Source organism: Bos mutus, chromosome 7 (genome assembly GCF_027580195.1).
Source record: "Bos mutus isolate GX-2022 chromosome 7, NWIPB_WYAK_1.1, whole genome shotgun sequence".
NCBI lineage: Eukaryota > Metazoa > Chordata > Mammalia > Artiodactyla > Bovidae > Bos > Bos mutus.
This window is the reverse complement of record NC_091623.1, coordinates 48,440,179-48,695,606: the sequence shown is the minus strand read 5'-3', so window position 1 is coordinate 48,695,606 and position 255,428 is coordinate 48,440,179. Positions and strand designations below refer to the sequence as shown.

Below are 255,428 nucleotides of genomic sequence, written 5' to 3'. Positions count from 1 at the left end.
GAATGCAAACTAGTACAGCCACTATGGAGAACAGTGTGGAGATTCCTTAAAAAAACTGGAAATAGAACTGCCTTATGACCCACCAATCCTACTACTAGGCATATACACCAAGGAAACCAGAATTGAAAGAGACACATGTACCCCAGTGTTCATTGCAGCACTGTTTATTTAATAGCCAGGACATGGAAGCAACCTATATGTCCATCAGCAGACGAATGGATGAGAAAGCTGTGGTTCATATACACAATGGAATATTACTCAGCCATTAAAAAGAATGCATTTGAATCAGTTCTAATGAATGGATGAAACTGGAGCCTATTATACAGAGCGAAGTAAGTCAGAAAGAAAAACACAAATACAGTGTATTAACGCATATATATGGAATTTAGAAAGATGATAATGATGACCCTATATGTGAGACAGCAAAAGAGACACAGATGTAAAGAACAGACTTTTGGACTCTGTGGAAGAAGGCGAGGGTGGGATGATTTGAGAGACTAGCATTGAAACATGTATATTATTGTATGTGAAGTAGATCGCCAGTCCAGGTTCAGTGCATGAGACAGGGTGCTCAGGGCTGGTGCACTGGGATGACCCAGAGGGATGGGATGGGGAGAGAGGTGGGGGGGGTTTCAGGATGGGGAACACATGTACACCCATGTCTGACTCATGTCAATGTATGGCAAAAACCACTACAATATTGTAAAGTAATTAGCCTCCAGTTAAAATAAATAAATTTTTAAAAAGTCCTCCCCAACACCACAGTTCAAAAGCATCAAAAAAAAAAAAAAAAGAAAGAAAAGTAAAAAATGGGCTTATTCAGGGTCAGCAAAGAATTCCAATTTGGGGTCCTCAGCCATCACAAACCATGTATAACTCCCTTGCAACAAGAAGGAAAGAACTCTTTAGGGGGGAAAAATATATCGAGAGGGCTACAGCAAACAAACTATTCGTAGAAGAACTGGAGTTCAAAGTGCAGTGGCTTTTCATTGGCTGAGTTGTGATTGTGTCTTATTGGCTGAACCCTTGCCAGTCAAGAAGAGCAAATATTTCTTCCTCTGTTGGGCTCTGCTATCATCATAGGCCATGAGAATAAGTCCCCCTTCTGGCATTTCAATTCTTATTTAAATTGAAGTTTATTTTCATTATTTTTTACAAAAATAACAACACCAAATGCAGTGAGGACAAAGAGACAATATCACAGGCACTGCTGGTCAGAATGCAAACTAGCACAGCCACTCCGGAACACACTGGGCAGTTTCTTAAAAAACAAAACACACACTATTACAAAACCCAGCGTTTGCACTCTTGTATATTATCTCAGAGAAACAAAAACTTATCTTCACACAAACATGCACGCACAGGAAGGAGATAAGCTCAAGATGGCAGAGCAGAAGGACATGTACTCATCCCTTCTTCAGTTCAGTTGCTCAGTCGTATCCAACTCTTTGCGACCCGATGGACTGCAGCACGCCAGGCTTCCCTGTCCATCACCAACTCCTGGAGCTTGCTCAAACTCATGTCCATTGAGTCGGTGATGCCATCCAACCATTTCATCCTCTGTCATCCCCTTCTCCTCCTGCCTTCAATCTTTCCAGCATCAGGGTATTTTCCATTGAGTCGGTTCTTCGCATCAGGTGGCCAAAGTATCGGAGCTTCAGCTTCAGCATCTGTCCTTCCAATGAATATTCAGGACTGATTTTCTTTAGGATTGACAGGTTTGATCTCCTTGCAGTCCAAGGGACTCTCAAGAGTCTTCTCCAGGGCCACAGTTCAAAAGCATCAATTCTTCAGTGCTCAGTTTTCTTTATGGCTCAACTCTCACATCCATACATGCTGCTGCTGCTGCTGCTAAGTCACTTCAGTCGTGTCCGACTCTGTGCAACCCGTAGACGGCAGCCCACCAGGCTCCCCCATCCCTGGGATTCTCCAGGCAAGAACACTGGAGTGGGTTGCCATTTCCTTCTCTAATGCATGAAAGTGAAAAGTCAAAGTGAAGTCGCTCAGTCATGTCCGACTCTTAGCGACCTCATGGACTGCAGCCTACCAGGCTCCTCTGTCCATGGAATTTTCCAGGCAAGAGTACTGGAGCGGGGTGCCATTGCTTTCTCCGATCCGTACATGACTACTGGAAAAATCATAGCTCTGACTATATGGACAGCTCGACATCCCTTCTTAGAAAATACCAAAATATCTGCTGAACAACCATTGACCAAAAAACTGCAGGAACTTACCAAAAAAGGAAACTTACATCAAAAAAAATGATGTGGAGCCACAAGATGGTTGTTTTTGTTGTTCAGTTGCTCAGTCATGTCCGATTCTTTGCAACTCCATGGACTGCAGCATGCCAGGCTTCTCTATCCTTCATCATCTCCTGGAATTTAATCAAACTCATGTCCATGGGAGAAGGCAATGGCAGCCCACTCCAGTGTTCTTTCCTGGAGAATCCCAGGGATGGGGGAGCCTGGTGTGCTGCCGTCTATGGAGTCACATGACTGAAGCGACTTAGCAGCAGCAGCAGCAATGCACCTTAATTTTCTAGTTCACTAATTCTTTTTTAGCCCAGTCTAAGTGAATGTTTAAATCACACCACACTTTGAGTTTTAATTTCAGCTATTATAGCTTTCTGTTTTAGAATTACTTATTGGCTATTTCCAAAATTGTCTGGCCAGCTTTATGGTATCTTCCTCTCTGCACATGATTTTTATTTTATCTTTAGTTCTACTTTTTATGTATTGGCACACTCATAATTCCAACATCAGGAGTCCATCGATTTGCGGTCTCTGCACTTTACCCAGTGGCCACCTTCCTTTCGTGCCTCATGATTTCAGATTGGATGCTCCTGTTTGGCCTTGGTTTGTGGCTGCCCAACCCTCTGCAGATAGGGCAAAACTGAGTGTTCCCATTTCAGTGGGACATCCCTGTCTCACTGCCCACTTGCCCTGCCTCAAGCTGTGACCATTGTTGAAACACAGATGTCCAGATGCCGTGTTCAGCCCTGGTCTCCTCTGTCTTTGCTTCTGCCCTGGGAATCCCCTGACTTCCTTGGGAACTGTGATAGAGTGGGCCTGCTGTAATTTGCTTCAGGATTTCAGTTTTCTGAATCAGAAGGAGTTTTCAGAATATCTATTGACTGATCAATCAATCTAATCTATTGATAAACAGATCTAGTCTATCTGTAATCTTTCTACCATCTGTCATATCTACATATCTTTCATCTATCTATATATCCCTAATATCATCTCATTCATCTACCCACTCATTCATCTATCCCCCATTTATCTAATCGATTTATCTATGTATCCATCTATCTATAGCTTTATTTTTCTATTTATCTATAATTCTGTTATCATCTATATATCTATCTACTTAATCTACCAACCCATCAATCAATATAATCTATCTATTGATAGATCTATCTAATCTTGTTGTTCAGTTGCCAAGTCGTGTCCAACTCTTTGTGATCCCATGGGCTGCAGCACACCAGGCCTCCCTATACCACACCATCCATCTCCCGGAGTTTGCCCAAGTTCATGTCCATTGAATTGGTAATGCCATCCAACCATCTCATCCTCTGTCACTCTCTTCTTCTGGCTTCAATCTTTACCAGCATCAGGGTCTTTTCCATTGAGCTAGCTCTTTGCATTAGGTAGCCAAAGTATTCAGCATCAGTCCTTCCAATAAGTATTCAGGGTTGATTTTCCTTTAGGATTGACTGGTTTGATCTCCTTGCTGTCCAAGGGACTCTCAAGAGTTTTCTCCAGCAACACAGTTCGAAAGGATCAATTCTTCAGTGCTCTGTTTTCTTTACGGTCCAACTCTCACTTCTGTACATGACTAATGGAAAGCCCATAACCTTGACTATACAGATCTTTGTTGGCAAAGTGATGTCTTTGCTTTTTCATACACTGTCTGGGTTTGTCATAGCTTTCCTGCCAAGAAGCAACTTGTCTTCTAATTTCATGGTGGCAATCACCATCTGCTAGCTAGCTGTCATATCTGTTGACCAAGCTGCCAAGGGGCCAGCAACCTTACATGCAGAGGAGCATGGGAAAACCTGTATTGAAGGTACATTGACTCATGGCTGCAGAGAATGGGGTCTTAGAAGAAACCCCAAAGAGTGTGCATTCTGAATGCTATTTTTTCTAAGGTACCATCTGGTAACAACAGTTTGTATAGTGTGAGCATATGAGAAGTTAACTTCTCATTTAAAATTCTGTGTTCTGCAGTAATCTCACCCCCATTTTAGTGAAGAGAACCTGAATATGACCAGAATGAATTATTTTCCCATGTTTGCCTGAGAATTCTGAGAGTTGGGGGAACAAAGGGGCATCCTTTCTTGTTACCTTCATGCCTTAATCATCATTTCAGCTTTGCATTTAATGCAGAAATTATTTAGGATGGTTTCTAAGACTTCCAGGTGGTTATCTATAACTTGTTTATCCTTTCATCAACAGTCAGCAATGTCATTTTACAGTGGTTAGAAAATATGGCCTGTATCATTTCTGCTTTGAGGGGTTTGTGACCCAATGGCTTCTCATTTTTTAGGATGGCACGTAGGCATCTGAAAATAATATGGCTGCTCCATTTTATGAATACAAAATGCCACCAATGTGTCCATCTTTCTAACTCATAAATGTTTCCAGTTGTGATATCAAAACTTCTACAAATTTAAGTATTTTACACATCTGATCTATGGTTTCTAAACATAGTATATTAAAATCTTCTACCGTGATTACCAGTGCATCAATTTTGCCTTTGATTTTCATAATTTTCTTCTTCCTTTATAAGAAGTTAGATGTATCACATTTTTTTAAATTTTATTTTATTTTTAAACTGTACATAATTGTATTAGTTTTGCACTTAACCGTATGAGATGCTGTAAAGGTGTAAATCACCATCTTTAAGGTTATTTGCTGTCACTTATCATCATTTTGGCCCACTGGTGCCCAGACAATGTTATACTGATTCTTACTGAAAAGTTACTGGGGACAGGAGTCTGGACCTACTCCATTCTCTAAACATAGCAAATGCTATGATCACTGAGAGCCCTCAGATTCAGATCTCATATATTTCAACAGTAATTCCTGTGGCAGCCCACTCTCACACCTATGATCTCTGCTCTGGTTCAGGCAGGTCATTTCTTTCCACTAGTAATCAAGTGAACCAGCCACCAATACATTTGGGCTAAGGACCAAATGCAGAGCTAGGAGCCTCCCACTGTGGATGCAGGAGGATGTGAAGAGACACTAAGGTTTTGCCAGAAAGAGGCTACGGGGCAAGTGTGTGCGTCAGTAGATGTCCAACTGTGTCTGTCATTGTTTATCTCAAGCATCAGGAAGATCTTCTGAAGAAGACACAGTGTCATTCAAGATTCAACCAAATAACCAACTACTCTCTAGTTTTAAAGCATAAACACATCCAGTATTGGAAAATGTATGTTTACAAGATTATTGGGATAAATGGGATGAGCAATGCCAATGGCAATCAGGAAATTTGAGGAGTCAACATTGGGGGCTCAACCTTCTGAAATTCCAAAGCTGTGGACTCCTAATGGGAGTTATCCCCATACTCCTGTGAGAGTTATCTTCCACAGCAGCTGGACAAGTCTGACCCTCACTACCTGGAGTTAGCACAGACCCTACAGGGAAGAGGATCGGTCCCATAAGAGGAGTTGCATTGTGACACTAGTCTCAAATCTCAGGGGCCACCTGCACTTATGATGAACTGGTTATAAATTCAGGAGTTCTTATGACACCTTTAGGTTCAAAAATTTGCTAAAATGACTCACGAAACTCAGGAAAGTGCTATACTTATGATACATACCAGCAAGGATACAGCCAGATGGAAGAGATGCACAGGACAAGGTGCAGGCGGCCAGCATGCAGGGAGAAGCAGAGCTTCCACGCCCTCACATGGAATCAGGCACAGCCCTCTCCCGGCATCAAAGCATATCAGTGTGGTACCAGGAAGCTTCATCTAGCCCTGGGGTCGAGTATTTTTATTGGGGTCTCATCAAATAGGCACAATTGATTAAATCACTGCCTCATCATTAAACTGTCTCCAGCCTCCTCCCCTCCCAAGATGTTGGGGTTGGGGGATCAAAGTTCCAAGCCTCTAGTCACATTCCTGTCTTTCTGGAAACCAGCCCCCATTCTAAGTTATTCAGAGACCTCAGGGTCACTCATTAGCATCACAAGATGCTTCTGTCAGTTGGGAAATTTCAGATTTTGAAACTTTGTGCCAGGAACTGAGGGCAAGGACATTTACAATACCACAGGTATGAAGCCCCAGGCAGATGCAGAACGCTTAATGCTGTGCAGATACTGAGCACTTCCTCAATTCCTCCTACATTTGAGAGTCACTCTCACTAGTCGGCAGCTATTCTTGGAAAGTTATTTTCCACATCTCCAAATCCACCTGCTCAGAGGCCAAGTCCTCCTCCTTTTAATTTCAAGTCTCACTTACTCACCTGGGTGCTGCTTACTCGATGCAGCCAACCATTTCCACCTCTTTCTCGTGAGAAATGCCCAGCATTCTTACTCAGGTCAAGGAAAAACCGCATCAGTCTCTCGGGGTCTCAACCTTTGTATCTTTCAATGACAGAAACAAAACCAAATTTAAAAGAAAAAGGAAATATAACCAGTATGAAGTTAGTGGTTTGGGGTAGATATTCTTATCTCTGTATCTCTAGTGCCTTGAACAGTTCTTAGCATTGTAGGCTATATTTTCATACTTTATACATATATATGTATATATTGCCTATTATGTTAATGAGGGCTAATGAGAGCTACAGTGGGCCCTAGATAGCTTCAGGATGGGGTCTGGTCACCATAAAGACCTCAGAAGCGGAGGTGGAGCGGGTGGCCGTGCACCGCGAGAGATCCAGATGTGAGTGGTCCGCCAGGGAATGAGGTGGGGTCTCACCAGAGGCCACCAGCACAGGGTCCTCCTTGGCCGGGGAGGGCGCCTCGCGGGGCTCTTGACCACCACTGGCCAGCGAGAATACTCTGTGACACGTGTCCCTGCGCCCTCGCGCATGCGCGGGGCCCAGCTGCCCCCTCAGGCCGGGAGAGCGCTCTGTCTGGTGACGCCGGCCATGGCGGCCGGGGAGTGACACCCGCACGGGGCAGAGCCAGTTAGCTCCCAGACAGGGGACGATGGCTGGTCACCCATGCAGGCACGCGAGGGCTGGCGGCCACCGGGAAAGGCAGCGCGCACACAGGGAGGGCCGTGAGGCAGGGGCTCAGGCGCGGGCCCCCAGGGAGACAAGCGCGCGGCCCCACCCTACACAGGGGCCTCCTGCCACCTGGCCCCGCCACCCGGGCCATCCATCATCCGTCCGTCCTCGTCCTCGGCAGGTCGCTCTTCATCTAGCCCGACCCTGGGGCTCACGCCCGGGAAACGCTCCCCAGCGAGCGTTTCTGTACCTATCTGCACTCTGCCATCAGCTAAAACTGGGGAGGAAGGCACGCCTGACTGGCTCCTGGCGGCTGCTGGACTGGGGAGTTGGGACCAGGCGCCCAAGCGCCACCTCCGCCTGCAGTGGGGTCACTGCAGCGCACACAGACATGCAGGGCCCCAGCCTGAGGCCAGCAACCCCCACCCCCCATCCCTCCCTAAGTCGGACAGTACTTAGCCGATGAACAGTAACAACTGAGTTAAATTGCCCATTCCCACCCAATACTTTGGCCACCTGATGGGAAGAGCTGACTCATTAGAAAAGTCCCTGTTGCTGGAAAAGATTGAAGGCAAGAGGAGAAGGGGACAACAAAGGATGAGATGATTGGATGGCATCACCACCTCAATGGACATGAGTTTGAGCAAGCTCCAGGAGATGGTGAAGGACAGGGAAGCCTGGTGTGCTGCAGTCCATGGGGTTGCAAAGAGTTGGACGCAAATGAGAACTGAACAACAACAACCCATTTTAGTTCACTGATTCCCAAAATGTGGGTGTTTAATCTTGCCATCTCCTGCTTGACCACATCCAATCAATTTACCTTGGTTCAAGAGCCTAAGGGAGTGGGCAGATGGGCGCCCCCAGGGTAGATCAACTGGAGATTCATTATTGACCAAAATTCGAAGACAAGAATAGCAGGGCAATTGAGGAGGCTGGACTCTGCAGAGACCACATATTTCTCATTGGGGAAATCAGGAGACCTCTCTGACTACACATGTACAGAAAAGACTCCTTGAAGGCCAAAGAGGGGTCACATCCAGGTGCCTTTTTGGTAGAATCCATTTTGGCTAAGCAATGCGTACACACACATGGGAAGATACTGAGATATGGATTGTAAACCAGGCAAATCATAATGATTGGCCAAAGGAAAGCTCGAAGAAATACCCCATAAAAGTAATTCAAACTACCACGCAGGCATGACTCAGCAACTCAGGGACTCTCCTGTTGAGTCTGCCCATGTGTCTATCCACACGTACTGTACTTTTTTCCCTCCTAATACTTTACTTGTTTCACTACTTTCTGTCTTTGTGGAAATTCTTTTCTGCAAAGCTGAATGACCAGGGCCCTTGTCCTGACCAGTGGTCTACTGGTTAGGGTCTGGTGCTTTCACTGCCATGACCCAGCCCATTCTCTGGTTGGGAACCCAGGCCCCACTCCAAGTCATTGCAGGCTGAGGCCATTTGAGATCATGACTAACATTTCTACAGCATCAGACTTTACTTTCACCGCCAGGTACATCACAACTGAGTGTCCTCTTTGGTTTGGCCCAGGTATAGCTCTTCATCCTGTTCATGACGCCAATTGTTTTGCTGTTCACACTGTTCGCCGAACCCAGGGTAGGCAAGGCTCAAGCTAAGAGGCTAGAACGAGATGCGAGGAGCTGTAGGAACTGCAGACACGTTTATTCTCTCCTGGCTGGTGCAGCAGTCATAGCATAACCTAACACAACACAGCCTCTCTCCTGGCTGACGCAGCAGCTCAACTCTCTCCTCTTGTGGCTGACCCAATGGACATAGCCATGACATAGTAGTAAATGCTGCTGCTTGTCCAGGTGAAGCTTATATATGCGAACCGCACACAACCCGTGACCAAATGAACACCTCGTAAGGCTCATGTGCAGTGCTACAAATGATCTCAGCTGTTCCATAGACATTATTTACAAAACATGGAGTGAGAGAGCCTGAACACGCCATCTTGCCCATTTGCTGTCTCCCACAGCCCAGCTGCTTCATTCTTTCTGGAGCTATTAGTAATTGCCCTCTGCTCTTCCCCAGGAGCATACTGGAGACCTTCTGACCTGGGGGCTCATCTTCCAGTGTCAAATCTTTTTGCCTTTTCATACTATCCATGGGCTTCTCCAGGCAAGAATATTAGAGTAGGTTGCTGGTTCTTTCTCCAGTGGACACTGTTTTCTTAGAACTCTTCACTATGACCTGCCCATCTTGGGTGGCCCTGCACAGCATGGCTCATAGCTTCATTGAGTTAAGGAAGCCGCTTCCCCACAACAAGGCTGTGATCCATGAAGGGGAAGATCTTATATGTAAGAAGCCCTAAAGATTCCACCAAAAAATCTGTGAGAGCTAATACATGAATTCAGCAAAGTATCAGTATACAAAGTCAACACACAAAAATCATTTGCATTTCTATACAGTAACAATGAACAGTCTGAAAAGAAAATAATGGAAACATTCAATTTACAATGGCATCAAAAAGAATAAAACACTTAGATGTAAACTTTACAAGGGTTTCCCTGGTGGCTCAGCTGGTAAAGTATCTGCCTGCAATGTGGGAGACCTGGGTTTGATCCCTGGGTTGGGAAGATCCCCTGGAGAATGGAAAGGCTGCCCACTCCAGTATTCTGGCCTGGAGAATTTCATGGATTGTATGTATAGTCCATGCGGTCACAAAGAATCGGACATGACTCAGTGACTTTCACTTTCACTTTCATAAACGTTCCAAAGGAAGTGGAAGACTTGACAATGAAAACTCAAAAATCTTGTTGAAATAAAGAAGACATAAATAAATGGAAACATATTCCATGTTCACCAATTGAAAGATCTAATATTTTTAAAATGTCAATAATACCCAAAGCAATCCACAGATTCGATTGAATCCCTATTAGTATTCTAATGACTTTTTTTTTTGCAAAAAATAGAAAAACCTATCCTAAAATCCAGTGACATCTTAAGGGAGCCCAATAGGTATAGCAATCTGGAAAAAACAAAACTAGAGGATTCACATTTCCTGGTTTCTAAACTTCCTGAAAATCTACAGTAATCTGAACAATGTAGTACTTGCGTAAAGACAGACACACCAACAGAAAAGACTAGAGATCCCAGAAACAGACTCTTGCATATATAGTCAAATGATTTTTGACAAGGGTGCCAAAACCGTTCAATGGGGAAAGAACAGTCTTTTCAACAATAATGCTGGGAAAACTGGATATCCTCATGGAAAAGAATGAAGTAGGACCCTTAGCTAATACCATAAACAAAAATTAACTCAAAATGGACCTAAGAACTAAGGATAAAATTTGAAACTATTAATCTCTTAGGAGAAAATATTTAGGGTAAAATCTTCCGTCATTGAACTTGGTAATGATTTATTGCATATGGCACAAAAGGTGTAAGCAACAAAAGATGATAGAGACAAACTGGACTTCATGAGAAAGCTTAAAGATTTGTGCACCAAATGGCAATATCAACAAAGTAAACTGGCAACTCACAGAAGGAAGAGAATATTTGCAAATCACATATCTAAAGAATTAATAGCCAAAATATATTAAAAATTCCTAAAACTCAACAGCAATACAAACCACGTGATTCAAACATGGGCAAAAATCTTGCATAGACATTTCTCCAAAGAAGATATTTAAACAGCCAGCAAATTCATGAAAAGGTTCTCAATATTACTGATCACTGCTGCTGCGAAGTCGCTTCAGTCGTGTCCAACTCTGTGCGACCCCATAGACGGCAGCCTACCAGGTTCCCCCCGTCCCTGGGATTCTCCAGGCAAGAACACTGGAGTAGGTTGCCATTTCCTCCTCCAATGCATGAAAGTGAAAAGTGAAAGTGAAGTCGCTCAGTCGTGTCCGACTCTCAGCAACCCCGTGGACTGCAGCCCACCAGACTTCTCCATCCATGGGATTTTCCAGGCAAGAGTACTGGAGTGGGGTGGGGTGCCATTGCCTTCTCCATTACTGATCACTAGGGAAATGCAAATCAAAGCTATGAGATACCACCTCATACCCATTAGAATGACTTACTGTCGAAAACAAAAAACACAACAAACAAAAAACAGAAAACAACAGATGTTGATGAGGATGTAAAGAAGCCGAAAAATTCTGTGGTGTTTGAAAGAAGGTAAAATGGTACAGCCCATGTAGAAAATCAAGGGAATTTCCTCAAAAAATTTAAAATGTAATAGCCACATGACCCAGAAATTCTTCTTCTGGATATATAACCAAAAAGATTGAAAGCAAGGTCTGGAAGAGGAAGGACACCCGTGTTCATAGCAGCAATATCCACACTAGCTGAAAGATGGGAGCAACTGAAGTGTACATTGATGAATAGATAAGTGAAATGTGATATGTGCATGAAGTGGAATATTATTCAACCTTTATAAGGAAAGAAATTCTGCAATATGCTATAACATGGATGGATCTTGAGGACATCATGCTAAGTGACTAAGCCAGTTACAGAAGGACAAATATTGTATGACTCCACTTATCTCGCTCAGTCGTGTGCGACTCTTTGCGACCCAATGGACTGTAGCCTACCAGGCTCCTCTGTCCATGGGATTTTCCAGGCAATAGTACCGGAGTGGGCTGCCATTTCCTTCTCCAGAGAGTAGTCATGGGCCTTCCCAAGTGGATCAGTGCAGGAGATGCGAGTTCAATCCCTGGGTCAGGAAGATACCCCGGAGAAGGAGACAGCAACCCACTCCAGTATTCCTGCCTGGGAAATCCCATGGATAAAGAAGCCTGGCAGGGTTACAGTCCATGGGATCACAAAAGAGTCAGACATGACTTAAGTGACTAAACAACAAAGATTAGTCAAATTCATAGATATAGAAAGTAGAATGGCAGATGCAGGGACTGAGGAGAGGGCAGACTGAGGAGTTGGTGTTTAATGGTTATAAACTCTCAGTTTTACGAGATGAAGAGAGTTCTAGGGATGAGTGGTGGTGATGGTTGTAAACAGTACAAATCTATAACTACTGAACTATACTCTTAAAATACTTAAAATGATTAGTTTTTATTACTACAAAAGTAAAGTTGAAGAAACATTTTCCATCAAGCCACAAAACTACATGGAAGACAATTAAATAATTACTAAGTGAAAAAGTCAATCTGAAAAGTCTATATACCATATCATTCCAACTATATGACATTCTGGATAAGGCAAAACTATGGAGATAGTAAAAAAAATAAAAAATAAAAATCCTTTCAGCGGTTTGCAGGAGTTAAGAGAGGGAGGGATAATAGGTAGAGCACAGAGGATTCTTCCAGCAATGGTACCACTCCACACGACAGGAGAGTGGTAGGCAGCTGCTGACGGGCCAGTTCAGGGCCACGCCGGGGGTAAGGCAGGAGGGCGATGGTGAAGCCTCTCTGGTCACAGCAGAACCCTGCCAGTCCAAGAGAGCGCAGGGCCTGTGCCCACCTTGGCTCCCTTCCCGCCTTGCCAGGTGAGCCAGTGACGGGGTGGGGTGGGGAGAGCAGCTGATGTGGCAACGTAAGGTGTCAGTGCCCAGGAGCCAGGTGGCAGCTCGCACAGCAGGGGGGAGGGAAAGTTAGTGGCTGGGTGGGGGTGGGGAGGTGTCAGTTCACTTTTGGAAATGTTTGGTTTTTCGATGAGGGGTCTTGGGTCCAAGTAAGAGCTAAGTGGTGGATGTCCAGTGTGCAGACACCGTTCTCTGGAGACGGGGAAAGCGAGGAGGGCTGGATTCGCCAGCCTGTCTCGGTTGCCCGTTCCATGAGACTTGCTGAGAAAAGAGGGCAGTGTCTGCTATCCACCTGCTCCAGCCTGAGCCCCTCACCCCCACACTGCCAGGAACGATGCTGTGGTGGAACAAGCTGGAATCCTGGATACCTGCCCACAGTCATTTCTCTGCAAATTACCTGGGCGTGTGTCCATGTCTGAAGCAACACTGACACAGAAAAAAAAACACACCCACCCGTGAGAGTATGGAGCTGCCTGCACACCGCACTGGCTCAGAGCGCTCTGGTTCTAATGCTGCCTTTGTAGGCACATAGCCCAGGACAGCCCTGCTCTCCCCCAAACACCAGAAAGGTGGCAGGGCCCTCACCCTCTCCCCAACACAAAACAATGAAACAGAGGACACCTCATCGAGTGCTGCTTTTTATTGACGTGTGCGTGCATACGCAGGGAGTCCTGAAAGACCGGGAGGCTGGGCCCTGAAGGGCCAGGGGTTCAGCGCACTTGGGCCAGGTTGTGTTTCTTGAACAGCAGTGCCCGCCTCTTTTCGCGCTCTCGCACAAAGACGCGCAGACCAGTGGTCGGGAAGGTCACCGCCGCGGGCTGGGAGCTGGCTGGGCCCTCCTCCGTCAGCCACGGGCTCTGCAGGCAGCTGGATGCACACGGCCGGACCCTGGAGCACATGGAAGGGCAGCGTTTACCGCGCTCCCCCCGAGACGGGCAGGTTAGCGCACAGGGGCATGGGCCAGGCAGAGCTGTGGAGCTGCTTACCAGGGGTGCACACACAGTGTGCTTCGGAGGAAGGCCACAGCGCCCCCAGACAGCCCGGCATAGCAGCGGCTCAGCTGGATGAGCCCCTTGCGCAGGCCCTTCTGCGTGTCTCGTGTTCCCTCACCGTTCACTGGGTACTCAGCGCTCAACCTGTGTGCGTGGTGGTCACGTGACTGACGTTACCCTCAATGGACGGGAGTCACAGAGACCTGGGGTCACCATCAACAGACTCCAGGCCCGCCCTTCCTTCCTGCCCGCCCACCCCGCAGAGCACACGTGGAGACTCACATGATGAAGGCTGTAACGCCTATGGCCCAGATGTCAGTCTGCGCAACAGCGCCCTGGCCCTCCAGGAGCTCCGGAGCTGGGGACGGCACAGGTGGGGGTCAGGGCTGTTTGCGGTAGACGAGGCAGGGGGACAGGACTGGGGCTTGCTCCCGGCACACCCCTCCCCCAGATCAGGCCTGGTGTCTGCACCCTGCGCACCCATGGTCTCCATGTAGTCCTTGAATCTCTCTGAGGGCAGGACCCTCTCCTGGGCCAAACTCTGGGCGTTTCCGAAGTCGATGACCTTGAGCAGGTTATACTCTGTGACAATCATGTTCTCCGACCTGAGGTCTAGATGCAGGATACCCTGGGCATGCAGGTACTGGGTGGCGCTTAGTATCTGCCACAGATAGTCCTTCACCTCTGATTCCGAGTAGGAGGCCCTGGGGGCAGAGGGCCAGTTAGGGGGCACATGGGGAGGGGCACCCAGGCTCTGTCCACAGCCAGCCCCAGGGCAATCAGGAAGCACCAGCCTTCCCTGTGGGCTTAGGAAGGAGGTCCCAGATCTACTGAGTGACTCTGGTGGGCTGACGGGCGGAGGCGGGGCAAGGAGGTGGGTGAGGAGGCAGACCACAGTGCTCCAGCCAGGTCCTGAGCCTGGAATCCAGGCCAGGGTGGCCCTCACCTCTCGGCCAGACAGGGGAGAAGCTCAGGCCCGGAGCACAGCTCCAAGATGAGGACCAGGTGCCTGGGGCTGAGGTAGGCAGCCTGCAGCTGCGCCAGGTGTGGGTGGCGCAGGCTCTTGAGGGCCTCGTACTCCCGCAGCACAGCAGCCCTGTCCGCGGGGTGGTAGGGCACGATCTTGGCAGCCAGCATGCGCCCACTGGCCTTCTCCCGGCACTGCCGCACCACGCTGAAGCGGCCCCTGGGGAGGAGCGCAGGCCAGGCTGGTGGCTCAGGCCAGACCCCGCCCTCCCCCCCAGTCTGGAGAAGCAAGCCCAGCAGGGAGGTCGGGGAGAGGGTGGCAGACGCTGAGGCAATGTGGACACAAGTGATCAGAGGGGCGAAAGCACGGGGCTGGGGTGAGAGCGCGAAGAGCCAGCGGGGTGGAGTCCCTGCACCTTCTCATCTGCGTCTGGAAGGCGAAGGTCTGCATGCTGGGCAGGGGCCGGGCCGGCCCCGTGGCACCACTCTCCTCTTCAGAGGCTGTAGGAAGAGGGCAACCCTGCACCGCCATCTCCCCCAGTCTCTTCTCCCATCACCCCTTCCCAACCTGACAGGAAGGCCCTCTTTGAACCCCCAACACTCTGCCCTCTCATTCCTCAGGCTGTTGTGGGTGGGGGGCCTAGTGGGCAGAACGAACCACCTCAAGTGAGTGTGTGACTGGTGGAGGTGGCAAGTGCATTCCCACACAGGCCTGCCCAGGGGCTCACCCAGGCGGCTGGGCCCTCCCAGGAGGACCTGCTCCGAGGGGCTGCTGTAGGGGCCCATGCCCGCCTTGCTGACGCAGGCCGTCCGGAAGGTGTACGCCCCACCCCGAGAAAGCTTTCCTGTGAGGTAGCAGCAGTCAAAGACGTCCGAGGCCAGCGTGCTCCAGCTGCCGCCTGGGCCACACGGGAGCGAGTGAGAGGCAGCCCAGCCACGGCCGCCCACTCCCTGTCAGGGTGGAGAGGCCCGACAGGGGCAGAGAGCGGCCAGGCGCGTCCCCAGCCCCCTGCCCCCACCCACAGCGACTCTGGGACCCCCCAGCAGGGGCGGGTTCAGGAGCGGCCCCACACCTCCCCCAGGAGGGGCGGGTTCGGGAGCGGCCCCATACCTTCCAGGCTGCACTGCACAATGTACGTCACAGGGCCGTATGACTCCACAGGCTTCCAGACCAGCAGCACCCCGTCCGCATGTACCTCCCCAATGTCCGGCCGTGGCGAGGAAGAGGGGCGCTCTGCAGGGCCCACGGTCAGCAGTCCGGGGTGGGCCTGCAGGACCTCTCCATGGAAGCTCTGAGCCCCAGCCAGCCTGCCTCATCCTCCTCACCCTACTATCAGGCCCACCTGCCCCTGGTCCAGTTCTCTCGGGGTCCTTTCCAAGGCTGACTGGTAGGAAGAGCCCAGTGCCTCTCCTATGAGGGGCCTTGGGAGGTGTCTGCCCTGCCCAACCCCACCAGGCTCCCCTCCCACTAGTGCCCACCCAGGAGCCCCATGGAATGGCCCCTGCTCACAGCCCCCCACCAACCCTAGGCTCTAGTCAGGGGGGCCTCTGCTTTGCCAGACTGTGGTGCAGGGCAGGTAGGGGCTGGGGATCAGGTCAGAGGTCTGAAAGCTAGGCTCGCAGCCTCTGCTTTGGGTCTCCCAGAAACACACCCTGGTGCTGTGTTCTGAGAGCATGGTTGGACTGTAATAGAGATACATAAAGGGAAGTCACCGCCTCCTGCACTACTGGAGAGACAGGGAGGTACTGTGGGAATGCAAGGAGGAGAGCCCCCAAAGAGGGGTCAGGGAGGGAGCCTGGCCAGCTGTGTCACCCTCTCCCACGTCCCCTCCCAATGCCTCCAGACCCTGGTAGGGCCAGGCTGTGGGTGCCCGGGCGCTAAGCCTCAGTTCCCTGGGCCCTTCACGGCCGACCCACCTGCCTTCCGGAGGATGGCCGTAGTGGCCGCCGTCCCCAGCGCATTGCTCACACTGCACGTGTACACTCCGAGGTCCTCAGCAGTCACCACCAGGATGGTCAAAAGCTGGAAGTTCTTGAGCGTAGAGGAGATGAGGAGGCGGCTGCTGCTCTCAAGAAGAGCCCCATCTGCAGCAGCAGAGAGTGAGCCTCAAGATAAGCTCCCAGCAGGTGCCCTGCCTAGGGGTCACGCCCAGGACCCACACCCTCTTTGAGCCTCAGTTTCCGTCTATACAGTGAGAGGAATGCCCGGAAGGAGTACCCTGCCTCCCTGGCCCTCAGCCTCAGGAGACCTCTTTACCTTTACTCCAGGTGGCCTGTGCAGCTGGCTGGGCCACCACCTGGCAGGCCAGAGTCACAGACTGGCCCAGGACCACCGTCTCATCCGAGAGCTCCCTTAGGAACGACGGTGCTGGGAAACGGAGGGGACGTGAGCCTTCAGAGGTGGCCTTAGGCCTGAGAGTAAGGCCCGACCCCCACTGCAGGGACACAGGAGATGAGCCCCATCCCCACCCGGCTCATCTCCAACACCAGCGCCTCCTCCAGGAAGGCTTCCAGGACTGCCGGCTCCTGACTGCAGGGGCACCAGAGTCCCCCCGTGTGCACTTGAGCCCCTGTGGATGTGAGCTCCCCCTCGCCACCCTGCACTGGTCTTGACAGGGTTCCCCTTCCCCACAGTCAGGTCCCTTGGGCTGCAGTGGGGGGCCTCGCCTCTGGGCAGTGTACCCACCTCGGTCCTTGCTCTTCAGGCGGAAGGAAGCAAGGCCTGCCTTCTTCCGGGGAGGACTCTCCTTCTCCAGACCTGCAGTAAGGAAGTGGCCACGCGAGGGAGGTCATACTCTGGGGGCCTGGCTTCTCTGGGAGCATGAGGGGAAGGCTCTGGGGATCCCCATGTGGCAGAAAAGCCCAGTCCCAGGGGGTCTTATTGGCGATGAGCTAAATCCACGGCAGAGGGCACCACCCCTCCCTACCCCATGTGTCAGCCACTGCGGGCAGCTAGGCCAGCAGCTCAGGGGCCACCGGGCCAGCTGAGGGCTCTGGGATCAGGATCAAGGAGGGCCGGGCCAGTTCCTATCTCCGTGGGGGTGTAACTGCAGCTGCATTACCGCTGGGCTTCAGATGCACATGGGGAGGGACTGGAGGCCGCAAAGGTGACCTCAGAAACAAGCCAATGTGTCCTGGGAGGTGTGGGCAGCACCGGGTCAGGGAAGGAGCATAGGATGGGGGGCTTCCTGCATCACCCAGGAGAGCTCTGGAGCTATCCTTTTGGCCAAGGAGCCCCACAGTGCAGAGCGGGAAACATGGATGTGCCCAGTTCCAGGGTAGGGTAGGGGTAGTAACCTTCAGGCCTGCCCCTCAGGAGGCGGGAGATGTGGGCTACCGAGGCCTTCACCCTCTGGCGTAGCCCCAGCTCTGTGGGCTCCTCCAGAAGTGAGTGCCTTCCAGGGAAGTGGAAGAGACTGGCCGAAGGGGGTGACCACTTGCGCTTCCTGCCGCCGGCAGCTTTCCCGAGCAGGGCCTCCATGTCCTCTGGCTCCTCTGTGATCTCCAGGCTGGCTGGCCAGGGCCACGCAGCCTCTGGGAGCTCAGCCAGCTCCTCCCCAGCCTCAGACTCAGGGGAGGATGGACGCTCTGGCTCCACCGGCTTGGGGATCTTCCTAAAGATCATGAACTCAAATGGGAGATACTTGATGTCATACAGATCAGACAGATTGAGGTAGGCAGGATCCACCTCTGAGATGTCCAGGGACACGGTGTCTGCTGCTTCTGGGTCCCTGGACAGGTCCTGGATCTGTACGAGCGACACCTGAGAGCCCCCACCGATGTCTTCCCATGAGCTCAGCTCCTGGGAGGCCCTCCGGAGGGTTCTGTCGCCCTCGGGTGCAGGCGCTGTGCTGGCCTGGGGTGGTGGGCTCTCGGTCCCTGCCTCATCCTGCTCCTCCGAGGACTGAGAGACGGCCCAGGTCATCTTGGCCCACATGGGGCCCTGCCCCAGCATGCCACCGGCGTCCCCCCCAAAGGCAAAGGTGCCGTAGCCCGCCACCCCTGCGTAGCCCCCACGGCACCCCAGGGAGAACTTCCGTGTGGTCGCCTGCTCCTGAGGCCGCTGTAGGCTGGGTGACGACGGGGACAGGTCCTCTGTCTCCTGGACCAGGCCTTCAGCATCCAGGGAGGGGCTAGGCTCCGTGCCCATCTGGGAGGCTGGCTCTGGGGGTCTGGGTGATCCAGGCCTCTTGGTGAGAGGGACGGCCTTCAGCCCGCTCTGAGAGTCTACCTGGGGGCTCGCTTGGGCAGGGGGCAGACACGCCTGTGGCTTTCCTGGGAAGGAAGGGCTAGGGGATGACAAGAGGGCCTCTGTGCAGGGCCCTGAAGGGAAGGAGCCAGAAGGTTGTGGTGCCAAGGACGCAGGGGGGACAGTATCCTGGGGGGCCGGGACCCACTGGGGCTTAGAGAAAGGGGCAGCCTGCCCTCCACAGCGGTCCTGGGATGACTCCTGTGGCTGAATGGAGCACCCATCACTACTGGCGGAGGGCAGTCTCAGCCCCCGCGGGGTCCCCTCTGGATGCTCCTTCTCCCTGGCACGTGCACCTCCTCCAGGCGTGCCCTCTCCTTGGGCATCCTGAGGACTCAGGGGAGCCGGAGCGGGACACTGCCCCTTGCTGCAGGCCTTGGTGGAGGAACTGGCAGTGTTTGGTGGGTTACGGTCCCGGGAGTGGCTGGAGCCAGAGGCCTCCTGGGTGCTTGCTCTGGGCATCTGCACGGCCGTCTCCAAGGAGGCTGCTGTGGCCTGCTGGGCAGCCTGCTCTTCCATGGCAGCCGCCTCCTCCAGTGCCCGGTGCTCCAGCAGTGGCTCTCGAAGTCCCGGCAGGACGCCCGAGAAGTAGCCACCCTTGAGAAGGTGCCGCCGGCGGGCAGGGTGCCGCCTGCCCCCTGTGGATGGGCCCCCGAGCTCTGGGCCTTCGCCCACCTGCTGGTAGAACAGGCTCCGGATGATGCTCTGCCGGGGCACACAACCCAGGGCCGCTGCTGGCTCCTCGCCCTGCAGCGATGCAGGCAGAGCCGAGGCTGCAGCAGGTGGACAGGCCTCGGCCTCCTCAGGCAGGCTGGCCGAAGGCCTCAGGAAGCCCCGGGGGTGCAGCAGTGGGGAGTGGGTCACCGGGGAGGATGGCAGCGACTTGGCCCGGGCGAACGGGGCCAACTCGTTGTCGGAGGAGGAGGAGCTGCTGGAGGAGGCGCTGGCGTCGCCACGCAGATGCCGGGCAATCCCGAGGGATGGGCTGTCGGGCGGGCCCTGGAGCAGCTCTGGGATGGAACGCATCACCAGGATGGACTTGTAGCTCATCAGGGAGCGCTGGGGGCGTGGAGGACAGGGGCCTGTCAGCAGGGGACCCGCTGCCTTCCCAGGCCAGAGGGGATCTCAGGAAACAGTGGGCCTTAAAACACATGGTCCCCAGGGTTCTGTCGTCTTGTCCCCACCTTGGCAGAAATGTTGCATGCTGCCCCGCCTCACCCCGCTGGCTCAGGGAGCAAAGACTTGAAATGAAGGGTGCCCGGCCCCACTCCCTTGCTCTGCAGACCCAGAAGGGACACAGAGCCAGCCCTCTGGGCCTCATTTCCCTCTCTGGCCTCCGGCCGCTTCTGCACCCAGCCCCTCACCCCTCCATGAGGTAGTGCAGCCCACCTGCCAGCGACTGCGGGCCAGGAGGAACTTCAGCTGCTTGGTGTTGATGAAGTGGGCCTCCTCCGCGGGCACAGACTTCTGGGGGCGCCCAGGTGAGAGAGCCACGTTGCGGGTGGGGGGAGCCCCCGGGGCACCCTGCAGCCCAGGCAGGCCCCCACTCCTCTTGGCCTCACTCTCCCTCCCTCTGAGCCAGGCCAGCCCATGTTCAGCCTACTTACCCGGAACCAGGGGTGGGCGAGGCACTTGGCAGCACTGGGCCGAGCCCTGGGTGGGGGAGGAAGGTCCAGGTCAGGCCAAGAGGTCAGCTGGTCACTGAGGCAGGCGCAGGACCTCAGATGTATATACTCACCCCACGGCCTTCTGCAGAGCAGCCTTGATAAAGTCCTGGGCGTCCTCACTGAGGTGGGTGGCCATGGGGTTACTCCAGGACACCCGCCCTTCCAGGACATTCAGAAGGGTTGCTCGGTCACTCTCTCCAGCAAATGGGGATGAACAGGTCAGGCTGGAAGCAGAGACATGGCTAGCCTTCAGCTGTGACCTGAATTTCTGGGCCCATGGGAGGCAGGTTGCCAGGACAGGGGTCTCATGGGGATGTAGTGACTGGGGGCCCCCAGCCCTGACTGGAGATGCCTCCTGACACCTCTCGCCTTCAGCCCTGAGAATCCCAGCATGCGTCTCAGATTTGCTCAGAGATCTAGCTTGGAGCTGGGATCCAGGCTAAGCCTGGAGTGGGTATCTGGTCTTAGGCTGGGGTGAGGATCCAGTCTTGGCCTGGGATAAGGGATCAAGCGTCATCTTGAGTGGGCACCGGGACTTAGCCTGAGACAGTGAATCCAGGCTCAGTCTACACCACTGATGCCCTCGGGGCAGCAACAGCTGGGACCCTTTAGGGGAAGAGCTCCGTGCTCTGCCCCATGACCTAGCAGAGGTCCTCTGTGACAGGGTGTGAGTGAGCAGTGCTTGGCAGAAACCCCGTATCAGAACTGGCTGACAGCATGTTCCCAACATAGCTGCCCCCTGGGTCTTGCGTCTCTGAGCTAAGGAGCAGTCAGCGGTTCAACAGCTTCCCATTGGCCTGCTGAGGAGGGGTCTGGGCTGGTTTTGGAAGAGAGAGCTGACAGGAGCAGGGGTCTACTCACCTGAGGTAGGTGATGACCCCCATGGCCCTGCAGAACAAAATCACAGCCGTGAGTCTCTCCAGACCTGGTCCGATGAGAAGGAGGAGGCAGAGGGCGGGCGGGGGCGGGAGGGGGCGGGCGGGGCCCCCATCCCTACCTTCACCCACCCCACCCCCACCCCTACCCTCACCCACCCCCACCCACCCACTCACCAGATGTCGGAAGCCTCGTTCACGGGGGTCTGTTCGATGATCTCGGGGGCCACAAACTCAGGGGAGCCGTACTTGCTGTACTGTGGCTCTCCCGGGGTGATTTTTTGGGCAAAGCCAAAATCACAGATTTTAATGTCTTCCCGAGCAGGATGCACCATCAGGATGTTGGGGGGCTGTCAGGCAGAGTCGGGAGTGGCTGAGCACACCCTGAGGAAGGAACCCCCAGGGCTCCCAGGCCTCGGGGGGACACTCAGGGGTCTCTGAGGGGCTGCCCCCGCAGGGGGGTGAGGCCAGCATGAGGCCATAGGCAGCCCCGGGAGCAGGTTTCGGCGCCCCTGGGGATAGCTTCTGCTCCATCACAGCTGCCCCCCACCTGAAGGTGAAGGGGCTGCTGTAAGGCGGTGAGCTCCCTGTCCCCAGAGATGAGGAAGTCCTCAGAGGGAACTGGGAGTGTTGGGCCTTCTCGCCCTCAGCCCTAGGCCCCAGGCTTCCAGCAGCTCCTCCCTGGGCTCGGGGCAGCAGGGAGCCACGTACCTTTATGTCCAGGTGAAGGATGCCTTGACCGTGCAGGTACTGCAGCCCCTCCACCAGCTGCTGGATGTAGATCTTGACCTGCGGCAGAGCTGGTGCTCAGCCAGCCTCCAGAACCCCTCTCCTCACCTCCCTGCCTGCTCCCACCAACAGGACCTCCACTTCCTTCCAGATCTGAGCCTGGGGGTTGGGGGGCTCCTGCAGGACAGGTTCCATGCAAAGCCCCAGGGAGCCCTGTAGCTGGGAGATTCCTCTGGGCACCCAGGTGGATGGGTTTGGGTGTATGGAGCAGCTTGAGCAAAGCGGGAAGGGGCCAGGGGAGCAGGCAAGGGCTGGGTGGCTCGGTCAGTGCCGTCGGGGGTGGAGAAGCAGGGAGACCCGGCCAGCCGACAGGAGCTGAAGCAGCCCGTGAGGGTCTCTGAGGGGGAGCGCTCTGTTGGGAAGCTAGTCTGAGGGACAGGAGGCCTGGCCAGGCCCACGCGCAGCCCTGCGCCCGGGTGGGCAGCCGGGCAGCAGTCACCTCGGCCTCGGTCACCACACTCTTCTTGAACAGGCGGTCTAGCAGCTCTTCCGACGAACACCTGGGAGTCCGTCAAGGAAAGCTCTAGGCTCTGGAACCCTCGAAGCCTCGCGCCGCCTGGGGGCAGTCTTATCTCCAGGTGGGGGTGGGGGCTATGCTGGGGAGGCTGGTGCTTGCGGTTGAGGAGGATGGGAGGGACAAAGCCCCCCAAGTAGAGGGACGGAGGACAGTGGGAGGCAGCAGAGTGGGAGTGGCATGCCACCTTCCCCCCCAACCCCGACTCCTGCAGGGGATGCTGACGGGGGGTGGGGGTGGGTGTGGGGGTGTGGTAGGCATACAGGACCTAGGATGGGTCGGGTGGGGCGTGTGCCCCTCCCTGGAGTGTGTGTTGGCATGCAAAGACGCATCAGTGCCTGGGGCATGCCGAAGTCAGGTAAGAAGCCCAAGTTTCCTGCTGGAGGCCAATGGGGGAGCAGGAGGAGACAGACTTTTGGATGAAGCCCTGCCTAAATTCCTTACCCAAGGGACTGGGAGCTGGGAGCTATGTGCAGTGGCAGTACGTGGGGGTGGAGGGGCCGGGGTCGTGCAGATAGTCCGGAAGCATCGCAATGCCAGCGGCACGGGCTGCCCCCATCAGGCAGTTGGGCCTGGGACCATCAGCACCGCAGACTCCACCCAGCCCTGCAGACCACTGTCTGCCGGGGGCACTCCCCCCCACCTCCCGCCCCACCACCTGACACCCTCAGAGTGAGGTGGGATACAGCTCCAGGATGAGGATCAGGGTCTTCCGCGTCTCAAACTGGTCCAGCAGTGCGGTGACCAGCGGGTGGCTCAGGCCTGCTAGGATGTCCCGCTCCCGATAAGCCTGGGCACGCGTCCTGCTCCGCAGTGGAATGAACTTGGCAGCACAGGCCATCTGGTTGCCCTTGTGCTGCACCCTCTTCACGAAGCCGAACACACCCCTGGGGGGAGGGGACAGCGTGCTGGGGGCCCTGGAGGCAGAAGCTTGGGGGCGGGGTTCCTGGGGGACAAAAGCTTGGGGGCGGGGCCCTGGGGGGCAGAGCTTGGGGGCGGGGTTCCTGGGGGAGGCGGTTTCCTGAGAGGAGAGGTGCCAGGAGAGCAGGAGCTGCGGGAGTGGGCACTGGAGGAGGCCAAGTTGGCAAGGCCAGCAGGTACTCTGTACATGGGGGTTTGCAGGAGGCAGGGGCTCCAGAGGGTGAGGGCTGGAGAAGCAGGTCTTCGGTGGGGGCAGGGCTCTGGGTTGAGGGAGTTCAGCGAGCTCTAAGCGGGGGATGGTAGGGGTGCAATGGGTGGGAGGGCTGGGGGCTCCTGGTCGGAAACTTGCACATAGGAACTCTGGGAGGCTGAGGCTGAGGGTCTTAGGAGGTGGGGCTCCAGCGGAGGAGGCTCCTGGGGCTGGGATGGAGGCGGTACCTTCCAATTTCCTCCAGGACCTCATAAAAGGAGTGCAGTTTCCTCCTGGAGCTGTGCTCACTGTCCCGTGTAGCCAGAGAAGGGGAAGCTGTAAGAATGAGTAAAGATGATCACCCAGCGCCTCTGTCCCCCAACGTCACAGTATCTGCTGGAGCAGCTTCCTGTGCCTGAACCTGTGAGAGCTCAGGGGACCCCCACACCAGCATGGAAGGGGTCCCCCACTCACCCCCATGGATCAGCAGCTCTGCCTTGCACAGCACCTGGCCGCCAGGGTTGTGGGCCAGGCAGGTGTAGACGCCCGCATCGTGCTGGGTCACGTCCCTAAGCACCAGGGAGTAGGTGGTCCCTTCCTGCTGCTGGCTGAGCCGGGGGTCAGCTCCCAGCTGGGTGCCGTCCTGGAGACACGGGAGCGCGGGGAGGCCATCAGTACACCCTGGCGGACCCCAGTGCCACGGCCCAGCCTGACCTTCGGTGAGCCCTGTGCCCAGGCCAGCGGGGGCACCACACACTGCCCCTCCCGCAGGCAGGCCCTCACCCAGGCCTGCCCCTACCTTGTACCAGATCACTGTGGGCTGTGGGTTGCCCTCGATGACAGCCTGGAACTGTGCCGTACCGCCCCTCTGGGCCTGCACGTCCTCGATGGTGACCTGCATGGACGGGGGGCCTGGGGTGGGGGAAGGAGCCGGTGGGCAGAAGCCAGGCTGTGTTCGCCACAGCCTACTCTGCGCTGAAATCTTCTCATGCCTGGCCTCCATGCACAGACACCCAGACCTGGGTGGAATGGCAGCAACGCCACGTGTGTCTTGCTGCCCGAGCTGGGCAGGAAGGCCCTAAGACATACTCCAGGGTGAAAGAGCCCAGCTGCCTCCAAGGGAAGGGATCCCACCCCTGATGGTCCAGAAATGCACCCCCTGTCTTTGCTGCTTCAGCCTCAGCTCTCTGAGGCCACAAGAACATGCCAACTCTGCGTGGGGTAAAGGGCCCTGACGTCCTGGTCACTGCTGCCTTCTGAGGGCACGCAGGGAGAGAGGCAGCCGGGGCCCTGGCCTCAGTAAGGCTGGGGTGTGCCAGGTGGCTGTGCCGGCCCCGCCCTGGAAATCCCTCCTTAGCCTGGGGCATGGAAGGCACACGTGTGACCTGCCAGGCCCCCACCTACTTGCAGCAGGCGTGTCGCTGGTCTGGTACACGTATGTCCTGTGTGTGGTCTCCGTGAACACGTGGCTGTGGACGTCCCAGAGCTCACCTGCTCCTGGCCAGGCAGCGCCCTCCATCCTGGGGCATGGAGTGGAATTAGCTGTCTGCCTCACCCTTCCACTCTTGGGGTGTGGGAGGCCGCGATTGGGTTCTTGCTCCCCGCCTACTCAGGGGGCTGCAGCAGACTCTTTGGGAGGGGACATACAGCCCGAGGCCCCAGTCCTAGGTGAAGAAGGGAGCACCCCCGCTTTCCTTGCCCCAGGTGGCCTCCCCCTGCCCTGAGCTTAAGGGTGGGGCTGGTAAGGAGAGTGCAGGCTGCTGTGATCCCACCCCTTGCTCTCCTTCTCCCACGCCCCAGCCTGCCCCCAGGACGTCCCCTCACCCCCCAGCCAGCTTGGGAGGTTACCGAATGGGCACCGTGCGTTCCGGGACCTCAGTGCGTGCCTGAGCTGTCTGCTCGAGGCCCTCGTGGGAGAGAGGCTGAGGTGCCTTCTGAGGCTCGCCTGGTGGGAGGCAAGGGGCCCGGTGAGATGGAGCCCAGGACAGGGCTGGGGACAACTCCCCAGGACAGGCCGCTGCATCAGCCTGAGGCCCAGCAGATAGGAGCACAGACAGAGCAGGGGCTCTGAGTGCACAGGGTCCTCGAGAACAGATTCAGCACTCCAACTGCGTGTGGGCACCTTGCCCCCGGACTGGGGCTAGGGCCCCGCAGCACACCCCCAGGGTCTGGTCCACCCCGGCACGGCTCACTTCTGCCCCTTCCTATCCTCCTTTCCCTCCACGTCCCCCCCTCTTCCCCTCCTCCTGGTTCCCCCCTCCTCCTCCTTGCCCCCCATCCCTCTCCCTGCTCTTCCCTAGTCTCCCCATTCCCACACCCTTTCTCTCCTCTCTCCCTTCCTCCCCACCTCCCCAGGAGCACTCCAAGCTGGCGGCTGAGGGCTGACCACAGGAGGCCACATGCCAAGAGTGGGAAGGACCTCCCGGAGCCCATCCCGGCAACTAGTTCCACAGGCTGAGCGAGGGGCAGGCCTTGTCCAGGACCCCCGACATGTAGAGCCAACAGAACGTTAGGGGTCTCAGGCTCTGCCAGTTCACCCCCGTGGGATGGGCACCCAAAGTAACCAAAGTGGGGTCAGAAAGGAGGGGCGGTTATGGGTGGGGACAGGGGTCCCGGAAGCAGGGGTACTTTGCCTTCAACCTGCTGCCAGGCCTCACTGGATGCGGCCCCAGCCTCCACAGCTGGGGGCTCTGGGCTGGCCCCCTGGAGTGCAGGTAGCCCCCCAGGGCTGGGGCTGGGGCTGCTGTGATCCCCTGTGGAAGGTCCTGGAGCCTCAGGGCACGTCTGTGTCCTCTGGATGGACGTGCTTTCCTGCCCTGGGGCAGCTGGGGCTGGGACGGCAGCATCTGTAGGAGAGGCAGGTCGACGCACAGGAGTGAGGGGGGCCGGGGCCCGGGAGAGGGACACTGCCCAGATGAGGCCACCCTGCCCACCCTCCCGCTCCAGCCACCCGCTGGGTTCAGGGGAGGGGGACACTGCCCAGATGAGGCCACCCTGCCCACCCTCCCGCTCCAGCCACCCGCTGGGTTCAGGGGAGGGGGACACTGCCCAGATGAGGCCACCCTCCTCACCCTCCTGCTCCTGCCACCTGCTGGGTTCAGGGGAGTGGGACACTGCCCAGATGAGGCCACCCTTTCCACCCCTCCCCGCTCCAGCCACCCGCTGGGTTCAGGAAGCGCCAAAGGTGGAGGCCCCTGAGAGAAGAAGGGGTCTGTGCCAGAGATGGCACTCCAGCAAGTGCTAGACTGGTCCACCCCCAGGGTGTCTCCCAGATGCCCTCATGAGAACGTCAGTTCCCACGGGTACAGCAGGGCCTGGACCCCCACCGTCCACTTTGGGTGGCCCCTCGGTCTCAGTCCCATCCCATCATCCTGGGGCTCGCCTTGCTCTGTAGCCCACTCTGGATTTGAGGGTACTGGGTCACCCAGGCTCAGGAGGGTCCAGCCCCACGTTCTAGGAAAGCTAAGCACAGCCTGATGCCCGATCAGGAGCCGAGAGACCTTCACAGGGTGGGCTGCCTTCCTGCCTCCCAGGGAAGCCCCCATTCCCCACCCAGCCCAACACAGACCACCACACTCTCACCTGGTCCCTGCCCAGCCCCCGACACAACTCCCCAAGGGAACCTTCGACCCTCCAGGCCCTTGGCTTCCTGCCCTCAGCCCCCAATTCAGTTCCTCTTCCACCTGACTGCCAGTCCCCCTGTGGCTGCTCTGGGACACCCACCGCTCCATTTCCAAAAAGGCCCCCTCTATGGAGCTCGCTCCCATGCTCCAGAGCCTCCCTCCTGGTGATCTGCTGTATTCTTGGGCCCCCCAGGCTGAAGAGGCCACTGGGCAGGGTGCTGTCTGTCTGCAGTCTGTGGCGCTGGGGCGACCATCCTGCGCTGCCCCCACTCCAAGGAGGTTGTCAGGACCCCGACCCATCATGCCCCCATGGCTGTCCTGACAAAGGACTCAGGCTCACAGGACACAGGATGACCTGCTTGACCCCCAGCAGACTGGGGGCAACTACTGTGGACGCCGCAGCCACGCTGTGACAGCCCCTGAGCCCACGTGTGAGCAAGCTGGACAGGCAAATCATCACGCCTCCACCCAGGATCCGTGGGACTGGCCAGCACCCACAGGCTGATGCTGGGTGCCCACCCCGGCTGCCAATGGAAGGGGCCTGGGCTGTCCATTGTTGGTCTCCAGGGCCAGGAGGGTCCCTCCCTCCTGAGATGCCGGAACCACCAGGTGGAGAAGCAAAAATGAGAAAAGCAGAGGCAGTGCAAGGAACCGGTTTATTAGCATCATCAGGGTTGACGGATGGGACTGCTTCCCATGCACAGACCCTGGTCCACCCTGCTGAGAAGGCCTAGGAGGGCCTGTAGAGCTGGGCCCCACACAGGCCTCCTGGAGGCCAAGAAAGGTATTCAGGGCTAAGATGTGGTTTTGGGGGGGGGAGCCCCTGCTGAGCAGGAGCCTGGGACCCCCAGCCTGGGTGAGAGCCAGGGCTGGGCCAGGCCTGGACACTGGGATGGGGGCCTAAGCTGGCACACACAAGGCCCGTGCGGCCCCTGCCTGGTGAATGGAGCAGGAAGGATGCCCAAGCACCTTCCCTGTGTCTGCAGCCCCGAGCCTGGAGTGGCAGCCTGCGAGTCAATCTGCCCCATGCTCTCAGAGCAGCTTGAGGAGCCTCTGAGATCACGGATGCATGCACCGTCCTCAGCTGACGACCAAGTCCTGTGAGGTAGGAATCGCCTGGTTTGGAACGGGAGGGCAGGCTGGAGTCCTGAGCTGGTGGACAGCCAGGGGAGGTCAGAGCACCCGTGTCCGAGGCGTGCCAGCTTTGGGACTCTCCTGATTGAAAACCCAAGGTGGCTGTGTGGTGAGTTGATGCTGGTGCCGGGCGGGGTCCCAACGCCGCTTTCCTCTTCCTGCTGCCCCGTGCAAGCACGCAGCTTCGTCAGGGGGTCCCAGGTCCAAGAGTCTCTCATCTCAGCCCCAGCCATCCCGTCCCTGAGGGTCTTGGCCTCAGCCCTGGGAGGGGCTGGGGTCCATTTCCCTGTCTGGGCGAATGTGTAGGGTGACAGTCTCCCCCACAGTCCCAAAGCTGACCGTTTGGGTTGAAACCTCGGTTTTGAAGCTGCTCTGGCCGCTGTCCGCAGAGCGCTGAACCTGAGTGCAGAAGGAAGGCTTCTGGGTCGCGGCGCCTCCGGCCTGGGCCTCCCGAAAGCAGAAGGAGACGCCCGTGGGGCCCCGGCCCTGCGGCCCCGATGGAAATGCCTCCCGGGACCTGGGCATGCGGCCGAAGCAGCCAGGGGGGGCCCGGGAGTCTGGGGGGCGCCCCACGTTCAGCAGGACGGGCTGGCCCACGGTGGGCTCGCTGATCTCTCTTTGCAGCACCGAGATCTCGCAGGGCGGGTCATCAGCGGCACTCGGCCTGGGGCCACTGCAGCCAAAGGTCTCCCCTTCCCGGGGCACGTAATCCTCCAGGTCGGCCAGGGTGAGGGCACGACCGTGGTGTGTGAGGATCTTGGGATCACGGCCCTGCAGACCATCAGCACCCAGCGGCTCCTCCACCTCGTAGGCATCTCTCTCCCCCTCCTCCAGCAGGGCTCCCTCTTCAGCACCCCAGGGAGGGGACGGCTCAGGGCTCTCTGGCCCCGTTTCCACGCAGACGATTAGGGGCTCTCCAACGGTGACCGTGGCCGGGGGCTCCTGGGTCAGCAGCTTGTTGTTGGAGTTGTTTGTATTGGGGTCTCTTCCAGACACCCTTCCAGGCAGCGTGAAGTGAAGCTGCTCAGAGCTGCCAGGCGTCTCTCTGGCCAGAGACGCACCCTTTGAGCCGGTCTTCTTCACCCGGACCTCAATGGTCTCCTCAACCTCCACCCATTTGGGCGGGGGCCTAGTGCCCTCCGGCGGGCCTGCTGTGTGGGTCTCAGGCTCCGTCACGAATAGAGTGGGCACGGCGGGCCGCCAGCCTGGCTCCGCCTCAGGCCTGGAGGGTCTGCTGGCCTCTGGCGAGGGTGGCAGCTCAGGGGCCAGCAGGCCTGGCCTGGGCAGGCTGGCGGTGTGACCGTAGCGGGAGGGAGACTTGCTGGGGGACTGGCGTCGGCCACGGGGGCTCTTCACCACAGTGGTAATGGTCTCCTCTCTGTGGGGAGAGGGCCGAGAGGAGATGGGCACAGAGCCCCACAGCCTCACCCGGTGCCCTTGCTGTCAGCACATTCGCGGGCCAGCAAGGGAGATCAGGTTAGTGTCCAAGCAGGCAAGTGGCAAAACCGCATAGACAAACTCCTACGCATGCGCCTGAGCCCAGGCCCCAGATGCCCACCCAGAGAACCAAAGCACCGAAGCACAGAGTTCCATCTGGCCATCTGTGTACACTTGGGACCCAGTGTGCAGACCTCAGAGAGAGAGGTGAGGCACATGGGGGGGCGCGTGCAGTGTCACTCAGCGGGTCTGTAACGTATGCGCCGGTCTCCCTTCCTGTGCGTGGCTGTCCCGTTCTAGAGACACCAGCCCTCCTTACAGAGCTGAGGGACAAGCCACATCGCCTTCCTCATCAGTCTCACGCTTGCTCTGTGCTCTGTATCATGGCAGGAGGGTGGTGGGGGTTTGGGTGGCTTCTCAGAGGGTAGGTGCCTCAGAGATCGCCAGTCAGGGACTGCGGAGCAGGGGGACGCCAGAGTTGGGACGTGCAGCCCGTGCTTTGGGCCTCCGGGTCTGGGATATGAGGCCTGGCAAAGACTCCTGGCTCTGGGCATGGGCTTGCCGACATGGGCGGTGTGAGCTCAGCCCACGAGGTCCGGTGGGGCCGCAGGAGGATGAGGGGAGAGAACTCAAGTCCACGTGCACGTGAGTGAGTATGCATGGGGCTCTGGCCAGGGGCCTTGCAGACACGTGCAGACAGATTTGGAAAAGGGCTTGAGACTTTCCCAGAGCCAAGATTCAGAAGTCCCCGTCAGCCCAGGCCCTCCTCCGCCAACCAGCATCTAACTCTGCCAGGTACTGAGGGTGAAATGAGTAACAGGCAGGGAGCAGGAACACGTCCAGGAACACAGCCCTCCTGGGCCCTAGACCTGCATTTCTTCCTCTTGGGCTCAGGAAGAGGGATCTGGCATGCATGTGGTGACAACTCAGTGCTGCTACCAGCTGCCTGCAATGACTAGGACTCTGTCTTTCTTGTTCAGCTTTACTTCTGGCTAACCCACAGCTCCAACTGGGAGCCGTTACTCGTGGGCACGGGCACAGAGCTGTGTGGCCACACCTCGGGGTGCACAGCGATGACAGACCCTGCCTCCACTGGCCCTCCCCTGGTACAGGGAAAACGCTGTGCCCCCTTAACTGGTGGAGAAGCCGAGGCATGGAGACGTGGTCTGTTCAGGGCCGCAGGCCTGCCTTCCTGCTTCACACAAGGCTCAGTGGCGCAAGGCTTGTTCCTGAGTCAGAGACTGCCCACATGTCAGGGGAACCTGGGCAAGGACCCATCTTCTGGCCTCAAGTGGCCTGATTTGCTGAGGCAGGACAGTGAGTCCACGCCTCCTAAATGCAACCCCCTGCTCGGCTCACTGCTGCCCCCATGAGGACATGGAGGCCCCCTGCCCTGAGGCCAGTGGCACACCACTTGAGGCTGCCAGGTGGCAGGAGCCTCTCTCCAAGCCCGGTCTCCTTCTGGTACCCCTTGGCTCCCCAGAGCTCCTCACTGGGTGGTGTGCCCTTGGGGGATGCGGTGCCAGGCAGCTGCCTCTCTCCATTCCTCATGTGAGGGGGTACATGTCCTTGCAGGGGGAGGGTTACTGCCTCCTTAAGCCTGGGACAGATTGGTCGTGAGGGTGCCTTGTGAGTTACCTAGTCTAGGCTCCCACACGCATGAGTCCCCAGTGGGCAGCCTGGCCCCATCTCTGCTCCTTCATGTTTTCACTCATAAAACATAGATAACAATGCTCCCCTCACAGATGAAATGTAGAGCTAATCTGTGAAAAACTCTGGCATGGCTGCATACCTCCAGGGATGGGATGTCTTTCTGCCCCAGGCAGCCCCATCTACTGTGAGGCTGCACTATGCTCTGGGGGAGAAGGGAGAAAATCAGGGAAGGATTAATCCAGGACATATCCAATGTCTGAAGATGGGTTCTGCAGCAACATCACCAGCTGCAGGCCCCTACAGGAGGTCTTCTGCCTCGGGGGAATTAAGAGGTTCCCCATCTTAGAGCCTCCCAGACATCTGGCTTTAGGAAATCATAGTTTTGACTGCCTCCTAGCTTTTGCAAGCCCTTCCACCCTTCCACTTCATTCACCTCCTACTGCAAGTCCTTCCAGATCATCCAGGTCAAAACCAGACCTGCCTTCTGCCCGTTCACCTAGCCCTGGACTGCTCTGGGCCTCTTGTATTCTTCAATTATCAACATGTATGGCATTTCCTCAGCCTTGGAGGCACTGAAGCGTGGGGAAGGGGACAGTGGCTGTGGCATCCAGGGAATGAGTTCTCAGCCAGCTTCCGACTGGGAGCCACCCGGAGCAAGGCTTCTCTCTTCCCTGAACCTCAGTTTCCCCACCTTCTCAGTGTGAGGGCTGAGTGCGGAAACCCCTAAGGACCCTAGAGCTGTACTGTTCACTAAGGTTACACTATTTTAATTAAAATCAAATTAACTAAAATAAATTTTAAAATCCAGTTCTTCAGCCACACTAGACAAATGCTCAGTAGCCACACGCAGCTAGTGGCCGCTGGAGTGGAGTGTAAACATAGATCACTTCCGTCATCACGGAAAGTTCCCTTGGACAATGCTCTAGATCCTAGGATACTAGATGGCAGCATTCTTCCTCCAGCACACTGGAGAAGAAACTTTCAGGCTTTGCTCTTCCCTGACTAGTATGACTCTGAGTCCAAGCCCTGGGTGAGCCCTGGGATGTGCAGAATAAGTCGACCCTGCTGAGACAACAGAGCCATGGAAAGGGTACCTAGACCCTAGGACAGACAGCTTTGAAATGTGGTAGGCAAGGTCTCAAGGGGAGGTGAATGCCCTGGGAGCGTCTGCAAAGTGCTGGCAGTCTGTGTGGTGAACAAAGGCCATGGGAGCAAGCAGTCAGGCAAGCCAGGGGCCAGGCTACACAGGCAAGATCCGGGGAGGTTAGTGGGCATGCAGGGAGCACTGCAGTCAGACGGAGGGTTAGGAACACGCCTGCACTTACATGATGACGGTTTTCTTGGGGACCTTAGTCTCCTGCTCAGTGACTACAAAGAAAACAGTCGGAATAGCGAGGGTTACAGATCAGCCAGCGCTGGGGGCTGAGCTATCCGAGTGGGCCGGCAGTGTGGTAACTCGCTCAGCTTAGGACACTGGCTCCAAACCCTGCTGGACTGTGTGATCCCCCAGGAGGAATGTCTCGGCGTAGAGCCCCAGGCCCTTCACCTTTGAAACGGTGACAGTGCCTCCTCCGGGGGTCTGGGGATGAGGCGCTGCGGTGACCATGCGTCCCACGTGGGGCGAGAAGCCCTGTCCCCCTTGAGGGGTCTTGCAGGAGCTTCATGAGAATAAGTGCCTTGTTCAGGCTGCCCACACAGAAATCCAAGCTCTTCCTATAGTCCAAGTACCCAGGGAGCCCTGGGTATTTGGCAGGCCCTGAAGTTCCTCTTTTCATAGAAACCAAGGCCTAGAAAGGGGAAAGGAATGGCCTGTGTCTGGCAGCCAAACCGGGAGGTGGAGGGCTGGTGCCTAGTTCACAAAGAATTCTAAGACCAAAGGACCTCTCTCCAGGGCAGAGTGACTCTGGAGTCCTAGAGGTAGCCTGTCTGAGTGCTGGGCGTCAGGCCACAGAAGGCCCTCTGGGAGCAACCTGAGGATGTCTGAGCAGCATCCTGAGCTCTGAGCGAGCCAGGAGCATCCCACACACTCAACTGCTTCTTGATTGTCCTGGCTGTCCTCCTCCCCGGAGCCAACAGGATAAGCCCTGTGGCTCCCATGTTGCTGACAGGGACCCACATCCCAGAGATAGCACGGGACTCATCCAGGACCCGGCAGCACCTACTCCCCACCATCTGGAGGCCTCTTCCTCTGTAGCTTCTGGGCAGGGCCAAGCTTGGCACAGATATGCTCCCTCCCAGCCTGGTCAGCAGGCGAGCAGGCAGCCCGCCAGCTACCAGCACCCATACATCTCAACGTCCCTCTCACCAGACTGGGGGAAAGCTGAGGGGGTGACGTGGCCCAGGGCACACAGCCTCCTAGTCTGCGGTCTGTGGGACTTTGTGCCACGTGGAAAAGGACTTCTTTAGATGACCGTGACTATTTTAGCCTTGTTCCCAACGAACATGAGTTAAATGTCCCAGCTGTGTCTGTATGGCACTTGGGTGCCGCATTTACTGTGCACGCGTGCACACGTGTGTCCATAATGCATGTGTGTGCACGCACATGTGTGTGACTGTGTGTGCCTGCATGTGCTTGTGCAAGCGGCTTCCTGGAGAGAGGGCAGCCTACTGGGAGAGAGAATGGGAGGCAGCCACAATGCCCTGTATCTAGACGAAGTTGGGCCCAGAGAACACCAACCTGTCTGTGGCCTGGAGGCCGCCCCCTGCGCACACAACAGTGAGTGATCCAGGGCCTTTTCCCTGCTCCTCCCTGACGCGGGACTCATTCTGTTGCTTCTGGGGGTGGTGACCAGGGCCCCTGTGGGCTGCTACTCTCCTGGCACCTTGTTCCTCATCTAACCTGCCATCCAGGGGGGCTCTGGGATCCAGTGCGTATTGGTGATTATGGAAGGGGTACAGCCATGCCAAGCGGGGCTCTCGGCCCGGCACAGTTTCACAAGCGAGGGGGCAGCGCCCCACCCCACGGGGCCAGCCAGGGCCCGTCCTGGCTGCAGAGCCACCGGGTTAATGATGAAGCAGCAGGTCAGGATTAGGAAGCAGGAGGCGGCAGGCTCCAGTCCCAGGGGCTGTGAAGACTGGCCTCGCCTTGTGAGGCGCCAAGGCCATTCCTGGCGTGGGTGTGCCGCCCTCCTCCAGACCCTCCATCCACAGGGCCCAGACAGAGGCCCGTCGTGACGGTGGACTGAGAGCTCTGTGGGATGCACTTGTCGCCGCCGAGACAGGGTGCTGAGCCCTGCCGTGCGCCACGTAAGACCACCAGGGGCACAGCAGAGGTGCCAGCAGACGCCGTGGGGGCCTCCAGTGGGAGCCAGCTTGACCAGTGCCCTTTGGGGCTTGATGAACAGGACCCCTGCCCACAAGGGAGGAAGGGTCTCTGGGTGGGCCCTACAGAGTGGGAGAGGTCCTAGGCCCGCCCTTCTGGCACCAGATGGCTGACTCAGTGAGAGTCCAGACAGACAGCAAGCCCCGCACGCTGGACCCTGGGAGGCACTGGGTCTGGGGGCTCAAGGCATCAGAGGAGCCAACTTTCAGGACTTGGGAGGACACAGGTCCCAACCCAGCCCTACTGTGAGAGCTGGAGCTCCCCCAGGTGTTTCAGTGTAGCTTCTGCTTGCATGGCCCCGAGGATGGGAGGCTCAATCTCTGTCCTGGCAGCCCCTTCCAGGTAAGTCAGCTCAGACCAGGAGAAACTCTCCCTGAGGCTGTCACCCACCCTGCAAGCCCTGTAAGGCCACTCTCTGAACTGAACAGACACCAACTGCCCTCCTCGCCATCCCAGCCATCCTGGTTGGGACCCTGGAGCCACGGAGGGAGATGTCCTGTCATCCTTCACCACCTGCCTGGGAGCATGCTGCTCCCTAGTGAGGCCCGTTCTGCAGCCCAGACCCCTCCCAGCCTGGCCCAGGCCAAGCCACAGCACCCTGTCCTTTCCTTAGCCAGGGCCTCCTGCTGCAGAAGGATCGTGCCCCTGACACTGTTCCTTCTCCCAAGAGCCAAGCTGGGACCCATCAGCCTGCTTCTGTGTAGCTGCCCCTGCCACCCATCCTGTAAGACCTCTCTGAACACTGCCTGGCAGGCAGCTCCAGGCCCAGGTCTGGCCTGCATATGCACTTGTTATTCCCCCCAGGAATGGTTATTAGCAGACTTAGGGGGTCCCCTGACCCTTCAGACAACCCCATCAGCCTTTCCCAGGCTCTGGTTCACAGCCCACCCTTCTCTGGCCCCCACATATGTGGCTCCAGTCAGGCATGGGCCGCCAGCGCTTGGCCCCCATTCCGAGTCCCCTCCTCCGATCGTGCTTCCCCTCCTCCTGGAAGTGTGCTCTGACGAGAAGGGTTGAGGGTTCTACCCCTCCTGGCCCTGCCCCAGCCTGTGGGGGTTCAGCTCAGGCCGGACCGCACGCAGAGGCACTCACCTTCCACGGCCGCAAGCCGCTCCACACGGTGCTGTTCCCGGGCCCGCAGCACGGGGCTCTGCATGAGCAGCTCCGCACGGCTCCGCTTGGAGCCCAGCCGGTTCACCAACTGCAGGGCATAGAGCAGGGGCTCACCTCCAGCCTGTGGCTCCCCAGGGGGCCTGGGCAGTCTCTGTGAGGCCACACAGGCCAGCGGTGGCATGCAGGGCCCACCGCAGCTATTTCAAGAGCCGCAGAGCCTGGCCACATGGGTAAGGGTACCAGGCCAGCTACCGAGTCCCGAGTGACCAGGAGCTCCCTGAGACAGGCGGAACACTCTCCACCTGCTCTGTCTAGCACAGTGGCCACGTGGGCTCTGAGTACGTGAATTAGAAGTGAATCTTTACTTAAATGTTAGCTTTAACTGATTTACATTTAAATCACCGTGTGTGGCCAGCACAGGTCCAGAGCTGACTGGGGGTCTGTTTCTTTCTCTGAGAATTGCCTTTGGGAGCAGGCACCGCAATGTCCCCTGCAGGCTGCCCGGAGCAACAGCACAGAGGAGGCTGGCGGTCAGGAAGCGCCAAGGCTAGCACGTACCTTCCCCCTGACCCCCACCAGTGCCCCCAGACCATGAGGACCAAGGGGGCTCCGCCCAGGGCCTGCTCCTCAGTCCCCATCTTCTCCACACGGACAGTGGGCAACAGTGGCCTAGGGTCCCCTCTCTCACTGTGGTCAAGGGTGATAGTCACCAGGCGGGATTCCCCAGGCAAGGCCCCCAACCCCCTCCCCCAGCCCCACCCACCTCACCTCACACTCATAGATGCCCAGATCCTCCGTGCCAGCTGCCCGGATCTCCAGCACCAGAAGGCCGCTGCGGGGCTCACTCAGGGTCTGGTATTTGCCCCCAGGGGTCAGCAGGGCCCCATCCTTGTACCACCTGCAGCCAGCCCCAAGGGCAGTCAGGTGGGTCTCCCGCCCATGCTCAGGACCCTCTCCTCACCCATCCCATAGTTCCAAGTATCCTCACAGAGCCCACCCTCCTGGACGCCACCCACCCAACGAACAGCCGGTTCCATGTCCTTGTCACGGCAGCTACAGCCGTGTTCAGAACGTGCCACAGCCCTCTCACGCCCCCTCCTCACGGGACAGGTGGCGGTTCTGTGCCTAGCCGGCCCTGACCCAGCTAACAGGCTGCCCACCCGCACCTCTCAGGCAGGCAGGACAGCCCCAGGGCAGGCCCGTGTGCCCTCTGCTGCCCCACCCCCAAGCCAGCTGGTGGCCCACCTGATCTGAGGATATGGGGCACCTTCGATGGTGCAGGTGATCTGGGCATCTTCTCCATCCACAAAGGGCACTGCCCGGACCTTGTTCACAAACCGAGGCGGGACTGCGGGGCCCAGGGAATGTGGGGAGACAAGAGAGAGATTGAGAGATGGAGAGAAAGAAACAGAGACACAGAGATGACACAGAAAGAAAACCAGAGACACAGAGATGGAGACAGAGGGACAAAAAGAGAGACAGAAACAGATAAACAGAGATGGATACAGAGAAAGAAATAGAAAAGGAGGTGGAGGCAGAGATGCAGACAGAGACACAGAGATACAGAGAGAGACACCATGATGGACCAGGACCCCACCCCCACCAGTGAGCCTCCCAGACTTGTCAGATAGGCACAACCATCCCTGCAGCTCCATCCATGTGCCCCCAACCAGGGCTGATACCTTTATAATGCCCATAGGGTGGGGCCTGGGCACGTATACCCTGGCCTTCCCCTCAGGGCTCACCTTGCACCAATATTTTGCCCAGGGTGCTGGCATTGCCAGCAGCACTGGCTGCAAAGCACATATACTGGCCAGAGTCGGCACCAGTCAAGTTGTCCAGGATAAGCGCGCACGAGCCATCGGGGTCTTCAATGAGGATGTGGTGAGGGTCCACCTCCACTGGCTTCCCATCTGGAAAGGAGGGGAGGGCCATCAGGGGCAACACCAGCAGGGACAAAAGGCCGGACCTGTCTGGGGGTCACAGTCACAGGATCTGATGGAGGAAGCTACCCCTATCGCACAAGAGCCAGTGGACTCCCTGCCAAGGGTCTAGCTAGCCAAGCTGACCTGGAGCCCTGACCCGCACCATCTACTCCCCCAGACCTCAGTGTGCAGTGTGGCCTCTAAAAGGCCAGCTCTTAGCTGGAGGCAGGGGCCAGGCTGGGGGACGTCTCCTCTGATAATAAGACCCTCAACTACCTTGCCAGTGGTTCTGCAACTCCCCCAAGGTACTGACCCACCTAGCAGATACTTGGACAGCACCGTCTCTTTATCATCCTCACCCAAATGCCCACCTGACTAACATCTCCAGCTGTACCACGTTTCCTTCCTGCGAGAGGGGTGGGGAGCTATGCATCTTTCATTATGAATAAATCTTTCCTCCATAATATGTAAAATTTCATAGATTTCTAATAGCTCTGTACGTTCTGAACAAGGTTGTTTAAGTTAAAACATCTTGACATCTGATTCACAGAGAAACTTAACAATTTAAAAACATAACCCCCCCCCCAAAAAAAAGCTTCCAGCTGTCACCCTATTTCCCTTCATCCCTGTATGGTAATTCCAAGAAAGAGCTCTTCTCATTCTCTGTCTCCAGGAGCTTCCCTTTCCATCTTTTCCCAAACTACACCTCTTGGCTTTCACCTCACACAACGCAGCCCTTGGCAAGGACACCAGTGACCCTGGCAGTCAAAGTGAGTCGCTCAGTCGTGTGCAACTCTTTGCAACTCCATGGACTAGACAGTCCATGGAATTCTCCAGACCAGAATATTGAAATAGGTAGCCTTTCCCTTCTCCAGGTGATCTTCCCAACGCAGGGATCGAACCCAGGTTTCCCGAATTGCAGGCAATTTCTTTACCGGCCGAGCCACAAGGGAAGCCAAAGAATACTGGAGTGGGTAGCCTATCCCTTCTCCAGAGGATGTTCCTGACCCAGGAATCGAACCAGGGTCTCCTGCATTGCAGGTGGATTCTTTCTTTACCAACTGAGCTATCAGGGAGACCCACTGTCAACCTGTGGTCAATTCTCAGCCTTCATCTTGCTGTCAGAAAACACTTCTCCTTGGACTTCTGGCATTCCTGCACAGTCAGACCCTTTGGGCAAAGACACCTACAGCCAGGTATTCCCTGTCACCTACTCCCTGACATGGGCAAACCTCTAGGGGGACTGTCAACAGCTGGCACATGGGCTTGTGGCACCTGGATGGTGTCTACAGTGCTGATGACACGCTGCACAAAGTGATCCAGAGAGATGTCGGTGCTTCCTGACAGGTGGTCCTGCCTCCTTGGAAACCTCCCCCAGGAGCCATCCACGTCAGCAGAGGCAAAGCCCTCAGCTTCCTTCCCTGTGAGACGTGTGACTGCCTTCTAGGGCTGTAAGTCACTTTTCTCTTTGGAGGGAAGGAAGGGAAGATGTGCCAGCAGCCCCATGAAAGTTCAGTATCTCCTAAAACTCAAGGTTCCTCTCTTGTGGAACAGTTCACTGCATGAAGCTGACATCTGGTGCCTGGATGTGGAGATCAAGGTATGGGAAGCCCGTGCAAAATGCTGCTGCTTTTGCTGTGACAAACAACCTTTGTCTCTGACTTGGGGTCTTGTATTTGTAATCTGGCTGGCCGACTGCTTGCTGGGTTGCAAGCCAAGAAATAGCTCAGGTCCTTAACAGTTTCTGATTTGCAATTTTGGCAACAAGGAAGGGACGCTGTAAGAGACACACCATTCCAAAAGAGAAAGGTGGCGGCCTGTGGACCAGTTAATAGACCTGAGGGAAGGGATGTCCATGGGAATCAGTGGTGGACATACTGCCCAAACGTCACAGTCGGCTGTGCAAGAAACAGCTATTTCCTGTGAATGGAGGGAAACTGAGCAGGCAGCTCCAAGCCGAGCACTGAGAAGTGGGTTCAAAGTCTCCTGGATGGTGCCTTGGTTGACACTCTCTCTCTCCCTACAGCGGGGACGCTGCTGTTCAGCCCCACTTCCCAACAAACATCAGAGCCCATGCTGAATCCCAGGAGGCATTTCTGAGTCCAGTCACAGACATACACACCCACACTGGGTGCAAAGGGAAAGCCATCGCCAACACTGTGGGGCAGAAGGCAGGCAGGAGCAGGGCTAGAACTCAGGGATGAGAGGCACGGGCACCAAAAAATGAAGGATTCTTTTAGAGATAACAGGAAAGGACCCTGGTGTTTGCTGCGAACCCTGGCTTGGGACAACTCCCTGACATAGACAAACCTCTATGGGGAACTGTCAACAGCTGGCACGTGGATTCGTGGCACCTGGTAACACTCTGGAGAAGCTGATCCAGAGATATGAGTGCCTCCTGACAGGTGGTCCTGCCTCCTTGGACACCTCACTCAGCCCTCACGGGAAGAACCAGAAAGGGGATGGGAGATGTTATGATGGCTCTGGGCCACTGGAAACCTCTGCTAAGTGGACCCCACCCAAAATGTCACCATCATGCCAGGCAAGGGACACAGAGCCCCTGAGAACAAAGTGATGTGGCTGTTAAGTCAAGGGGCCCCTGAAGCTAAAACAGGTCGTATCTGTAGTGACAATCCTGCCGCCTCATCTGAGTGAGCCCAAAACACTAGGTATTACTGAGCTACAGAAGTATGTCTCCTTCCATCCCTGAGCCCTTCCTCATCCTCCACCCTTACCACTGCTTTAAGAGAAAAATCATCAGAAGTGGGCCTTGGTCTCCCTGGGCTCAGAGGGACCCACCATGCCCCTCTGATACGCCAGGCATGCAGCCAGGGGGAGGGCTTAGATTTTGATGGCTCTGCTGGATACAGGTGTCTGGATTCCACTGATGGGATCTGAGCAAGGTTCCCACGGAGCAAGAAGAAAACTGTCACCCTGGGGCCAAGTCAGGGTGCTGTGACTGTGGCTTCCACCTCTGGACCCTGGTGTCTGCTGCTTGGAACACCCTGCTCCACACGAGGGTGGCGAGGCCCTACATGTGGAGAGGCTATGGAGCATGTAACCAGCTCCAGCCCAGCAACGTGTCACTGGCCAAGACTGCCAGCAGAACCCCAGCGGGAGAAAGGAAGTTGCAGGCCTCTTGGGAGATGTGAAAGTAGCCAGGTAAGAGGAGAGGCCGAGTCCAAAATCAACAGCCGTGTACAGCCACAGAGAGTGGAAGCTGGCGGGAGACTGCCACCAGCCCAGTCCAGTCACTGCCCCTGTGGCTCCAGCTGGCGAGGACAGGACAGCCACAATGGGGTCTTCTGTACAGGCGAACAGCTCCTGGCAGGAGTCCTGGGCATTGCAGCCAACTGCTTTTCCTTCCTGCTGGCATGCAGGGACCGAGACCAGAGCATCACTGGGGCTCCCTGCCCCAGGGGTGAATTAGAAGTTGGCCTTCTGCCCCCGACACTTAAACGTCCACCCGATGAATGATGTTTTGCTGGTGGGTGAGTCTGACTTCTCCTGCCAGATGCTATTTTTCCTGGCAAAGGTTATGTGAGATGTTGTGAACACCCTGGCTGTTCGGTTTGACACGTAACTACAGATGGGTGGGCTGAAGACACTCCTCCTTGGGTCCATGAACCATGGAGACAAGATGGGAGCAAGACCAGGCTCCAGACCAGCAGAGTCCCTGTGCAGAGTTGCTGCCCTGCATGTGGGGCCAAGTTCCAGTGCATGCCACCCGGGACTGCCAAGTGTGACGCTCTCACCTGGCAGATGGGTGTCCCTCAGGAGACATCTCTCAGGTGTCTCCAACTGTGAGGGTGCTTTAGGTCAGTGAACCGCCGGCTCTGGCCACACCACGGGGCTGTGTGTGCTGCCTGGCCCACCAGCAGTCTGAGGACCTGTCTGTCGTGGGGGCTGCCCAACATGAACTGACCACCGGCTGGCCACTGTTTCCTCCACTCCCCAGACACAGCTGTCCTCAGAGGAGTCTAAGCCTGTAAGCTGCTCACCGGGTAAAGGTCCAGATGAAAAAGACAGTGGATGGTCTGGAGACAGTTGGGAACCCAGGATCCCACCCTGACTGTTCCTGGGCATGGTGCAACCCTCCTTTCCCTCAGACACAGCCCCGCTGGCACACGCTCCTGAGGGCAGCCTAGCTGAAGGGGTGGGGCTGACAGGCGTGTTCTTCTCAATTACTTTTACTGACTGGGCTTGTCTCTCTGAACCCACCCTCACAGGTGAGAGGTCTGGTATGAGAAGGGATGGCGGGGAAGTGGGGTTGCACTGCATGGGTTCTGCGAGGTGGCAGGGAACTCTGAAGACTTCAGGACCCCACAGACTCTGGAAGGAAGACAGTGCTGGGGGAACCAGTCACTTATCCACTGACTCTGCTCTGAAGCCCTAACCCTGGGCTGGGATGGCCCTTCTTGCATGTCCCAGCAAAGTGGCCTGCATATCTGCTCCAGCCCCATTCTTTGCCATCTGTGATGGACACATGCGCCTGACTGGTTGTGGACAAGCAGGATGGGAGGGCAGACTTCCCTGGGACCATCCCCCAAAACCAGGAGTGGACTCGGCTATTGGGACCCAACTAGAACTCAGAACTTACCTTTCAGCCCAGATGAGACCTAGTGAGAGCATCATGGTTTACCTGAGACTTTGAGACTCATCAGATGGTCTAGGCTACACTGTGACTTGGTGGGGTGGGGGGCTTTAGGTCATACGGCATCAGCTGGGCCTCAGAGGGGCCACAGATCGAGGCCAGTCGTGCAGGCAGACAGTCTGTGTGAGCGCCCCGGCAGAGACCTGAGCAACGAGGCTCAACAAGGGAGTGTCCCTGGGTGGCCATACTACCTGTGCTGGGACACATGAGAGGTGACAGAAACAGGCACGTCCACACCACTCTATTGTGGGGACATCTGGGCCACGCCTGGACCCTCAAATGGATCCCACCCCACGTACCGCTCCCCTTTTACTGCAGTAAACCAGAACCCTGACTGGGATGGTTGTGCTGAGTTCCGCTGAGTCCCTGAGATTCAGTCAGTCACTGAACCTGAAGGTGGTTGGGGACACCCAAGCGTGCAGTTGGTGCCCAGTGAGAATGGTCTTGGGATCCTGAAGTCGATGTCAGAAGTGAAGGTGTTCCTGGGGACCCCCAGAGTTTGCAGCTCCCATCACACAGGGGAGTCAAACCTGAGAACCACATGGCAGCCCTCAAGGCCCAGCGTTCTGCAGCCTCATTCCCCACCACGCCCGCCTCGGCTCCCCTCTGCCTGCTGTTCCTCTGGAGCCTCGCTGCCCACTGGGAGTTCCCCCAACCGGTCTGCCCTTCGTCCTGCCATATGTCTCTGGCTGGTCATGCCACTTTGGACTTCATATTGCATATGTGTCTATGTGCTTGTCATCTGTCTCCTCTCCAAGAAGGCCAGCCTCTATCCACGGACAAGGATGACCTGCCTGTTCACTGCTATTTCCCACACACCTGGAATGGTTCTGGGCACTCAGCACAAACATGATCAAATGAAGGAACGAATGAGAGAGATTCAGGGGTGGGCAGAGTCACTGTGTCAAAAGCACGATGAACATGGGAGCAAGCTCCGCCTCTGTCCCACCTCACCCCGCTGTGCACCCGCCAGCCTGGCTTTGATTCAGGAGCAGGCAACCAGAACAGGAGGCCTGTCTCTTGTGCCCAGCCCCTCCGTCAGACGCCACCCTGGACCCCTGGCCCCCTGCCCAGCCTGATTCCCTCTGGGTGGCTCTTGCCTGTTGCAGGATTAGCACCCAAAGGCTTACCTTTGTACCAGCTGACAATGGGCTTGGGTGTGCCCGTCACACGGCAGGCCAGCTTGACTGTTTCACCCAGCTCAGCTGTGCAGTCAGCCAGCTCTTCTTCAAAATCGGGGGGGCCTGGGGATACAAACACAGGGCCTTGATCACTCCCTCCCTCCCTCAGGTGTCCATGTGGCAGGACCAGAGCCCCAAGACCAACAAACGGTTCCAAGAGACACCACCCCTTAGGAGCCTTTATCCGCAGTACCAAACTGGGAGCTGGACGGGACTCAGGGGATGGGACACAGGCCCAGGATGTGTCGGGGAGCCTGGTAGGGACTGCGGGTAAGAAGGGTATGTTGAAATGGGATCTTCTCTCCCATTCTAAGTGAGGAAGCAAAACCAAGACTGCTGGGCCCTTCACATCCCTAACACAGCCTGCCTGCCCTGCGCTGGGCAGCCAAGCGCGGACCCCGAGGCCCCCACCAAATCTGGCTAACCAAGGGTAGAGCGTGCCACTTGCCCTAGAATTGAGCATCTTCCCTTGTGTGTGCCCAGGTGGGGACAAGGGCCCAGAGCTCAGGACCTGCTGACTCGTGTGCCTCGTCAAGCCAGGCACCCAGGCAAAGGTTCAGTCTCCCTCCCAGCCTTGCCCCAGGAGCCCAGGCACTCACGCCAGATGGGCAAGGCCAGGCGCTGCTGGATGCCACAGATCTCCTTCACCCAGGAGTTCTTGGTGATGACCGTCCGTGCCTGCAGCAGGTACTTGCGCACGGAGTCCTCCCGCTCGTGCCAGATCTCAAAGGCTCGGTCATCGCCCTCCACCTGGTCGTTCAGGTCGATGCTGCTCAGCTGTGGGAGGAGGGCACAGGCTGACTGCCGGGCCGCAGACCAAGCTGTGGTCACCAAGGCCAGGGTGGCGGGACTGACCCCTGGGATTCCTGGCCTGCACACCCTGCAGGGCCTCCCTGCCCACCCAGGCTCCACCGGCACCCTGCAAACCTTCATCATGTTCCGGAAGACGTAGCTGAAGGTGTCAGTGCGGGAGTCCCGCCGGGGCTTGCAGACCACCAGGTGGTTCCGGAACAGGAAGACGTGCCGGTGGTGGCCTTTCCACGGCATCCGCGCGCCTGGCGCCCCCTCCCACACGATGAAGTGGCCCTGGGAGCACGATCGGCCGCAGTCAGCCAGGCCCAGCCTGGCGTCCACCCTCCGCCGCCCAGGGCCCTCCCCGCACCCTCAGCCCCACCTGGCGGATGGGCTCGCCCAGGGCCTCCAGGGTGCCAGGGTAGTTCTCCATGAGCGACACGTGCAGCTGGTTCTCCGCTCGCTGCGGCAGGGCCGACACCACCGCGTAGGCTTGCTCGAGCAGCGCGCAGTTCTGGCCGTTCCGCGCCTTGTTGCGGATAAGCTCCTGCGGAAGACTGCAGGTCAAGGCAAGGCCTGGGGTGGCTGGGCACGGGGGCGGCCCCACAGCCCCTGGGCCGTACTGCCTACCTTGAGCAGGGCCTGGTACTGCTGCACCCGCTCTACCGGCTGCTCCAGGAAGTGCTGCAGCGGTGGGGGCGGTGGCTTCGAGGGGTCCGCGGCTGACAGCACCTCCTCAGTGTATTTCTGTGGGAACCACAGGGCTGGGCTCAGGGCAGGAGTGTGCAGACTCCAGAGGGCCTGTGTCCCCAGAGTCTGAAAGCTGGTGGACCTGGGGCCCAGGGGAGCTTGCATGCGCACCCACAGACCCTCCTCCCCAGGTGGGTCCCACTGCTGCCCCAGGGGGTGGTCAGTGTCACTGCCTAACATGTGAGCAGGGTTGCTGGGAGAGCACGGTTGGCAGGGAGACCCTGCCTGCTTTTCTAACCTGGAGGTCAGGGGTCCTGGGAAGGTGAAGCGGAGCCTGAGTAGGGTCAGGGAAGATGATCTAAAAGCCAGGAGCCAGCATCAAGCCTGGGGAGTGGAGGCAGGGCTGATGGGAAGGGAGTCACCTTGTAGAACTCCTGCACGGCCGTGCTGACCATCACCGACTCGGCTTGCACTCGGCCCACCAGGAACTCCAGATATTTCTCAAAGGCTGCCTGGTTCTTGATGAAGCACATGGCCACATCGTCATCTGTGTCACAGCTACGCAACTCCTGTAAGAAGCTGCCACAGAGGGGAACCGTGGTCAGGTGAGGGCTGACATCGGGGCCCCCACCCAGGACCCACAATCCAGCCCCAAACCTGAGGGTTTGGGAAGGAACAGGCTGCTACCGAGGCCCGAGCTCCTATGGCTGAAAGTCAGTGCTCTAGGCTGTGATGGCCACACATGTTTGCACGTGTCCTGCATGTACACGTGTGTTTGTAGGCGTGTAAATATGTAAGGAACGACATGTCTGTGGGTGTACATGTGTATATGTGTGTACCATGCACATGCATGCCCACACATGAAAGGGTGTGTGTGTGTGCAGGTATGCACATGTACTTGTATGTGCCCACGTACATATGTGTGCACACTTCTGGGGCATGCCTGTGCCCTTGGGTTGCAGTGCCTAGGTGTGCTACAGGCACTTCTGGGGGTAAGCCGGGCACATGTGCCTGTGTTCCTGGGGACATGTGTGTCCTTGGGCATGGCTATGGTGCACCAATGGGTCAATCAAGTCATCCAAGGTTCTGTCTCTTTTCAACCCCTGCCCACTCCCCTGAGGCCCAGGCCTGCCAGTACACATGTGTGCAAGTGTGAGCATCCACGTGAGTGTGTCTTGTGCACGCGTGACTGCTGTGTGCACACATGTATCTGTGTCTGAGCATGCACACATGTACACGCACGTACACACATACAGACCAAAGGAAACGCCTCCAGGCCCACCTGCTGTGGAAGTGGCCGATGTCCTGCACGTTTCTGAAGATGACTGCCTTCTGGCTGGCCACGGCTGCGGGCACATGGGGGCAGCGGTCCAGGTACTGCATGTGGTGGCTCTGCAGGAACTGCAGCTCGCCCACGAAGGACTGCTCTGAGCTCAGCAGGTCCCGGATGATGGCACTGGCAGGGCGACAGCCATGAAGGGGAGACCCAGGAGTCAGCTGCTCAACAGGGCACTTCCCAGTCGCATGCACTGTGCTGACCGCTTTCAGAATGGGCCAGGCCAGAAAACGGAAGGAAGGCACCCCCACCCCGACCCGACAGCCCCACCATAGGAAATTAGCATCTCAGAGCTCCCCCATAGAAACCCACCTTCCCACAGCACCTGTCTGGGGGCCCTCACCTCAGCCTCGTCTTGTACTCGTCCTCTGACAAAGCCTCCCCAGGGAACTCAGGGGCCTCTGCTGGCCCCCACTCAGGAGACAGCTGGTGCAAAACAGGGTGGAGTCACAGGCAGCCTGAGCACTGGCCTGCCCTTCGAGGGTCAGGCTCCTGCCTGCGACCCCAGGACCACCCCTCCAGCCACCTAGTTACCTTGAGCCGCTTGTCCAGGTAGGCAGGGGACACCCAGCCCTGCCGAGAGGGGCTGTTTTTGGTGGGTTTGGTGCGCACGAGCCAGCGCAGAGGGTGGGCAGAGTCCAGGACCTCCACGTACTGGCCCTCCCGCAGCAAGATGGCATCCTGCTCAGCCCCCAGGGGCAGGTAGTCAGCCGTGACCACATAGATGTCAAAGATCTGCAGGTGAGAGGGAGGAGCTGCTGTGTCGGGCCTGCGCTGGGGCCAGCCAGGTCTCCCAAGGTCCCAGGGACCCCGTGCAGACAGCAGAGGGGAGCGGGGCTGGGAGAGGCCCGATGGGCCTCCCAAGGCCTCAGGCTACAAGGCCCCGAGGATTCAGTGGAGAAGACACAGCCATCCTGAGATTCTCTGAAGCTCTAGAACAGGCCTGACCCAGGTCCGGGTAGGGAGCTCCTTTCAGGGGTGCAGGCAGCCTGCTCCAAAGGGATCAGGAGGAGTCTGCGGGGTTCTGGGCATGTCCTGAGTCAGGGTGGCGATGCTGGCCATGCACAGGTGCCCCACACCTCCTTTTCCCCTGTACCAGCTTGGACCTGTACCCTGCCCCAGGCTCTCACCTCCCCTTCCCCCACCCCTCGCCTACCCACACACCTCTCCTCGGGAGTCCCCGTCCTCGGACTCTGAGGACGACTCCTGGACACTGGAAGACGGGCGTGAACGGCCGTGCCGGGGGGATGCGGATGGCGTCTTTGACTCCTCGTCACTGTCAACTCCAGGCACCTGCAGCTTCGCTGAGGGACACAAGACACGTGAGGCCCTCAAAGGGCCTGCCCGACCGGCCGTCTCCCCCGGGTCTCCAGGGAATGCAGGTGGGGAGAGCCCAGCCTGGGGGTGCGGTCTCGGCCTCCCCTGGAGCTCGCTCCATCATCAGCCAGCCTTACCCTGTGTGATCTTGGCCGACACCATCTCTGTGATCTGCGAAGTGAGCTTCTTCAGGAACTCCTCCGTGCCCACCTCGGCCAAGGACAGGTGGCTACGGGCCTCTGCTGCCAGGAGCTCTGCTGGGGGCCAGAGCTTGGTTCAGCCAGCTGTGTGCTCCACAGACGTGCCTGAACACCTGCCCCCAGACCCATCCTGGGCTTGGGGTCAGAAGTGCCGACAGACACACAGAGCTGGGCCAGCACTGCCAGAAGCGAGAAATTCTGACCATGACTAGGGGTCTCTTTGGCTCAAAAGCATCTGAGCCAAGGTGTGATTTAGGGGACCATGAACTTGGGGAAGCAGGGTCTGGGCTGTGGAGGCAGTAGGTGGCTGGAGGGATAGCAGGCATTCAGAGGGCAGCAGGCAACCTGCAAAGTGGAGGGCGGTGGGTGCAGGGGAGCTGAGCGCAAAGCTGAGCAAGTGGTCAGGCTAGGCTTGGAGCTTGGAGCTGAGGGGTTCCCCAGGGGTGTCCGTGACACTTTTACTCCTGTTGTCCACTTGGCCTTTGGTCTGGGAAGGGGCTCGGGAGGGACAGAGATCAGAGGGAGCCCCGCCAGGCAGTATAATACGAGGACAGGTTCTGGACACTAAAGGCAGTGGGTTCAAGGGCTGGGGGGCCAGAACCCTGGCAGGTTCAGGTTGACCTTGATGGACATGGGATCCTTTGCAGGGCTGATGGGTCAGCAGAGGTGTTGGGGTTAAGGGGCAATGAGGATGACCAATGGTAGGCAGCACAGCAAAGGGAGGAGTGGGTAGATTAACGAAGCAGGTCAGTGAAGAGTGATCCTACAGGCAGTGGGCATGTGGGATGCAGGGCTCCTTCCTCCCGACTTCTGTGCAGACTCAGTATTTTCCATAAAATACAAGTTTAAAACACGCCAAGGTGCTGGAGCCCTGCGCAGGTCAGAATTGGGTCCACAAGAGGGCAGGGAGCCCCGGCCTCACTGGGCCAGTGGTGTTCCTAGGGCCACACAGTCCGGAGGAGCCCCACAGTCCGGGGGCGGCCCGCCGAGCAGCCTCCTGCATGCCCCCACCCCCCTGCACAGATGTGTGCCCACCCTGCTCGTACCTTTCTTCTGCCCAGCAAGGTCTGTGAAAGTTGCAGGTTCTGACATCTGTGCAGCAACAGCTTGGGTCCTAGACGGGGAGGAGATACCCTGAGGAGCCTGACAGAAAGGAGGGTCTGGGGGCCGTGGGGCTAGACACCACGGTCAGGGTCCTGGGGAAGGACTCCTCTCCAGTGGGGAGCCGAGCCCCACGACCCCAGCAGAACAGAGCTGGGTTGGGGTGCAGGATGGGGCTCCTCCCCAGTGGTGGCACCGCCCCCCACTCCCAGGACCTGCACCCTTAGGGCCCACATTCTCGGGCCCTCTCTGCTGACCCCGGCTCCTGAGCAGCCCCTCACTCACCCCTGCAGGAAGGTGGAGATGAGGGCCTCCTTCACCTCGGGCTGCTCCTCCGTGGCCCCCGCCTCCTTAGGCACTGTCGGGAGAACAGGGTGAGCCCCCGGAATGACACCACACACCCTTGAGTGCGGATTCTGGCCAGCACCCCTGCCAGTGATGCCTGGACCACCCACCAGGGGCCCTGTCCCCTGGGGCCCCAAGGAAGCCTGTGCCCGCTGCCCCAACTTGTCCACAGTCACCCCACCAGTGGCAGGAAATGGAAGCAGTGTGCACTTGATTCACCAGCCCTCGGAGGAGCTGAGAGGCCTGGGAAGAAACCACTCGGGGTGGTGGGGGCTTCTAGGAGGGTCTAGCTGAGCGGAGCCCAAGGGATAGCGGGTAGGGACTGGCCCAGGAGCTCGGAGGCTGCACGCTGCCCACTCTGCCCCGGTTCCCATGCCCACTCACGGCCAGAGACGTGCAAGCCTGCGGAGCAGAGGGCCTGGCCGGCGGCGTTGGAAGCGATGCAGGTGTAGGTGCCCTGGTGCTGTCGGCCCACGTCCAGCAGGACCAGGCTGTGCTGCTGGGCAGAGCTGGCCACCGTGTAGCCTGGCGTGTGGCGGCTGATCCACAGCACACCCTGTTCCGCTTCCTCTCGCAGCCAGTGCACAGCTGGCGGTGGGCTTCCTGTGGGCAGGAGTGCACGGTGGACGGCCCTTCCCCACACCAGGAGGGCGGCTCACCTCCCAGCCTCTCTAGAAGGGTTGTGTGTGGGGGCAGGGAAGCGGGACTGCCTACCTTCCACCTTCACGGAGAAAGTGATGCTGGAACCTTTTTTCACCTTCTTGGAGGTGAATTTCTCCAGGAACCGGGGTGGGACCAGCTGCTGGCGTGCATCTGGAAAGACACAAGGCACTGGTGGTCAACAACACGGATCCCTAGTTCCGCATGGGAATTCCACAATTCCCCCTCACACTCCCTCACTGAATCTATGCCCAGGGCCTCCCTCTCTCCGCCCTCTGGATTCAGCTCACCTAATGCTGGCTTCTCTTCTGGTTCATCGGGGCCTGAAAAAAGCACACAAGTCAGATCTATAGCACCAAGGTGCCCGCTCCCCTGAACAAGCCTGCCTATCAGGGTGGGAGTCTCAAGGGGGAGCCTCACCCAGGGGGGGGCCCACCCACTTCCACACACCACACACCACACACCACACACCACACACCACACACAGCACCTTTCCTAAACCTGGCTGGCCATGCAGACCTGGGATTCGCACTCAGGCCCCACGGACCAGATGCAATGCTACCCCATGTCAGCCCAGGGGTCTGGGGCACGGCACTGAAACCAACACAGGAAGAGGTCTGCTCAGAAAGTCACACTGAAGCCAAGCCACAGGCAATGTTGGCTCCCTAGACCAGCGCAGACTTGGAATCACCTTTCAGTGCTCACAACTTGGAAAAGTAAGGAAGTTCAGACTTCTACTTCTAAACTGACTACGTGCCTCTTCCTCCCCAGAGTCTACTGAAGGCCCCACGCTTGCCTGGGACAACTCCACCAGCTAACTAGCCTTCTAGCTAGTCAGATTTCATGGGCCCCTTGCCCTCTCAGCTTCCCTGGCGGCTCAGACAGTAAAGAATCTGCCTGCAATGCAAGAGACCTGGGTTCAGTCCCTGGGTTGAAAAGATCCCCTGTAGAAGGGAAAGGCTACCCCCTCCAGTATTCTTGAATGGAAACTTCCACGGCCAGAGGAGCCTGGTGGACTGCAGTCCATGGGGTCACAGAGGGTCGGACATGACTGAAGGACTAGCACTTTCACACACACACACTTCAACTCTTAGGGGCACACACTCTCTGGGAAGCAGTTTCTGGGCACCTGTGACTTCTGTACACAGGGGCAGTGACCACTGGGTCCTGGCTTCAGGCCTGCCACAGCAACCCAGGTGTGGACGCCAGGCCCTGCCACATCACCGGGCACCCACCTCGGACCAGGAGCCGAGCAGAGGAGTAAGCAGCACCCACGGTGTTGCTGATGTAGGCCGAGTACTGCCCTGCATCCTCGCTGGTGACAGAGACAACCTCCAGAGTGTGGAGCATCTTCCTGTCCGCCATACGTATGTGTGCAGATGCGGTCAGGGGTTGCCCGTCTTTGAACCAGTAGAGTCGAGGTGTGGGGTAGCCTGAGGCCACAGGGGGAGTGGTGAGTGCAGGGCCCCAGCCCAGTGGGCACCGTGCCCTCCACAGGTCCTCAGAGAGCCCGGGGTCATCGGTGACCATGCAACCGTGGCTTGGCAGGAGACAGCGCCATGCCCTCCGTCCCTCTCCTGCTCACCTTTCACCTTGAGCTGGAACTTGGCCAGCCGAGTGCCGGGGGCCACCTGCAGGTCCTTCAGCTCCTCCACCACCTGGGGCAGCTGCCCCTCCTCTGAGGTAGACTCTGTACCCTCTTGTTCCCGGCTGGCGGGGAGAACAAAAAAGTGGAAGCCATGAGGAGGACGAGTGAGGGCTCCGGGACAGGAGGGGTCTGGGGTTGGGGTGGGTCAGTCCTGAGTTCTCCTCTGTGCTGGTGGAGGGTACGGTGGGCTGGCTGAAGCCACCACACCTGGGATGCTGTCAGTCCAAGCCACCACTGCCACCCCCGCAAGGACCCGGGACCACCAGCCCACTGGGCGCTGCCCGCCTCTGCCTGGCCCTCTACCTGGACAGGTAGCCCTGGGCACTGAAGTAGGACGAGGTCTCCGTGGCGTCCGCAGCAGTGTCATAGTCAGTGCTGGTCACTGCGGGTGAAGGGTGGGGCTGAAGCAAGGCCTGAGCCTCATCTTCTTCCCAGGCATGAGCCCCACCCCCAGAGGGCACCCGATTCTCACTGTGCAGCCACTCCCCGGGGACACTCACACTTCTGCACTTCTGAGTCAGAAGGAACCGGGGATGCGGCTACCTGCGGCCCCTCCCTGTCCCCAGGCTACTTACCAGCCCATGTTTCCAGGCCTGAAACTGACTTCAAGACCCAACAAATTATCAATACTGGGCTTCATAATAGCAGACAGTGGCAATTAACATAGTTCACTCCTTAGTTCCAACCAACTAAGGAACAAGGGTGACCCAGGTCTCAAAACCAGCAGCTGGTTTTCTCTTAGAGCCACAATGGAGAATAAGGGCTAAATTTATCCTCTGCTGAAGCCTGAGTGCTGTATCCGCCCCCCAGATTCATATGTTCAAGTCCATACTCCTACCAGGATGGTGTCTGAAGTTGGGACCTTTTCAAGGTGATCAGGCTTAGATGAGGTCATAAGGGTGGAGCCTCATGAATAGGATTAGTGCCCTAATAAGAAGGGACGCCTTCTGCCGGGAGCCGGCATATTGCATATTGAGTGCAGCACTTTCCACAGCATCATCTTTCAGGATCTGGAATAGCTCAACTGGAATTCTATCACTGCCAGGAGCCAGCGTGAGGAACTCCGCCCATGACAAAGGTCATGAGGAAGGAGGCTCAGCATACGCAAAGGCAGGAGCGAGCCTCAGGAGTCCCCCATCTACCCCCAAAACCAGAGTCTGCCTACTTTCTGCTTTGTGCTTTCACCTACACCTCTGACTTTACGGGGGGCTGTCCCCCACTACCTCTCTCTGAAAAAATGAGTTAGCTTACAGCTCCAGTTAATAATTCCTGGGTGTGACAGTGTTTAACCTACAAACTCCTTTGGAAGTCCTCTAGCCTGCCTGAATAGGTTTTTCCGGCCACATGTGATTGTTCAGAACCTCCCAACTGTGAGAGGCAGGAGATGTTCTAAACTGTCTAAACACAGATTCTTTTGAGTAGTTAGAAGACTGATTAGAAATTGTATTGGTGAAGGGATTTTCACTTGTTGGGCCAATGTTTGCTGCTAAGTTTCCATATCCCTTACCTGCTGTGTCCCTGGCAGTGTATTGATTAATATAATTGGTGTAAGTAGTAGCTTTAATGTTTGTAACCTGGGACCCTTGAGTTAATTCTTCTTCTTGTTATAGCCCACCACACCTTTGCTCTGTAGGAATGCAACTTTATCTAATGCTTTTGGAGGGTGGCTCCTGACCAATCACCTTTAGAGAAAAATAAGTTTTCTGAAGAAAGGGTCTTAAAATGTTAACAGGCCTCCGGGCCAGCAGATGATGTAAATCACCTAAGTTTTTGCATATGATAAGTTTGCAGGAAGAAAGCCTGGCTTGCTGCCTGACTCTACCCCTTCCCCCATTATCCTCTATGCATAACTTAAGGTATAAAAACTACTTTGGAAAATAAAGTGCGGGCCTTGTTCACTGAAACTTGGTCTCCCCATGTCCCGCTCTCTCTAAAATTCTGGCTGAGTCTCCATCTGCAGCGCAGAACCCACCATGCTTGCTAATTATGCCTGGGCTTCTAAGATCCGACCGCGGAGGCCTCAGTGTCTCCTCTCTTTTGGGAGAACGGAAGGATGCCTGCGGCCTACGCAAGTGGTGCAAACTTCTTGTCTTGAAGTTTTATTGGTCTCCCGCGTAAACCAAGCTACTCAGCCTCTTTTCTCCACTGAATTTTCCTACTGAGCTATCCTCATCCTATTATTCTTTATATCTTTGATAAAATATTTAAATAAATAGGTCGCCGACGCCATCCCCGCTTCAAATACCCTGGATCAGCCGGGGCTGGTCCCCGGCAGCCTTCTCCCTTCCACCACGTGAGAACACAGAGAGAAGACAGCTGTTGGCCACTTGGAAGAGGACTGTCACCAGCACCCTTCCGTTTCCATAACTTCAGGCAGTGCTGCCCCGTCTATGGGACTTTGTTATAACAGCCTGAAATAAGATACCCACCCCCAAAACAACCAAAGGAAAACAAACGCAATAAAGAAAATAATGGCCATGATGCAGTGATTTATAATAAGAAACAGAAGTTTGGTCTTCCTCCTGTTCCTGACTCAGAGTTCCTACACACTTGGAATTTCCTAACTGGACAGGCGTAGAGGTGGGGATTTTTTTTTCTAATTTATTTTAATTGGAGGCTAATTACTTTACAATATTGTGGTGGTTTTTGCCATACATTGACATGAATCAGCCATGGGTGTACATGTGTTCCCCTCCTGACCCTCCCCCCACCTCCCTCCCCATCCCATCCCTCAGGGTCATCCCAGTGCACCAGCCCTGAGCACCCTGTCTCATGCATTGAACCTGGACTGGCAATCTGTTTCACATATCATTACATAACATATATTAAATGTTTCAATGCTATTCTCTCAAATCATCCCACCCTCGCCCTCTCCCACAGAGTCCAAAAGTCTGTTTACATCTGTGTCTCTTTTGCTGTCTCGCATATAGGGTCATCGTTACCATCTTTCTAAATTCCATATATATGCAGTAGTATACTGTATTGGTGTTTTTCTTTCTGACTTACTTCACTCTGTATAATAGGCTCCAGTTACATCCACCTCATTAGAACTGATTCAAATGCATTCTTTTAAATAGCTGTAATATTCCATTATGAACCACAGCTTTCTTATCCATTTGTCTGCTGATGGACATCTATCTACATTGCTTCCATGTCCTGGCTACTGTAAACAGTGCTGCGATGAACATTGGGGTACATGTGTCTCTTTCAGTTATGGTTTCCTCGGTGTGTATGCCCAGAAGTGGGATTGCTGGGTCATATGGCAGTTCTATTTCCACTTTTTTTTAAAGGAATCTCCACACTGTTCTCCATAGTAGCTGTACCAGTTTTCATTCCCACCAACAGTGTAAGAGGGTTCCCTTTTCTCTGCACCCTCTCCAGCATTTATTGTTTGCAGACTTTTTGATACCAGCCATTCTGACTGGCATGAGACGGTACCTCATTGTGGTTTTGATTTGCATTTCTCTGATAACAAGTGATGTTGAGCATCTTTTCATGTGTTTGTTAGCCATCTGCATGTTTTCTTTGGAGAAATGTCTGTTTAGTTCTTTGGCCCATTTTTTGATTGGGTCATTTACTTTTCTGGAATTGAGCTGCAGGAACTGCTTGAATATTTTTGAAATTATTTGTCAGCTGCTTCATTTGCTATTATTTTCTCCCATTCTGAAGGCTGTCTTTTCACCTTGCTTATAGTTCCCTTCATTGTGCAAAAGTTTTTAAGTTGAATTAGGTCCCATCTGTTTATTTTTCCTTTTATTTCCATTACTCTGGGAGGTAGGTCATAGAGGATCCTGCTGTGATTTATGTCGGAGAGTGTTTTGCCTATGTTCTCCTCTAGGAGTTTTATAGTTTCTGGTCTTACATTTAGATCTTTAATCCATTTTGAGTTTATTTTTGTGTATGGTGTTAGAAAGTGTTCTAGTTTCATTCTTTTACAAGTGGTTGACCAGTTTTCCCAGCACCACTTGTTAAAGAGATTGTCTTTTCTCCATTGTATATTCTTGCCTCCTTTGTCAAAGATAAGGTGTCCATATGTGCGTGGATTTATCTTTGGGCTTTCTATTTTGTTCCATTGATCTATATTTCTGTCTTTGTGCCAGTACCATACTGTCTTGATGACTGTGGCTTTGTAGTATAGCCTGAAGTCAGGCAGGTTGATTCCTCCAGTTCCACTCTTCTTTCTCAAGATTGCTTTGGCTATTCAAGGTTTTTTGTATTTCCATACAAATTGTGAAATTATTTGTTCTAGTTCTTTGAAAAATACCATTGGTAGCTTGATAGGGATTGCACTGAATCTATAGATTGCTTTGGGTAGTATACTCATTTTCACTATATTGATTCTTCTGATCCATGAACATGGTATATTTCTCCATCTATTTGTGTCATTTTTTATTTCTTTCATCAGTGTTTTATAGTTTTTATATATAGGTCTTTTTTTTCTTTAGGTAGATTTGGATTTTACATTAATGATGTGATTTTTTTTCTGAAAGCCCCTAAGGATGTGGTGATTCTTCCATAAGCCAGGGTAACCAACCACAGGATTAGAAGTTTGGGAACCTCTGACCGTCAGGAAGGAGAGAAGGGCTGGAGATTTAATTCAATCACCAACGGTCAATGATGTAATCAGTGTGTCTGTATAATGAAACCTCCATAAAAACCCAAGAGAATAGGGTTCAGAGAGCTTTCCAGTTGGTGAGCACACGATCAGGGGAGAGTGGCAAGCTCGACCTGGGCCCTTCCCTCCTGCCTGGCCTACACATCTCTTCCATCTGGCTGTTTCTAAGTTATATCCTTTTATAATACACTGCTAACATAGTAAGTAACATCCTTCTCTGAGTTCTGTGAACCACTTTAGTAAATTAATCAAATCCAAGGAACGAATCACTGGAACCTCTAATTTATAGCATATTGGCCAGAAGCACAGGTGACAACCTGGACTTGCAGCTGATATCTGAAGTGGTGAGAGGCAGCTTTGTGGGAGTGAGCCCTTAGCCTATGGGATCTGACGCTATCTCTGGGAAGATGGGATCAGAATTGAGTTAAACTATAGGACACTCCAGACCACCTGACCTGCCTCTTGAGAAATTTGTATGCAGGTCAGGAAGCAACAGTTAGAACTGGACATGCAACAACAGACTGGTTCCAAATAGGAAAAGGAGTACGTCAAGGCTGTATATTGTCACTCTGCTTATTTAACTTACATGCAGAGTACATCTTGAGAAATGCTGGGCTGGAAGAAGCACAAGCTGGAATCAAGATTGCCGAGAGAAATATCAATAACCTCAGATATGCAGATGACACCACCCTTATGGCAGAAAGTGAAGAAAAACTAAAGAGCTTCTTGATGAAGGTGAGCGAGGAGAGTGAAAAAAACTGGTTTAAAACTCAGCATTCAAAAAACTAAGATCATGGCATCCAGTCCCTTCACTTCATGGCAAATAGATGGGGAAACAGTGGAAACAGTGTTAGACTTTACTTTTTGGGGCTCCAAAATCACTGCAGATGGTGACTGCAGCCATGAAATTAAAAGACGCTTACTCCTTGGAAGGAAGTTATGACCAACCTAGATAGCATATTCAAAAGCAGAGACATTACTTTGCCAACAAAGGTTCATCTAGTCAAGGCTATGGTTTTTCCTGTGGTCATGTATGGATGTGAAAGTTGGACTGTGAAGAAAGCTGAGCGCCGAAGAATTGATGCTTTTGAACTGTGGTATTGGAGAAGACTCTTGAGAGTCCCTTGGACTGCAAGGAGATCCAACCAGTCCATTCTGAAGGAGATCAGCCCCGGGATTTCTTTGGAAGGAATGATGCTAAAGCTGAAACTCCAGTACTTTGGCCACCTCATGCAAAGAGTTGACTCATTGGAAAAGACTCTGATGCTGGGAGGGATTGGGGGCAGGAGGAGAAGGGGACGACAGAGGATGAGATGGTTGGATGGCATCACTGACTCGATGGACATGAGTCTGAGTGAACTCTGGAAGTTGGTGATGGATAGGGAGGCCTGGTGTGCTGCGACTCATGGGGTCGCAAAGAGTCGGACACGACTGAGTGACTGAACTGAACTGAACTGATAGGACACTCATCTGGTGTCTCAGAGAATTTCTTTTTGTGGGAGAGAAAATACCCACAGGTTAGAACTGGGTACAGAATGAGCAGAATGGTTTTCAAATCACAGGAATTATGCAAGTGAAGGACAGTGATCTGTTAGAGACAGGAATGCAGGCAGATTCTTTACTAACTGAGCTATGAGGGAAGCCTCAGGAAACAACAGTGGGCCCTATAACTGCCCCAGCTTACTGCCTGAAGTTTACATGAAGAGGAAACTGAGGCAGAGCCAAGCAGATCTTGAGTAGAGGAAACAAGAGCTGATGTCCTGAGAGACAAAGGCAGTCTTTGTCTATGGAACAGAAAATCAGAGAAGAGAAAGCTGTGCAGAGAGAGGGCCCCCTCCAGAGCACCAATTGGTACATGCATACAGGAGAGCCATCTGAAAGGGCCAGAGAAGACAGGGCCACAGGAGCACAAGGGCTGAAATAATGTCTGTCTACAGGCAGATTGGGCACTTTCATAATTCATAGGCATCAGGTAGAGTGCTCAGGAAAACTTACTTCAGCAGACAAAGACAGTCAGCCTTGGACTGAGCACTGCCTTGGCCCCACCTAACAAATCACACAAGGCATATCCAAAAGGATCCAGCTGCTTCCAAGTGACTCATTGTATTACTCAAGAAGACATGCAGAAACACAAAATACTCACCTCCCAATGGGGTTAAATTCACACTGTCTGGCATTCAGCCAAGACTGTCAAGACATGCAAGGAGTCAGAAAACACACAACCTATAACATGTAGAATAATCTGTCAGTTGAAACCAACTCAGACTTGACACAGATGTTAGAACTGAGAGAGAAGGAGATTCACACAAGCAATAGAACTGTATTCCATGTGTTCAAGAAGTTAAGATGAGATCTGCTGCTGCTACTGCTAAGTCGCTTCAGTCGTGTCTGACTCTGTGCGACCCCATAGACGGCAGCCCACTAGGCTCCTCTGTCCCTGGGATTCTTCAGGCAAGAACACTGGAGTGGGTTGCCATTTCCTTCTCCAATGCATGAAAGTGAAAAGTGAAAGTGAAGTCGATCAATCGAGCCCGACTCTTAGCGACCCTATGGACTGGAGCCTGCTGGGCTCCTCTCTAGAACATATCAAAAAGATTCAAGTAGGGTGGCTTCCACAGTGGTCTAGTGCTTAAGAATCTACCCACCAATGCAGCAGACATGGGTTAGATCCCTGACACAGGAAGCTCCCACATTCTGCAGAGCAACTAAACTACGCATCACAACTCCTGAGCCAGCCTTCTCGAGCCTGTGGGCCACAACAAGAGAAACCACCACACCAAAACAAAGAGCAGCTCCCGCTCCACGCAACCAGAGAAAGCTCACATGCAGTGACAGCCCAGGGCAGTCAAAAACTAAAAGGTAAACAAACAAGTCATTTTTAAGAAAAATGATTCAAGTGGAACTTCTAGGGATAAACAATACAATGGATAGGATTGATAGCAAATTAGATACTATAGACAAAAAGGATAGTGAATGTAAAAGCATAGCAATAGAAACTATGAAAAATGAAATGCACAGAAAACAAGAATTTTAAAATTTAAAAGGATTATTAGTAAGCTGTGGTACAACTTCAGCTGTGCTCAGTTCTCAGTCCTGTATGATTCTTTGTGAACCCATGGACTGCAGCCCACCAGGCTCCTCTGTCCATAGCATTTCCCAGGCAAGAAAACTGGAGTGTGTTGCCACTTCCTTCTCCAGGGGATCTTCCCGACCCAGGGAGTGAACCTGCATCTCTTGCATCTCCTGCATTGCCAGGCTGATTCATCACAAGATTCTGCAAGATAATTACAGAAAAACATCTACTTCTGCCTCACTGACTAGGTCAAAGACTTTGACTGTGTGGATCACAAAAAATGGTGGAAAATTCTTACAAAGATGGGAATACCAGACCACCTTACCTGTCTTCTGAGAAATCTGTATGTATGTCAAGAAGCAACAGTTAGATCTGGACATGGAACAATGGAATGATTCAAAATTGGGAAAGGAGTACGTCAAGGCTGTATATTGTCACCCTGCTTTTTTAACATATATGCAGAGTACATCATGAGGAATGCCAGGCTGGATGACTCACAAACTGGAATCAAGATTGCCAGGAAAAATATCAATAACCTTTGATATGCAGAAAGTGACGAGGAACTAAAGAGCCTCTTGATGAAGGTGAAAGAAGAGAGTGAAAAAGCTGGCTTAAAACTCAACATTCAAAAACTTAAGATTATGGCATCTGGTCCCATCAATTCATGGCAAATAGATGGGGAAACAATGGAAACAGTGACACACTTTATTTTCTTGGGCTCCAAAATCACTGCAGAGAGTGACTGCAGCCATGAAATTAAAAAATGCTTGCTCCTTGGAAGAAAAGCTATGACAAACCTAGACAGCATATTAAAAAGCAGACATCATTTTGCTAACAAAGGTCCATATAGTCAAAGGTATAGTTTCTCCACTAATCAAGTATGGGTGTGAATGTTGGACCATAAAGAAGGCTGAGCGCAGAAGAATTGATGCTTTTGAATTGATGCTGCTGGAGAGATTCTTCAGAGTCCCTTGGACTGCAAGGAGATCAAATCATCAATCCTAAAAGAAATCAACCCTGAATATTCATTGGAAGGACTGATGCTGAAGCTGAAGCTCCAATACTGTGGCCACCTGATGCGAAGGGCCAACTCATTGGAAAAGACCCTGATGCTGGAAAAGATTGATGGCAGGAGGAGAAGGGGATGACAGAGGTTGAGATGGTTGGATGGCATCACTGACTCAATGGACATGAGTCTGAGAAAACTCCAGGAGATAGTGAAGGACAGGGAAGCCTGGCATGTTGCAGTCCATGGGGTTACAAAGAGTTGGACATGACTGAGCGACTGAACAACAGGTGCAACTTCAAGTGCCTCGATTATTTGTAAGTCCCCAAATGAAGGGGGAAAGGAAAAATATTTCAAGAAATAATGCCTCACAAATTTCAAACTTAATGAAAAATATTAAAAGTGTTAGTTGCTAAGTTGTGTCCAACTCTTTTGCGAGCCCATGGATTGTACAGCCCACCAGGCTCCTCTGTCCATGGAATTCCCCAGCCAAGAATGCTGGAGTGAATAGCCCTTCCGTTCTGTAGGAGATCATCTTGACCCAGGGATCAAACCTGGGTTTCCTGCATTGTAGGCAAATTCTTTACCATCTGAGCCCCCAGGGAAGCCCCATTAACTCAAGAAGCTCAATTAACTGCAAGATAAGGAACTTAAAGACAAGTGCACCAAAAAATATGATTACTCAAAAATCATTGATAAAAAGGAAATAATCAAAAGTACCCAGAGATTATGTTTGCAGGAATTGACAAGCGGATCCTAATATTCATTAAAAAATACAAGAGACTCAGGATGGTCAAAACAATCAAGTTGGCAGACTCACAGTTTCAAAACTTAATACAAAGCTACAATAGTCAAAGCAGTGTAGTAATAGCATAATGACAAACATCTGGATGAACGGAAGAGAAATGAGTCAGAAATAAATCCATACATTTAATGGAAATTCATTTCTGGCAAAAAGAGTTCCAAGACAATGTCATAAGGGAAAATATTCTTTTCAACAAATGATGCAGGTACTTTTCCCCAGCCCATGGCTTTTCATCCTCAACACTTGATTTTTCAGAGCAAATGGTTTTAAGTCTGAGGAGGTCCACTTTACCAATTTTTCATTTTAGGGTGAAGTCTTAAAGTAGTCTTTTCCTAGCCCTTGATCCTGAGGATTTCTCCCCACGTTTTCCCTAAAAGTTTGATAGGTTCATATTTTACATTTAAGGATGTAATCCATTCTAAGGTAATTTTCATACAAGGTTGAACTTCCTATTTTTGGTTTATTTTTTTAATTAGTAAATTTTAATTGGAGGATACTTACAATATTGTGATGGTTTTTATACCTCAACGTGAATCAGCCACGGGTGCACATGTTTCCCCCATCCTGAACACCCCCTCCCTCCCTCTGGGTTGTCCCAGAGCACTGGCTTTGGGTGCCCCGCTTCATGCATCAAACTTGCACTGGTCATCTATTTCACATTTGGTAATATACATGTTTCAATGCTGTTTTCTCAAATCATCCCACCCTCGCCTTTCCCCACAGAGTCCAAAAGTGTTCTTTACATCTGTGTCTCTTTTGCTGTCCTGCATATAGGATCATTGTTACTGTGTTTCTAAATTCCATATATACGCGTTAATATTGGTGTTTCTCTTTCTGACTGACTTTACTCTGTATAACAGGTTCTAGGTTCATCCACCTCATCAGAACTGACTCAAATATGTTCCTTTTTATAGCTGAGTAGTATTCTATTGTGTGTATGTACCACAACTTCCTTATCCATTCATCTGCCGATGGACATCTAGGTTGCATCCATGTCCCAGCTATCGTAAACAATGCTGCAATGAACATTAGGGTACATGTGTCTCTTTCAATTCTGGTTTCCTTGGTGTGTTCATATTTTTGCCTGCTGCTGCTGCTGCTAAGTCGCTTCAGTCGTGTCTGACTCTGTGCAACCCCATAGACGGCAGTCCACGAGGCTCCCCTGTCCCTGGGATTCTCCAGGCAAGAACACTGGAGTGGGTTGCCATTTCCGTCTCCAATGCATGAAAGTGAAAAGTGAAAGTGAAGTCGCTCAGTCGTGCCTACAATTGTTCAAATTACGCCAGCACTATTTGAAATTCCATCCTTGAATCTGAAATTCTGTGTTTCCTCTATTTGTTTTTGGATTTTTGTCAAAAATCAGATGGATTTATTCGTACTGAAGCTATCTAGGGGCCCACCAGGAATCAGGAACAAAGATCAAATATATATATTTCTTATTTTGCCACAGTGCCGTTAACCACCCACTGTGCCCATGGGGTACCTCCAAATCTTCCCAGGTTCTTCCCCATCCCATTTACCTCTCAAGGGGGGCTCCAAGGGAACTCTCTATCTGCCACAAGACTTTCCAGCCCCAAATTCTGCCTGACCTGAGACCAATGCGGGGCTGGGAATCCTCCAGCTCAGCACTGCCTCTCACTGCCAGGATCCCTGCCCTGCCTGAATCTTCACACCCAAATGTGCACTCACGGTCCACTCGGAGCTCGGCCTTTGTAGAGGACACACCCACACTGTTCTCGGCCAGGCAGCGGTAGACACCCATGTCTGCTGGCACCACAGCCGTGATGATGAGCTGGTGGCCACCCTGTTGATCCTCGCTGATCATGTAGTGGTCATCCTCCTCCAGCATCCTCCCATCCTTGAACCACCGCACGGTGGGCACAGGCTGGCCTGTCACCACACAGTCAAAGCTCACAGGGTACCCATCCAGCACCTCCTGATTCTGTAGCTCGGTCAGGAACACCGGGGCTAGAAGAGAAGGGCAGGGCATACAGCACGTCAGCCCTGGGCTCCCCTCAGCTACCCCAGCTGCCAGAAGTTCAATGCTGCACGGCACCCATTCACGTGAGTGCTCATAGACTGGTGGCCAAACAGAATTCTGTCTCTGTCAACTGAGCTATCCCCTCCTCCCCATGCTCTACAAGAATCCTCTCTTTGCCAGCCTCCCAAGCTCCCATGAGGTCAGAGAGATAGCAGACAAGAAATGGGGAGGAAGAGGAGGTAAAGGGAAGACCAAGGCTGGCAGTCTGGGATTGGAAGCACACAAGCAGCTCGGAATTAAAGAGGAAAAATGATGCTGTGGGTTGTTTACGACGCCCCCTTTAGGGTATCATCATGATGGTAATCATTCTGACGGTAATGATGTTCCCTGTTAGGGAGATAGATGTAAACAGCGAAATGACTTTTCAATTAACTTTAGTTGCTGGAGTGGGAAATAGGGTTCAGACTGGACTATGTGCGACCCTACCTTTTATACAGATTACATCTCAAACCCTCATGGGGGAAAAAATAAATCCCTAAACTCTAGGAAGTCAGTATTCCTGAACATATTTCATAGAATAGGACTCTGAGGCTCAAAGAGGCAGAGCTGGAATTTAAATTGAGCTTTGTCTCACCCCAAAGTCAGGGCTCTTTCCAGCTCAGTGGGCCGCATCTGTGCACAGCCAGAAGCTAAAGCCCAGCCACCTCCTTGAGTCTTCAGCTGACGCTGGATCACCAGCCTGGCTTTGCTCGTCCTCCCCGCATACAGCTTGCAGACTCACCAGCCTCTGCCGCCAGCACTGGCTCCAGCGGGGCTGAAGGGGCGGGTGCCACCTTGCCAATGCGCATCTCCACCCTGCGTGGTCCCAGCTCGGACAGGCTGACGTCCACACTGATGCCCAACACGCCAAACATTTCCTGGAAGCGGCTGGCTGCCTGGCGGGCTTCCGCCAGCGTCTCAAAGCAGATGCAGATGGAGTGCTCATCTTCGCGGTACGTCTGCCAGTCCCCAGGCTCCTCAGGCTCTGCCTTGCCCTCGTCAGCGCTGAAGAAGATCTCCTCGTCCGAGACCTCCTCTGGGCCTTTCGTGCGGAAGAGGCGGTGCAGCCGCCGGGCGGCCCGGCGGAAGGTGTCATCCAGCTCACCCCCGGAGGAGCTCTCGTTCTCGCTCTCCGTGCCACTGACCACCACGGTGGCACTGTGGGCCACGTGGCCAAACTTGTTGCTCACCTGACAGGTGTAACGGCCAGCGTCGGCCCGCCCCAGGCTAGTGACCAGCAGAGAACAGGTGCCGTCCGCAAGCTGGTCAATGTGGTGGTGCCGGCTGTCCGTCAGTTCCACACCATCCTTCAGCCAGCGGGCGCGCACATCTGTCTTGCTGGACACGACACACTCCAGATGCAGGACGTCTCCCACCTGTGCCACAGTGTCCCCAAATGTGCAGCGGAGCACGGGCCCCTCCTGCTGCTGCATCTCCTTCCGGACCTTATAACCCTTGAAGGCCGCCTGGATCTTCACTGCGGCCTGGTCCAAGGTCGGGTCACTCAGGTCCCCAGCGCTCAGGTCTCCTGGTGGTGGGTATACTGCAGGTGGCTTCTCCTGCTGCTTCTCCTGTGGCTTCCCTGAGGGGGCTGCTGGGGCCCCAACCTGTGTGCACAGGTAAGGTAGGGTACCTGAGGCCCAGGGCAGGCAAAGGATGTGGCGGGGACATACACAGGACAGGGAGAAGCAGAGCCCGGGTCTCCCGCCCCAGCTCCAGGCCTTGCTCCAGCATGCCTCGTGCCTGCTGCCTGCTGTCAACCACACTCCCTTCACTGAGGCCAAGTGCCCGAGGGCTTCTGCTGCTGCCAAAAAGCAAGTCTACCCTCCCTGAAACTGCGTTCCGCAGAGGGAGACAGAGCTGTGAGGAATACCACAGAAAGACAGGTTCCAGCTCTTCAGGAAAAGTGTTTTAACAGCCACATGGATGGATGGATGGGTAGGTGAATCGCAGCTGGATCGGCAGCTGGATGACCAATAGATGGGCAGATGGTGAATGGGAAAAGGACTGGATAAATGAGTGCTGGATGGACCGATAGTCAGACAGTGGATAGATGACACGTATCGGATGCATGATGGAGTGGCAAAAATCTAAGAAGCATGGGCCTCTCCTTGCAGGTCAAGCAGACTCACCTTGCTGGCCAGTGGCGAGGGGCTGGGCCTCCCAGCCTTCTTGAGGTAGGAAACCAGCGAAGGCGTGCCTGCACGGGACTCGTCGTCAGAGCTGGTGTGCGAAAGGTCGGCCTCGCCCGTGCGCGCCAGCTCGTCAGCCGTGGAGTACTCCTCTGAGAGGTCAGGCACGGCCTCCTCGGCCTCCTGCCTCGGGCCCTGCGGGCGGCCGTCCTCCTCGGGCAGCTCGCTGATGGAGTCCAGCGTGGGCTCGCGGCTCATGCGGCGCTTCCGGGCCAGCGCCTCCCACAGCAGGTGTAGGTCGCCCTCCTGGGCTGCCTCAGGGGGCAGGCTGGGCTGAGCAGGGACCTCCTCCCCGGATTCTGGGGTCAGCACCACTGAGGAGGGCAGGAGACTGGTCAGTTAGACAAGCACAGCGACCCCAGGCCGGCCTTGGCTACTGACCACAGTTCCCTTTAGAAGCCTCTGCTGCCTGCCTGCTCCAGTACTCTTGCTTGGAAAATCCCATGGACAGAGGAGCCTGGTAGGCTGCAGTCCATGGGGTCGCGAAGAGTCAGACACAACTGAGTGACTTCACTTTCACTTTTCACTTTCATGCATCGGAGAAGGAAATGGTAACCCACTCTAGTGTTCTTGCCTGGAGAATCCCAGGGACAGGGGAGCCTGGTGGGCTGCCGTCCATGGGGTCGCACAGAGGCGGACACGACTGAAGCGACTTAGCAGCAGCAGCAGCTGCCTGCCTGGGCCCCGAGAGCTCTGATGCACAATCTTGACAAGGTTTTAGGGGCTCTGAACGGCCCCCTCTAGGCCTCATTCTCCCACACAGGAAACCCCAGGCCAGGGGCAGAGCCGGTGCAGGGGGCTCAGACAGCAGGCAAGCAAGGATTCAAAGAGCTAGCAGTGGGCACCAAGGAGGGGCATCGACCAGGGGACAACGTGACCTCAGGTGTCAGTGATATGGGTCTGACAGGAGGCTGAGCCACACCGATTGTTGCATCTCCCCAGGGTCTGACAGGAGGCTGAGCTACACCGATTGCTGCATCTCCCCACCCCAGGCCTCAGTCCTTAATGTGAGGGATGTCCGTCCAGCAGTTTCTCAAGAGAGGGCCAGTGAGGAAGCGGGTTGGCCCACTCCACACCCCAGGGCTCCTTCCTCCCCTCCGCACAGCGGGCCCCGGGGGACATACCCTGGAAAGCAGCAGCTGACCCAGAGGCTGAGTCCCGTGCAGGGGCGCAGCGGTACTCGCCCTGGTCCTCCGTGGAGAAGCCCCGGATCAGCAGCATCTGCCGCTGGCCCTGCTGGAGCAGCTGGAAGCGCCCGCTCGGCTGGACGCGCTCCGTCCCCTTCAGCCAGACGACCTCACCCGCCTCGGCCACCTCGCACTCCAGACACACGTCCTCCCCGGCCGCCACCTGCCGGCTCTCGGGGGCGGGGGCCGCAGGCCTGGGCTCCAGGGGCTCTGCTGGGAACAGGGATCAGGGTCAGCAAGGGTGCGGGCGGGGACCCTCAGCTGAGAGAGGCTTTGAGGGCTGCAAGCTGGACCCCCACCCTCGCCAACCAAGAGTAAGGCAGCCACTCACCGAGCTTCACCATCTGGGGCAGGTAAACGGGCTCCCCAGCGCCCGCCGGGCCCACTGCAGCCACGCGGAAGCGGTAGGTCTCCCCGGGGGCTAGGCCAGCCACCACACACTCAGGCCCGGGCACCAGATCGTGGCACAGCTGCCACTCTCCCGTGGCTGCTGCCTTCATCTCCACCCGGTAGCCACGGAGACCCCCTCCGCCATCGCTTGTGGGGGCCACCCAGGACAACGTCACGGAGCTGCCGCTGCGCCCCACCACCTCTGCATCCTCTGGGGGGTCGGGGAGGCCTGTGGGGCAGGGAGGAGGCGGTCAGTGCAGCAGCGGGCAGCCTGCACCCGCAGACCCGCCCACGCTGGTGTCTGCTCCCCTGAGTCCTATGAGCAGCTGTGCCCCTCAGCCCCGTCTTTCTGCGGGGCTGCAAAGGTGCACTGGAGTCACAGGAAGAGCGTGTGCCCCGAGCTCACTCTGCGTGTGGGGCCACAGACAGCCCCCAACAGCTTCTGAAACGGAAATGCCTCGTCCCCCCACCCACCTCCCCCAGAGCCCTGGACCCGAGCTGCGGCAGGCAGGCCCAAGCCACCCACCCAGCACAGTGAGCCTCGCAGAGGCGACAGCATCGTGAGCAGCAAAGGTGACCTCGCCGGCGTGCTGCGGCTGGGCCCGGTGCAGCAGCAGGGCGTGGTGGCTGCCGTCGGCCGTGACGGTCCAGTCCGCGTCATCGGGCTGCACGGAGGCTCCGTTTATGTACCAGGTCGCCTCGCCCACGGGCACCGTCTCGCTAAGGGTGCAGCTGAAGCTGGCCTGCCCCCCGGCACGGACGGTCACATCCTGGGGCGCCTCCAAGACCTCCAGACGCCAGCCTGTGGGGGCGGGGTAGGGTGGCAGTGTGAGCACAGGGCCGGCGGGGGGGGTCCTGGGGGCACTCAGAGACACCCATGCCACCTTCGTCCCACAGCCCCAGAGCAGAGGAGGGCGCCTAGCCTCCCACTCCTCCCACCTCTGGGAGCAGCCTCAGAGATCAACGTCCCCAGCACAACCACCCCGCGCTCTCCTGTCTCAGAAATCAGTGCCCTTCCCAGAAGCCCCAGCTCCCCCAGCTCCCTCCACCCCCCACCAAGCAGCCAGGTGCCCAGTGGAGGAGTCCCTATGACCCCTGCTGCCCCAGCCCTTGCCTATGACCCGCAGCCAAATATCCAACAGGGAGGGGGGGCGTCTCAGGAACCTAGGCCCTCTCCTGTGACCCCAGACCCCATACCCCCACAAGGTGACATCTCCTGGGAGGGCTCTGAGAGGCTCATGTGCCCTGTGTCCCCAGCCTCATCACCAACCCTGCGCCCGAGCAGCGTGGGATCTGGTGAGAGAGGTGAAGAGTCCCGAGTCCTCACACAGGGGCTCTAGCCCACCCTGTCCCACCCCGCGGCAGCGTGCAGTATTTAGGGGGATAGGTCTGAGAAAGCGCACCGTTGTGGCCCCAGCATCAGCCCCAGCACCCCTGATGCAGGTTATCCCGTGGGAGGGGTCTCAGACCAGCCCCCTCCACCCCTACTCTCCCACACTCCCGCAGGGGGACATCAGCTGGGGGACCCCAGAGAACCGCCCTCCTGAGCCCACAAGTCTGACCTCTGACGGTGAGGAAGGCAGACGTCACCATGTCCCCCGCCAGGAAGGTCACGCGGCAGCTGTCTTGTGGCCGCAGGTTTTTGAGCAGCAGGAGGTGCCGCAGGCCGTTCTCGAAGTAGACCACCTCGGCATTGTCAGAGGTGTGCACGGGCTCATCGTCCAGCAGCCAGGTGTGGGCGGCCACCTCCGGCTGGGACAGGACGCATTCGAACAGCGCCTCGCCGCCCTCGGGCGCCTCCACGTTTTCCAGGCCCCTCACCACCGTGTTCTTGGCTGCAGAAAAACAGTGGCTCAAGGTGTGCTCAGGGCTTTTCCTACCCAGCACCCCAGGAGTCGTGTGGGAGAGCCCCCCTCAGGACGATGGGCCTCAGAGGATGCGGCCAGGGGGAGGGTGTCTGGGTGTCCACCAGGAGGAGCCGCACAGGGACGCCCTAAGGCCCTGGCCATCCCCACACAGGGACGCCTTAAGGCCCTGGCCATCCCCACTCCGTCACCAGGCCTCGGTTAGGAAGGAGAGTACGATCCACCTAACAGGTAAGAAGCCTCAAAAATGTTCAGACTGAAAACTCACCCGAGGCTGCGGCCAGGCTCAAACGCAGACAGAGGCTTCTGCCTCTCAGGTCTGCTGCAGCACAGGCCTCCGGAAAACTGTTCCCTTCCTTTCCTCCCCCAGCCAGGGCTAACAGACCCACTGGGCTGCTCCTCTCACTCACTCGGACCAGACATATCTCTGCCCTCATTCTCAGCCTACTCCAGTTCTCCTGTACACAGAGGCCAGGAGTCAGTGATGAGAAGCTATGCATGTTCTGCGGAAGCCAGGCCTGGGCATGCCAGACCCCAGATTCAGCTCAGCACCTGGGCCCCAAGGGCTTGCCACCTCCAAGAGCCCATTCCCATGATGGGCCCCTGGTACGAACACCAGTGCCTTCAAGCTCCGGGGGGGCTTCTTGGAGGAGGCAGATCTCTGAGGATGGGCATGACTGAGCCAGGAAGGGGAGGTGTCCAGGAAGCAGAAGCACCTGGAGGGGACACTGCGGTGGGAATGAAGAGGGATGGGTGAGGGGCAGCAGGGAGCCAGGCCAGTGGAGCGAAGGACACAAAACAAGGTGACGAGTGGAGTCGGGCAGGAACGGAGCACAACGGCACCCAAGGCTGCACAGGATGCTGGGGAGGGACCTCCCCAGAGCAGAGGCCCCACAGCGCCCATCCACATCCTTCTCTTGCTGCCCTCCTGGCCCAGGTCTGCTCACGTCATAGACCAGACTCCCCCACATCCCTGGCTCCTTTATTCCCTGAGTCAGAACTGACAGAACCAATAGGGACTTAGGGATGCATGTGTCCCACATCGCGCTGTGCTTGGATGGCTGCGGCTGCTCTTGGCAGCGATGAGATGGTTGGGGTGGGGGTGGGGGGAGGGGGAAGGTTGGGCCTACAGTCACTGCTGGAGCTCACCCTCCTTAACTCCTATTTATACACAATCCCAGATCTTACAGGAGCAGAGGTGAGCCCCTGAGGCCTCCATCCTGCCGTCTTCTGCATTTCCTTCTCTACTCCCCGCCTGGGGCCCAAAGGCTCTGCCCCAGAAGTCCCCAAGCCCCCGCCCCAGCTGCCTCCTTCAGACCAGCTCACACTGCAGCTCCTTCCCACAGCTCCTATCACATTCCTTCACCTCCCACAGCTCCCATCACGTTCCTTCACCTCCCACAGCAAAGCCACCTGTGGAGGGAGGGAGCTTTGTCTGTCCACTGTTGGGCCCCCAGGGGCCAAACAAGAAGTGTTTAACAGTGTAGCTGTTGAAGTAGTCTGTGAATGGAGTCCGAGTGACCTCAGGGGGACTGTGGCCCAGACCAGGCCCCACCTGCTCTTTCTGTTTTGCAAGGACCCTGACAACTGCCAGCTCTCACCACTGGGAACATTTCAGGTTTTCCCAACCTAACGTGGCTGTGGCCAAATGACACCCCTCCCCTGCGGGGCTGCTCCGTGTCCCCCACGGGGTATCCCTGCTGTGCTGCAAACGGGGATGTGGGGCTCAGAGTGTCCTCTGAGTGACCAGCCCAGGAAGGGGCAGCGCTGGGGTCTGAATCCGGGACTCAGGGAGCTCAGCCCAGTGGCCCTCCTCCGCTCTAGGACCCAGCCCCAGAGTCTATGTTCCCCAAGGCCCCAGACCTTCCAGCCTCGGCCTCCATCCCTCCCCGAGAGGGTGTTTGGGATGCAGATCCTTCAAGCAGCCTCTGCCCCGTGTTTCCCGGCTGTTCCATCATACTGCTTGGGGACGAGAAGGGGTCTGGGTGGGTGGGCTCAGGGCCTAGGATCTGCTTCCTGGGAGCCCCTCTTTTGCGCATCCTGTCACTGCCTGCCACTCGGCCAGCACGGCTTGGCGTGGGCCTCAGCGCTGCTGTCCTGGGCCCGGGGCTGCCCGCCAGGCGGCCTCACCTTGCACTTGCAGCAGGGCCACCACGCGGGTGCCCGCGGCCTCGCAAGAATAGATGCCGCTGTCACAGGGCAAGGCGGCCTGAAAGACAGCCTGGCCACGGTCCAGTCCTGCTCTATGATGACACGGTGCCCGTCCGCACACACCGCATGCTCGTCCATCTTCCACGTGGCCTGCACGGGCCGTGAGTACTGGCAGAGGAGCTCGGCCGGGCCGCCCTCCTCCACTGCCAGGTCCCGCATGGCACTGACCACTTCCACTGTGGGATCTGTCGGCCGACAGGCCAGGCACGTGTCAGCCGGAGCCGCGCGGCTGCGGCCCACCCACCCTCTGCAGTCAGCGTCAGCGACTCAGAGGCAAGCAGAAGCAGGGCTGTGGGGCAAGGGGGACCCAGCACCGTGACCCAGGGCCCTCCGCGTGGGGCCAACCTTGCCCCCACAGGCCCCCGCTTGTAGCAGACTGTTGGTTCAGTCTCTATCTGCTGGGCCCTCCCTACCACTGGTCCCTCTGAGCCCCAACTTCCTCTAGCCCGGGACACGTGGTGCCCCAACAGTACACAAAACCCACATCTGAAAGCCCTTGGGCCTGTTCAGGATCCAAAGCTCTGCTGGGCACGGGGCATCCCCAGTCCAACTCACCCCTTCTCCAGGGGCCTTGTCACCCGCCCCCTCGGGGAGCCCACCCCACCTCCACTTGCTGACATCCCATTCAACAAATGGGCTGCCCCGGGATCTGGGCAAGTGCCCACGCTTACTGTGCAAAAGCACAGAGGAGGCCAGTTGAGAAACTGGGCCCCAAGTGGTTGAAACCACACTGGGCTCTCGTGCCAAGAATGCCCAATACCTCTACTGAGAGCGGGCTGAGGGAGCTTCCTGGAAGTCTGCTACCCTCTCCCAATGGCTACCTTTCTCCCAGAAGGGCACAAGACCCTGACCAAACCCACAGCAGCGGAAGCAGCTACAAGCAAGGACAGTGCAGGCCAAGCCCGGGGCTGGGAAGGCTGCCGTCACCTCTAGGCTGCTCTCTGGATACGTGCCTGAGGAAGGGGCAGCCACAGAGTGGTAGCTGGGTGGGCAGCCAGGCCCAGGGCCCTGTGAGCAGGTGGGAACGGGGTCGGCCTCCAGCATCACTGCTGAGTCCGACCTTCTTTCTCATCCACCAGCTAGGACTGCTACCTGCTCACAGCGCCCACCCCTGGCACACATGGAAAGATGCCCCCTGCATCCTGGGGGTCAGTCCCCAAACTCCCACCCAGGAAGCCCGCAGGAAGCGTGCAGGGGCAGCAGAGCAGAAGTTCTAGCACAGGGCAGGGTTCCATTGGCTGGTACCTTTGACCAACAACTTGGCCCTGGAGACCAGGGACCCTGCTCGGTAGGTGACGGTGCCTGAGTCAGCCACCCCCAGGCCTGAGAGCGTGAGGGAGTGGACGGTCCCATCACGCACGGAGATGGCACTCTGGGGGCCGTCCTGCAGCAGGGTCCCATCCAGCCACCAGTGGGCCTCCGGCCCACCAGCACGGGACACCTCGCAGGAGAACGTGGCCACCTCCCCCGCAAAGACGTCCACATTCTGTAAGCCACGTACCAGGCACGGTGCTGCCTCTGTGCAAGAGGGCAAAAGGAGGGGAGATGGGGTGCCCTGGGTCTGTGGGGCCACACCAGGGTCTACCATTTGGGGCTAACCTGGGTCCACCATGCTGGAGGCAGCCTGGGGATGGGGTGTAGAGATCAACCCTGGCCAGCTGGCACCTGGGGCTCACGGGATGAGACAAGGAAACCGCCCACAGTGAGTCTGTGGAGAGCCATCTCAGCCCCCCTACACCCCACAGTGCCCTTCGTGACATGTTTGACTCCATCAAAGGAGACCAATGTCCCGCATCTACACCCTTTTCAGTAAGGGAGAACTGACAAGCCTCGAGTCCCATGGACGCGATCCTTAAGGGGTTTGGGGCAGGACAGAAAGGTGAAGTCATGGGGCCCACCTCTCTGAGAGGGAGGGGGTCTGCTAGGGAAGTGAGCCCTACTTCCTGGGGCTTTGGAAGCAGATGCTTCTCCCATCCTCAGAGGGCCATGTGTCCAGATGTCCCCTAAGGTCTCCTAAGGTTCTGGGGCCCTAGTGCAGAATGGCATCCTTCCCTGACCTGCTACACAGGGTGTGAGTTCAGGGGGCTTCCCAGACCCTGTTCTGTGCTGGCACACCCACCCCAGCCAGGCCCTTCCCCAGAGCACCCCATGTCCCTCCCAGGCGTGCACATCGACATGCCTGTCCCAGGCCCACACCAGTCACTCCGTGTTCTCACAGGTGTGCACATCTAACCACACCCCTAACCTGTCCGCCAGCTCCCTATTCCATCTCCAACACGGTTCCCGAGTCTGCCCATCCTCGCCACCCTAGGCTTACAGCTCTGTCTGAAGCCGCAGCTCGTGTCTGCATGTGAGCCAGCTCACCACAAACGGGCAGGGCCAAAGTACGACCCTCAGTGGGGCCTGCAAGACCCAACCCCGCTCCATGCTGCCCCTCACAGATGCCCACTCTGATGACACATGAGGCCCTTCCCACCCGACTCTGCTCAGGACACCCAGGATACGGCCCTCTCCTTGCGTCCAGCTTGAGGATGCTGCACTCTGGAGCCTTCCCCAGCCCTAGAGGCCACAGAGCTGGCACATGAAGACTCACGGTGGGGACAGCTGGGACTCAGGGCACACTGTCTTCCTGCCCCACTCCCCCAGCAGACTGGGGGCTCCCTGAGGGCAGAGCTGCATCTGGCCCCTCTCAAGGTAATAATAGACATATGATGGACAGATCATGGGTGGGTGATGGATGGAAGAATGGATAGTGGATGGATAGGTGGATGAACAGGTAGATGGGAGACATATGGATGGGTGGCCAGACGGACGTAACGAAGGACAGCAGTAGAACGATAGTTAGATGGATGGACTGATGACTGATGGTGGGTGGATGGTAGACAGGTGGGTAGATGGTGCATGGATGTATGGATAATGATGAATAGACAATGGCGGGTGGATAAACGCGTGCATGATAGATAACAGATGGTGGCTGGATAAAGGGATAGAGAATGGGTGGTGGATGAATGGATGGGTCGTTGAATAGATGGATGCGGGATAAATGGATGGACAGATGGAATAGAGGGAGGATGGATGGATGCATGGATGCATGCACAGATAGATGAATGGATAAGTGGTGGACGGGCTGATGGTCAAGAGATGGCAGATGGATGGAACCAATACGAAAACCAGGAGCAGGCCAGCAGGCGAGGGGGAGGCGATCAGAGATGACCAATTCTGGGGACAAAGTATAACAAGTTGAAGGTCCTTAAATCTTATTTCCCACGCCTGGCACACCATCTTCCAAAGCATTCACGTGCCACAGGTGAGCTACTGGACCAACATCCGAGAGCTGTCAGGTACGCAGGTGTGTATAAATGAGAGCACGGGACCTAAATCACAGGAGTAGCTATGCGGAGGGTAGAAGCCCAGAAGACCCTGCCTCGACCTCAGGGCCCAAGTCCCCAGCAACCAGCCTCCCCACCTTCCCCCTACACACAGCCCTGATCCTACGTGAGGACTCCCTCACACACCAGAATTTCTCAAGCTTATCTTCACTAGCCCACCTCCCGTGGCTTTAGTGGTCAAGGGTGCAAAATTGCCAGCCCACAGCAAGATCACTGCTGGAAGGCTCAGATTCCTGGCCTCAGCACCTGCCAACAGTCCCTCGAGTAGGGACACGTGGACATGCACAAGTGGGAGGCTGGCTGTAGGAGGGGGCTGCCCACCTGTGACCTTCAGCTGGGCCTCTGAGCGACACGAGCCCACTTGGAAACTGATGGTTCCAGCGTCCTCAAGGGTGACCTGATGGAACAGAGATGCACGTGTCAGGCTGGCACTGCCATTTCAACCACCCCGACTTTGCAAGTCCCCAGCCCAATTGCACTGGAGTTGGAACCTTCCCTCTCTCCCAGCTTTTGGGGGAGCAGGTGGGAGGCCCCTGGAAGCACTGCAGGGCACAGAAGGTCTGGGGAACACCACCTTGTGCAGGGTGAGCGAGTGGAGTGTGCCATGTTCCACGGTGATGTCGTTCATCTCGTTGGCCTGCAGGGGCACACCTCCCAGGGCCCAGTGGGCCTCCTGGCCCAAAGCCCTCGACAGTCGGCACCGGAAGTGGGCGTCCTGGCCTTCGCTGAGCTGAGTGTCCTGCAGGGGCTCCAGGATGGTCACCTCAGGAACTGCACGGGGTGGGGGCGGGGTAGAGGCACGGTATCAGCCTCTGTGTCAGAGATGCCCCTCCCCGCACCACCAGAGCCACCTCCCAGGCCCCTGGGCCTGCCCCCAGCATCCCAGCCCCAACTCCTGAAGACAGGCACACTGGGGGCCTCTCTACTGCAACATCTTGGGTCACCCCAGAATCAGTCATTCAGCGCCAGCTCCCACCCTCAAAGGCAGGAAGCCTTGCCATCTATTACTGTCCCCTGACAAGGTCTTAACTGAGGGGGCATTCCGGCCCCCAAGTGCAGTGAAGCCCGGCTCCTGCTACCTCGGACGGTGAGTTGGGCAGAGGACGTGTGGCGGCCCGCGTGGAAGGAGACAGTGCCGGCGTCCTCCGGGGTCACGCTCTTCAGCCTCAGTATGTGGGTGCGGCCACCCTGCACCGCTACTTCGGTCACCTCGTTGCTCTGCAGCGGCAGGCCCTGCAGGCGCCACTCCACGTCCACGCCAGCCTGTGACACCTCGCAGCTGAACTCTGCTTCCCCATCAGCCTGGACCTCGGTGTCAACCAGGCCCCGCACGATGGTCACCTCAGGCTCTGGCGGGTGAAGGGGGCCTTCAGCAGACAGGTCAGAGCACCCAAGCCAAGCTCCCATGTCCCCGACTGCGGGGAGCCGGTGAGGCATTCCACTCGTGACAAAGGTCATGAGGAAGGAGGCTCGGCATACGCAAAGGCGGGATCGAGCCTCAGGAGTCCCCCCGGATATTCTCGAGCATTTTCCCCCAAAAAACCAGAGTCTGCCTACTTTATTGCTTTGTGCTCTCACCTCTGACTTTACTGGGGGCTGTCCCCTACCACCATCTCTCTCTCTCTGTCAAAGAGTTAACTTACAGCTCCAATTAATAAAGTTCCTGGGCAATTAGGAGTGTTTAAATCCAAACCCCTCTGATGGCTCTCTAACTCGCCTGACAAGTTTACCCGGACTCCTGCAGCTATGCATACGATTGTTTACAGTCTCCCAGCCTCGAGAGGCATGGGAAGCTTAAGATATTCAAATAGCTTAGAGCCTCTCAGAGAGTTAAAAACTGTCAGAATAAACTAGTAAAGGATTTCATTGATGAGTCAATGCTTGTTGCCAAGTTTTCACATCCCCTGAATTGTATCCTTGAATATGTATCAATTAATAGTGGGTATGTAGAAAAAATAAGTAGTGGCCTTGGTGTTAGTAACTTTAGACCCTTAAGGTAATAAATTCTTTCTTTGTTGTAAACCCATTACACATCCGCCCTATAGGAATGCAATTTTATCTTTGGAAGATGGTGCCAAACCTTGAAATAATTACTCTTAGAGAAAATAAGTCTTTGTTGATAAGTCCTTGAGTCATAAAATGTTAGTAGGCCTTCTGGCCAGAAGATGATGTAAATCACCTAAACCATTTGTATACGATACATTTGCAGGAAAGAAACCTTGGTTTTTGATAAGAATCAAAGACTGCTGACTTTGCATCCCCTATTATCCTCTATGTGTAACTTAGGGTATAAAAGCCCCTGTTAAAAATAAAGCTATGGGCCTTGTTCACCAGCGCTTGGTCTCCCCATGTCATTCTTCCCTTTAACTTCCAGCTGAGTCTCCATCTGGAGCGCGGAACCCACCACGCTTACTAATTATGCCTGGGCTTCTAAGACCCACTCGAGAAGGAGTCTAGGGTGAGACACCTTCCGCTATTCGAGAGGGCGCCTGCGGCCTACGTAAGTGGTGCAAACTTCTTGTCTTGAAGTTTTATTGGTCTCCCGCGTAAACCAAGCTACTCAGCTTCTTTTCTCCACTGAATTTTCCTACTGAGCTATCCTCATTCTATTGTTCTCTATATCTCTAATTAGCATATAAATAGTCGCCTAGGCCGTCTCTCCTTCGAATACCCTGGATCAGCTGGGGCTGGTCCCCGGCACCCGACCCCAACTCCTCCCCAGGAAGCCTCCCAGGCACGCTCACACTCGTCTCCTGCCACAGCCTCTGCCTGCCCCGTGGGGGATTCAGCACCCACTGTGCTCACAAACACAGCTCCCTCTCGTGACACTGAGCTCCTGGGGATAGGGGCTGGGCTGGGGGCGCCTCTGCTGGGAGGAAGCAGGCGGCTGTGGGGTGGGGGGCTGCTCGAGCCCCTTCCCAGCCTGTGGCCAACCCTGCCCCGGCTGGGACATGATGGAAGCGAGATCTTCAGGACAGACAGGAGCTCAGAGAGAGTGGCCCAGGCCTGGCTGCCCCACCTGCAGGCGGGGGGTGGGGGTGGGAGGCAGGGCAGTGAGCGGGGGCAACAATCCCCTCAGGCGACACTCTTCTGTAGGGACACCAGCACAGAGCAGTGCAGAGGTGAGCACAGAAAGCCGGTACCCCAAAGGCCTGAGAGGCACCCCGGAACAGCAGCTGGTGAGAGGGGCTGCTGAGGGAGCCGGGGTGCCCCCGCGGCAGCTGCGAGGGCAGCGGGTGAGGCAGGGGGCGCTCACCTTTGACTTTGAGGAAGGCCAAGGTCTTCTGGCTGCCCACCATGCAGCTGTACTCGCCCATGTCCTTGGCCTCAAGCCCATGGATCAGCAGCTCACACGTGGCTCCCTGGCGCTGCATCTCATACTTGGGACTCATGTGCAGCTCCACACCCTCCTTGAGCCAGAGCACGGGGGCCCCAGCCTCGGAATCACTCAGCTGGCAGCACAGCCTGGCCACGCCGCCCACCTCCTGCTCAGCACTCTGCAGCTCCGTCTTAAATACAGGCCTGGGGGCTGGGGGAAGCAGGGAGGGGTGCTCAGAGCTGCTAAGCAAGGGGCCTGAGGGCGGGCGGGGTGGACCACGGAGGGGCACTCAGAGCTGATAATCAAGGGGCCTGCTGGTTTTAGGGGGGCCCAGGGACTGGGGGAGGGCAGGGGCCAGCGGGAGGCTCACCCCGGACAGAGAGGCTGGCGGTGCTCTGCGCGTGGCCCGTGTCACAGGTGTAGAGGCCAGCATCCTCCTGCTCGGCCCCGTGCACCAGCAGCTCAGCGGCTGTGCCTTCCAGCACCATCTGGTACTTGGCACACGGGAAGAGCTGCAGGGAGCCCTTGCGCCACTCCACACTGCTGCCCGCCCGGCTCAGCTCACAGCGCAGACGTGCCGTCGTGCCCTCGTCTACCTCCTGGGCCTGCAGCTCTCGAAGGAACCTCACAGGCGCAGCTACAGGGGGAGGCAGAACGTGAGGGCGGGAGCAGCTATGGGGGCAGGGGTCCACTGGGATGTAGCTCTCAGGGGACGGCAGCGGGCAGGGGGCGGGGGGCGTCACCCCAGGCCTGCCCACCCCGTGGGAGCCAGGGTCACCCCCCGTGTGTGGGGCCGCTGGGCGCCCACCTGTGACGGACAGGGTGGCGCTAGTGGCCTGGGAGCCGCAGCTGCAGGTGTACTCTCCCATGTCCTCCCGGCGCAGGCCCCTCAGCACCAGCTCCGCCACGTGGCCCTGCTGCCGCGGCTCCCGGCGCCCATCGGCCTGCACCTCCAGGCCCCCCTTACTCCAGACAACGGCGGCCCCAGGCTCGGAAAGCTCACACCGCAGGCTGGCCGAGGTACCCTCCTCAGCCTGCAGGCTCTGCAGCGGCTTCCGGAACACCACCTGTGGGGCTGCGGAGCGGGGATCGGGGTGAAGGGGAGAGGGAAGGCCAGCCCCAAGCCTGAGGCCCAGTCACCCAGACAGGAGACTGGCACCCCAAATCCAGTCAGACCCCCTGAGGGCCTTAACCAGGCCTGCCTCACCTGCCCACAGGACCCACTGCCTCAGGCTCCTCTGGAGGATCGGAGTGGGAGTAGGGTCATGGGCCAGGGTCTACTCTAAGGGAGAGGAGGGAATGCAGTGGGGGCTGCAAAAGGGACCCTGGATCTGACCCAGGGGATTCGCATGCTGACTTCCACCCAGGAAGCCCACAGGCAATCCTGTGTCCCTCCAGCCACTGAGGTGGGAAAGCAGGGATCTGCTTAGACTCCCAGGGCAGGGCCACGACCCCCAGATCCTGACTAGAAGCTGTGGAGATATGGGGGAAGTGTGGACTGCATTAGGACAGGCAGGGGAGGGGAACAAGGTGGGAATTCCATCCACACATGAGGCTAACCGCGGAGGTCACCTGACTGGAGAGCAGAACCCAGACATGGGGACACTGAACAGAGAGTTTGGCAGGTGAGCACGCGGGCGACAGACAGAGCTGCACAAGACACAGAGGAAACGGGTGCCCACCGGGGCTGCCGTGAGCACAGGAGACAGGGGCACACACACAGGCTCCCAGACGAGCCTGCAAGCCCATCCTTACCCGTGACCGTCAGCAAGGCTGAGGTCCTCTCCTGCCCGCACACACATGAGTACTCCCCAGCGTCCGTCGAAACCAGCTCACGGATCTCCAGCTCACACACGGCCCCGTCCTGCCTCAGGCTCACTCTGTCCCCGGCTCTGAGGGTCTCAGATCCCTTCCTCCACTCCACGGGGGCCGCCTTGCTCAGCTCACAGCACAGCGTGACTGTGGACCCTTCTGTGGCCTCCTTGCTTCTCAGTCTTCCTATGAACTCAGCAGGCAAAGCTGAATGCAATAAGACAGATGCAAGCATCAGTCTTGGGGGAATTTTGGAAGCAGGACATGACAAGACAGAGGAAAAGACACAGATGCCCACAGGACAGAACCTGCAGTGACACGAGAGGTGGGAAGCAGCTTGGAGGCTGGCTTCTCATGGTCCACACAACAGCCCAGGAAGGAGGAAGGAGTTCTGGGGAGTTACGGGAAGAGGGTGATGCTGAGATGAGGAGGGAAGGTGGGATGAGTGCAGGGAGACGACACGAAGTCAGTGACACCAAACCCAGCTCTGCCTGGCCACACGCGGTCTTTACCCCTGATGGCGAGTGTGGCTGAGGTCTTCTCCTGCCCACACACACATGAATATTCTCCAGCATCATCCGCGGTCAGCTCACGGATCTCCAGCTCACACACGGCTCCCTCCTGCCTCAGGCTCACTCTGTCCCCGGCTCTGAGGGTCTTGGGCCCCTTCCTCCACTCCACGGGGGCCGCCTTGCTCAGCTCACAGCACAGGGTGACTGTGGCCCCTTCTGTGGCCTCCTTGCTTCTCAGTCTTCCTATGAACTCAGCAGGCAAAGCTGAATGCAATAAGACAGATGCAAGCATCAGAGTCTTGGGGGAATTTTGGAAGCAGGACATGACAAGACAGAGGAAAAGACACAGATGCCCACAGGACACAGGACAGAACCTGCAGTGACACGAGAGGTGGGAAGCAGCTTGGAGGCTGGCTTCTCATGGTCCATGCAACAGCCCAGGGAAGAGGAATGAGTTCTGGGGAGTTACGGGAAGAGGGTGATGCTGAGATGAGGAGGGAAGGTGGGATGAGTGCAGGGAGACGACATGAAGTCAGTGACTGGACATCAAACCCAGCTCCACCTGGCCACACATGGGTTTTACCCCTGACGGCGAGTGTGGCTGAGGTCTTCTCCTGCCCGCACACACATGAATATTCTCCAGCATCATCCGTGGTCAGCTCACGGATCTCCAGCTCACACACGGCCCCGTCCTGCCTCACCCGCAGTCTGTCCCCGGCTCTGAGGGTCTCGGGCCCCTTCCTCCACTCCACGGGGGCCGCCTTGCTCAGCTCACAGCGCAGCTTGGCTGTGGCCCCTTCCGTGGCCTCCTCCTTCCTGAGACCCTTCAGGAACTTGGCAGGCAGGGCTGGAGGTGGGCAGAAAGACACAAAGACTCTTAGGCTCTCTGTACACACACATGAAGTAGGAAACGAAGAGTACACAGAAGACACAACACCCAACTGGACACAGGTGTGCTGGGGGTGCCAGCACACACCGTGAGTGAGACTTTAAAAGGTCCCACCTGTACACGTGCCGAAGAACAGATGGGGAACGTGACAAGGAGAAGAACAGATGGGGAACGTGACAAGGAGAACAGAATGGTTATGAAAGGAAAAGCAGCCGGGCAGTGGGTGAACAGGGCAGGAGAGGGAACTGAGAGCAGAGAGGCAACAGCAGCCACCAAACGCCAGCCCACGTGGCCACACGCAGTCTTTACCCCTGACGGCGAGTGTGGCTGAGGTCTTCTCCTGCCCACACGTGCACAAGTACTCCCCAGCATCCTCCACGGTCAGCCCACGGATCTCCAGCTCACACACGGCTCCCTCCTGCTTCACCCGCACTCTGTCCCCGGCTCTGAGGGTCTCGGGCCCCTTCCTCCATTCCACGGGGGCCGCCTTGCTCAGCTCACAGCGCAGTATGGCTGTGGCCCCTTCCGTGGCCTCTTCCTTCTTCAGACCTTTTGTGAACTTGGCAGGCAGGGCTGGAGGTGGTCAGAAAGACACAAGCATATCACGCGTCCTGAACTCACAGAAGCAACAGGATACAGAGAGTACACAGAGACACAAAACCCAACTGGACCTGGCCCACCTGCTGGGGTGCCAGCACACAATGCGACTGTGACTTTAAAAGGTCCAGCGGTACATGTGCCACGGGACAGACAGAGATCACGACAGAGACAAAGAAAATACTTACGGAAGGAAAAGGAGCAGACTAGCCAACTAGCAGGGTGGGAAAGGAACTGAGAGCAGAGAGACAAAGGGCAGCCGCCAAACGCCAGCCCATGTGGCCACACGCGGTCTTTACCCCTGACGGCGAGCGTGGCTGAGGTTTTCTCCTGCCCGCATACGCATGAGTACTCCCCAGCATCCTCCATGGTCAGGTCATGGATCTCCAGCTCACACACGGCCCCGTCCTGCCTCACCCGCAGTCTGTCCCCAGCTCTGAGGGTCTCGGGCCCCTTCCTCCACTCCACGGGGGCCGCCTTGCTCAGCTCACAGCGCAGCATGACTGTGGCCCCTTCCACGGCCTCTTCCTTCTTCAGACCCTTTGTGAACTTGGTGGGAAGAGCTAGAAAGGTCAGAAACACACCAACACTATAATGCTCTCTGAACCCACAGGTTAGATAGGTCCTGGACATCACAGAAAAGACGCAACACCCAACTAGACACACGTCACAGGCTGGTGCCCCAGGCTCACACACTGGACTGTGGCCCCTCAGCCTAGTCCGTTCAGTGTGCCTGGGACCCCTTCCACAAACTCCTCAGGCCTCACGTCTGTGAATCTGGTGGCAGGGCAGGAGAGGTTAGAAGGTGTGGAGGACATCAGATCCTCCAGAGGTCACTGGGGGACAGGATGTGACAGGATGGACTGGAAGACGCAGACGCCAACGGGACACAGGACAGAACCGGCAGTGACACGAGGGGTGGGAAGCAGCTCAGAGGCGTGTTTCTCGTGGTTCACACAACAGCCCAGGAAGGAGGAAGGAAATCCACGAAGTTATGGGAAGAGGATAAGGCTGAGATGAGGAGGGACGAGTGCAAGATGCCGTGAGTCAATAACTGGACACCGAAACACAGCTCCGCTTGGCCACACATGGTCTTTACCCCTGACGGCGAGCATGGCTGAGGTCTTCTCCTGCCCGCACACACATGAATATTCTCCAGCATCCTCCACAGTCAGGTCACGGATCTCCAGCTCACACACGGCTCCCTCCTGCCTCAGGCTCACTCTGCCTCCAGCTCTGAGGGTCTTGGGCCCCTTCCTCCACTCCACAGGGGCTGCTTTGCTCAGCTCACAGCACAGTATGGCTGTGGCCCCTTCCATGGCCTCTTCCTTTCCCAAACCTTTTGCAAACTTGGCAGGCAGGGCTGGAGATGGTCGGAAAGACACAAAGACTATCACACTTTGTGTATACACAGAAGCAGCAGGACATGAGCAGTACACCAAAGACACAAAACCCAGATGGATCGGACCACCCGCGGGTTGTGCCCAGCACACACTGTGACTGTGACTTTAAAAGTGCTCATCTGTACATGCACCACAGAACAGACAGCAAACGTGACACGGACAAAAATAATTATGGAAGCAAAAGGAACGGGACAGTAAGTTAGCAGGGTAGAAAGGGGAACTGAGAGCAGAGATGAAGGGCAGCTGCCCAATGCCAGTCCACGTGGTCACACGCAGTCTTTACCCCTGACGGCGAGCGTGGCTGAGGTTTTCTCCTGCCCGCACACACACGAGTACTCCCCAGCATCCTCCACGGTCAGCTCACGGATCGCCAGCTCACACACGGCTCCCTCCTGCCTTTGGATCACTCTGTCCCCGGCTCTGACGGGCTCAGGCCCCTTCCTCCACTCCACGGGGGCCGCCTTGCTCAGCTCACAGTGCAGTGTGGCTGTGGCCCCTTCTGTGGCCTCCTTGGTCTTCAGTTCTTTGATGAACCGAGCAGGCATGGCTGCAGAGAGTTAGATGGACAGAAGCCATCAACCCCCATAAAGGACTGGGGGTCTCACCTGAACATTCAGGATGGGGTAGATGCAGGATGGGTGGAGGACGTGCCATGATGCAGACCAGAGCATGTGTGACAGTGCAATCCTCTCCATATTGCTAAGTTGCAGGTTGCAAGAGCCTGGTTCCATCCAGGCCTCTTTTCTTCTCAGAGTTCATCTGTCCTACTTACACCTTTTCCTGTTGTCTAATGGCCTACTCATCTACACCCAGAGTCCAAACCATGCTCTCCCAGCTCACAACTTACACGCAACAACGCAACAGACAACTCTCCTGAGAGAATGGCCAGGAGGCACCTTCCAGCCATGACAACCAATGCCCCACTGACACCCCTCATTTGTGCTTCCCATCCCAGGTAAGGCATCAATCACGTGTTGCCCACATCTGGGCACACTGCAGGCCTTCCCTGCCTTCACCAGGTCCCACCTCATTCACCTTACACATTCCTGTCCTGACCCCACTGGACCCCACTCTCCTGACTCAGATCTCTTAGACCCCAGTGGATTCCAGCCTTGGCCTTCTAACCCTGCCCCCTAGCCCTCCAACCTGCAGTCCACTCTTCCATCCCAATTCCAGGCAGAGCACGAGCTTCACAAGTTACAGCTGATCACGGCTCATCCTGACTACACCCTGCTGTGGCCTGAATCACATCCCTCAAAAATTCATACGTTGGAGCCCTAACCCCAGGGCACAGAATGGAGATGTATCTGAAGAGGTAACTGAGGTGAACAAGCTCAATGGGGTGGAACCTAACCCAACATGACTGGTTTCCTTATAAAAAGAAGATATTATGACACAGATGCACAGAGAGGGATGACCATGTGAGGGCATGGAAAGAAGACAGCCGTCTACACGCCAAGGAGAGAGGTCTCAAGAGAAACCAGCCCTGCCACATCCTGACCTCAGACTTCCCGCTTCTAGGGCTGGGAGGAAACCATTTTCTGAGGTTTAAGCCACTACGATACTGTTAAGTCATTTAGATTTTGGTGCCAGGAGTGGGCTGCTACTGTAACAAATACCTAAAATTATGGAATTCTCTTTGGAACTGGTGATGGGTGGAAACTGGGAGAGTTCTGAGGTGCATGTTAGATAAATCTAGATCACTTGAAGAGATTTCCAGTAGAAATATGGATTCTAAAGGTGCTCCTGGTGAGGCCTCATATGGAAATGTGTTGTTGGAAACTGGAAGAAAGGCAATCCTTCTATAAAGCAGTGAAGGATTTGGCTGAATTGTGTGTCCCAGAGTTTTATGGAAGGCAGAACTTACAAGTGAACTTGGGTATTTTTAGCTGAGGTAATTCGTAAGTCAAGCATTGAAAGCAGAATGACAGCTCCTTGTTCATGGTAAAATGTAAGAGAAAAGAGTTATATTGAAGAAGGAAGTATTTAAACAAAGAGAAACCAAACATGGATACTTTAGAAATTTTTCAGCCCATTGAAATTTCAAAAAAAAGAGAGAGAGAGAGAACACCTGTTCTAGAGAGAATACTGTGTGGCTGGAAATCATCTGGTAAAGAGATTTTTAAGTGTGTCTCGGATCCAATCGGCCATCTTAGAAAAGCCAGGAACAGAAATGGAATCACTCAGGAGGCTGTGTGGAAGACTCTCTTGTCTGAAATCTTGGACTGCTGTGAATTATAAAGGAGACCAACAAGGCTTCTGAGAACTTTGTATCAGCAGAAACAATGCCAGCCATGACAATCAGACTCAGAAAGGACAGGATGGAAGATGGGATGTCTACCGGGTGGGCCAATATAGCTATGCAGCTGGGACATGTACTATCCTTCACAGTTGGGAATAACCCCAAAGGCAATTCAGAAGTCAGCAAGGCTGCCACAGCATCCATGGTCCCAGAGGGCCACCTCTGTGCAGGGCCCAGAAGACAGGGCTTTGAGCCAGAGGATCATTCTCTAATCTTGAAAATCTCACAAAATTTGTCTCTAGTAGGTGCCAGATCTCTGTGGAACCAGGGGCCTCTTTCTTCTTTCCTACTTCTTTCTTTTGCAGTGGGGACATCTACCCCATGCCTGTTTCACTGAAGTATTTTGGAAGCACACAACTTGTCTGATGTTTCAAGTTTACAACTGCAGAGGAATTCTGCCTCAGGATGAATCATACCTCCAATCTCACACACACTTGATTTAGATGAGATTTAGATTAGACTTTGGATTTAGCCTGACCCTAAAATAGGCTAAAATTTTGGGGTTTGGGGTAAATGTACTCTGCATGTCAGAACATGCATTTTTAGAGCAAGAAAACGAGTATTATGGACTGAATCATTTTGCTTTTCAGTCGCTCAGTCATGTCCAACTCTTTGCGACTCCATGAACTATAGCAGTCTTCCCTGTCCATCACCAACTCTCAGAGCTTGCTCAAACTCATGTTCATCAAGTCAGTGATGCCATCCAACCATCTCATCCTCTGTCGCCCCCTTCTCCTCCTGCCCTCAAACTCTCCCAGCATCAGGGTCTTTTCCAATGAGTCAGCTCTTCGCATCAGGTGGCCAAAGTATTGGAACTTCAGCTTCAGCATCAGTCCTTCCAATGGACATTCAGGAGTGATTTCCTTTAGGATTGACTGGTTTAATCTCCTTGCAGTTCAAGGGGCTCTCAAGAATCTCCTCCAAAATTACAGTTCAAAAGCATTAACTCTCCGGTGCTCAGCTTTCTTTATGGTCCAAATCTTTATGGACTGAATCATGTCTCCCCGCAAATTTATATACTAAAGTCTTAGTCTCAGGAACTAAGAATGTGAATTTATTTGGAAGTAAGGTTTTTGTAGAGGTAATTAGGGTAGAATGGAGTTACCAGGAGAGTGACTAATTCAATTTGACTTATAAGTATTGTTATAAGAAGAGAAGATTAGAATACAGCAGACGCAGAAGGGTGACCAGGTGCAGACAAAGAGCGAGCGTGGCTATCTACAAGCCAAAGGGGGAGGTCTCCCGCAGACACCTGGATCTTGGACTTCCAGCCTCCACGACTACGAAACAATGAATGTGTGTTGTGAGTCACCCGTATGTGGTATTCGTTACGCAGCCCAGGTTTTCTGAGACAGAGCTCTTTAGAGGCTTCACAAAAGCTCCAAGGTCAGTCAAATGCTGTCTGATTAGCGCAGCACCGGAGGGCTTGGGCTGGCCGCCACCTGCTCGCTGCACTCCCAAACACTGCGCCTCAGTCCTCGGGGCAGCTCTGTCACCCGCATGAACGGCCCCGCTGCACACCTGGGCTCCAGAGCCCACACACACCCTCAGCCTCAGCCGTGGCTGAGGGCAGCGCTCTAAACCATACTGCCTGTTTGCTGGTGCCTCCCTGAGGGTGTCCTTGCACTGGGCACCCCTGGGGTCTGTACCCACAAGGCCTAGACACAGTTGGCCAGTGTTTCTGTGAAGTGGGTTCTAACTCTGAGACAGCAGTAACACGGGGAGAGCACATCACACATGGCAGAGAGGAGTCACGAACGTGGCCACGTGCAGTCTTCACCCTGGACATCTGTGTGGCCGAGGTGCCCTCCTGCCCACACACACACCACAGAGTCCACGCCCCCCAGGTCACGGATCTCCAGCTCACACGCGGCCCCGTTCTGCCCTGGGCTCACTATGTCTGTGTATTTGAGGAGCTCAGGCCCCTTCCTCCACTCCACAGGGGCTGCCTTGCTCAGCTCACAATGCAGGGTGGCTGTGGCCCCTTCTGTGGCTTTTTTGTTCTAGAGGTGTTTTGTGAAACTGGTGGGCAGGACTGGTCACAAAGATAGACAGGCCATCACACGGGGTGAACACACAGAGAAGACACGAGGTGAAGAGAGCAGCGGGAACACAACACCCAAGAGGACACGGGCCACACACAGGCTGGGCCGAGGACACGCCGTGCCTGGGGCTGCCCCCAGCGCAGCCCTTCAGTGGACTTCCCAGGCCCCTGCCTTGGCATCCAACTGACAGGCAGGGCTGGGAGCATCAGTGACATGGACACCATGAGATTCTCTGGAGAACTGCTGGGAAGGAAGTGACAAGATGGAGCAAACAACACGGACGCCAACAGGACGAGAGAACAGCGTCAGTGCTGACACAAATGGGGGGAAGTGGATTAACTGCTGGTTTCCTGTGGTTCACACATCAGCACAGGAAGGCCAAAGAGGTTCCACAGTCTTCTGGAAACAGGCGGTGTTGAGACAGGGAGGGAACACAGAGGGAGTACGAAGGACGCCGTGAGTCAGTAACCAGACACCAAACACAGCTCTGCGTGGCCACACGCGGTCTTTACCCCTGACGGCCAGCGTGGCTGAGGTCTTCTCCTGCCCACACATGCACAAGTACTCCCCAGCATCCTCCACGGTCAGGTCACGGATCTCCAGCTCACACACGGCTCCCTCCTGCCTCAGGCTCACTCTGGCCCCGGCTCTGAGGGTCTCGGGCCCCTTCCTCCACTCCACGGGGGCCGCCTTGCTCAGCTCACAGCGCAGCTTGGCTGTGGCCCCTTCTGTGGCCTCTTCCTTCTTCAAACCTTTTGTGAACTTGGCAGGCAGGGCTGGAGATGGTCAGAAAGACACAAACACTGTCACACTTTCTGAACACAGAGTCAACAGATGTGAACAGTGCACAGAAGACATAAAACGCAACTGGACTTGGCCCACCTGCTGGGGTGCCAGCACACACTGCGACTGTGACTTTAAAAGGTCCAGCTGTACATGTGCCACGGGACAGACACGGGATAGACACGGGACAGACACGGGACAGACACGGGACATGACAGGGAGAACAGAACAATTATGGGAGGAAAAGGAGCAGGATAGTGCATTAGCGAGGTGGGAAAGGGAACTGAGAGCAGAGAGACGAAGGGTAGCCACCAAATGCCAGTCCACATGATCACACGTGGTCTTTACCCCTGACGGCCAGCGTGGCTGAGGTCTTCTCCTGCCCACACATGCACAAGTACTCCCCAGCATCCTCCACGGTCAGGTCACAGATCTCCAGCTCACACAGGGCCCCGTCCTGCCTCAGGCTCACTCTGTCCCCGGCTCTGAGGGTCTCGGGCCCCTTCCTCCACTCCACGGGGGCCGCCTTGCTCAGCTCACAGCGCAGTATGGCTGTGGCCCCTTCCACGGCTTCTTCCTTCTTCAGACCTTTTGTGAACTTGGCAGGCAGGGCTGGAAATAGAAAGACACAAACACTATAATGCTCTCTGAACCCACAGGTTAGATAGGTCCTGGACATCACAGAGAAGACACAACACCCAACTGGACACAGGTCACAGGCTGGTGCCCCAGGCTCACACACTGGACTGTGGCCCCTCAGCCTAGTCCGTTCAGTGTGCCTGGGACCCCTTCCACAGACTCCTCAGGCCTCACGTCTGCGCATCTGGTGGCAGGGCAGGAGAGGTTAGAAGGTTGGAGGACATCCGATCCTCCAGAGGTCACTGGGGGACAGGACGTGACAGGATGGACTGGAAGACGCAGATGCCAACGGGACACAGGACGGAACCGGCAGTGACACGAGGGGTGGGAAGCAGCTCAGAGGTTGGTTCCTTGTGATTCACACAACAGCCCAGGAAGGAGGAAGGAAATCCACGGAGTTATGGGAAGAAGGGGGCTTCCCCGGTGGCTCAATGGTAAAAAATAAGCCTGCCATGCAGGAGACACAGGAGACACAGGTTTGATCCCTGGGTCGGGAAGATTCCCTGGAGGAGGGCATGGCAACCCACTCCAGTATTCTTGCCTTGAGGATCACATGGACAGAGGAGCCTGCTGGGCTAAAGTCCATAAGATCACTAAAGGATCACCAAGGATCACTAACGAGACACAACTGAAGTGACTAAGCCCAGCACAGCACTGCACGTGGGGAAACGGTGATGCTGAGACGAGGAGGGAAGGTGGGGTGAGTGCAAGATGCCTGAGTCAGTAACTGGACACCAAACCCAGCTCTGCTTGGCCACACGTGGTCTTTACCCCTGATGGCGAGCGTGGCTGAGGTCTTCTCCTGCCCGCACACGCAGGAGTACTCCCCAGCATCCTCCACGGTCAGCTCACGGATCTCCAGCTCACACAGGGCTCCCTCCTGCCTCAGGCTCACTCTGTCCCCGGCTCTGAGGGTCTCGGGCCCCTTCCTCCACTCCACGGCGGCTGCCTTGCTCAGCTCACAGAGCAGCTTGGCTGTGGCCCCTTCCACGGCCTCTTCCTTCTTTAGACCCTTGATGAACTTAGCAGGCAGGGCTGGAGGTGGTCAGAAAGACACAAACACTATCACACTTTCTGAACACACACATTCAACAGGATGTGAACAGTGCACAGAAGACATAAAACCCAACTGGACCTGGCCCACCTGCTGTGGTGCCAGCACACACAGCGACTGTGACTTTAAAAGGTCCAGCTGTACATGTGCCACGGAACAGACACAGAACAGACACAGGACATGACAGGGAGAACAGAACAATCATGGGAGGAAAAGCAGCACAATAGTGAGTCAGCAAGGTAGGAAAGGGAACTGAGAGCAGAGACAAAGGGCAGACGCCAAATGCCAGTCCATGTGGTCACACGTGGTCTTTACCCCTGACGGCGAGCGTGGCTGAGGTCTTCTCCTGCCCGCACACGCAGGAGTACTCCCCAGCATCCTCCACGGTCAGCCCATGGATCTCCAGCTCACACACGGCTCCCTCCTGCCTCAGGCTCACTCTGGCCCCGGCTCTGAGGGTCTCGGGCCCCTTCCTCCACTCCACAGGGGCCGCCTTGCTCAGCTCACAGCGCAGTATGGCTGTGGCCCCTTCCACAGCCTCTTCCTTTTTCAGACCTTTTGTGAACTTGGCAGGCAGGGCTGGAGGTGGTCAGAAAGACACAAGCATATCACGCGTCCTGAACTCACAGAAGCAACAGGATACAGAGAGTACACAAGAGACACAAAACCCAACTGGACCTGGCCCACCTGCTGGGGTGCCAGCACACACTGTGACTATTGCTTTAAAAGGTCCAGCGGTACATGTGCCACGGAACAGACACGGGACAGACACAGGACATGACAGGGAGAACGGAATAATCATGGAAAGATAAGGAGCAGACTAGTGAGTCAGCAAGGTAGAAACGGGAACTGAGAGCAGAGAAATGATTACGTTGTTCTTCAGTGATTAAATTGTGTCCAACTCTTTGCACTCGCGTGGACTGCAGCATGCCAGGTAGCCCTGTCCTTCCCCATCTCCTGGAGATTTCTCAAATTCATGTCCATTGAGTGGGTGAGGCCATCCAACCATCTCATCCTCTGTCATCCCTCTCTCCTCCTGCCTTTCATATTTCCCACATCAGGGTCTTTTCCAACGAGTCTGCTCTTTGCATCAGGTGGCCAAAGTGCTGGAGCCTCAGATGAGCAGCCACCAAACGCCAGTCCATGTGGTCACATGCAGTCCTCATCCCTGACAACGAGCCTGGCCAAAGACCTCTCCTGCCCACACACTCTCCCCTGCAACCATTATAGCCGAGCCATGATCTCCAGCTCACACGCTGCCCCGTCCTGCCCCAGGCAGTCTTATTTCCATCTCAAGGGCTTCGGTCCAATCCTCCAGTCCTCGTGGACCATCTTGCTCAGCTCACAGCACAGTATGGCCGTGCTCCCTTCCGTGGCCTCTGCATGGTTCAGACCCTTTGTGAGCTTGGCAGGCAGGGCTGAGGAGGGCTACGAAGTCCCTGAGAACATCAGACTCTCAGGGTAACTCGCTCCAGGACACAAAACCCCACAAACTGCAAAAGACCACAGCACGAACAAGTAAAGAGATGCACAGATGGTGAGGGAGGCAAATGTCTCGGAGGGAACAGCGGACACAGCACTGGACACTGACATCTACTGAACGAGGAACCCGGAGCCAACAGACATCTGCAGGGACCCAGGTGCAAAGATTCAAAAAGGCACAGAATCCTACAGTGGAGCCAGTGACACAGAGACCACACGCAAACACGAAGCCACAGGTCCCTGGGGCCTCTCACGGTCTTTACCCCTGACGGTGAGCGTGGCTGAGGTCCTTTCCTGCCCGCACACGCAGGAGTACTCCCCAGCATCCTCCACGGTCAGCTCACGGATCTCCATCTCACACACGACTCCCTCCTGCCTCAGGCTCACTCTGTCCCCGGCTCTGAGGGTCTCAGGCCCCTTCCTCCACTCCACGGCGGCTGCCTTGCTCAGCTCACAGAGCAGCTTGGCTGTGGCCCGTTCCAAGGCCTCTTCCTTCTTTAGACCCTTGATGAACTTAGCAGGCAGGGCTGGAGGTGGTCAGAAAGACACAAACACTATCACACTTTCTGAACACACAGAGTCAACAGGATGTGAACAATGCACAGAAGACACAAAACCCAACTGGACCTGGCCCACCTGCTGGGGTGCCAGCACACACAGCGACTGTGACTTTAAAAGGTCCAGCTGTACATGTGCCACGGAACAGACACGGGACAGACACGTGGGAGGAAAAGGAGCAGACTAGTGAGTCAGCAAGGTAGAAACGGGAACTGAGAGCAGAGACAAAGGGCAGACGCCAAATGCCAGTCCATGTGGTCACACGTGGTCTTTACCCCTGACGGCGAGCGTGGCTGAGGTCCTCTCCTGCCCGCACATGCAGGAGTACTCCCCAGCATCCTCCACGGTCAGCTCACGGATCTCCAGCTCACACACGGCCCCGTCCTGCCTCAGGCTCACTCTGTCCCCGGCTCTGAGGGTCTCGGGCCCCTTCCTCCACTCCACGGGGGCTGCCTTGCTCAGCTCACAGCGCAGCTTGGCTGTGGCCCCTTCCACGGCCTCTTCCTTCTTTAGACCCTTCATGAACTTGGCAGGCAGGGCTGGAGGTGGTCAGAAAGACACAAGCATATCACGTGTCCTGAACTCACAGAAGCAACAGGATACAGAGAGTACACAGAGACACAAAACCCAACTGGACCTGGCCCACCTGCTGGGGTGCCAGCACACACTGTGACTGTGACTTTAAAAGGTCCAGCGGTACATGTGCCACGGAACAGACACGGGACATGACAGGGAGAACGGAATAATCATGGAAAGATAAGGAGCAGACTAGTGAGTCAGCAAGGTAGAAACGGGAACTGAGAGCAGAGAGATGATTCTGTTGTTGTTCAGTGATTAAATTGTGTCCAACTCTTTGGAACCCCGTGGACCGCAGCATGCCAGGCAGCCCTGTCCTTCCCCATCTCCTGGAGTTTTCTCAAAATCATATCCATTGAGTGGGTGAGGCCATCCAACCATCTCGTCCCCTGTCATCCCTCTCTCCTCCTGCCTTTCATATTTCCCACATCAGGGTCTTTTCCGAGTCCGCTCTTTGCATCAGGTGGCCAAAGTGCTGGAGCCTCAGATGAGCAGCCACCAAACGCCAGTCCATGTGGTCACATGCAGTCCTCATCCCTGACAACGAGCCTGGCCAAAGACCTCTCCTGCCCACACACTCTCCCCTGCAACCATTATAGGCGAGCCATGATCTCTAGCTCACACGCTGCCCCGTCCTGACCCAGGCACAGTCTTATTTCCATCTCAAGGGCTTCGGTCCAATCCTCCAGTCCTCATGGACAGTCCTCATGTACCATCTTGCTCAGCTCACAGCACAGTATGGCCGTGCTCCCTTCCGTGGCCTCTGCATGGTTCAGACCCTTTGTAGGCTTGGCAGGCAGGGCTGAGGAGGGCTACGAAGTCCCTGAGAACATCAGACTCTCAGGGTAACTCGCTCCAGGACACAAAACCCCACAAACTGCAAAAGACCACAGCACGAACAAGTAAAGAGATGCACAGATGGTGAGGGAGGCAAATGTCCCAGAGGGAACAGAGGACACAGCACTGGACACTGCCATCTACTGAACGAGGAACCTGGAGCCAACAGACATCTGCAGGGACCCAGGTGCAAAGATTCAAAAAGGCACAGAATCCTACAGTGGAGCCAGTGACACAGAGACCACACGCAAACACGAAGCCACAGGTCCCTGGGGCCTCTCACGGTCTTTACCCCTGACGGTGAGCGTGGCTGAGGTCCTCTCCTGCCCGCACACGCAGGAGTACTCCCCAGCATCCTCCACGGTCAGATCACGGATCTCCAGCTCACACACGGCTCCCTCCTGCTTCAGGCTCACTCTGTCCCTGGCTCTGAGGGTGTCGGGCCCCTTCCTCCACTCCACGGGGGCTGCCTTGCTCAGCTCACAGCGCAGCTTGGCTGTGGCCCCTTCTACGGCCTCTTCCTTCTTTAGACCCTTCATGAACTTGGCAGGCAGGGCTGGAGGTGGTCAGAAAGACACAAGCATATCACGCGTCCTGAACTCACAGAAGCAACAGGATACAGAGAGTACACAAGAGACACAAAACCCAACTGGACCTGGCCCACCTGCTGGGGTGCCAGCACACACTGTGACTGTGACTTTAAAAGGTCCAGCGGTACATGTGCCACGGAACAGACACGGGACAGACACAGGACATGACAGGGAGAACGGAATAATCATGGAAAGATAAGGAGCAGACTAGTGAGTCAGCAAGGTAAAAACGGGAACTGAGAGCAGAGAGACGCTTATGTTGTTCTTCAGTGATTAAATTGTGTCCAACTCTTTGCACTCGCGTGGACTGCAGCATGCCAGGCAGCCCTGTCCTTCCCCATCTCCTGGAGTTTTCTCAAATTCATGTCCATTGAGTGGGTGAGGCCATCCAACCATCTCATCCTCTGTCATCCCTCTCTCCTCCTGCCTTTCATATTTCCCACATCAGGGTCTTTTCCAACGAGTCTGCTCTTTGCATCAGGTGGCCAAAGTGCTGGAGCCTCAGATGAGCAGCCACCAAATGCCAGTCCATGTGGTCACATGCAGTCCTCACTCCTGACAATGAGCCTGGCCAAAGACCTCTCCTGCCCACACACACTCCCCTGCAACCATTATAGGCGAGCCATGATCTCTAGCTCACACGCTGCCCCGTCCTGCCCCAGGCAGTCTTATTTCCATCTCAAGGGCTTCGGTCCAATCCTCCAGTCCTCGTGGACCATCTTGCTCAGCTCACAGCACAGTATGGCCGTGCTCCCTTCCGTGGCCTCTGCATGGTTCAGACCCTTTGTGAGCTTGGCAGGCAGGGCTGAGGAGGGCTACGAAGTCCCTGAGAACATCAGACTCTCAGGGTAACTCGCTCCAGGACACAAAACCCCACAAACTGCAAAAGACCACAGCACGAACAAGTAAAGAGATGCACAGATGGTGAGGGAGGCAAATGTCCCGGAGGGAACAGCGGACACAGCACTGGACACTGCCATCTACTGAACGAGGAACCTGGAGCCAACAGACATCTGCAGGGACCCAGGTGCAAAGATTCAAAAAGGCACAGAATCCTACAGTGGAGCCAGTGACACAGAGACCACACGCAAACACGAAGCCACAGGTCCCTGGGGCCTCTCACGGTCTTTACCCCTGACGGTGAGCGTGGCTGAAGTCCTCTCCTGCCCGCACACGCAGGAGTACTCCCCAGCATCCTCCACAGTCAGGCCACGGATCTCCAGCTCACACACGGCTCCCTCCTGCTTCAGGCTCACTCTGGCCCCGGCTCTGAGGGTCTCGGGCCCCTTCTTCCACTCCACGGGGGCCGCCTTGCTCAGCTCACAGCGCAGCGTGACCGTGGTCCCTTCTGTGGCCTCCTCCTTCCTCAGGCCCTTTGCGAACTTGGTGGGCAGGGCTGGGCAGGGTCAGAGTGACAAGGGAAACATCAGACTCTCTGGAAAATGTAGAGGGATCAGAATGTGGACACTTGACAATGCAACAGTCACACGTTGGAGCAAATGAGGAATAAAAGCCTAGACCCGTAGACATATGGGCAGATGGCAGTGCTTGGGGAGGGGCAGTGTGTGCAGAGCACAGACAAACCAGCAAGGAAACAGAGTCCTCAGGGAGGACCTCATGGCATGGACAGCACATGGAAATGGCCACAGTGCCCGCAGAAAGTGATGATAAATTGGAACGGATGTCCTCCAGCATCTTCCATGGCCCAGCTTACACCACACCATGGCCATGGCCCCCTCCAGGCTTCATTCTTTAGTGACTTTATGATCTTGAGGGGTATAGCTGGGAACGGAGACACAAAGAGAGCTATCTAAACTATCCCACGTGTCTACCCCAGGATACCCGCCTTGTCAGCTCCTACTGCTGCTGGGGCCAGAGCCCGGGGCTGACAGGGCCTGGAGCACCACGGCCAGAAGGGGAGCACAGCCACCCCACTCCTGCCCTGTCGCCCTGGAGTAGGTGTCCCTGGGATCTGCACGTTCTGAGAAGCCACTCTCTTGGACTGCTTGTAGCTGGTCAGCTTGAGCGCTCTGCAGGCGTGCTCAGTCGCTTCAGTCGTGTTCGACTGTTTGCGACCCCATGGACTATGGCCCGCTGGGCTCCTTGTCCATGGCATTTCCAAGGGAAGAATACTGGAGTGGGTGGGATCAAACCTGAGTCTCATGTCTCCAGCACTGGCAGGCAGATTCTTTACCACGAGCGCCATTGGGCTCTCTGGTCCTCGGCCCTTGGCGGTGCTTCCTCCCTGCAGTGGAAGCTGCTCCTGACTGTGTGACAGCCTCCGAGCCCACACCCCTTGTGGTCTCCTGGTGAGTCTGAACAGCGTGGGTACCAGCGTCTCTGTGCTAGAGATGCTATGCTTCACTCACGAAGTTCATCCATGAAGATGGCATCGTGGCCTGACCTCTCCCCAGAGATCTGAGCATGTGTGTTCACAACGGCCCTGCCAGCCTCTGGATCCTCTTCTTTACTGTCCCACCTTGTCTCATGAGTACAGCCCAACAGGGCCCACGATGTGAGGCCTCTGAGCACCTGCAGAGCTGTCCCTGTTGCTCTGGGAGGTCACGTCACACCTTGACAGAACCCCTCCTGTGGCCGCTGTCTACAGTCAGCTCACCCACCACAGATGCCAGACACTGACCCCAGTCCAGCATGGGTGCCCAGCTGCCCTCCTGGACCTGGCTCTGCTCCCCAGTGTAGCTTCCCGTCCCTGCTTCCTCTGCCCGCCGTGGTCAAGCACTGTCCACACCTAGTTCTCCTGCACTCCACTCTCCACCCAGACCTCACCTCCTGGCTTACCTCCACCTCACCCTCCACAGCAGCCAACTCTCACTCTCACTTCACTTTTGCTTCAAACGCCGCCGCACCTCCACACCGAGGTGTCACCTCCACATCACCTCCACATCACCTCCAGCACGTCTCCACCTCCCCCACACCCCGAGCTCACTTCCCATAACAACCAGACGCTGGACGGAAGCCCCGAGGCCCTCCCATCACGCTCGCTCACAGACTACCCTCTCACCACCCCTTCAACATCTCACCCTCAAGGGCCATGCTCTCATCTACTTCCCAGCTTCTCTCCTGTCACGCTCCCTCGAGAGGGGACTATAATTCTGTTCTCTCCCTATGTGGCTGCCCGCCTCCTCTTTCTCAGACACGAGCCCCTGAGGAGAGTGAGGACCTCAACCTCTGCTCGTTATCTGAGGTGGGCCTCAGAGAAGGGAGGGAGACTGTGGAGACTCCTGCCGCAAGAATGTGGGAGATGTGCAGAGACATGAAGGACTGCAGACAGACAGGGCAGAGCTGGAGGACACGCTAAAGCCCGCAGACACGAAGCCGCTGCTCCACAGGCCACACGCGGTCTTTACCCCTGACGGCGAGCGTGGCTGAGGTCTTCTCCTGCCCACACGTGCACGAGTACTCCCCAGCATCCTCCACGGTCAGGTCACGGATCTCCAGCTCACACACGGCTCCCTCCTGCCTCAGGCTCACTCTGTCCCCGGCTCTGAGGGTCTCGGCCCCTTCCTCCACTCCACAGGGGCCGCCTTGCTCAGCTCACAGCACAGCGTGACTGTGGCCCCTTCCGTGGCCTCTTCCTTCTTCAGACCTTTTGTGAAGCTGGCAGGCAGGGCTGGAGATGGTCAGAAAGACACAAACACTATCACACTTTCTGAACACACAGAAGCAACAGGATGTGAACAGTGCACAGAAGACATAAAACCCAACTGGACCTGGCCCACCTGCTGGGGTGCCAGCACACACTGCGACTGTGACCTTAAAAGGTCCAGCGGTACATGTGCCACGGAACAGACACCGGACATGACAGGGAGAACGGAATAATCATGGAAAGAAAAGGAGCAGGATAGTGAGTCAGCAAGGTAGGAAAGGGAACTGAGACCAGAGAGATGAAGGGCAGCCGCCAAATGCCAGTCCATGTGGTCACACGTGGTCTTTACCCCTGACGGCGAGTGTGGCTGAGGTCTTCTCCTGCCTGCACACACATGAATATTCTCCAGCATCCTCCACGGTCAGCTCACGGATCTCCAGCTCACACACGGCTCCCTCCTGCCTCAGGCTCACTCTGGCCCCGGCTCTGAGGGTCTCGGGCCCCTTCCTCCACTCCACGGGGGCCGCCTTGCTCAGCTCACAGCGCAGTATGGCTGTGGCCCCTTCCACGGCCTCTTCCTTCTTCAGACCCTTTGTGAACTTGGCAGGCAGGGCTGGAAATAGAAAGACACAAACACTATAATGCTCTCTGAACCCACAGGTTAGATAGGTCCTGGACATCACAGAAAAGACGCAACACCCAACTGGACACAGGTCACAGGCTGGTGCCCCAGGCTCACACACTGGACTGTGGCCCCTCAGCCCAGTCCGTTCAGCGTGCCTGGGACCCCTTCCACAGACTCCTCAGGCCTCGCGTCTGCGCATCTGGTGGCAGGGCAGGAGAGGTTAGAAGGTTGGAGGACATCCGATCCTCCCGAGGTCACTGGGGGACAGGACGTGACAGGATGGACTGGAAGATGCAGACGCCAACGGGACACAGGACAGAACCGGCAGTGACACGAGGGGTGGGAAGCAGCTTAGAGGCGTGTTTCTCGTGGTTCACACAACAGCCCAGGAAGGAGGAAGGAAATCCACGAAGTTATGGGAAGAGGGTAAGGCTGAGATGAGGAGGGAAGGTGGGATGAATGCAGGGAGATGCCATGAAGTTAATAACTGGACACCAAAACTCAGCTCTGCTTGGCCACACATAGTCCTTACCCCTGATGGTGAGTGTGGCCGAGGTCCTCTCCTGCCCGCACACACACAAATACTCCCCAGCATCCTCCACGGTCAGGTCACGGATCTCCAGCTCACACACGGCTCCCTCCTGCCTCAGGCTCACTCTGTCCCCGGCTCTGAGGGTCTCGGGCCCCTTCCTCCACTCCACGGGGGCCGCCTTGCTCAGCTCACAGTGCAGCGTGACTGTGGTCCCTTCTGTGGCCTCCTTGCTTCTCAGTCTTCTTGTGAACTCAGCAGGCAAAGCTGAGGACAGAGAGACACGAATATCAGAGTCTTGGGAGAACTCTGAAGGCAGGATGTGACAAGACAGAGAAAAAGGCATAAGCTCCCACAGGACACAGGACAGAACCTGCAGTGACCCGAGAGGTGGGAAGCAGCTCAGAGGCTGGTTTCTTGTGGTCCATACAACAGCCCAGGGAGGAGGAAGGAGTTCTGGGGAGTTATGGGAAGAGGGTGACGCTGAGACGAGGAGGGAAGGTGGGATGAGTGCAGGGAGACGACACGAAGTCAGTGACGACACCAAACCCAGCTCCGCCTGGCCACATGCGGTCTTTACCCCTGACGGTGAGCGTGGCTGAGGTCTTCTCCTGCCCACACACACATGAATATTCTCCAGCATCCTCGGCGGTCAGCTCACGGATCTCCAGCTCACACACGGCCCCGTCCTGCCTCAGGCTCACTCTGTCCCCGGCTCTGAGGGTTTCGGGCCCCTTCTTCCACTCCACGGGGGCTTCCTTGCTGAGCTCACAGCGGAATGTGGCTGTGGTCCCTTCCGTGACCTCCTTGCTTCTCAGTCTTCCTATGAACTCAGCAGGCAGAGCTGCAACAAGGTCCAATGGACACATCACCTTCATCCTCCCCCGAAGGATGAAAGGGGTGGTGTGGGACTGCGGAGTGTCACGTGGGCAGGGTGGCTGAGATGCTTACCCTTGACGGTGAGCCTGGCCGACGTCCTCTGGTCCCCGAAACTGCAGAAGTACTGCCCGCTGTCCTGAGGCCGCAGGTCTCGGACCACCAGCTCCAGCACAGTCCCGTCCTGACGCAAGCTGTACTTGCCTCCAGGCTGCAGGAGCTCATCCCCACGCCGCCACTCCACAGGCCTGACCACAGACGACAGCACGCAGCGCAGCGTGGCAGCGCCCCCCTCCAGCACCTCCAGGTCCTTCAGGCCCTCTCGGAATTGCACTGGCCGAGCTGCGGACGGGCATGAGCTCCGTCAGCACAGCCCGCACGGCTGAGGATGGTGGAGGGCAGCAACCGGCAGAGGCAGGCAGGCCCACCTCGCTGTCTGCACTGGGGGCTGGGGATGGGGCCCCGAGAACGCTGCCTGTCCAGGAGGGTGAGCCGAACAGCATGGAGCAGAGAAGGGTGGGGCATTATGGGGTACATTTAATGCCCCGAATTCACCTGTTGGCGCCCTAACCCTCAGGACCAAAGAATGGAGCCATATTTGGAGATAGGGGTCTTGAAAGAGATGATTGAGTTAAATGAGGTCAGTAGAATGGGTCTTACTCCCATATTATCGGTGTCCTTACAAGCAATGGAAATAAGCACAGAGACACACATAGAGGGATGACCAGGTGAAGACACAGGGAAAAGATGGCCATCGATATGCCAAGCAGAAAGGCCTCAAGGAAACCAGGCCTGCAACACCTTGATCTCAGACTTCTGGTCTCCAAACCTAGGAGACAACAAATGTCTGTCTTTTAAGCCACCCAGTCTGTGATATTTGGTAGCCAGGCCAAGCCAACTGAGATGGAGATGAGCCAAGTCAAGAGAAGGCAGACATGGCAGTGTAAGCACACAAGAGAGTCAGCAATGAAGTTAAAAAAAAGAGAAAAAAAGACTGCTGGTCAGAAGACCAAGAGAGGGTGAGAGAGACTTTCAGGAGCAGAAGAAACCCAGAGACAGGGCAGACAGCAGGCAGAGTGAGATGGATGAACTGCTGAAGATACAGGTGGACGGAAGGAGCCTTAGGACACCCCACACCCACACAAAGAGGACAGAGCGTGTCCTGGAGTCCCCCTTGCCCCGAGCCCAGCGCCCCTCTCCCGGGGCTCACCGTGGACCCTGACAATGGAGCTGCTCCAGGCGCCCGCAGCCTCACACTTGTAGCGCCCGCTGTCCTGCAGGGTGGTCTCAGTGATGACCAGCTGGGCCCGGCGGCCCTCATAGGTCAGCGGCACCGGGCCGATGGCCGCAGGGGCTTCCCATCCTTGGTCCAGCACACAGGGCTGTCTGAGACGGAAGTCTCACAGACCAGGGTCAGATCCTCCCCCTCCGTGACTGTGGCATCCGTGAGCCCCTGGGAGAAAACACTTGGCTTCTCTGCAGAGAGAGAGGGATGCATAAGACTGTTGGGGGCTCCTGCAGGAGAAGCCCCAGGTCTTGCTACACACCAGCAACACTCCTAGTCAGTGCCCACCCGCCCCTACGCCCCCATTCTGGGCTGCAGAGAGGACTGCTGGGAGAACAGGATGGGCTCTGTGTGGCCCGCCCCACACTGACCTTGGGTTCACCTCTGCATACCATGGACAACATGTCTTCAGACAGCACCACTCAGCCCTGGGATCCAAGGCTCCAGCCCAAGGGAAGCCTACGGTGCCTTCCTTCTCTGGGAGCCCCAGGGCCTCACCCAGGAGATGGCCAAGCCACTGCCCTGAGGTTGCACGCTCAGCCGTACGGACTGGTCCCCACCATGCACTGGGCCTGGCCCTGCAACCTACCTGTGACCTGCAAGGCAGCTGAGGTTCTCTGGTCACCTGCCTCAAAATGGACGGTGCCCGAGTCCTTGAGCGCCAGCTGCCGCAGGGTGAGCACGTGGTACCCGCCGGGCTGAGCCTCAATCTCATTGAGTTCATTGGCAGACAGGGGCGTTTTGTCCAAGAACCAGTGGACAGGCTTGTAGTCGGCAGGGGAGATACGGCAGCAGAAGGTGGCCGAGGAGCCCTCCTGCACCTCCACGTCCTCCAAGTCCTCTATGATGAGCACTTTCTGGCCTGCAGAGACACAGACAGGCATGTCAGGGACCCCTGGACTGCTGCCAAGGGAAACGGGGTGCTCCCCAAGGCCGGATCTGGGGTAGGCTCTCAGCAGGGAGCGAGCAAATGACTCTAACAAAAAGACATTAAGTCAGTCTGAGCTGAACGGCCCAAAAGCATTTGTTTTAGGCCCAGCAGTGAGCCCTCAATCCACCTTTTGGGGCTTTCTGCAGAGCACACATGCTGACCCACAGCACAGCCCCTCCATCAAGCTGTGCTCCGTAACGTCTACACCCGTGGTCCCTGCCATAGAAATCACTTAATGCCATTCAATTTTGTATTAACAGATGTGTGGGGGGAAAAAAGAGCCATGCGGCTACGATAACATTTAAATTGAATGATTTGGAGGACTGACAACATGAATTTCTAGAAAAAAAAATTTCTTTTGCTGCTGTCTTAGGTATGGTGAAGACTTAAGAAGTCCTAAGTACTGATTGGCTGCCAGATTCCTTCTGCATTCACAGGTGTCTTGAAGCTATTGCATACCAGAAACCATAGATGGCACATCTGTTCTTGCTGTTGTTCAGTCCCTAAGTCACATCTGACTCTTTGTGACCCCGTGGACCGCAGCACAGCAGGCTCCTCTGTCCTCTACTGTCTTCCTGAGTTTGCTCAAATTCACATCCATTGAGTCAGTGACGCTATCTAACCATTTCATCTTCTGCCACCCCCTTCTCCTTTAGCCTTCAATCTTCCCTCAGCATCAGGGTCTTTTCCAGTGAGTCGGCTCTTCACATCAAGTGGCCAAATACTAGGGCTTTGGCTTCAGCATCAGTCCTTCCAATGAATATTTAGAGTTGATTTCCTTTAGGATGGACTGGTTTGATCTTCCTGCGGTCCAAGGGACTCTCAGGAGTCTTCTTCAGCACAATTAAAAAGCACCATTCTCCAGCGCTCACCCATCTTAATGGTCCAGCTCTCACATCCGTACATGACCAGTGGAGAAACATAGCTCTGACTGTGTGGACTTTGGCAGCAAAGTGATGTCTCTGCTTTTTAATATGCTGTCTAGGTTTGTCATTGGAGAAGGCAATGGCAACCCACTCCAGTGTTCTTACCTAGAGAATCCCAGGGACGGGAGCCTGGTGGGCTGCCGTCTATGGGGTCGCACAGAGTTGGACACGACTGAAGCGACTTAGCAGCAGTAGCAGCAACAGGTTTCTCATAGCTTTCCTTCCAAGGAGCAAGCGTCTTTTAATCTCACGGCTGAAGTCACTGTCCACAGTGGTTTTGGAGCCCAAGAAAAGAAAATCTATCACTTTTCCCCCTTCTATTATTTGCCATGAAGTGATGGGACCTGATGCCATGATCTTAGTTTTGAATGTTGAGTTCTAAGCCAGATTTTTCAAACTCCTCTTTCACCCTTATCAAGAGGCTCTTTAGTTCCTCTTCCCTTTCTGCCATTAGAGGGGTGTCATCTGCATATCTGAGCTTATCGATACTTCTCCCAGCAATCTTGATTCCAGCTTGTGCTTCTTCCAGCCTGGAATTGCACATGATGTACTCTGCATATAAGCTAAATAAGCAGGGTGACAATATCCAATGCACTCCTTTCCCAATTTTGAACCAGTTCATTGTTCCATGTCCCGTTTTAACTGCAGCTTCTTGACCTGCATACAGGTTTCTCAGGAGACAGGTATGGTTGTCTGGTATTCCCATCTCTTAAAGAATTTTCCACAGTTTGTTGTGATCCACATAATCAAAGGCTTTAGCGTAGTCAATGAAGCAGAAGTAGATGTTTTTCTGTAATTTTCTTGCTTTCTCTATGATTCAGCAAATGTTGGCAATTTGATCTCTGGTTCCTGTGCCTTTTCTAAACCCAGATTGTACATCTGGAAGTTCTTAGTTCACATACTGCTGAAGCCTGGCTTGAAGGACTTTGAGCATAACCTTACTGCTTCTGCTGTTTAGTCGCTTCAGTTGTGTCTGACTCTGTGCGACTCTATGGACTGCATCCCGCCAGGCTCCTCTGTCTATGGGGATTCTCCAGGCAAGAGTACTAGAGAGGGTTGCCTTGCCCTCCTCCAGGGGATCTTTGTGACCCAGGGATCGAACCCAGGTCTCCTGCATTGCAGGCAGATTCTTTACCATTGAGGCACCAGGGGAGCCCAGTGTGAAATGAGGGCAACTGTATAGTAGTTTGAACATTCTTTGGCATTGCTCTTCTTTGGGATTGGAATGAAAACTGATCTTTTCTAGTCTTGTGCCCACTGCTGAGTTTTCCAAATTTGCTGGCCTACTGAGCATAGCACTTTGGCAACATGAGATGGCGCATCAGGAGGGTGATTTATTCAAAAGGAGACAGGCACTGACCTCCTTATCTTTGTGTGTCAGTTGTGATTCATGAACTGACACACAAGGAGGAGGCTTTGGCAGGAATCATCAGCCTGGCACAGCCTGTGTTCTGGATTTGTCCAAAGACTATATGTTGCTATTACGGTACACTCACTTGTATAACTGTGTTAGTCGCTCAGTCGTGCCCTACTCTTTGCGACCCCAAGGACCGCAGCCCGCCAGGCAGGCTTCTCTGTCCATGGGACTTTCCAAGCAAGGATACTGGAATGGGTTGCCATTTCCCTCTCAAGGGGATCTTCCTAACACAGGGATCAAACCCAGGTCTCCTGTACTGCAGGCAGATTCTTTACAGACTGAGCTACCAGGGAAGCCCCACTTTTATAACGCATATGTTTATTTATTTACCATCTATTTAGCTACATTAGGTCTTAGCATGGGGGCTTCAGTAATTGTGGCAGGCAGACTTAGCTGCTCCAAGGCATGTGGGATTTTAGTTCCCTGAGCAGGGATTGAACCCACATTCCCTGCACTGCAAGGCAGATTCTCAACCACTGTACCACCAAGGAAGTCTGGACACTTGCTTTAATTGCCCTTTTTAAGCATTAACATTCCCTTTAGATTAGACAGCTGTGATTCCATTGCACCAATGAAATGTTTTCACTGAGCTCAGTGGATTCACTGTATTTCACTGAAAAAGAGGAAAAAAATCCAGAGTGGGGCTTCTTTGTTATTTTCTATGGACAGATCCCGGGAAGGACCTACAGCTGACTTCACCCTGACGCCAGCCCTGGGATCAGCAGGGCTAGGCTCAACCTGGCCCTGACACCTACTTGCCCTGCAACCCTGGAGCAGCCAATAAGCCGCAGTGAAGCCCCGGTTTCCTTATCAGTGAAGTAGGAGAATGACAACCCTCATCCTGCCGGCCCGGTGAAAACTGCTGTTCAAACCTGAAGACATCCCTGAGCCAGTGACTCTCCACAGGGGTGGAGGAGGTACATTCATGTGTAAGTACGTGCAGAGCCCATGTGTGAACACATGCTGGAAGGGCTCCAGAAACATTCACCCGGCAAACAAATGCACACGTAGACGAGGGCTGCCAGCTCACTGATACCAGGCCCAGCGACAAGACCACCCAGGGCAAGCCTCCTGGAGAGGGGAAACCGAGGCTGAGTTAGTCCAGGGCCAGGCAGAGCTCTGATCTCTGCTGCTGCTGCTGCTAAGGTGCTTCAGTCGTGTCCGACTCTGTGCAACCCCATAGACGGCAGCCCACCAGGCTCCCCCGTCCCTGGGATTCTCCAGGCAAGAACACTGGAGTGGGTTGCCATTTCCTTCTCCCATGCATGAAAGTGAAAAGTGAAAGTGAAGTCGCTCAGTCATGTCCGACTCTCAGCGACCCCATGGACTGCATCCCACCAGGCTCCTCCATCCGTGGGATTTTCCAGGCAACAGTACTGGAGTGGGGTGCCATTGACTGCCCACCTACAAATCTACTTTAGACAAAGCTTACACCTGGGCACACCACAGGCTCTGAAATCAGTGGGCAAATGCGAGCAACAGCACGGTGCCCAGGCCTAACCTTTCACCAGGAGCCGCGCCTGGGACTGGGCCTGGCCAATGTCACAGGTGTAGGTGTCACTGTCTGCCTTCTCCAGGGCGCTGATGGTGAGCCGCAAGGTCAGGCCCTCCTGGCTGGGCGCGTGCTTCCCCGAGGCCTGCAGCTCCGTGAGGCCCTTGCGCCAGGCCACGGAGACCGCGGGGCGCTCCGTCTTGCAGGTGAACGTGGCTGTGCCCTTCTCCTCCACGTGCAGGTCAGCCAACGGCTCCGTGAACCGGTTTGCCTTTTCTGGTGGAGGGGCAAGAATGAATGCGAGGGTGAGGCCTGTGCAGATGCCACGCAGGCCCTCAGGACGGGAAATCATTCCCATCACAGGTGGTTCTCCTGGCCCATCCACAGACCCTCAGGGACCTGGGCGAGTCCCTTATCTGCTGGGTGCCTCTCCCTTCCTACCTGGGACAGAACGGCTCCCAGGGGGCAGCCCCAGGCTCTCATGGGGTTTACCTTCCACTTGGAGACTGGCTGTGCTTTTGGAAGACTCCGTCTCACATGTGTATTTGCCCGAGTCTTTGAGTGTGGCTGCATGGATGACCAGCGAGGCCCGAGTGCCTTCAGTGAGCAGGTCATACTTCTGACTCTTGCGGATGGCCTTCCCATCCTTCAACCAGCGCACCGGGGTCCCCTCCCGTGACAGCTCACACCTCAGCACCACATCCTCACCCAGCATGGCCTGCTGGTCTTCCAGTGGCTTCATAATGTCAACTGACCTCTCTGAAAAGAACAGATATGGTGCCTGATAAGGCCTGGCCATAGCTCCACCCATGACCATGGCCCTAGCCATGCCTGGGGTTAAGACAAGGCAAGCGTTCAAGAGCTACCAGGCTCTGGAGGTTGAGACCACAGAACCCACAGCTCTAAAACTTCCAACTCTGGAACCTCAGGCCCAGGGACCTCAGAGCCCTGGAATGCCAGGGGAGGACCCTGGGAAAAAGAGCTGTTAGACTATAGAATCATCACTGTTCAGAGCTCTGTAACTCAAAGCATGGCCATGAGCTGAGCTTCACCCACTGGCACCAAGTATTTATGCTGGAAGTAGCAGCTCATAAATTTCAGTGGCAATTTCACTATCAACATGAGCCATACACCTTGGAAGCTACCACAGCATTTGAACCACGGACTGAAGATTACAAACCCTGCTCCTGCCCAAAGGCTCCAGAACCTCATCCTAAAGGGTAATCCTGGTTGTCCACGCAGTTCTGGATGACCAGAACCCCCCAGTTCTCCAACAGATGCCTCTAGGTGCTCAGCAGGGCCTGGGGAGGCAGTGCCTAGACACAAACCCTTGCAGCTTCCAAGCCCAGGACCCCGGCTCCAGGCTTCCTGGGAAGAGCCCAGGCTCAGGAGCTCGCAAAGCAGCCCCTGGACACACCCCCTTGACCTGCCCCAACCAATCAGTCCCTGCTGCCATCACTCACCCACCTTTGACGATGAGTGAGGCCTTGGAGGTGAGGCCCCGCACAGAGAAGACCACCTCCCCAGCGTCACTTGGCACGGCATCTCGGATAGCTAGAGTGTACTTGCGGCCCTGGCGCGTGGCACAGAAGCGGCCAGAGCTGCCCACTGTTTTCCCGCTCACTGTCCACTCAGCCACGTCGCCAGTGTCCTCATGGGATAGGATGCACTCGAAGCTGCAGCTCTCGCCCTCCAGCACCTCCACTGTCTTCAGCCTCTTGGTGATGCCCACGTGCAGCTCTGCGGGCCATGGGAGACAGCTGTCACGCCCCACGAGACAGGCACCATCAACTGACAGCAGCCTCAGGCAGACCCCAGGAGGGGCACGCCCCTGGATGACCCGCATACCCCCCTCTCCAGCCCCGCTCCCAGGAGGCCTCCTGCCTCTCTCAGCAAGGGTTCTCTCGGCCTCCCGCCGGCCACACCCTGGAAGTCAGATGGCTGACGGCTGTGAGTGGCGACCAGGATGACTCCCTTCACATTTACTAGAGAATAACTGGGTGGCGAGAATAAGCACCACCGAGTTGCCACCAGCTTACACGCTCCATTAAAAAGAACAGCTCCCCCAAATGCAGGGGAATCCAGCTCTAAGACAAACCCACCACACCACCCTTCCCCTTCCTGTCTCATCACAAACTGGCCAGACCATCAGGGACCAGCCAGGGGGTCACTGGGCAACACGCCTGCCAAACACATGAGAGGGGAAAGGACTCGGGGAGTGGAGTCAGGACAGACATACACGGGACCTCGGGGACCCGCCAGAACCATGCCCAGACGGGAAGGAGCCTGGGAAGAGAAAGGTGACCTGCCCACAGCCACCTTCACCAGGAGGTGCCATGGCCTGGGCATCCTCCGGGGCACCCTCTGCCTGACATCACAGCCTCTCTCATGCACCACCCTCCTGACGCATCCCTCTGGGGCTCCTGTGCCTTCCCACACATCCCCAGGTGCAGAGGGAAGCTTCCAGCCTCCGCTGAATCCTTTAGCCCCTGGGACTTGATCAAGCAGGGCCAGTCTATCTCCCAGGCTTTGCTCTGTTGCCTGTTACCCCTGGCCCACCTGCCTGCACCTGGGCCTTCTAAGACCCTGTCGAGGCCACTCCTTCAGGAGTCTGCCCTGATCTCCCCAGGCTCAGCAGAGCAGACCCTGGCCTCTGAAGCGGGTGGGTGTCCTGAGCACAGGCACGCCCAGAGCCACGCCCCGGTGCCCTGGCCCCACATCTGCAGCTGGCGCAGCACGCACCATGCACGCTGACACGGGCACGGGTCTCATCAGTGCCCACGTGGCAGGTGTACAGGCCAGCATCCTCCCGAGTCAGGCTGTGCACCACGAGGCCTCGCGTGCCCGCCGTGTGCAGGAAGTCGTACTTGTCACTGGGACCCAACTCCACACCGTCCTTCCGCCACACCACGTGGGCTTGGTGGTCAGAAACCTCACACTGCAAGGTCAGTCTGCCCCGCTCCTCTGCAGACACATCGTCCAACGCCTTCAGGAACACCACCGGCTTCCCTGCAGGAAGAGCGTGGGCGACTCAGGGGACCAACTGCCGCCTCTGGCCCCCTGGGTAAAGGGTGCGTGTCCCAAGGGTCCCCACGGACCACACACAGCCACCTCACCTCTGACCGCCAGGTGGGCGGAGGCCGCAACCTTGGGGGAGGAGATGCTCACGGTGCCCCTGTCAGCCTGCCGGACCCGCTTCAGCACCAGTGTGTGGCGGCGGCCCTCGTGGGTGATCTCATGGAAGCTGTCGTTAAAGACCGGTGTCCCGTTGAGCAACCAGTCCACTTCTTCGTCCTCGTGGGACAGCTCGCAGGAGAAGCAGGCACGGCCCTCCTCCGCGACCTCCACGTCCTCCAGCGGCTGCGTCACCGTCACCTTCCGTTCTGCCGGGAGCATGAGGCGGCATCAGCGTGACCGCAGCTGCTGCTTCCTCTAGAGACCCCCTGGGGCCCACGCCCCCCCTCTCTACCTTCCACAGTGACCTCCTAGAGACCCTCTGGGGCCCACATCCCCTCTTTCTCTACCTTCCACAGTGACCTCCTAGAGACCCCCTGGGGCCCACGCCCCCTCTCTCTACCTTCCACAGTGACCTCCTAGAGACCCTCTGGGGCCCACGCCCCCTCTCTCTACCTTCCACAGTGACTTCCGCGCTGCTCTGGGCGCTGCCAGCCTGGCACCGGTAGACCCCAGCGTCGTCAGGGGTGAGCCGCAGGACACGCAGCTCCGCCATGTGGCCCTCCAGCCTCATCTTGAACTTGCTGGATGGCGCCAGGGGCGTCTCCTCCTTGTACCACTGCACAGCCTTGGGGGGAGGCTTGAAGTCACAGGACAGGACGACGGACTGCATCTCCCGCCCCACCTTGGGCTCCAGGGGCCGTGTGAGCACCACAGGAATGTCTGCCGTGGGAAAGCAAAGAGGGAAGCAGGCATAAAGTGGGCCAGACCACGAGGCCGGAACCCCCGCCCCCCAGGCCCTGTCCACCCTCAGCCGAGCCATCGGGCGGCACCCTCTCACCAGAGACCACCAGGGAGGCGGTGGAGCGCGATTTGCCGATGGTGAAGTGCACCGGCCCCGTCATGGTGGAGTAGGTGCGCCGCAGCGTCAGCCGATGCACCGTGCCCTCCTGCTCTATCCCCACGTCAGGCCCCGCCTGCAGCACCGTCTTCCCCAGGAGCCACTTGGCGGGCCGCACCGAGGGGATGGAGGTCTCACACTCGAACCAGGCGGGCGCCGGCTCCATCACTGTCACATCCTGCAGGCCCCGCACGACCACGATGGACTGCTCTGTGGACGAGGGCCAGTCAGTGGGGCAGTCCCACGGGAGGGTCGTGAGCCCCGCCCCTGCACCTCTGCAGGCCCTGCTCCTGGGAACAGACTTTCTCGAGCACAGTCACATCCTCTTGGGAGCACCCTGAGGCCACCAGTCAGGCCCTTCTCAGAGTTGTGTTCAGCTCTATGCAACCCTATGGACTGTAGCCTACCAGGCTCCTCCGTCCATGGGATTCTCCAGGCAGGAATACTGGAGTGGGTTGCCCTGCCCTCCTCCAGGGGATCTTCCCCACCCAGGGACCGAACCCAGGCCTCTTATGTCTCCTGCACTGGCAGGCGGTTCTTTACCACTAGCGCGACCTGGGAAGCCCGAGCCTCCAAGTGCCAAAGGCCACAACCCTTCTCCTGGGGAAAAAAGGAACAGCTTCCACCCGGCCCCGCCCAAACCTTCTACGAAGAACTGTGCACTGGTCTTCACGTCGCCAGCATCACACGTGTAGGTGTCCTCGTCCTCGGGCTGGACGGCGTTGATGACCAGCTTGCGGTAGAGGCCGTCACTGACCATCTCGTACTTGGCTCCGGGATGGAGCTCCACGCTACCCTTGAACCACCGCACCTGGGCACTGGCCCTGGACATCTGGCACTCAAGCACGCCGCGGTGCTTCTCCATGGCGATCTTATCCCGCAGCGGGCGGAGGATGGACACAGGCAGCTCTGGGAGTATAGCCCGCGGGATCAGAGTGGGCACAGTGAGCCCAAACCCCCAGGACGGGGTGCTTGGGCTGTGCATCTTCCCACCAGCCAACCTGGGACCCCATGCTCAGGCTAAAAAGAGCCCAGCGACCCGCCCGCCAGAGCCAGCGGGCAGCGCAGCAGAGTCTCACCCTCAGGCTGGCCTGGGATGTGCTGCTCACCTCTGACCACAAGGACTTGTCCAGGGGGCCCTTGGCATGTGCGTGCCTGCCCCACCCAGACATCCCATCCATCCCCTCGCCACACGGCCTTACCCTCACCCTGCACACCCCGAATCCTCTGCACCCTGTCCCCTCCATACGTATCCAATACCGGGCCCCTACCTGCAGCCTGTTCCCAGGCCCTTTCTCCCTCCTGCCCCCCGTCACCTTGACTGTCACCAAGTTCACCAGACAAAAGGCTTGTACGCTCACCTCCTGCCGGGCCTCACACCCTTTCTCTCCAGCATTTGCTGAGGTCCCAGGAGGGAGAATTTACTGGTAACTACATGTTCAACAAAGAAGGAGACCGCAAGACTGCCTCCTCTAGTCCACTTTCTTCCTGCTGAGGAGGGAATACCCATTTCCCTCCTCCTGGGTCATTTCTAACCTCATTCCGGGAGGGACCCCAGGACAAAGACAGCGGGCCTTCCAGCCCTGTAAGACTCAGCACATGTACTTGTCCACACAGACACTGTCCAGCCCATGCCTTGTTCGGGGTTCCCATTACCTTTTACTCGGAGCTGGGCTCGCGATTCTGCATTTTCCGCTACAAACTTGATTTCCCCTGCATCTTCCACCAGGACTCTCCGATAGATGAGAGTGTATGTCCTTCCTGGGGACAAAGCCCACTCAGGACTAAAGGGCAGGGTGGCCCGGGGATGGGGAGGGGTGGCCTGGGGGCAGGAAGTGGGGAGGACCCCTGCTTTGGCCCCCACTGTCCCCGTCTCACCTTCCTGGCGGATCCTCACGTTGTCACTGGGCCGCAGCTTACTGCCCTCCCAGAACCACTGCGCAGGCACCTCATCGTGGGAGACCTCACAGGAGAAGGTGGCGCCCTCTTTCTCCACCACTTCCACATCCTCCAGAGGCCTCACGATCTGCACATTCCGGCCTAGGGCACAGAGTAGGCCCCGCTACACCCCGAGGCACAGGCGTCCTATCTGACCACCACCCCGCCCAGCTTGCTGACGGGGTACAGGCTGGGCACAAGGGCAGAACCAGAGGGCCAAGCACTTGCTGGGGGTCGCAGTAGGGGGCCAGGAGGTCCTTGCAGCCACCCGCCCAGCCCTCACCTTGCACCTTCAGGGAGGCCGAGCTCTGAGCATCGTGGGCATCGCACACATACACGCCCTGGTCTCCGAGCTCACATCGGTAAATGACGAGACTCCTGCAGGCCCCCTGGGCCATCATGCCCATGGTCTTGCTTACCCGCAGTTCCACATTGTCCTGTGAAGGAACGGGCCGAGTCAAGGGCTGGTACTGCCCAGCAGAGCGATCTGACACTTGCCCACCCCTGGTGAGAGGCAAGAGGGGGCAGAGAAGTTTGCGGGCACCTTCAACCAGCGCACATCCACATTGGGGCGTGAGAGCTCACAGTCCAGGGCCACCTTTTCCTTCTCTGTGGCCACCACGTCCTGCAGAGGGCGGACGAACTTCACAGGCAGCTCTGGGAAGACAGGAGCGAAGTGCTGAGAAGCAGGGCCTCCATGCGGGGACAGGGTCTGAACTGGCTGGAGTCACTCAGCTGGTTTTAGGAAGGAGTCCCCTCCCCTACGATGCCCCACCTGCCTCCCTGGCACCGTAGGGACAGGGGCAGGCACCTTGGAGTGAGTGCTGCCCCACCCATAAGCACCCACCAGTGACCACCAGATGAGCAGAGGTGTGCACGCCCTCCGCCCTGAAGGCCACCAAGCCACCGTCCTGCCGCTGCAGCCGTGACAGCGTGAGGGTGTGTGTGGGGCCGTGCACCGCCAGCTGGCAGTTGGGTCCTGGCTGGAGCCGAAGACCGTCTCGAGTCCAGTTGCCCTCCACGTCAGCGTGGGACAGCTCTACTTCCATGGTGGCCGTGCCCTGCTCCTGCGCCTCCACGGCCTGCAGGCCCCGCACGAGCCGGACCTGGCGCACTACGGGACAAATAAGGGGAAGGATGAGCCACTGCAGCAAGACCCTGGCCCTCGGGCCAGCCCGAGTCACGCCCCCAGGGAGCCTCACTGTGCCCTGGTGGGGAGGCCTCCCCGCCCCTCACTCCCTTCCCCTCCTCCCCGGCCCCTGCCAAGTGCAGGGTCTTCTTCCCTTTTCCCTCTTTCCCAAGGCTCTGCCCCCAGACGGAGGTCCCCTCTCCTCCTACCCTCTCTACCTCCTCAATGCTCAACCCTTGGACCAAGCTCGCCTAGCTGCTCACTTTCCACAGTCAGCTTGGCCTGTGTCTTGTCGTCTGGTGTCTCGCAGCCATAGAAGCCACGGTCAGCGAAACCCACACCGTGGAGAACCAGACGGTGACGTGCACCCTCGGCGTGGATCTCCACTTTCTCGCCCGACGCGAGTGCTACAGCATTGCGTGTCCACTTGACCTCTGGCCACGGCCGAGTCAGCTCCACCTCCATGGTCACTGAGCTCCGCTCCTCCACGGTCTGTGGCTCCAGCTTCTTTCTGAACGACACTGGAGCCTCTGCAGTCATGAGAGAAGGAGATCACCAGAGCCACTGTTTACTCTCGGAAAAGCAAGGCAGAGGGACCCGGGCCCTGACCCCTAGCCAGCAGACCTGCCCTCCACCACATTCTGACTCCGAGCTACGGAAGACCTTGGCCATTCTCAGCGCTCAGCTGCACGTGTGCGCAGGTATGATTTTATGGGTGGATAACAGCACTTCAGCTGGAGGAAGGCATGGCAACCCACTCCAGTATTTTTGCCTGGAGAATCCCATGGACAAAGAAGCCTGACAGGCTACCGTCCACGGGGTCACAGGGAGTCGGACACGACTGAGCGACTGAGCACACACACAACCACACTTCAGGAGGGCTTCTTCTTGCCCAGTCCCCCTCCCACCTACTGCTCCCCTCTTCTGAACACCCTCCTGCCATGCCCATAACAGCCTGAAACTCCTCAGTGCGGCTGGTGAGCAGAAGCATAGGGATACAGAGAGCTCTTGAGACAGGCAGACTCCGAGCCCCCAGACCAGCTGCACCCTGTTCAACTAGGCCCTGGGTGCACCACATTAAGGAAGAGAAATGTTCGAGTCCTCCTCCCAGACTCAGGTTGTGCCATGGGCAGAAGTGAATCTGCCCATTTAACTCCCTTCCGCATGAGATGGCTTGGCTCCCCTGGGGTAAAGTTCTGGTTCTCCCCACACAACCTGGCTTCAGTGAGCCAAGCGCATCCCCATCCCCTGCATATGCCTGCCCACCTTGCCATCTCTCCCACCTCTGGGCTCAGCAAGGGTCCTTTCCCTAGGAAGACCCCCTGGATCACGACCTCTGCCCACTCTCCCTCCAGGTGTGCACTGCAAGAGTTTACCATCTCCCCTTCGGAGCAGGTGCCTGGCCCCATGGTCCCACTCTGCAGCTGATAAACCCACATCCTCTGAAGTCAGCCCAAGGTGCTGGATCCAGGCTGGCAGCAGGGTGTATCAGTACAGCCATCTGGGAACCAGCTCACTAGGAGAAGCTGGTACAAGAAGCTGTGGCGCCCTCCCTGCCGCCCCACAAGCTCACCTCGGACCCGGAGGGCAGCCGTGGACTGGATGCCCTCAGCCTGTGCAGTGACCTGGCCGGCATCCTCCAGGGCCAGGCTTAAGATGGTCAGGCTGTGGCTGGCACCCTTCTGCGAGATGAGAAACTTCTCACTGGACTGTAGTTGGACACCGTCTCGGAACCATGTGACCGCCACGTCGCTGGGGGTCACCACGCACTGGAAAGTGGCCTCGCTCCCCTCCTCCGCAACCACCGCACTCAGCCCAGACGTGAACTTGACCACGCGGGGTACTGTGGACAGGGGCTCCACTTGAGATACAGACAGGATAGGCGGGGCCTCCCCCTCTTGCAGACTCCGCGGAAGGACACCTCTTCCAGGAAGCCTCCCAAGAATGCTCCGCCGAGCTACCCACCCTCCCCGGCGACTCAGCCCGCAGACCTGGCACACGCATACCGATAACAGTGAGCATGGCGCTGGTGTGGTCGTCGCGGCTCTCACACACGTACTCCCCTGCATCCTCTGCCCGCAGGCCCGACACCGTGAGCGAGCGCCGAGGCCCCGCAGCCGCCATCTGGAAGCGTTTGCCGGACCGGAGTTGCGTGCTTCCGTGGCGCCACACCACCTCAGCCTGCGCAGGGCTCAGCTCACAGACCAGCGTCACTGTGCCGCCCAGATCCCCGCTCACGGGCTCCAGGGGGCGGCAAAACTTGGCAGCCACCTCTAGGGGAGGGGAGGGGATGTCAGCCTGGCAGGGTTCAGGCCGCGGGACCAGCTCCGAGCCGCCTGGTTGCACGCCCGGAGCCGCACCCAGTCTCCACTCCAGGATGCTGCCAACAAGGGGTTCCCAGAGGACCACCCCATGGAGCTGCTCACCTTCCACCTGTACCGGGAAGTCCTGCCCCTCTGTGCCCACGCGGCAGCTGTAGACAGCGCTGTCCAGGGTCTGTGCCCCACGCATGGTCAGGGTGTGGGTGTCCCCTAGGCTGGCCATCTCGTGCCGCTTGCTGCGGCGAATCTCCACACCATCTTTGAACCACGTCACCGTGGCCACAGACGGCGTGGCCAGAGTGGCTGTCAGGATGATGTCCTCGTGTTCCCTGACCACCAGCGGTTCCCTGCGTCTGGGTTTCTCTGGGGCCGGGGGCTCAAACTCCGGCTCTGGGCAGGGGGATAACAAAGGAGCATTAGACAGGGGACCCTCTCACCCTTGACCTGAATACCAGCCCCGTCCAGGCCACGCGGTGGGAGACTTGAAATGAAACTGCCTAGGCTGTCCGCCTCTCCACCCCGGCCTCTCTTCTGAGCAAGCCAGCAAGGAACGCCTCAGGGCCACACTCCGCCTGCCAGGCACCATCCAGGCTCCCAGGGGCAGCACAGGGCAGTGAGGAGGAGCCACCTGGGACCACAGGCCTGGGGGCCACAAGCTCTGTCCACCAAGAGCTCAGAGTCCAGGATCCCTGCCCCACCCCAAGGGGCGCTGGGCCCCACGAGCAGCTAAGGCAGGGAAAGCGGGGCACATGATGACCCTGATGCAGCCTGGGGCTGGGCCAGCATTCCAGAAGGGCAGGATGGAGCGGGGACAGGAAGGGCAGCAGAGGAGGACAAGCTCAGTAGAGGAACCCCCTGTGGGGAGGGGAGAGGCCAGGCAAAGACTGAGACTGTGAAATAGCCTGAGTGCCTCCAGCAGCAGGGGAAAGGCCAGGGCCGAGAAGCGGGAGAGGGAGACCCTGGGAGGGGGCCTAAGAGGGTCCCTGTGAGGGCTGATCCAGGGGACCGCCTGGAAAGACCATGCTGGCTGCAGGATCAGATGCCAGGACCACAGCTGGGGACAGAGACAGGGTCATTGAGCTCAGGACTCCGAAACCCAGTGATGTCACCAGGAGCAGGAGGGACAGGAGCAAGCAGGCAATATACCGGCTTGGCTCAGGCCCAGGACAGAATGGGCATCTGAGCAGAGGCCAACACAACAGGCTGACCTAAATACAGCTGGACGGTCAGGGGCCCGAGCCGAGACAGGGGCGCCAGACCCAGTGAAGGCAGGGGTGTTCAAGGCCAGAAGTGCCCCAGAGCAGGGCTCCACAGCTGCCCAGGAAGACTTAATATGGGAATAGTGCCCCTGCTGACCACAGACAGAGAATGGCCATTTCAGCAGCCTGCAGATGGCTGAGAAAGCCTCTGTGGCAGGTTTCACACTGGGAAAGGTATGGATGTGGCGGAGAGAAGCGGGAATCTGGGGGAGCAGATGTCAAGAGTGTCCTGGACTCGGGGCTCTGGCAGGCGTCCTGCCACTCAAGGGCCTTGCAGGGAGACAGAGCCCTGGAGCTGACTGCATCCATGGAGAACCCAGCAGAGGACCCAGCATCCCCCGCACTCACACCCCCCCACCCAGCCTTGGCACCCACCTGTGACATCCAGGTGGAAGGAGACCTTCTGGCCCCTGGCCTCGCAGCTGTACTCCCCGGCGTCCGCCTTGCCCGCCTGCTGCACCACCAGCTGCCGGGTGCAGCCCTTGGCCTCCACATGCACTTTCGAGCTCGAACTCAGCTTCTTCCCATCCTTGTACCACGTCACCTCCGTCTGGGCCTGGGCTACCTCGCAGCTCAGTGTGGTGCGGGCACCGGCCTTGGCCTGCACTTCACTGCGTGCCGGCTGCTCCTTGGCAAACACCACCACAGGCTCTGCAGACAAGGAAGGATGCACAGGCTCAGAGACACCATCTAAGTCAGGAATGCAGCAGTATGGAAAGAAGGCCTGGGCAGGTAGGAAGGGGGCTGGGCCCTGCTCCAGGCTCTGTGTTGTCCCATAAGTGCCCACAATTGATCTATACATTCCGTGCGTCCTGCTCCAAGTGGGGGCTCTGGGAAAGATTTCTTCCCTGCACAGATTCCTCTAGGAAAGGAAATGTGGGATCAGGATGCACGTGCCCTTCAACCTTCCTAGATAATGCAGTCTTTCTCACACAGAGAACTCTCCCACCCACAGTGCATGAGCGTTCCTGAGGCTCCATCCTCTCAGTGTCGTCAACTGGTGGCAAGCCGGTAGGGAGCATGGTTGTACTTCCTGAGCTTTCCTTTGCACAGTCCTAACGGCTTACAAAGTGAAGCACCATTTCTCATCTTTTTGGCTTTTGGAGTCTGCCCTTCTTCAGGATCACTGCCAGACGTTTACCGAGTTATCAGTAGCATTGTCTGTCTTTTCCTTCTTCATTTTCAGGAGCTCTTCATATATTTATATTAGAACCTTCACAATTATGGCTGTGTAAATATTTTCTCCATCTTTGTCACTTGCTTCCTTATCTTTTGTGTGTCTTCTGTTGACATAAAGTTCTCAGTTTTAACACAGGCAAGTATGTCAAATGTCCTTTGTGGAACCCTCTTACACTGTTGGTGGGAATGCAAACTAGTACAGCCACTATGGAGAAAAGTATGAAGATTCCTTAAAAAACTGGGAATAGAACTGCCATATGACCTAGCAATCCCACTGCTGGGCATACACACTGAGGAAACCAGAACTGAAAGAGATATGTGTACCCCAGTGTTCACTGAAGCACTGTTTACAACAGCCAGGACACCTGGCTGACTCACTGACTCAAAGAACTGACTCACTGGAAAAGACCCTGATGCTGGGAAAGATTGAAGCCAGGACGAGAAGGGGACGACAGAGGATGAGATGGTTGGATGGCATCACTGACTCGATGGACATGAGATTGAGCAAGGTCCGGGAATTCGTGATGGACAGGGAAGCCTGGAGTTCTTCAGTCCATGGGGTCACAAAGAATTGGACACAGCTGAGTGACTGAACTGAACCGAGGACATGGAAGCAACCTAGATCTCCACTGGCAGATGAACAGATAAGGAAGATGTGGTACATACACACAGTGGAATATTATTCAGCTATAAAAAGGAACGCATTTGAGTCAGTTCTAATTAGGTGGATGAAACTGGAGCCTGTTACACAGAGTGGAAGTAAGTCAGAAAGAGAAACACCAATACAGTATATTGATGCATGTATGTGGAATTTAGAAAGATGATAACAATGATCCTATATGCAAGGCAGCAAAAGACACAGATGTAAAGACTTTTGGACTCAGTGGGAGAAGGTGAGGGTGGGAAGATTTGAGAGAACAGCATTGAAACACGTACATTACCATATGTAAAACAGATAACCAGTGCAAGTTCGATGCATGAAGCAGGGCACTCAAAGCCGACGGCTCTGGGACAACCCAGAGAGATGGGATGGGGAGGGAGGTGGGAGTGTGGTTCAGGATGGGGAGACACATGTGCACCCGTGGCTGATTCATGTCGATGTATGGCAAAACCACCACAATATTGTAAAGCAAGTATACTCCAATTAAAACTAATTAATTTAAAAAAATGTACCCTTTGTGATTAATACATTTATATACTGCTTAAATCTTTTATTACCATCAGGTCATTGCTGCTAAGTCACTTCAGTTGTGTCCGACTCTGTGCGACCCCATAGATGGCAGCCCATCAGGCTGCCCTGTTCCTGGGATTCTCCAGGCAAGAACACTGGAGTGGGTTGCCATTTCCTTCTCCAATGCATGAAAGTGAAAAGTGAAAGTGAAGTCGCTCAGTTGTGTCCGACTCTAGCGACCCCATGGACTGCAGCCCACCAGGCTCCTCCATCCATGGGATTTTCCAGGCAAGAGTACTGGAGTGGGGTGCCATTGCCTTCTCCAAACTTCTATATTGGAGTCTCTAACCCACCGGGAGTTGGTGTCCATGTGTGCTGTGAGAGAGACATCAATTTTTATTATAGAGGAACAGATATAAATATATATACACACACATATATATATATGGTTATATGGCATTTGCACAGTTTATGAAAAAATTACTCTCTACACTACACACTAGCACTACATAGAAAACAGAAAAGGGATGGGAGAGTTTGGTTAAATGCAGGGGTGTTTCAGAGCTCACTATTCTATTTCTTTGTATTTATTCCTGCACTGAAACCCAGCTGTTCACTACTGTAATTTTATAATGTTTGATATCTTGCAGATCAAAGGCTCTCATTTTACGAGTGCTTCCGTTCTACCTGGCCCTCGGAATCAACTTGTCAGTTTTGACAGACACACAGAAGAACTTCCCTTTGGATTTTGATTGGTGGTACGTGTTCAGTTGTGTCCAACTCTTGCAACCCCAAGGACTGTAGCTGGCCAGGCTCCTCTGCCCATGGAGTTCTCCAGGCAAGAATGCCTGGACTGGGATGCCATTTCCTCCTCCAGGGTTTTGAGTAGGAATGGACACCTTCATGCCTTCCATGCATAGCTCACCATTCATTTAGATCTTCACTGCCTCCCTAAAATGTTTAATATCCTCTCTTGGAAGCCTTAAACAAATTTTATTAGACATGGAATTAGAAGCATGATACTTTTGATGCTATGGTAACTGTCTTAAAATATCATTTTCTGACTCTCAGTTGCTAGTACATCAACTTAGAGGCGTTTTCTGTGTATTTTGTATGTGGCGATTATTCTTAACTTTCTTACTAACTTTAAAAATTCTTTCTACTCTCTGCATTAATAATGTTATCATCTAGGAACTCCACTTTTTGCTTTACCTAAATTTTACTTTATATTTTTCCTGACAGTCTCTACAATATTGGATATAAGTTGTGATAGTGGAGCCACTTGAAATGCTCCAGTGAAAAGGAAAGCTTTCAAGGTTTCTCTGCAAGTGTGATGTTTGATGTCATTTTCTTTAGTACTCTGTATCAAATTAAGGATCTATCCGTTTATTACTAGTTCAGTAAGAAGTTATCAAAATGAATGTATGCTGTATTTTATAAAACTCAATCTAGATATGATGTAAACATTTTTTCAAGTACTTTTATTCTGTACTTTTAAAGGCAGGAATATGCTTTTTCTCTTTTAGCTTCTTAATGTTATAGATTGATTTTTCTAATGTTCTGATGTTGAACAATTGCATTCCTGGATTAAGATCTTCATGTATTGCTCCATTCACTTTGCCAATATTTTGTATAGGATTTTGACATTGACATCGATAAAAGATTGACCTGTAATTTAAATTCTTTATACTTTGTCAGATTTGGGTATCAATACTATGGTAGCTACATAAAATGAGTTAAAGAGTGTTATACACACACACACACATATAAATAGACACACACACATATATATCCCTTTTCCATTCTCTTAAAGAATCTCCATGAATAGGAAATAGTTTTCCAGAATATTTCATATAATTTGCCAGTAGAGCCACTGAGCTTAATCTTGTTCTATGAGATTATTTTATTATGGTTCCATTTATCTAAAACATTATAAGACTGTTCAAGTTTATTTCTTCTTGTGTAAGTTTTGATATAGTTTTCTAAGAATTGGCCAATATTTCAAAACTTTTCAAATTTACTTGTGTGAAATAATATCAGGTTTTGATTATAATAATGTCAAAATGATTCACAGTGGATTTCTTGGTATCTAAGTTGACTCATTGGAAAAGACTCTGATGCTGGGAGGGATTGGGGGCAGAGGAGAAGGGGACGACAGAGGATGAGATGGCTGGATGGCATTACCGACTCAATGGACGTGAGTTTGAGTGAACTCCAGGAGTTGGTGATGGACAGGGAGGCCTGGCGTGCTGCGATTCATGGGGTCGCAAAGAGTCGGACACAACTGAGTGACTGAACTTATACTAACTGAACTGATAATATACCTATGAATCAGTATATACTAATACAATATCAAACTGTTACGTGGTGGCACTTAGGAGTCAAGGCAGGGCCACAGCCCACCTCTGTTTGAAGTTAACCTCTCTTAACAAAAGGAAACTAAAGGTAGTCTGCAGACATCTCTGTGAACCAGCTCAGAAGGTACAGAAAGACACGCGTCCTTAGGAAATGCTATGAAACAAATGCTGCTCTACCAGTGAGTACTGCTACTACAGTGCCTCATCTTTAGGAAAGCCTATTGGTGTAGGGAAAGCTCCTTACTACTCTCCATTTCTAAATTTATAAATCAAGCTCCAAAGGGAATCCTGACACAGAATGTACTAACTGGAGGCAAAAGAAAACCAAAATTTGCTTTTAAAAGAATGTATCATATCTCAGAGGCGCATGTCAAAGGCACCAATCCTCTTCTCTTGGTTTACTTTGCACAGACGTTGCAACAGAACAGAAACCTAGATTTTGCAACATTTAGATAGACAGATAACTTCTACAACAATGTGCAAGAAAGAAAGAGTGTCCCATAACAACTAACATAAATTCAGACTTGAGGTAATGCCAAGCATGATTATGTGGCTGAAATCCTCTTATCAGGTTCAAAAAACTACACACATCTCTGATTAGGGAGAATCCTCATACAACGCTGGGTGAGAGAATTTGGACATTGCTAAAACATCCAAAAAGTACTTTCACATTTCCCAAGGTGAGAGACATGTGGCCCACTTGAGACCCCAAGGGCCAGATGGAGCCAGGGTCCTGGGCACCAAAGATCAGCTGGAACATTACAACATGGAAACACCACTTGGGGTGCACAAGAGAGGCCCCCCTCCTCACACACACACCATTCCCACCCAGCGTCCCTGGGATCAGCCATGAGCACGAGAATGGGAGGTGGGAAGTGGGAGATATGAAGAGGTTAAATGCAATGAAAAGATCCTGTCATGGCTGTCAGTCAGTCACATCGTCTCCAAAAGATCCTCTCAAATAACTGACCTGTGACGTCCAGGCGGAAGGAGACCTTCTGGCCCCCGGCCTCGCAGCTGTACTCCCCGGCGTCCGCCTTGCCCGCCTGCTGCACCACCAGCTTCCGGGTGCAGCCCTTGGCTTCCACACGCACTTTCGAGCTCGAACTCAGCTTCTTCCCGTCCTTGTACCATGTCACCTCCGTCTGGGCCTGGGCCACCTCGCAGTTCAGCGTGGCACTCGCCCCCGCCACAGCCTGCACTTCACTGTGGGCCGGCTGCTCCTTGGCGAACACCACCGAGGGCTCTGGGGACAGAGGGGGATACACAGGGTCAGAGATGCTATCTAAGTCAAGATGCAGCACTGGGGAGGAAGGACTAAATGGTGAAGCAAGAGAACTGGAAATTTCTCTAGATCCTGGCTAGCTATGTGGCCTGGAAAACCCTACCTCCTTCTCACCGAGTGACCGCAGTTTACCTATATATTCTCCCACTGATCCATGCCTGTTGTTCCAGGAGAAGACGTTGCCAGAGACTTCAGTGTACACACTACTCTGGGAGAACTTCAGGGTCCTGAGGCATTGGTTCCTCAGCCTCTCTAGGTGGGCACCCAAAGGGCAGTGCAGGACCCCAGCCACAGTTATCTGACATTAACGCTCTCCACAGGCCCGCTCGGGGAGGGGTGCCCTCCCACCTGCAGTGCAGAAGCGATCTTGAGCCTCCACCCTCTGGTCTATGCCCAGCGTGCCAACTGTGACCAGTCGGGTGGGAGGGAAGTCGTATCCCCTTGGCTCCCTCTCGCATGGCACTCAGGACTCAGAAAGTGGAGCAGCGTTTTCAGTCTTTCGGCCATTACTGTTTGCACTCCTGTGGTACTCTTCAAGTGTTTCAGCTGATTTTCAATAGCGTTTTCTATCTGCCCTTTATTTATTACCCAGATCTCTTTATGTGCTCGAGTGCTAGAGATCTGACAAATGATGCAGCTTGCGAATACTGTGCCCATCTGCGTCACTTGCCTTTTCACTCAAGTTTTTGTTTTAAATCTGTTTGTTTATTTGGTTTCACCACACAGCTTGTAGGATCTTAGTTCCCCAACAACGGGTCAAACCTGTGCCCCTTGCAGTGGAAGCACAGATTCTTAACCACTGGACCGCCAGGGAAGCCCCCAAATTTAGTTTTAATGCAGTCGAATACAGGATACCGTTCCGTGGTTCTGTTTAAGACTTCCTTTACCCTGAAGCCATTAGATAATCTATGTCATCATCTGAGGTTTTATGGTTTTCCTTTCATACTCTGGTCTCTAACCCACCTGGAGTTTCTTTTTAAGTGCTGTTCCAGTTACCTATGCAATTTTTTTTATGATTAAATGTTGAAAACATATTAAAAAGACCATCCTTTCTCCATTGCCTATACAAGCTCACCGGATTAAAAACAAAAGTGGTGGGGATGGCGGCAGAGTTGGAAGTTCATCTATTCACAGATCTGACTGTGAGTTCACTATTCTGTTCCTTTGATCTGATAACTATCCCTGTATTGTAACCCCAGTATCTTTATGATAATTCTTTTTCAAGAGCATGTTGGCTCTCCTTGGCCTTTGGAATCTGCTGCTCAATTTTCAACTATCCAAAGAAAAACATTTGTTAGATTTTGACTGGATGTGAATATATCTGAGTCTTCCATAGATTTCCATCTATTTCTTTAGGCATTTTTTACTCTCTCTCTCAAAAATGTTTAACCATTTCCCCCCACTAATGTCTTAAACATCTTTATTTTACTTGGAAATGGAAAGATCATACTTTTCACAATGCTGTAAATCTTTTATAATTTCATTTTCCAACTATGCTGCTACTATATGGAAATATATGTTTTTCACATATTGACTTTTTACATGGCAATTTTCTCAATTCTTATACTAAGTCTAATTGATCTTTTAGATTTTCTGAGTTGATATCCACGTAATCTGTTATTCCTTCTTACGTTTCATGCTTTGCATTGATCTGCTTTGTTTCTGAAGCTACATAAGCCCTGCAATACGGGAGTACAATCTTATCGCAGTGTATTATCTTCTTGATATATTGCTAAATTCAGTTTGCTAATATTTTGTCTAGGGTTTTCCTTTGACAGCTATAATAAACTGACCTGTAATTTTAATTCTTGGTACAGTCCTTGTCAGATTTTGGTGTCCATGATATGTTACCTACAGAAAACCATCTGCAGAGTGTTTCTCCTTCTATTCTCTAGAAGAATCCCCATGAACATGGATTAATTTATTTCTAAAATATTTAATATAATTTACCAGGAAAGTCCCTGGGCTTAGATCTTTCTGAGAAAAATGATTTACTGCGGTTCAACTTACTTAAAAGGTTTAGAACTGTTGGAGTTGTCTAATTCTCCTGTGTTACTTTTGATAATAGTTTTCTAGGAACTGGCCAAATTGTCAAAATTTTTCAAATTGACTACCATAAAGTAATGTGTCATATTCTCTTAAAATATTAATAACATTTGACAAAGGTACAGAGTGAGGTTTCTGGTATCTGTCAGTTCAGTTCAGTCGCTCAGTCGTGTCCGACTCTTTGCGACCCCATGAATTGCAGTACGCCAGGCCTCCCTGTCCATCACCAACTCCCGGAGTTCACTCAGACTCATGTCCATCGAGTCAGTGATGCCATCCAGCCATCTCATCCTCTGTCGTCCCTTTCTCCTCCTGCCCCAATCCCTCCCAGCATCAGAGCCTTTTCCAATGAGTCAACTCTTCGCATGAGGTGGCCAAAGTACTGGAGTTTCAGCTTTAGCATCATTCCTTCCAAAGAACACCCAGGGCTGATCTCCTTCAGAATGCACTGGTTGGATCTCCTTGCAGTCCAAGGGACTCTCAAGAGTCTTCTCCAACACCACAGTTCAAAAGCATCAATTCTTCGGCGCTCAGCTTTCTTCACAGTCCAACTCTCACATCCATACATGACCACTGGAAAAACCATAGCCTTGACTAGACGGACCTTTGAGGTTTCTGGTATCTATACATACCCACAAACTATTATGTACAGGTACAGTCCGACACTGTTAGGGATTGGCAACCAGAGGCCAGTGTAGGATCACAGCCTTAGTTATTTGATATTAACACCCTCTTTTTTTAAAGTGCTTACGCTTTTAATAGTATAATGAACACTGAATCCACTACCCACTCAAGAACTAATACATTCCCAATCAGTTATCTACCTGTAACAAACTCCTAATGAAAGGAAAAGAAATTTAGATCTCAGACTTCTCTATGAACCAGCCAGGAAGGCACAAACACACTAACCATGAGGGAAATTCTATAAAGTAAATACTGGTTTATGAGACCATGGCTGCTGCTACTATAAAAACTCATCTTTTAGTGTAGTGGTATAGTATTAGCTATTTATTCGTTTCCATTTCTAAGCTTACAAATCAAACTCCAAGAATACTGACACAAATGTTCTAACTGAAGACAAAGGAAAACAATATGCTGTTTGAAAAGAGCACTCTAAACCTCAGGCGTATATCACAGGTGCATACCTACCAACAGTCAGCTCCTTTTTCACTGTTCACAGGCACTGAGACAAAACCTGGATCTAGAATTTGGTACACGAAGTGAAAGAGAAAAGAGCCTCCCAGAACACCTAAACTATCATGAACCAAATTTTAGTTTTGAGAAAATTCCAAGCATGATTATGTGCGAAAAAAAAAAATCCCTTTAATTTTGGTTCAGTGAAATTCAAACAGGTCTCACTAGTAAGAACTCTCATGTGATGTTAGATGAGGGATGTGAGAACAGCCAAAACATTCAGCAGAAGGATATGCACATATTCCCAGGTAAGAGACATCTCATCTACTTCAAACCTCAAGTACCAGGTGGATTCCAGAGTCCTCAACATGGGGAAGATTCTACACAGCTGCTGGGACACGTGAGTAAGTGTTACATCAAACAGTACTTGAAGTTTACAAGAATGGCCAAACTCCCTTCCATATATATGCCCCTCCAATTTAAATTCCCTTGGCTCAGCCATGGGCATAATACTAGGACGTGGAGGGACGGAAGACTTGAAGAGAAGAAGTCTAATGTAGAGAGCACTAGGGTGCAGTGAGTCTATTAGTCAGTCCCATCGTCTCCTCCAAATGCTCTCAGTTAGAACCGCCTGTGATATCCACACACAAGGAGACCTTCCGGCCTCCAGCCTCAGAGCTGTACTTCCCAGTGTCTGCTTTCCCCGCCTGCTGCACCACCAGCCGCTGGGCATGGCCCTGGGTCTCTTCCTGCACTTCTGAGCTGGCACTCAGCTTCTTCTCATCCTTGAACCATCTCACCTCCTTCTGGGTCTGGGCCACCTTGCAGCTCAGCATGGCTGTCCCCCCAATCAGTATGCCCTTCACTCAACACTGGCTGTTCCCTGGCAAATGACGTACAGCCATGGACTCTGGGGACAAGGAGGGAAGTACAAAGTCAAAGACGCGATCATCTAAGGCAGGAAGGCAACAGTGGTGGGGGCGAGGTGGGGGGGAAGGGACTAAATAGGGAAGTAGGAGGGCTAGAAACTTCTCTAAGCTCTGCACTAGATATGTGCCCAAGAGGCCCCATACCCTATCAGCAGTGGTGACACAATTTATCTATCCATTTGGCCACAGCTCCAAGTGGGCAGTTCTAAGTAAGAACATTGCAAAAGACTTCTCTGTATATAGGATCTGTGGGGGGGGGCGGAGTCATGATCTATGCAAACTTTCTAGATGAAGCCAGACTCTCCTTCCTAGATAAAGCCTCAACCTTCCTAGATGAAGCCAGTCTCTCCCACTCAACTGTGTGGAGAGCGGTCCTACCCACAGTGCATGAAAATTACTGAGGCTCCACCCTCTTGCCTATTCTCAGCATGTCACCTGCTGCCAATCTGGTGGAAGTGAGGTGGTACTTCTTGTGGCTGTCTCCTGTATGGTTCTGGTGACCCACAAAGTGGAGCAGCTTTATTAATCTTTTTTGTCATTATGGTCATTTTTTTCATCATTTGCTCTTTTGTGGTGTCACAGTTAAAGAACTTGCCTGATTTTCAACAGCACTGTCTGCCTTTTTCATATTCATTTTTAGGACTTCTATTTGCATGTTAAAGCTTTCCTCTCCCATATCTGTGTGACTTGCATGCCACTCTTTTATGGTGTCTTCTGATGAATCGAGATGGTTGGATGGCATCACTGACTCAATGGACATGAGTTTGAGCATGCTCTGGGAGATGGTGAAGGACAGGGAGGCCTGGCGTGCTGCAGTCCATGGGGTCACAAAGAGCTGGACATGACTGAGCGACTGAACTGAACCAAATGAATCTAATGAAAGCTATTAGTTTTTTTTTTTTTTTATTATTATTATTGTAAAGCTTTTAGCTTTAATGCAGTCAAATGTGTCATTCTTGTTCCATGTCAGGAATCTCCCCTTACCCAAAAGCCACAAGGCAATCTAAGTCATCATCTATGAGTTTTCATGGTTTTATCTCTTACCCTGAGGTCTCTAACCAACCTGGAGTTGGTTCCGTGTGGTTTGTGTTATCAGATGAACTTTTTTTCCTTACATGGTCAAATGGAAAAACAAATTCTTACAAAAAGACCATCATTTCCCACTCCTTGCACAGCCACCACACTTAAAAAAAAAAAGTGGGGGTGGAACAAAGGTCTGTCTGTGGACAGGTCTTTCGCTAAACTCTCTCTTCTGTTCCTCTCCTCTGTTCCTCTGGTCTGATAACTGTCAGATAACTGACCCATCTTTCTACATTACTGTAGTTTTATAATAGTTTTTAATATTGATAGAGCAAATGCTCACACTGAATTTGACTGTCAATTCTCAATACTCCCCTCCCAAAGAACATCTGCTTGGATATAGACTGTTATTGAACATCCTAGATTCTTTCATGGATTTCTATCCATTTATTTAGGACCTTCTTTATCATCTCTCAAAAATGTTATTCCCACTGCGCCCCTCCCCCACAGTCATTAAGCACCTTGCATTATATTCGGAATTAGAAACATGATACCTCTGATGCTATTATTAATGTTTTAAAATTCTGTTTTAAAATAACTGTTCGTAATTAGTATATAAATATAGTAGTGTTTTCTGCATGTTAATATTTGTGTGCATTTATATTTCCAAATGCTCTAAGTCAAATCACTTATCCTTGAAATTTCTATATCCATAACCATGTCATCTTTGAATCCCACCATGTTTTTGCATTTCTGCACTTCATTGGCCTCCCTTCTGTTTTGTGCAGCGTTGGACAGAAGTGGTGACAGTTGGCTTCCTTCTCTTGTTCGCGAACTCAAATTAAAACCTTCAAGGTTTTACTTTAACTGTGACATCGCCTGGTGTTTTCTAGAGTGCCATTTATCAAGGTAAGGGAAAGTCTGTTTATTGATAGAATTTTATGGCCTAAGTTGATGACAAAATTATGGTGTTAAAATTGATCAAACTTTTATTCTGCATTTACTGAGAAAAATCACATCATTTCTCACTTCCAATCAGTTAATGTCATACATTATACTGGTTTTCTAATGGTCAGAATTTTAAATCAATGTTGCATGCCTGGACCACGTCTTTCATCCTAATCCGTTCTCACCTTCATATATTGTTCAGTGACTTTGCCAGTATTTTGTTGAAGATACAGGCCTCAACATCCACAGGATTTGTTGTTACTGCTCAGTTGCTCAGTCGTGTCCAAGTTTTTGTGACCCATAGACTGCAGCACACGAGACTTCCCTGTCCTTCACTATCTTCCGGAGTTTGCACAAACTCATGTTCATTGAGTCAGTGATGCCAGCCACCCATCTCATCCTGTTGCCCCCTTTTCCTCCACAAGATATTGGCCTATAATTTTAATTCTCCTTACATTCCTTGTCATATTTTGGTATCTATGTTATCCCATAGTTACACGAATCAAACTAGAGGGTATATCTCCTTGTTTTATTCTCTAGAATCTCTGTGAACATGGAATAATTACTTAACAGAAATTTGGCATTATTTTATCAATAGAACAGGGTTCCCCTGGTGACTTAGATGGTAAAGAATCTGCCTGCAATGCAGGAGACCTGGGCTCAATCCGTGGGTCAGGACTATCCCTGGAGAAGGGAATGGCTACCCATTCCAGTATTTTTGCCAAGAGAATTCCATGGACAAAGGAGCCAGGCAGGCTACAGTCCAGGGGGGTCACAAAAAGTTGGAAACGGCTGAATGACTAACATTTTCACTTCATCGACAAACCAATGGGCTTAGATCTTTATGATTTTTTTTTTTTATTACTGGTCCCATTTATTTAAGTTTTAGGGGAAGTGGGGCCCAGATGATGGGGAGAGAAGATGCAGAGTCCATGTCTCCTCACCAACAGGATATTTACCAGATGCTGGTGGAGGACCTTGGACACCCAGGAAGACCAGAGGAACCCCTGAGCAACTGGGTAGGATGGTGGGGGTGGGTAGCGACGGGGGAGGAGAAGTGGAGGCTGGACGTGGCAGGTATACCCGCAGGGCGGCTGGGTAAAGGGAGGGGTTTACACACCTTAAGAGACACATTTACCTTCTGGGGATCAGCAGGGACTAGGAGGGACCTGAGGGGTTGGAGGACTGGGGAAACACATCTAGCATTCTCCATCCCTGGTCACTCAGCTCCAGGGAGCTTGCTGAGGCCCTGGGCCTCTAAACCGTGAGGCCAGAGGCTCTCCAGAGGGCCCCTACCGGCCAGGCTGAACCCGGGCGCCACCCTGACACCCACCTAGGGCCTTTCCTGGCCTGGGTCCTACGCCTAAACCCCACCCTGCCTAAGCCCTGCCCTCCACAGCCAAGGCTTTTTCGGGTCCTTTTTGTTTTGGTTTGGTTTGCTTTTTGGTTTTCTCCTTTGCTACTGGAGTTCTGTTTTACCTTCTGGTGTTTGTTTCATATATATTCTTATTTTTTCTAATATATCTGCTGGTTTTCTAAATTGTAATTTTTATTCTTTGTTTTTGTTCTGTTTTTTTTTTTTTTTTTTTTTTGCCGTGTTCTGTGGCTTGTGGGATCTCAGTTCATGGGCCAGAGATTAGAAATGAGCTCTAGTGGTGGGAGTACCGAGTCTGAACCACTGAACCAATAGAGAACCTCAGACCCCAGGGAATACTAATCAGAGTAAGGTCTCCCAGAGGTCCACATCTCAACACCAAGACCCAGCTCGACCCAACTGCCTGCAAACTCCACTGCCAGAAACCTCAGGCCAAACAAACAGTAGAAAGGAACACATTCCTACTCATAAAAAAAAAAAAAAAAAATAGGATGACAAAAATATATGTTACAGACAAAGGAGCAAGGTAAAAACCTACAAGATCAAATAAATGAGGAGGAAATAGGTAACTATCTGAAAAATAATTCACAGTAGTGATAGTAAAGATGATCCAAAATCGCAGAAATAGAAGAAAATGTATTAAACAAACACCTAGAAGAACAAAAGAATGAACAAACGGTGATGAAAAATGCAGTAACTAAAATTAAAAATATGCTAGAAGGAATCAATAGCAGAATAACTGAGGCAGAAAAACGAATAAGTGAACTGAAGATAAAATGATGGAAATAACTTTCAAGGAGCAGCATAAAGGAAAAAATGAAGAGAACTGAAGATAGTCTCAGAGTTCTCTAGGACAATATTATATTAAATGTACCAACATTTGAATTATAGGGGTCCCAGCAAAAGAGAAAGAAAAAGGGTCTGAGAAAATATTTGAAGAGATTATAGTTGAGAACTTCCTTAACATAGGAAAGGAAAGACTCAACCAGAATCCAGGAAGTGTAGAGAGTCCCATGTAGGATAAGAGAAACATACCAAGACACATAATAATCAAACTAATAAAAATTAAATACAAAGAAAAACTATGAAAAGCAGCAGTGGAAAAGCAAAAAATAACATACAAGGGAGTCCCCATATGGCCATCAGCTGATTTTTCAGCAGAAACTCTGCCAGCCAGAATGGAGTGACAGGATATACGTAAAGTGATGAAAGGAAAAAAGCCCACAGCCAAGACTATACAGCAAAGATCTTATTCAGATTTGGCAGATAAATAAAAAGCTTTACAGATAAGAAAAGCAAAGAGAATTCAACACCAATTAAGAAAACAGTAGAGAAAATGGTAATAGGAAATATGAATCATACATAAATGTAAGTGGATTAAATGCCTCAACCAAAAGACACACTGAATGGATACAAAAACAAGACCCGTGTATATGCTGCCTACGAGAGATCCATTTCAGACCTAAGGACACATGCAGACTGCAAGTGAGAGACGGAAAAAGATATTCCATGCAAATGGAAATCAAAAGAAAGCTGGAGTAGCAATACTCATATCAGATAAAATAGACTTTAGAATACAAACTGTTAAAGAGGTAAGGAAGGACACTACATAATAATCAAAGACTCAATCCAGGAAGAAGATGAAACAATTACAAACAGTTATGCATAGAAATAGGAGCACCTCAATACATAAGGCAAACACTAACAACCATAAAAGGGGAAATCAACCATAACACAATTAGTATTGGGGGACTTCAGCTCCCCACTTATACCAGTGGAAACATCATCCAAACAGAACATAACTAAGCAAACACAAGCTTTCAAGGACACAACAGACCAAAAGGAGTTAATTGATATTTATACGACATTCCACCTGAAAGCAGGAGAACATTTTTTTTTTCTCAAGCGCACATGGAACATTCTCCAGGATAAACCACATCTTGGATCATATATCAAGCCTCGGAAAATTTGAGAAAATTGAAATCGTATCAGCATTTTTTCCTACCACAATGCTATGACATTAGAAATCAATTACAGGGAAAAAATGCAAAAAAAAAAAAAAAAACAAAAAACCCCACAAATACATGAAAGCTAAACAGTGCACTGCTAAATAACCAAGAGATCACTGAAGAAATTAAAGAGGAAATTAAAAAATGCACAGAAACAAACGATGCTGAGAAGATGACAACCCAAAACCTATCAGACATAGTAAAAGCAGTTCTGAAAGGGAAGCGCATAGCAGTGCAATCCCACCTCAAGAAACAAGAAAAAGTCTCGAACTAACAATCTAACCTATGGGAGAAAGAGGAGAAAGAAAACCCAAAGTCAATAGAAGAAACGAAATCACAAAGATCAGACCAGAAATAAATGAAATAGGAAACAAGACAACAAGAGCAAAGGTCAATAAAAGTAAAAGTTGGTTCCTTGAGAAGGTAAACAAAACTGATAAACCTTCAACCAGACTCCAAGAAAAAAGAGCGAGGACTCAGTAAAATTAGAAATGAAAAAGAAGACATTAGCATTGACACCACAGATATACAGAGGATCATAGAGACTGCTATAAACAACTGTAATCTAATAAAAAGACAACCTGGAAAAAATAGATAAATTCTTGGAAAGATACATGCTTTCAAGACTGAACCAGGAAGAATTAGAAAATATAAACAGGCCAATCACAAGTAGTGAAATTGAAAATGTGATTAAAAATATTCCAACAAACAAAAGTCGAGGACCAGACAGCTTCCCAGGCAATTTGAACCAACTTTTAGAGAAGAGATAACATCTATCCTTCTCAAACTCTTCCCAAAAAATCTCAGAATCACAAACACTTATAAATTCATTCTATAAGGCCACTATCACCCTGATACCAAAACCAGAAAAGATATCACACAAAAAAAGAAAATTACAGACCAATATCACTGATGAACAAAGACACAAATATCCTTAACAAACTACTAACAAACAGAAGCCAACAATATATTAAAAGGATTATACATCATGATCAAGCGGTTATCCCAGGGATGCAAGGATTCTTCAATATATGCAAATCAATCAATGTCCATATTAACAAATTAAAGAATAAAAACCATACGATCATCTCAATAGAGGCAGAAAAAGCTTGTGACAAAATTCAATAACCACTTATGATAAAAATTCTCCAGAAAATTGGCATAGAGGGAACCTACCTCAACATAATAAAGGCCATATATAACAAACCCACAGCAAGCCATCATTTTCAATGGTGAAAAACTGAAAGCACTTCCCTTAAGATTAGGAACAAGACAAGGATGTCCACTCTCACCACTCTTATTCAACATAGGTTTGGAAGTCCTCACTATGGCAATCACAGAAGTAGAAGAAATAAAAGAAATCCAAACTGGAAAAGAAGTAAAAGTGTCAGTGTATGCAGACGACAGGTTATCACACACAGAAAATTCGAAAGATGCCAACTACTGGACCTGATCAATGAATTTAGTAAAGTTGCAGGATACAAAATTAATACACAGAAATCTCTTGCATTCCTTTATACTAACAATGAAAGAGCAGGAAGAGAAATTAAGAAAACAATCCTGGTTACCATCAAGACAAAAAGAATAAAATATCCAGGAACAAACCTACCTAAGGAGCAGAAGATCTGTACTCACAAAACTATAAAACACCGATGAAAGAGATCCAAGAGGACACAAACAGATGAAGAAACAGACCATGTTCTTGGATTGGAAGAATCAATTTACAGTGAAAATGACCACATTATGCAAAGCAATCTACAACTGCAGTGCAATTCCTATCAAATTACTAATGGCATTCTTTACTGAATTAGAACAAAAAATTGTATAATTTGTATGGAAACACAAAAGACCCCAAAGAGTCAAAGCAATCTTGAGACAGAAAAATGGAGCTGGCTCTCTGACTTCAAACTATAATACAAAGCTACCGTCACCAAGACAGCATGGTACTGACACAAAAACAGAAATATAGACCAACAGGACAAGATACAAATCCCAGAGGTAAGATATGGGCACCTCGTCTTTGACAAAGGAGGCAAGAATATACCTGGGAGATATTGAGAATATGGAGAAAACACAGCTTCTTCAATAAGTGGTGCTGGGAAAGCTACATGTAAAAGAATGAAATCAGAACAATCCCTAACACCATGCACAAAAATAAACTCAAAATGAATTAAAGACCTAAATGTAAGACTGGACACTATAAAATTCTTAGAGGAAAACACAGGAGAAACACTCTTTGACATAAGCCACAGCAAGATCTTTTTTGACACACCTCCTAGAACAATGAAAAGAAAAAGAAAAAAAATCAAATGTTATATAATTAAACTTAAAAGCTTTTGCACAGCAAAGGAAATCATAAATAAGACAAAAAGACGACCCTCAGAATGGCAGAAAATATTTGCAAACAAAGCAACAGACAAAGGATTAATTTCCAAAATATACAGGCAACTCATGGAGCTCAATATCAAAAAACAAACCACCCAATCAAAACATGGGAAGAAGCCCCAAATAGACATCTCTTCAAAGAAGACATACAGATGGCCAAGAGGCATATGAAAAGATGCTCAACATCACTATTAGAAAAATGCAAATTAAAACTACAATGAGGTATCATCTCACACCAGTCAGAATGGCCAGCATCAAAAAAATCTCCAAACAATAAATGCTGGAAAGGGTGTGGGGAAAAGAGAAACCTCTTACACTACTGGTGGGAATGTAAATTGATACAACCACTTTGAAGAACAGTATGGAGGTTCATTAAAAAACTAAATATCAAACTACCATATGACCCAGCAATCCCACTACTGGGCATATACCTGCTGCTGCAGCTAAGTAGCTTCAGTCGTGTCCGACTCTCTGCGACCCCATAGACGGCAGCCCACCAGGCTCCCCCATGCCTGGGATTCTCCAGGCAAGAACACTGGAGTGGGTTGCCATTTTCTTCTCCAATGCATGAAAGTGAAAAGTGAAAATGAAGTCACTCAGTCGTGTCCGACTCTTCACAACCCCGTGGACTGCAGCCTACCAGGCTCCTTCGCCCATGGGATTTTCCAGGCAAGAGTACTGGAGTGGGGTGCCACTGCCTTCTCTGGGCATATACCTGAGAAAACCATAACTCAAAAAAACATATATACCACAGTGTTCACTGCAATACTATATACAACACCCAAAACATGGAAGCAACCTAGATATCCATAGACGGATGACTGGATAAAGAAGATGTGGTACATATACACAATGGAATATTACTTAGGCATAAAAAGGAATAAAATTGAGTTGTTTGCAGTAACGTGAGTGAACCTAGAGCCTGACATACAGCATGAAGTCAGTCAAAAAGAGAAAAACAAATATTATATATTAACACATCTATGGAATCTAGACAAATGATAGTGATGAACCTATTTGCATGGCAGGAACAGAGATGCAGACACAGAGAATGGACTTGTGGGGGGGTGAGGGGGAGGAGAGGGGCCAACTGAGAGAGTAACACCAATGTGTATGCCCTAGCATGTGTGAGATAGAGAGCTGGCAGGAAGCTGCTGTCCAGCACAGGGAGCCAGCTTGGTGCTCTGTGATGATCTAAGGGGAGCAATGGGAGAGGGCAGTGGGAGGCAGTCTCAAGAGGAAGGGGATATATATACACACGCTTATGGCTGATTTGCACTGTTTTATGGCAGAAATGCTATGGAAGAAAAGCTATGACCAACCTAGACAGCATACTAAAAAGCAGAGATATTACTTTGCCAACAAAGGTCCATCTAGTCAAAGCTATGGTTTTCCAGTAGTCATATATGGATGTGAGAGTTGGACTATAAAGAAAGCTGAGCACCCAAGAATTGATGCTTTTGAACTGTGGTGTTGGAGAAGACTCTTGAGAGTCCCTTGGACTGGAAGGAGATCCAGCCAGTCCATCCTAAAGGAGATTAGTCCTGAATATTCATTGGAAGGACTGATGCTGAAGCTGAAGCTCCAATACTTTGGCCACCTGATGTGAAGAGCTGACTCATTGGAAAAGGCCCTCATGCTGGGAAAGATTGAAGCCAGGAAGAAAAGGGGATGACAGAGGATGAGATGGTTGGATGGCATCACCGACTAAATGAACATGAGTTTGAGCGAGCTCCAGAAGTTGGTGATGGACAGGGAAGCCTGGTGTGCAGCAGTCCATGGAGTTGCAAAGAGTTGGACATGACTGGCAACTGAACTGAACTGGAATGGCAGAAACCAAGACAACACTGTAAAGCAGTTATAGCCCAATTTTAAAATTTCCATAGGACTATTTCAGTTATCTATTTCTTCTTGTGTGACTTTTTCATATGGTTTTCTAACATTTGATCAAGTTGTTGAAAATTTCAGAATTATTACCATAAAATAACTTAGTCTCTTAAAAACCATTTTAGGAAGATACATAAATATTTTAGTTATCTGTACTCACCCACAAATCATTAATATACCAGCATACAACCAAACTGTTACATGTATGTAATATAATACCATCACCCACATCTCTCTAATGTTGAGATCCACTTAACAAAAGGAAATTGTTATCAGACTTCTCCATGAACCTGCCAGAGTGGTACAGACACACACTCCTCAGGATGTGCTGTAGAATAAATGCCAACTTATCAGTAAATGGCTGCTACTATAAGGACTCATCTTTAACAAAGTGTACTGATATAGCTTAGGCTACTTATTTCTTTCCATTTCTAAATTTATAAATCAAACTCCAAGAAGAATTCTGACACAGAATGGTCTAACAACAAGATATGAATTCCAGACCTCACATGTGCATGTCTCAGACACATACCTACCAGTCCTCTGGTCTTTTTTATTTCCCACAAACACTGCAGGAAAACATATCTAGATTTTGTTACAAATGGGAGCGCAGACAACTTCTACAGCCACACCTTGTTTTATTGCACTTTGTTGAGGTTGGCAGATATTCTTGCATTTTGTACAAATCGAAGGTTTTTGACAACCCTGCATCAAACAAAGCTTTCACTGCCATTTTCCCAACAGCATCTATTCACTTCATGTCTGTGTGGCATATTTTGGTAATCTTTGCAATATTTCAACCTTTTTCATTACCATCTTAAAGGAAACCAGTCCTGAATATTCATTGGAAGGACTGATGCTGAAGCTGAAACTCCAATACTTTGGCCACCTGATGCAAAGAACTGACTCATTTGAAAAGACTCCGATGCTGGGAAAGACTGAAGGCAGGAGGAGAAGGGGACAACAGAGGATGAGATGGTTGGATGCATTACCGATTCTACGGATATGAGTCTGAGTAAGCTCCAGGAGTTGGTGATGGACAGGGAAGCCTGGTGTGCTGCAGTCCATGGGGCTGCAGAGTCGGACATGACTGAGAAACTGAACTGAACAGATATATGCTATGGTAATCTTTGATCAATGGTCTCTGATGTTACTACTACTCACTGAAGGCTCATATGATGGTTAACAATTTTTAGCAATAAAGCATTTTTTGCCTCAAGTATGTACATTTTTAAACATTATGCTATTGCACACTTAACAGACTATAGTATAGCGTAAATATAACTTTTATATGCACTGGAAAAACAAAAAATCTGTTAGGTCACTTTATTGCAATCATGCATGCATGCTAAGTCGCTTCAGTGGTGTCCGACTCTGTGCAACCCCCATGGACAGCAGCCCACCAGGCTCCTCTGTCCATGGGGTTCTCCTGGCAAGAATACTGGAGTGGGTTGCATGTTCACTTTATTACAGTGACCTGGAACCAAATCCACAATATCTCCTAGGCATTCCTATACATAAATGTACATGAGGGTCTTAAAGAAAATATGAATAACCCAAAGTTTAGTCAACCTTATACAAAGAGATGCAAGTGTCTCTGACTAGTGAGAACCCCAGTATGGTTCTAAGAGAGGGCATACCCAGACATCCAAAAAAGCAGTCACATAACTCAGGTGTGAGATGACTGGTCTATTTCAGAATTCAAGCATCCAACAGAGCCACAGTCCTGGACACCAAGAAACATGACAGGGGTTTTGGGCAGGTTTAATCACGCTCAGGATGTGTGATTAAACACGACTCTATGGAAACACCACAAGGTGTTCAAGAACAGCCCTCTTCCTCTCATACACACCCTTTCTACTTTGTCTTCCTTGGCCCAGTCACGGGCATGAAAATAGGAGGGAGGAGGATGGGAGGCCTGAAAAGATGACGTCTAATGAGAGAGCATCAGGGCCTAATGCAATTCAACCACCATCTCCAAACAAGACTAAGTACCACAAAGGACTGACCTGTGACGTCCAGGCGGAAGGAGACCTTCTGACCCCCGGCCTCGCAGCTGTACTCCCCAGCGTCCGCCTTGCCTGCCTGCTGCACCACCAGCCGCCTGGTGCAGCCCTTGGCTTCCACACGCACTTTCGAGCTGGAACTCAGCTTCTTGCCGTCCTTGTACCACGTCACCTCCGTCTGGGCCTGGGCCACCTCGCAGTTCAGCGTGGCACTTGCCCCCGCCACGGCCTGCACTTCACTGCATGCCGGCTGCTCCTTGGCGAACACCACCGAGGGCTCTGGGGACAGAGGCGGATACACAGGGTCAGAGACCCCATCTATGTCAAGATGCAACACTAAGGAAAGAATGATTAAACAGGGGGCAAGAAGACAGGAAACTTCTCCAGGCTTTGCACCAGTTCTGTGACCTAGAGAAACTCCACCACCTTCTCAGCAACAAGCAACACAATTTATTTCTATATTCCACCCCTGATCTGTGGAGGCTGTTCCATTGAGAAGCTGTGAAAGAATTCTCTCATGCAGATCTTCTAGAAGAAGAACTGCAGAGTCCTCAACCTTCCTATGGGAGGCCAGAGTCCTTCCCATACAACTGTACAGGGCACGTTCTCATCTGCAGTGAATGAGAGCTCCTGAGGCTCCACCCTAACCACACTCTCAGTGCTGTCAGCTGTTAGCAACCTGATGGGAGTGAAGCTACACCACTGTGGCTATCTGTTGCATGGTACTAATGATTCACAAACTGAAGAATATGAGTTTTACAGTTATTCTGTAGTTTAACCTTCTGTGGTTCAAGTTTTGTACAATTTTCAAAATTTGCAGTCTGTTTTTTCCAGATTCATTTAGGAGCTCTTTATATAATTAAATGTTATACTGTGTTGATGGTTCAGTTCAGTTCAGTTCAGTTGCTCAGTTGTGTCCAACTCTTTGTGACTCCATAGACTGCAGCACGCCAGGCATCCCTGTTCATCACCAACTCCCAGAGTTTACCCAAACTCATGTTCATTGAGTCAGTGATGCCATCCAACCATCTCATCCTCTGTCATCCCCTCTTCCTGCCTTCAATCTTTCCCAGCATCAGGGTCTTTTCAAATGAATCAGCTCTTCACATCAGGTGGCCAAAGTATTGGAGTTTCAGCTTCAATATCAGTCCTTCCAATGAACACTCAGGACTGATTTCCTTTAGGATGGACTGGTTGGATCTCCTTGCAGTCCATGGGACTCTTAAGAGTCTTCTCCAACACCACAGTTCAAAAGCATCAATTCTTTGGTGCTCAGCTTTCTTTATAGTCCAATTCTCACATCCATGCATGAGTACTGGAAAAACCATAGCTCTGACTAGACAGACCTTTGTTGGCAAAGTAATGTCTCTGCTTTTTAATATGCTGTCTAGGTTGGTCATAACTTTTCTTCCAAGGAGTAAGCGTCTTTTAATTTCATGGCTACAGTCAGCATCTGCAGTGATTTTGGAGCCCCTCAAAATAAAGTCAGCCACTATTTCCACTGTTTCCCCATCTATTTGCCATGAAGTGATGGGACCAGATGCCATGATCTTAGTTTTCTGAATGTTGAGCTTTAAGCCAACTTTTTGGCTCTCCTCTTTAAGAGAAGACTACACATGGACATCACCAGATGGTCAACACCAAAATCAGATTGATTATATTGTTTGCAGCCAAAGATGAATTAGCTCTATACAGTCAGCAAAAACAAGACCAGGACCTGACTGTGGCTCAGGTTATGAACTCCTTATTGCAAAATTCAGACTTAAACTAAAGAAAGTAGGGAAAACCACTAGACCATTCAGGTATGACCTAAGTCAAATCCCTTAAGATTATACAGTGGAAGTGAGAAATAGATATAAGGAACTAGATCTGATAGACAGACTGCCTGATGAACTATGGATGGAGGTTCATGACATTGTACAGGAGACAGGGATCAAGACCATCCCCAAGAAAAAGAAATGCAAAAAAGCAAAATGGCTGTCTGAGGAGTCTTCACAAATAGCTGTGAAAAGAAGAGAAGCGAAGAGCAAAGGAGAAAAGGAAAGATATACCCATTTGAATGCTGTTCCAAAGAACAGCAAGGAGAGTTAAGAAAACCTACCTCAGTGATCAGTGCAAAGAAATAAGAGGAAGACAATAGAATGGGAAAGACTAGAGAACTCTTCAAGAAAATTAGAGATACCAAAGAAACATTTCCTGCAGATAGGCTCAATAAAGGACAGAAATGGTATGGACCTAACAGAAGCAAAAGAGCTTAAGAAGAGGTGGCAAGAATACACAGAAGAACTGTACAAAAAAGATCTTCATGACCCGGATAATCATGATGGTGTGATTACTCACCTAGAGCCAGACATCCTGCAATGTGAAGTTAAGTGGGCCTTAGAAAGCATCACTATGAACAAAGCTAGTAGAGGTGATGGAATTCCAGTTGAGCTATTTCAAATCCTGAAAGATGATGCTGTAAAAGTACGGCACTCAATATGCCAGCAAATTTGGAAAACTCAGCAGTGGCCACAGGACTGGAAAAGGTCAGTTTTCATTCCAATCCCAAAGAAAGGCAATGCCAAAGAATGCTCAAACTACTGCACAATTGCACTCATCTCACACGCTACTAAAGTAATGCTCAAAATTCTCCAAGCCAGGCTTCAGCAATATGTGAACCGTGAACTTCCAGATGTTCAAGCTGGTGTTAGAAAAGGCAGAGGAACCAGAGATCAAATTGCCAACATCTGCTGGATCATCAAAAAGGCAAGAGAGTTCCAGAAAAACATCTATTTCTGCTTTATTGACTATGCCAAAGCCTTTGAATGTGTGGATCACAACAAACTGTGGAAAATTCTGAAAGAGATGTGAATACCAGACCACCTGACTTGCCTCTTGAGAAACCTATATGCAGGTCAGGAAGCAACAGTTAGAACTGGATATGGAACAACAGATTGCTTCCAAATAGGAAAAGGAGTACATCAAGGCTGTATATTGTCACCCTGCTTATTTAACTTATATGCAGAGTACATCATGAGAAACGCTGGACTGGAAGAAGCACAAGCTGGAATCAAGATTGCCGGGAGAAATATCAATAACCTCAGATATGCAGATGACACCACCCTTATGGCAGAAAGTGAAGAGGAAGAGAAAAGCTTCTTGATGAAAGTGAAAGAGGAGAGTGAAAACGTGTTGTTGTGTTTATCTGTCCTCCCATTTTTGTGCTCTTTTTCATTTTTAAAATAATGTTTCTGGTGAGATTAAGTTATTTAATTAAGGCAAATATATCAGTTTGTCCTTGGTGGTTTCTGCATATATGATCTGTTTAAAAATCTTTCATTATCCCGCGGTCATTAAATAATCTTTATTATCAGATAAAAGCTTGTTTTACCTTTCACACAGAGGTCTCTAACCTGCCTGGAGTTGGTTCTTTGTGTGGTAGGAGGTAGATTCCAATGTTATTTTATTTTTCCGTATGGTTATGGGCCTTACGATCAGTGATGATAAGATCCTCCCTTCTCTACACTTCAGTGTGAGTTCACCATCCCATTCCTTTGGGCTATTTATCTGCATTGAGACCCACTTGTCTAAATTGCTGTAACTTTTTTTTTTTTAAGTCATGATTAGGTTGGAGCAAATATCCTCATTTTGTTAAAACTCACTTGGTTCTCTTTGGCCGTTGCAATCAAGTTGTCAATATTCTAATACCCCAAAGAACTGTGATTTGGCATTTAATGGGAAGTGAATGTCTCTGAGTTCCATAGATTGGTATACATTTATTTATATCTGTTTCCTGCCTCTATGCAATGCTTAATATTAATACTTTCACAAAGTCCTCAAGACCTTTTATTGCCATTCTTTTAAATTTCATTTTCCAGTTGTTTGTCTCTGATATATAGATACAGAATTGTTTTCTGTAAATTGTTTTTGTATGCAGTGATGTTTACCAATTCTCTTACTAAGTATAGTAATCAACGTTTCTAGATTTTCTAAATTGCTAATCATATCATCTGCATGTTTCATTTTTATTTTTCTAACTTTTAATCTTTTATTTCCCTCCTTAGTGTGTTGTAAATGCAGCATCAAAGTGGTGACAACTGGCTTTCTTATCTTGTTCCCTACTGCAAAGGCAGTGCCTTCAAGGTTTCACTTTATGGACGAGGATAGCCAGTTTTTCTCTATACTGCCAATTATTAAATAAAAGAAGAATCCTTATACTTTGGTAAGAATTTTATGGCAGGAATTAATGCTCAATTTTATCAAGTATTTCTCTTGGATATATGTAGCTATATTTTACTGAGTATTTTTATTCTCCATTTATTGGGGAAATCATATCATTTTTCTTTTATTTTATTGGCATTAAGCTTTCCATCAAATTTTCTACTGATTCTTGTTTTAAACCAACCTCGCACTCCTGGAATATAGCTGTTGCTGTACTGTATTTTCCTCTTAATAAACTGCTGAATTCAGTTTACTATTATTTTGTGGAAGATATTAGCCTTAATATCATCAACAGATTAAACAGTGTTACTTCTTCATAGTTACCTTGTCAGATTTTGGTATCAATGATATGTTCTCTATGTAAGATAAATTAGAGAATGCACTCCATTTTTCAATACTACAGAAGAATCTCTGTGAACATGGGATAATTTCTTACCAGAATACTCAGTACAATTTAACAACAGAGCAAGTAGGTTTAGACATTCTGCTGTGAGAAGATTGTTTATTATGGTTCCATTTATTTAAAATTCTGGGGTCTTTACAACTTGCTTGTTTTCCATTTTGTGAGTTTTGACATAGTTTTCTAGGAACTGATCAATTTGCAATCTTCTCTATTTTCATAAATTTTGTGCACACATTACAACAAAACATGGACTAGATTTTGCTACATCTGTGTTCAGGGAGTTTACTTATCCATGTGAAAATTGCTAACCCAGAATATCTAAAGATTTATAAGCCAAAATTCTGCCATAAAATAATTCCACGCATTACTGTGTGGCCAAAATTTTCTCTTATTCTGGTTTAGTGAATTCAGCTATCTCTTGCTAACAGGAACTCTCAAGTGTTCTGGGTAAGAATCTGCCAGGAAAACCCCAGGGGAAAGATATCTTGTCTATCTCAGCCCTGTAGATCAGGTAGAGCCCGAGTAATAGACACCCAGGACCACCAATTGAGTCTGAACACTTGTTGGGAAAATGTGACTGAGCGTTATTACACGGATGGTATAAAAGAACTGCCTTTCTCCCTCCAGAATACACTCACTCACCCATGCTTTCTTGGCTCAACACTGACAATGAACACAAGGCCGGGAACTTCTACAGGCATTCTACCAGCCCTCTGTGCTGCAGAGCTCCCTCTGCCCATCTCAGTAGCAAGCAACATTCTCCCACTGACCTCCTGTATCTAGGAAAACAGAGGGAAGACCTCCCAGAAACCTCAAGTTTGAGCATTCAAACTTTGCTCCTGAGAGAATGTGAAAGAAGACTGTCAGGGATACATCAAACTGAAACAGCTGACCCACTGAGAACTCGCATAAAGTGCCTGATGAGGATGTGTGCTGGCTCTCCAGAAGAACGCATGGCGGGAGGAAAATCACACATCCCCAGGCCTACCTCAGCCCCCAGGCATCAGGGAGAGCCAGGGTCCTGACATCAGGAAAAAGAGGAAGGCTCTGGGCAGGTGCTAAGACAGTGTGACTGGGCCCCACTGCCTGGCAACAGGGGACAGAAACAACCCCTCTTCTTTCTATATGCACTCTCCCCATCCATCCTCTTCCAGCTCAAAATGGGCCTCCAGATGGGATGCAGAAGGCAGGGAGGCTTAAGAGATGAAGGTTCAAGGCACTCATATCTGAAAGCCAGTCCCCTTATCACATGCAAACAGGCTAGCTCAGCGTCCTCCTCCAGGACTGACCTGTGACGTCCAGGCGGAAGGAGACCTTCTGGCCCCCGGCCTCGCAGCTGTACTCCCCGGCGTCCGCCTTGCCTGCCTGCTGCACCACCAGCCGCCGCCCGCGGCCCGTGGCCTCCACACGCACTTTCGAGCTGGAACTCAGCTTCTTGCCGTCCTTGTACCACGTCACCTCTGTCTGGGCCTGGGCCACCTCGCAGCTCAGTGTGGCACTCGCCCCCGCCACGGCCTGCACTTCACTGTGTGCCGGCTGCTCCTTGGCGAACACCACCGAGGGCTCTGCGGACAGAGGGATACACATGGTCAGAGACACCATCTCAGTCAGGAGGGCAGCTACGGGCAAAGAAGACCTGGATGGGGAGCTGGGAGGGTCCAGATGCAGGTAGTGAAGCTGGAGACTTTTCCAGGCTCTGCACCAGTCCTGTGCCCTACAGAGGTCCTTCAGACATTCTCAGGAACAAGTGACACAGTCTATGCATTTTCCCACAGGTCCACCTGTTTGAGCTGGTCCCACACGGGAAGGGTCATTGTACCTTTGGAGAAGACCTTTGGAGGTCACTGGAGAAGACATCTCCCTGTTTATGACATCTTCAGGATAACAAAGCAAGTGTCCCCCAACCTTCCTACATGATGCCCCAGTCTTCTCCAGGCTTCCCAGGCTTATGCAGGGAACTTTTCACCTGAAGTCCATGGAGATGGCTGAGGCTCGGTGCCCTTGCTTACTCTCACTATTGTCAACTGGTAGCAATCTGGGAGGAGTATTTCCACCTCCCTGTGGCTTTCTTTGTCATCATCTGAGGAATGAAGAAGTAGCTTCCCCCTTAGAACTGGGTTCCCCATTACTGTTTTCTTTTTTCTAGTGAAACCATTCCAATCTTTTCTCCACCTACTAATAGTAGGCTCTCTGTTCTCACGATTCACCCCTGGCCACTCTTTATCCATTTAAATACCAGAGAATGACACATAGATAGGTTTTAAGGATGTTCCCAACTATGTGACTTGCATTTTCACTCTCTGATTGAGTCCTCTGTTAAATCAAACTTTTTCCTTCCAATAGTGTCAAATGTCCATTTCAAAGCCCCTTGAGTTTGGAGCATTTGTGTTTGTACTTAAGAAATGTTTCCTTACTTAAGTCTTTAAAGAAATCATGTTATCATCCAAGGGAATTTTGGGTTTTACCATTTACACTGAGGTTCTAACCCATCCTGAGTTGACTTTTGTGTGTGGTGTGAACTGCTGGTACAATTTAAGTTTTCAGAATGGTCAAACAGTCCAAGTACCATTTATGAAGACAGCACTTTCCTCAACTTCTCCAATAGACACCACAGTATCAAGTGGAAGGTGAGGGTGGGTAAATGGGTGGTGCAAAAATCCATTTATGCAAGGAACTATTTCTGAGCTCACTTCTGTCCCTCTGATGTGGTAACTATCCCTGCACTGGGATCCTCTTATCTTCAAAATTGTAGCTTTGTGACATCAGGTCCCAGTGAATGCTCCCACCATGCTTTCCTTCAAGAAAACAGTGTATTGATGGCACCTGGCCTTTGGAATCTGCCTGTTATTCTTCCATCAGACCACCCAAACAGAAATTTGGTTTCAATTCTGATTGCTAATCTTTGATTTTTTTTCTCTCTGATTCCTTTCTCTCTATTCCAAATTCTTACTGTCTCTCAAGAATCTTGAATAATTTTCCCACACACAGCCACCTAGCAATTTTTATCAGACCTGGAATTAGAAACATACTATAATTGTGCTACTCTAACTCTAAACGACAAAATGATTTCTGTTCGTTTCCAAGGCAAACCATTCAATATCACAGTAATCCAAGTCTATGCCCCAACCAGTAACGCTGAAGCAGCTGAAGTTGAATGGCTCTATGAAGACCTATAAGACCTTTTATAACTAACACCCCCAAAAGACGTCCTTTTCATTAAAGGGGACTGGAATGCAAAAATAGGAAGTCAAGAAACACCTGGAGTAACAAGCAAATTTGGACTTGGAGTAAGGAATGAAGCAGGGCAAAGGCTAATAGAGTTAGGCCAAGAGAACGCACTGGTCATAGCAAACACCCTCTTCCAGCAACACAGGAGAAGACTCTACACATGGACATCACCAGATGGTCAACATCAAAATCAGAATGATTATACTCTTTGCAGCCAAAGATGGAGAAGCTCTATATAGTCAGTAAAAACAAGACCAGGAGCTGACTGTGGCTCAGATCATAAACTCCTTATTGCAAAATTCAGACTTAAATTGAAGAAAGTAGGGAAAACCACTATACCATTCAGGTATGACCTAAATCAAATCCCTTATGATTATACAATGGAAGTGAGAAATAGATTTAAGGAACTAGATCTGATAGATAGAGTGCCTGATGAACTATGGATGGAGGTTCATGACATTGTACAGGAGACAGGGATCAAGACCATCCCCATGGAAAAGAAATGCAAAAAAGCAAAATAGCTGTCTGGGGAGGACTTACAAATAGCTGTGAAAAGAAGAGAAGCGAAAAGCAAAGGAGAAAAGGAAAGATATAAACATCTGAATGCAGAGTTCCAAAGAATAGCAAGAAGAGATAAGAAAGTCTTCTTCAGTGATCAATGCAAAGAAAGAGAGGAAAACAACAGAATGGGAAAGACTAGAGATCTCTTCAAGAAAATTAGAGATACCAAGGGAACATTTCATGCAAAGATGGGCTCAATAAAGGACAGAAGTGGTAGGGACCTAACAGAAGCAGAAGAGTTTAAGAAGAGGTGGCAAGAATACACAGAAGAACTGTACAAAAAAGATCTTCATGACCAAGATAATCACGATGGTGTGATCATTCACCTAGAACCAGACATCCTGAAATGTGAAGTCAAGTGGGCCTTAGGAAGCATCACTATGAACAAAGCTAGTGGAGGTGATGGAATTCCAGTTGAGCTATTTCAAATCCTGAAAGATGACGCTGTGAAAGTGCTGCACTCAATATGCCAGCAAATTTGGGAAACTCAGCAGTGGCCACAGGACTGGAAAAGGTCAGTTTTCATTCCAATCCCAAAGAAAGGCAATGCCAAAGAATGCTCAAACTACCACACAATTGCACTCATCTCACATGCTAGTAAAGTGATGCTCAAAATTCTCCAAGCCAGGCTTCAGCAGTATGTGAACCGTGAACTTCCAGATGTCCAAGCTGGATTTAGAAAAGAGAGAGGAACCAGAGATCAAATTCTCAACATCCACTAGATCATCAAAAAACCAAGAGAGTTCCAGAAAAACATCTACTGCTTTATTGACTATGCCAAAGCCTTTTGACTGTGTGGATCACAACAAACTGTGGAACATTCTTAAAAAGATGGGAATACCAGACCACCTGACCTGCCTCTTGAGAAATCTGTATGCAGGTCAGGAAGCAATAGTTAGAATTGGAACTGGAACAACAGACTGGTTCCAAATAGGAAAAGGAGTACGTCAAGCCTGTATATTGTCACCCTGCTTATTTAACTTCTATGCAGAGTATATCATGAGAAACGCTGGGCTGGAAGAAGAACAAGCTAGAATCAAGATTGCCGGGAGAAATACCAATAACCTCAGATATGCAGATAACACCACCCTATGGCAGAAAGTGAAGAGGAACTAAAAAGCCTCTTGATGAAAGTGAAAGATGAGAGTGAAAAACTTGGCTTAAAGCTCAACATTCAGAAAACGAAGATTATGGCATCTGGTCCCATCACTTCATGGCAAATAGATGGGGAAACAGTGGAAACAATGTCAGACTTTTTTGGGGGGAGCTCCAAAATCACTGTAGATGGTGATTGCAGCCATGAAATTAAAAGACACTTACTCCTTGGAAGGAAAGTTATGACCAACGTAGATAGCATATTCAAAAGCAGAGACATTACTTTGCCAACAAAGGTCTGTCTTATCAAGGCTATGGTTTTTCCAGTAGTCATGTATGGATGTGAGAGTTGGACTGTGAAGAAAGCTGAGCACCGAAGAATTGATGCTTTTGAACTGTGGTGTTGGAGAAGACTCTCGAGAGTCCCTTGGACTGCAAGGAAATCCAACCAGTCCATTCTGAAGGAGATCAGTCCTGGGTGTTCTTTGAAAGGAATGATGCTAAAGCTGAAACTCCAGTACTTTGGCCACCTCATGCAAAGAGTTGACTCATTGGAAAAGACTCTGATGTTGGGAGGGACTGGGGGCAAGAGGAGAAGGGGACGACAGAGGATGAGATGGTTGGATGGCATCACCGACTCGATGGACATGAGTTTGAGTGAACTCCAGGAGTTGATGATGGACAGGGAGGCCTGGCGTGCTGCCATGGGTCACAAAGAGTTGGACATGACTGAGTGACTGAACTGAACTGAACTCTAACATAAAATTTCATTTTCCAAGTATTCTTTGCCAAGACATAGGCAAAGAAATGCTTTCTGTATAATTTTTTTTACACACTAATCCTACTCAAGAATCTACACATTCTAATAATTTATCTTTGAGATTGTCTGAGTTGATCATCCTATCATTAGTAAATTCTACCTCGAGGTTTGTTTTTTGTTTTTCTAAAATTGTTTGCCAGTGATTTTATTCTCCTCTCTACCTGACTCAGTGCTCAGGGTGGCCTAAGTGTGCTGTCCCTCAGGTCAAGATTTCCAGGTTCACCTTAGGTGGGATGTTGCTGTTGTTGACGCTATTGCAGACATTTTATAATATTTTTTAAAAAGAACACTTTTATACTGTTTGCCAAGAACTTTATGGCAGGAACTGATGTTATCAAACTTTTTGTCTTAATGTATGATATTCAAATTTACTCAACCATTTGATACTGTACTCTTGGAAATGATGACATCTTTTTGCAGTTTGTCTTTTTTAATATTCCAAAAAGTAATAAAAGTACATTTATCTGCACTGTTTACAACAGCCAGGACATGGAAGCAACCTAGGTGTCCACTGGCAGACGGATGGAAGCTGTAAGGAAGCTGTGATCCATACACACAATGGAATATTACTCAGCTATAACAAGGAATGCATTTCAGTCAATTCTAATGAGGTGGACGAAACTGGAGCCCATTATACAGAGTGAAGTCAATCAGAAAGAGAAATACCATTACAGTATATTAAGGCATATATATGGAATTTATAAAGATGGTAACGATGACCCTATATGCAAGGCAGCAAAAGAGACACAGATGTAAAGGACAGACTTTCGGACTCTGTGGGAGAAGGTGAGCGTGGGGTGATTTGAGAGAACAGCACTGAAACACGTGTATTACTATATATAAAATAGATGACCAGTGCAAGTTTGACGCCTGAAGCAGGGCACCCAAAGCTGATGCTCTGGGACAACCCAGAGGGATGGGGTGGGGAGGGGGGAGGGGGCTCAGGATGGGGGACACATGTGCACCCGTGGCTGATTCATGTCGATGCATGGCAAAACCACCTCAACACTGTAAAGTAAGTATCCTCCAATTAAAATTAACTAATTAAAATATAAAACTACCACAAAAAACCAGTGCCAATAAACAGGAATTTGTCATAATTGTTCATCTGGGGCTCGTGCGCCATACTGATAAACCAAGGGTTTTAGCAATCGAGTTGCTGGCCTAGTTAATATAGACTAAAATTGTTAATATAAATAAAACAAAAGCACTGAAGGTAAAACAGTATTCTAAAAATGAGCTTGAGATAAACTCCAACTGATCTTCTAATTAGACTTAATAAGTAAGTTTCTAGCTTACTTTGAACTTATTAGAAAAAGAGTATTGCAGAGTAGTTCTGCTTCTCCTTGTCCTCTTCATGAAAAACATTTTCCTTTTGACAAAGACTGATTCTAACAGAAGAAAAATAAAATTAAGTCTATCCCCAGCCACGTCTAGCTTTCTCTTTCAAGTATTTTCAATTCCTTCTTTCAAGTGTATTGGGCGCTTCAGTGCTTTGTCTTGTTCCCAACGTGGTCTTCCTGTCCATGATGGACCTCCTCCCATGCTGCTGGCTAGCAGGGAGGAGTTGAGCCCCTGTTCTCACTCACGTTATGTTGTTCCCTCTACTTTGACTCAGCAGGTAGGGGTGGGAGAGGATTGGGAGACCTGCTTCCTGCCTGTCTACCAAGCTTGGGTACATACGTTTACCAACACACATTTGAGTCCTGAGCCCCTCAAACTGTAGGTTCATTATCTCTCCTTGAATACTTCTGTTCCTAGAGCTCTCTTTGTCCAGGACTCTTGACCACTGTAATAGCCATTCACACCTCCTTTATTAATTGTTAATTAATCATGTCTTGTATTAACACATTCGACAAATAGATATTAAGGCTCTGTTTCGTACAAGGTACTATTAGATGCTGGGAATACAAAGGAAGGGAATGGGAGATGTTCAGCTGGACATTTAAGAGGGACAGACAGCTCTTCAAGGGTTAATTCAATTAATATTCAATTATAATTTGTGACAAGTCTCCTGGGAAAGAGGCATATTACAAGGGGCCCACCTTAGCCTGAGGGTCAAAAAGTTTTTCATGAGGAGATGAGATGCGAGCTATGTTATGAAGCACCAGTTGAAGAGAAAAGAGGGTGGTGGGGGAGACCACTGCTGGCAGAGAACACAGTCTGTGCAAGGGAAGAGGAGAGCTGGTTTCTGGGGGGCAACTGAAAAAAAGCCACAGTGACTGAAGTTGGAGAAAAAGAGGGCAAGTGGGAGAAGATAAGGGTGGTGAGATTAGCAAGAGTGGAATGTGGCAGACACTGGCAGTCCTAACTACTGTAAGGATAACTGAAAAGATTGTCATCTGTTAGAGTGGGACCAGCCAGAGAAATGGGGTGTTTGACATTATCCATGTTGTACTTTCAGATGTTCATCCTGTCTGATGTACGGGGTGTTTGGAAGGATGCTGGGTACAAAGCAGAATAAGGAATCCAGATAGTATGTTGTTATGCCTCCCAGGGAAGATGGTGGGGCCCTGGTATAGGACACTTCAGGTAGACAGCAAAATAAACAGATGTTTAAAGCTAAGGTAGAACTGCCAGAAGTTAGCACTTAGTTGGATGTGGGAAGAAGTTAAAACTCCTAGGTTCCTGATCTACTAAGGACAGGGTGTGGAATGAGAATGAAGGAGGGCCTTAAGCCAGCAAATGATGCCAAGAAAAAATATTCAGGTAGGTAGAAAGAAATCCAGCAGGACATGGGGTTGTAAAAGCCGATGAAAGGCGTATAGCCAGAGCTTGAACATGTTCAACAAGCCATCACTACCCAATAATCTGACAGCAGGTTATAGAGCAGAAGAAAGGTGGTGGGTAAATCTGGGCATGCACAATGCAGCCCGCATTAGGATCCTTCTTGCACAAGACAAGATGCTTTGTTTATAGTCAGCAACTCACCTCCAAAAACCGTCTTGAATCATACGTTGCAAGAAACAACAACGGTTTTCAGAGCAGAGGTCTTAAGCGATATTTAGGAAGAAAAAAATTTCCCAAAACACATAATGTCTTCAGAAGTGCAGTTCTAGGCACAACAAACACAAATTTCAAGATGTCATAAGGGGTAGTTTGGCCTGTTAGAGGCTCCCGAATCACTTCATTCCACACTGGGGCCTTTCACTTATTCAGTCCAACCAGAAGGTTCACTGAGGTTGGTCTGGTTCTCATTAGGGTTGTTGTAAGTGTTCAGTTAGTTAGTTTTGGGCAAATGGGGGGATTACACTTCTTCACTCTCTTGCTTATATATGTGCAATCACTTACTGTTAAGCTTTCTACCTATTAACATGCTAACTTTAAAAACAATGTGCAATTCTGGACTATGACTTTCATCACTAATCTCTAACAATAGATACACTGGTGAACTCATTTTGCTAACATTTAATTTATGATTTTGGCCTTGATACTCAGAGAAGATTGGTCTGGAATTTCATCCTCCCTAAATTTCTAGTGCGATTCTGGTACTGATGTTATGTTCTGTATGTGAAGAGAGTTATGCAATGTATCTCATTCTTCTCTCTCTAGGACTATTTCCAGGAGCTTGCAATATCTGTTTCTGGGTATTTTGCATAATGTACCAGAGAACTACAAGCCCTGAGAAGACTTTTCATTATTGCTCCTACTGATGACAATTATACAATCTTTAACTTCTATATTCTTTTTTCCATTTTCATGTAGTTTAGAAGCAAAAGGCAAGGGAGAAAAGGAAAGGATATACCCATTGGAATGCAGAGTTCCAGAAAATAGCAAAGAGAGGTAAGAAAGCATTCCTAAGTGAACAGTGCAAAGAAAAAGAGGAAACAATAGAATGGGGAAGACTAGAGATCTCTTCAAGAAAATTAGAGAAATCAAGGGAACATTTCATGCAAAAATGGGCACAATAAAGGACAGAAATGGAATGGACCTAACAGAAGCAGAAGATATTAAGAAGTGGCAGGAATACACAGAACTGTACAAAAAAAGGTCTTAATGACCTGGACAACCCAATAGTGTGATCACTCACCTAGAGCCAGATATCTTGGAGTGTGAAGTCAAGTGGGCCTTAAGAAGCATTACTACTAATAAAGCTAGTAGAGGTGATGGAATTCCAGCTGAGCTATTTCAAATCCCAAAAGATGATGCTGTGAAAGTGCTGCACTCAATATGCTAGCAAATTTGGAAAACTCAGCCAAGGCCACAGGACTGGGAAAGGTCAGTTTTCATTCCAATCCCAAAGAAGGGCAATGCCAAAGAAAGTTCAAACTGCCACACATTTGCACTCATTTCAAATGCTAGCAAGGTAATGCTCAAAATCCTTCAAGCTAGGCTCCAACAGTACATGAACTGAGAACTTCCAGATGTACAAGCTGGATTTATAAAAGGCAGAGGAACCAGAGATCAAACTGCCAACATCCGTTGGATCATAGGAAATCCAAGGGAATTCCAAAAACGTTCTACTGCTTCACTGACTATGCTAAAGTCTTTGACTGTGTGGATTGCAACAAACTGTGGAAAACTCTTAAAAAGATGGGAACACCAGACCACCTTGCCCGCCTTTTGCGAAACCTGTAGGCAGGTCAAGAAGCAACAGTTAGAATAAGACAAAGAAGAGTGTACTGGTCCAAATTGGAAAAGGAGTACATCAAGGCTGTATACTGTCACCCTGCTTATTTAACTTCTATGCAGAGTACATCATGTGAAATGCCGGGCTGGAGGAATCTCCAGCTGGAATCAAGATCACAGGGAGAAATATCAATACCCTCAGATATGCAGATGACTACACCCTAAAGGCAGAAAGTGAAGAGCAACTCAAGAGCTTCTTGATGAAGGTGAAAGAGGAGAGTGAAAAAGCTGGGTTAAAACTCAACATTTAAAAAATTAAGATCATGGCATCCGGTCCCATTAGTTCATGGCAAATAGATGGGGAAACAATGGAAACAGTGACAGACTTTACTTTCTTGGGCTCCAAAATCACTGCAGACAGTGACTGCAGCCATGAAATTTTTTAAAAGATGTTTGCTCCTTGGAAGAAAAGCTATGACAAACGTAGACAGCATATCAGCATATTTAAAAGCAGACATCACTTTGCCAACAAAGTTCAATCTAGTCACAGCTATGGTTTTTCCAGCAGTCATGTATGGATGTGAGAGTTGTACCATAAAGAAGGCTGAGCACCAAACAATTGATGCTTTTGAACTGTGGTGCTGGAGAAGACTCTTAAGAGTCCCTTGGTAGCAAGGAGATTAAACCAGTCAATCCTAAAAGAACTCAACTCTGAATATTCATTGGACGGACTGATGCTGAAACTGAAGCTCCAATACTTTGGCAACCGACGTGAAGTACTGACTCACTGGAAAACACCCTGATGCTGGGAAAGATTGAGGGCAGGAGGAGAAGGGGTCAACAGACGATGAGATGGGTGGATGACTCAATGGCCATCAATTGGAGCAAACTCCAGGAGATAGTACAAGACAGGGAAGCCTGGGGTACTGCAGTCCATGGGGTCTCAAGGAGTCAGACATGACTGAACAACAACTATTTAGCCACATTTCCCAACTTTCCTATGATATTTCTTAGAATACACTCTAACATTCTCAAAGACAAAAAACATTCCAGAAAGATGCATGCTGAGATCTGGGATATCTGTACACATCCACAAATCATCCCATGTTATTAGTACAGTCAAAACCTGTTAGGTGTCAGCACCTAGAAGCCAAGGTAGGATGGCAGCCCAACTCCATTCAGCATGAAGACTTCCTGCCAGAAGAAGAATAATCTGGTTTCTTAGAATGTCCTGTGTTCCAGGCACAAGGCAGAGACTCTTTCACCATCAGGAAAACGCAATGAAATAAAGATTGCTTTGCCAGTCAGAGGCTAGTAGGACAGCAACTCCTCATTAGCAGAGCCTAGTGATGTGGCAGAAGTGACTTTTTCCTTTCAATTCCTAAATTCACCAGCAGCACACCAAGGGGAATACAACCTGTACATCCAACCTGTTTGAAGACAAAGGCAAAAATCATACTTTGCAATCTAAGATCACCCTAAATGGTACACGTGATGCTCTACCAATCATCCTTAAGGACCTGAAACATAACATGGGCCTATTCTGGCTACCTACAGACAACCAGAGCAGGAACAGGAAGGAAGGGCATCCCAGAAGCCTCAAATTTCACCATCCAAACTTCATTCCGAAGAGAATTCCAAGTAGGACTGTGTGGTCAATATGTCTCCTAAACTGGGATCCATCAAATTCAAACACTTCTGGCCAACCGAGACCAGCAAGAGGTACTGGGTGAAGGCCTATGGTAGCTCTCAGGAAAGAGATGATGGGAGGAAGGTCAGTTATTCCCAGGCCTACCTTGGCCCCCAAGCATCAGGAGAGGCGGGGTCTCCACACCAGGAACAACAGGCAGATTGTGAGCAGGTGCTGAGACAGTGTGACTGAGCCTCACTGCCTGAAAACACATGGACCAAAAAGCCCCTCTTCTCTCCATGGACACCCTCCCCACGCATGCTCCCCCAGCCAAAATGGGTACCAAGGTGGGACACGGAAGACTGGAAGGCATGAAGAGACGAAGGTCACCGGCAAGGGCACGCATAGTCTGGCAAGGCTGGAAGCGGGTCTCCTCATCACCTGCACGCAGGCTAGCTCAGCGTCCTCCTCCAGGACTGACCTGTGACATCCAGGCGGAAGGAGACCTTCTGGCCCCCGGCCTCGCAGCTGTACTCCCCGGCGTCCGCCTTGCCCGCCTGCTGCACCACCAGCCGCCGCCCGCGGCCCGTGGCCTCCACACGCACTTTTGAGCTCGAACTCAGCTTCTTGCCGTCCTTGTACCACGTCACCTCCGTCTGGGCCTGGGCCACCTCGCAGCTCAGCGTGGCACTCGCCCCCGCCACGGCCTGCACTTCACTGCGTGCCGGCTGCTCCTTGGCGAACACCACCGAGGGCTCTGGGGACAGAGGGATACACAGGGTCAGAGACCCCATCTCAGTCAGGAGGGCAGCCCTGCACAAAGACGACCTGGACAGGGGCTTGGGGCAGTAGAGCTGGAGACTTCTCAAGACTCTGCACCAGCCCTGTGCTCTGCGGCGGTCCCCTGCCTTTCTCAGCAAGTGACACAATTTATGCATTCTCCCTCAGGTCCCTGCAAGCAGGTCCATGGCGCAGGACAAATGGAACAGACTTGCCCCCTGCTCATGACAACTGCCAGATCTCGAGGCAAATGTCCCCATCCTTCCTCAGTGGTGTCCTAGTCTTCTCCATACTGTTTAACAGCAGGGAAGTTTTCATCTGTGGTCTGTGGAGATGGCTGAGGCTTGGTGCCCTCATCCACTCTTAGCATCGCCAGCTGATGGCAATCTGGGGGAGTGCTCGCACCTCCCTGCGGCTTTCTTCATCACTGTCTGAGGAACGAAGAATCCGAGCGCCTTTCCCCTTAGGACTGGGCTCGCCGTTACTGTTTTCTTCTTCCTGGTGACACTAGTCAAATCTTTTGCCCACTTATCAACAGTAGGCTCAGACTTTTCTTGCAACTCTGGCCACTCTCCAAACATTTAGAGAATGATAAACAGGGAGGTTTGAAGGATATTCCCAACTGTGTGACTGCATTTTCACTCTCAGGTCCAGGCCTCTGATAAACCAAACTCTCTCCTTCCAATAGTCTCACAAGGCCCATCTCTGCCCTGTGAGTTTAGAGCATTTGCGTTCTATTTAAGAAATATTTCCTTACCTTGAGTTTTTAAAGAAACCACTTTCTCATCTGAGGTCTTTTATACCCTGAGGTTTCTAACCCAACATGAGTTGACTTTTGTGTGTGGTGTGAATTGCTAGGACATTCTAAGTTTTCCACGTGGTTCACTGGTTCAGCAACTATTTTTGACTAGAACATCCTTCCTCGACTTCTCAAACAGACAACACAATAACAAACAGAAGATAAAGAGGATCTGTGGGGATGGTGGGTGCAGGAACCCTTTTATGCAAGAACTGTTTCTGAGCTCACTATTCTGTTCCTCTGACGTGATAACTATCCTGCACTGGGACCCCACTATCTTGAAAAAGCTGTAGCCTTACAATAATTCCTGACTTCAGGTCCCAGTAAACGCTCCCACTGTGTTTCCTTCAAGAAAACATATTGCCTGTACCTTGCCTTTGATCTGCCTGTTATTCCTCCATCTACCACCCAAAAAAGAAATTGGGTTTCGTTTTGATTGTTAATAAACATCTTTGATTTTTCCCTCAAATTTCTATCCACATACTGCAAACTCTAACTATATTTCAAGAATCTTGAATAATGTCCCCCACACAGCCTCCGAGTAACTTTTATCAGTTCTGGAATTAGAAACATGATACAATTTTGCCAGTCTAACTCTTCACACAAATTTCATTTTGCAAGCATTCCTTGCCAGGACTTAGACATAGAAATAATTTCTGCATATCAATTTTTTTTACACACTAATCTTACTCAAGAATCGGATGCAATCTAACCATTTATCTCCGGGATTGTCTGAGTTGATCATTCCATCATCAGCAAATTCCACCTTTAGTTTTCCAGTGATTTTATTCTCCTCTTTACTGAACTCAGAGGTTAGAGTTGGCCTGAGTGCTGTTCCTCATGTCAAAGATCTCCTTGTACTCCTTAAGTGGGATGCTGTTGTTGGGGTTGTTCTTGTTTTTGCAGGAGTGTGATAACATTAAAAAGAACTCTTTAATATAGTTGGCTAAGAATTTTATGGCACAAACTGATGCTCAATCTTATCAAACATTTTGGGCCAATGTATGACCTTCAAGTTCAGTCAACTATTTGATTCTGTACTCATGGAGACGATCACATCTTTCTGCATTCAATCCCATGTCAAGCTTTCTACCTATCAACGATGCCAACGTTGACACAACGTGCAATCCTGAACTATGACTTCCACCACTCATCTCTACCCGTGGATACACTGCTGAATTCTATTAACCTTTAATATGTGATTTTGACCTTGACACTTGCAGTAGATTTTCTGGAATTTCATTCTCCCTGCCTTTCTAGTGCGATTTTGGTATTGATGGTATATTCTGGACATGAAGGAGTTATGGAGGATATCTCATTCTTCTCTCTCTAGGACCATCTCCATAAGCATGCAATAACAATTTTTCAAATATTTTCCATACCTCACTACAAAACTACAGGGCCGAGAAGATTTTTCATTATTGGTCCTACTGATTCACAAGTCACACACTAAATTTACTCTGTCTTCATGTGTCTGATTATCTCATAATCTCCTAGGATTTAGCCATATATCATAATTTTTCAAAGGTTTTACCATAAAATACTTTCTAATGTGCTCCCAAAAAAACACATGTAAGAGATGCACGGTGGGATCTGGGGTATATATACACCCACATATCCTGCTACACTGGCATGGTCTCAAACCCTCACATGCTGGCACCTAGGAGTCAAGGTGGCATGGTAGCCACCCCTATTCAGCATGAAGACTCTCTTCCCAGAAAAAGCATAACCTGATTCCTTAGACTGCCTGACATTTCAGCCACGAGAAAGAGACACTCGATGACCATGAGGAAAATGCAAGGAAATAAAGGCTGCTTTGCCAGTCAGAGGCTGCTAGGACAGTAACTGCTTATTAGCAACACCTACTGATGTGGCAGAAGAGATTTTTTCCTTTCCATTTCTAAATTCATCAACCAATGCCAAGGGGAATACTGACCTGCAACATACAAACTTGTTCGAAGACAAACGCAAAATCATATTTGATCTAAGAAGATCACCCTAAATAGCACAGGTGACTATCAATCATCCTTTCTTCCCTCCCTTTGTAAGGCGTGTGTGCATGCTAAGCCGCTTCACTGGTGTCTAACTCTCTGTGACCCTTTGGACTGTAGCGCATCAGGCTCCTCTGTCCATGGGATTCTCCAGGCAAGAATACTGGAGTGAGCTGCCATGTCCTCCTCTGGGGGATCTTCCCAACCCAGGGATCAAACCCGTGTCTCCTGCAACTCCTACAGTGCAGGCAGATTCTTCACTGCTGAGCCACCAGGGAAGCCCCACTTTGTAAGGATCTGACAACAAAACATGGTTTTTTTTTTCTTGCAATGTACAGGCTATAAAGCTTCTATATCCTGAGAAAGGAAGAAGTGGCATCCAAGAAACCTCAAATTCAATCATCCGAAGCTCACTCCTGCAAGAATTCCAAGTAGGATTGTGTGACCAGTATTTCCCCTAACCTGGAATCCATCAAATTGAAACACCCAAGAACTTGCATGAGGTACCAGATGAGGGCATGTGCTAGCTCTCAGGAAAGACAGATGATGGGAGGAAAGTCACATATTCCAAGGTCTACCTCAGCCCCCAAGCATCAGGGAGAGTCAGGGTCCCAACACCAAGAACACAAGGAAAGTTCTGGGCAGGTAGTAAGACAGTGTGACTGAGTCTCACTGCCTCCAATGAGGCGGACAAAAATGGGCCTTCTTCACTGAAGGTGCATCCTCCCCATCCACCCTTCCTTAGGGCCAAGATGATATGAAGATGAGATATGGAGATGCGAAGAAATAAAGGCTACAGGTGAGTACACACATCTGTTGAGACCAAAAGCCAATCCCTTCATCCTCTGCACACAGCCTAGCTCAGCGTCCTCCTCCAGGACTGACCTGTGACGTCCAGGCGGAAGGAGACCTTCTGGCCCCCGGCCTCGCAGCTGTACTCCCCGGCGTCCGCCTTGCCCGCCTGCTGCACCACCAGCTGCCGCCCGCGGCCCGTGGCCTCCACACGCACTTTCGAGCTGGAACTCAGCTTCTTCCCGTCCTTGTACCACGTCACCTCCGTCTGGGCCTGGGCCACCTCGCAGCTCAGCGTGGCACTCGCCCCCGCCACGGCCTGCACTTCACTGCGTGCCGGCTGCTCCTTGGCAAACACCACCGAGGGCTCTGGGGATAGAGGGGGATACATGGGGTCAGAGACACCATCTCAGTCAGGAAGGCAGCCCCAGACAAAGAAGACCTGGATGGGGAGGTGGGAGGGGGCTGGGCAGGAGGATGGTGGAGCTGGAGACTTCTCAGGCTCTGCACCAGCCCTGTGCTCTGCAGAGGTCCCCTGCCTTTCTCAGCAACAAGTCACACAGTTTGTGCATTCTCGTCTGAGTCCACGTGAGCTGGGCCAGGTGGCAGGGTGGCCACTGGGAAAGACTTCTCCCGTGCTCACGGCATCTGCAGGGTCACGAGGCAATGTCCCCGACACTTGCTAGACGGTGCCCTAGTCTTCTCCATGTGGTTATGCAGGAACTTTTCACCTGCAGTCCATGGAGATGGCTGAGGCTCAGTGCCCTTGTGACTGCTAACTGCTGTCGGCTGGCGGCCATCTGGGAGGAGTGCTCCCACCCCTTTCCATGGCTTTCTTTGTCATTGAGCAATAAAGAAGCTGAGTACCTTTCCTCTTAGCACTGGGTTCACCATTCCTATTTTCTTCTTCATGGTGACACAACTCAAATCTTTTGCCCATCTACAAATAGTAGGCTCTTTTTTCAGTTCAACTTTGGCCACTCTTTATACATTTATATACTAGGGAATGACACATACTTAGGATTTAAGGATATTTCCAACTGCATGACTGGCATTTTCACTCTCAGATCCAGTTCTTTGATATATCAAAGATTTTCCTTCCAATAGTTTCACAATGTCCATTTCAGCCCTTTCAGGCATAGATCATTTGTGTTCCATTTAAGAAATTTCTCCTTATGTTGTCTTTAAAGAAACCACATTATCGTCTGAGGGTTTTTTGGGGTTGTGCCTTTTACCCTGAGTTTTCTAACCCACGCTGGGCTGACTTTTGTGTGTGGTGTGAACTGCTAGCACAATTTAATTTTTCCGTATGGTTCAGTGGTCCAACTCCATTTATTAGACAACATCCTTCCTTGAGTTCTCAATAGACAACACAGTAACAGTGGAAAGGTGTAGGGGGACAGGGGATGGGTGGTGCGGGAAGCCATTTATGCAAGCAACTGCTTCTGAGCTCACCATTCGGCTCCCCTGATGTGGAAACTATCACTGCACCGGGATCCCCTTGTCTCAAAAACTACAGCTTTAGGATCATTCCTGGTACATGAGTACCGGTCAGGCTGGTCCCCCACGGAACAGGGATCACGCGCCCACACGTGTGGCCTTGCAGCCGTGTGCAGAGCTGGTGTGCCTGCGTGTGTGTCTGCTTCTGCAGCCAAGAGTGTCCTGAGCAGGAGCCTGCTTTTGTAGATAGCTCTGTGGTTTCAGAGGGCTTCCCAGGTGGCATTAGTGGTAAAAAGTCCACCTGCCAACGCAGGAGACATAAGAAATGTGGGTTTGATCCCTGGGTCAGGAAGATCCCCTGGAGGAGGAAAGGGCAACCCACTCCAGTATTCTTGCCTGGAGAATCCCATGGACAGAGAAGCCTGCCTGGTAAGCTATAGTCCACAAGGTTGCAAAGAGTCTGACACTACTGAAGTGACTTAGCCTAACACAGGTCCCAGTAAATGTCCCCACCATGCTTTTCTTCAAGAAAACAGTGTATTGGCTGTACCTTGCCTTTGAAATCGGACTACTATTCTTCTATCAGACCACCCCAAAAAGAAAATTCCATTTTGATTGTTAATAAACATCTTTGACTTTTTTTCTCAGATTGCTCTATCTAATGCAACCTCCCACTGTCTCTCAAGAATCTTGAATATAATTTGCCCATGCACAGCCTCTTGGTGACTTTGATCACACCTGGAATTAGAAACATGATAATTGTGCTAGTCCAACTCTTAACACAAATTTCATTCTTCAAGCATTCCTAACCAGGACTTAGATGTAGGAATTATTGTTGATTTACTTGTTGATTTTTTTTCCTCAAAAATCATTCACAGTCTAATAATTTATCTTCAGATTTTCTGAGTTGATAATCACATCATCAGCAAATTTCACCTCTAGTTTTTCAAAACCATCTGCTGGTGATTTTATTCTCCTCTTTGCTTGACTCATGGGTTGCAGTGGCCTCCATGTATTCAGTCAGTTCAGTCACTCAGTCATGTCTGACCCTTTGCGACCCCATGAACTGCAGCACGCCAGGCCTCCCTGTCCATCACCAACTCCTGGAGTCCACCCAAACCATGTCCATCAAGTCGGTGATGCCATCTAACATCTCATCCTGTCATCCCCTTCTCCTCCTGCCCTCAACCTTTCCCAGCATCAGAGTCTTTTCAAATGAGTCAGCTCTTCGCATCAGGTGGCCAAAGTATTGAGTTTCAGCTTTAGCATCAGTCCTTCCAATGAACACCCAGGACTGATCTCCTTTAGGATGGACCGGTTGAATCTCCTTGCAGTCCAAGGAACTCTCAAGAGTCTTCTCCAACACCACAGTTCAAAAGCATCAATTCTTCAGCAGTCAGCTTTCTTCACAGTCCAACTCTCACATCCATACATGACCACTGGAAAAACCATAGCCTTGACTAGACAGACCTTTGTTGACAAAGTAATGTCTCTGCTTTTCAATATGCTGTCTAGATTGGTCATAACTTTCCTTCCAAGGAGCAAGCGTCTTTTAATTTTATGGCTGCAGTCACCATCTGCAGTGATTTTGGAGCCCAGAAAAATAAAGTCAGCCACTGTTTCCACTGTTTCCCCATCTATTTCCCATGAAGTGATGGGACCAGACGCCATGATTTTAGTTTTCTGAATGTTGAGCTTTAAGCCAACTTTTTCACTCTCCTCTTTCACTTTCATCAAGAGGCTCTTTAGTTCCTCTTCATTTTCTGCCATAAGGGTGGTGTCATCTGCATATCTGAGGTTATTGATATTTCTCCCGGCAATCTTGATTCCAGCTTGTGCTTCCTCCAGCCCAGCGTTTCTCATGATGTACTCTGCATAGAAGTTAAATAAGTAGGGTGACAATATACAGCCTTGACGTACTCCTTTTCCTATTTGGAACCAGTCTGTTATCCCTCACTTAAAGATTTGCAGGTACACCTTAAGCGGGATGATGTTATCACTGTTGTTCTTTTCGCAGGAATTTTGCTATGTTAAAAGAAAAAATATCTTAGATAGTTTCCCAAGTATTTTACGGCAGGGACAGATGCTTGATGTTATCAAATATTTTGTCTTGATGTATGATGTTTGAATTTAATTAACCATTTGATTCTGTACTCATGGAGATAATCACATTTGGGATCTTCATAGAACAAGGATCATTGTGCAACCCTAGAATATGACTTTTACCATGGATCCCTACTCCTGGTACATTGATTAATTCATTTTGGTAACAATTATTATGATTTTTTATTTTGGCCTTGATATTCGCAGTAGAGTGGCCTGAAGTTTGATTCTCCCTGCCATTTCTAGGTCATTTTGGTATCGATGCTATGTTTTGTATATGAAGAAAGTTACAGAGTCTATCTCCTTTTTCTCTCTCTAGGATCACCTCCACAAGCACAGAGTAACAGTTTTCCAGGACATTTTGCACAGTGTACCAGAGAACTGGTTTCCCTGGTGGTTGGGCAATAAAGAATCTGCCTTCAATGCAGGAGATGCAAGTTTGATCCCTGGGCCAGGAAGATCCCCTAGAGAAGGAAATGGCAACCCACTGTAGTATTCTTACCTGGGAAATCCCATGGACAGAGAAGCGGGGCAGACTACAGTCCACAGGGTCACCAAAGAGTTAGACGTGACTTGCCAATAAACAAAAACAACCAGAGAACTACAGGGCCGAGAAGACTTTCATCATTGGTCCTACTGATTGGCAAGTCTTACAGCACGTTGACTTCTCTCTTCTTGTGTTCATAGAGCTTACAATGATTTAGCCACATTTCACAAGGTTTTAAAAGTTTTACTTTCAAGTACTCTCTAATGTGCTCCAAAAAACACATTCTATAAAGATGAACTGTGGGATCTGAGGTGTCTCTTCACACCCACAAATCATTCTAGATCGGCACAGTCGCCAATCACGTGTCAGCACCCAGGAGTCAATGTGACACGGCAGCCCATCCCTCTTTGGCACGAGACTCTCTTCCTGGAAGAAGAATAAGCTGATTTCTAAGACTGCCCTGTCTTAGAAAGACAGAGACACTCACTGACCATCAGGAAACTACAAGGAAATAAGCAGCGCTTTGCAGTCAGAGGTCGCTAGGACAGCAACTCCTCCTTAGGAAAGACTACTGACGTGGCAGAAGTGAGCGTGCTCCTTTCTGTTCCTAACTCCCTCAGCAGAGCACAAAAAGGAGCACTGACGGGAAAATCCAACCTGTTTGAAGACAGAGGCAAAAGCATCTTTTATCTAAGATCAGCCTAAATAGCACAGGTGACTCTCTACCAACCAGCCTTTTTTCTTCTCTTTGAATATGTGACAACAAACATGGGCATATTTCCTGCCACCTCTAGGCAACTGGAGCTTCTATATCCAGGAAAAGGAAGAAAAGGCCTCCCAGAAACCTCACATTTCATCATCCAAAGTTCACCACTAAGAGAATTTCAAGTAGGATTGTGTGGCCAATATTTCTCATGATCAGGGATCCACCAAATTGAAACACCTCTTGACAACTGAGAACTGGCATGAGGGGCAATACGAGGGAATGTGCTGGGTGTTGAGGAGAGACTTATGATGGGAGGAGAGTCACGTATCTCCAGGTCTACCTCAGCCCCCAACCCCAAAGAGACCCAGGGTCTCAACACCGGGAATAACCAGCAGGTTCTGGGCAGGTGCTAAGCCAGTGTGATTGAGCCTCACTGCCAGGAAAAGATGTGGGCAGAAACGGCCCCTCTTCGCTGCAAGCACACCTTCCCCAATCACCCTCCCGCAGGGACTAAGATGGGACATGCAAGACAGGGAGGCTTGAAGAGATGAAGGACACAGGCAAGGGCACACAAGTTTGGGGAGGCAGATAGCCGGCCTCTGATCGCCTGCGTGGCCTAGCTCAGCATCCTCCTCAAGGACTGACCTGTGACGTCCAGGCGGAAGGAGACCTTCTGGCCCCCGGCCTCGCAGCTGTACTCCCCGGCATCCGCCTTGCCCGCCTGCTGCACCACCAGCTGCCTGGTGCAGCCCTTGGCTTCCACACGCACTTTCGAGCTCGAACTCAGCTTCTTGCCGTCCTTGTACCATGTCACCTCCGTCTGGGCCTGGGCCACCTCGCAGTTCAGCGTGGCACTCGCCCCCGCCATGGCCTGCACTTCACTGCGTGCCGGCTGCTCCTTGGCGAACACCACCGAGGGCTCTGGGGACAGAGGGGGATACACAGGATCAGAGACCCCATCTCAGTCAGGACGGCAGCCCTGCGCAAAGACAACCTGGATGGGGAGGTGGTGGGGGGGCATCAGGAAAGGGGATGGTGGAGCTGGAGACTTCTCAGGCTCTGCACCAGCCCTGTGCCCTGCAGAGGTTCCCCTGCCTTTCTCAGCAACAAGGACACAATTTATACATTCTCGCATGGGTCCTTGGGAGTACACCTTGGGGTGGGCGGTCACTGGAACAGATTTGTCCCCTGCTCGTGACATCTGCAAGGTCTCAAGGCAACTGTTCCCCAACATTCCCAGATGGTGCCCCCGTCTTCTCCATACTACTATGCAGGAACTTTTCACCTGCAGTCCACAGAGATGGCTGAGGCTCGGCGCCCTTGCCTACTCTCAGTATTGTCAGCTGGTGGCAATCTGCAGGAGTGCTCGCACCTCCCCGTGGCTTTCTTTGTCATTGTCTGAGGAATGAAGAAACGAAGCACCTTCCCCTTAGGACTGGGTTTGCCATTAATGTTTTTTCCTTATTGATGACAGTACTCAATCAAATCCCTTGCCCACTTACCAACAGGTTCTGTCTTCTCTCAATTCACATCTGGCCACTCTTTGTCAATTTAAATACCAGAGAAAGACACATAGGTAGGATTTAAGGACATTCTCAACTGTGTGACTGACATTTTCACTCTGATCCAGGTCTGCAATAGTTTTTCCTCCAATAGTGTCACAACAGCCACTTTGTCCCGCTTAAAGCATAGAGCATATGTATTCTATTTAAGAAATCTTTTTACCTTAAGTCTTGAAGAAACCACATTAGCATCTGTGGATTTTGGGGTTTTATCTTTGACACTGAGGTGTCTAACCCACCTCAAGCTGACTTATGAGTGCGGTGTGAACTGCGAGTACGAGTTAATTTTTCTGTATGGTGCAGTGGTCCACCCACCGTTTTTTGAGGACAACATCCTTCCCCTAGTTCTCAATAGACAACACAGAAACAAACAGAAGATGCGGAGGGTCGGCAGGAATGGGTGATGCAAGATTCCACTTCTGCAAGAACCGTTTCTGAGTTCACTATTCTGTTCTTTGGATGTGGTAACCACCCCAGCACTGGGATCCCCTTATCTTGAAAACTGTAGCCTTGTAATAATTTTTGACATTGGGTAACAGTAAATGCTCCTACCATGCTCTTCTTCATGAAAATGACGTCCTGGCTGTATCTTGCCTTTGCAATCTGCCTGTCATTCTTCCATCACACCACTCAAAAAACAAATTTTCTTCCATTTTGATTGTTAATAAACATCTTTTGATTTTTTTCCCGTGGGATTTCTATCCATCTCTTGCAACCTTTAACTGTCTCTCAAGAATCCAGAATAATTCCCCACACATCGTCTCTTGGCAACATTGATCAGACCTGGAGTTAGAGACATGATACAACTGACCTAGTCTAACTCTTTCACACAAATTTCATTTTCCAAGCACACCTTGCTGGGACTTAGACATAGAAATGTGTTTTTCCGTGTTAATTTTTTACACACTAATCCTATGCAAGAATCATATGCATTCTAATAGTTTATCTTTAGGATGGTCCGAGTTGATCATCCTATTATCAGCAAATCCACCTTTAGTTTTTTGAAACCATGTCCAGCGGAATAGCAGTTTCCAGATATTTTGTACAGTGTACCAGAGAACTACCGGGCTGAGAAGATTTTCATCAGTAGGCCTGCTGATTCACATGCCATATCTCTGATTTTCTTTATCTTCCTGTATCTGATTTTCATAGAGATTACTAAGATTTAGCCACATTTCACTATTTTTAAATGGTTTTACCTGAGAATACTCACTAACATGCTCCAAACACCACATTTAACAAAGTTGCGTGGTGGGATCTGAGGAACACACACACCCACAAACCAGCCTGCCCTGGCATGATCACAGAATGTCAGAGGTTGGCACCTGGTGGTTGACGTGGGGTGGCAGAGGAGCAGGTGGATGTGGAGCGAATCTTCCTCCACAGATATATCAGGAATGCACCGACAGACACAGAAGTGCATGCAGAACACCAGCTGAGAGCAGGCAGGAGTGCCTGACCACCGGGAAAGGATACATGGAACACGCAAAACTCAGTAGGAGGAAGGAACTAGGGAAGAAACTAGGGAAAAACAGGAGCATTAGAAGGAGTGGACCTGCCCTCAGCGAGCCGGAGAACTGAAGCAGGGTCCGATCCCCACATCGGGGCAACTGTCTGAGCCAGAGGAGAAACATTTGAGGCTAAGAATGAAACAGCTGATCTGTGACAGCCTAAATGGAATGAGAATCAGACAGTCCCTGCTGCAGCCATACAGACCCTGGACAGGGACGCGCGTCTCCTGGAAGGCGCAGCAGCTGGGAACTGGAGAGCAGGGCTTGTGGCGCAATGCCAGGGCGAGGGCAGCTGTGGACTGCAGAGAGAGACGGACCGAGGGCATGTGAGGGAGGAGACTGTGGGAAATGCCTGTGGAGGAAAGCCGGGCAGCCATGGAAGCAAGGCGACACTACTGAGTCATGCATAGGGGGTGGAGCCATCACCACAACCTCTCTCCCCCAACAAGCAAGCACTGGCAGCTGAACAATAGAGAGGCTGGCCCATCAAACGCCTGACGCACCAAGTTACAGAGTAGGACCCCACCGAGGGTGCCCCTTTATGTGCCTGATGTACCCATCTAGAGGAGGACCCCGAATGGGCATAGCAGTGGAGAAAGACTAGACAAAGAGGTCTTTTGATTGCCAGCTGCTGCTGCTGCTGCTAAGTCGCTTCAGTCGTGTCCCACTCTGTGCGACCCCATAGATGGCAGCCCACCAGGCTCCCCCGTCTCTGGGATTCTCCAGGCAAGAACACTGCAGTGGGTTGCCATTTGGGGCTAGAAAAACACCGATAGGGCCATAACTCCTATGGCCAACACAGTCCATGTCCCTGTGCATTTGGCGCTGCCAGGGGCCTCAGGACCCAAGCAGCTGCGCCACCTTCACGCTCAACCCCACTGGGGCAGAACTGCCACAGGCAAAAAAAAAAAAAGGCTTGCATCTATGCACGCAGGGTGCTTCAGTCCTGTCCAGTTCTGCAACCCTGTGGACTGTGGCCTGGCAGGCTTCTGTCACAGGGGTTCTCCAGGCAAGAAAGCTGGAGTGGGCTGCCAGACCCTTCTCAGTTCAGTTCAGTTGCTGAGTCGTGTTCAACTCTTTGTGACCCCATGGACTGCAGCACGCCAGACTTCCCTGTCTATCAACAACTGCTGGAATTTGCTCAAACTCATGTCCATCACGTCGGTGATGATATCCAACTGTCTCCTCTGTCGTCCCCTTCTCCTCCTGCCTTTAATCTTTCCCAGCATCAGGCCCTTTTCCAGTGAGTCACGACTTTGGATGAGGTGCCCAAAGTATTGGAGCTTCAGTTTCAGCATCAGTCCTTCCAATGAATATTCAGGGCTGATTTCCTTTAGAACTGACTGGTTGGATCTCCTTGCTGTCCAAGGGACTCTCAAGAGTCTTCTCCAACACCACAGTTCAAAAGCATCAATTCTTTATGGTCCAACGCTCACATCCATGCATGACTACTGGAAAAACCATAGCCTTGACCAAATGGACCTTTGTCAGCAAAGTAATGTCTCTGCTTTTTAATATGCTGTCTAGGTTTGTCACAGCTTTTCTTCCAAGGAGCAAGTGTCTTAATTTCATGACTGCAGGCATCATCTTCAGTGGTTTTTGAACCCAAGAAAATAAAGTCTGTCACTGTTTCCATTGTTTCCCCATCTATTTGCCATGAAGTGATTGGACCAGATGCCATGATCTTAATTTTTTGAATGTTTAATTTCAAGCCAGCTTTTTCACTCTCCTCTTTCACTTTCATCAAGACGCTCTTCAGTTTCTCCTTGCTTTCTGCCATAAGGATGGTGTCATCTGCATATCTGAGGTTACTGATATTTCTCCTGGCAATCTTGATTCCAGCTTGTGCTTCATCCAGCCTGGCATTCCGCATGATGTACTCTGCATATAAGTTAAATAAGCAGGGTGACAGTATATAGCCTTGAGGTACTCCTTTTCCTGTTTGGAACCAGTCTGTTGTTCCATGTCCAGTTCAAACTGTTGCTTCTTGACCTGCATACAGATTTCTCAGGAGGCAGGTCAGGTGGTCTGGTATTCCCATCTCTTTCAGAATGTTCCACAGTTTGTTGTGATCCACACAGTCAAAGGCTTTGGTGTAGTCAACAAAGCAGAAGTAGATGTTTTTCTGGAATTCTCTTACTTTTTCTATGATCCAACGGATGTTGGCAATTTGATCTCTGGTTCCTCTGCCTTTTCTAAATCCAGCTTGAACATCTGGAAGTTCAGTGTTCACATACTGTTGAAGATTTCTTCAAAAGAATTTTGAGTATTACTTTGCTAGCGTGTTAGATGAGTGCAATTGTGTTGTAGTTTGAACATTCTTTGCCATTGCCTTTCTTGGGATTGAAATGAAAACTGACCGTTTCCAGTTGTGTGGCCATTGCTGTTTTCCAAATCTGCTGGCATATTGAGTGCAGCACTTTCACAGCATCATCTTTTAGGATTTGAAATAGCTCAGTTGGAATTCCATCACCTCCACTAGCTTTGTTCGTAGTGCTGCTTCCTAAGGCCCACTTGACTTCACACTCCAGGGTGTCTGGCTCTAGGTGAGTGATCACACCATCGTGGTTATCTTGGTCATGAAGATCTTTTTTGTACAGCTCCTCTGTGTGCTCCTGCCACCTCTTCCTAATATCTTCTGCTTCTGTTAGGTCCCTACCACTTCTGTCCTTTATTGTGCCCATCTTCGCATGAAATGTTCCCTTGGTATCTCTAATTTTCTTGAAGAGATCTCCAGTCTTTCCCATTCTATTGTTTTCCCGTATTTCTTTGCACTGATCACTGAGGAAGGCTTTCTTATCTCTCCTTGCTTTTCTTTGGAACTTTTCTTCAGGTGGGTATATCTTTCCTTTTCTCCTTTGCCTTTGGCTTTTCTTCTCTTTTCTTTGGATTTTTTTTTAAAATTACTTATTTTAATTGGAGGCTAATTACTTTACAATATTGTAGTGGTTTTTTTCTCAGCTATTTGTAAGGCCTCCTTAGACAACCATTTTGCCTTTTTGCATTTATTTTCTTCTAGAGCGCTATATCCTTTTAGAGCACTATATTTCCTGCTGCCCTAGCCACCAACTCCCCTGAATACCTGGTACTGTCAGATTCCCTGCGACCCAAGCAGCTGCACCACCTCCACTCCTGGCCCTCACTGGGGCAAACCCAAGCCCTCCAGGGCAGCCTCAAGAACAAACCCCAGTGAACGACCCACATGCAGAGGTGGAAATAAGGTGGAAATAAAGCCACAGCTGAAACCCAGGGGCAGTGTGGCTAAGGAAGAAGACCCAAAACCTTCCCACCAGCTGTACAAGCTGCAGATTAAATCCACACGATCAACTAGGCAGCCTCTGTCTCTATGGAATATATATAAAAGGACACTGAGAGCTTCCACAAAAGAAAACCCACTAGTTCTGACAACTGTGGACATTGGAGGCAAGAACATACAGGAGTAGGACCAGATTAGAGTCTGAGCTGCCCCCACAGCAGGTCCAGAGACCAGCCTCATATTAGAGAGCATCCTTGGGAGGCAACGTGGACTGTGACTCACAGTGAGGGAAAGAACGCTGGCAGCAGGGACTCAAGAAAAACATTTATTATTCTTATATTTTGACTTGCTCTATAGTTGCTTCTGGATTTTTTTTTTCTTTTTCTCTTATTTTCCCTACCTCCCCCACCTTGCTGTAGTTGTCCATTTTATTAGCACTATGAAACCTGTTTCAGCTTATGAGATTTTCTTTTTCAACCACTCCTTTTATTCCTGTTATAAACTTCTGCCTTTTGCAGAACTTTGGCCTTTTGCAGTTCTGTAGTTTTCCTTTTTTCTTTTTTTTCTCTTCAATTTTTAAATTTTTTTAAGCTTATGATTTTTTCTACATTTATTTGTTTGCTTTTCCTCCTGTTCTTTCCCCCTTGCAGTTAATCTTTAATGTATATAAATCCGTATCTACCTCTATTTAACTTTGCATTTCTATTCTTTCTTTCTTTTCTTTTTCTCACCATATTTGTTATGTTTGTTTTCATTGCTTTATCCCCCAGTTGGTACCTTGCTTTAGTTCTGTTTTCCGGTTTGTGCTTCAGTTCGTTTTGTTCTCAGCTGGTGGGTATCATTTTTGGTTTCCTCTGTTCACTGGGCCAGTCTGCTGTGCTCTATTTTTGTTGGACTGTTTTGATTTTGCTCATGGGTGTTTATGTATGTGTGTGTTGTCCATTATTTTAATTATTATTTGCCTGATTTTGTAATTGCCATTTGTCTGGGGTTCATCTTTGTTTTCTCCTTTTGGGGTATTTGTTTTAATCCCATTTAATGCCATAACCACCCACCTGTAGAATCTCAGTTCCTGGCCAGAGATCAAGCCCCAAGCCTTTGGAGTGGGAGTGCTGACTCCGAGAGGCTAGACTGCCAGAGAACTAGCCCTAGGGAGTATCCGGTAGCGAGAACTCCCACAAAGGCAACCACTTGTATACAAGACCTGACATCACCCAACCACCAGTAGCACCCTGTGCGGGGTGCCTCACCCCAACAACGAACAAGACGAAAATACAAACCAATCGTCAGCAGACAGGATTCCCACCTTACTCAGTCCTGCCCATCAGAGGAAAAAAAAAAAAAACTCACTGCCTCCCACCAAATGCAAGCACGAGTCACACTCTACACAAAGCTGACACAAACCACTGGACCAACCTTATGAGGGCAGAAACCAAAAGAAAGAAAGAGTTCAACCCTGAAGCCTGGAAAAAGGAGACCTCAAACGTAGTAAGTTTAAAACAATAATAAAAAGACAGAAGTACTGCACAAACGAAGGAACAAACCAGAAACACACAAGTCCAAATAAATGAAGAGGAAATAAGCAAACTACCTGAAAAAGAATTCAGAATATTGATCATAAAGATAATACAAAACCTTGAAAATAAAATGGAGAAAATGCAAGAATCAGTTAACAAAGACCTAGAGGAATTAAAGAATAAACGTACAGACACAAACGACACAATTCTTGAAATTAAAAACACTCTAGAAGGAATCAATAGCAGAATATCTGAAACAGAAGAATAGATCAGTGAGCTGGAAGATAAAATGGTGGAAATAACTGCTGAAGAGCAGAATAAAGTAAAAAGAATGAAAAGAACTGAGGACAGTCTCAGAGATCTCTGGGACAATGTTAAATGCATCAAAATTTGAATTATAGGGATCCCAAAAGAAGAAGAGAAAAAGAAAGGGTATGAGAAAAAATTTTAAGAGATTATAGTTGAAAATTTCCGCAACATTGAAAAGGAAATAGTCAATCAAGTCCAAGAGGCACAAAGACTCCCATACAGGATAAACCCAGAGAGAAACATGCCAGGACACATACTAATCAAACTAACAAAGACTAAACACAAAGGAAGAATATTAAAAGCAGCAAGGGAAAAGCAACAAGTAACATACAAGGGAAACCCCACACGTTTAAGAGTTGATCTTTCAGCAGAAACTCTGCAGGCCAAAAGGGAATGGCAGGATATATTTAAAGTACTAAAAGGGAAAAATCTACAACCAAGATTATTCTGCCTGGCAAGAATTTCATTCAAAATTGATGGAGAAATCAAAAGCTTTACAGACAAGCAAAAGTTAAGAGAATTCAACACCACTAAATCAGCTTTACAAGAAATGTTAAAGGGACTTAAATAGTCAGGAAACACAAAATAAGAAAAAGATCTGTAGAAACAAACCACAAATAATTAAGAAAATGGAAATAGGAACATATATATCAATAATTAATTTAAATGTAAATGGATTAAATGGTCTAACCAAAAGACACTGACTGGCTGAATGGATACAAAATCAAGAACCAAACATATGCTGTCTATAAGAAACCCACTTCACATCTATAGACATATAGACTGAAAGTGAGAGGATGGAAAAATATATTCCATGCAAATGGGAAGCAAAAGAAAGCTGGAATAGCAATCTTCATATCAGACAAAATAGACCTTGAAAATAAAGAATATTACAAGAGATAAGGAAGCATGCTACATTATGATCAAGTGATCAATCCAAGAGGAAGATATAACAATGATAAATATCTATGCTCCAGGAACACCTCAATACACAAGACAAACACTAACAGACATAAAAGAAGAAACTGACAGTAACACAATAATAGCAAGAGACTCTAACACCCCCACTTACACCAACGGACAGATCATCAAAACAGAAAATTAATAAGGAAACACAATACATTAGATGCGATGGATCTCACTGATGTCTTCAGGACAGTCCATCCAAATTCAGAAGAATACACCTTCTTCTCAAGTGTCCATGGAACATTCTCCAGGACAGACCACATCTTGGGTCACAAATCAAACCTCAGGAATTTAAGAAAATTGAAATCATATCAAGCATCTTTTCTGAGCACAACTCTATGAGACTAGATATCAATTATAAGAAAAAGACTGCAAAAAACACAAACACATGGAGATTAAACAATATGCTTCTAAATAATGAACAGGTTACGGAAGAAATCAAAAGGGAAATCAAAAAATTCCTAGAAATAAATAACAATGAAAACATGACAACTCAAAACCTAAGGCATGTAGCAAAAGCAGTTCTAAGAGGGAAGTTTATAGCAAGACAATCCTACCTCAAGAAACAAGAAAAACTTTGAATAGACAACCTAAAACAACTGGGAAAAGAAGAACAAAAAAACTCCCAAATTAGCAGGAGGAAAGAAATCACAAAGATCAGAGCAGAAATAAGTGAAAAAGAAATGAAAGGAACAATAGTAAAAATTAATAACACTAAAAGCTCATTCTTTGAGGAGATAAACAAAATTGATAAACCTTTCACCAGACTCATCAAGAAAAAAGAGAGAAGAGACAAATCAACAAAATTAGAAATGAAAAAGGAGAGGTTCCAACAATGCAGAAATACAAAGGATTATGAGAGACTGTTATGAGCAACTTTATGGCAATAAAATGGATAAACTGGAAGAAATGGACAGATTCGTAGAAAAGTTAAATCTTTCAAGACTGAACCAGGAAGAAATAGAAATAACGAACAACCCAATTACAAGCACTGAAATCAAAACGGTAATCAAAAATCTCCCAAAAAACAAAGCCAGGACCAGATGGCTTCACAGGTGAATTCTAATCAAACACATAGAGAAGAGCTAATACCTATTCTTCTAAAACTCTTTCAAAAAACTGCAGAGGAAGGAACACTTCCAAACTCATTCTATGAGGCCACCATCACCCTGATACCAAAACCAGACAAAGAAAATACAGGCCAATATCACTGATGAAAATAGATAAAAAAATCCTGAACAAATTCTAGCAAACAAAATTCAACAACACATTAAAAAGCTCATAACCATGATCAAGCTGGGTTTATTCCAGGGATGCAAGGATTCTTCAGTACACACAAATCAATGTGATACACCATATTAACAAACTGAAAGATAAAAACCACATGAAAATCTCAATAGATGCAGAAAAAGCCTTTGACAAAATTCAGCACCCATTTATGGTTAGAACTCTTCAAAAAAAGGGCATAGAAGGAACCTACCTCACCACAGTTAAGGCCATATATGATAAGCCTACAGCAAACATTATTTTCAATGGTGAAAAACTAAAAGCATCCCCCTAAGATCAGGAACAAGGCAAGGGTGTCCACTTTCACCACTATTACTCAACACAGTTCTGGAAGTCCTAGCTATAAAATCAGAGAAGAAAAAGAAATAAAAGGAATTCAAATCAGAAAAAAAAGAAGTAAATCTGTCACTGTTTGCAGATGACATGCTACTACACATAGAAAACCCTAAAGATACTATCAGAAAATTACTAAAGCCAATCAGTGAATTTAGCCAAGTCGTAGGATACAAACTCAATATACAGAAATCACGTGCATTCATATATACTAACAATTAAAAACCAGAAAGAGAAATTAAGGAATCAATCCCATTCACCATTGCAACAAAAATTATAAAATATCTAGGAATAAACCTACCTAAGGCGACAAAAGAACTGTATAGAGAAAATCATAAGACACTGATGAAAGAAATCAAAGACAACATAAACAGATGGGGAGACAGTCCATGTTCCTGGATAGAAAGAATCAGTATTGTGAAAATGACTATACTACCAAATGCAATCTACAGATTCAATGTGATCCCTGTCATACCAATGGCATTTTTTCACAGAACTAGAACAAAATATTTCACAATTCATATGGAAACACAAAAGACCCCAAACAGCCAAAACAGTCTTGAGAAAGATGAATGGAGCTGGAGGAATCAACCTTCCTGACTTCAGATTATACTACAAAGCTACAGTCATCAAGACAGTACGGTACTGGCACAAAAACAGAAATATAGACCAATGGAACAAGAAAGCCCATAAATAAACCCATGCACCTACAGGTACCTTATTTTTGACAAAGGAGGCAACAATATACAATGGTACAAATATAGCACTTCTTTCAGTAAGTAGTGCTGGGAAACTGGACAGTTACGTGTAAAAGAATGAAATTAGAACACTTTCTAACACCATACACAAAAATAAACTCAAAATGGATTAAGGACCTAAATGCAATATCAGAAACTATAAAACTCTTAGAGGAAAGCACAGGCAGAACACTCGATGACATAAATCAAAGCAAGATCTTCTATGACCCACCTCCTGGAGTCATGGAAATAAAAACAAAAGTAAACAAGTGTGACCGTGTTAAACTTAAAAGCTCTTGCACAGCAAAGGAAACTATAAGCAAGGAGAAAAGACATCCCTCAGAATAGGAGAAAATAACAGCAAATGAAACAACTGACAAAGGGTTAATTTCCAAAATATACAAGCAGCTCATACAACTCAATGCCAGAAAAACAACCAACCCAATCAAAAAGTGGGAAAAAGACCTAAACAGACATTTCTCCAAAGGAGACATACAGATGGCCAACAAACACATGAAAAGATGCTCAACATCGCTCATTGTTAGAGAAATCAAATAAAAACTACAGTAAGATATCACCTCACACCAATCAGAATGGCCATCATCAAAAAGTCTACAAACAATAAATGCTGGAGAAGGTGTGGAGAAAAGGGAATGCTCTTGCACTGCTGGTGGGAATGTAAATTGATACAGCCACTATGGAGGATGGTAACAGAGAGTCCTTAAAAAAACTAGGAATAAAAAAAATCACCATATGACCCAGCAATCTTAGGCATATACCCTGAGGAAACCAAAACTGAAAAAGACACATACACTCCAGTGTTCATTGCAGCACCATTTACAATTGCTAGAACACGGAAGCAACCTAGATGTCCATCGACAGATGAATGGATAAAGAAGCTGTGGTACATACACACAATGGAATACTACTCAGCCATAGAAAGAAACGATTTGAGTCGGTTCTAATGAGGTGAATGAACCTAGAGCCTACTATAGAGTAAAGTAAGTCAGAAAGAGAAAGATAAATATCGTACACTAATGTGTATATATGGAATCTAGAAAGATGGTGCTGATGAACCTATTTGCAGGGTAACAATGGAGGCACAGACAGAGAACAGACTTAAGGGCACAGGGAGAGGGGAGGAGAGGGTGAGATGTATGGAGAGAGTAACACGGAAACTTACATCACCATATGTAAAATACATAGCCAACGGGAATTTTCTGTGTGTCTCAGGGAACTCAAACAGGGGCTCTGTATCAACCTAGACGGGTGGGATGGGGCGGGAGATAGGAGGGAGGTTCAGGAGGGAGGCGACACATGTATACCTATGACTGATTCATGTTGATGTCTGACAGAAAACAACGAAACTCTATAAAGCAATTATCTTTCCATTAAAAATTAACATTTTTTTTAAAAAGGAAAAAAAAATGTGGGATGGCAGGCCATCTCTATATTGGCAGGAAGACCCTCTTCCCAGAAGAGTAACCTGATTTTTCAGACTGTCCTGTCTAAAGGGACAGGGAGAGGCTCTTCCTGACCACTACGAAAATGCAACAGAGTAAAGACTGCTTTGCCAGTCAGAGGCTGCTAGGGCACTAACTCCTCGTTAGCGATGCCAACTGACGTGGCAGCTGTGACTTTTTCCTTTCCATTTCTAAATTCATCTATGTAACACCGACAGGAATACTGACATGGAACAGAGTCTGTTGGGAGACAAAGGCAATATCATCTTTGATCTAAGAAGATCACCCATCGTAGCACAAGCGACTTCTATCAATCATCCCCCATTTCTTCCCTTTGCAAGGAAGGGACACTAAAACATGTCTATTTTTTTTCTTATCTATGGCCAACTGGAGCTTCTACAACCAAGAAAAGGAAGGAAGGGGTTCCCAGAAACCTCAAATTTCATAATTCAAAGTTCACTTCTGGGAGAAGGCCAACGAGGACTGTGTGGCCAATCTTTCCCCGATCCAAGATCCTTCAAACTGAAACCCCACTGCTCAACCGGGCCCAGCATGTGGGGCTGGATGAGGGCGTGTGCTAGTTTTCAGAAAAGACAGATGATGGGAGGAAAGTAAGTCATCTCCAGGCCTACCTCAGCCCCCAGGCATCAGGGAAAGGCAGGGTCCCAACAGCAGGAACACGAGAAAGGTTCCAGGCAGGTGCTAAGACACTGCGATTGAGCCTCACTGCCTGGAAACAGGTGGACAGAGACAATCCCTCCTCTCTGCAAGTGCACCCTCCCTTTACATGCTTCCCCAGCCAAAATGGGGACCACGCTGGGACACGAAAGACAGGGAGGATTGAAGAGATGGAGGGTCCAGGCAAGGGCACACAAGTCTGGTGAGGCTGGAAGCGAGTCCCCTCATCACCTGCACAGAGGCTAGCTCAGCGTCCTCCTCCAGGACTGACCTGTGACGTCCAGGCGGAAGGAGACCTTCTGGCCCCCGGCCTCGCAGCTGTACTCCCCGGCGTCCGCCTTGCCCGCCTGCTGCACCACCAGCTGCCGGGTGCGGCCCTTGGCCTCCACACGCACTTTCGAGCTGGAACTCAGCTTCTTCCCGTCCTTGTACCACGTCACCTCTGTCTGGGCCTGGGCCACCTCGCAGCTCAGCGTGGCACTTGCCCCCGCCACGGCCTGCACTTCACTGCGTGCCGGCTGCTCCTTGGCGAACACCACCGAGGGCTCTGGGGACAGAGGGGGATACACAGGGTCAGAGACCCCATCTCAGTCAGGACAGCTGCTGCTGCTGCTGCTAAATCGCTTCAGTTGTGTCCAACTCTGTGCGACCCCGTAGATGGCAGCCTACCAGGCTTCTCCGTCCTTGGGATTCTCCAGGCAAGAATGCTGGAGTGGGTTGCCATTTCCTTCTCCCATGCATGAAAGTGAAAAGTGAAAGTGAAGTCTCTCAGTCATGTTTGACTCTTCGCGACACCATGGACTGCAGCCTACCAGGCTCCTCCATCCATGGGACTTTCCAGGCAAGAGTACTGGAGTGGGGTGCCATTGCCTTCTCCAGTCAGGACGGCAGCCCCGGGCAAAGAAGAGCTGGATGGGGAGGTGGGAGGGGGCTGGGCAGGAGGATGGTGGAGCTGGAGACTTCTCAGGCTCTGCACCAGCCCTGTGCCCTGCAGAGGTCTCCCTGCCTTTCTCAGCAAGTGACGCAATTCACACATTCTCCCACAGGTCCCTGAGAGCAGGTCCCGGGTGGGAGGTCCTGAGAATGGACTTGTTCTCTGCTCATGACATCTGCAAGTCTCAAGGCTACGACTCCCCATCCTTTCTAGATGGTGCCCCAGTCTTCTCCATACGATTATGCGGGAACTTTTCACCTGCAGTCCATGGAGATGGCTGAGGCTCGCGCCCTTGCTTACTCTTAGTACTGTCAGCTGGGGGCAATCTGAGGAGTGCTTGCACCTGCCCGTGGCTCTCTCTGTCACTGTCTGAGGAATGAAGAAGCGGAGCACCTTCCCCTTAGGACTGGGCTTGCCATTACTGTTTTCTTCTTCCTGGTGCCACGAGTCAAATCTTTTGCCCACTTGCCAACAGGAGGCGCTCTCTTTTGTTGATTCAACCCTGGCCAATTTTTACACATTTATGTGCCAGAGAATGACAAACAGGTAAACTTTAAGGATATGCCCAACCGTGTGAGTCGTATATTCACTCTCTGATCCAGTCCTCTGTTAAGTCAAAGTTCATTCTTCCAACAGTGTGACAATGTCCATTTCTTCCCTTTGAGTTTAGAGCATTTGTGTTCTACTCAAGAAATCTTTCCTTACCCTAAGTCTTTGAAGAAACCATGATATTATCTGAGGGTTGTTTTTGGTTCTACCCTTTACTCTGAGGTTTCTAACCCACCCTGAGTTGACTTCTGTGTATGGTGTGAATTGTTGGTACAATTTAAGTGTTCTGTGTGGTTCAGTGATCCAGCCACCCTTTCTTTCTACAACATTCGCCCTGGAATTCCTGAACATACAACACAGGAACAATCGAAAGGTGTTGGGCAAGGGAGGGACGGTGGTGCCGGGAAGTCATTTATGAACTGTTTCTGAACTCAGTTTTCTGTTCCTCCAATGTGGTAACCATCCCTGCACTGGGACCCTCTTGTCTTGAGAATTGCAGCCTTATGATAATTCTTGACATCACGTCCCAGTAAAGACTCCCACTCTGATTTTCTGCAAGAAAACAACACATTGGCTGTGCCTTACCTTCGAATCTGCCTGTTTTTCTGTCATCTGACCCAACCCCCAAAAAACTGGTTTCGATTTTGATTGTTAATAAACATCTTTGATTTTTTCCCCTTGAATTTCTATCCATCGATTTCAACCTCTCACTGCCTCTCAAGAATCTTGAATCATGTCTCACACACAGACCCTTAGCAACTCTTGTCAGGCCTGGGAATTGGAAACATGATACAATTGTGCTAGTCTAACTCTTTCACACAAATTTCATTTTCCAAGTGGTCCCTGCCAGGACTCAGATGTAGAAACAATTTCTGCATACTGATTTTGTTACACACTTAGCTTACTCAAGAAACAGAGGGGATGGGGAGGGATGTGGGAGGGGGGTTCAAGATGGGGAACACATGTACACCCGTGGCAGATTCATGTCAATGTATGGCAAAACCAATACAATATTGGAATTAGCCTCCAATTAAAATAAATAAATTCATATTAAAAACAAGAAACAGATGCAACCTAATCACTTATCTCTGGGATTGTCTGAGTTGATCATCACACCAAATCCCATCTTTACTTTTTCAAAACTCCTTGCCAATGATTTTATTCTCCTCCTTACTGAACTCAGTGGGTAGAGTGGCCTGAGTGTGCCGTCCCTCACATCAAAGATTACCAGGTATACCATAAGTGGGATGTTGTTGTTGTTTTGGCCAGAATGCAATAACATTAAAAAGAAGATATCTTTTATATAGTCTACTAAGAATTTTACGACAGAAACTGACGCTCAATTTTATCAAACATTTTGTCTCAGTGTAAGACATGCAAGTGTAATCAACCATTTGATTCTGTACTCACGAGATGATCTTTGTGCATTCAATCCAACGTCAAGCTTTCTATCTATCAACGTTGTCAACAGTAATACAACATGCAATCCTGAACTATGACTAGCCCTGGATACACTGCTGAATTCATTTTGTTAACATGTAATTCATTATTTTGATACTCTCAGTAGACTGGTCTGGTATGTCATCTTCCCTTTGGCTTTCTGGAGTGATTTTGGTATCAGTGTTATGTTCTATACATGAACATGTATGGAGGGTATCTCATTCTTCTCTCTCTAGGACCATCTCCAAGTATGGAATAACAATTTCCTGAATATTTTATACAGTTTACCAGAGAACTACAAGGCTGACAAGCCTTTCATTATTTGTCCTATTGATTACAAGTCCTCCACCTCTTTGAGTTTTCTCTATCTTTGCATGTCTGATTTTCAGATATTTTACTAGGTTTTAGATACATGCACTGGTGAAGGAAATGGCAACCCATTCCAGTATTCTTGTCTGGAGAATCCCAGGGATGGGAAAGCCTGGTGGGCTGCCATCTATGGGGTTGCACAGTCAGACACGACTGAAGCAACTTAGCAGCAGCAGCAGCGGACACATTTTACAATTTTTCAAAGGCTTTTACCTTAAAGTACTCTTCAATGTGCTTCAAAAACCACAATCTACAAAGATGCATGGTGGAATCTGGGGTATATACACACCCATACATCCTGCTGCACTGGCACGGTCTCAAACCCTTAGGGGTTGCCACCTAGGAGTCAATGTGGCACGGAAGCCCACCCCTATTCTGCATGAAGCCTTTGTTCCCAGAAGAAGAATAACCTGATTTCTTAGACTGCCCAATGTTTCGCCATGAGAAAGAGACACTCAGTGACCACGAGGAAAATGCAAGGAAATAAACACTGCTTTGCCAGTCAGAGGCTTGCAGGACAGTAACTTCTTAACCGTCCACGCTGATGAGGTAGAAATGACTTTTTCCTTTCCATTCCTAAATTCTTCAGTGTCATGCCAAGAGGAATACTGATCTAAAACATGCAACCTTTTTCAAAACAAGGGAAAATCATATTTTATCTAAGAAGATCACCCTAAATAGCACAGGTGACCCTCTACCATCATCATTTCTTTCTTCCTTTCACAAGGCAGTGACAACGAAAAGCAGCCTATTTCTTGGTATCTACCAGCAACCAGACCTTCTCTACAGAGGAAAAGGAATGCAGGGCTCCCAGAAACCTCAAATGTCATCATCCAAAGTTTACTCCTAAGAGAATTCCAAGTAGGATTGTGTGGCCCATATTTTCCTTAATCCAGGATCGACCAAACTGAAACACCCCTGGCCAGCTGAGACCAGCATGAGGTTATAGATGAGGGTGAGTACTAGTTTTCAGGAAAGACATATGATGCGAGGAGACAATCATACCCCAGGCCCACCTCAGCCCTCAAACATCAGGGAGAACCAGGGTCCTAACACCAGGAACAACAGGAAGGTTCTGGGCAGGTGCTAATAAGACAGTGTGACTGAGCCTCATCAGCAGGAAACAGAGGGACACAAACAGGCCCTCCTCTTTCCACGAGAACCCTCCCCATGCAGCCTTCCCTGGAGCCAAAATGGGTATCAAGATGGGACATAGATGATCGGAAGGTGTGAAGTCCTAAAGGTTACAGGCGACTACACAAGTCTGGTGAGGCTGGAAGCCAGTGCCCTCATCACCTGCACACAGGCTAGCTCAGCGTCCTACTCCAGGACTGACCTGTGACGTCCAGGCGGAAGGAGACCTTCTGGCCCCCGGCCTCACAGATGTACTCCCCAGCATCCGCCTTGCCCGCCTGCTGCACCACCAGCCGCCGCCCACGGCCCGTGGCCTCCACACGCACTTTTGAGCTGGAACTCAGCTTCTTCCCGTCCTTGTACCACGTCACCTCCGTCTGGGCCTGGGCCACCTCACAGCTCAGCGTGGCACTTGCCCCCGCCATGGCCTGCACTTCACTGCGTGCCGGCTGCTCCTTGGCAAACACCACTGAGGGCTCTGGGGACAGAGGAATACACAGGGTCAGAGATACCATCTCAGTCAGGACGGCAGCCCTGGGCAAAGAATAGGATGGGGAGTTAGTTGTGGGTGGGGTAAGAAGGAGCAACAGAGCTAGAGACTTCTCAGGCTCTACACCAGCCCTGTGTTCTGCCAAGGTCACCCAAGTTTCTCAGCAGCAAGTAGCATGATTTATGAATTCTCCTCTGGGTCCATCCATGTGAGCTATTGGAGGAAGGGGTGGCCACTGGAACAGACTTGTTCCCTGCTCATGCCTGGCTTGTGTCCTCCCAGATGGTGTCAGTCCTTTCCATAACATTATCCCTGGAACTTTTCACCTGCAATCTGTTTAGATGTCTGAGGCTGGCACCTTTGCCTACTTTTACCATTGCCAACTGGTGGCAACCTGGGGAGAGTGCTTACACCTCCCTGCGGCTTTCTCTGTCATTGTCTGAGGAACGAGTAAGCAAGCACCTTTTCCCCTGAGCACTGGGGTCAGCATTACTGTTTTTTCTTCCTGGTGACATTATTCAGATCTTTTACCCACTTACTAATAGGATGGGAACTGTGGGGTCATGACGGGGGAGTTCCTAGATGAAGCCCCATCTTCCCCACAGAAATGTGCATGTTCTCATCTCAGTGACCAGGACTTGCTGAGGCTCCACTCCTGCCCACTCTCACGTTGGGCATCTGGTGGGAGTGAGTGTGCCTCCTGTGGCGTTCTTTGGCATTTTTCTCATGACACAAAGGAAAGAACCCTTTGTGATATTTTTGCTCACTGGTATTTGCTCTTCTGCATCGTCATTGTTCAAAGATTTTGCCCTGTTTTCAATAGCATCTTCTGTCATATTGAGGACATTTTTATATATTTAAATGCAAGGCACGGAGAAGTATGTGTGTTCTAAATGTCTTCCACGTCTGTGTGGCTTGCCCTTTAGTCACTTATACTAACTTCTGATGAATTTTCATGGTTCGTTTTAGTTAAGTATTTCAAATTTGTTTCATTATGGCTCCTGCTCCTGCTCTGTCGCTCGAACACTTGTATTCTAAGAAGTCATTCTTTATCCTACAGTAATTTACGTCTATGATTTTCCCTTCTATTCTGCGGTCTCTTCCCAACAGGAGTTGACTGTGTGTGGTATGACTTACTGGTCTAATCTCTTCTCTACGTGGTTGAATGGTTCAAGTATCATGTATGAAAACTACGTTGCCTCTATGCCTTGCACCATTGCATAATTCCTAAAAAGCAGAAGGGAAATGTCATTCAGGTCTGTGTCTGAAATCTCTCTTCAGATGCTTTGGCCTGTGTGTCTGTCTTTGCAACCAGACACTATTGTATTCATTACTGTAGCTTTATAGTAGTCTTGATATTTGGTAATATCACCAAATATTTGCTCTCTTCAAGGGTGCATTGACTGTGTATATGGTCTTTGCAATTTACTTGTCAATTTTCAAAGTCCCCTCTAAACAAACTTTTTTGGATTTTAATTTGTATTGAACATTTTTGATTCTTCTGTAGATTTCTACCAAACTATTTAGAACTTCTTGACTGTCTCTCAAAAAAATTCCAATAATCCTCCCCACCACAGAGCCTCTCAGAACCTTTTATTAGACTTATAATTAAAAAATGATTGCTTTGATGCTATTTTAACTCTTTTAAAGTTTCATTTTCAACACATGTGTTGCTACTGTTAGACACAGAAGTTTGTTTTCTTCCTACTAACTTTTTCCATGGTAATCATTCTTAACTATCCTATTGTCTCATAACTTATCTTTGGGTAAATCATATTATCTGTAAATTCCACTTTTGTTTATTCACACTTTTATATTACTTTATTTTTTCCCTAACTGTGCTGTAAAATGTTGGATAAAAGCAGTAACAGTGGGTTTCCTTGTCTGGTTCTCTATCTCACAGCAAAGCTTTCAAACTTTCACTTTTTTGTGTGCAATTAGCTGAATTGCCTGCAGAGTTGTTGATCAAATTAAGAAAGAATTGTTTTATTTATAATTCGTTACGAATTTTATGGCAAAAATTGATGCAAACTTCATTAAACATTTTTTCTCTATTTATAATGCCAAATCTCATCCAATACTTTACTCTGCATGTCATGAACAGAATGTTTTGCTAACATTTCTAGTATTTCAACAAGCTTGCACTTCTGGACTATGACTTTCATCACAGCGTATCACCAGTTATCCTCTTAATATATTATTAAACTTATTCTGATAATGTTTTCTTTCAGATTTTGGCCTTGCTATCCATAATAGATGGATAATAATTTCAATCCTTACCCCTTTCCTTGTCAGATATTGGTATCAGTGTTACACTATCTACGTGAAACAAATCAGAGACTGTATCTCATTTTTCTATTCTCCAGAATAACCTCCACGAACACGGTTTTTCTTTTTAAAGTAGCTCATATAATTTACCAGTGGAACTACAGGGATTAAATATTTCTCTATGGGAAGATTTTTCATTGTGATTCCAATTACTTAAAAGGTTTTAAGACTATTTGAGTTGTCCAGTGTTTCTGTGTCACTTGGTATATAATTTTCTAAGAACTTGATTAATTTGTCAAGCCTTTCAAATTTATTGCAATGAAAAAAATTGCCATATTCTCCTAAAATATAATTTTTTAAAGATACATGCATATCGGTATAGGAGAAGTGACTATTCCTCTTCAAGTCTAAATCTATAAATCAGAGTCCAATTAGAATTCTGACATGGAATGTTCCAACAGAAGACAAAGGAAATCAATATTTGCTCTGAAAAGAGAATTCCAGATCTCACATGTGCATATTTCAGGCACACATCAACCAATCCTCTGCTCCCTATTTACTTTGCACACATATTTCAAGAAAAATAGACCTAGATGTGTCTATGTGCGTGTGGGCTCAGTCCCTTCAGCCGCCTCTTTGTGACACCATGGACTATAACCCGTTAAGCTCCTCTGCCCCTGGGATTCTCCAGGCAAGAACACTGGAGTGGGTTGCCATGCCCTCCTCCCAACCCAGGGATGGAACCTGAGTATCCTGCATTCCAACCTGCAGGCAGATTCTTTACCCACTAAGCCACCTCAGAAGCCATGTAGATACACAGATAATTTCAATATCCAGTGCAAGGAGAAAGAGTGTCCAGAACAACTGAAACTCTGGTAAATCCACAGCTCATTCCTGAGATAAAGCAAGCACAACAGTGTGATAGAAACTCCCCCTGGACCTGGTTTAATGAAATCCAAACCATCTCTCCTAGTGTGAACCCACACGCATTGCTGGGTGGGGCATCTAGGAGCTGTCAGGACAGCCAAGAGGAGCAAATTCACATACCCACAGTTGAAAGGCATCTGGTTTACAGCAGACTCCAAGTGCAAGACAGAACCAGAGGCCCAGACACCAGGGAACACCCAGACGACCCTGGGCAGATGCTGGGAACTGACGACCGTGCATCACTGTGTGGAAATGCCACTCTGGGTTTATAGGACGCCTTTCTCCTTTCTGCTCACACCCTCCCATCCAGCTCCCTTTGCCTGGCCTTGGGTATGAAAACGGGGGTGGGAGGACAGAAGACCAAAAGAGATGAAGTCTAGTGGAAAGATCATCGGGTCTGTCAGGGGTGCAAGCCCGTCCCATCACCTCCACATGAGGCTAACTTACTACCTCCAAACTGACCTGTGACGTCCAGGTGGAAGGAGACCTTCTGGCCCCCGGCCTCGCAGCTGTACTCCCCGGCATCCGCCTTGCCCGCCTGCTGCACCACCAGCTGCCGGGTGCACCCTTTGGCTTCCAAACGCACTTTCGAGCTTGAACTCAGCTTCTTCCCGTCTTTGTACCACATCACCTCCGTCTGGGCCTGGGCCACCTCGCAGCTCAGCGTGGCACTCGCCCCCGCCACGGCCTGCACTTCACTGCGTGCTGGCTGCTCCTTGGCGAACACCACTGAGGGCTCTGAGGATAGAGGGATACACGGGGTCAGAGACCCCATCTCAGTCAGGACAGCAGCCCCGGGCAAAGAAGACCTGGATGGGGAGCTGGGAAGCAGGGTGGTGGGAAGGAGTGATGGAGCTGGTGACTTCTTCAGGTTCTGCACCAGCCCTGTGCCTTGCAGAGGAAAACTCTTTCTCAGCAGCAAGTCACACAAGACATGCATTCTCCCACAGATCCATGTCAACTGGCCTGGGAAAGGGGCTTTTGAAAAAGACATCGCCCCTGCTCATGACATCTGCAGGTTCACGATGCAAATGTCTGCCAACCTTCCGAGATAGTGCCCCAGTCTTCTCCATATGGTTATGCAAGGAACTTTTCATCTGCAATCAATGGAGATGTCTTAGGCTCAGCACCCATGCCTACTCTTACTCTCGTCAACTTGTGGCAATCTGCTGGGAGTGCCTGCACCTCCCCATGGCTTTCTTTGTCATTGTTTGAGGAATGGAGAAGCTGAGCACCTTTCCTCAGGACTGGGTTCATCATTACGGTTTTCTTCTTCCCAGTAACACTATTCAAATCTTTTGCCCACTTACCCTTGGTAGACTCTCTCTTTTCTCGATTCACCTCTGGCCACTCTTTATGGTTTAAATACCAAAGAATGACACATAGGTAAGTTTTAAGGATATTACCAACTGTGTGACTTGCAGTTTCACTTTCTGATCAAAACCTGTGATAAATCAAAGTTTTTCCTTTCAACAGGGTCACATTGTCCTTCCATCCCTTTGAGTGTAAAGTATTTCTGTTCTATTTAAGAAATCTTTTTTTACCTTAGTCTTTAAACAAACCACACTCTCATCTGAGGGTTTTTGGGGGGTTCTACTTCTTACACTTAAGTTTCTAACCTACTACATGTTTACTTCTGTGTGTGATGTGAACTGTTACAATTTCTTTTTTCCCTATGGTTCAGTGGTCCAAGCACCATTTATGAAGACAACATCCTTCCTTGACTTTTCTGACAGACAGCACAGTAACAAAAGGAGGACACAGAGAGGGGTCTTGAGAGGGAATGGGTGGTGAGAACCCATTTATGCAATGAACTGCTTCTGAACTCAGTCTTTTATTCCTCTAATGTGGTAACTATTCCTGCACTGGGATCCCCTTATCTTGAAAACTGCAGCCTTATGATAATCCCTGACATCAGGTCCCAGTATATGCCCCCACCATGATTTTCTTGAAGAAAACAGTGTATTGGCTGCATCTTGCCTTTGAAAAGTGAAGTCGCTCAGTCGTGTCTGACTCTTTGCGACCCCATGGACAGTAGCCTACCAGGCTCTTCTGTCCATGGGATTTTCCAGGCAAGAGTTCTGGAGTGGGTTGCCATTTCCTTCTCTATTCTTCCATCTGACCACTCACAAAACAAATTTGGTTCCATTTTGATTGCTAATAAAGCACCTTTGATTTTTCCCCCCAAGATTTCTACCCCTTTATTGCAACCTCTGACTGTCTCTCAAGAATTTGAATCCTTTCCCCACTCACAGTCTCTTAGCAACTTTTATCAGATTGAAATTACAAAAAAAAAACACAACTTTCGCTGGTCTAACTCTTTCACACGTATTTCATTTTCCAAGCATTCCTTGCCCCCTTAAGACATAGAAATGTTTTCTGCATGTTAATCTTTTTACACACTGATCCTATTCAAGAATCCTATTCAGTCTAATCGTTTATCTTTGGGATTGTCTGAGTTGATCACCCCATCATCAGCAAATTCTACCTTTGGTTTTTGCCGAAACTGTTGGCAAGTAATTTTATTTTCCTCCTTATGCAACTCAGGGGTTAGTCGCCAATCTGTATTGTGCCTCATGTCAAAGATTTCCTTGCCCATCTCAAGTGAGATGTTGCTGTAATTCTGCAGGAATTTTACGTTAATAATTAAGAACACTTTTATACGGTTCGCCAATAGTTTTATGGCAGGAACTGATACTCAATTTAGAAAACTTTTTGTCTCAATGTATGACCTTCAAGTTTAATCAACCATTTGATTCTGAACTCATGAAGATGGTCACATCTTTCTGCACTCCATCTCTTACTGTCCAGCTTTCTATTTATTCACACTGCCAACATTAAATTCAACGTGCAATCCTGGAATTTCATCACAGGTCTCTAACTGTGGATACATTGCTGAATTCATTTTGTTAGCAAATGTTACAATTTATTATTTTCACCTTGATATTTGCAGTAGATTTGTCTAGATTTCATTCTCCCTGCCTTTCTTGTGTGATTATGGTGTTGATGCTATGATCTGTACATGAAGAGAGTTATGGATGGTATCTCCTTTTTCTGTCTCTAAGATCATCTCCACAAGTACGGAAGAAGAGTTTTTCAGGAAATTTTGTATGCCGTACCAGAGACCTACAGGGCTGACTTTTCATTATTAGTCCCACTGATTGACAAGCCATACAACTCTAACTTCTACTTTTTTCTGTCCTCTTTCATATAGTTTACTAGAATTTAGCCAAATTTCACGATTTTTCAATGGTTTTATCTTAGAACACTCTCCTATTCTCAGAAAACCACATTCTACAAAGACGCATGGTAGGACCTGGGGTGTCTATACACACCCATAAATCATCCTACCCTGATAGGTATTGCCACCTAGGAGTCAATGGCATGGTAGCCCAGCCCTATTTGGCGTGAAGACTCTCTTCCCAGAAGAATAATCTGATTTCTTGGACTGCCTTAAGTTCCAGCCACAAGAAACAGACCGTTAAGAAAATGCAACAAAATAAAGACTGCTTGAGGGACAAAAACTCCTGAACTGATTCTATGAGGCCACCATCAGCTTGATACCAAAGCCAGACAAAGATATCACAAAAAAGGGAAATTAAAGGCCAATATCACTGATGAACATAGATGCAAAAGTCATCAACAAAGTTCTAGCAAACAGAATCCAACAACACATTAAAAGAATTATACATCATGATCAAGTGAGATTTATCGCAGAGATACAAAGATTCTTCAATATATGCAAATCAATCAGTGTGATACACCATGTTAACAAATTGAAAGAAAAAACATGATCATCTCAATAGATGCAGAGAAAACTTTTGACAAAATTCACCATCCATTTATGATAGGAAAAAAAAACTGTCCAGGAAATTGGCATAGAAGTAATACACCTATATATGACAAATCCACAGCAAACATTATTCTCAATGATGAGAAACTGAACGCTTTTCCTTTAAGATCGGGAACAAGACAAGGGTGCCCACTCTCACCACTATTATTCAATATAGTTTTGGAAGTCCTAGCCATGGCAACAAAGAAGAAAAAGAAATAAAAGAAATGCAGATTGGAAAAGAAGAAGTAAAACTCACTGTTTGCAGATGGCATGATACTATACATATAAAACCCTAAGAGCACCACTAAAAATCTACCAGAGCTAATCAATGAATTTAGTAAAGTCACAGGATATAAAATTAATACACAGAAATTCCTTGCATCACTATATACTAACAATGAAAATTCAGAAAGAGAAATTAAGGAAACAGTTCCATTCATCATTGCAACAAAAAGAATAAAATATCTAGGAATAAACCTATTTAAAGAAACATAAGACCTGTATGCTGAAAACTATAAGACACAGATCAAGGAAATCAAAGACAACATAAACAGATGGAGAGATATACTATGTTCTTGGATTAGAAGAATTGATATTTTGAAAGTTACCATACCACCCAAAGCCATCTACAGATTCAATGTAATCTCTATCAAGCTACCAATGGTACACCCATAGAACCAGAACAAAAAAGTTTCATTATTTGTATGGAAACACAAAATCCCTAAGCAATCTTGAGAAAGAAAAACAGAGCTGGAAAATTCAACTTTCCTGACTTCAGACTATACTACAAAGCTAATAGTCATCAAGACAGTACCGTACTGGATCAGAAACAGAAATATAGATCAATGGGACAAGATATAAAGCGCAGAGATAAACCCACACACCGATGAGCACCTTATCTTTGACAAAGGAGGCAAGAATATACAACGAGAAAAGACAGCCTCTTCAGTAAGTGGTGCTGAGAAAACTGGATTGCTACATGTAAAAGAGTGAAACTAGAATACTTCCTAAAACCAGACACAAAAATAAACTCAAAATGGATTAAAAACGTGAACGTGAAGTCGCTCAGTCGTGTCCAACTCTTTGCAACCCCATGGACACCAGGCTCCTCTGTCCATGGGATTTTCTAGGCAAGAGTACTGATTGATTCATGTTGTCTTATGGCATAAACCAATACAAAACTGTAAAGCAATTTTCCACCAATTAAAAAATTTTTTAAAAAGATTGCTTCCCCAGTTAGAGGCTGCTAGGACAGTAGCTCTTCATTAGCTACGCCTAATGGTGTGACTGGAGAAGGCAATGGCAGCCCACTCCAGTACTCTTGCCTGGAAAATCCCATGGACGGAGGAGCCTAGTAGGCTGCAGTCCATGGGGTCGCTAGGAGTCGGACACGACTGAGCGACTTCACTTTCACTTTTCACTTTCATGCATTGGAGGAGGAAATGGCAACCCACTCCAGTGTTCTTGCCTGGAGAATCCCAGGGACGGGGGAGCCTGGTGGGCTGCCCTCTATGGGGTCGCACAGAGTCGGACACGACTGAAGTGACTTAGTAGCAGCAGCAGCAATGGTGTGACAGAAGCCACTTTTTCCTTTCCACTTCTAAATTCAACAATGTAATGCCAAGGGGAATACTTACCTACAACATCCAAACTCTTTGAAGACGAAAACAAACTCATATTTGATCTAAGAAGATCTCCCTAAACAGCACAGGTGTTTCTCCACTAATCATTCTTTCTTCCCTTTGCCAGGACATGACAACATAACACAGCTCTATTTTTTGCTACCTTTGGGCAACCCGAGCGTTTAAATCCAGGAAAAGGAAGGAAGGCCTCCCAGAAATCTCAAATTTCATCACCCAAAGTTCACTCCTGAAAAAACTCTAAGTAAGATTTTGTGGCCAACATGTACCCTAATCTGGGATCTATCATATTGAAACACCTCTAGCCAACCAAGAACCAGTACTAGGTTTCAGATGAGGGCATGCGATTGCTCTCAGGTAAGACATATGATGGGAGGAAAGTCAGGTATCCACAGGCCTGCCTTAGCCCTCCAAGCATCAGGGAGTGCCAGGGTCCCCTTAGGGATATTACAATGGAGGAAGTATTGTTCAGGCTTCAGAAGCAGGAGAGCAGACCCTTGACCTTCCTTCTGACCTGCTAGGACACTGCCCGCATTTCCTGCCTGTCTGCAAGCACAGCAAGTTAGGTGGCACTTTTGACAAGAAAGGGAGTGGGTCTTGGAATTCTTGAGCCCCTGGATTCATGCCTGAGTTTAATGAAATCCTATGACTCACAAGATAAAGCAAACAGCACCATAAAAATGTTAAACTAAAACCACAGCTGCATTTTTGCATGCAAACTGATGCAGCCTGGGGTTACGGGGGCCCCCCAAACTGCAATCCGAAGTCTCATCAGTGGAGTGGACTGCCGCTGAGGCCCTCTTCCCAACTGGGACTCCAGATTGCTGTTAACAAGAGACTTCTCAGCATGATGTTTAAGTCTGGATGTTGGTCAGCCCAATTTGGTGATATATGTGCTGTTACTCTTTGCTTTTGCTTAATCATTTTCATTGGAGGATAATTACTTTACAAGATTGTGATGGCTTTTGCCATACATTAACACAAATAAACCACAGGTACACATGTGTCCCCCCATCCTGAAGCCCCCTTCCACCTCCCTCCCCACCCTATCCCTTTGGGTTGTCCCAGAGCACTAGCTCTGAGTGCCCTGCTTCATGCATCAAACTTGCACTGGTCATCTATTTTACATACGGTAATATACATGCTTCAATGCTATTCTCTCACAATTTCCCACCCTTGCCTTTTCCCACAGAGTCCAAAAGTCTGTTCTTTACATCTGTGTCTCTTATGCTGCCTTGCATATAGGATCATTGATACCATCTTTCTAAATTCCATCTATATATGCATTAATATACTGTATTGGTGTTTCTTTTTCTGACTTACTTCACTCTGTATAATAGGCTCTAGTTTCATCCACCTCATTAGAACTGATTCAAATGCATTCCTTTCTACAGCTGAGTAATACTCCATTGTGTATATGTCTTCTCTTGTGTTGTTGGAAGAGGTAAACTTCAAACTGCAATTTGAAGTCTCATCTGTGGAGTGCACTGCCACTGAGGCCCTCTTCCCAATTGGGACTCCAGATTGCTGTTAATGAAAGACTTCACAGCGTCCTGTTTAAGCCTGAATTTTTTTTAGCTTACCTCTTCCAACAACACAAAAGACTCTACACGTGAACATCACCAGATGGTCAATCCTGAAATCAGATTGATTATATTCTTTTCAGCCAAAGATGGAGAAGCTCTATACAGTCAGCAAAAACAAGACTGGGAGCTGACTGTGGCTCAGATCATGAACTCCTTATTGCAAAATTCAGACCTAAATTGGAGAAAGTAGGGAAAACCACTAGACCATCCAGGTATGATGTAAATCAAATCCCTTACAGTTATACAGTAGAAGTGAGAAATAGATTTAAGGGACTAGATTTGATAGACAGAGTGCCTGAAGAACTATGGATGGAGGTTCATGAGACTGTACAGAAGGCAGGAATAAAGACCATCCCCAAGAAGAAGTGCAAAAAGGCAAAATGGTTGTCTGAGGAGGTTTTACAAATAGCTGACGAAAGAAAAGAGGCTAAAGGCAAAGGAGAAAAGGAAAGATATACCCAATTGAATGCAGAGTTCCAAAAAATAGCAAAGAGAGATAAGAAAGCCTTCCTCAGTGATCAGTGCAAAGAAATAGAGAAAAACAATAGAATGGGAAAGACTAGAGATCTCTTCAAGAAAATTAGAGATACCAAGGGAATATTTCATGCAAAGATGGGCACAATAAAGGACAGAAATGGTATGGACCTAACAGAAGCAGAAGATATTAAGAAGAGGTGGCAAGAATACACAGAAGAACTATACAAAATGATATTCATGACTCAGATAACCACAATGGTGTGATCACTCACCTAGAGCCAGATATCCTGGAATGCGAAGTCAAGTGGGCCTTAGGAAACATCACTATGAACAAAGCTAGTGAAGATGATGGAATTCCAGTTGAGCTATTTCAAATCAGATGATGATGACGCTGTGAAAGTGTGCACTTAATATGCCAGCAAATTTGGAAAACTTAGCAGTAGCCACAGGACTGGAAAAGGTCCGTTTTCATTCTAATCCCAAAGAAAGGCAATGCCAAAGAATGTTCAAACTACCGCACAATTGCACTCATCTCACACGCTAGAAAAGTAATGCTCAAAATCCTCCAAGCCAGGCTTCAACAGTACGTGAACCGTGAACTTCCAGATGTTCAAGCTGGATTTAGAAAAGGTAGAGGAACCAGAGATCAAATTGCCAACATCTGTTGGATCACCAAAAAAGCAAGAGAGTTCCAGAAAAACATCTTCTTCTGCTTTATTGACTATGCCAAAGCCTTTGACTATATGGATCACAACAAACTGTGGAAAATTATTAAAGAGATGGGAATACCAGTCCACCTTAACTGCCTCCTGAGAAATCTCTATGCAGGTCAAGAAGCAGCAGTTAGAACTGAACATGGAACAACATACTGGTTCTAAATTGAGAAAGGTGTGTGTCAAGGCTGTATATTGTCACACTGCTTATTTAACTTACATGCAGAATACATCATGCAAAATGCTGGACTGGATGAAGCACAAGCTGGAATCAAGCTTGCAGGGAGAAATATCAATAACCTCAGTTATGCAGATGACACCACCCTTATGGCAGAAAGCGAAGAACTAAAGAGCTTCTTGATGAAAATGAAAGAGGAGAGTGAAAAAGCTGGCTTAAAACTCAACATTCAGAAAACTAAGATCATGGCATGCAGTCCCATCACTTCATGGCCAATAGATGGGGAAACAATGGACACAGTGAGAGACGTTATTTTCTTGGGCTCCAAAATCATTGCAGATGGTGACTGCAGCCATGAAATTAAAAGGTGTTTGCTCCTTGGAAGAAAAGCCATGACCAACCTAGACAGCATATTAAAAAGCAGAGACATTACTTTGCTGACCAAAGGTCCATCTTAGTCAAAGCTATGGTTTTTCCAGTAGTCATGTACGGATGTGAGCATTGGACCATAAAGAAAGCTGAGTGTTGAAGAATTGGTGCTTTTGAACTGCGGACCTGGATAAGACTCTTGAGAGTCCCTTGGACTGCAAGGAGATCCAACCAAACAATCCTAAAGGAAATCAGTCCTGAATGTTCATTGGAAGGACTGATACTAAAGCTGAAACTCCAATACTTTGGCCACATAATGTGAAGAAGAGACCCTGATGCTGGGAAAGATTGAAGGCAGGAGGAGAAGGTGATGACAGAGGATGAAATGGTTGGATGTCATCACTGACTCGATGGATATGAGTTTGAGCAAGCTCCAAGAGTTGGTGATGGACAGGAAAGCCTGGCATGCTTCAGTCCATGGGGTCACAAAGAGTCGGACATGACTGAGCTGAACTAAATACTCCATTGTATTCCAACTCCTTATCCATTCATCTGCTGATGGACATCCAGGTTGCTTCCATGTCCTAGCTATCATAAACAGTGCAGCAATGAACACTGGGGTACATGTGTCTCTTTCAATTCTGGTTTCCTTGGTGTGTATGCCCAGCAGTGGCATTGCTGGGTTATATCGCAGTTCTATTTCCAATTTTTTAAGGAATTTTCACTGTACTCCTAGAGGCTGTACCAGTTTGCATTCCCACCAACACTCTGTTACTCTTTTCTATTGTTTCTGTTTCTTTTAATGATTATATTGAAATTAAGTTAAATAAACCTCTATTAAATATTTAAATTGCTTATTTGTGTGTAATGAGCTGTTTCTTCTGATAACAAATTCTTTGAACCTGAAATGAAAGTAAAACTTTTGGTAAAATGAGTTTTGACACCAGGGAAAACAAAAAGCTTCTGGGCAGGTGGTAAGACAGTGGGACTGAGCCTAACCGCCTGGAAACTGGTGGCGGAAACGGCTGCGTCTCTTTCCAATGCACCCTTGCCATTCATCCTCCTCCAGGCCAAAATGGGTATCAAGATGGGACACGAAGACTGAGAGGCAAGAAGAGATGAAGGTTATAGGCGAGTGCACACATAGTGTGATGAGACCAAAAGCCAATTCCCTCACACCTGCACACAGGCTAGCTCAGCGTCCTCCTCCAGGACTGACCTGTGACGTCCAGGCGGAAGGAGACCTTCTGGCCCCCGGCCTCGCAGCTGTACTCCCCGGCGTCCGCCTTGCCCGCCTGCTGCACCACCAGCTTCCGGGTGCAGCCCTTGGCTTCCACACGCACTTTCGAGCTGGAACTCAGCTTCTTGCCATCCTTGTACCACGTCACCTCCGTCTGGGCCTGGGCCACCTCGCAGCTCAGCGTGGCACTCGCCCCCGCCACGGCCTGCACTTCACTGCGTGCCGGCTGCTCCTTGGCAAACACCACCGAGGGCTCTGGGGACAGAGGAGGATACATGCGGTCAGAGACCCCAGCTCAGTCAGGACGGCAGCCCCGGGCAAAGAAGACCTGGATGGGGAGCTGGGATTTGGGGTGGTGGGAAGGAGGCACACAGCTGGAGACTTCTCAGGCTCTGCACCAGCCCTGTGCTCTGCAGAGGTCCCCTGCCTCTCTCAGCAAAAGTCACACAATTTATGCATTCTCCATGTAAGCTGGCTCAGTTGTCAGGGGGGCCGTTGGAAAAGACTGGTCTGTTGCGCACGGCATCCACAGGTTCACGAGGCAAGTGTTCCCCAACCTTCCTAGATGGTGCCCCAGTCTTCCCCATATGGTTATGCAGGGAACGTTTCACCTGCAGTCCACAGAGATGCCTTAGGCTCAGCACCCACACCTGTTCATTCTATTGCCAACGTGCACGCTTGCACCTCCCCGTGGTCTTCTCTTTCACTGTCTGAGGAGTGGAGAAACTGACCACCTTTACCATTAGGACTGGGTTCACCGTTACTGTTTTCTTCCTGGTGACACTATTCAAACCCAAATTGGTGGGTCATCATGGGTGCATTCCTAGCCTTCCTCTATGAGGCCAGAGTCTTCCCCACAGTACTGTGTAAGCCATGTTCTCATCTGCAGTGAGTGAGACTTGCTGAGGCTCCACCCTCACCTACTCTCACTGTTGGCAAAATGATGGGATTGAGTGCACCTCCTGTGACGCTCTTTTGCATTTTTTCTGATGAGTCAAAGTAAAAAACCCTTTCTGATGTTTTCACTCAACAGTGTTTGCTCTTCTGTATTGTCCCTGTTCAAAGGTTTTGCCTTATTTTCAATAGTGGTGTCTGTCGATTATTTGTTCATTTGAAGGACCTGTTTATTTATATATATTTAAATGCTAGGCACTGACAAGTCTGTGTGTTCTAAATATCTTCCATATCTGTGTGGTTTGCCTTTTATGAACTTATGCTATCTTCTGGTGAATCTTCATGTTTAGTTTTAATGTAGTCAAGTATTTTAAATTTGTTTCAGTATGGTTGAGAGCTTCCAAGTGGTGCAAGTGACAAGGTATCCGCCTGCCAATGCAGGAGATGCAAGAGACCGGGGTTCAGTACCTGGGTCGGGAAGATCCTCTGGAGAAGGAAAGGGCACCCCACTCATTATGGTTGGCGAACAGTCTGAGAAATCATTCTCTACCCTTAAATAATTAAAATCATCTATGTTTTCATCTAAGAGTTTTATGAGGACTTCCTTTGTGGCACAGTGGAGAGGAATCTGCCTGCCAACGCAGGGGACACAGGAAGAGTTCACATGTGAGCTCTAAGAGCAACCAAGCCCATGCGCCACAACTACTGAGCTCAAACTCTAGGGCCCAGAAGCTGCAACTACCAAGCCCGTGGGCCACGACCACTGAAACCTGTGCACTCTAGGGCCCCCGAGCTGCGACTACCGAGTCCATGGGCCAAGACCACGGAAACCTGTGCACTCTAGGGCCTGTGAGCTGCAACTACCGAGCCCGTGGGCCAAGACCACGGAAACCTGTGCACTCTAGGGCCCCCGAGCTGCGACTACCGAGCCTGAGAGCTGCAACTTCCGCGCCCGCCTCCTGCATCTACTGGAGCCTGTGTGCCCAGAGCCTGTGCTCTACAACAAGAAAAGTGACTCAATGAGAAGCCTGTGCCCAGCAGCGAAGAACGGCCCCTGCTGACCACAGACAAAGTCCACATCCAGCAACAAAGACCCAACTCAACCAAAACCAAATAATTTTATAAAAAAGAATTGTACAATTTTCCCTTCTATTCCCTTCAACTCCAAAAGGAGTTGACTATGTGTAGGATGAGTTACAAGTCTGATCTTTTTTTTTTCTATTGATTTACTACAGTTGAATGTTTAAGTACCATTTATTAAGAATATGCTGCCTTTCCCCTTGCACTATTCCACAGTTTTCTTTTAAGAAGAAGGGGAACGTGGTCATCCACTCATCGGTCTGTGTCTGAGCTCCCTATTCTGGTCCTTGGGTCTCAATACCTGTCCTTGCAACAAGACACTACTGTGTTCATTACTGTAGCTTTCTAACAGTATTGATATCTAGTATAGCAGATAACTCTCCTTTTGTTCTTCAAGAGTGAATTCACTGTACATGGTCTTTGAAATTTATGTGTCAATTTTCAAAGTCCCACTAAACAAACATTTATTTGAATTTTAATGGGTATTGAACATGTTTTATTCTTCAATCGATTTCTACCCAACATCTTAGAACTTCTTGACTGTCTCTTAAATTTTTTTTTAACTTCTCCCTGCCCTTACAGAGCCTCTCAGCACATTTATTAGACTTGGAATTAGATATTGATCCTTTTCATGCCATTGCAACTTTCAAAATTTCATTTTCGAGATGTCTGCTACTACTCTTAGACATGGAAATGTTTTTTTTTTCCATACTGATTTTTTACATGGTAATTATTTTTAACTATCTTATTATGTCACATGTTTTATCTTTTGGATAAATCATATTATTCATGAATTCCACTTTTGCTTTGTCACACTTTTATATCTTTCACTTTATTTTTGTCCTGTGTTTTAGAATGTTGGACAAAAGCAGTAACAGTTGGCTTCCTTGTCTGGTTTCCTATCTCATAGGCAAAGCTTTAAAACTCACTTTTTTTGTGTACAGACAGCTGATTTGCCTGCGGCATTGTTTATCAAATTAAGAAAGAATTGTTTTCTGTATAATTCATAACGAACTTTATGGCATGATTTGATGCTAACTTTATAAAACATTTCTTCTGTATTTAAAATGCCAAATCTTATCAAATATTTTATTCTGCATATCATGACCAGATTGCTTGCCAACATTTGTAGCGTGTAAAGAACTTTGTATTTCTGGAGTATGACTTTCATCACAGCATATTACCAATTTTCCTCTTATTATATTTTTAATTTTGATATTTTGTTCCAGATTTTGGCTTTGATATCCATAATAGATCGCTCTACAATTTTAATTCTTACTACTTTCCCTGTCAGATACTAGTATCAATGTTACATCATCAACATGAAACAGAGCCTATATCTTTTACTGTTTTCTAAAAAATTCTCCATGAACAAGACTTTATTTCCAAAGTATTCCATATAATATGCCAGTGGAACTACTAGGACTAGATCTATGAGAAGATTTTTCATTATGGTTTCAATTACTTTAAAGGTTTTAGGACTATTTAAGTAGTTGAATATTTCCTGAATCACTTTTCATAGAGTTTTCCAAGAAACTAATCAATTTGTAAAACCGTTCATATTCATCGTCATGAAAAAATTGTCTATTCTTCTAAAATACCATTTAAAAAAATATATGCATGCTGGTATAGGAGAAGCTACCATTCCTGTCCAAATCTAAATATATAAATCAGACTCAAGCAGAATTCTGACTCAGAATGTTCTTACAGAAGACATAATAAAATCAGTATTTGCTTTGAAAATGTACCTAGATTTTGTTATATGTAGCTGCACAGATAACTTCTAATCCCATGTATAAGGAAAAAAGAGTATCTAGAACACCTAAAATTTTGGTAATCCATAGTTCAGTCTTGAGATAAGTCAAGTATGACAGTGTTGCCCCTGGTTTAATGAATTCAAACATCTCTCCTAGTGTGAACCCACACGCATTGCTGGGTGGGGCATCTAGGAGCTGTCAGGACAGCCAAGAGGAGCAAAGTCACATACCCACAGTTGAAAGACATCTGGTTTACATCAGACTCCAAGTGCAAGACAGAACCAGAGTCCCAGACACCAGGGAACACCCAGACGACCCTGGGCAGATGCTGAGAACTGACGACCGTGCATCACTGTGTGGAAATGCCACTCTGGGTTTACAGGACGCCGTTCTCCCTTCTGCTCACACCCTCCCATCCAGCTCCCTTTGCCCGGCCTTGGGTATGAAAATGGGGGTGGGGGGACAGAAGACCAAAAGAGATGAAGTCTAGTGGAAAGATCATCGGGTCTGTCAGGGGTGCAAGCCCGTCCCATCACCTCCACATGAGGCTAACTTACTGCCTCCAAACTGACCTGGGACGTCCAGGCGGAAGGAGACCTTCTGGCCCCCGGCCTCGCAGCTGTACTCCCCGGCGTCCGCCTTGCCCGCCTGCTGCACCACCAGCTTCCGGGTGCAGCCCTTGGCTTCCACACGCACTTTCGAGCTCGAACTCAGCTTCTTCCCATCCTTGTACCACGTCACCTCCGTCTGGGCCTGGGCCACCTCGCAGCTCAGCGTGGCACTGGTTCCCGCCACGGCCTGCACTTCACTGCGTGCTGGCTGCTCCTTGGCAAACACCGAGGGCTCTGAAGATAGAGGGATACACAGGGTCACAGACCCCATCTCAGTCAGGACAGCAGCCCCGGGCAAAGACGACCTGGATGGGGAGCTGGTGGTCGGCTGGGAAGGAAGCACAGAACTGGAGACTTCTCCAGGTTCTGCACCAGCCTGATGCCCTGAAGAGGACACCCTGCCTTTTTCAGCAATGAGTGGCACAATTTACACGTTCTCCCATGGATTCCTGTAAGCTAGTCTAAGGGTGGGGGCACTGCTGGAAAATACTTCTCCTCTGCTTATGGCATGTGTAGAGTCATGAAGCAAGTGTTCCCCAACCTTCCTATATGGTGCCCTGCGATCTCCACGTGGTTACGCAGGGAAGTTTTCACCTGCACTCAACAAAGAGGATGTCTCAGGCTTGGCACCACTCTTACTATTGTTAACTTGTGGCAATCCGCTGGGAGCGCCTGTACCCTCCAGTGGCCGTCTGGGTCACTGTCTGAGGAATAAAGAAGTGGCTCGCCCTTCCCCTTAGCGCTGGCTTTGCCATCACTGTTCTCTTCTTGTTGGTGACACCAGTCAAGCCTTTTGCCCACTTGCCCGTAGTAGGCTCTCTCTTTTCTCCATTCAGCTCTGGCCACTCCTTTCCATTTAAAAACAACAGAATGACGAGACAGGTAGGTTTTAAGGATATTCCCAACTGCGTGGTTGGCATTTTTACTCTCTGATCCAGTCCTCTGATAAACCAGAGCTATTCCTTCCAACAGTGTCATAATGTCCAATAGGCCTTGGAGCGTAGATCATTTGTGTTCTATTTAAGAAATCTCTCCTTACCCGAAGTCTTCAAAGAAGACCATGTTATCATCTGAGGGTTTGGGGGCTTTTACCTTTTACACTAAGGTTTCTAACTCACTATGAGTTGACCTTTGTGTGTTATGTGAACTGCTAGTATAATTTAATTTTCCATATGATTCAGTGGTCCAAGCACCATTTACTAACACAACATCCTTCTCGACCTCTCCTATAGACAACACGGTAACCAACGGAAGACACAGGCGTAGGGAGGGGTGGCACAGGAGTCCGTTCGTGAGGAGCTCTTTCTGAGCTCACTGTTCTGTTCCTCTGATGTGGTAACTATTCCTGTACTGGGATCCCCGATCTTTAAAACTGCAGCCTTATGGTAATCCCTGACATTAGGTACAGTAAATGCTCAACTGTGCATTTCTTCAAGAAAACAAAGCATTGGCTGGACAGTGCCTTTGCAATATGCCTGTTATTCTTCCTTGAGAACAGCCTAAAAACACATTTGGTTTGATTTTAATTGTTAATAAACATCTTTGATTTTTCCCCTCGATTTCTATCCAATTCTTGCTATCCCGTCTCTCAAGAATCTTACGTAATTTCCCCAGATACTGCCTCTTACTAACTTTTATCAGACCCGAAAATAGAAATGTGGTACAACTGTGTTAGTCTAACTCTTTCACACAAATTTCTTATTCCAAGCATTCCTTGCCAGGACTCAGATGTAGACATGTTTTCTGCATATTGACTTTTTTACACACTAATCCTACTCAAGAATCATACATAGTCTAATAATTTATCAATGAGATTATCTGAGCTGATTATCACGTCATCAGCAAATTCCACCTTGATTTTGATTTTTGAAAACTGTTTGCCAGTGAGTTTATTCCCCTCCTTCCTGAACTCGGCGGTTAGAGTGGCCTAAGCGTTCCATCCCTCACTCCAAAGCTCTCCCAGGATGTCCTAAGGGGGATGTTGCTGTCGCTGTTGTCGTTTTGTAGGAAGTTTTCAACATTAAAAAAAGAGCACTTTTACATAGCTCACTAAGAACTTTAAAGCAGGAATTTATTTGTTCAATATTATCAAACGTTTTATCTCTCCAATTGAATCAACCACTTGATTCTGTATTCATGGAAATGATGACATCTTTTTTCATTCAATCTCTTAATGTCAAGCTTTCTGTCTATTACCATGGCCAAAGTTAAACCCAAAATGCAACCCTGGACTAGGATCGCTGATCTCTACCCTCAGATTCACTACTGAATCCATTTTGATGACATTTAATTTATGATTTGGGCCAGAATAGTCACAGTATACTGGTCAGAAATTTCATTCTCTCTTCTTTCGCTGTGTGATTTTCATTGATGTTATGTCCTGTAAATGAAGAGAGTTGCTTTCTTGTCCATGAAGAGAGTACTTTCTTTTTCCCTTCTAGGACCATCTTCACAAGAATGGAGTTAACAGCTTTCCAGGTAATTATTTACAGTGTACCAGAGAACTATGGGCTGAGAAGACTGTTCATTGTCGGTCTTAATGACTGACAAGTTATACAACTCTTTGACTTTTCTCGATCTTCTTTTGTCCACTTCCACAAAGTTTCCTGGGATCTAGCCACATTTTACAATATTCCAATACTTTTATCTTAGAATAGTCACTGACATTTTCTGAAAACAACTAAGCATGTGAGATCTCAAGTATCTGTACAAACCCGCGAATATACAAACTTTACACTGGCATGGTCCCAAACTGGTGTGTGCTGGCACCTAGGAGTCAGTGTGGGATCGCAGCCCATCTCTATTTCCCATGAAGACATTTTTTCCAGAAGAAGAATAACCTGATTTCTTAGACTGTCCTATGTTCTAGCCACAAGGAACACACGCTCATTGACCATTTGGAAAATAGAACAAAAATAAAACTGGAGGGGAAAAAACGTTTAAAAAGTAAAATAAATAAATAAAGACTGTTTTGCCAGTCAGAGGCTGCAAGGACAGTGACTCCTCACTAGCAGTAAGAGTGCCTTTATGCTTTCCATTCCTAAACCCATCAGTAACACCAAGGGAATACTGACCTGGGTCATCCAACTTTCTGAAGCCAGTGGAAAAACCATATTTTATCTACGATGATCACCCTGAATACCACTGGTGACTATACACATCACCCTTTCTAATTCCCTTTTCAAGGACGTGACAAGAAAACATGGGCCAATTTCTTGCTACCTACAGCCAATAAGAGCCTCCACATCCAGCAAAAGGAAGGAAAGGCCTCCCAGAAACCTAATATTTGATCATTCAAAGTTCACTCCTAAGATAATTCCAAGATCATGTGGCCAATATTTCCACCACCCCCAAAAAATGATGAATTTTTGATGAATCTGGGATTCATCAAATTGAAACAGCTCAGACCAAACAAGAATCTACACAAGGTCCTGGGTGAGGGCAAGTGGTGGCTGTCAGAAAAGACATCCAATGAGAAGAAAGTCACACATCCCCACATCTACTTCAGCCCCAAGCCTAGGGAGAGTCAGGGTCGATACCAGGAACAACAGGATCGTTCTGGGCAGATGCTAAGACCGTGTGACTGAGCCCCACTGCCTGGAAACAGGTAGACAGAAACAACCCCTCTTCTTTCAACCCCCACCCTCCTCTCCATCCACCCACCCCTGAGCCCAGACAGGTGTCCAGGTGGGGCATGGGAGACAGGGAGATATGAAGAGATAAAAGCACCAGGCAAGCGCACATACATCTGGTGAGGCTGGGAGCCAGTGCCCTCATCACCTGCACACAGGCTAGCTCAGCGTCCTCCTCCAGGACTGACCTGTGACGTCCAGGCGGAAGGAGACCTTCTGGCCCCCGGCCTCGCAGCTGTACTCCCCGGCGTCCGCCTTGCCCGCCTGCTGCACCACCAGCCGCCGCCCGCGGCCCGTGGCCTCCACACGCACTTTCGAGCTGGAACTCAGCTTCTTCCCGTCCTTGTACCACGTCACCTCCGTCTGGGCCTGGGCCACCTCGCAGCTCAGTGTGGCACTGGTTCCCGCCACGGCCTGCACTTCACTGCGTGCCGGCTGCTCCTTGGCGAACACCACCAAGGGCTCTGGGGACAGAGGGATACACAGGGTCAGAGACCCCATCTCAGTCAGGACGGCAGCCCCGGGCAAAGAAGACCTGAATGGGAGGTAGGGGTGTGGGGTGATGAGAAGGAGCAATGGGGCTGGAGACTTCTGCTGACTTGGCTCCAGCCCTGTGCCCTCAAGAGGACCCATGAGTTTCTCACCAAAAGACTTACAATTTAAGCATTCTCCCATGGGTCCTTTTGATCTGGTCCAGGGAGTGCCATTGCAAAAGATCCCCTGCTCCTGGCATCAGCAGAGTCATGAGGCAACTGTTCCCTAACCTTCCTAGATGGACCCACAGTCTTCTCCCCACTATTATGCAGGGACTTTTCGCCTGCAGTCCATGGAGTTGGTTCAGCATCCCTTCCTGTTCTTACTGTTGTCAGCTGATGGCAATCTGCTGGGAGTGCTTACACCTCCTCGTGGCTCTTTTTACACTGCATGAGAACTGAGGAAGCTGAACCCCTTTTCCCTTAGCACTGGGTTCACTCACTGTGACTGTGTTCTCCTTCCTAGCAACACTATTCAAAGCTTTTCACAACTACTGATAGTAGGCTCTCTCTTTTCTTGCTTCACCTGTGGCCGCTCTTTATCCATTGAAACACCAGAGAATGACATAGGATTTAAGGATCTTTACAACTATGTGACTACCATTTTTACTCTTCGATCGATTCCTCTGATAAATCACACCTTTTCAATAGTTTTCACATCTTCTCATCTCTTTCATTGTAGAGCACTGTGTTCTATTTAAGAAATCTTTCCTTACCTTAAATCTTTAAAAATATCATCTTTATCATCATCTTTAAAAATATTTTAAAATATCATCATCTTTAAAAATATCATCATCATCAGGGTTTTTGGGGTTTTACCTTTTATGCTGAGGTTTCTAATTTACTACAAGTTTACTTTTGTGTGTGGTGTGAATTGCTATTACAATTTAAGTTTTCTGTATAGTTTTCAGTGATGCAACCACAATATTTGAAGACCATATCCTTTCTCAACTTCTCTGATAGACAACAGAGTAGCAAATGGAACATGTGGAAGGTCGAGAAGGTGGATGGCTGGTGCAGGAATCCATTCATGCAAGGAACTGTTTCTGAGCTCACTATTCTGCTCCTCTGCACTGGCATCCCCTTATCTTGAAAACTGCAGCCTTATGATAATTTTCTAACATTGGGTACCAGTAAATGCTCCCTCTGAATATTCTTTGAGAAAACCGCATATTGACTGTACCATACCATTGGAATCTGCCTGCTTTTCTTTCGTCTGACAATTAGAAACATATTTTGTTCCATCTTGATTTTTAATAATAATTTTTGATTTCTCCCTCAGACTTCTACCCATCTATTTCAACCTCTGCCTCTCAAGAATCTTGAATAATTTCCCCACACACATCCTCTTAGCAACTTCTATCAGACCTGAAATCAGACTCACGATACAATTATACTACTCTCTTTCACACAAATTTCACTTGCCAAGCATTCTTTGCCAGGACTTGTATGTAGAAATGTTTTCTGCATATTAATTTTTTACATACTAATTCTACTCTAGAATTATACACAGTCTAATAATTTATCTCTGAGATTGTCTGAGTTGATCATCACGTCATCAGCAAATTTCACTTTGAGTTTTTCAGAACTGTTTGCTGTTGATTTTATTTCCTCGTTACTCAACTCAGTGGTTGGAGAGCCCTACATTTATCATCTCTCACATCAAATATTTCCAGACACACCTTGCTGTTTTTGTTGTTGTTGAATGAATTATATAATGTTAATTTTTAAAAGTTGACTATGTGTGGTATGTGAAAGTGAAGTGAAGTCACTCAGTCATGTCTGACTCTTTGCAACCCCGTGGACTGCAGCCTACCAGGCTTCTCCATCCATGGGATTCTCCAGGCAAGAATACTGGAGTGGGTTACCATATCCTTCTCCAGGGATCTTCCCAACCCAGGGATCGAACCCAGGTCTCCGGCATTAGAGGCAGAGGCTTTAACCTCTGAGCCACCAGGGAAGCTAAGAATTTTATGGCAGGAACTGGTGATCAGTATTATCAATATTTTTTTCTTAGTGTATAACATTCAAGTTTAATCAACCATTTGATTTGTACTCATGGAGATTAGGTCAAAATAACAGAGTGGATGTGCACTCACCTCCTCCTGGAAGAGTACCAAAATCACAACTAACTGTTGAACAACCATCAGCAGGACTAGGCTTGAACCCACCAATAAAGATACCCCAAGTCCAAAGACAAAGGAGAAGCCACAAGAAGATGGCAGGAGGGGTACAGTCATGATAAAAGAAAATCCCATACCCACCAGGAGGGCAACCCACGGTCTAGAAAACAATTATACCACAGAGGTTCTCCCACTGTTGTGAAGGTGCTGAGCCCCACATCAGGCTTCCCACCCTTGGGATCTGCCAAAGAGACTAGTAATCCCCAGGGAATCTAACCTGAAGGATGTGACTGCAGATTTCCACAGGCCCTGGGGAAACAGAAGCCCCACTCCTGGAGGGCACACACAAAATCCTGGGCACATCAGAACCCGGGGGGAAAGGAGCAGTGACCCCACAGGAGACTGAACCAGACCTGCCTGCTAGCATTAGAGGGTCCCCTGCAGAGGTGTGGGTTGGCAGTGGTTCATCACAGAGATAACAGTACTGACAGCAGCTGTCCAAGGAAGTATCTGTAGGCGTGAGCCCTCCTGGAGGTCTTTGCCATTAGCCCTACCCTAGAGCCCGTGGATACCAGGCAAGAATCATCTCAGGTCAAAAAACTAACAGGGAGTGCAGACCCACCCATCAGCAAACAAGCAGACTGAAGTTACTGAACGCTGCCCTGCAAACCAGAGCAAGACCCAATTCTACCCACCGTCAGTCTCTACCATCAGGAAGTTTGCACAAGCCTCTTAGATAGCCTCATCCACCAGAGGGTAGGCAACAGAAGCACAATATTCTTCAAGTGATGGAAGAGAAGAAACTATAACCAAAAATACTCTACACAGCAAGGCTCTACTTCTGATTTCATGGAGAAATCAAAAGCTTTACAGTCAAGAAAAAGTTAAGAGAATTCAGCACCACCAAATCAGCCTTATAGTAAATGCTTAAGGAACTTCTCTAGGCAGGAAATGCAAAAGAAGGAAAAGACCTACAAAACAAATAAAAACAATTAAGAATATGGTAACAGGAGCATACATATTGATAAACGCCTTAAATGTAAATGGAATAAATGCATCAGCCAAAAGACATAGACTGGCTGAGTGGATATAGAAACAAGACCGTGTAAATGCTGTCAAGAGACCCACCTCAGACTGAAAGTGAGGGGATGGAAAAAGATATTCCATGCAAACGGAAATCATAACAAAGCTGGAGTGGTACTGCTCAGACAAAACAGATTTTAAAACAAAGACTGTTATAAGAGATAAAGAAGGAACTACATAATGATTAAAGTTCAGTTCAGTCGCTCAGTCGTGTTTGACTCTTTGCAACCCCATGGACTGCAGCACCAGGCTTCCCTGTCCATCACCAACTCCTGGAGCTTACTCAAACTCATGTCCATCAAGTCAGTGATGCCATCCAACCATCTCATCTAATCTAGTGATCAAAGGATCAATCTAAAAAGAAGATATAACAATTGTAAATATATATGCATCCAACATAGGAGCACATCAATATATAAGGCAAATACTAACAACCATAAAGGGAGAAATCAACAGTAACATAATAATAGTGGGGGACTTAAGACACCTCTTTTGTCAATGGGCAGATCATCCAGGCAAAAAATTAATAGGAAACACGGGCCTTAATAGACCACACGGACTTAATTGATATTTACAGAGCATTTCATCCAAAAGCTGCGTAGCAGTACAGCTACACATTCTTCTCAAGTGCACTCAGAACTTTCTCCAGGATTGACCACACACTGGGGCACAAGATGAGCCTTGGGAATTTAAGAAAACAGAAATAATCTTTTCAATGAAAGCATTTCAAAACTGAAAGCACCTTTTCCAATAGCGATGCTATGAGATTAGAAATAAACTACAAGGGAAAAAAAACTATAAAAATTACAAACACACGGAGGCTAAACAATATGCTACTGAACAGCCAATGAATCAGTAAAGAGATCAAAGAGGAAATCGAAAAATATCTAGAGACAAATGAAAATGAAAGCACAATGATCCAAAACCTAAAGCGTGCAGCAAAAGCAGTTCTAAGAGGGAAGTCTATAGCAATACACTATTACCTCAAGAAACAAGAAAAATCTCAAATAAACAACCTAACCCTATACCTAAAACAATTAGAGAAAGAAGAACAAACAAAATCTAAATTTAGTAAAGAAGAAATCAATCCTAAAGATTAGAGTAGAAATAAATGAAAAAGAGACAAAGAAAATTATGGCAAAGATCAATGAAACTAAAGCCTAGTTCTTTGAAAAGATAAAGAAAATTGATAAACCTTTAGCCAAATTCATCAAGGAAAAAAAGGGAGATAACTCATCAATAAAATCAGAATGAAAATGAAGAAGTTACATCAGACACCACAGAAATGCAAAGGATCATAAGGGACTACTACAAGCAACTGTATGCCAATAAAATGAACAGCTTGGAAGAGATGGACAAATTCTTAGACAGGAACAATCTCCCAAGACTGACTCTGTACTCATGGAGATGATCACGTCTTTCTGCATTCAATCTCTTAAAGTCAAGCTTTCTATCTATTAATGTTGTCAAGGTTAACTCCAAAGTGCAATCCTGGACTTGGACTTCCATCAGCGATCTCTAACCCTTGGATACATTGCTGAATTCCTTCTGCTAACATTTAACTTACAATTTTGGCCTTGTTACTCATAGCACACTGGTCTCAAATTCCATTCTTCCTGCCTTTCTTGTGTGATTTTGGTACTGATGTTATGTTCACGGAGAGAGTTACAGAGTATATCTCCTTTATCTCTCTCTAGGACCAAACCCACAAGCATGAAAGAATACTTTTCCCATTTTGTATAGTTTACCAGAGAACTATGGGGCTGAGAAAACTTATCAGTATTGGTCCCACTGATTGACAAGCCATGCAACTCTTCAACTCTTCTCTATCTTCTTGCACCTATTTTCATAGTTTACTAGGATTTAGCCACATTTCACAACTTCTCAATGGTTTTACCTTAGAATACTCTAACATGCTCTGAAAACCACATCTTCCAAGGATGCATGGTGGGATCTGGGGTATATACACACACCCATAAATCCTCCTATCTGGCATGGTCACAAAGTGTTAGATGTTCGGACCTACAAGTCAATGGAGGATGGCAGCCCACCCCTATTCGGCATGAAGGCTCTCTTCCAATTCTTAGACAGCCCTATGTTTCAGCCATGAAGCAGGGATACTCACTGACCATCTGTTAGGGAAATTAAATGAAAGTAATTTAGTTCAGGCTTCAAAGACAAGAAAGCAAAGTAGACCTCTGACCTTGCTTCTGACCTGCCCAGACATAGGCCTGACTATGTGCCAGATGTGAGTGCAAGCCCAGCAGCACCATAGATAAGAAAGAGGGCAGATCGAGGGATTCTTGAGCCCTGGAGGGTGTCTGGCCAACCATACCTGAGGCTTAACAACCTTCCAAGCTTTGCAAAGCAAACAGCTTTGTAAAACACGATTAACATAAAACCAAAGCTGCAATTTACTCCTTTGCAGCCAGGCATTATAAACGGGAACCCCCAAACTGTAATCTGAAGCCTCACCGAAGGAGCAGATGAGCTGCCTGAGACATGTTCCCAACTGAGACTCCAGAGCGCTGTTAAATGGGATTTCCTAGCACTGTTTGAGTCCGGATGTCAGTAAAAACACAATTTGGTGATGTATGTACTGTTACCCTCCTTTACTGTTCTATTTCTCTTTTCTTGTAATGGTTGTTTATTGAAAGTTGTTTATTGAGCTTTCCTGGTGACTCAGATGGTAAAGAGTCTGCCTGCAGTGCGGGAGATCCAGGTTCGATATCTGAGTTGGGAAGATCCCCTGGAGAAGGAAATGGCAACCCACTCCAATACTCTTGCCTAGAAAATCCCACGGATGGAGGAACCATTGGGTCTCAAAGAGTCAGACAGGACTGAGCGACTTCACTTCTTCTTATTGAAAGTAAAATAGATAATTCTCTATTAAATATCGAAATTGTGTATGTGTGTACAACAAGTGGTTTCTTTTGTTAACGAATCCTTAAAACCTGAAACAAAAACTAAAACTTTCAGCAAAACACCATTAGGAAAATGGAATGAAATAAAAGACTGCTTTGCTGGTCAGAGGCTGCTAGGACAGTAACTCCTCATTAGCAAAGCCTACTAATGTAGCAGAAGCAAATTTTTCCTTTCCATTCCTAAATTCATCAATGTAATGCCAAGGGGAATACTGACTCAGAACGTCCGAATCATTTGCAGACAAATGCAAAATCACATCTGATATAAGAAGACCACCCTAAATGGCACCGGTAACTCTCCACCAATCCTTCCTTTCTTCTCTTTGCAAGGATGACAAGAAAACATGGACCAATTTCTTGGTACCTACAGGCAACTGGGCCTCTATATCCGGGAAAAGGAAGGAAGGACCACCCAGAAACTTAAAAATTGATCATCGAATGCTCACTCCTGAAGAATTTCAAGCAGGACTGTGTGACCAATATCCCCCCTAATCCGGGAACAATGAAATTGTATCACCTCAGGCAAACCAAGAATCTATACGAGGTATCAGATTAGGGCATGTGGTGGCTGTCAAGAAAGACATATGATGGGAGGAAAGTCACATATCTCTAGGTCTACATCAGTCCCAAATTATCACGGAGAGTTGGGGTCTCGACACTAGGAACAACAGGAAGGTTCAGGGCATATGCTAAGACACTGCGACCGAGCCTTACTGAATGCAAACAAGTGGAAAAACACAGCCCCACTTCTCCAGGCACACCCTTCCCAATCATCCCCCCAGGCCCACATGGGTATCCGTGCAGGACATGGAAGACAGAGAGGCTTGAAGAATTGAAGGTCACAGGCACACAAGTCTGGTGAGGCTGGAAGCGGGTCCCCTCATCACCTGCACACAGGCTAGCTCAGCGTCCTCCTCCAGGACTGACCTGTGACGTCCAGGCGGAAGGAGACCTTCTGGCCCCCGGCCTCGCAGCTGTACTCCCCGGCGTCCGCCTTGCCCGCCTGCTGCACCACCAGCCGCCTGGTGCAGCCCTTGGCTTCCACACGCACTTTCGAGCTGGAACTCAGCTTCTTCCCATCCTTGTACCACGTCACCTCCGTCTGGGCCTGGGCCACCTCGCAGCTCAGTGTGGCACTGGTTCCCGCCACAGCCTGCACTTCACTGCGTGCCGGCTGCTCCTTGGCGAACACCACCGAGGGCTCTGGGGACAGAGGGGGATACACAGGGTCAGAGATACCATCTCAGTTAGGACGGCAGCCCCGGGCAAAGACTAGGGATGAGGAGTTGGGAGTAGGAGGAGGGGAAAATGGGGCTGGAGATTTCTCGGGGATCTGCACCAGTCTTGTGCCCTGCAGAGGTCCCCCAAACTTTCTCAGCAACAAGTGACATAATTTATGCATTCTCCTACATGTGAGCTGTCCTTGCGAGCTGGTTCAGGATGTGGTGGCCTTTGGATCAGCCTCATCTGCTACGACTGGCATCAGTGGGGTCACAAGGCAAGTATTCCCCCAACTTTTTAGATGCACCCACAGTCTTCTCCATGAAGTGCAGGCAGGAACTTTTCAGCTGCAGTCCGTGGAGATGGCTGAGGCTCTGCGCCCTTGCCTACTCTTACTATTGTCAACGATGGCAACCTGGGGGAGCTTCTGCACCTCCCTGTTGCTTTCTTTGTCACTGTCTGAGGAATGAAGAAGCTAAGCAACCTTCCCCTTAGGACTGGGTTCGCCATTTCTTCTTTCTGGTGACACTATTCAAATCTCCTGCCCGCTTACCAACAGGATGGGAATTGTAGGGTTATGCTATGTACACTCCGAGACTTCCTGTATAAGGCTAGAATCTTTTCCACAGGAATGTGCAGCCCATGTTCTCGTTTGCAACAAATGAGATTACCTGAGGCTCCACCTTCACCTGTTCTCACTGCTGGCAAACTGGTGGGAGTGAGTGTTACCTCCTCTGTCTTACACATTTTTTCTGATGACTCAAACTCAAGAACCTTTTCTGATGTTTTGCTCATCAGTGTTTGCTCTTCTGTGTTGTCATTGTTCAAAGTTTCTGCCCTATTTTCAGTAGCATTGACTGTCACTCATGTGTTTGTTCACTTTAAGGAACTTTTTTGTATTTAAATGCTGCTGCTGCTAAGTCACTTCAGTCGTGTCCGACTCTGTGCGACCCCATAGACGGCAGCCCACCAGGCTGCCCCGTCCCTGGGATTCTCCAGGCAAGAACACTGGAGTGGGTTGCCATTTCCTTCTCCAATGCATGAAAGTGAAAAGTGAAAGTGAAGTCGCTCAGCCATGTCCGACCCTCAGCGACCCCATGGACTGCAGCCCACCAGGCCCCTCTGTCCATGTGATTCTCCAGGCAAGAGTACTGGAGTGGGGTGCCATTGCCTTCTCCATTCAAATGCTAGGCACTGACAAGAATGTGTGTTCTAAACATCTTTCATATCTGTGTGGCATGCCTTTTACTAACTCATGCTGTCTTCTGATGAATCTTCATGTTTAGTTTTAACGTACTCAAGTATGTTAAATTTCTTTCATTATGGTTAGTGCGTTTGTATTCTAAGAAATCACCTTTATCCTAAATTAATCAAAACCATCTATCTTGTCATCTATGATTTTTCCCTTTAATTCCATGGTCTCTAACTCAACAGGAGCTGACTATGTGTGGTATGTGAAAGTGAAGTGAAGTCTCTCAGTCGTGTCCGACTCTTTGCGACCCCATGGACTGTAGCCTACCAGGCTCCTCCATTCATGGGATATTTTCCAGGCAACAGTACTGGAGTGGGTTGCCCTTTCCTTCTCCAGGGGATCTTCCTGACCCAGGGATTGCACCTGGGTCTCCTGCATTGCAGACATTTTACCCTCTGAGCCATCAGGAAATCTTTTTTCTATATGGTTAAATGGTTCAAGTAACATTTATTAAAACCACGCTGTCTCTACCCCTCTCGCTAGTCCACGTTTTTTAAAGAGGAGAAGGGGAATGTGGTCATCCATTCAAGCACAGGTCTGTGTATGAGATCACTGTTCTGGCCCTTTGGTCATCGATCCTTTCAACCAGACACTATTCTATTCATTACTGTAACTTCATATCAGTTGATACTTGGCGTAGCAAGTAACTCACCTTTTGCTCGTCCTCAAGAGTGAATTGACTGTACATGGTCTTTGCAACTTGTCAATTTTCAAAATCCCCACTAAAGAAACATTTTTTGAATTTTAATTGGTATTGAAAATTGTTTATTCTTCCACAGATTTCTACCTCTTTAGAACTTCCCGTCTCTCTCTCAAAAAAATTTTAATAATCTTCCCCAAGCATCTCTTACCACTTTTTATTAGACCTGGAATTAGAAAATGATTCTTTTTATGCTATTGTAACTCTTTTAAAATTTCATTTTTAGATGTTTGTTGCTACCATGTAGACACAGAAGTGTCTACTTCATGTTGATTTTTTTTTAATTGGCTTCATCCACTTGACAAAGCCTCCAAAAATTATTATTCTTAATTATCTTATTAGGTCTCATAATTTATCTTTTGGATAAATCGTATTATCCGTGAATTCCACTTTTATTTTTTCACTCTTTTGCTTTGTTTTTGTCCTAACTGTATTGTAGAATGTCAGATAAAAACAGTAACAGCTGGTTGCCTTGTCTGGCTCCCTATCTCGTAAGCAAAGCTTTCAAACTTTCACTTTTCTGTGTGCAATTAGCTTGTTTGTCTACAACATCACTTGTCAAATTAAGAAAAAACAGTTTTAGTTATAATTTGTTAAGAATTTTATGGCATGAATTGATGCTAATTTTATTAAACATTTCTTCTGCATTTATATTGCCAAACCTCATCAAACGCTTTGTCCTGCGTGTCGTATACAGATTGATTTGTGATGTCTCTAGTGTTTCAACAACCTGGCGTTTCTGGCTCTTGCTTTCATCACAATGCATTTGCAATTTTCCTCTTAATATACTGCTGAATTTATTTTGATAGTATTTTGTTTCATATTTTAGCCTTGATATCCACAACAGATAGGTCTGTAATTTTAATTCTTACTACTTGCCTTGTCAGATATCAGTATCAATGTTACACTATCTACATGAAACAAATCAGAGACTGTAGTCTTTTTTCTATTCTCAAGAAAAATTTCCCCGAACATGGATTCTTCCAAAGTATTTCATGTAATTTACCAGTGTAAACTAGCAGGATTAGATCATTTCCTATGCAGATTTTTCACTGCATAAGGCTCTAATGACTTAAAAGATTATAGGACTATTTGAGTTGAATGTTTCTTGTGTCACTCTTAAGACAGTTTCCTAAAAATCTAATCAATTTCTCATAAGCTTTCATATTGATTGCCATGAAAAAAATGGCTATATTCTCCTAAAATACAATTTTTAAAAGATACATACATGCTGATATAGGAGAAGCAACTATTCCTTTCCAAGTCTAAATCTAAAAATCAGACTCCAAGCGGAATTCTGACATAGAATGTTCTAATAGAAGAAAAAAGGAAATCAATATTTGCTTTGAAAAGAGAATTCCCCAGACCTCACATGTGCATACTTCAGGCACATACTGACCAATTCTCTGCTCTATTTATTTGCACACACATTGCAAGAAAAATGGATCTAGATTTTTGTTATATGTAGATACACATGCATGCATGCTCAGTCGCTTCAGCCATGTCTGACTCTTTGCAAAACTATGAAATGCAGCTCGCCGGGCTTCTCTGCCCACGGGATTCTCCAGGCAAGAACACTGGAGTGGGTTGCCATTCCCTCCCCCAGCATGTATTCCCGACTCAGGGACAGAACCTGCGTCTCCTTCATTGCAGGCAGATTCTTTACCCACTGAGCCACCTCAGAAGTCCTACAGATACACAGTTAACTTCAATATCCATGTGCAAGGAAGAAAGAGTGTCCAGAACACTTAAAACTCTGGTAATCTATAGTTTGCTCTTGAGATAAGTCCAAGCCTGTGCAGCAAAAATTTCCCCTGGTCCTGGTTTAACGAAATTCAAACATCTCTCCTAGTGTGAACCCACATGGATTGCTGGGTGGGGCATCTAGGAGCTGTCAGGACAGCCAAGAGGAGCAAATTCACATACCCACAGTTGAAAGGCATCTGGTTTACAGCAGACTCCAAGTGCAAGACAGAACCAGAGGCCCAGACACCAGGGAACACCCAGACGACCCTGGGCAGATGCTGGGAACTGACAACCATGCATCACCATGTGGAAATACCACTCTGGGTTTACAGAACGCCTTTCTCCCCTCTGCTCACACCCTCCCATCCAGCTCCCTTTGCCCAGCCTTGGGTGTAAAAATGGTGGTGGGAGGACAGAAGACCAAAAGAGATGAAGTCTAGTGGAAAGATCATCAGATCTGTCAGGGGTGCAAGCCCATCCCATCACCTCCACATAAGGCTAACTTACTACCTCCAAACTGACCTGTGACGTCCAGGTGGAAGGAGACCTTCTGGCCCCCGGCCTCGCAGCTGTACTCCCCGGCATCCGCCTTGCCCGCCTGCTGCACCACCAGCTGCCGGGTGCAGCCCTTGGCCTCCACGTGCACTTTCGAGCTCGAACTCAGCTTCTTCCCATCCTTGTACCACGTCACCTCCGTCTGGGCCTGGGCCACCTCGCAGCTCAGTGTGGCACTCGCCCCCGCCACGGCCTTTACCTCCTTATGCATTGGCTGCCCCTTGATAAACACTGCAGAGGACTCTGGGCACAGAAAGGGATACACAAGGTCAGAGACACAAATGGGATTCTATTCCAGGGGATCTTCCCGACCCAGGGATAGAATACACATCTCTGGTGTCTCCTGCATGGGCAGGCAGATTCTTTTCCTCTAGCGCCACCTGGGAAGCTCAAACCAGCTTATGAAACCGAAACCTCAGAGTTCAGGAAAGTTTCTCCTTGGAGCCAGTGATGCCCTAAGCCCGGAAGGATGCACAGGTAACAAGTCTGATACGTCTCCTATGTCAGAACCTCACGTGTATTATAGTCATGTTCTAACTCAAAAGTAATTCCTAAGGCTGGGAGAAGGTGGCCAAGGTTATCCCAGCATCTGTCACAGCTAGTTCATTGTCCTTCCCACATGACAGTCACCTCTGGTGGACAGACTGAATTGTGTGCTCTTGTATCCCCAGAACCAGGCATATGGTATATTCCCCACAAACTAGTCCACATTTTTCAAGGTATAACACACATGTAAAGTACACGAATTCATTTACAGCTCAATCAAGTTTGAGTGTACCTATCCCATGTGACCAAAACACATCAACAAACAGCACTTCCAGCTCCCCATTCACTACTGACCACTCCCCAAAAGTCACCTTTTCACCTTTATCACCATCAACTACTTTTATCTCTTCTTTGATTTCACATGGTGCTGCTGCTGCTGCTAAGTCACTTCAGTCGTGCCCGACTCTGTGCGACCCCATAGACGGCAGCCCACCAGGCTCCCCCGTCCCTGGGACTCTCCAGGCAAGAACACTGGAGTGGGTTGCCATTTCCTTCTCCAATGCATGAAAGTGGAAAGTGAAAGTGAAGTCACTCAGTCGTGTCCGACTCTTAGCGACCCCATGGACTGCAGCCTACTACGCTCCTCCGTCCATGGGATTTTCCAGGCAAGAGTACTGGAGTGGGGTGCCACTGCCTTCTCCGTGATTTCACATGAATGGAATTAAACATTATATGTCCTTTGGGTCTGTTTTCTTTCACTCAACATAATGTCTGTAAGATCTATCTATGCTATGCACGTGGCAGCAGCCTGTTCTTTCATACCGATGTATAGGATCTGATGTATGGGGAGGCACCACAATTTATTTTCTCCTTTTTCTCTTATGGTTCATTTGGGTTGCTTCCAATGTGGCGATATGATGTGTGAAGCTGCTGTGAACATTCTTTCATGTACCTTTTAGAGCACTACAACTGTTGGAACACAGAAGCATCGGCTTTTGGCTTTCGCGGATATTTCCAGTTTACCAAAACGGTTTTACCAATGTATGCTGCCAACATAAGTGTGTGGAGTTCCAGTTCTCCACATCCTTACCAACAGCTTCTATCCCCAATTTTAGTAACTGTGCATATGCCCTTAAATTTAAATAAATACAGAGAGGATCTCAGAGATTCCATGCTATAGATGCAGTCATTCACCTATTCATCAATCACTGATGAGACTAATGTCAGTAAAGGCTCTGTTATCTGCAGGCTCTATGGTGGTGGCTTGGGATGCTGCAACACAGCTGGAAATGTGTACAACACAGCCTCTGTTCCTACAGATCCTACTTTCTATTGAGGAAAGACAAACATAAAAACCTGACAATGATGTAATGCTAAGTTGAATGCTGTGATGAAGTAAGTGATACGCTAGAGAAAAGGGACTGATTGGTGGCTTAGATATGGCCGTCAGAGCAAACCTTGCTAAGGAGTGATGTTCAGGTGAAGGCTTAATGATAGAAGGGAGGCAGCCTTGAAGAAAGCTGAGCGGGTCATTATAACAGAGATGAGACCTAGAGCCACGGCTCTCCTAAAGGGAAAGATATGGAATGAGTGAGGAAGGTAAAAGGGAACTGCACTTTTAGAACCACACTGGGCATCCGATTTTCTCCTGTGGACATTGCTGCTCCTTGGTACAGCATGACAATAAAAGGCACAGGGTCTCTACTATGAAACAGGAATACTGACCATGCTGTGGACACCTGGTGTGAACAGAGAGACGAAGTTAGAGATTGAGGAGGCAAGCCTCCAGGGAAAAGAGACTTTGAGGAATTGAGCCCCACACTCAGTCACATTTCCCCCCAGATGTTTGATGATTTCCCCAGCTGCGTGACCCAGGGGGCTATGAAGCTAAGCAGAAGATCTCGGAAAAGTAAAGCAGACATGTTAGGACCTTGCATTAACAGAGAGACAAAGATAGGGTTGAGCCTCTGCTTCGAAAGAGACCCTCACTCCTGCCCCAAGTCTCTGCAGGAATCCTTGGAGGATGCCCAGGACTAGAAGCCAACCAGAGGCAGACGACCCTGATCAAAACTGCAATGCAGCCTTTTGAGTCCGTGCAGTACCAGGACAGACCAAAATTCTTAGTTGTTTCCTTTAACCCTAGCAAAAGAAATGCTGATCCTCTTTCTAAAGCAAGATAACTTTTATTATGTTGAGGTATGTTCCTTCTATTCCTGCTTTCTGCAGAGTTTTTATCATAAATGGATGTTGAATTTTGTCCAAGGCTTTCTCTGCATCTACTGAGATAATCATATGGTTTTTATTTTTCAATTTGGTAATGTGGTGTATTACATTGATTGATTTGCAGATATTGAAGAATCCTTGCATCCCTGGGATAAAGTCCACTTGGTCATGGAGCCACTATGGAGAACGGTGTGGAGATTCCTTAAAAAACTGGAAATAGAACTGCCTTATGATCCAGCAATCCCACTGCTGGGCATACACACTGAGGAAACCAGAATTGAAAGAGACACATGTACCCCAATGTTCATCGCAGCACTGTTTGTAATAGCCAGGACATGGAAGCAACCTAGATGTCCATCAGCAGATGAATGGATAAGAAAGCTGTAGTACATATACACAATGGAGTATTACTCAGCCATTAAAAAGAATACATTTGAATCAGTTCTAATGAGGTGGATGAAACTGGAGCCTATTATACAGAGTGAAGTAAGCCAGAAAGAAAAACACCAATACAGTATACTAACACATATATATGAATTTAGAATGATGGTAACAATAACCCTGTATACGAGACAGCAAAAGAGACACTGATGTATAGAACAGTCTTTTGGACTCTGTGGGAGAGGGAGAGGGTGGGATGATTTGGGAGAATGGCATTGAAACATGTATAATATCATGTATGAAATGAGTCGCCAGTCCAGGTTTGATGCACGATACTGGACGCTTGGGGCTGGTGCACTGGGACGACCCAGAGGGATGGTACAGGGAGGGAGGAGGGTTCAGGATGGGGAACACGTGTATACCTGTGGTGGATTCATTTTGATATTTGGCAAAACCAATACAATATTGTAAAGTTAAATAATAAAATAAAATTTAAAAAAAATAAAGTAAGATAACATCATCCATCTGACCATCAACTGAAAATTCACTGGCATTCCAAGGACAGGAGTAAATAGGAATTTTAAAAAAGCCAATATTAGACAATCAGTTTTATGGCTATCAGACCAGGATATAACCATGATGTGTCCACGTGCTCAGTTGCTAAGCTGTGTCCAACTCTTAGCGACTCCATGAACTGTACCCCACCAGGCTCCTCTATCCATAGGACTTCCCAGGCAATAACCCTGGAGTGGGTTGCCGTTTCCTCCTCCAGGGGATCTTGCCAACCCAGGGACTGAACCCAGGTCTCTTGTGTCTCCTGCACCGGGGAAGCTGATGTATAAGCGTGATCATATGTCTTTAATATGAAAGAAAAGAAAATAGATCAAATACAAACATTTTACTACCAACTCTAGAATCTATAGACTCTATAAGAAATGAAACAAACATAAATTATAAAATGGGACAATACAACTGAAAGTAAACACACTATAAATGGATTTGACAACAGATTAGATACAAAGAAACAGAAAACTAGTGAACTAGAAGACAGAGCTAAAGAAAATATCCCGACTAAAGTAGAGAGAGAAAAAGAACTGAGGCAGAGGGAAAGAGAGAAAAAAAGAAATGAGGTCGAGAGAAAGAGAGATACATGAGAGACACATGAGAAAAACTCACTCCATGACTGAGCAAAGACAAAACTCTGCACTCAAAATGCTCTGGAATTCTAACCAAGATGAATACTAAGAAAACCATACCTAGGTGCATCAGTATAAACTGCTGAAAGTCAAAAACAGTATCTTAAAAACAAAGGGAAAGAACAATGGGACCTTGAGGGAAGATAAATCTGACAGTTGATGTGCCAAGAAATACATGGAATCTGGAAGATGGTGAAATAGTTTCTTAAAAAAAAATGTAATATAGTTTGGAGGGTGGATTGTTAAACTGTAATTTGATATTGAGAGAAAATAACCCTCAGAATATTCGGCTGAACTCTGGGTCTGTATTTCTCTGGCTATATGAACTTTGGCAAATTCTGGAGTTTCTTTTTTGTGCCTTATCTTAAAATGGGAATTCCCCTTCCTGAAGCGGCTGTGAAGCTTACACAAGTAAACAGAAAGAAGCACTCATAAAATCCAGCCCTAGGCATGGAATTAATACCTGTCAGCTGCCGTGTCCTAAGTTTTGTGAGGAAAGGGGCTTCTAGGTGGCATGATCACACACTCCTCACTCCCTAATAGTTAACTTGAGGAGCATTGAGAAGGACTTCAAGGAACCTACCTGTGACACTGAGTTGGAAGGAAACCTTCCAAGTCCTGACTTTTCAATCAGACTCCTCAGGCTCTGCCTTGCCCACCTGCCGCACCACCAGGCTCCAGGTGCAGACCCTGGCCTCCACATACACTTCCAAGCTTCTTCCCTCTCTGAATCATGTAATCTCTGTCTGGGCTACCTTACAGCTTAGTGTGGCACCGGCCCCCACCTCAGCATGCACTTCCCCGCATGCCGGGTACTCCCCGGAAAACATCAGTGTGGGCTCTGAGGACAGGGAGGAACAAGCGGTCAGAGACAATCAAATTTCTAGAACTCAAAACTAGAATGCCTTGGCCCCAAGCTGGCCCTGTTCCTAGCTCTCTCAATGCAGAGAACTTCCCGTGCAGAAGATGCAGAAAGCAGGGGACAGGATAGGTCTTGGAATCCGAACGCTCCCAGTTCAATCCTGTTCAGGTTGATATATGCTACAACCCAGGTTTACTCATCACCTGTGATCCCATGATTACTCTAACAAAGGGAGGCATAATCTGAGGCTGGCACATCAAAGAACTGGCATTCTAAGGGAGAGTTTCTTATACCATATAACCCAAAACAGGCGATACTCTTGTCACAGGAACATTAATATGCTAATACAGTCTACAGCTTCTAGCAGGCCAACCACCATTGGGGTAATCAAATCGTGTAATCAAATCCTTGGCCTTGTAATCAGATGTTCTTTTTTTATTAACTTATTGTATTTGCTTCATATCACATTACTCTAGAATCCGTTCTATTACTCCAGATTTGATTTTCTTCTTTATAAAATAAATTCATTGGTAATTCCTTCAGTGAGATTTTGTGAATGATAAATTCTCTCCATTTACTCTGTGCTCTTCATTGCTGTTGATAAACCTACAGAAGAATAAATATCATCCCATTAATCTTTTTTCCCTTTGGAAACAGATGGAGAAACAGTGGAAACAGTGTCAGACTTTATTTTCCTGGGCTCCAAAATCACTGCAGATGGTGACTGCAGCCATGAAATTAAAAGACGCTTACTCCTTGGAAGGAAAGTTATGACCAACCTAGACAGCATATTAAAAAACAGAGACATTACTATGCCAACAAAGGTCCATCTAGTCAAGGCTATGGTTTTTCCAGTAGTCATATATGGATGTGAGAGTTGGACTATAAATAAAGCTGAGTGCTGAAGAATTGATGCTTTTGAACTGTGCTGTTGGAGAAGACTCTTGAGAGTCCCTTGGACTTCAAGGAGATCCAACCAGTCCATCCTAAAGGAGATCAGTCCTGGGTGTTCATTGGAAGGACTGATGTTGAAGCTGAAATTCCAATACTTTGGCCACCTGATGAGAAGAACTGACTCAGAAAAGACCCTGATGCTGGGAAAGATCGAGGGCAGGAGGAGGAGGGGACGACAGAGGATGAGATGGTTGGATGGCATCACCGACTCGATGGACGTGAGTTTGAGTAAACCCCGGGAGTTGGTGAGGGACAGAGAGGCCTGGCGTGCTGCAGTCCATGGGGTCTCAAAGAATCGGACACGACTGAGCGACTGAACTGAACTGAAGATCTCCTCTTGGTTTTTGACCTTCTGCAGTTCACTATGATGTGTCTAGCTGTGACTGTTTTTACAATTTCCATTATTACTTACGAATCTTACAGTTTAGGATTCATGTCTTTTACCATTTCTAAAATGTCTTCAATTATTTATTTATTTCATCTTCCTCATTATTTCCAGTCTCTCCTAGAAGTCTTTTTAGACATACATGCGGCCTGCTTCTCGTCTCTATTCTGTTACTCTTATTTTTTACTTCTTTGTGATTCATTCTGAGTAACTTTCTCAGATCTATCTTCTAACTCAGTAATTTTATGTTCATCTATGTTTAATTTGCTGTTTATCCCTCTTCTAAATTGTTCATTATAAATTTTATGTTTCCTTTCCAAGAAATTTCATTTGTTCCTTTAAATCTGCCTGTTCTTTCCCCTAATATTACACTTTTTCTTACGTTTTCAAGTCCTCCATACATCTTTTTAATCATTTTAAATAGACTTATATTCTCTTTCAGACTGTTGTTCTAGCATCTGAAGTTCCTCGGTGGTCTAATCTTGCTTATGTTTGTAAGTTCCAACTCTCATTTATATTGGATCATACCTTTGATACTTAGATTTTTATTGTGAGAGCGTATTTATCAGGGATTCTTTTTTAAAGACTTTTATTTATTTATTTGGCCATGCCACGTGGCTTATGGGATCTTAATTCCCCAACCAGAGATTGAACTCAGGCCCTTGGAAGTGAAAGTGGGGAGTCCCAACCACTGGACCCCCAAGGAGTTCCCCAGGGATTCATTAAGTATGGCCTGATTCTGGAGGGTATCCCTCCTGAATGCTTTACATTTACTCCTGTCAGGTGTTCCAGGAGTATCCTTGGCCTAAAGCTTCATTTTTAGCCTAACTTCTTATTCTGGGGTCCCAAATATGATAAATTCACATTCCGATCCATTTATTTTCGCACCCAAGCCAAGGAAAATAGAAAATAGTACTTTTCCTTAAATACGTGGTTCTACAAGATTCTCAGATTCGTACAGCTGTCTCAGTTCCACTCCTCCAACTCTCTTGGACCTAAGTTCCTCTGTGTATTTGCAAGTCAGACCCAGATCCATGAAACCAAAACCCCACAACAACATCAGTGCACCAGCTCATCACTGACTGCATTAGTCTTTCATTCCATCTTCACTTCCAACCTAGAAATTTCCCTTTTTTTCCCCTGCCAGTTCAGATATTAACTTAACCTAACTTTGCTACATTTTGTCCACAAGGAAAGGCCACGTGAATATACAGGAAGAGAGCTCTCACAAGGAACTGATTATGATGGCACCTTGATATTGGACTTCCAACCTGCAGAACTGCAAGGAAAAATAAACTTTTGTTGTTGAAGCCATACAATCTGTAGTATTTTGCTATAAAAACCTGAGCTGACTAATACACTGGATAAATAAAATACACTATACCTCTCCTCTTGAATTCTTTAAAATGTTTGATAGTTAAAAGCCAAAGATCATCACACTGTCTGAATAAGTTTACAAGGTACACAGAGATGATGCATAAGACAATTAGTAACATAAAGAAGAGACGACAAAAGTACTTATATATAAGTTCTATAAGTCAACTGAAGTAGTAAAATTCTGGATTCTAAACAGATGGTGAAGAGTATGTTTATTGCAATCCCTAGGGTTAACTACTGTGTCGCAACAGACAAATTAAAATGGAATACTAAAAACATCATAAATAACCCCAAAAGATAGGAAAGGTAAAAAGAGAAAAAACAAAAATAAATATTAAGGCAGTAGACCAGAATTCAAACAATTACTGCATTAATAACAAGTCTAGTCTAAACACACCTATGATAAGAAAGAGATTGTCGGGATGTATAAAAATGATCCAATATTATGCTGTCTGCAAGAAACTCACATCAAATATGTACAGATAAAAGAATGAAACAATATATACAATGCAAACATTAATCAAGACAAATCTTGCATATCTACATTAATACCAAATAGAATAGACTTCTGAGCCAAAAAAAATTACCAGCAATAAAGAGGAGTATTACCTAAAGATAAACCAGTCAACGTACAAAGAAGACATAACAGTTCTAAATGAGTAAGCACCAAATAGCAGAGCTTCAAAATACATGAAACCAAGACGGACAGAAAGGAGAGCAAAGCCAGAGATGCCACCGTTAGAGCTGGAGACGTCGGCACTCTCCACACAATACCTGGCAGAACTTGCAGACAGATCACGGTTAGATGCTGAGCCAGTAACCAGCAGATCGGACACGTGTAAGACACTCCACCCAAGGGCAGACTAGGCATCCCTCTCAAGTATACACGGAACAGTCACCAACATCTACCGTACTATGGTTTACTAAGAAAGCTCTCAACATTTCTAAAATCTAAAAAACATAAAGTATGTGCTAGTATAGACTGCTGCTAAGTCACTTCAGTCGTGTCTGACTCTGTGTGACCCCGTAGACGGCAGCCCACCAGGCTCTCCTGCCCCTGGGATTCTCCAGGCAAGAACAGTGGAGTGGGGTGCCATTGCCTTCTCCAAGTATAGACTAGAAATCAACAACAGAGAGTAAGAGTAAAATCTCTAAGCACTTGGAAATTAAACAACACACCTCTGAATAATACAGAAGTCGAAGAAGTTTCAAGCAAAATTAGTAAATATTTTAGACTGAACCATAGATGGCAGCCCACCAGGCTCCCCCGTCCCTGGGATTCTCCAGGCAAGAACACTGGAGTGGGTTGCCATTTCCTCCTCCAATGCATGAAAGTGAAAAGTGAAAGTGAAGTCGCTCAGTCATGTCCGACTCTTAGCGACCCCATGGACTGCATCCCACCAGGCTCCTCCGTCCATGGGATTCTCCAGGGAAGAGTACTTGAGTGAGGTGCCATTGCCTTCTCCATTTTATTATTTAGACCTCCAAAAGAGAAACCTTGGGCCAGGATGACTTCACTGGTTTACCCAGTGAAATAACTAAAAAAGAAATTAAAGAAGGAATAGAAACAACATAGATTCTACACAATCTCTTTCAGAAAACAGAAGCAAAGAGAATACTTTTCAACACATTTTGTGATTCCAGCATTATCCTGATACCAAAGCCAGACAAAGACAGTGTAAGAAAGTTACAAACCAAAATTCCTCATGCACGTAAATACGAAAGTACTCAACCAAATATTTTCAAACTGAATCCAGGAACATATAAAAAGAACAACACACCACAAACAACCAAATGGGCATAATCCATAAATGCAAGGCTGGTTTCAACATTTTAAAATCATCCCAAGACACGTTAGCAAAATGGCAAAATAATAACCATTTAAAAAAAAAAAAACTCTCTTCCATGAAATCAATTAAGACATTTGCAAAAATTGTTGTGATCAACTTTCTCAAAGCTCTGGAAATTAACCAAAGGCTTCTTAGCAATCTGAGGAGCATACAGTCAAGAAAAACAGCCACATCTTGGTAAGAACAGCAAGGCGTGGCATTTTAAGTTGCCCAATCCTCATACCCTTCTCCCCAGTTCTGACGTAGCCCTGAAAACCAACAGTCCACTATCACAATGAAAACCAGTAACCTGGAAGCCACTGGGTAGGGTAAAGAATGAAATGAGGGCTCTTTCAAAGTTCCGTTCCCAGGGAATAGTCATTATTTAAGCTGACTAGTAGACTTCCCTGGTGGCTCAGATGGTAAAGCGTCTGTCTACAATGCAGGAAACCCGGGTTCAATCCCTGGGTTGGGAAGATCCCCTGGAGAAGGAAATGGCAATCCACTCCAGTACTCTTGCCTGGAAAATTCCATGGACAGAGGAGCCTGGTAGGCTATAGTCCACGGGGTCGCAAGGAGTCAGACACGACTGAGCAACTTCACTTCACTAAACTGACTAGTGGTTCCTTGCAAAACCCCACTCACAAGCCTGTCTTTATTTATTCATTATCCAAGTCTGAACAGAAGCTCACCAAGTAAAAACAGCTTTTCCCCAGGGGTATTTGTTAAGAAATAATCAGAGGCACTTACTGCACATGGCTGTCTGGGTTTGTGGATACCAACTGGCAGACCACAGGCTAACCGATGGGCTTAAAAGGAAAAGCTGGATTATGAGATGTTAGTAGATGGCTCTGGAAAGCTCTGACCTCTTCCTGGGCATCTAGAAGGCCATACATCCATGATACTCAGGAGACACCTGAGAAGGTCCTAAACTCACACATCTGCCTCATGAAAGCCCGAAGTAAAGGCAAAGGTGGATATGGCTTTGAGTTATATGCATTTAACAATGCCCACGCAAAGTCCCCTGGCAAAAACTGGGAGACTTACAGGTTACAGACATCGAAGGAAATCACTATGAAATCATTAGCCGACCAATAAGCTAACTGAAGAGAGACTTCAGTATCTTATACACACACACACACACACACACACACACACACACAGACTTTGCAGAATTCATTCAGGAAAGTCACTGAACGTCCAAACAACAGCAGCAAAAGCAAACAGCAACACCAAGAAACACCAGGGAGGATGGGAGAATCTGAACTCCAGAGTTTCCACAGATTATCATGTAATATTCCAGTTATCAACCAAGAATTACATGCCATGCTAAGAAATAAGAAAGCATGGCCCACACGCAGGCAAAGAAACAGTCAACAGAATCTGTGCTTGAGGAAATCCAGATATTGGACTTATTAGAAAAAGTCTGTACATCAGCTATTTTAAGAATGCTTTTAAAAAATTAAAGGAAACAATTTACAATGAAATAAAGGAATACATGAGGACAATGTCCCAGCAAATAAATAATGTCCATTAAAAGATATATTTTAAAATAGAAATCCTAAATTTAAAAAGTATAATAATTGAAATGAAAAGTTCACTAATGAGGTATTCAACAGCCAATTTAAGCAGGCAAAAGAAAGAATCGTTCAAGTTAAAGACAGGTCTCTTGAAATTGGCCAGTCTGAGGATCAGAAAGAAAAAACAATGAAGAAAACGGACAGAGCCTCAGACAGCTGTGGGACAACACAGGTTGTACCAATACATGTGTAATGGGAGTCCACAGGAGGGGAGAGAAAGGGGCAAAGAGGTCATTTGAAGAACTGGTCAAAAATTTCCAAAACTGATAAAAGACATGAATCTATACACCTAAGAAGCTCAACAAACTCCATGAAGATAAACTAAAAGAGATTCACATCGAAACAAAGTATGTCAAATTGCCAAAGGTCAGAAAAGAGAGACTCTTGAAAACAGCAAGAAGTGACCTGTCACACACAAGAGCTCCTCAATAAGACACATAGCTGATTTCTCCTCGGAAACCACAGAGGCTAGAAGGCTGTGGGATGATGTGTTTAAACTGTTAAAAAACCATCAACCAATGGTTTTAGATTTGCCAAAGCTGTCCTTCAAAAGTGAAAGAGAACTTAATACAGTCCCAGATAAACAAAACCTAAGGCTCTCTTTGCCGGCCCACATCCTACAAAAAATTCTAAAGTAATCTTTCAGCTCAAAAGGAAGATACAAGACAGTAACTTGAAATCATATGAAAATCAAAGAACGACAGTAAACATAGCTACACAAGTAACTATAAAAGCCAGCAGCATTTTTATTCTGTAATTCATCTTGTTGCTTATATGACTTTAAAAAAGGTATAAACAAAAATTATAAAACTACAAAGTTCATGGATACACTACGTATAAAGACATAAGTTGTGACAATAAGAACATTCAGCTTGGGGCACAAGCGGTGAATATGCAGAGTTTTTATTGAAACTAAAATCATATCATTTCAAACTTGATTATTATAAAGCTGTATGCTAATGAAAAATCCCCAGGGTAATCACTTAAGAAAAAATGAATGTATATATACATAAAGAAATGAAAAAGGAACAAAATGGCACACAAGAAAAAAATCAATTAATCATTAATAACAGTAATGCAGAAAGCAACAGCAAAAAGATATGACAGACAAGAAACAGAGAACAAAATAGCAAAAGTAAGCCCTTCTTTTTAAGAATTAACAACACAAAATTAATTTAAGTGCTGTCTATGAGAGATTCACTTTAGGTCCAGACATACAAACAAATAGGTTGAAAGTGAAAAGATACTCCATGCAAACAGCAGTCAATAGAGACCTGAGGTGGCTATACTTGTCAAAAAAAAAAAGAAAATACATTACAAGACATTATAATATATATAATTTTAGACTGGGCTTCCCTGGTAGCTCCGAAGGTACAGAATCCGCCTGCAAAGAGGGAGACCTGTGTTCAGTCTCTGGGGTGGGATGATCCCCGGTATTCTTGCCTGAAGAATCCCATGGACAGAGGAGCCTGGCGGGCTACAGTGCATGGGGTCACAAAGAGTTTGACAAGACTGAGCAACTAATCACGGCACAGCACATAGATGAATGATGATACATGTTGATTAAAAGAGTCTTAATTAAGAAGTAACACAGCTATAAACATAAGCACAACTAACCGCGGCACAGCAGGAGAGCTCCAAAACATATGAAGTGGAAACTAGAGGATTAAAGACATAAACAGTTCTCCAAGAACAGCTGAAGACTTCAGTAACCTACTCTGAATAATGGACAGAACAACAGGTCGATCAAGAAATACGACATGAATAACACAACCCAAGAAACTAGACCTAACTGAATTACAGCAGACACGCCACCCAACGACAATGAAAGACACATTCTGCTCAAGTGTATATGGAACACTCTCTAATATATGTTAAGCCATGAAACAAGTCTCAATAAATCTTAAAAGACTGGAAGCGTAGCAAGTCTTTCTGACTATGATGGAATGAAACTAAAAATCAGTAATTGAAGGAAAACTAGAAAATTCACAGTCACACGTCAAAGTTAAACAATACGCTCAAGAGAGAATTACAAGGAAAATTAGAAAATATTTGGCGATCAATGAAAATGAAAGCACAGCATACGAGATGCAGTGAAAGCAGGGTTCAGAGTTTCCTGCCATCCAGAGCTATAAATTATAGGCCTATGTTAAAAAAAAAAAACTACAAATCAATAACCTAACTTCATGCCTTAAGAAACAAGAAAAAGAAGACTGCATTAAACCCAAGCTCAGAAGAATGAAAAAAATAAAGATTAGAGCACAAATAAACAAAATAGAGAATACAAAAGCGACCGAAAGAACTGAGGAAACCAAAAGGTGGTTTTCGGAAAAGATCAACAAAACTGACAAAACATTAGCTAGGCTGATCAAGAAAAACACAGAAGACTGAAATTATTAAAATCAGGGGAAAAACAGGGGACATCAATCGAGACTTTGTAAAAATTAGAAGGATTATAACAGAATACTACAAACTACTGCATACCAACTAGATAACCTCGATGAAATGGGGAAATTCCCAGAAACACATAAACTATCAAAACCAACACAAGAATAAATAGAAAAACTCTGAATGGACCTATAACAAGCAAAGAGATTTAATCAGGATTCGAAAGCAAAATGAGAGGCATCCAGACTGGAAACGAAGTAAAACTATCTGCAGGGGACATGATTTGCACATGGAAAATCCTACGGCATTCGCAAAAGAACTAACAGTAAATATTCAGAAAGGCTGCAGGACAGCAGACCAACTGCTATTGCTCAAGCACGTATTGGATCAACTCTACTTCTTGATCAAGTCTATTTCTATGTATTAGGAATGAGTAATTCAAAAGGAAATTAAGAAAATAATTCCATTCACAGTAACATAAAAAAGAATAAAATATTTAGCAACAAACTTAACACAATAAGCACAATTCCTGCACACTAAAAACTGTACCATAATCGAAAGGAAGTTTAAACACCAAAATAAATAGAAAGTCATTTCATATTGTAGACTAGGAGACTAATGCTGTTAAGATGTCAATATTCCCCAAAATGATCTATACATCGGATGCAATCCCAATCAAAATACCACCTGCTGTTTTTGCAAAATTTAAAAAAGATGATCCTAAAATTTATGTGCAAATGCAAGAGACCTCAAATAGCCAAGTCAATGTTGTCTGGGGAAAAAAAAAGTTTAAAGGATTCACATGTCCCAATTTCAAAACTCACCACAAAGTTCCAATGATCTGGACTGTAGTAGACATATACATCAACAGAGTAACATTAAGAGTCCAGAAAAAACAAGATGTGTCAAGGAGGAGGAGCGCAAGGGTGGGAGGATAAACTCTGCTGCCAAAGCATAAACAAAGGCAAGAGAGATGGGACTCAGCAGGTGTACAGCTTCAGCATGCTTAAAAATACGAGCAGCAGGAAGGGCGTGTCCAAAAAACGTGGTCTCCAGGTGAGGCCCATTGTACATTAAGGAAGTTGCCTGCCTCAGAATTCTCCTGAGCAAAGCCCCGGGGCTGGGCACTGTGGCTGGCCTACTTCTGGTAAAGCTGCTCCAAGTGTTTAAAATCTTGGGGGCAGAGAGTCAAAGAGGTGAGTCTTCGGTCAGCAATGCTAGAGCCAGCGGCACTGACTGGGACCACGGTCTGTGCTTAGCTGCTCAGCTGTGTTTGACTCTTTGTGAGCCCACGGACTGCAGCCCGCCAGGCTCCTCTGTCCATGACATTCTCCAGGCAAAAATACTGGAGTCGGCTGCCATGCCCTCCTCCAGGGGGTCTTCCCAACCCAGGGATCGAACCCACGTCTCCTGCATTGCAGGTAGATTCTTCACCAACTGAGCCACCAGGGAAGATTCTTCAGGGGAAGCCCTGTTCCTGACGCTCCAGACAACCACCTGGCCCTGGTCCTGGTCCTGCGCTACGGAGTGCAGACGTGAGAGGTGCTGCTCTCCTAGTGAGCCACACCCTGGCCCTGCTGCTGCTGCTTGCACCGCCTACACCCCAGGCTGTCACCCCGCTGCTCCAGACCTCCAACATGCCTGCTGTGGAGGTGAGAGGGCTGCTCCAGGCAACCACGAAGTACCACACGGGCACAGCTCTCAGCCATCATAGTCTTTCTGCTCTGTAGGGATTCCCTGGCCCCAATCTTCACCTCCATTCAGGAAACTGGAAACCCCTTCATGTCTGGAACCTTTGTAGTCTCTTCTCTCTGTAACAGCCTCATCGCTGTTCAGCTATTCTTCTACTGGAACGCAAAGACTCCCCACAAGAAGAAAAAGCAGCGGAGTTGAGCTGGCTCCCGGAGTACACTCCATGTTTCCATTCATCCACCCAACCCTGGGGCCCTTCTCATCTGAATCACTCTGCCAGTGTGACTTTTAAACATGCCTTGTTCCTGTGCAACTGCAACTTTAGTGGAAATACTTGGTTGACTTCCATCCTTAGAAAGGATAGGGGTAGAGATTTTCAGACTGACATTTTGACATTGTGTACATTATTACAAAATTCAGGAGAAGAAAGTAAGGAAAACCACTAGGCCATTCAGGTATGACCTAAATCAAATCCCTTATGATTATACAGTGGAGGTGACAGATTCAAGGGATTAAATCTCGTAGACAGAGTGCCTGAAGAACTGTGGACAGAAGTTCTTAACACTGTAGAGGAGGCAGTGACCAAAACCATCCCCAAGAAAAAGAAATGCTAGAAGGCAAAGTGGTTGTTTAAGCTATTAGAAAAGAAGAGACGTGAAAGGCAAGGTAGAAAGGAAAAGATACATCCATTGATTGCAGAGTTCGAGAGAAAAGCAAGGAGAGATAAGGACTTCTCAAACAAACAATGCAAAGAAACAGAGGAAAACAACAGAATGTAAAAAATTAGAGATCTCTTCTTGAAAACTGGAGATATCAAGGGAACATTCCATGCAAGGATGGGCATGATAAAGAACAAAAATGGTAAGGACTTAACAGAAGCAGACGAGATTAACAAGACGTGGCAGTAACACAAGAAGAACTATATTAAAAAGGTCTTAATGACCTGGGTAACCGATGATGTGATCACTCGCCTAGAGTCAGACATCCTGGAATGTGAAGTCAAGGGGGCTTTACGAAGCATCACTATAACCAAAGCTAATGAAGGTGATGGAATTCCAGCTGAACTATTTGAAATCCTAAAAGATGATGCTGTGAAAGTGCTGCACTCAATATGTCAGCAAATTGGAAAACTAATCAGTAGGCACAGGACTGGAAAAGGTCAGTTTTCAGTCCAATCCCTAAGAAAGGCAATGCCAAAGAATGCTCAAACTACCACACAACTGCAGTCATTTCACATGCTAGAAAGGTTATACTCAAAATCCTCCAAGCTAGGCTTTAGCAGTATGTGAACAGGACTTCCAGATGTACACACTGGATATAGAAAAGACAGAGGAACCAGAGATCAAACTGCCAAAATTCATTGGCTCAGAGAAACCAAGGGGATTTCAGAAAAAAATCTACTTCTGCTTCATTGTGCTGAAACCTTTGACTGTGTAGATCACAACAACTGGAAAATTCTTAAAGAGATGGGAATACCAGACCACCTGACCTGCCTCCTGAGAAACCTGTATTCAGGTCAAGAAGCAACAGTTAGAACTGGACATGGAAAAATGGACTGGTTCAAAATTGGGAAAGGAGTATGTCAAGGCTGTATACTGTCACCCTGTTTATTTAACTTCTATGCAGAGTACATAGGGGAAATGCCAGGCTGGATGAATCACAAGCTGGAATAGAGATTGCTGAGAGAAACATCAACAACCTCAGATATGCAGATGATACCACAGTAAGTGAAGAGGAACTAAAGAGCCTCTTGATGAAAGTAAAAGAGGAGAGTGAAAAAGCTGACTTAAAACCCAATGTTAATAAACCCATGCACCTATGGGTACCTTATTTTTGACAAAGGAGGCAAGAATATACAGCGGGGCAAAGACAGCCTCTTCTCTAAAGGGTGATGGGAAAACTGGACAGCTAGATGTAAAAGAATGAAATTAGAACACTTCCTAACACCATACATAAAGATAAACTCAAAATGGATTAAAGACCTAAATGTAAGACCAGAAATTATAAAACTCTTGGAGGAAAACACAGGCAGAATATTATATGACATAAATCAAAGAAAGATCCTCTATGACCCACCTCCTAGAGTAATGGAAATGAAAATAAAAGTAAACAAGTGGGACCTGATTAAACTTAACAGCTTTTGCACAGCAAAGGAAACTATAAGCAAGGTGAAAAGACAATCCTCAGAATGGGAAAAAATAGCAAATGAAACAACCGACAAAGGATTAATTTCCAAAATATACAAGCAACTCATACAACTCAATGCCAGAAAAACAAACAACCCAATCAAAAAGTGGGAAAAAGACCTAAACAGACGTTCCTCCAAAGAAGACATACAGATGGCCAACAAACACATGAAAAGATGCTCAACATCGCTCATTATTAGAGAAATGCTAGTCAAAACCACAATGAGATATCACCTCACACCAGTCAGAATGGTCATCATCAAAAACTCTACAAACAATAAATGCTGGCGAGGGTGTGGAGAAAAGGGAGCCCTCTTGCACTGTTGGTGGGAATGTAAATTGATACCATGGAAAATGGTATGGAGATCCCTTAAAAAACTAGGAATAAAACCACCATATGACCCAGTCATCCCACTCCTAGGCATATACCATGAGGAAATCAAAATTGAAAGAGACACATGTATCCCATTGTTCATTGCAGCACTGTTTACAATAGTAGAACATGGAAGCAACCTAGATGTCCATCAACAGATGAATGGATAAAGAAGTTGTGGTACATATACACAATGGAATATTCAGTTCAGTTCAGTCGCTCAGTCGTGTCTGACTCTCTGCGACCCCATGAACTGCAGCACGCTAGGTCTCCCTGTCCATCACCAACTCCCGGAGTTCACCCAAACTCACGTCCATCGAGTCGGTGATGCCATCCAGCCATCTCATCCTCTGTCGTGCCCTTCTCCTCCTGCCCCCAATCCCTCCCAGCATCAGGGTCTTTTCCAATGAGTCAACTCTTTGCATGAGGTGGCCAAAGTACTGGAGTTTCAGCTTTAGCATCATTCCTTCCAAAGAACACCCAGGACTGATCTCCTTTAGAATGGACTGGTTGGATCTCTTTGCAGTCCATGGGACTCTCAAGAGGAATATTACTCAGCCATAAAAAGGAACATATTTGACTCAGTTCTAATGAGGTGGGTGAACCTAGAACCTATTATACAGAGTGAAGTAAGTCAGAAAGAGAAAGATAAATATCATATTCTAACACATATATACGGAACCTAGAAAAATGGTACTGAAGAACTTATTTACAGGACAGACATAGAAAATAGATAGATGGACACGGGGAGAGAATGAGGAAAGGGTGAGATGTATGGAAAGAGTAACATGGAAACTTACATTACCATATGTAAAATAGATAGCCAATGGGAATTTGCTATATGGCTCAGGAAACTCAAACAGGGGCTCTGTATCAACCTAGAGGGGTGGGATGGGGAGGGAGATGGGAGGGAGGTTCAAGAGGGAGGGGACACATGTATACCTATGGCTGATTCATGTTGAGGTTTGATAGAAAACAACAAAATTCTGTAAAGCAATTTTCCTTCAATTAAAAAAAAAAAAAAGAAAAAAAACAACATCAAAAACAAATAAGATCATGGCATCCAGTCCCATCACTTCATGGCAAATAGAAGCAGAAGAAGTAGAAACAGTGACAGATTTTATTTTCTTGGGCTCCAAAATCATTGCAGATGTTGACTGCAGCCATGAAATTAAAAGATACTTGCTCTTTGGAAGGAAAGCTATGACAAACCTCAGTTCAGTTTGGTCGCTCAGCCATGTCTAACTCTTTGCAACCCTATGGACTGCAGCACTCCAGGCTTCCCTGTTCATCACTAACTCCCGGAGACTGCTCAAACTCATGTCCAGTGAGTTAGTGATGCCATCCAACCATCTGTCATCCCCTGTCATCTCATCCTCTGTCATCCCCTTCTCCTCCTGCCTTCAATCTTTCCCAGCATCAGGGTCTTTTCAAATGAGTCAGTTCTTTACATCAGGTGGCCAAAGTATTGGAGTTTCAGCATCAGTCCTTCTAATGAATATTCAGGACTGATTTTCTTTAGATTTGACTGGTTGGATCTCCTTGAAGTCCAAGGGACTCTCAAGAGTCTTCTCCAATACCACAGTTCAAAAGCACCAATTCTTTGGCACTCAGCTTTCTTTATAGTCCAACTCTCACATCCATACATGACTATTGGATAAACCATAGCTTTACTAGACGGACCTTTGTTGGCAAAGTAATGTCTCTGCTTTTTAATATGCTATCTAGGTTGGTCATTGCTTTTCTTCAAGGAGCAAGTGTCTTTTAATTTCATGGCCCCAGTCAATATCTGCAGTGATTTTGGAGCTCAAGAAAATAAAATCTGTCACTGTTTCAATGGCATCACCGACTCAATGGACATGAGCTTGAGCAAGTTTCGGGAGATGGTGAAGGACAAGAAAGCCTGGCGTGCTGCAGTCTATGGGGGTCACAAAGAGTCAGACACAACTGAGCTGCTGAACAACAAATCCAAACTGCACAGATGCCATTGCTAAGGAGGGCTTAGATGGGCAACATTAACTTTTTCAAGGAGTCGATTTAAAGAAGTCTTATGCAATGACCACCAACTTGGGATAAAACTCCGGAGGCCTACAGGGCTCTTGCTTCCTCTGCACAGCCACAAAGACCCCCATGGCCCATGCAAAAGGGCATCACAGCTTATCACTCAAGTGGACAAATGTGACAAAGCCATGCAAGCCTGTGGACACACAGCTTTTGTCTCACATTTAGCGTAGGGCATCCCAGAGGAATAATTTGGGGACAGACAGAACAGACGGAGCATTAGTGCAGACTGGGTGCCGCGTGCACCCCTTGACAAGCGCCATCTCAACCTAATTCCCTGGACAGCCCTCAAACTGGGTGGGCCTCATTCTGCCCAGGTGAAAAACTGATACCACACAAGGTACTGATGTGGCTTCCCTGGGGCCCCACTGCAGGCAAGAGCATCAGGACCCAGGCACAGGAGCACACACCATTCAACAGGATCAGGGGCCAAGTACATGCCCAGACGTTCCCGCATCACTGTCCAGAACTTTCTGGAGGCCCTGATGCACATTTGGTGGAGTGCCACCCTGCCTGACATGCTTGGGTTCGCCTCCAGTACCAGACCCGGGGCCCTGATGCCTGGGCCTCTGGCCCACCACAAAAGCTCCACCCTCCTCCCTTGACCTACCGCACTCCCAGAATCTCAGTCCAGCAGTGCGGGAGGGAGCCAGCCCTCAGCACTCCTCGAGGGTGCCCTCAGGACAGCTCCAGGAGTTCTATTACTGCCCCTCACCGCAGATACTTTGGCCACCTGATGCGAAGAACTGACTCACTGGAAGAGACCCTGACGCTGGCAAAGATTGAATGCAGGAGAAGAGGATGGCAGAGGATGAGATGGTTGGATGGCATCACCAACTCGATAGACACGAGTTTGAGCAAGCTTCAGGAGTTGGTGATGGACAGGGAAGCCTGGCGTGCTGCAGTCCATGGGGTCGCAAAGAGTCGGACACGACTGAGTGACTGAACCGACTGAAAAGATGAGAAAAAGGGGGCGGGAGGCAACTGTGGGAGGTCCTAGAATGGCCAGAACAAATGACCACAGACAGGGGGCTTAAGACAACAGGAATGTGTTCTCTTCAGTTCTGGACACCAGAAGTCTGAGATCAAGGTGTGGGCAGGCCGAGCTCCCTCCTGAGGCAACGTGGGCAGATGGCCCCAGGTGCTTCCAACTTCTGGTGCTGTCCCTGGGTTTGTGACTGCATCACCCCAACCTCCGCCTTCACTATCACTGGCCATTTCTCCCTGTCTCTGTATCGCACACATTCCTCTTCTTTCTCTCAAAGGACACCTGTCACTGGATTCAAGGCCCATCCTAATCCATGGTTATCTCACCTTGTGATGCCTTCTTTGATGTCATCTGCATAGACCCCATTTCCAGATAAGCCCCCATTCTGAGTTTCTAGGATGACATGAACTTCACGGGGATATACACTGACAACTTGCCTAAGGTCACTTGGCTCCTAAGAAGCCAGGGTGAGGTCTGACCCTGTCCACACCCTGACCCCTCCACAGCCTGCCTCGAAGTCAGTGTCTAAAATCAAGGCACAGTCACCCTGGTGTGGGCATGGGCCAGTCCTGCAAGACAGGTCCCTCAGCAGAGTCGGGCCAGCCACACCACCCTCAGAGTCACACTGCTGAACCTGGAAGGTTAGGGACTCACTTTCCCAGGCTCCTGAGCTAGGCATGGCTATCGGATCCAGGCAACACTGGAAGGCATAGAGAAACTCTGCTGTGGATTCCTCAGAGAGTATCTGTTCTCTGAGGAGAGGAATGAGCAGGTGACACCCTGTGCTAGGCTGGACTGTTCCAAGATCCCTGCCCCTCAGTGTGCATGTCCCCTCTAAGCTATTCCACCAAACACCACTCCAGGTGCTGCTGTGAAGGAGCTCTGCAGAAGGAAGTTAGGTCCAAGATCATTTGACTATGAGTTCACTCACTCTCAAGGAGATCCTCCTGGTTGGAACTGGCCTAATCAGGTGAGACCTTACAAGGGAGGGGGCTCTTCCTGGCCAAAGAGATTTTAAGCATAAGAGTGAGTGGACATGAGATGCCATGTGGGAAAGGACCTAAAAACAGCCCCTAGGGGCCAGCCAGCCAGAAAACAGCCCAGAATCACAAGGAAATGAATTCTGCTAGCAACCTGGATGAGCTTGGAAAAGACCACATGGATTCCAGCTCTTGAGACCCTGAAAAGAGAATCCCAATCTATAGAATTCTGATTTATAGGACTATGATCTAACATACAGGCATGAATTTAAGCTGCTGAGTTTGTGATAATTTACAACATAGTAGTGAAAAGTAAAAAAAAAAAAAAAACACACACATACAATCCTCACATGTTCTTCCCATCTTGAACGTGATGGCTGGAGCTGTGGAAGCCATCTTGTGAGCATGAGGTAATAAGCATTAGAAAGATCTTTATCCCATGCTCAAGAAAGATCTAGACAGATAGAGCCATGTTCCTGTACTAGATTGTAAGAAACTGTCCCGAATGAGTCGGGGACCCCTCATTAACAGCAAAGTTAATTCTTTTCCAATTCTTTTCCAATCCCTCGGAACTAGGTTGACCTTATGTCTGGCTTTGTGCAACAGAACATGCAGAATGTGACACTCTGGGTCTGGTGAAAACCACCCTTAACAAACCTTGCAGCATCTCCTATTCCCTGGCGGGAACCCCGCCACTATATGAAGGAGCTCAGGCCACCCACATGGAGAAAGAGGCCTTCAGAATGAGATGTGACAAGGAGAGCATGGCCTCAGGAGAGAGAGAAAAGCATGGTCCCAGACAGACATTACTAGAAGAGAGAGGCCCCATGCCAGCCAGCCCCCCTGGGACATCAGACACACAGATGAAGCCAGACTGGATCCTCCTGTCCTGGCCAACACCATGTGGAGCAGAGATGAGCCTCTCATACTGACACTGCTTGAATTCCTGCCCATGGATTGTTCCACTGGGCCACTAAATTCTAGGGCTACCTGTATAACTGACTGACACAGACCTGCTGAGTCTGCGGGCACTGCCATCACCCACACTGAAATGGTTCCTCCAGGCCTGTTGCTATTCAATGGCTAGATGTCTGCTTCATCAACTGACTTGGGACGCCCAGGTGGAAGGAGACCTTCTGGCCCTGGTCTCACAGCTGTACTCCTCAGCATCTCTCTTCCCTACCTGCTGCACTACCAGACTCTAGGGGCAGCCTTTGGCCTCCAGGCACACTTTTGAGCTTGTGCTCAGCTTCTTCCCATCCTTGTACCACATCATCTCCATCTGGCCCTGGCCACCTCACAGCTCAGCATGGCACTGGCCCCCACCTCAGCCTGTACCTCCGAGTGCTGGCTGCTCCCTGGAAACACCACTGAGGACTCCAGGGACAGGGAGGGATACACAGTCAGAGATTCTGCCCAGGAGAGGTCTTCCAAGTCCTGGAGTCATGACAGAGCTGTGCTCTAGACCCTGGCAGTCTCAGATCCACCATGAAAATCCTTTGTGATTAGTGGCTGCATATGGACCCTCGATGGGCACAGGTGGTCCAGGTACTCCAAGCCCTCCTAGGTGTGATGGGAAGCAGTCTCAGTGCCCCTGATGGGCAGATGGTCCTAGGGCCTGTGTTCAGAGGTAAGGACACATCAGGGACAAGGCAGAGACCCTCCTGAAAGCCAGGATGGGGCAGAGCTGACTTAGAGAATCTGCCAAGAGATCTCAACGGCTTCGAGAAAAAGCCAGGGGCTCAGACTTACCAAGGTCCAAATCTAACCTTCCAAGGACACTTCCAACACTTTCCAGGTCTGCTCTGCCTCATTTCCTCATCTTTACAAAGAAGACATGGGTTTTTCATTTTCTCCTTATTTTTTATATTATAAACCTGTGTTCTTCCAATATATATATATATATATACACACACACACACATACATACATACATATGTTTTGTGGGCAGTTTCTTTACCCAAATCCAGGAGTAACTACCCCTACTCCCAAGCATTCTCAGAAGAAATGAAGTGAGAGAGCTTGGCCTTGCAAGTGCAACATGGGAGCAGCCAGAACTGCTCCCTACAAACCAAGCCTAGGAGGCAGTGCACTCACCACAGACACATGATCAGGAGTCCAGAGTCCTCACCCGCTCAGCACCAACGGGTGCCCTCACCCTGCACAGTGCCTGAGGTGGCCACCAAGCAGTGCCGTGTGTCTACATCCTCCCGGGAGAAGTGCTGGCAGGAGCAACCGAGCTCCACGCCATCCTTGTACCCGGGAACGTGCACACGGGCGTCTGCGGTCTCGAGTTCCAAGTGGGCTGGCCTCCCCGCCACGGCACCCACAGCCGTGTCCTTGTGCAAGGAGGGTGTGAGGCCTACAAAGGCACACAGGCAGCTCAGGGAGCTGAAAGAGCCCTCAGCACACACGTGCCCACGCAGCTAGTAAACGAAGGTGCTCCTGCTTCAGAATTACAGCAGACATCAGCCCTAGCCCAGACCTGGAGACGAGCAGCCCCGCGGCTGACTTTCGACCACCAAGTGCTGCCCTCCCCTGCTGAGCAGAGGTCCTGTCCCCACCCTCCCACCAGGGTGGGCCGGGCTCCTGGTTCCCCACCCTACCCTCAGGGGTGACCTGAAGGCCTAGCCTACTCAGGAGGTCAGCAGAGCTGCCCAGACCTCTGCCCTCTGCACGTGCTCACCCAACACCATCCCATCCCCCGCTGTCGCCACGGGGTGAGCCGAGCACCCCCCAACACACCTCTGACCTCCCACAGGGTAACCTGAGCCCATCTGACCCCGCTCCCCACAGGCTTGGCAGAGCTGCTCCCCCACCCCTCCCCACGGGGACCGAAGACAGCGGCTCCTGCCACTCAGGGCTTATCCAGAGTTGAGGGGAGAGGGACACACACACACTCGTGTCACCTTGCACCAGCAGCTGGTAGGCGATGCGGCTCCCACGGCTGACGCACTCATACAGGCCCGCGTCTTCTCGCTTCACGTCCCGCACGAGCAGTGCCCGCTGCCCAGCTGAAGCCTGCACCTCATACTTGGGGCCGGGAGACAGCGTGTGTCCGTCCTTGAGCCACGTCACGGCTGCCGCCTGGTCCGACAGCTCGGCCAGGAGCTGGGCCTCCTCGTGCAGCCGGGCCAGCACCTCCCGAGCGGCCGCTGCTGGTGCCGGACGCTTGGCCGTCAGCTCCAGGGGCGCTGGAAGTCACATACAGGTGACAAAGGAGGGGTAAGTGAAGAGGGCGGCGAGAGGAGGAGAGTGATCAGAGGAGGAGGGTGGGGAAGTGGGATGAAGGTGTGGACAACAGGGTGTGGATGTGAGGAAGGGGTTGGAGGTTACAAAGAGACAGCGGACAGAGAAGGAAGAGCCGGATATCATGCAACAGACTCCGAGAGGCAAGAAAAGAAGACACAGGACAAGAAGTGGAGGAGGAGAAGGAATCAGCAAGAAGGGAGGAGGGGAGAGGGGAGGCAAGTGGCGGGGCACAGACACAGAACCGAAGCTCGGACTCTTTAGACCTTCCTCCACTCACACCCTTGCACGGCCTTGCACACCCCACCACCTGGCCCCACGTTATCCAGCTGCTCTGAGAGCCACAACAGACTTCCCAGGATCCCTGCGACTGCAGGGACTCCGTCCCACCCCTATCCCTCAGGAAACGTGGCCTGAAGAAGCCCTGGGGTCACAAGACAGGGTCCCTACCTCGGACCTCCATGCGGATGCTGCTCTCGATGCCATTGGCCACGAACTTGAGCTCCGCCCCGTGCAGGCTGACAGGCACCGAGCGGATGGTGAGAGTGTGGCGGGTGCCATCCCGCTGTATCACATACACGCTGCTGGCCTTCAGGACCCGCCCGTCCAGGAACCACTCCCCTGATGAGGCCGTAGTGAGGTCCACAGAGAAGGTCACCTCGCCGCCTTCCACTGCCTCCACTGCCTTCAGAGGTGTTTTCACAGCCAGCTGGGGAGCTGTGGAGTGAGAGCTTCAGGAAGTAGTTGGGCCCCTCCCCTCCTCTCCTCCAATGCCTAGCCCCAAATAACCCCTCCTCTAGGAAGTCCACTGGGCAAGCACGTGGAGACCCTGAGTGAAAACCAGACCCAGGGTGGAGTGAGAACAAGTTGGAGCTACGCAAGATCCCCTTCAGCTCCCACAGACCCAGTAAGTAGCCCAGTGCCCTGGGGTTGGTGGGCACAGACAGTTCCTGGGGCTTGAGTCCTGTGTTGGGGTCACCTGGCCTTCCCACCAAAGAGTCTTCAAGAGCATCAGGATCCTGGGCACCCCCCTACCACAAAGAGGACGCAGGAGCCATGCTGGCCTCTCCAGCACTGGGCTACACTCTAGGTCTGGGCGATTCAGAAGCAGATGGTCCCACAGACTGCTGTCAGGGTGCCGTGGAGACGAGAGCCTTCGGCACTTACCCAGGTGTACAGTTCCTGGGAACTCGAGGTAGGGGCTCTGGCCAAAGCTGTTCACAGCTGACACCCTGAACTGGAACTCTCCCTCCTCGGCCACGCCAGCCACAGTCAGCTCCGGCGTTGTCACCCACTCATCTTCATGGCAACGGCTCCAGGTATAGGCGCCCAGCCTCTTCTTCTCCACCAGGTAGCCCTCAATGGCAGCAGGGCGGTCCCCAGCAGGTGGCGGGGACCAGCCAAGAGTTACGGAGCTCTCTGTCTGGGCCTTCACCACGGGGGCTTCAGGAGCATGCAGGGGCGGCCTCCTGGGGGCTGAGCAGAGCATGGGCCCACGTCACCAACTGGAAACCCCCTCCCCAAGCCTGGGTCCAATATCACAGGAGGGAGAAGTTCTTGTGACAGAATTCCCAGCCCTCCGTGGGGGGGTACTGCCCTGGTGGTCTGGAATGGCCACAGCCCAAGGGGGCTGCCAGCCCAAGAGTGTGCTGTGGGCCAGCACCCCGGTCTCAGCTCTGTGGCCGTTTCTCTGTCTGCAGTGGAAAGAGCACCCGGGCCTCAGAGGCCACACTTGGCCCAGGGCCACCATGAGCTGTCCACGGGGCCTGGAAAGGAGCTCCTTCCAGTTCTCAGCCTTGACCCCCTCTGTGCATTGGGATCCTGGGCTGGATGATGGTTAAGGCAAGGCACAAGGACCCTTCCAAGGGTGCTGAGACCCACACACCCCTGACCCCAGCAAAGGGCTGACCCTGTGCCAGCTGGTCTCAGCACCAAAGGCTGAGAAAGAGGACACACGCAATGTTCCCCTACACGCTGTGCTTCTAGAACCACCTGCACTGTTTAAGTTGGTTCACAGGTCGGGGGGGCCACTAGGACTCCCACTTTGCGGACGCCTAGTGTGACCATCGTGGAGGAGGGGGTCAGACAAATCACGCCCCCCACAGAACCAGATCTACAACCTAGGCAGTCTACAACGCACAGTGCTCCCCACAGCAGGCGAAAAGTCAGAGCAGGGCCCAACACATGGTGGGCAGGGACGGGGCCCCCCTCTCCATCCAACAGGGGCTCTCACAGCCCTTACCTGACACGCAAAACTGGGTAGACGTCCGGCAGTCCCCAGCCACAAAGGCCACCTCACCCACATCCTCCAGGCTGCACTGGGAGATGGTCAGCGTGTGGCACGTGCCCTCAGCAGTGATGGCCACCCGGCCCCCAGCCACCACCGCCTTCTGGTTCCACAGCCACTGAACAGGGCCCTCGGGCTTGGCCAGCTCCACACAGAACATGGCGGTGTCTCCCACTCGTACAGCTGTCTTCCTTGGGAGCTTCCGAAGGAGGTTGCCTGGGGTGGGCAGAGGAGCAGTGAGTGAGGGGGAAGAGGGTAGAGCTGGTCAGAGCGACCCCCATAGGGCTGCCCCACCCACACCTCCTTCCTGCCCCTGCACCCAGAGCTCCCACTCCACCCCTCCCTGACCCACCCCTTGTCCTGGCATCCAGCCTGCCCCGCCGCCCAGGACCTCAGTCACTTGCCCAGTTCCTGGGAGACCCATACCCTGCCCAGTCTCTTGGCCCGCTGCCCACTCACCTCGCACTGCCAGCTCAGCCACCGTGCGACTGCCCTCTGCCGTCTCACAGATGTACACGGCGTCGTCGTCGGAGGAGACGTTCAGCACGGTCAGCCGACGCTCGGCACCCGCCTCCTCGATGAGGTACTTGGCGCTGGCCCACAGCCGCGTTTCCTCCTTATACCAGGCAGACTCCATGGCTGGCACCGGTACTTCACACTGGAACGTGGCTGATGCCTTCTCCGGCACCTCCAGGTCCTGCAGGCGCTTTCTGAAGGGCACTGTGGGCTCTGCGGAAGAAGGGCTCAGATGAGCGGGACCGGGAGAGGGAAGAGGGGCAGGTTGGAGGGGTGCCAGAGGCTGGGGGAAGAGGGGGCAGTGCAGAGGGGCAGGGAGGCGAGTGAAAGAAAGGAAGGAGACAGGGAAAGGTAGGTATAAGGCTGGGGTGGGGGCAGGGAGCCAGGGTAGGGGTTGGAGGGTGGGTAAGGAGCTTCAGGGAGCGGGGACAGAGGGAGGTAGAGGGAAAGGAGAGGAAGGAGAACAGTGGAGAGGGACTTAAAGGAAAGAGTCCCTTCCCCCAAGAATCAGGGAGAAGTCTGGACCAAAAAAGGAGAAATGCCGCAGGTGAAGTCCTAGCAAGCAGCATGGCTGGGCAGCCCCCTAAGCTGGTGGTCCCGGACAGCCAAGAGAGGCTGGATTACACAGCAGAGAGGCCACTGGACAAGTACTGGCCTGAAAAACTGCTCAACCCCAGCGCACTTCCCTGCAAAAAAAAAAAAAAAAACAGGAAGCAGACACACGCACACAAAGGTTGAAGCGCCCTGCTGGAGATCCCACAGCTGGCAAAAAGTGGAGACGGGACTCCGACCACATCGAGGCTGGTCTTAGGAAACAAGAAGGAACAAGTTCTGACGGTGTTGTCCACAGCTGCCCCGTGCGCTGGGGACAGAACCTGCAAACTGACCCAGAATCAGGTTCAGGCTGCGCCCTGGGGCAGTCCCAGCCTGAGGCCTCTGACAGCACGAGGTCTGTCCTTGATCCTGCCTCCCTCCGGCTCAGCTGGGGAGACCCCCCACCTAGCATCCTGTAGGAGAGGGGGAGAGCCTGGGTCACCCTCAGCCTGGACAGGGCAGGCTCCGCCACTGGGCAACCACCTCCCGAGGGAGGGGGTGTTAGTGACAAGCACTTGGTTGTACACGCGTGTTACTTTCACAAAGACAATGAAACACCACAGCAAGAGCCGCCAAGACCTCCAGCCACGGATTTCTCTACACGATAGGGAAATGGCGGCAGCAGCAGCCGCTAGAAGGAAGGGATGGGCGGCCTGGGGAAGAACCTCCGCCTGTGTTCACTGCGCACAGCGACTTCGTGCCAGCCACCAGGAGCTCACCTCTCACAACGACCAGCACCGAGCTGTAGGTCTGGCCCACAAGGTTGGACGCCGTGCAGGTGTAGAGGCCACAGTCTGACTGCTTGCAGAAGAGGATCTTCAGCACGAAGTTCTCCTGCTCGTCCTCATACACCACGTGCCGCCGGCCCTCCACCACCAGCTGTCCATCCTTCTTCCACACGATCTCAGGCTTGGGCTCGCCCGTCACGAAGCAGCTGAGGCGCGCGTGTTTGCCCTCTGTCACCGTGCAGGTGCGCGTGCCGGAGCTCGGCGGCGAGGCCGGGGCGCCCCCGGCGCGCATGGCCTCGCGCCGCCGCTGCAGGTGCGCCAGGAGCATGGCGGTGGAGGCCCCCGGCGGGTTGGCTGCCTCTGCCTCCGCGTCCACCGTAAGCCCGGCGGCGGCGCTGGCGGCGCCCAGCGGGTTCTCCGCGTGCACCGTATAGGTGCCGCTGTCTCTCGGCTGTGCAGCCCGGATGCGCAGAGCGCTCGCCTCGCCGCTCTCCTCCACTCGCACTCGGGGGGCGTCCAGCACACCCAGGCGCCGCCCGTCCTTGGCCCAGCTCACCGACATGGGCGGCGAACCGCGCACGCGGCAGCGGAAGGTGGCCTCGGCGCCCTCGCGCACGCGGATGGAGGTGGGCCGCAGCAGGAAGTGAGGCGCCTGCTCGGCGCACGCGGCGTCGGCGTCCACCTGCAGGCCGACCGCCGCGAAGGCCTCGCCGATGGCGTTGCGCGCACGGCACACATATTGCCCACTATCACCCAGCGCCAGGTCCAGGATGGTCAGGCGGTACAGGTCGCCGTCCTGGGCCAGGCGGAAGCGACCACCCGCCTCCACCAGCTGCCGGTCTTTCTCCCAGCTCACTTGCGGCGTGGGGTTGCCCACGATCTGGCAGCTCAGCGTGGCATCTTTGCCCACCGATACCACGAAGGCCTTGGGCCGGGTTAGGAAGCGGGGTGCACCGCTGAAGGAGGAGTGATCCATGGTGGGTGGGAGAGGCGGGAGAACCTGTGAGTGGAGTAGGGGAGGGAATGGTGGGGATGAGTCCCTGGTGTGCTCAGAACCCCACTTGGCTACTTTGCCTGTGTCCCTCTTGGCTACTTCACCGGCCCAGTGCCGCCTGGAAAATACAGCTTAATACAGGGTGAACGTCTCCCCATTCTGCTCCCATCTCCTCCCACATACCCCGTCCCTGCAGGTGGCATCACCAGCTGGTATGGTGGTCCAGAAGTGCCAGTTTGCCTCTTTCTGGGCCTTGGAGTTTGGCCCCAACTCCACCCCCAAAATGGGCTCTTTTTAATTGGCTGGAGCATCTCCTCCCTCTTGTCCTAGCTCCAGGCCTGCTGCCCCAACTCAAGATCCAGCTGAGCACCTATCCCCAGACACTGCACCAGCAGCAAGCTTGCCCTCCTCCCTGTGCAGCCTCTGCCATGCTGTATGTCACCACCAGGACCTTCCCCGTCCCTCCTGGCCACTCCAGGTTCCATCGGGTGTCCTGTCTCCCCACACACTGGTGCTTCCTGGGGCCTGAAACTCCAATCTACCTAGTGTCTCCCAGTCACAGAGAGGCAACTCGCTGCACCCTGACAGGCCCTGGCCGTGGAGGCTCATGAGGTGCCCACTGCTGGCCTGTCCTCTCTAAGGCACACCAGAGGTGTTCTCTACTCCAGCAGACTCTCCTCTGAGCCCCCTGCTTGGCCTTCCCCCTTTGCTCCCCATTCTCTCCACTGGCTTTCCCCACTCAAGCACTGGGCTGCCCTGCAGGCTGTCCAGCCGTCCTAACTGGACACTGCCCAACAGAGAGTGCAGTACACAGGGCCTGTCCCTCCTGCCACTGTCCTGGGTCACATCTCACCCCTCCTGGGGTCCCGCCACACATCCCCTCGACCCCTGAAGGGGGGTGCTCATCAATGAGGAAAGAATGGAAATTCTACAGCTGGAGGGCTGGGCACCCCTCCAGCACATAGGGCTACCCACGAGCTCTTGCTATGAGTGCCTGCCTCCTTTCATCAGAAGTTGAAATGGGGAAGGTCACTGGTGTGTCTGTGGAGGACAATGGAGAATGCTGCAAGAGTCCAGTAAGGCTGAGAATGGGTGGGCCAGCTAGCCAGGTCCACCCAGGGGGCTGTGGGGGGACTGTAGCCCAGCCACTTCAGGTCTTGGCTGAGGCTCCATTGGCTGTGGCTCTGCCAACTGGACACCTTGCAGGGGTGGGTTTGGCACCAGCAATGCCAAACGCCTCTGACTGACGCTGGCGTCTGCCAACTCCAGGCTGGATCCCGCTGGCCCCCAGCACCAGTGGGTGAGGTGAAACTGGGCCTTGCCTACACAGGGGCTTCTGTAAGAGAGCCAGCACAGATGGGCCCATGGGCCCTGGGCTGTCCCCAAGTGGGTTAACTCTTTTCACCCCGGGGGCTGGGCCTTCAGCATGGGGCTGCCCACCATAGGACAAACAGGGCAAGGTTCCCAGGCCCTCCAGCTCCCCAGCCTGTGATTCGGGACCTAATCCGCTTAATCCCCCTCAAGGAGATGAGCTGGGACCAGCCTGCTGACTCACTGTGCAGTCAGCACCTCTGCCCTGCCCACTTCCCCCCCTTCATTTGCTCCCCCATGGCCTGGCTGGGCTCTTGGCCTGAGAAGGACCTGGGCGGGTGGCCACCCACCTCCATGAACAACCTCCTGGGCCTCAGCGTCCCTCTGTGGAAGAATTACTTTGACACCAGTTCCCCAGGGGCCTGAGTTCCAATCTGTTCCCAACACACCACTGCCTCCTGAATTATACAGTCAATCTGTGGGTTCCCCAAGGCAGGACATGGCACCCTGCCCCTACTACACCCAGAGCAGGTGTGGGACGGAAGACACCTGCTCTGAGCTCATGAGCAAGTCTATGCAGGGTCAGGGGGCCACTTCCACAGCTGGCAGCCCCTTGGACCCTAGAAAAGAAGGATGAGGAAATCTCATCTCTGCACATACTTAGGGGGAGCCAGCTCTCAGCAGGTGCTCAAGAGTGGGCAGAGACTCCAAGATCCTCTAAAGCCATGGAGATGAATCCTCTGTCCAGGGCCTGCATGCCCCACTCCCAATGCAGCAGAAACACTGAAGTCTAAAACAAGACCCCCCCTTGACACCCCCACACCAGGCAGGCACCCTCACTGGGCAGCAGGGCCAAGGTAGCCCGAGGTATGCCAGAGGACTCTGGAGCCACGCTGCTTCAAGCTGCGTGTGGGGTGGGGACCACCCAAGGCCCCTCTGGGCCCAGATTCATCCACAGTCTCCTCCTCCTCCCCCTGCCACGTTGGGAGCTGGGGCCATGGGAGCTTCAGCCACAAGGGCAGAATCGGGAGTTTCAGGAGGAGAGACCAAGCCAGGACCTGAACCCCAGCGTCTTAGGGAAGCCCCTTCCTCCCTCTGATGCCCACCTGTGGACCCTGCTTGGGCTCCTCAGTCCCTTGGGGCCCCCATCTTGGCACTGCCAGGCTCCTCCCCCTGAGGCCAAGACCCTCCCCTCTTGCAAGCCTACAGGGAGCCTGCGGCTGACCCATGTCACCCCTACAGCCCCTCGCTTTTCCAGAACTTGGCCACTCTTGGGTCCTGGTGGGACTTGGGCCATTTTCCAGATGAGCCCAGGGTGAGAAGTGGTTCGCAGCCACACAGAAGAACCTTGGCCGGCCCCCTCCCAGAGGCCGTCTCCCCCGCTTTCCTCTCCCCGCTGTGTTGCCCCCACACCCTTCCAGAAAAGACTTCAAAGGGCAGCTCCTGCAGTCTGTGCTTTCTCCCTAGACCTCTGGGCCTTCCAGCTTCCCAAACTCCAGGGGAAATTCTTTCCTGGAGTCAGGTGTCACTGCCCCTCTGGCTGTCCCCTCCGCTGAGCCAACAGGCCCAAAATAGCCCCAGCTGTCAGCGGGCATCCATCTCAACAGAGCTGGGGGCAGGGCCAGCCGGACCCTCAGGGCACTAGGCAGAGGGGAGGTGGGTGCTTCGGACGCCCCCCACCTGCCCCAGCTGCTGCCTCCCCGCATGTGGGTCTGGCTCCATTCTGCAAGGCACCAGGGGCTGCAATCCACAGCCCCAACCCCAGGAGCAGCACAGCCTGGCTGAAATTCTACCCCAGGTCCCTCCATCCCCCAGAGCCGTGACCTTCAGCTCCGCCGTCCTCAGGGGCCCTGGCTGGCCCCCCACCCCTCCTGCGCTCTGCCTCCTCACCTGTCTCTCCCGGGGGCACGAGGCAGCACCCAGGCGAGGTGCTCAGATGGTGCGGCAGGGGCTGCTGGGCCTCACCTCCCTCCGGGGGCCCAGGACCGACAAGTTTCCCACCCAGCAGCCCGCACGCCTGCCGGTCCTCAAACTGGACAGGGGCAAAAGGACAGGCAGATCCTATCCACTAAAGAGGACTGGGCCCGCCCCCACCCCGCCCCCAGCCCGCCCAGCCCAGCCCAGCTCCAAAATAGCCCGGGAGTCACTGCCCCAGATTGGGTCTCACCCCTGGCCCCAGGGAGGCAGCGGGCAGAGGCTCAGGGCTGCTGGGGGAGGGGGGCCTGTGTGTGCCCGTGATGTGTGCCCCCTGCTCGTGGGGACCCCTCAGACCAGCATCCGGGAGCGCAGGGAGGGACAGAAAAAGGGGGATCCAGGACCACTCATAGGAGCACCCAGGACCACCACCCAGAGGGGAGCAGAGCCACCCCAAGATGACCACTCACCAGAGAATGCTGCAACCTTTAGGTTGAGATGAGCAGCTGTGAGCCTAGCACAGGTGCCCAAGGTCAGCCCCCGCTCCACCCTAACCACACATGTGACTGGGGTGGGTTCATTAACCCTGGTCCCTGCCGGCCACGCCTGGCCTGGCTGGGTGTCCGTGGCATCTTTACATGGGAGTGAGGGTCCCTAACATCCCATCCCGTGACCTTCACTTCCCAGGGACCAGGGACCCAGCCCCGGGAGGTGGGCAGACAGGACAGCGGCAGGGGGTGTGGATGACAAAAGCCACTTCACACCCCAGGATGGCTGCCCCCCATCCCCATGACCCCGGCACTGGGTCAAGGGTGAACAGGATGCTGGGCCCACCCAGGTGAGAAGGTGGGCTTCACTTAGCAGGGGTCTACTGGAGAGCCAGAGAAAGCAGTTTTGCTACCTTTAGGAGAATGAGAGGTTGGGAATCAGGGATCTGGTAAAAGTCCAGGGGCCTCTCCTGGGAAGAGGCTGACCCACCAGGGGAGGGCTGGGGTGCTGCTCTCTGCCCATCATCACAGACTAGGGGACTTAACATTTATTTTACCGTTCTAGATGCTACAAGTTCAACATGAAGGTATTGGCAGATTCCATGTTCACTAACAGCCTTTCTTTCTGGTAAACAGATGGCACATTCTCTCTGTCTCCCAACTTGGCAGAGAGAGTTCTGATATCTCTGCTTCTCATATGGGCAATAATCCCATTGTGGGGACACACCACTAACTTCATCTAACCCCAGTCGTCACACCCTCTGTCTTCCCAACTCTCATACTCTCCTGCCTGTGGTCCTCCACAGCTCACCCTCCTCCAGGCATTATGCTCTTGCCCAGCACCTGCAGCCTGGGGTCAGATCCATGCCCTTGCCCCATCTACGCCCTCTGTACCCAGACCTGTGCCCCTCCCTACCTGTGGCCCTCCAAAGCTCCCCCTCCTCCCCCTCTCCTCCTCCCTGTCCTGTGACCCACCTCCATGCCTCAGCTGCTCTGAGGACCAGCCTGACTCCACACTGCTTGCAGACAAGTCCCTGGTTACCAGCTACAATCAACGGATCCATACACCGCTGTGCACTCGAAAGATGCCTTCTCTCCTGGGTATTCTCCATCTCTGCAGGGAAGATGCCTAGCACCCAAGCAATGTATTTTTCAACAATCCACATACTTGTTGCACCCCGTGAAACCCCCGTCGGTCACCCTCATCATCTTTGGCAGAGAGAATGGATAACTGTCACCCACCAGGACCTCTTTGACTAAATCATCTACCTATCGATCTGGAGGGACCGTATGCCTCAAGGATCCTGGACCCTGTCTTCTTCAGCTAGCCTGAGACTCTTGTACCAACGTTCCCATGAGCAGAGGAATAAATGCGAAACCAAGTGGGCCCCCCGGGTGTCTCCAATGTTACCACGTACAAGTCTTGTGTGATCATGTCAAAAGTCTGTGCTTTCAGTGCAGTTGTGAAGATGGAAGTCGTATATTCTGGGGAGAAAGAGGGTTTTATTTCCCTTCTGAACATTTTAAAGGGAAAACATTTATGATGTTTGATCAGCTTATGAATAACACAGATGAAGGAAATGCAAACTCTCATCATATGGAAAACAAACACACATAATAACACTTCTTAGTGTTTCGTATCAAGAGTTTATTGGATCTCCCCCCCCAAAAAAATTTTTTTTTAATTTTACAGCAGAAACCTGAGGCTCAGAGAAGCTAGAATACTTTGTTTAGGTTTATACAACTGACCGTGCTTAACCAAGTTTCTCCTGAGAATAAACGACAAAGTCTGTAAAACCAGGGAGATGTAACAGCTCGATGCATCACCACAGCCTGCATAACATCCTGGAACAAAAAGGGGACATTAATGGGAAAGCTGGTGAAATCCAAATAAAGTCTGAAGTTTGGCTTTGAAAACATATGTAAATGGTTAAAAATTCCTTGGTGGAGAGGTGGGTGGGGGGTGGGACGGGGTAGGGGATTGGGGGTGGGGAGGATGCAAAGGCAGAAGGTTTGAGGACAGATGACCAAAGTTCTGCGTGTATTTAGGTAGATAAAGATAAGATAAAGTGAAGTCGCTCAGTCGTGTTCGACTCTTTGCAACCCCATGGGCAGTAGCCTGCACCAGGCTCCTCCGTCCATGGGATTTTCTAGGCAAGAGTACTGGAGTGGGGTGCCATTTCCTTCTCCAGGGAATCTTCCTGACCCAGGGATCGAACCCAGGTCTTCCAGATTGTAGACAGACGCTTTACCATCTGAGCCACCAGGGAAGATAAAGGTTTTCAAATCATACTATTGCTTTTAACAGGGACGTCTTTGGTGGCTCAGTGGTAAAGAACCCACCTGCCAATGCAGGAGATGCAGGTTTGATTCCTGAGTCAGGAAGATCCCCTGGAGAAGGAAATGGCAAGCTACTCCAGTATTCTTGCCTGGAAAACTCCATGGACAGAGGAGCCTAGCAGACGAGTCTATGGGGCTGCAAAAGAGTCAGACACAACTGAGTGGCTGTAAACAACAACAATTGCTTTTAATGGAGAAACTTTGGGAAGAACCTCAATGCCCACCTATATTAAAATAAAGAAATGACTGTGCCGTTGGGCAGTGAGGGCTACGCATCAGTTTAAAAAGTGAACTGCAACTGTATCCACAATGTCAGTAAATAAAGTAGGTACTCAAACGGAAAAAATCAATCGAAAGGTGGGGGCTCCCACTTCCTTGAGTCTCTGCTGGTTCCTGGTGTGCCCACCACCTCCCTTTGGCCACAAGAGGCTAAACCTACAGCTGGAAGCTAAGGGAAGGGAAGGAGGGGCAGGAGGTGAGTCAGGAAGGAACTGAGGCCAGAGCTAAGCAGGGAAGAAGAATGTGCTAGAATGACAAGGGAAGGAGACTCTGCCAGGTAGGACAGCCTAGGTGAGGACCGCAGGACCTGCAGAGACCTCCTGGGGCCTTCATCTGCCCACAGGGCCTTTGTGACTCCAAGCTCAGAAATGCAGACCCTGGAAACAGCTCCAGGGTGTCCTCCACATGGCAGGGCCAGAAGGGGGCCCAGGATGAGGGGCCAGGAGGAAGAAAGGGCCCCAGGGGAGACCCTGGGCTGACGGCTGACCACCAGCTGCGCAGGAGCAGGAGAGGCGAGTGGCCTGGCCTGGCTCCGCACAGGGGATGGCTTTGCTCCTCAGTGGAAGCAGGGGCCACCGAGAAGAGTGAGCGGGCTCTGGGCATTCTGGGCTGGACAGGCCTCTGGGAGAAGGCATCCATGGGCCCCTGGGTCCAAGGAGAGCTGAGAGGCCAAGCCAGAGCCTCAGGGGCACTCACAACCAAAGGAGGGAGACCACAGGGCTGAGGGGCCTATCAGCACCCTGCTTGTCTTCCCACCCCTGTGGTGAGTGAACTCTTTGTAGATCTGAGTGTACTCGCCATGCCAAAGCTGGAACAGTCCTGGCCCCTATCTGGGCACCTTGCCCCAGGATACATGCCAGTCACCCCCAGGCCTGAGCTCAGCATCCCTCCCGGAACACAGTGAGTCCCAAGACGGGGGACTGCTTTCCCCAGTCCGAGGACCTGAGCTCCCCAGGAGCCGGCCCACCGCAAGGCAGTTGCAAAACTCAAGAGACAAGTGCTTCTGAAAGAAGGTTATTATAAAATCACACCATGTCCAGTATAAGAAAGCGGGAGCCCATACTTGCTTTCGAGAAAACACACAAGAAACCACAGTTACTTGGAAAATGAAGCACCTGATGACCTCAGCAACAGCCCAAAAGGGCTGTCTCAGTGATTGATACCCTCCAAAGATGTTACGAGAATTGACAGCAGAGAAAAAAAAATAAAGTGGTTCATAACATCATTCACGGTCAGTGTAGGTAAGACTGCTTTTAAGAGAAGCCTTGAAAATCACCAGGGAATAAATACCTGCCCATGGCAGGAATGGAGCTCACCACCACCCAAGTTCTAAGGTCGGAAACCACCAAAGGACTGAAGAAAACTCTCGGTAAACTGATAACTGTGGTTATCATTAGAAGTGGGGGTGTTTTAACTGGATGTACTTGTATAAGATTTAAAATCTGAACACTAAGCATGTTTTCCTTTGCAAGGGAAAGAAGTGAAAGACAGGACTCCCCTGGAAGTACTGATTAGGACTCCACACCTCCACTGCAGGAAGCACGGGTTCAATCCTTGGTCAGGGAACTAGGATCCTCCACGCTGCATGGCATGGCCAAAAAAAAAGAAGTGAAAGACAAACGTTAGTTCCAGGAAACTGAGTGGCCGTGAGAGTTTCCTGAGTCTCCTCACTCCTCATCATAAGTGTGCAGGAGAAGTGATGGCTTGAGTTTATTTTTTTAATTTTGAAGATGTTTATTTAATTGTGAATTTTTTAAATATTTATTTTTTGGAGGCTAATTACTTTACAATATTGTATTGGTTTTGCCATACATCAACATGAATCCGCCACGGGTGTACACGTGTTCCCCATCCTGAAGCCCCCTCTCACCTTCTTCCCCATCCCATCCCTCTGGGTCATCCCAGTGCACCAGCCCTGAGCACCCTGTCTCATGCATCAAACCTGGACTGGCGATCTGCTTCACATGTGATAATTTATATGTTTCAATGCCATTCTCCCAAATCATCCCACCCTCGCCCTCTCCCACAGAGTCCAAAAGATTGTTCTATAAAAATCTGTATCTCTTTTGCTGCCTCACATATAGGGTTATCGGTACCATCTTTCTAAATTCCATATATATGCGTTAGTATACTGTATTGGTGTTTTTCTTTCTGGCTTACTTCACTCTGTATAATAGGCTCCAGTTTCATCCACCTCATTAGAACTGATTCAAATGAATTCTTTTTAATGGCTGAGTAATACTCCATTGTGTATATATGTACCACAGCTTTTTTATCCATTCATCTGCTGATGGACATCTAGGTTGCTTCCATGTCCTGGCTATTATAAACAGTGCTGCGATGAACATTGGGGTACACATGTGTCTTTCAATTCTGGTTTCCTCAGTGTGTATGCCCAGCAGTGGGATTGCTGGGTCATATGGCAGTTCTATTTCCAGTTTTTTAAGGAATCTCCACACTGTTCTCCATAGTGGCTGTACTAGTTTGCATTCCCACCAACAGTGTAAGAGGGTTCCCTTTTCTCCACACCCTCTCCAGCATTTATTGCTTGTAGACTTTTTGATAGCAGCCATTCTGACTGGCGTGAAATGGTACCTCATAGTGGTTTTGATTTGCATTTCTCTGATAATGAGTGATGTTGAGCATCTTTCCATGTGTTTGTTAGCCATCTGTATGTCTTCTTTGGAGAAATGTCTGTTTAGTTCTTTGGCCCATTTTTTGATTGGGTCGTTTATTTTTCTGGTATTGAGCTGCATGAGCTGCTTGTGTATTTTTGAGATTAATTCTTTGTCAGTTGCTTAATTTGCTATTATTATCTCCCATTCTGAAGGCTGTCTTTTCACCTTGCTTATAATTTCCTTTGTTGTGCAAAAGCTTTTAATTTTAATTAGGTCCCATTTGTTTATTTTTGCTTTTATTTCCAATATTATGGGAGGTGGGTCATAGAGGATCCTGCTGTGATTTATGTCAGAGAGTGTTTTGCCTAGGTCTTCCTCTAGGAGTTTTATAGTTTCTGGCCTTACGTTTAGA

General features: G+C 50.1%; 1 protein-coding gene across 1 annotated transcript; it reads right to left on the bottom strand.

The window, feature by feature from the left end:
• Positions 1-13,310: 13,310 nt before the first annotated feature.
• Positions 13,311-249,420, bottom strand: OBSCN (obscurin, cytoskeletal calmodulin and titin-interacting RhoGEF). The gene is given in 116 exon segments (XM_070373477.1): positions 13,311-13,573; positions 13,672-13,821; positions 13,960-14,035; positions 14,158-14,381; positions 14,624-14,863; positions 15,060-15,144; positions 15,372-15,542; positions 15,755-15,877; positions 16,561-16,728; positions 16,901-17,011; positions 17,330-17,401; positions 17,941-19,951; positions 20,282-20,359; positions 20,500-20,545; positions 20,631-20,783; positions 21,421-21,447; positions 21,612-21,784; positions 22,146-22,223; positions 22,663-22,723; positions 23,424-23,624; positions 24,097-24,184; positions 24,323-24,491; positions 24,648-24,760; positions 36,110-36,218; positions 36,899-37,028; positions 37,376-37,478; positions 37,876-38,043; positions 43,840-43,953; positions 44,490-44,667; positions 44,818-44,976; positions 45,065-45,229; positions 45,313-45,429; positions 45,795-45,951; positions 46,655-46,828; positions 47,052-47,134; positions 47,243-47,443; positions 47,873-48,012; positions 48,163-48,282; positions 49,272-49,339; positions 49,612-49,684; positions 50,056-50,274; positions 50,386-50,484; positions 50,622-50,654; positions 51,567-51,764; positions 51,917-52,041; positions 52,283-52,361; positions 63,168-63,446; positions 64,241-65,105; positions 65,631-66,004; positions 66,815-67,090; positions 67,209-67,496; positions 67,794-68,069; positions 68,830-69,102; positions 75,054-75,129; positions 75,307-75,503; positions 75,812-76,081; positions 77,989-78,261; positions 78,422-78,688; positions 78,860-79,126; positions 79,807-80,070; positions 80,376-80,639; positions 80,938-81,222; positions 81,574-81,837; positions 82,161-82,424; positions 82,961-83,224; positions 83,548-83,811; positions 88,124-88,387; positions 88,743-89,006; positions 89,805-90,068; positions 90,403-90,666; positions 91,833-92,096; positions 92,403-92,666; positions 95,263-95,526; positions 98,895-99,158; positions 99,472-99,735; positions 99,843-100,109; positions 100,978-101,097; positions 101,100-101,243; positions 101,642-101,914; positions 105,828-106,094; positions 106,311-106,577; positions 107,286-107,558; positions 108,561-108,827; positions 108,935-109,201; positions 109,449-109,715; positions 109,834-110,103; positions 110,536-110,802; positions 111,550-111,654; positions 111,772-111,933; positions 112,115-112,268; positions 112,376-112,488; positions 112,679-112,945; positions 113,224-113,490; positions 114,534-114,803; positions 114,967-115,233; positions 115,387-115,671; positions 116,916-117,191; positions 122,218-122,493; positions 138,275-138,550; positions 144,167-144,442; positions 155,262-155,537; positions 164,524-164,799; positions 177,769-178,044; positions 186,071-186,346; positions 195,626-195,901; positions 199,950-200,222; positions 203,809-204,084; positions 211,211-211,486; positions 215,725-216,000; positions 240,608-240,892; positions 241,398-241,664; positions 242,115-242,423; positions 243,190-243,450; positions 243,694-243,963; positions 245,064-246,072; positions 249,268-249,420. Coding segments are annotated over 115 exon segments (26,835 nt in total). The 5' UTR covers positions 246,049-246,072; positions 249,268-249,420; the 3' UTR covers positions 13,311-13,395.
• Positions 249,421-255,428: the final 6,008 nt, after the last annotated feature.